The 236,083-nt window shown below is 38.6% G+C and overlaps 1 protein-coding gene and 1 pseudogene across 1 annotated transcript; one reads left to right on the top strand and one right to left on the bottom strand.

Annotated features, from left to right (window-relative positions):
- Positions 1 to 7,194: 7,194 nt before the first annotated feature.
- Positions 7,195 to 181,831, top strand: STXBP6 (syntaxin binding protein 6). Its single transcript, XM_008054689.2, has 5 exons — positions 7,195 to 7,378; positions 131,908 to 132,038; positions 132,971 to 133,136; positions 172,640 to 172,797; positions 178,724 to 181,831. Exons 1-5 carry the CDS (start codon positions 7,225 to 7,227, stop codon positions 178,745 to 178,747), a joined length of 633 nt encoding a protein of 210 aa, XP_008052880.2. The 5' UTR covers positions 7,195 to 7,224; the 3' UTR covers positions 178,748 to 181,831.
- A 32,463-nt stretch (positions 181,832 to 214,294) lies between these two features.
- Positions 214,295 to 215,055, bottom strand: LOC103256924 (annotated as a pseudogene).
- Positions 215,056 to 236,083: the final 21,028 nt, after the last annotated feature.

Below are 236,083 nucleotides of genomic sequence, written 5' to 3'. Positions count from 1 at the left end.
GACTCTAAGTCCATCCAGGTTGCTGTGAAGTTCATGATTTTGTTCTTCTTTATGACTGTGTAATATTCCATTGTGTATATACCACATTGTTTTAATCAGGTCCTCTTTTGATGGTCAGCACAGTCAGGTCCACGTTCTTGCTACTGTGAACACTGCTACAATAAACATATGTGTGCAGGTATCTTTTTTTTTTTAAATTAGAGTCTCACTTTGTTGCCCAGACTGAAGTGCAGTGGCATGCTCCCAGCCACTGCAGCCTGGACCTGCTGGGCTCCGGCGATCCTTCCACCTCAGCCTTCCAAGTAGCCGGAACTACAGGCGCGCGCTCCCATGCCCGGGTAATTTTTGATTTATTGTAGAGACGAGGTCTCGCCAAGTTACCCAAGCTGGTCTCGAACCCGCGGGCTCAGGCAATCCACTCCCCTCAGCCTCCCAAAGTGCTGAGGTTACAGGCTGAGCCACCAAGCCCAGCTAGGTTTTTTTATAGAGTGATTTGTGTTCTTCCGGGTATATTCCCAGTAGGGGGATTGCAGGATCATATGGAAGGTCAATTTTTAGATCTTTTAGGAATCACCACACTGTTTTCCACAGAGGCTGTACTAGTTTGCATTCCCACCAACAATGTAGAAGTGTTCTCTTTTCGCCCCATCCGGAGAGGAGATCTGGAGAAGCATCTGTTGTTTTTTGAGTTATTCATTATAGCCATCCTGACTGGAGTTTTTTTCATGTATATGTTGGCTACTCGTATGTCTTCTTTTGAGAAGTGTCTATTCATATCTTCTGCCCACTTAGTAATGGGATTGTTTGTTTTTTTCTTTTTGGCACATTTGAGTTCCTTATGGATTCTAGATATTAGGCCTTTGTCAGACATACAGTTGGTGAATATTTCTTCCCAGTCTGTGGGCTGTCTGCCTACTCTCTCAGTGGTTTCTTTGGCTTTGCAGAATCTTGTCAGTTTGATGAGACCCCACTTGTCTATCTTATCTCTTCAGGCTTGGGTGCTTGGGGCTTTGATCAGGAATTGGTTGCCAGTTCTAATTTCCATAAGGGTGTCTCCTGCATTTTCTAAGGTTCTTATAGTTTGAGGTTTTACATTTAGGTTTTTGATCCATTTAGAGTTAATTTTTGTGTATGGTGACTGGTAGGGATCTTGTTTTAATATTCTGCATGTTGGGTCAGCCAGTTTTCGCAGCACCATTTATTGAATAGGTTCTCCTCTCCCCAGTTGTTGGTGATGGAGGCTTTGTCAAAGATAAGTTGATTGAGAAATTGAAGTTTTGCTTCTGGAATCTCTGTCCTGTTCCATTGGTCTATATACCTGTTCTTGTACCAATATCAGGCTGTCTTGATTATTGTAGCTTTATAATAGAATTTAGAGTCTGGCAGTGTGATATCTCCTGCTTTGTTTGTTTTGCTGAGGATTGTTTTGGCGATCTGTGGTCATTTATGTTTCCATATGAATTCCTGTGTCATTTCCAGTTCTGAGAAAAATGCTAGTTGCTATTTAATGGGTATTGCATTAAATCTGTAGATTGCCTTGAGTAGGATGGACATCTTAACAATGTAGATTCTTCCAATCCATGAGCATGGAATCTTTTTCCATTTGTGTCATCTTTGATTTCTTTGAGCAGTGTTTTGTAGTTTTCATTGTAAAGGTTTTTCATTTCTCTGGTTAGGAAAATGCCAAGGTATTTGATTTTTTTTCTGGCTATTGTGAATGGGATTGTGCTTTTTATTTGGGTTTCTGTTTGTTTATTGTTGGTGTATCAAAATGCAATTGCCTTTGGCACATTGATTTTATACACTGAGACTTTGCCAAAGTCCTTTGATTTATAGCACTTAATATCTATATACCCTGGAGTTTAAGAGAAGTAATTTAACATTTCTCTACTTTGGTTTCAACATTTACAACTTCAACCTTTTTCTTGTTAAGGTAATTGTGTTTCTTTGTCAGAACCTGAGGCAAGGAGAAGAAATAATTAAATACAGTTAAGCTTCAATCATGTTCATCCTTTAGAATATTACATTGGACAGTGTAGAGGGATGATTGTGTGAGGTGGGAGCAGTACTAGAGCCCTTAGAGAGGAAGCATCAAAATCGTTGAGGCTGAGGAGGGTGAAGACCCAAACTAAGGCAGGGGAAGTGAGAATGCAGAAACACTGGCAGGGCCCAGAAATAGTAAATCAAATCCACAGGACTTGGTGATGGGTTAGTTGTTATGAGGGAGTTGGAGGGTTAAAGGGGTAAAAGGGAGAGTCTAGGCTAGCTCTCAGTGGAAACGCTCACTCTAACAGTTGGATACATGGGTTTAAGGTCAGGAAGACAACCTGAGCTGAATGCTTGATGAGAGTCATCAGAGTGTAGATGGGAGTTGAAGCTCCATTTGTAGAATTTCAGAAATAAAGTGGCAATGCAGAGATTCACTTTTTAAGGAATAATCTAGTTTCTCATATTTCTAACTTACATATTTTGGTTCACCACACCCAAGTTCCCATGCACTAGGAAAGGCCAGCTAATTCTCTCCAAAAGTCTTCCAGGATGACATCACCTTGGCTCTTAACTTTAAAGACTCTGAAACTTGATATCAGCATGTTGAGTGCTTCTGCCTCAGTATTGAGACACATTAACAAGCTTATGTAGCCGATGTCAACAATTCCTGGTTAATCATTTACAATGGGAATTATAACTGTCACACAGTCCAGAATACTTGTGTTGGCCCAGCCACAGGGCCAAAACATGATCAGAAGATTGTATGTTAAACCTGGGATCAGAACAGAGAAGTTAATGGGATTAGATTAGTATTAAGCTAAGTAGATGGTACTATTGTCTCACCAGAGAAGGTTTTTTTCTTTTCAGATGAGAAATATTTAAGGCCTGTAGATTATGCTTACCCTAAAGCCAACTGCAAGATAATTAATGCCTTGACAAGGGCAGTTTTTAATTTACTGGAGTCCCTATCGCTCCTCCTAATTTCTTGACCACAGAGGACAGATATTAATTCCACTACTGGAAACCTAACTGTTGCTGTTGGGATAAAAAAGCATCTTACATATGTGCCCCTTTACTTATGTACTTCATCTGCCTGATCTCTGAGGTCATTTGAGTATCCAACTCCTACACTAAAGGATGATCTTGTTTCCTGGTTACTTGGGCAGTAGAGAGCCATCTCACAGTAGCCATGGTTTAACAAAAGTGGTGTGTATGGAAGAAGTGAGTGAGAAGCAGATCAAAACCAACTGTGATTAGTTTAGCTAACACTTAAGGCAACCAGCTGCTTTGACTTGCAAATCATATTGGAGGTTGGTTTCAGGGATGGAAAAGCTTTGTAATTATATCCTATGGAAGCTGGGGACCAGGAAAATAAAAAGGGATGTTGATTTGAGTAACTCTTTGATGAACCATTACTGTTATCTTTATCTTATTTTTTTATGATGGGATCCCGACCTTGGGCTGAACATTGATTTACTAGCAGTAAGATGTAAAACCTGATAAAACGTGGATGAATCAAGAGAAAAAATTCTGCACATTTTCTTCTTGTATTCGCTCCTGAAATAATTCATCCTTTCATTCCCATCACCACCTTTCTAGTCCAGGCTTTAGGTCCTCTTTAGGCTGACAGCTTTTAAATTAGGTAGCAGGATGACTGCATGGCTACATGAGAACCAGATAGAGTTGTTTAAAATTCAGATCTCAGGATTCTGATTTGGTGGGTATGAAGGAGGGGCCCAGTAGTGCATTTTTAAAAAGCTCTCCATGCTGGATTCAGATTCACAGCCAGATTTGGGACACTCGTAAGTTATTACCACAAAGATACAACAGTATCCTTTTAACTTTCCCATTCTTTCTCTTCTAATCTGCTGTATATTACCATTCCCAAGGGGACATTAAAAACATACATATTTGTGTGCTCCACACAAGTCTGTTAATATTTTTGTCCTAAACAAAAAACATTTTTAAATTTCGCATCAAATGAATCTGGTAATCTCCTACTAGTGAGTTTCCTGAGGGTGACGCCTATAAATTCTTAATCCTTATAACACTTGGTACAGAGCCTTCCCTGTAAGAGACCATTTATCCATATATACAGGACTTCATACCCATTAGTGAGAAAAGTGAGCCTTTGGTAAATAAAGTTGGGATTCGCTTTTAGAAATGTCTTCTGGTATGGATGGCTACATTGACTCAGTTTCTACAAGATCAAAGGACCTTTTATTTTTTCATATCATAGTAGGAGAGTTAATCAAAATTCTCCACTGTTAGGCAATTCTTACAATTATTTAGGTATTAGAATAAGTGATCTGCATGTATTGTTTCATTTGATGAGTCAGTTCTGGGAGATAGCTGGAGATATCTCTATGTCGCGGTTAGAAAACGAAGGGTCTGGAATTTTAAGAAATTTACCCAGAACTTGGATTTTTCCAAGACCTGTGTGATTTCTGGGTAAATTTCTTAAAATCCCAGACCCTTAGTTTACTAACCACGACATAGATATATCTCCAGCTACCTCCCAGAACTGAATCATTAAATGAAACAATACATGCAGATCACTTATTCTACATGTTCTCACTCATAAGTGGACCTTGAACAACTACCATAATACTATAAGAAAAGGATTCACAGTGGCGGGAAACTTGGGGGGGACAGGGAGGGGAAGGGAGGTGGGATTACGATAGTCAATATCTGTCTGGGGAAAGGGGGGACACATTTCATCAACAAGGGTACCTGTACAATGAATATTTGTACACCTAACCCTTAATTGTACCCCACAATTTTAAAATAAAAAAAATTAAATAAATAAAAAAGAAATCACACAGGTCTTAGGTGTTGGAGCTAAAGTTTGAACCCATATTTGGTTGATTCTAAAACTTGTGTTCAGTGAAATTCTTATCTTTTTTTGAGTGGGAGGGGAGGGCTCTTGACCATTGAATATCAATATAAGAAACAACAAAAGATCATTTCTGGTTTTTACCAGTTGAAAACAAAAGAAGCATAGGAATTTCTAAGTTTTGTAAAAATGCATATCTTTTTTTCTGACAGATTTTATATGATAAAATGATAGCTTTTTGTTTCTTTTAACTACAGTTTTAGAAAAATGTTAATCCAGGATGAAAAAGCAGAAGCCATGCCAGCTAGGGAGGTGCTGGTCAGAGAATGACTGATGAGTTTGGGACTGTGGCTTGCTTTATACATTGCTTATAGAATGGTTTGAAGCCACTGTGCTACCATTGACTTTCTTTTTCACATGTTCTCCAAATGGTGAGAGGTGAAGAGGCCTTGGACCTAGTAAAGAATTAGTTTGTGTGTCTCTCTTTAAAAAAAAAAAAAAAAGGCCCTGATAAAGTATAACACCCTGTGTAGGAAGTTCATGGGGTAAATCATGATGGATGAAATTATTTTTGCTAACTTGTAGGGCATAATAGTGTGTCAGTGAGTGGTCCACACATTGAAAAACATGTCCCCCTACTCTGTTGTCATTTTGGTTTTGGCCAGCATGAAGAATCTGGTGGCAATGATACAATGTTGGGTTCAGAGCAAAAATAGATCTAGGTATAGATCTATAATATCTAGATCTATGCATATGTATTCTTGGTATATGTATAGATAGGTATTCTTGGTGCCACTAGGACAACCTGCTCTATTATGGAATTAAAAGTAGGATAAATTTATTTAACTAGAAGGATATTCTTTTTTTAAAAATATATCTCTTTCCTACCAGGAGGCTACAGATGTGGACAGATTAGATAGCTGTGTTGGTAGCTTTTGTGAATCTTGCATTGGGAAATGTGTTTCCATGGTTTTTCATTATAAATCATGTGGATTTAAGTGAAACCGTTGGTATAGGCAGCAATCAACTCCTGGAGAATAGAGACCATATCTTAATTATTTCTTGTATCTCTATTACTGAGCATAGAGGTGGCACATGGTGTTTTTTTTTAACCAATTGGCTCAATTTTACAACAGTCTGATCTGCTTTTTGAGTTGCTGTTACTATATATAGCAGTGCTGTTGATCCACATGCAGGATCTCTGAATACTCTGCACAACCTCTATGACCAACTCATGGACCTTCTCTCCACCTTTAATTCTGTTTTTAAAATCTCCCTCAGTAAATATTGGTTAGTGATTAAGGCATAGATTATATATGACTAGAATGATTGACTAGAGAAATGTTTACTCAAGTTGCTGTTGAGCTTTTTGGGTGACAGGGTTAATATTCAGATTGACTTTGTACATAATAGATGCAAATAAGCAGAGCTAAGACCATTATAGAAATACAGCTTTTAGAAAACTAAATATAACATGGGAACTGTGTATGTGTAAGTTTGGTTTTTTTGTTGTTGGTTGTTTTTTTGTTTTTGTTTTTGTTTTTGTTTTTTTTTTTGGTGGGGGGAGTGGCAGGCAACTCACTATGAGTCAGCAACATACTGCTTTATTTTCTTAATTATTGGGCACCCACTGCCAGTTAACCACAGGGGCATAACATGTGGGAACTACTGGGTAATATTTTCAAAATACTTAGCATTAGTCAGATACTTTTTTGGGATTCTGTGTCCACTTTGGCTGTAGGAAAATCTGGAGTTGTTTGTCAAGGGTGCAGAGCATGACAGCTAGATGTAGAAGATCACTGGAAAGTAGAGCCCTTCGACAGAGTTAATACATAAGAATTTATTACTTAGCCTGATCAGAGGCAGCAGAAGAGTATTACTTCAGTGGCCTTCTGTTACATGTATTGTTATTATATAGAAAATGATATCATTATTTTCACTATGAATAGAATTAGGGAAATGGATTTACATTAGAGTTAAAGGAGGTTTTGAAGGAGCATAAAGAACTTCTTGACTTTAAGGATTGTAGGACAGTGAAAAAACTTCTCAAGTGGAAGTGTGAAATAGTGTTTCTTACAGAACTGGTATAGGGTTGCCAGGGAGAGTTAGCAAAATTTCTAGATCCCATATTGTGCTGCTCATCTCCTATTGTGCTTGGAGATAAGTATTTTCTTTTTGTTTATATTTTTCACAGTTATTATAAATATGAAGACTGCTTTTTAATGTTTCCATAATGGATTTAAGCAAGTAAGAGGTGTGATTGAAAATTGACAATTATTTCACCTGCAAATTCACTTGCTGCTGGTCTTGTATGAGCCCTTAGAGTATTGTCAATTCCAACTTTCCTTTTCTTTTTCTTCTTTAGAAAATTCACTGTGTGCCCTCCTCGCTTGTACACAATGAGTGCCAAATCTGCCATCAGCAAGGAAATTTTTGCGCCTCTTGATGAAAGGATGCTGGGAGCTGTCCAAGTCAAAAGGAGGACAAAGAAAAAGATTCCTTTCTTGGCAACTGGGGGTCAAGGCGAATATTTAACTTATATCTGCTTGTCAGGTAATGAAACCAGATATTAATATTATTAAAACAACTTCTATTTTAAAACAGCTAATTCTAGCTGGGCTCGGTGGCCCAGCCTGTAATCCTAGCACTTTGGGAAGCTGAGGTGAGTGGATTACCTGAGCCCACGGGTTCGAGACCAGCCCGGGCAACTTGGAGAGACCTCATCTCTACAATAAGTCAAAAATTAGCTGGGCATGGTAGCGCACGCCTGTAGTTCCAGCTACTTGGAAGGCTGAGGCGGAAGGATCGCCGGAGCCCAGCAGGTTGAGGCTGTGGTGACCGGGAGCAGCCACTGCACTCCAGTCTGGGTGACAGAGTGAGACTCCAACTAAAAAAAATAAAAATAAAAAAAATAAAATAAAACAGCTAATTCTGAGGTGTCCAAGAAGGTCACAATATTCACAGGTTTTGTAGCTGTCTGCTCACTACTCCTTTTCCCTGTTTCTGTGTTGTTTTCCTCTGATCTTCTTTACTGGTGGCACCTCTGTTTTTGAGGTTGCCATGTATCAGAAAGGTAGTAAAGTTCAATTGTAAAGTATTTTCAATTCATTAAGAGTTTCTGTAAAGGGTCTGGCAGACACGTTTGTTTGTCCATACTTGCCTTCACTGGGACACTGACAGAAAGTGGGCTATGCTCTGATATTTTTGTTGGAATAATTCCTATTTGGATAATTGTTATTACTAACAGCCTGACTTTCATTGGCTTTCTTTTCATAGTCAGTTGCCTATAATCAGTAATCACTTGTCTCAAGATAAACATTGGCACCTTATGGAATGTGAGAAAGTCAATTCAGTTCCTAAGTCATTGCTTTGCCTGACAGCCATTGTCTTGGCAACAAGAGACATCTGTTTTATTAAACTTAGAATCTTGTTGGATTTTTTCTCTTTCTGTGATTGTAGAAGATCTGTGGGATTTACAGTGGATTCATATTAGGATTTTTGAAATAAAATTTGGATAAATTTCCCATAGAATTATGGGTGATGCTAATCTGAACATCTGGGGCTTTTGTAATATTGCTGATAATATTTCTTGTAATGGGGTGATGGAAAATATAAGCTTATCTTAATTTATCTCTTTTTAAAAATTTCCTTCAATTGTGGTTTGGAAACAAAACTTTAGTTTTTTGGGCCTATTCAAGAAAAAATAAGCCTCTGATCATTTAAGTTTATCAGAATTTATTGTAGGATAAAAAGTATCTTTTTGCCAGAAAGAACATTTAAATTTAAAAGACTGTACCTTAGATTAAAATGAAATAAGAATATGACACTTTGGTAAGAATGACTTTTCAATGGTTAGAAGAAAGCTTTTATTTAAATAAGTGTGAGAGAATTGACCTTGAAACATCGATCTCTTTCTCTTATTCCCAAATAAAAATTAGGTTAATAAGATTTGGTTATTGTTAGAAGATATTTGTATTTCTTTAGTGTGCTAAGCAGTGCCTGGCATATAATAGGGACTCAATTAACATCCAGTGACTAAGTGAAAGAAAGACATAACGTTTCCTAATGCCTTCCTAGTAGTTTGTTAATGAAATTCATGTCTTAAAAATGTTTTCAATGGGTTGTCTCTACAGTAAATAAAAAAATTAGCTGGGCATGGTGGCGCTTGCCTGTAGTTCCAGCTACTTGGAAGGCTGAGGTGGAAGGATCCTCCTGAGCCCAGCAGGTCAAGGCTGCAGTGGCTGGGAGCATGCTACTGTACTCCAACCTGGGCAACGGAATGAGACTCCAACTCAAAAAAATATATATTTTTTTTTGAATGAAAAATCACACCTATCAGGTACAGTACACACGAGTAGGAGTAGTGGGTACACTTAAAGCCCAGACTTGTTTGCTACTATACAATGCAACCATGTAACCAAAAACTATCTGTACCCCTTAAGTTACTGAAATAAATGAAAAATATTTTCATATTCTTAAATTTAGATTCTAGAGTTCTGTTTACACAAATAATTAATAGAATACGTTGTAGTAAATTTTTGTGTTTGGGCTGAGCACAGACACATAGTGATTCTAGTTTTTTTGGTTTCTATTCTCTCAATATTTCATTGAGATTTCTTATAGACAAGTAGTTGAAAGAAAGCTAGTTGATCCAGAAGTAACTTGAGTTTTGCCTACTACGTGCCTATAATTGAAAGAGGATAGCTTTATTTGCATTTTAAGCATATGCTGTTGTCTGATCATGAAGTCTACAAGAGTGATACAGGGACTCTAACAACCTTATCTCAGTGACAAGAGTGATACAGGGACTCTAACAACCTTATCTCAGTAAAATAGCATAACCATTTCCCCTGCCATAGAAGATAGTGACCTGGGACTTACTGGATAGCTGCATTACCTTTACCAAGACCTTCAGGTTTAAAATCTGAAACTATGAGAAATGCTTTTTTGTTGCATTCTAATGGAGGAAAATATTTTGTTCTGAAAGTCTTTATTATTTTCATGGTTTTGAATTTTGAGAGGCTAGATTGATAAAGTAGAGCTTACATTTAAGCAGACAGTTTAGTGAAAATTGGTACAGGAGAAGGCCAGGCAACTTTGACACCAAAGATTTTTGCAGTTTGATTTTTCTTATGAGTGACAAAGTAGTAGCCACTCTTATTTTCTAACTTAAGTAAAACTTAGAGGCATATCAATCAGTAAAGTCTCTGTTAAGGTATTGTTTTAATTAACAATTAATTAGTCAAATGTTTATCACGCACTTTTTCGGTGCTGAATGTCCTAGGTTCTGAGAGTACAGCTATGAGAAAAATTCATACAGCTTGCCTAATTTGGTGAGGAAGAAGCAATAGACATTAATAAGCTACTCACTAAAATAAGCCTAATTATAAACTGTGAAAGGTTAAAAAGGAAATATGCAGTGATGTGAATGCATGTGTAAGGAGAATTTGGCCTGTTTGGGAGAGCCAAGGGTGTCAAGAAAAGTAGGGCTTCACTGGTTTTGAAAAGAGGATTGTGTGGGTGAGAGGGCATTTCATGCAGGGAAATGGCAGCTTCATTAAAAGACTAAGGAGGATTTTGAGTTTCTCCTTTTCTCCTATTCAGTTTAGGGATGACCTCTTTGTAGCTCAACTCACATAAGAGGCTGTAAAGTGAAAGCAGAGCCCTGGAATGACAGTCTTCTTCCTGCTATTAGTGTGAACTGCCTACGCTTTCTGGGAGGCCAGGCCCTTCAACTATTGTGGTTTGGTTGATGAAAACCAGCTATTCATTTTGAACAGGCAAACTTTGTCCAAATTAGGGCAATGTCTGCAAATAATTTTTAACTACTCTTCAAGCAGCATGAAGCATTAATTTAAAAAAAAATTAGGGAAGGAGAAGTATCATGACTTTAGACACACACACACACACACACACACACACACGCACACCCCAATATCTTTAACTAATTTTCCCCCAGTTTCTAATGCAGTTTATAGCCTGATAGTTAGAGGTCTGTGATCATAAAACTCATTATTTTCAAAGTAGTTTATATATCTTCTGGAAGTATTAATAAGAGGTGTAGAAATGGGGGAATAAGATGATCTTTCTTGAGTTATTTTGCTGCAATTTTGTAAGGAGGAAAATAATCTCTCCAGTTCATTCATGGTGTCTTGGGATAGGATTTGAGCATTTCTCATTGAACTCTCCGATTGACTTCTTGGATGGTATACAAAGCTCTTATGTACTGGGATGCCTTTGTGATTCACATTCTTAAAGCAGTGATTTCCACTTTTTCTTTTCAGCAATGACTAAAATTAAAAATACTGACAATACCAAGTGTTAACAAGCACGAGGAGCAATTTGAGCTCTTATACTTTGCTGAAGGGAATGTAAAAATGATATCTTTACTTTGATAAACAATTTGGCAGTTTTTATAAAGTCAAATACACACTACATTCCTATGCATATACTAAAAAAATGAAAACATAGGTCTACATAAAGACATGTACACAGAGGCCACAACAGTATTATTCATAATAGCCACAAATAAAAAATAAATGTCCAACTACATGTTGGATGAATAAACAAATTACTTTCTATGGTTGCATTATAATATAATCTAGCAATAAAAATTAATGAGTTACCAATATATGCAGCAACGTGCATGAATCTTAAAAGCATTATATTGTGTGAAAAAAACAGGCAGAGAAAACTATATAATATGTGATTCTATTTATATGAAATTTGAGAATAGACAAAACTAAGCTGTAGTAAAAGGATTGACTGAGAAGAAGCCTGAGGGGAATTTTTGCAGTGATATTAACTGTTTTGTTTGTTGATTGTGGTGGTAATTACATTTTTTACAGGTCACGAAACTGCACACTTAAATGGATGCATTTTATTATATGTAAATATATCTTAGTGAACTTGATTTTTTTTAAAGAAATGTTTACAGAGTCTACCTCATAAGGTGAACAGAAACTAGCCCTCTTCTTTATGAGTATGAGAAGTTATTCCAGAAGGCCCTTTGAACATTCAGTTGTGTATCATGTTAACCTATGCTTGCATCTATATATAAATCTTTATTTTGTGCTCTTTTAATTCTTGCTTATGCACATGGAATAGGTTGCTTAAGGGCTGAAGTTGATATATATAAGTTCCTCATAGTACCTGGCATGTTGCTGGATATAGACACAATAGATGCTGTTTGAATTTGTGGCTTACTACATACCTGTTTATAGTATAGATTTTATTTATAACTTAGAACTGTTAACACATCCAAAGTATAAGGCAGGCCCCACCCAACAACAATTTCTACAATCAGTTGTTCCCTCTATGGAATTTGGGTCTATAAAGCTGAAGTAGAAATATGCTAAGTTAAAATCAATTTTTTATTAAAGGCCAGTTACCTAATGAACATTCTGTAGTTTCATGTTTAAAATCTATTTTCCTTATCCTGTTTTAATTCTACATGTGTGCTATATGATGCTAGCTTTCATATCCATAAATAGATAAAAATCTTTGGCTGCTACTTGTCCCCACAGAAGGAGTGTGTGGGAACTTAATTTTTGTGATTAGTACATTCTTTTACATATTTTGTTGAAACAGAAAATCTTAATCTTTTAAAAATGATTTTAGATTTGTAGAGAGAGTGAATTTTCATATTTAAAAAAAAGTTCTGAATGTTCTTTGATGAAATAATTTATGTAAGTGGATACCCATGGAAGGTAATGAGAAGGATTAGGAGCATAGAACCTGGCAGTACTGCCCTTTATCTCAGTGGTTGTCACTCCTAGGTGTTCCTTAGAATAACCTCTAGAATTTCACTAAGTACAGGTGGCCAGGTTTCACTCAGACCTACTAATGCAGCACCAAGGATCGTGGGGAGGTTAATCTGTATTTTGAAAAGCTAAGGTTGAGAAGTGTCACTATTTTGGGGAGGTATACTCTGGGTTGTCTTATTGGAATATTAAACATAATGACATATTTTTGGTACTCAATTTTATTAAAAATATTTGTTAGTTTCTGTTGTCTGGCTGTGGTCAAACTCTGAATTTTTCTGGGCTTCAACTTATTCATTTGAAAAGCTCAGAGAAGTTAGATGTGGTATGTTTGGGCTCTGAGATTCTAGGATTCTGAATCCCCATGGAAGTTTTATACCAAATTTCATTCTTATTCCAAACATATAATGTAAGGAGGAATCGGATTGTTAATATCAGCACATAAACATTAATGAGGGTTTGAGAAAATTCCTTATAGGTTGTTACCAGAATTAGGGTAACCAAATTTAATTGTTAGCAATCATGCATAAAAAAGGAATTATTTTAATCTACTTTCTAATTCAGACTGGACTTAAAGTCTATAAATATGAGAAGAATACAAGACAGATGAAATTTAACCTTGATAGAAATGGCTTATTCAGCAATATTGAATTATCTTGACTTTCCAAGAGTTTTTATCCAGTAAAAAGGAAATTTAGGACCAGGTGCGGTACTCCAGCCTGTAATCCGGCACTTTGGGAGACTGAGGCAAGAGGATTGCCTGAACCCAGGGGTTCGAGACCAGCCTGGGCAACTTGGCAAGACTTTGTCTCTACAGTAAATCAACAAATTAGCCTGGTGTAGTAGCACATGCCTGTAGTTCCAGCTACTTGGGATGCTGAGGTGGAAGGATCACCTGAGTTCAGCAGGTCGAGGCTGCGGTGGCCGTGAGCATGCCACTGCACTCCAGCCTGGATGACAGAGTGAGACTCGAACTCAAAAAAAAAAAAGGAAATTTATACTGAGATCAGAAGTGTACAAAGGTAGTAGCAGTGAAAGAGGAAATGCAAAACAACTACAATAATGACATCTTTACAAGTAGTAAACATTGCTGAACGTATCTTCAGAAAATTATGCAAAAGAAAATAAAAAAGCATTCATCTTATACTTGTATTATTTGTTTTAATTCTACTTAATCCCCACAGCATCCATATTCATTGGGTAGTATGTTTCTCCTTTCACAGAAGAAACCGGTTTTCATCAGAGATTGTGTCCTCCTTGTGTCACCATTTTGGAAGTGGCAGCATTAGACATCCACTCAATTCCTGACCCAGGAGTGTGCTCCACTGCCACAGCACTTTATTTCTTCTGACTTTGCTCAGGAGGGGTATGGTGGAGAGGGCCGTGTTTTAAGGAGCAGATTCCTCTCTAGCTCTTCACAATTGATGGAGACATGGAATACTTTTGACCTACATGGTATCTTCCTGTCTCATTTCTGAGGGTATTGATTAACAGACTTTCCCACATTTAGAATATACTTTAGGGTAAACCTTTTGGCTCTTTGTTACAGAGATTTAGTATGTAAATCCAGCCATAAAACTTTAAGTCACTCTAGAAGACAATGTACTTCAAAAAATTACTTCCATTGTCGTCATTCTATGGGTCTTCCTACATCGTTTTTAATTTTATAAAAAATACAATATCCTTTTGTTTTGTTATATCATTGAGAACTTGACTCTTCTGTGACATGTGACACCTTTGAGTAAAACATTTGTAACAACAATAACGGTTGTTTACATGAAGTTGAAGGAACAGGACTTTCTCCTGAAATGTTTTCTAGCCCACTAGATTTGACCACAAAGTGTTATTGATAAATGACCTTCAGTGTAGCACCTGTCACACACTCATTACATGCTTTAATGCTCATACACTAAGGGTGGCATAAGCCTGCCTTAGGATTAGTAATAGTAATAATAATAGTGTTATTGGTATTTATTGAGTTCAGGTATATTCTGTACTCTTTACATTGATTAACTCCTTTAATCCTTACAATAATACCACAAGGTAGATAACAGTACTGTTCTTATTTTGTAGATGAGAAAACTGAGCATAGAGAGGTAAATTAGCTTGCCCAAGAGCACTGGCTAGTGAGTGAAAGAAAAAGGATTTGAACTCAGACAGTTTGATTCTAGAGCCTGTTCACCTAGTCACTGTGCTCTGCTCTCCTTCTCTAATAGGCATGGGAGTTGTGTGAGAGAAGACTTGCCAAACCAAACATCTTTTCTTACTCTCAGCTTTGGTGATAATCATGTCCTGGTATTTCTCTGGCCTTCTATACACTTAAGCTTTGGTTGGTTTTGGCTAAGTGGTGACATTCCTGTATACCAATAACTGGTCTGTTAAGAAATCTCCATATTAAAATAACACTATTACTATTATCTGTATTTGACTCTTAGAGAGAAAATGAATTCCTCAGGGAAATTCAGAGAGGCTCCTGGCAGGGATACTGCCACATATGAATTTATTTTGTTCAGTTGTATAATAGAAAAATAGATGCCTTGAAATTTTTTTAGAGTTTCCTTGGTGGTTCTAGATCTCTTCCTGTGAAAACTGGTGGTAATAATATTTGACTTTTCTAGCCAGGCTCGGTGGCTCAGCCTGTAATCCCGCGCTTTGGGAGGCTGAGGTGAGTGGACTGCCTGAACCCGCGGGTTCGAGACCCTCCTGGGCAACTTGATGAGACCTTATCTCTACAATAATTCAAAAAATTAGCCAGGTGTGGTAGCGCGCACATGTAGTTCCAGCTACATGGAAAGCTGAGGCTGAAGGATCGCCAGAGCCTTCAGTCTGGGCGACAGAGTGATACTCCAACTCAAAAAAAAATTTGACTTTTCTAAAGCTTTGTGAATAGGAGAGTTCAACAATAGATAACTAAGCACTTAACAGGTATCATTTCACTTAATCCTCACAACAACCTTCTGTTATTTCTACTTCAAAGGTGAAATAGCCAAGGCTTAAAGTCACTAAGTGCCCTGCCCAGGGTCAGGTAGCAAGGTAACCATGGAGCTGACTCACACCTGGGTGCCTCTGACTCCAAAGTAAACAGACTTTGTAATTTTTTTTTTTCCAGGACAGAGCTAGGTCTGAGGAATAAAATTCTCCCCTTTCTTAAAAAACAATGTGACAACATTCCTTGAGCAGAGTGTTCTAATCTCCGAGGATTTGGAGGATGTGCTGTCGGCCGCTTCAGCTTTTCTAGTGGTTTAGCACGCCAACAGAGTTTTCTTTTTCCATTCTCTCATGTATACGTTCCAATACTAAAACCAGATGGAAACAAGGGAAAACTCTTAACAGAGGCTAGTGCCAAAACATTTCATTTAAAAAGGAAACTCCATCTGTGTGCTCTCCCACTACACAGCCTACTGTTAAGAACAGGAGTTTCACAGCTCACTCACTTATGTTCGTTTTGATTAGTTTTGACTAATTGCAAAGGTAGAGCAAGTGGTAGTTAGGGAGATTGCAAACTAAGGCGCCTCCCCTTCTGGCATGTGTCTGGCAAAGGACTGTGTACCTGGCAGACATCCTAAGCAGCAGCCTACCAAGAAGATGTTGTTTTAAGACACGAACATACATCCTTTGTTTTGGGGGATTTTTTTAGTTATCACTTTTAGAAGTTAATGTACCTTACTTTGGTAGGGAGAGTTTACCAGCATCCGACTTTGATCTGTCAGTGAGTTGTAGTCAGAGGCACTTGTTGCTCCCTCTGTTCTCCCACCCCAGCTATAGAAGAACAGAAGTCACTATCTGACTTAGGGTAAAATATTGATTGTATGTCAGTCATGTCTTTGAGGTTCAGTTTTCTCATCTATAGAATGGCAATAATAGCTATATTTCAAGGATATTTTGAAGAATAGTTTAACTAAATGTTTGTATATAATGCCTGATACAAAGATGGTATGTAGCATTATGAGCAATATTTTTATCTTATCATTAATTGAACACCTACTGCTTCCTGGCATACAGAGATAATTCATCTGTAGTTTTTTTTAAAAAAAACATGCTATTGTATGCCTATAACAGGCATCTGTAACCCATGTCATGTGAGGCAAAAATCACACAATAGCCCAGATTTGGTCTTGGGAGTTTTCTGCCTTTTCCTCCATACTTCTTTTCCTTTTCCTTCTCAAGTTTGCTCCTTCTCCTGTCTCACTCCTGAGAGGAACTTTCAGGTCATTCTTACCTCTGATTTTTGAATCAGGCTCCTCTTGATTCTCCATGTTGCAGAATTATTTCCCCCCAACCTAGAATACTAGGTGGCATCACACTGCTGTTCTATTTCAGAGAGTTTGAAAACTTCCACTCACATCTCATGAGTATTGCACATTGCAGGTTATATTGGGTGCTGAAGTCCATTGTGTTCAGGCCTCTTTATTCAACTTTGTGGAGAGTTAGAACTGGCTTAGTCAATCAAAGTCCTGTAATAGGAGCTGTTATTTTCCTACACCTATCTTTACTGGTTCAAAAGAAAAATTAAAACAAAATAAAACAAAACGTTCCCTGGGGTCAATCAAGTGCACTGTTAAGCAAACAACAGAAGTGGGAGAGGCTGATACAAATGCCTGTGGACCCAGCTTTTCAGCCCAGATCAGGTTCTTGTTTCTCTATCTCTTTCCTGTTACGTTTCCTTTACAAACACACACACACACACATACACACACACACACACACACACACACACACACACACACATACACACACAAAGAGAGAGAGAGAGAGAGAGAATATGAATGACAATTCCTTCTCAATTATAGTCATGCTAAACCATTTGCAGAATTTTCTAGAAGAAACCTTAAATAACTGTAAGCACAGTGAGGTTTCCAGGTTTGTCTAGTGCCATGAAGATGACCAGGTAACCACTGTGTTCTGAGTGTGAACATGTTCCTCCCCTTATCTCCCACGTCATCCCTGTAATAGCACTTAGCATTGCTGTGTTTTATTTGTCTGTTGGTTTCCTCTTCTGCAAACTATCAGCCTCTAGAGGACAGGAACAGATATAGATATCTCTTTCTCCTCAGTTCCCTGATCACAGCCTCTCTGTGGAACAAATGAAGTACTAGGGGAATTGGAGTAATCCCATTCCTGCTGAGTGTCCCTAGGAGTCTCTATAAGAACTGAGACTGCCTGAGTTCAGCACTCACTCTCTAGGTTTGAGCTCTCAGGGTTGTGGGTTCACACAGTCAATCTGGATTATACCTGCTGGTGCTTGGTTTGGCCTTTTTACAAACTTGCTGTTTTTCACACCAAGATTCTACTGGGTGGTCTTTTAATTCCTTTGGAATTCATCATATTTCTGAGCCAGATATTTTATTCTACCTAATGGACCATTTACCAAGAATAAAATGCAGATTTCTGTCATAAACATGACAGAAATTAAGACTTTTAGAATCATCCAAAATGAGCAATTTATAAATGCTTCAATTTTGGCCTATAGTGGCCTAATGCTTCCATAGGGAGGTTGTTATCTCAGAAATCTGAAGTACCTAAGTGTTTCTTCTGAAGAAAGAGCTCATATGATACAGGAAAAAAATGATCATTTAATGGGCAATGAATACATCAAAACTTCTCCCAAACGTTCTTTTCTCATAGTAACCATTTTCAATTCTGCATTTCCTTAAAGAGGGCTTTTAAAGGAAAAATGGAAACTCTATTTTTGTTTTTTAGCTTTAACCTCTCTGAGGATATTCATACACCCCCGCCCCCATAACACACATTATTCTTTATCCACCATATGTAGATCCCCTGGAATTCATGTGGCTTATGTTGTAGATCTCAGGCAAGAATGCATTTTGATGTTTCTATCAGTGTAACAAAGTGCACTGCTCTGAGAAGCACATAAGGGCTTGGCAAGTGGATTCCAGATAGCAAGACTATATATATATATATATATATATATATACCCTGCCTTGATTTCTTGAGATCCAAGTTTTCATCTTAAAGGAAGCATTGGGATGGAGAACTGCCTCCTTCCATTTTCCAACTAATGCACATAGGCAGCACATCCGTTTTATCCTGTGGATAGGGTTAGCTGTGTTTTTGGACCCATGAATTTGTAAGTATATTTTTTCCCAATAAATGTACACATATTCTTTATTTTTTTAAAAAAAACATGGAACATGACACCAAGGGGGAAAAAGAAAAGAAAAAATGAGAAAATCATGACTTTGACTTTTCAGTCTTCATGTTTTTAGTACTCCTTCCCCTTTATAATAATCTGGATATAATTTTGTTGTTCTTTTTCATTTAACATGTTAACAGGAATTTTATTATAAAGACAATTTATACTTGAGCACCATAGAGTATTTAACCATTTATCTGTTGCTGGGTGTTTTGTTTTTTCAGTTTTTGTTGGGTTAAATAATGATCTTGGTCTTGCTCTTTATAAAATAATACCAATCTTACAGATGAGAAAATTGTGGAGCATGCAGACAACTTGTTAGAGGAAACATCCACATTGCCAGTGAGTGATAGAATGGGACAGGAACTTCAGTTCAATGTGCTCTGCTTAGAAATCTGCTGTGAACTGAAATGAGCTTATCTCAAAACTCAAGTCTGCCAGAACTTCTTAAAACTAAAATATGTTGCTCTTTGTGTGCTTAACAACTGGTTAACAGTCCTCATGATATTTAACATTGTTCTACACCAAGCTTTCTTTGAGGTACATAGGATACCTGCTCCCTTGAGGATTATGTTATTTGATTTGTATGTGTATTTGCAGGTGTACATAAATGTACTGTACATGTATGATAGCATCTGTGTTTGCAGAGAAAGGGAGGGAAAGAAGATGTCTTACCTAGAGTCAGCCCCCTTGTTCTTCAAAGAGGCACCTCATCGTTTTGGTCTGGTTGTTAGGAATCCATTAGATATCTTCTATTATATTGTTAGATGTGGGATAGGGAAAGTGGTAAATGTCAACCAAACATATCCATGCTTTTTTTCCCCTAGCTCACTTCATTTAGTTAATTTACATTTGACATATCTAAAATTTGAACCTACAGAGCAATTAATAATTGCTAACTGGAAAATTAACCTAAGAGGAAAATTAACCTTTTAGGAATTTTTTCTTTTTTAGAGCTTTAGTTCAGTTTAGTTTTTTGTTTGTTTATGTGTTTTGTTTTTGAGATGGGGGGTCTCACTATGTTGCCCAGGCTGGACTTGAACTCCTGGGCTCAAGTAATTCTCCCACCTCAGTCTCCTGAGTAACTGGGAATACAAGCGTGTGCCATAGCACTCAGCTAGAACTTTAGATTTTTACGTCTAAAAGTTTTTTAGTCATTCTCAAGCTAATGCTAATATTTATATGAAGACTAAAGCCCATGGAGGTTGACTAGCTTCCCCAACATCACAGAACCACTAACAGTCAGGCAAAGGAAAAAAAAAAAACATGTTCAGATCTTCTTGCCACTTTGATTTTTCATTCTGGTTGAAATAGGTTTAGGTAAGGAGGAGATGGGATTAGTATCTAAGCTGAACCTGAAGATATATATCTCTGTGCCAGTCTTATTCACATCACAAAAGCAATTTGTACCACTCACCCTTGGGAAGAGCCTATCTGCTGCTGACCAGGGAGGTGGCTGTCTCTCTTCTAAGGTTTGGTGACTGTGAGAAACTGCACATGAGTTCAACTGTAAAGGCAAGTGTGCAGGCCTATCCCACTTCTCTGTCACTTCTTTCTAGACTTGGGACCTAGAAAGTAGAAGGCCCAAAACACTCTGAACATGATGCACTGTGTCATTCCATTGGGCTAAGAGAGGAAAATATTACAATTTCAATTTAAAATTTAACTGTTCACTTCTAATGTACATACTTCATTTATGATTTATAGTTGCCGTAATATATTGGAACAGGAACCCATGTATATAATTTATAAATGTGCATATATTAGGGGTTAATCATTGTAAATATTTTATTTAGCGAATAAATAGTCACAAATTGGTAGAGACTCCTGGCTTGCATTCTAAGAGATGGAAGCCTTTGCTACAGTACTAGAAATTTCTGGCCACTTGTAAAATCTCAGGCTTTAGAGGTAGCTGCCTGAAGTAGTGAGCATATAACTGCCCTTTGGAATCATTCTCAGCCCCAACTCCTCGCCCCCAACCAGCCCCCAGATTCCCTGCATTCTGGAAGGTGGAGTGCCAGCTGCTGTGTGGAGTAAGTGTCCTAACGCGCAGGCAAGGGACCTGTCACAGTGCTTAGCACTTAGCAGTTGCAAATGACAACTCTCCATGCAGGGGTTGTCTGCTCTTCTTTCGGAACCTGAAATCTGGCTAAGACAATTATTTGTTTCAGTTCTAATATTAGGTTTGATTTGGACTGGATGTAAACATCTGCGGCTTTGCTTTTAATACACTTTCATCAGGTCGGGCCTGGCTTATTTAATTCTGAAGCTTCTTGGCCTCTTGTACTGTTTGAAAAAAGGAAACCTATATTTCCTTTCTGGACCTGACACTTATTGATTCATCCAGGGAAGCCTCATTTTTGGCTGATACAGCAAAGTCCTTAGCTCCCTTATGAGCAGTTGTTTGAGCTAGTTGCCTTCCCTTTCTTGTACATAATTACTTATTTTTGTCAGTTGTTATACTTTATATGCAGGGGCTATCTAGGCCATTTACTTACAGCACTGCTATGCCTACCCTCTTTGGGAAATAAATTTTTAAAAATTCAAATACTATATCTCCAAAGGCATTCACATGTGCTACAACTTACATAAAGATAAACATATGTCACAATACTCCTTTTCCATGGAACTCAGAATTGTTAAAAATATCACTTTTGCTTTTGAAAATAGTATAGCTCCAAGATTGAACTTGGTATTCTGTGAGTATGTATTTCAGAGACTGTCTGAAGGAGGTTTACCCTCCATTCTCCTTGTCTGTATTACTCTTCATTCAGGTGTCCTGCCCAACTACCACTAGCTACTAATGTCGTTTGCTTCCCAGCCTCTCTTTGTAAACCATGTTTGGCCACTGTTCCTTCACTCCAAAATCACTGTTTCCCTTCCCTTACTAACACGATGAAAAACGTAGTTCCTCAGAGTAACTGATCTGAAGAAATAATATAATTTACAAAAACCTTTTTATTCCTGACGGAAATGTGAGTTTGCAGAAAGTGGCAACCTTCTAAGACTAGTGGTAGTGATGATAGTAGTATCATTTGATAAATAAATAAGAGCATTTATTGATCCACTATTATTGGTCAAACACTATCACCCATTTTACACCTTCCTGGATAATTACATCTGGGGTTTATGTGCACATTATAGCAAACACCAAGACCTCCTGTTTTGATCATTATTCTATAGTACTTATTTCCATATATATCTGTTGGAAGCATTTATTTGTTCATTATTAATATTTAACGACTCTTGCTTGGAACCTTTTTGTATGGTAACAGTTTTTACGTTGAATTTAGAGGACAGTCTGTTAGATGGACTTTGATTTCATTTAATTTGGCATCTGTTGGTTTTTGTGTTTTAATAGAGATCATTACAGAAAAACTGTAATTTGATACTAAAGAGTTTTGCATTACTTATTTTCATAAATTGACTTACAACCAAGGGCATTTAGGATTATAAATGCCTTCTTCAGTTTTAAAAAGTGTGACTTTTGGGGGGTTTGTGCAGTTTTTTTGTATTTAGTTTTTTTAATCACTGTGTAGCCAGCTTTCCAGATAAAATTTTCTGGCTTTAAGATTATGATATGACAGGGATCTTGTTGCCAAGATTTTTCTACAAAATATTTTAAACTCACTTTCTTTCAAATTCTAATTTTATTTTGAGCTACAGTACAGTTCTGTGAACGTTGAGGTCAGAGGAAGAAAGAAATCTTCTTCCCCATAAAATAAGCTCTTTGAGTCTGGGCTATGGAAGTACCTGACAGGTCACAAGCAAGGGGAGAGTTTTGCAAAAACGAGTTTAAATTTTCCTGTGACCAGTTTAGTTTTTGCCTAGAGGTAGGAATAGGATAATGGACTTAAAGTCTTTCGAGGATACAGCACTTGGTGTTACACAATGTAGTTAGCATCATATATACTTTGGTCTGTGCAGTATTAAAAATGAGATTTGGATTGAAATGATTTACTTAGATCTATGAGTTGGATTACTCTATTTTTAGCTTAACCACATTGAATCCAATTAAATTTTGTTTTGTTTTCATAGCAGTACTTTGTAGAGCATCATTTTCCTAAGTTTTTAATGTGTCTTGAAAAAATAGAATTGTTTGTGTATGCTGGAAAGTCAGATATACTGTATCGATGAGAAGTTACATAAGCCCCTTCTGATATGAGACTTTTTTTAGTCAAATGTAGAGTGCCAAGTGGGGAACACTATAGCCCAGTAATGGCTAATCAAGTGATAGTTCTGTGTTCATAATCTGTGTTTCTTCTGTTTCCAGGATCAGAGTAACACATCAGAAGTAACTGTGTAAGAACAAAGACTTTAAGTCAGGCTCGGTGGCTCAGCCTGTAATCCCTTGCCTTGGGAGGCTGAAGTGAGTGAATTGCCTGAGCCCGCGGGTTCGAGACCCACCTGGCCAACTTGGCAAGACCTCATCTCTACAATAAATCAAAAAATTAGCCGGGGGTGTAGCGGGCGCCTGTAGTTCCAGCTACTTAGAAGGCTGAGGTGGAAGGATCGCCGGAGCCCAGTAGGTCGAGGCTGTGGTGGCCGGGAGCGGCCACTGCACTCCAGTCTGGGTGACAGAGTGAGACTCCAACTCAAAAAAGAACAAAGACTTTGGAGATAGTAAAGACAAGGATTTGAATCCTGTTTCTACTGGTAACTTGCTGTATAATCTAGAGAGAGCCACTTGGCCTTTCCAAGCCAGTATCCACTTATGTAAAATACTGATTAAAAATAATTATCTTTGAGGGTTATTGTGAGGACTTAAAAAATTGTATGAGAAAATACACATAAGCCGCCTTGCTTGTCCCCAGAATATAATAAATGCTTAATAAATGGTGCTTTCCTCATCCTCATCTGGCATTTGAAAGCATTTTTCTCCTGGTGGTAAAGAATAAAAGTCATCAATCATCTGTCAGAGATGGAACTAGAAAAGGCTAGAAAGCAGCTGGGGGCTTTGCACACTACTCAAACAGGAATCAGAGTTCTTCTAAGGTGCCAAAGCGGGTTCCTAGTCCAAGTAGGTTGATACACATTCGGATCTTGATCACAAATTTTGTCACTGGCTTGATTGAAAAGATCTGTTCTGAATATAGAAATTATCAATCTTTTCTGAAGTGATGAACCAATGAAATTTCAATTAAAGATGAAGCTGGCTGCTTATGAATGTCATTAAGTATGCTGGGAGGTTTTGGCCTGGTGAAAGAGTATGACTGAAGTCTGACTCAACTCTACTCAAACCTCAGCCATCCCTTTCTGGCTATGGTCACAATACGTGCCTAACTTCCCTGACTGCTTTCCTAGACAACAGGGACAACTTATACCTCATGGTCTTTTATGTAAAGTAAATAAGACCAGCAAAGAGACTGGTATATCGCAGACCTCAGTAAATGTCTTGGACAGTGTGCTAGGAATAGTGCATTGGGTGATGGGGATTACAGAATCTTGCAAAGTTTGTCTCTGTCCTCAGGGAGCTTAGGAGCTGTGAAAATATCTTGAATGCTTTAAAAACAGTGTGTTCAAGTGAAGAACACAGTGGGATCCACAGTCTGACTGCTTTGTGGGTTTTTTACCTGTTGACACCCATATGCCATGGCCCTGGGCTCAGCATAAGTGTTGGAGCCTGTTAAGGGGGAAGTTTGAGTTTTGGGTTTTGAAGGCATGACCAATCAATGTATAACAAGAACAAAAAGGGACAAAAACACTTGCCTCATCATTCAGTGTTTTTTTGTTTTGTTTTGTTTTTTAGGCTGACATGCTGTCAATTCTCATTTTATTCTTCTGAAAATGTCTTTGTTGGGTCAAGAGTCTGAAATGCCAGCATGCAGCAAGCGGCTTTCACAAGTCTGTACATGGAGGTGGCTTAAGCTGAATGCCCAGTCCCCAGAGAGCTAGAATTCCCTGCAGTTTGATAACATGCTTTAAGGGTATAAAGGAAACTTCTGAAAACCAATTTCTGGTTTATTATTTTGTTTTCCCTGTGTTCATTTTTATGCAAACCAATGCCATTTGTTTGTATTTTTTTTCTACCATTAAAAGCTTTAAAAGCCAAACCCTCCATCTGAGAACTTAGTCTGTAGTGTTTCATCATGTTCCTTAGAGAGATGCTAGATATCTATCCCTGTGTCCCGATGAATAGTGGCAAAGCCCTTTGCTGTCAGTGTGCCAGCCTCTGCAACTTGATGCTGAATTCCTTACTGAGGTTTTATTCTTTTCTTTGTAACGCCAAGCTATTCCAAGGTGCTGTGAAATTTTCCCCCTTAATTCCATTGACCCATGTGAGCAAATACCTAGTAGGCAATGTTTTCTTCTTGTTCAATTACCCAGTTGTCTGGAAGTTGAAAATTCGACTCTCATGCCTTTGGGTGTGTGGGGAGATCAGTAGCCAGTAGCTGCTTGATGCAGGGGAGAAAAGAGCATGGGGTTCAGAGTCTAACAGACTTGGGTTTGAATCTTACATTGAAATCAGCTGTGTGATCTTGGGCAAGTTACTTCCCCTCTCTGTGCCTTGGTTCTTCTAAAGCTGAGTGTTTGAGTGGCTGTAAAGATGAGAGGTAATACTGCATAAGGGAAGCACCTGGCTTATTTCCTGGTGCGTAGTAGGCACTGTGAATGGAAGCTGCTGCTGCTGTGGTTGTTACCTCCTGTTGCCCACCCAGTTGGTTCTGGGCCTTGGCACTGGTCACTGTGGAGAACTTTTTGAGGGAAGCAGGGCCAGATCCCCTAATCGCCTGCAAGCTCAGATACTGTGTGCCCTGAGAAGCACCTTCACTTCCTCACTGCAGCTGCCTACTGCTCATCATTGGCCTTGTGTTCAGGTTGCTTCCACTAAGCGTTATAACTTCAACCTCACTTTGCCACTTGAATTTCAGTGTTCCTAATCGTTGCTGGTGATGAAGGTCCCATGCCACCAGTTTACCCTGCAATCTTGCCTAGAACACATAGCAGCAGGGGTACTTACATTTACAGTACAAGCTGTCTGTCAAAAGGAAGGCAGACAAGAACCCAGTATGCCTTAAACCCTCCCCTTCCACCAACGTAATGAAGGTTAAAGAGCTACAGCAAATTAGGTGACTGTTGTGGCTGCTGGCATGGGAGAATGTGAATGGATGGCTTGCAGATGTTGGGCATCAGATGTGGGACTCTCTGGTCAAGCAGGGTAGCACCCCCAGAAGGTTGACCACTCTTAACATCTATCAACCTGGCATCCCACTAGCCCTTTGACTATTTGGATGGGGATAACCCAGTTAGGCATTCTCCGTAGGATGTTACTCTCCCTTCTGTGATGTTCAACATAATTTCTACAGACCAATAGCTGAGCAACATAGAACTTTCAGATGCTAACAGCAATAAACATAGCTAACGTTAATCAAACACTTATTATATGCCAGTTACTGAACTAAGCAGCTTACATGCATGACCTAATTTAATCTTTATATAACCCTTCCAGTAACATGTAGGCTTGTTACCCTTTCTTCAGATGAGGAAACTGAGGTGTAGGGAGGCCTAGTATTTTGCCCAGTGTCACAAAGCCAGTAAATATTGGAGCAGGGATTTAAGCCACAACCTTCTGTCTCCTGAGCCTGATCTCTTAATCTCTGTGCTTTGGACAAAGGTCTTTCCCAAAGCCCCTTCTTTCTGTGTCAGGCTATGGTCTACTCAGAGACTATTTCTCTGTCAACAGAAATAAAGGGGAAATTGTTGCTAATTTATTTTTGCGCCACTGTTGCACTGCCTTATAGCAACTGCACTTTATAGGAAAGATGGACTATGTCCTCCCCCGTCCTAAATGACAGTGGTATCCGGAAACCACTTGGCCTCTCACCATGTAACTCCTGTACGTGTCCATTCTGCATCTGTGGTCATACAAAGGGCAGCTCACCTGCAGATCTCAGTACTGCTGTGCCCTCCACTAGGGATGATTCACTTAGTCAAAAGGCACTAGTGACTATGCAGACATATTGAAGGTTCCTTCACAGAAGTGGAAGAGAGTGTTTACACTGCATACAACAATTAAAACTGCAGCACTCTGTTCCCCTAATCACTGGTTGTACTATCTTAAGGGACTTTTCTCTCAAAGCCTTCTTTTTCTCAATAGTATATGGCTTTACTTACTTAAGTCTTCTCTTCCCCTTCAGTCTGCTTCCCTCCTAATTAGGCACAGAAACTCATTTCTCCAGCTGTTTACCCCCACCTTACTTGCCCAAATCCATTTTAACCCTGGGCATAATAGAAACAAAGCACCTATCGTCATTAGGATCCCTCCTTAGAAAGCAGTGAGGGTATGAAATAGCTTTTTTTCTCCTGTCACCTTTGTTAAGAGCTGTGATTTGTTAAGGCCTAGGTTTGGTAACCCCTCAAACACATGCCAAAGAAGACAGACAAACCTGTGTTCTTTGGAAAAGTGTTGGTCACTTTTATCTCCTAGAGCCAATGACCAGTTCCTGTCCTCTTTCTTCTTATGAGTTGGCAGCCTTTATGAGGATCCTCAACCTGTCCTGGGAGCTCACTTTTTTCTTCCAGCTCTCTCCATTGTCACCTCTACCCCACCCAAGAACAGCAAGTAACGTTTCTTCCACACTCCATGGCATCATGCCCTTGGTCTCTTTTGTGCCCATTTTGAAGAAGATGCTGACCTCTGCTATTAGTGTCAGTACTTCTGAGACTTATGACCACTATTTAGCCTGAGTTAGTTTTTTTCATTCATTTAATAAATATTTATTGGGATTTTGTTGTGGACAGAAATGAACATAATCATCTGTTTTCATGGCATTTAGAGCAAGAGAGAGACATAAATCCATAGCTATAAAATATTGAGTTGATTTCTATGGAAGAAAACATGAAGCAGAAAAACTTGATGTCTTCAGTAGGAAGTGAGTGACAAACTGGGATGTGAGGTTTGAAGTACTCCTAGGAGTACTGAGAATGGATGAGAGTAGCAGGAAGGAGTTTCCCAGGCAGGGCCCAAAGGCAGAACAAACACCGTGCTCCCTGTGGTGAAAGGGAACATAACAACCTTGAGGAAGAGAAAGAAAGTAGGCCAGTGTATCTACAAGCACAATGAGTAATAGATGTTGAGGGAAGCTGATAATGGCTCTTAAAGATATGTGCATTTCTTCATCCCAGGAACCTGTGAATTTCATCTTATTTGGAAACAGGGACTTTGCAAATGTCATTAAGTCAAGGATTTTCAGATGAGCATCTTACCCTGGATTACCGTCTTGGTGGGCCTTAAACATTATTATTACATGTGTCTTTGTAAGAGCTGCAAAAGGAGATTAGACATACACACAGAGGAGAAGGTACTGTGACGATGGAGGGAGAGATTGGGGTGATGCAGCCATCAGGACCTGGAAGCAGATTTGGTGCCTCCAGTGGAAACACGGCCTTCAGGCCTCCAGAACTGTGAGAAGATAAACTCAGTTGTTTAAGCCACCCAGTCTGTGGTAATTTGTTATAGCAGCCATAGGCCATTCCCCTCTAAGAGAAGACTTTACAATGTCTTAGGATAAAAGACTACATCATCAACACCTAGGATTTTAGACATTAAGATAAGGCTCATTCCTTGTGTGTGTGTGTGTGTGTGTGTGTGTGTGTGTTGGAGTCTCACTCCATTGCTCAGGCTGGAGTGCAGTAGCATGCTCACAGCCACCCCAGAGTCGACCTGCTGGGCTCCGGTGATCCTTCCACGTCAGTCTTCCAAGTAGCCGGAATTACAGGAGTGCGCTACCATGCCTGGCTTATTTTATTTATTTGTTTATTGTAGAGATGAGGTCTCGCCAAATTGCCCAGGCTGGTCTCGAACCCTGCGGACTCAGGCAATCCACTCACCTCGGCCTCCCAAAATGTTGGGATTACAAACTGACCCACCGAGCCCGACCAGGCCTGTTCCTTTAAATACAATGGAATGCTAGAAGAAGTATAGAAGATGTTACTCTCACCCTCATGCTATCCATCAGAAATTTAAGCAGGGACGTACTTGTCTGTGACTTGTCTGTGTATTGAGCATTTGCATATGCTTTCAACTATATGAAGAAATAAAGTATGTTTGAAGTTACATCCTTATCCTCAAAAGCTTCCTGACATGGTTTCCTCCTCTGAGCTGGCATGTCTTTTGGTCACATCTTTTCTAGCTTTGCTTGTTTAATGAAATTTGTTGATAGCATTAGACAAATCAAGAAGGAAAACATATGTTTTTTCTCTTACCCTTAGTGAGATGAGGTGCTTAGCTGATTTCTAATGTATTTTTCCTTGATTAATAATATTTTAAATTCTTTCAACCCAGAATTACGTTCTAATGATAAAGAGAGTTTTAATTGTGGGGTTTGGAGTAAATTTTCATGATTCAGAGCATTAAATGCTGCTTGGAGATCATGAATGTTATAGTCCTGCCATTTCAGAATTTAGCTTTATCTAGAATAACTCAAAAAGAGAAATACACAATTATATTTTGATATTCTAGATTACACTCTTTGGGTTTGCTTTTGGTTGGACAAATGTTAGCAATGAAATTTATGAAGGTTTAGAACAAAAAAATTATGCTTATTAATAGGTGACTATATGATAACTATGTTCATTCTGACATTTGAATTATGTGCACTTACTTAAATAAGCCACTTCAAACTCTGAAAGTTTGAAGTATACTTATTTGTCTCAATGGAAATTTCTAAGTAATTATTATTTTTAATCTCTTCATTAAAAATTGCAAATATACAAAAGTAGAGAGAAAAATATAATGAAACTCTCAAGTACTCATGATTCCATTTAACGGTTAACTCTATTGGCAAGTCATATTGTATTTATTTTCCATTCACTTCCCGCACTGGATTATTTTTATATAAATTATATCATTTCATTCTTTAATATTTCTGTATGCATATTTAAAAGACAGAGACTCTTAAAAAGCAAAATACCAGCATCACAACAATTCCCTTCTTATCAAATTATTGAGTGAGTGTTCAGCTTTACCAGTTACCCCATGTCTATTTATATCTGGCATATAGAAATTCAAATAAAGTATAAAAAATTTAAAAAATATTTCAAAAGGATGAAACATTTTATAACAGCAGAAGGATTAAAATAGTGAAAATACATCAAAGAACTTATGGTCTGTTCAGTTTGGCAATTGTACAAAAAGAAATAAAATATATAATTATGTAACTTGACATTTTTCTATCACTTTATGGCAAATTATTAAAGAATCAGTAAAAATTATACAGTAAAGCAATGTGATATAATAGAGTTGCTTGGTATTTAGGGCTATATAAAGAATATAAACATCCACTTAAAAACATATGTGTTTAAAAAAATTGTCAAACAGGTACAGTAGTTCACACCTGTCATTCCAGTGCTTTGGAAGGCCAAGGTGAGAGGATTACTTGAGCCCAGGAGTTCAAGTCTGGCCTGGGCAACATAATGAGACCCCATCTCTGCAAAAAATAAAATAAAAAGTTAGCCAGACAGGTTGGTGAGCGCCTTTAGTCCCAGCTACTTGGAGGCTGAGGGCAGGAGGTTGAAGTTACAGTGAGGTATGATTGTGTCACTGCACTCCAGCCTGGGCAATAGAGCAAGATTCTGTCTCTTAAAAAAATGTGTGTGTCTAGAGAAGTTCAACATGTACTAGAAGATAAAGAAATACATGGTAAGTATTGACAAAGTATAACCATTATCTTGATGTAGTTCCACAGTTAAGATATGCCAGTGTACAAATTTTATATAAATGGAATCCTAGAGTATATACTATTTAGTGATTGACTTCTTCCTCTCAGTATTGTGCAATTCATTAACCCATGTTGTTGCATGTAACTATAGTTTTCCATTCTCATTGCTGAATAGGATTCTGTTGTAAAAATGTACCAGTGTATTTTATTCTATTGTTGATTGATATTTAGACTTTTTTTTGCAGGGTTTGGTTATTACATATAGTGTAGCTATGAACATTCTGGTACATGTCTTTTGGTGAATACAACCACATATATCTGTTAAGTATATAGCAGGAATAGACTTGCTATGTTGAAAACTTTGTACCGCTTCAACTTCAGTATTTGATTTTCTAGAATCAGATTTCTAGAAGGTGGTACCAATTTACAGACTCACCAGCAGTATATAGAGTGTCTATTGCTCTATACAAGCAGTCATTTTTAATTTTAAATTATTTCGTGAGCAGGAAGGGGTTCTGAATACATCTTTGCAGCTGAAATTTGGCAAGTATAAGAAAGGCAGTTATTATTTTTAAAATAAAAATTTTAGACAGATTTAATTTAACAGAGTTTCATTGAGCAAGAAACAACTGGCAAATCATGTAGCCCCCAGAACCAGAATAGGTTCAGAGGGACTCCAAGGGCTGCCCCATGATCTGATAACATTTATGGACAGAGATAGTGAAGTAATGCACAGAAAATGAAAATGAGGTTCAGAAACAGGTGGATTGGTTACAGCTTGGCATTTGCCTCATTTGAACACAGTTTGAGAGGTTGACTCCCTGTAATGGTCCAAAACCTATCTGCTGTAATTGACTGAGGTTCAGTTACTTGTCACAAGAGAAAATTAGTGTGTTCACACATCCAGTAAGGTCATAGTTCATTGTGTAGGGAACTTACATATTTTAGGCTGGAACTAAAATATTTAAGAAGGCAGCTTTATGCCAAACTTAATTTTAGACTATTTTTATTAATCTGAATTTAAGGAAATATATTTTGACTAGATAAAAGACAGTTTTCTCATTCTATATCTGAGAGAGAGTTCAATGTATAAATTAACTGTTTACATAACTATCTCCTGTGTGTGTCTGTTGCTGTGAGGAAAATGGAAAATTGTTTGCCGTGATTCCTTTGAGAAGAACTCAGAATCTAGAACACTACTATAAGGTTCCTCTCAGTCTTGTCTTTTCAGGGCAAACTAGTACTTAACTTGTACCTGTTTTCCATCTTTTTAGTTGGCTATGTTACTCTTCTATGGCATCCTCCTTAGTTTCTGCATTTCTCTGAAACTGTGAAGATTTAAAAAAAAACTTTGAACTTGGGAAGAAATAATCATTCTTCACTTTAGAGAAAAAGCTTGCCTTCTGGCCCATGCATTTTATACATCTGTTAGTGTTTTTAAATAAAAGATATTAGATGTTAAAATAATGGCTTTGTGTAATGAGATATTCATCTGTAACCAGTTTTTGTCTGTAAGGTAAAATATGTTTGCTCCAGTGGTGCTTACTGTGTGCCCTTTCCTGTTGAATTTAGTCCCAATTCAGTTGGATTCATGCCTTTTCCCTGAAATTTGCTTTTAATTCTTTCCTCATCTTTCCAGCTACTCTGTGTGCCTTCCTCTTCCCCATTGATGTCACCAGCTATGGACACTGGGTATTAAGATGTGCACCAAGGTATTAGAAAGAAATTTAGGATAATCACTGGATCTTATTCTCCATTTTGTGCTATGGAATAGATTTCTGTAACACAGGGAAAGCACATTTCCTTCAGTACTTAGATTCTGTATGATGTTTTTAAGTAATTAATAATCAGTCACACTAGCTGTATCTTAATTGTCATGTGTGACAGACTCAGTGACATTTTAAAAAATTATACTCGGAGACAGAATATTCTGTTTTCTTCTATCACCTGGTATTAATTTTGGAGTGTTGTTAGGGTAAACTCTGCAATTTATTGTCTCTGTTGTCCCTACTGAGGTGGCTACAAAAGAAGTGAAATTTGGTTAAGAATCATTAAAGATGTTGTTTCATATGCTCATGGTCAGAATACAATTCTTACTTGGTTTTCCCATTTTAGTAGAGTTCTTTAAACTCAGAAAATCAACCATGTGAGAATATTGTCAGGTAGTTCCCATTTAGACCAGTAGAGTTTGTTACCGAATGGGAGTCACCTTCAAGTCACAAGGCTACTGGGTACGGCCCTACAATCTCAGCTGTGGGACCTTCCCAGAGATTCTTTGTGCAAAGCATTATATCCCTGGACTTTGAGGGATAGGTGAAAAGTTTCTTTAAAAAGCATAAAGGCAAGGCTTTTCATAATCATTACAGTTTCCCTTGGAGATTCTTTGGGTCTAGATACTAGGCAATGCCAGTCCTTAGGAGTCTCAATAAAGCCTTGCCTTTTAAATTTTTCCACTGTGCATTCAAAAGTGAAGCTGCATGAATTTTAGTGCTACTTCAAAGTGCAGGACCTTTTCAAGCATTTTTGCTTTCTCCAGAAGGAAGTGGAATTTGGCATCTTTTTTCACTCCCATTTTCATGGATGTAGGACTCTATGCACTCTGTGCTAAACTAGGGTAAAGAGTGCCGAATATGGAGACTTATTTTCTGTATTAAATTAATGTTTGTTTTCTGATCTGACCTTAGAAGCTGTTAGTCACTGGTGGGAATCTGAGCAATCTTCTTGAAGTTAGAAATCAATCTGTATCTAAATATGAGTTTATGTAACAAGATGATATTTCTGAGTGTGGATCCTTAAAAATAAAAAGTACATCTTGAGAAGTGGCATATAGGGAGAAGGTGTTCCCTTTTAAGATGACTGTTTGGAGGTGGTGATGTCATTCTATAATTGGGAAATGTGTGGATTTGGGCTTTTTTTGTCATTACACTTTAACTATAATATTACACATTCTTATCCAATCACTGCCTACTTACTATTAAGTTGAACAGCCTACTCTCCCAGCCTTTTTTAAAAGTCACTTTTCCCCCATGTGTAGAGAATGCTCAGTGTCTAAGAATGGAAGTTTTGTTTGTGGAAGGATCTCTATTTTATATAGCTGTTGCATGAATGGTACTCTTCTTCACATTCCAGGCTTATTCCCATTGTGGTTGGCAGTGACACTTCTTGTCAGTGACTGGTCTTTGAAAATCGTTCTTGAGAATATATATACTGTGTTTCCTGGCATTCTATTGAAATTGTTCTGAATTTCCTCAGTTGCTTCTCCATCACTGTCTCTTTCACTACCATGTGCTCCTCAGTCCTCGTTTTCTTCAAAATGCCATCTGTGTCCCCTCCATAGGTTGATCCCATCATGGCTGTCACTCCTGTCTGAACATAAACCCCAGCTTCTTATTCAAACAAGTTTGGTCCCAGAGAAACAGAAAACAGAATTTTGTTGCTTTACCTTCACATATAGAGCTCTACATTAATATTACTTTTCTTTCCTGCTTTCTATTTCAGAGGACCTGTCTCACTTTGTTAGTCAAGATGAGGCTACATGGAGAGACTTTTACTGATTGATGGTCCACTTTCAGTTTGCTAGTTGATAAGCACTTGACTTTGATAGTAGTCTGCCATGACTCTATCTTTACTTTCTTAAATTGTCTCTTCTGAGCAGTTTCTCAGTCACTCATACTATGTAGCTTTTCATCTTAAGTTACAGAATTCTAGTTACAGAATTCTAGTCTCTTGACCAACTGCTAAAAGTATTGGCACCACTGATCTTGGTCTCCTGCTTCCTTCTGAAGGCCAATCCCTTCATGAGTACTTGGTAGCCCATGCCTTCCTAATTTCTCAAAGACTGCTCCTCCCGTTGCCTTCTCTCCAACCTACTCTGTGAAACGGTTCCTGCAGCATACCAACAATGCTTCCATATCTCTCATTTTTAAAAAATCTCAGCCAGGCTCAGTGGCTCAGCCTACAATCCCAGCACTTTGGGAGGTGAAGGAGAATGGATTGCCTGAGCCCACAGGTTTGAGACCAGCCTGGGCAACTTGGCGAGACCTCATCTCTACAATAAATACAAAAAAAATTAGCCTCAGGTGTGATTTCATGCACCTATAGTTCCAGCTACTTGGAAGGCTGAAGCGGATGGATCGCCGGAGCCCAGAAGGTCGATGCTGGGGTGACTGTGAGTGTGCCCCTGCACTCCAGCCTGGGTGACAGAGTGAGACTCCAACTCGAAATCAATCAATCCATCTCCTCAGGACCCTTGGCCCCTGTCAACCACTCTTCTTATCCTCCCTTCCTTTAGGAGTTGTCTGTACTTGCTTTGGGCACTTGCTAATTCCTCCTTCACCCTTTAGCCCACTTCAGTCTGGCTGATACCCATCCCTCTCTACTCTTGCCCCTAATAAGGTTGTGGGGAGTCCCTGTGTCACCTAATCCAGTGGCCACTTTTCTAGTCCTCGTTACCCTCTCTCTCAGTAGTATTTCAACACAGTCGATTCTACCTAAAAATTTTCTCTCGTGGCTTCAGGCATACCATATTCTCTCTTGGCTATTCCTTTTCATCCCTTGCTTTTGTTTTTATCTCCAGTGCAGATCTCCTGTATCCTAATTCTTAAATTTGGATATTCTTAGGACTCTATCCTTGGCCCTCTTCTTTCACGTTTTTCCTTTTTCTACATTCTTAGTGCTGTGATCAACAAGTGTTAGAGGCTGCTGTTTCTAGAACTATTATATTTATGTACTGTAAATATTGTAGGATAGTTATGATGGTAAAATAATTCACATAAACTGCTCAAAATATAGAAAATATCCCATAAATAGTGCTACTGTTATATATTTCTTTGTTTCTCTTTAGACATTTGTGTAACGGGTAGCCTCAAATATTTGTTGAAAGAAAGAATAGTTGAATTTATCTTTCTTTGATTTCAGGCACTCATCATCTTGGTTTTTTTATTAGATATTAATTGCTAAACACTCCCTCTAAGAAGGTAAATGTCTCAATCCATCAGATGTTGGGATAAACATTTTAAGATCTTTTTCTTTGACACATCTACATAATTATTTTACTCTCTAGATATCAACCATTTTATTATTCTTAAATCCAGTGTCTCTCTGAAAGTTACCTAGTTACTAATTCTCAGGAAAAATTATTAGATTATGTTTTTAATTAAGTTGTTTTATGAAGGATTCAATGAATTCGCATATGTTTTTAATATACACAAAAACCCTTAGCACATAGTCGATGTTTGGAAAATGTTAGCCACTATTGCTATGATTTTTTAAATTCTTACTATTTTGCAACATAGGAAACACCTCCAAGGAGGGATATCTGTTTATGGGCATATTGGCAGCAATAATCTGACTTGCCTTGTTTGTAGGGTAGTGTTTTTAAGGGTCATTCAAAGGCTGACCATTTCAGAACAAAGTGAGGTGCTCAGAAAAAAACATATTTCTGGGGTCCACTACAACAGACTTACTAAATCATGATCTGTGGGTGTTGGAGTCAGGAATCTCCTTTCTAAAACAAATTTTCCTTGTTGATTCTTATACTTACTAAAGTTTGAGGATGAATTTTATATTAATAAATTGTGAGCCCTTGGCACAGTACCTTTCAGGATATCAAGCATGGAGTAGTTACTTAATAGGTGATTTGTTGAATTATAGGCCTTCGTGAGCATTTGAGTTTATTGCCCTCCTTTGCCAATAGGAAATAGAAGCCTAGCAAGAAGAATCTCCAAGATCGTACTGTTTGCTAGTGGCAAAGCCAGGACAGAGATTCAGGACTCCCAACTTCCAGTTCTGTTTTCCTTCCCCTGTCCATATCATGAACCAGAAGGTCTTCCAGTATACCTTCCATAAAGCAGTGGAGGGGACTGTCCTAATGACAAACAGAGAGGACAGTGAAAGGAAGCAGAGTGATCTAGAGGGAGGTAGAAATATGCTTCCCCAAGGGGAAGATGGTAGAGATTTATTGGGAAGAGGAGCATAGGTTTTGATGATCGGAGGGTTTAGGGAAACAAGAAAAGAGATTATACATACAATAGAGAATAAAGCAAAGGTAGGAGAGGAATGCAGTAGGAGTTCGTGTTCAGCTTTCATGCTGAGTGTTCATAGTCCAATAAGAGCCTCGGATTGAAAACCTTGGTTTAAAATTATTTGACGACTTAGCTAGGCAAACCCAGAGTACTGGACATAAAGATCCCCAAATTCCTTCTAGTTCTAGCATCTCCAGCTTTGATCTGAACATGACAAAATGCCCAGTGCAGTGCGGCCTGTTCAAGGCACTCTCTAATTTCACAGGGAAAAACTTTGGGTTTCCAAGGAAACCCTATCCCATGTTCCCTGTGTGCTCCCAACAGAGTGCTGGCTGTACATGTGTGGCAGGGTGAGGGCTATGCCACCATGATGCATTTAAAAATTAGAACTTTTTTAGAACCTTTTTCCTTGGAGGTTTTATTTTTTATATATATTTTTATATTTTTTATTTTTTGAGTTGGAGTCACACTCTGTCGCCCAGACTGAAGTGCGGTGTCCACTCCCAGCCGCCGCTGCCTCGGCCTACTGGGCTCTGGCGATCCTTCCACCTCAGCCTTCCGAGTAGCTGGAACTACAGGTGCACACTACCAGGCCCAGCTAATTTTTTGATTTATTGTAGAAATGAGGTCTCGCCAAGTTGCCCAGGTGGGTCTCGAACCCGCAGGCTCAGGCAGTCAACTCACCTCAGCCTCCCAAAGGCGCAGGATTACAGGCTGAGCCACTGAGCCCAACTTTAAAGCAAGAAGAAAAACAGCTATTTATCCACCACTGCCTGAGATCAGAGCCTGCCCCGGCACAGCTGGAGAGAAGTTTACATTTTGTTGCCCTCCTTGGTGGTCAGCATGCCCCAAGCTTGAGGGCATGATGAGACCTTCTGCATGAGGGCAGAACTCAACAGGGTTCCTCCAGGTGTTACTTTTACTCATCTTTGAATATGAAGACATGAATTGTCAACTTGCTCTCATGCATTATTTCCTTGAATTGATAGTGTTTTGTTGCATATTCCAGACTCCTTCTTTTGGAGGAAGCTACATTTTGACTGGCTAAAGAAAAATGAAGAAAAGCAAGGGCAAAAACAAACAAATCAACCCTGATTTCTGTTTCAAATTTTTTTGGCTGAGAAAAAAAAGCGTTTAAAAAGTTCGTCATTTAATGCAAAAAAGCAACAGATGAATTTCAATAACTGTATAAATAACTGAGTATTTTGAATCACCAAATTGCTCCTTTTAAATAATAAAATATGCATTCATTCTAGTTCTTTGGTACTTCAGAGTCAAAGCTAGAACTCCTACTGTTCAAAAATTTTAGTGATTTATTAAAGGTCAAGATATAGACATTATTCTAACCAGTGAAACCAATTTTTATTTCTTTCTGAATCTAATTACATAGTAGTATATTTTATTAAATCTATTCAGTTCAGTACTGAGTAAAAACTGGGTTTTATTATCCATAGCAATTAAGTTTTCAAATGTCCTTCCTCAGAACTAAACCTGGCAGTTTTCATTGAGTTTACCTTTTTAATGAAGAATTCAGAATTTAATTACTAAATGTCATAAGGACTATAAAACTGAAAGATGTAAAAATGTAAGGTTTTAATTCTGATGGATCATTTAGAATGGATCATCAGTTGCGATTCTGTTCAGTTGTACCTAATGAAAATCCTGAATAAACAGTGACTTAAATAAACCAGAAATTAATTTTTTTTCCCAGGGTGTAGGTATCTTGGTTTCTCTGCCTTACTCGGCTCCTATTTCCTGAGGTTGACATGGGCCAACTGCAGGGTCACACCTGCCTTTTGGGAAGAAAGAGGGGAAGGGCAGAAGGCAAAAGGGGCAGACCAACTTTCAGTGAGTTCTGCCAGAAACCCGAGTGACTTTCAGGTGCATTTCATTGACCACCCTAGTTACAAGGAAGTTGAGGTTAGGGTGAAAAAGCATTGCCCAACCTCTGCTACCCCATCACCATCAAAATCAGGGTTCCGTTTAGAAGAGGAGAAAGGATATTGGCTAGGATGCTAACCCTGTCAGTCCCTGAAGAATGAGCATATACTTCTGAAAGGGATTTCATATTAACTGATTCTAATTAACTTAAGATTTTTCTGTGACCCCTCTTTCACATGTGTTCTTCTTGGGGCTGTAATGCTCTTCTCCTTTCTGGTAGGTGTACCCATCTTGATTTTTCTGCTGCATAGCTATCAGTTTGAAGACAATTGAATATGCGTTTCGATATTGGTCTGTGGAATTGGGAATAGGCCAAAAAGGCATGCATCACCCCTATTATCTTTTGGGAAGACACCTGCCATTTGTGAGTAATTGATTTACCCTTTCATGGCCTTCACAGTGCTACCTGCCCTCAGATCATAGGCAGTTGTGTTCATTAAGTGCTGAATAAAACATCACTGTCAATGGGCAAAGCATGGAGGCAAGATAACTGGTCATTTGAATCTGACTGTTTCATTATTCTTGGGAGCAGCCTGAGAGAATACCATCCATGCATTGTGATGACAGTTTTCTGAACAGCACACTTCCTCCCACTCAGTGTGACCCCTGAAGTTCCATAAGGTAGAGGGAACTGAATATGGTGACTGCTGCTGCCACCTCCTCCTTCTCACCTTCACCCACTGTGTGCGAACCCTCACAGGTTGTCTGCTGGACTCAGTGTTCTTCATCTCTGGATAGAGTTGCTGGCAATGTGCATTTTGTTTTTCATTCTACTTTCAAATATAGCTCTAATTTTCCCCGATAAAAATGAGGCTCAGATGATACCACTTGTGATCCCTTGCTCTTATTTTTGCTATTCATGTCAAGACACTAGTAGGGGGGGGGGTCAAAAATAGTGCAAGCCTTGTTAGAAAAGAGTTGATTTTTAAATTTTCTCTTGTGTACTCTCTTTCTGTTCATTTTCTTTTAGGAATTCTGTCAAATTCCATCCTGCAGTTTCATTGAATCATTGCTCTTTACAAGTTGACTGTGTCCCTAGCACCAGATCTTCATTCTCTTTTCTCAGCAGTTAATCTCTTTGCCATCTCAGGTCTTTCAAATACAGATTGAGTTGAAGTAAATACATCACCCAGACAGACTTGCCAAGGAAGAACTTTTGCAGATATACATGGTGGTAGCCTGTTGACATTCAGCCAGCAAACTCCTGTAGGAGGCGCTGTATCTGTTACTCACAGACTATCAGAAACTGAAGGAAGCATTCACTTGTATTAGTCTCTGGGATGCTGTCACACTGGTAGTCTCTGAGTTAAGTACTTATAATAGTACTTTCTCAACGAGAGGAAGGAGCCAAGGAAGAGAGAGGACTGAACTAGAAAAGAGTAGACACCTAAGAGTGGGTGTCGGGGGGCTACCTGGCCTGACCTTGAGAGGAAGACAGGACCTGAGTGAGACAGTTTGGGGCAGATATTCTTGGCCGTGAACCATGCAGCTACTGGGTACAGAGTCTGCTCCCCCCTCAGTTCCAGGACAGAAGTAAAAACTCTGGTTAGAATTCCATGCCCTTAATGGTATGGTTTCTGCTTCTTTGTTACTCAACTTACCTTTCTTTTCACCCCCTTCCTACATCTAGCCACTCTCTTCCCTACCTCCCATACAGCCTTCATGTCAGTGTCAGCCATAGTGATTAATCTGATGAACTTTCATATTCTTCCATCATCCTCTAACTGCATTTCCTATTTACTCACTCAGCCAAATGTAATGAGTCCTTCTAACCTCATCTCACATGTTGCCCCTCCCAGATACCTGCATGAGTTCAGTTGATACCCCCTCCTCTGTATTCGTGTTGTGTCCTTGTTCATCCTTATCACACTGTCCTGCAATTTATGTTTGTCTTCTCTTCTGCTAGATGCAAGACTTTGAGGTTAGTGACCATATGTTATTCAACCTTATAAACACAGTACCTAGCATGGTGTCTTGCACAGTGTAGTTGCCCTGTAGTAGTAGGTAGATTTGTGGATAAAAGCAAAATAAACTGGCTATGTTGTAAAGCTTCCATAACTGAATTTTCTGTCTCTGTGATTGACATAATATATTCTGCTTGCCAAACCCCTGTTTGGTTATTTGGTTTTATTATCTGTTTAGGGTTGAGGCAAGGTGGAGTGGAGTGGGGGAAGTTGCTGTGGAAAGAGGAAGAAAATTGATTTTTGGAAAGGTTTGCATCCAGGTCAACACATACCAATATAAAAATTGACCCACAGTTCTTGCCACTCTACAGTCAGCCTGTTTACTGAAAGGTCAAAAAAGAGGCTCCTAGCATCAAGTCGACTTAGCAATAATGAAAAGGTGCAGATGACAGATTGAACATAAAGAGAAGATGAACATCCTCCTAGCCTCATACCATGGATTTCTCACCCATGGAACCACCGTCTGGCAGAGTACCTTCAAAATGAATGCTGAGTTTGTATTGTCACAGTTTTTTTTTTATAGTCAATGTTTTTTATTATGATATTGTGGGGTACAGTTAAGGGTTAGGTATACAAATATGCTTCATTCAGGCACCCTTGTTGATAAGAGGTGTCTCCCCATCCCCAGACAGATATTTACTACCATTAATCCCATCTCCCTTCCCCTCCCCACCCCATAGTTTCCCACCACTGTCAGTCATTTTCTTATAGTATTATGTTGGATGTTCAAGGTCTGAGCTGCATTTTGTTTTACCCTGTCACTTTTAGCAGTCATACTTCCACTAAGGTTACCTATGCCCATAGAAGTGTAAGAGTTTTAGAACTGAAACCATCCTTCTTCATTCCTTCTGAACACCAGATCCTGTTGTTATATCACACGTTGGAAGCCATTCTAGTAAAAGTCACCCTTTTCACCTGAGCTGGGTGTTCTGCTGTAGGGACCAATTGGATGGACAGGCAGCTCCCTCTCCAAAGTTAATCTGTAGGGTTTACATCACTCTCTTAGATCTATAAAAACGTGACTATATCAGATTTCTCAAAAAGAGAATGACATTTGGAGGTTAGAAAGTGTGAGGGCAGTGATGACACAACTCTTCAAGATACTAGACAAACAGGCACCAGAACCCTTTTTTTTGTAGAATGTAGGCTGGGACTCAGTTTGTTTGCTATTTTCTACAAAAGTCTAGAACTGAGCTGTCGAATATAGCAGAGATGTGGCTATCAAGCACTTGTAATTAAAACTAATTTCAATTAAGTTGGGTTGTAAGTCTAGATATGCACCAGAGTTTGAAGACAGTATGAGGAATATTAAATAACTCAGTAACTTATTAATATTTATTACATATTAGGTTAAATAAAATATCTGATTAATGTTATCTGTTTCTTTTGTTTAAATGTAGCTGCTATTAGAAAATGAATGTTGTCCTAAATCTAATATGTAATTCTGAAATGGATCAGTTGGCCACAAATGGCATTCTTGGAACTCTTGATGAAACTTGAATGTGATCTGAGGATTAGGTGGAAGTAAGATGTCCTTATTAATTTCCCGCTTTTGATGGTTTTATTGTGATTATGTAGGAGAAGATTCTGAATTATAAAAAAGATACTACAAGCCGGGCTTGGTGACTCAGCCTATAATCCCACGCCTTGGGAAGCTGAGGTGAGTGGATTGCCTGAGCCCACGGGTTTGAGACCCACCTGGGCAACTTGGTGAGACCTCATCTCTACAATCAATCAAAAAATTAGCCGGACGTGGTAGCACGCGCCTGTAATTCCAGCTACTTGGAAGGCTGAGGTGGAAGGATCACCGGAGCCCCAGCAGGTCGAGGCTGCAGTGGCCAGGAGTGGCCACTGCACTCAAAGAACCTCAGTTTGGTAACTTACTTGCTCATGATTCAGAGCAAAAGCAACTCTTTGTACCCTACTTATAACTACATAATTTGTGTTTGTTTCAAAATTCCATAAAAAGGAATAGTAAGAAAAAACATAAATTTTTTAAAATGTAGTTATCAACTAGAAATTGACCTTCCATATGACCCAGCAATCCCCTACTAGAGTATACCTGGAAGAACTCGAATCATTCTACCAAAAAGATACCTGCATGTGCATGTTTATTGCAACACTATTCACAATAGCCAAAACATGGAACCAACTGTGCTGCCCATCAAAACTGGACTGGATTTTAAAAATGTGGTACATATACACAATGGAATATTACACAGCCATAAAGAAGGACAAACATGGGCTTTGCAGCATCTTGAATAGATTTAGAGTCTATCATATTCTGTGATCTATCACAGAAACAAAGAACTGAGTACCATATGTTCTCACTCATAAGCGGACGCTGAACATTTACCATAATACTATAAGAAAGAATTTGGCAGTAGCAGGATACTGCCTGGGTAGGGTGGGGGAGGGGGGCACATACCATCAAAAAGGACACCTGATCTCAAGCCAGGCAAAGTAGGGACCAAAGGGAGGCCCAAACTTTATACAATGTCCACTTATATACCTAATCCTGAATTGCACCCCATATCTTTAAAATAAAATATTTAAAAAAAAATAAAATGTAGGTCTCATTTCTTCAGATCCAGAATTAAATTGAATCTTAAACTCAAATAGAATGTACAGTTTCAGTGGCCTTTTTCCTTATTTGGAGGGTGTTGGGATCTTGATGGAAGAATGATCACTTCAGGGGTACCTGCTTGCCATCTTTCTGTTATTTTTTTACTTTATCTCTTAGGATGGAATTTGCTTTGCCTTCAAAAAAGAATTTGCTTTGCTTTAAAAAAGAATTCCATATGAAGTCTGGAAGAGGAATACATGCCATGGATAAAGGCCGAGAAACATATTATTAAGTCTTAATATTCAGACATTATCTCATGAAAACAAAAAAAAGATTTACAACTTTCTAAACCAATTTTAACTCACTCCATGAATGTGGACCGAAGCTCCAGAGAAAGAGATTCTGCTTGTGTAGACATGGAGAGGATTTCCTCTGTGAAGGAAAATAGTCAATTATTGTCTTGAAGCAACTATATGAAAATGAATTAGATTCTTAGATTCTCAATCTTGGATACTTGTGAATTCTAAAGAATTACAAAGAAACAATTTTTGATAATATTTATGAGTTGGTTACATCCAATTTAAAATGATAATAAGCACAATTAGCTACTTTTTTTTTTTTTTTTTTGAGTTGGAGTCTCACTCTGTTGCCCAGACTGGAGTGCAGTGGCTGCTCCCGGCCACCACAGCCTCGACCTGCTGGGCTCCGGCGATCCTTCTGCCTCAGCCTTCCAAGTAGCCGGAATTACAGGCACGCGCTACCACGCCCGGCTGATTTTTTGATTTATTGTAGAGATGAGGTCTTGCTGCCCAGGTGGGTCTCGAACCCGCAAGCTCAGGCAATCCACTCACCTCAGCCTCCCAAAGGCACAGAATTAGAGGCTGAGCCACCGAGCCCGGCTTTATAAATACTTTTAAAATTGAATTATTTACATTTGTTGAATGCATTTCCCTGTAAAATAGAAAACATTAAATGTATATATTTGGACCAATTAAGAGCATAAAACACAAATAAAATAAAAATTTTTCTCTGTATTTTTAGAATCTCACAATAAAGGATAGTCTTTTAAATAAAATTCATTTAACTTTATTCAAACTTTAAAAAAAAGAAAATGGATATTGTCCATACATTATTTCTATCGGACAGAAATGGTCTAGAATCTCTGAGAGTTGCAACATCATGATACAATATCATAGGAATTCTGTAAACATATTTTGATAATTTTGACATAGAGATAATGGCCAGCACCATTGGCAGAACAGCAGAAAATCCCATTTTCACCTCTCAGATTAGCCAAAGTTATAATTCTAAAGAAAAAGTAATGTAGATAAATACTTTTTAAAAAATGTCATATAAACCACATCTAATTAAACCTTTTGCTAAAGTCTTTCATTTATCTCTGTTGTTTCAGAGGAACCTATTGCCTTTCAGCTTGCCTAATGGAGAGTCTAGGGTTGGGATCAAGACTTCTCAAACCAGAAGTCAGGAAGACACTCAGACACCAAGATCTGCAGTTACTCCATATGTCCCATATGGTCTGTTGATACAGTTCCTTGGCCACCAGAGCAACATGAGAGGATGTAAATGTTATTTGCTGACTTGTAAATGGTATTTGGCCTGGTCCTAAACCAACTGTACCTCCTTAGATAAAAGGCAAATAAATGCAATATGATTAATTTCTTCTCATAAAACATTAAGATACAGTTAGAATTCATTGTCTGCTTTTCAGTCCCTTGTGCTTACATAATTTTTTCAGTTCTGGGTTTATGGTACCTGCTAGTTGCCTAGAGTTGGCCACTTAAGTACTGTTTTTCCCTCCTGGACACTAACACTTTGCCTTTGTTATTTCACCAACATGGCTTATTTGAGCATATTGAATATTTGCTAAGTGCCCTAAACTAGCAAATGAGTTTTCTGAAAGGAATGTCTCTAGCCAAGGGGATGGAACTTAGTGTTTAGGATCCTCTTGAAAGCTTATGGGAGTGAATCACCATGGATTCACTTTCTGCCCTACGTCCAGGAGGGCCAGCCCTGACTTGTCCCCAATGGGAGCACATTAACTATTTAAAAACTTGAACATCATTCTTTATGATGTAGTTCAATACTGGTTTAACAAACCAACTTTGTTTTGTGGGTTTTTTTGTTTGTTTGTTTTCCTTTTCTTATTAAATTTGAAAGAATGGCTTCTTCTGGGCCTTAGAATCTGGAAAGGGATCTGGTATAGATGTTGATTTTATAAACCTTAGAAATGATTGGAGAAGCAGTATTTACCATACAACAAATAGTGGTTTTGAAGTGAGGTATTATTATTATTATTATTATCATTATTTGAGCAGGAATAAAGTAGGAAGCCTGGTTAAGTATTATAATCATAAAATTATCAAAGAAGGGAAAATATAATTTCATAAAAAACTAAATCTTTGCATGACTGAGCTAGCTATTATGGTGATATTAGGAGGTAAGCAATCCTAAGCTTAGGTGGGCAGTGTATAGCATCTGATGAAATAACTTTCTTGGAGTTTATGCTCACACATTTTGGTTAATACTGTTCTTGCACTAAGGAAAAAAAATGGTGGACTTGCCGTGGCTCCAACATATTCTGTGTTTTCAGTTCAAACAGCCAAATACTAGGATCTGATTTTCCCCATCTAAGGTTTTATGTGATTTCTTTTGTCTTGTACAATGTGTACATCATAGATAAACAAGATGAATTGTTGTCTTCTTCACATAAAGCCAGGCAGATTTTTTTGTGTATAATCTTGAACCTAATTAACATGTTGCTGCATATGCAAAGTGGTAGAAGTAGTAAGTGATTTTTGACTGGCAGCTCTAAAATGCAGTTCTAAAATGCCTTTCATCCTTAAAGGCTAGAATACTGAGAGCAAGATGGTTTCCAAAATTTCCATTAACCTGAATGTGCACAGGTAATTTTCTTTTATCTCAGCCAAGTGACTGCACCTATGCATATACATGGACAATAAAGCTTAATGTCAAAACAGTAATATTTAAAGATAACATAGCCAAGAAAATATTTGTTTGAGGTTCTTTATTCATGTTGCTATGTGTGCACATGTTTAAGACATATCAGCTAGGATCAAAAATGATTATGTAAATTACTATATTATGCATATTTCTAAGATGTGTTTCTTTTTCTTTTCTTTTTTCTTCTTTCCTTTTTTTTTAGATTTTACTGTCTCTGAATTGGGATGCATCTTAGAATCTGTGACATCGTTAAATGCTTATCAGCCAGGTGGCAATCACAACATAATTGTGATTGCCTGTACAGATTGGGCATAACTGCTCATTTTGTCTTCACTTCAATTAAGATAGGTTGAGTATAATGGCCTTGTAAACTGCCTTTAAAAGGATGATGCTGTTCAGTATATATAAGAAGGCATAAGAACAGAGCAATGTGATATATAATAAGTCTAAATCTAAAAGAGCCTTTTAGTAAGTATAAAATAGAAGTATATGTTAAAATAGTGTGTCATGATTTAATTGACAGTCTCTTATTTAGTATTACATAAATAATAGCACATCTTAACAATCAGTGGTGACTTGGATATGATGAAATCTAATCTGTAGGCCAGATTTAGTGGCTTAGTCTATAATCCCAGTGCTTTGGGAGGCCAGGTGAGTGGATTGTCAGAGCCCTAGGGTTCAAGACCAACCCGAGCAACATGGCGAGACCTCGTCTCTACAATAAAATAAAAAATTAGTCCGGTGCGGTAGTGCGTGCCTGTAGTTCTGGCTACTTGGAAGGCTGAGGCAGAAGGATCGCTGGAGCTCAGCAGGGAGATGCTGGGCTGGCCGTGAGCGTGCCATTGCACGCCAGCCTGGGCAACGGAGTGAGACTCTAACTAAAAAAAGAAAAGAAAAGAAATCTAATCTATAAGATCAGAACGTTTGCAAAGTGAATGAATTTTTTTCCTTCACATTCTTCCTATGGTTATATTTTTCTTTTCTCCATCTTACTTTAAGCTAGTAATCTTTCCCATTTGAAGGTGGCATTACTAAATGAGCAGCCAAAGAGTGTGCTACTCTGGTTTTGTTGCTTCCAGTGCATCCCCTTACTGTGTAAATAACAGTTCATCCATGTTTTGTTTTGTTTTTTGTTTTTTCTGTGAGCCATTTGTTGAGGGGTGAGGGAGAGAGGGAGACAGGAAACAAAAGTGTTGAAACAAAATAGCCAGTATTCAAGTAAAGTCTGAAACTGGTGAAACAGAGTAAGCCACTAGACTCTCAAATTGCTTTAAGTTTTAGCTCCAACCTAACACAAGGCTCTAGCCAGTGGAGCCAAAAAGTCAGCTAAGTTCAAAGACATCTTGTCCTAGCCAACCTAAAGTTATACTTTTAAACCAAAGGAAGAGTCATGGGTTCTTTGTGATTCTACACACATTCTCATATTTCTCTCATTTGTTTTGAACTCTTGGGCTAGATCTCTCCTGTGAAAGTAGATATGAAAGAGAGATGCCAAATTATTTCTGTCTGGTCTGTGCACGGAAGCTAAGTTGTTTTGTGGTGTGTGTTCATCAGGAAGAGGCTTATTATTTCCAAGAGCAATACTATATCTGAGAAAAAAGGCTTTCTAGGTGGGGACATGTTGGCTAATCTTAGGTTTCAAGAGTAGACAGCAAACAGCAATATAGTATAATTCCATTTTAGTTTATTATGATTCTGTAATTCCAAGTTACTTTGTGGGCATATTTTCTCTTATCACACTTTTCTAAAAACAAAAACAAAAAAACTTACTTTGTATGCAAAGCTCACCCAACTCCTTCATATTAATTTTATTTCCTCTCAAAATTTCTTCATCACTCACATCTCCACAACTTATTTTTCCTGTTGAAATTCAGATTATTCTTACTTGTTTTGCCTTGGTTAGGCTCATAATTTCTGCTAGCTTTCTCACATGGATTATATATATGAATTTTTTTTCTAGATGTTGCTTTTTATCTCTGTTATTTTTGTTTTTTAACTTCTCAGCTCACAACTTTATTTTCTACATCTTCTACCTTTTCCTCCATTGCCTCAGATTTGTAACTTGGAAATTCTTATATTATAAACATGGTCTAATAAAACCTAGTTCCACTTAAGAAGCTCTGTTTTTTTAAAGTACAGCTCTAGACGGTACAAATTTCTCTGGGGATATTGGTCTCCTAGAGAGGTTTCTTCTACCTTTCATTTGTGTTTCCTTCTTTCACCCATCTCATTGCCCCAGGAGACCTAAAGAAGTCTGTGAAATTTATTAATTTTATAAATTTTTAAAAATCAAGGACTTTTTGACACTTTCAAATAGAGTATCTCAGTATTGCTTAAGATTCTTAAGAACCTTGGTGTTTTTATCGGAATTCAGTATGCCTGCCTTAGGAATTTTGTTTTAGAGAATGACTTTATTGATTTTATAAACAAATAATTATATTTCCTTCCACTTTTCCTCCTTATGTCTCTTGGTTTTTATTAGTTGTATTATTTTTACTTTGTCAGGGACTCTAATATTTACATTCTGTTCTGCAAACATGCTTCCTTCCTACAGTTGTTTAGTCTCAGTTCTTATGTTAATGGTTTAATGCTTATCCCAGATCCTTTAACCATGGCCTGTTCATTTTATAGTCCTTTAAAAAATTTTATCTTTTGATAGGATAGATTTCATCATGGAATATCCAGTATCCTTTTCGAGAAGTGATGAATGTGCTACATATAGTTTCTGTGTTCTTTCATGTTTGAGAATATCTGTCTGTTTTGTTTATATTTGAACAATAAGAATGCTGTGTACAATATTCTTGGATCATATACTTTCTTTCTCTCATAACTTTCTAGTTGTTTTATTGGCTTCTGACACTGAATGTTGCCAGGGAGAAGCTTGAAGCCAGCCTGATTTGTGTTTTCTTTTTGTAAATGACTCATTTTTATTTCATCGTAATGACAGAAAATTATTTCTTTGCATTGTAGGTTCAACAACTACATGTCTTTATATTAACCCATATGCTGTGTAAAATCTACAAATTCAATTTTTTGTTTTTTTAGTTTCAGGAAAGTTTTCTTCTATTATATATCTTAACATATTTTATGCTTCAGTCATTGGATTCTTTTCTTTGGACAATGCTTCTGTTTTTTGAAATCATCTTGGTACTCCATTGCTATTTTCTCTGTCATTACTTCAATTTTGATTTTTTTTCCCCTGTATTTACTATTATCTTAGTCTTTTTTCTTTACTTTGTCTGAGAGTTCAATAGTTATTAATTCTCTAGTCCCTAAATTGTTCTGTAACCTTGGGAACATCACTTAATTTCCCCCAAGAATTTAAGATTTTTGACATGGAAGTAAGGTTTTTTTCTCTTTTAGCTGTATACATTTTAAAAATTACATCAAAAGAGCATGAACAATTTTGATAAAATATAGGGTCCAACTGCAAATTGCTAAATGTATCTTTAATATATATATGCATTTTTTTAAATTTTAAAGATGTGGGGTATAAGTCAGGATTAAGTACATAAGTGGTCTACGTGCAAAATATTTTTATAACGCATATATTTTGTACTATTCAATGAAATTTGGTATTTGAGTAGAGATAACACAATGTGATGAAGCTTGATGATCTTTGTTCTTAGAGTCACAAAGTAATCCCAGTTCTCAAGAGTGAAGGTGTACAGGTTGAAAAATAAATAAATGAAAAATTTTAAAATTACAATAACAGCAATAATAGTAATAAAAATGCTAAAACTTTTTGTTGTGGGATTAGCCCACATGCAGAAGCTATATAGTTTCTGTACTGACCATTCCTTCAGTCTTCTTTGCTGTCTTACTCCTTCCTCTTGACCTCTGAATAGTATGTTTCACATCCTACATTTTCCATGCCTCTCTATCTATACATGCTCCTTAGGAAGTTTCCAGTTATGTGACTTTAAATATCATCTATATGTCTAAAATTTCAAAGTTGAAATCTTCAGCCTTGATCCCTTTCTACTGCTTTAAATCTTTACATCCAGCTGCCCAGTTACTATTTCCATTCATATGTCTCCTAGGCTTCCCAAACTTAACATATTTCCTCTTTGTTGGCCAAATCCTTTCTCCTTCTGGTTCTTTTACCTCAAATGGCAATTGTTGACCCATGTAGCTGCTCAAACCAAAAATCATGGAGTCATTTTTGATTCTTCCATTTCTTTTATCCTCCCACATCTAGTTAATCAGCAAGAGCTGTTGGTTCTACCTTCAGAATCCATCCGTGACTCAATAGTTTCTGTTCATTTAACTGCTACCCACCTATTCCAAGCCATCATCTTCTCCCTCCTGAACCCCCTGGAGTAACTACCTAGCTGATTTTCCTGTTTTCATCTCCCACTCACTATAATCCATTTTATAGACAGCTGGCCAAAGAATCTTTAAGGACAAAATCAATTAGATCTTGCTTTCCCATTTATAACTCTCCAATGGCTTCATTAATAATCCAAATCTTATTTTGGAGGGGTCGGGAATCTCACTCTGTCTCCTAGGCTGGAGTACAGTGGCATGATCACAGTTCACCACAACCTTGGCCTTCTGAACTCAAGGGAACTTTCTGCCTCAACCACCTGAGTCACTGGAACTATAGGTACATGCCACCATGCCCAGAAAATTTTTTGATAGTTTGTAGAGATGAAGTCTTGCTATGTAGCCTAGACTGGTCTTGAACTCAAGTGATCCTCCCATCTTGGACTCCCCAAGTGCTGGGATTACAGGTGTGAGCCACCATACCCAGCCCCCAAAATCTTACACTTAGAATAAATTCAGATGTGTGCTGTGGCTTACAAGACCCTAAACCATCTAGTGCCTCTCTTTGTGAAGTCCTAGTCTTCCTTTTCTCTTATCTCTCAGCTCCTTACTGGTGGCTCCATCCACATTGGACCTCTGCATCTTCCTTAGAGATATTCCTTTGTATTTGCTTTTCCCTATTCCTATTTCTCTTGGCCTCCATGCTGTCCTGATTCTTTGTGTAGCTGACCACTAACTGGCAGACCTCCAGCCAGTGCCATCTCCTTGATTGGACCTGCCTTGACCACCCAGTCTAAGTCTAAGTTCCACCCTCTTCCTCAGCCCCCAGTCAATATTATCCAGCCTTGGGTAATTTGTGTTGGATCTTGAGTCTCACTGCACTTATCACTGTTTGAAATTATCTTGATTATTTTCCCTCCTCTCTTTGCTATAATTTAAGCTCTAGAAGAGCATGCACTTCATTTTTTCCTACTCAACACTGTTCCAGTACCTGAAACATATGCTCGATAAATATGAATGAATGAATCTTTAAAATGTGTTTTTGCTTTCCAAAAAAGAAAAAAAAAGCTGAATATTTCATTGTGTATATGTCCACAGTGGACTTCTCAGCAAATTGGATGGAGTTGGAGACAATCATTCATAGTGATCTATCACAGAAACAAAGTACCAAATAACATACATTCTCCCTCGTAAGTGGGACCTGAACATTAATCACCATAGCACAAGGGAGGGATCGGCGATCGGGGGACACTGCCAGGAAAGGGAGGAAGAGAGGGGGCATGTAACAACACAAGGCTGCCTGATCCTAAACCTGGGGAATTGAGGACCAGTTGGAGGCCCAAACTTCAAGGAAAGTGTTGTGGAATCTCAGAGAAATGAGGAAGAAAATGGGTGATAACTCTTAAAATTTAACTTTTTCGTTTTGGGAGGGATAAACCATAGCTTGCTGAGGATGCAAAGAGGCTTAAATAAGAAAGTACGTATTTTTACATATCCAGATAATTCCTCTTACTTTTATTAAAATGGCAGTGTAAAAGTGTGCTACCCAGACACACACTTTTCAGCCCTTGTCCATGTTCTTTGATATAGCTATAATTTTAGTAAGCCTACCACCTTTATATTTCAGTAGAACATTTCCAGAGGCTTTCACTTTAGTGTTATTCATTCAATGGCAGTGACCCTGGGTGTGACCACCAGAATAATGAAGTGATTTTTTTAGTTCACAGAGAATAAGATACAAAGCATTTCTACCCCTAACAGGTCACCATGAAAGAATTTCTTTTCAAGAATATTATGTGCAGGTAAAAGTTTTGTTCATAAAGTCTGTGTTATAACTAGCCCAATGCCACAGTCACAAAAATGTGTTGTGAACGCTTTATCATAAAAGATATGATTTATTTTTCTAAGGAAACGAGACGAGGTCTTCTTATGTTGCCTTTTGGTTCAAAACCCAAAAGTTCAGTGGTCAAATTAAAATATATTAAAATTCTTTCCCCAATTTTAGGGGAGTGCATATACAGGGAGATCTATTGATTGCAGACTGTTGTTATCTCCAGGTGATTTGTCATGGGTCCATTCTACAGAATGGTGTGATTAGCAATCTGAACAATGTGTCATAGCTTACAGTGGATTTCACTTCCAAAAGTGGATTTGTTCTGAGCTAGCAGAAGCATAGCAAGTCTTGAAGAAATCTAATGAAATAAAACATTTCTGTACTTATGGCCTGGGGAATATTTGTCAGTTAAAGTGCTTGTAAAAGTTTCAGCCTTTGCATCCACAAGACACAGCCATATTCTTTGTATATGACAAAATGCTGCTTTGTGGTTAGGAGACTACATATTTTCTAGATTCTCTAGAAGCCAGTTTGGTATGGCACTGCTACCCCTTCTGCCAGACTATAATTTTCAAAGGGCTGGAATCAGAGGAGAAGAAAGAAAAAGAAGTTAAATGGAATATGCTTTCCTGACAGTAGTCATTCCAGTTCATTAAACAATGCCCAGGGTGAAGTTGGGGTCACTTGCCCATCCTTTGCAGAGCATTATTTCTCCAGTTAGCCCTTTTAAAACTGGTACAGCCTATAAAATTTTGTTGCTGATATAAAAATATCCAATTTGAAGAAATTCCGCTTGTGCTGTATATTCTTTTAGTACTGAAAATCTAAATGGGAAACCAGACGAATGTTTATTAGCTTCCTTAGAAGTTCAACAATAAAACTTCCTGAAACTGCCGACGTGGGCACGAATGCTTTTTAGAACTGCAAACTACTACTTTAAATCTCTGCAGTCTCCAGTAAAAGACTAAATAATTTGCTGTATCAGAAAGAGAATGATTTGGGCTGTATGTTTTCATCAGCACATGGAGATATTCAGAAATCCTTCTCCTTGGGTGTTTTGTACCTTAAAGCAATTTAGGGGGAAAACGGCAGTTCTGTAGGCATGTGGAAAATGTAATGGTAAGTGGTTGGGGAACTGTTAGATTGAAAGACTTCTGAGGCTTCCTTGATTTTAGAACAACTTTTATCTGAATAGCCTATGGCTTTCCAAAGAGAATAATTTTTCACAAAGTTACAGATTTTATTCTGATATTCAGTCTGTACCTGGGATTGATTGAAGAACAAATTTTTGATGAGTAGATTTTTTTCTTTTAGAGACCTTTTTTCACTTTCTATCTCTGAACATACTATTCTTTTCTATTTGGTTTAGCTACAAGGTTTGAACGCCTAAGGTATGTTTCCCTTAGTTGTTCTACTGAACTTTTACATTATATCTTCTGTCATCTGTTGGTCTTGTGGAATGTCACACTATTTTTTTTTTAATCTAGTGCCTGTGTTGGATTTAATGGAAATTTCCAACCCAAGGTAATTACTTGGATTGATTATTCAGAGTGTTTTAAGTTTTGGTAAAGTTAAAGAATTTTAAAAACTGTTTATTCTTAATACTCATGCAACAGAGCACTAGAAATATTTGTATTCTGAGGGTGCGTGGTCTCAAGTACCTTTGGAATGAATAAATCAAAATAAACAATGTTCAGATAGGACAGCTGCAAGGCTGACTTGGAGGCTTTGAGCTGGTGATTGCATGTTTCTGCTTTAATCACTATGATACTAAATTATTTCAGCTATGTATTTCTTGCTTCTATATTTAGGTTTATCAGTATCTGAAGCGGTTGCTAAAGAGCTGGAAAGTGGTGTCAAAAGCTGAGTGGGTTACCCAATTCTAATTTGTTTTCACAGTATGAGGTTGTTAATAGACTAATAAACTAGTAGGAGAAGAAATAATGGATTTATGAACTAGAGAAACTATTAAAATTGTAAATTAAGAACTTATCATATGGCTGTGATCAGAATAAAAACAAAACTTGAAAAACAAAAAACAAATCCTAAGGATGCCTGGTTTGTTTAGAAACATTGACAAAGAGTAAAGTTAATAAGGGGCAAATTGGAATTTATATATATTTTCCCCATTTTTCAATTTTTTCCATGGTAGTATTGTGGGCTGAACTCTCTGGTTCCCTTGAATAATTGTTTACAGATTTGAATTTTTTCAGTTGTTAATGATGTACATTTGTATAGATTAGGCCTGGTTTCCTAAGAAAAGTGAGAAGAGAGTCTGTACCATGCTGACAGATCAATCCAGTTACGAATTTATTGTTCTAAATACTGGAGGACTGTTTTGCAGTAGGTAGGACATCTCTCTCTGTGTTTTAATTTTCTACCATCTCCTCACTCTTCTGTCCACTCATTTGTCTCTGTGTGCAGAAGTATAACAACATTGGGTAGTAATTTAGAGACAGTCTGTGCAGTAAACTAAGATTAATGAGAATTAAATCATTGCCTGATTACATGCTTTCAAGAACTGAGAAAAAGATATTTTTATTGAAGTTACAAATATAAAGGCTTAGGAATAGTTCACTTGAAAGGTTAACATAAGCCACTGAAGGGAAGGGAAAACTATACCAAAGAAAAATAAGCCCCAAACATGTCTGGTTGACATTTCTGTTAATGTCACCCAAAGGAAGCCTACTGTAATCCGTCCCTTGGACAAAGAACGTAAAGAGACTATGTGTTTGTTGTAGCACAAAAGTAGGGAAAAGAATGATGTCAGAAGTGATTTAGTAAATAAATATTCTTTGAAGATGTCTCTAGAGATAAGGTTATTGTGAAGTATGACAGTTACAAACACTTTCTCAGCAAATCAAGATTCGAGAGCTATCACCCCCTATGGTTTTTTTTGTTTTTTTTTTGGGGGGGGGGGTTGGTGTTTTGTTTTTTGTGAGTTTTTTTATTTTTTAGCTTTTTTGAGTTTGTTTGTTTATTTGTTTGTTTGTTTTGAGTCTCACTCTGTTGCCCAGGCTGGAGTGCAATGGCACGCTCACGGCCACTGTAGCCTTGACCTGCTAGGCTCAGCTAATCCTTCCGCCTCAGCCTTCCAAGTAGCTGAAACTACAGGCATGAGACACCATGCCTGTCTAATTTTTTGATTTATTGTAGAAATGAGGTTTTGCCAAGTTACCCAGGCTGGTCTCGAACCTGTGGGCTCAGGCAATCCTCTTACCTCAGCCTCCCAAAGTGTTGGGATTATAGGTGTGAACCACCACACCCAGCCCATCCCTATGGTTTTTAAAGGACTTTAGGCATAATTATGTTCTGCCTTTGGCAATTATAGATAATATGAAAAAATATTGTTGCTTGTTCCATTTGACTCTATCTTTAAAAGAGGTCAACACAGCTCAGAGGCCAAGGAGGAAACAGCCTCAGTCACTGAGAACCAAAGATTAACCTCTGAGGGAAGGTGGATTGTTCAGCCAGGAGGGTAGATGCGGAAGGACCCACTACATGGTAGGCCGGGGAATGAGACCAGTGTGGAAGTGTGGAAGCCAGTTGAGAAGCTTTCATGACTCACAACACATCAGTCCTGCATTCATAAACAATATTTTTAATTGATGAGTCACAAATGCCTAATTCTGCATATAATGGCTGAATATCGTACACACAGCATAAGAATACTAGAAATGCATCCATTATGGTTTCTTTAAACCTCCGGTTCTCAGCAGAAGTATTCTACATACAAGGTATTACTTGTTTTTGTCCACTAAAATATTTGAATCTTACCCCATTATTTTAAAAGTAGGGAGCCACACTTTACTAGTAGAAATTAGAAACTTTATTTTTATTTTTAAATAGCAGCAGGAGCCAACACTTACACAGCACTCACTATTCTTCAGATATTATTCTAAGTGCTGCATGTATAGTAACTCATTTGATCGTCACAACACCCCCATGTCACAGTTAGTATTATTACCTTCCTTTCACAGATGAGCAGCAGGCCTAGTAAGGTTAGGTAATATGCCCATGTTCACACAAGTAGTAGTTAGCTACAGAGCTGGGCTATGAGGTGAGCAGCCTGCTTTCTCTAAAGGCTGTTCTTAACCATTATGCTATATTCTCCTAATCAACAAATGACTAACCTCAACATTGGAAATATTTTTTAAAGTCTTAATTTGTTTATTAATAAACTTACTCTCCAGCTATAGCTACAAATCTTAGCAAGCACAAAACACTGATAGCAAGTGTTCTAATGGATTTCCTCAGCCTATACGGTTTTCTCAGTAATCACAGAGAGTAAAATATATGAAATTTTAGCTTTTTTTTTTTTTTTTTTCAGTTGTGGTCTCACTGTTACCCAGGCTGGACTGCAGTGGCATGATCATGACTTAGTCTCAACCTCCTGGGCTCAGGCAGTCCTTCCACCTCAGCCTCCCAAGTAGCTAGGACTACAGACATGTGCCAAGATGCCCAGCTAGTGGGGTTTTTTGTTTGCTTGTTTGTTTTTTGTAGAGATAAGGTCTCACTATGTTGCCTAGACTGGTCTCAAACTCCTGGGCTCAAGCAGTCCTCCCTCCTCAGCCTCCCAAAGTGCTGGGATTTCAACCACCACACCTAGCTGAAATCTTGACTCTTTAACTTACTTTGCATTGCCTAAAATAATGGGCTCTGAAATAGACTAATCCCATGCCATTCCTCCATGGTAGAAAGAAATCCATATGACAGAACAATGTTGCAAACCCAAAGACATTTCAAGAAGTAGTTTTAGAAAGTGTGTTTGATCTCCCCTATAAGTACCACACTTCTTGTCCCAATTTTTACCTCCTACTCATGATTCCTCCGGTGATCTGCTCCCATTAGTAAGATTTTTTTCCCCTTTTTGGCACTAGGACTTTGCTAAACTGGTTGGAAATCAAATAAATGTTTATTTGCTTATACAAAGAAGAAAAATGGTAAGAAAGAAACAAGCATAAGAGCTCCTTGCCAAAAAATAAAATAAAATTAGGCAGCGAGCAGAGCAGAGATATTTGGGAACATGTGAGAATACTTGTTGCATAAATATTTCCATGTTAACAGTACTGTCCTGTTTTTGTTTTATATTGAAACCACTCAGAAACACTTTCCAGTTTTCTAGGTATTATAATACATTCCAGGGACTTCTGGCAGGAGCAAGGCAAAATGCTTCTTTGTGTTATGAGGTAACTTCCAAGCAAATCAGAAAGTGGGTTTTCAGTTAAATTCTTCTCCCTTTCTCATTTTAATGTAGGAAAAAGATGGAAATTATAATATATTTCTGGGGGATATTTGCAGATGGGAAAATATTTTTAAAATCTATTATGTAAGCTTATTCAGTATTTTCCAAAGTCAGTTTGTTAAACAATTACTGTTTTGATTGATCCATATATATGGTCTTGTTAATCTTTAAAAGCAGAATCTCTGGTTTCAAAAATCCTATGGAGTTGAGAAGTTTCTCACTGGAGAAATGCCGAGGCCACTGTTTTTGGTGCCTCCTTGAAGTTAGGGCAGCTGCTGAACTGAACAAGACAGAAGCTTCCCTCCTCCCACTGCGACTGTAGTTCCACATTTGTGGAAAACATGGGTATTTGTGACATTATCTCACAGGGTGTTTTCTAGAGTCATTGTTACTTTAATTGTTTTGTCTCTGTAATTGCTTGTGCCTTAAATGGAATATCTTATTTAATTTTACTGGTAATGGTAGGAAATGTCCTGATCTTCAGTACCTAGAATGTTTGTGTTCAGCTATTTGCAATATGATCCATGTGAAGCTGAAACCTAGGCAACGGCTATCCTCATTTAGGTGCATCTTGTAGTGAGCAATAGAAAGACTCTTAAGAGATTGCTATCTAAACCACATTTTGTAAGTAAATGAAAAATGCAGTTCACCAATTAATGAAACTCAATTGTAAATTCACCTGTAACATGAAGTCCCACCCTGTGTAATTCTATGTCTTTACATGTTTTAAAGGTAGGGTGTGTTTGTGACTGTAAGTAGTTCGCCAAATTGAGTGAGATACCTTGAATGTGAAACCAAGCTAAAACTTGTCAATCATATGGACAGAAGAGTATCTTGGTACAAAAGTATTTTAATCTCTTTTTATGGTTGCTGGGTTTTAGCTATGACTTTCTAGAGAAAGTTCCAGAAGATAAAGTAGTTTAGCAAGTATTGCTTCCTTGTGATAATTACCTGAACCTCCCACTTCCCTCTGCATAATAGTTTTTCTCTCCTGTCTGCATGTACCTCTAGCTAGTCACTTGATGTAATCTGACATCTTAAACTCAACCATGACCCTGTGTTTGTCTACCACAGATTGTGTGTTCCCTAGCACCAGGACATGTGGCTCAGTCATCTGGGTATCCCATACCTCCAGCACAATTGCAAATATAACAGGAGGCAAATACATGCTTGCCTTATTGAATTATTTGAAGACTTAGGTAAAGAAATGGCTAGTGAGAGTGTAGAAACACCCAACAGGCACCAAACAATTCTTATTCTTAGTAAAACTAAAAGTGGATCATGACCATTACCACCTTTATTTTTTTTCTTATGACTCCCTTGGCATTTGAGATTGTATCTATTTCTAAGTGAACTTAAAGGTCTGTTTAGTGATTTATAAGTTTTTTTGTGAGGAATAATTACCTTTCTGGGTTAGAAGTGAGTTTCTGGGTGAGTGTGTCTGTCAACCACTCAGCATCTTCACCTTCAGTTCGGTTTTGGTCTCTGTTTATCCTAGAGTAAAAAGAACTTTTCTAGGCCTTTTCACAAATATACAAACTGCTATTGCAGCAAGTGAAGAGGCAAAATAAGTTGGTAGTTTATGGATATATGGGAGCTTAATATTTGACAGGCAGCATTACAACTTTGTGTAACTGACAAAGGAATAGAATTAAGAATTACTACAGAACAATAAGAACAACCCAGTAGAAAAAGTTAGGAGTAGGTAGCTCAAAGAAGAGATGCAAATGGCTGATAAACATGAGGGATTTAGCCTCATTAGTTATCAGGGAAATGTAAGTTAAAATGAAATGCCATTCCACTCTCACCAGATTGGGAAAAGTTTTTGAAGTTTGGTAGTACAAGCATTGGCGAAGATGTAGAGCAGTGGGAGCTCTCATATATTATGAACAGGAATATAAAGTGCTATAACCACAGTGGAGAACAAGTGTAAGATGTGCTTACGGGGCTTGGCTCCTACTTACTACCTAGAGAAACAGACATGTTCATAAGAAAACATGAAAAAGATTGTTCAGGACAGCGTTGTTTGTAATACTGAAAACTAGAATGTAACAATAAATAGGAAAAAATGAAAAAATTGTGATTTTTTAATAGAATGGGATACTATACAGCAATAAAAATAACTGTGCTGCCACTTACATGAAGTTTAAAAGCATGAAAAGCATTATATGTTGTGTAGCATTAGTAATATCCATAAGAATAATGGTATGTATGGGCATTATTAACCCTTTGCACTCAAAAAGACATCTTGCAGATCATCTACCAGCAACTCAAACGCACTGTTTTACAAAATAGTGAAAAATCAAACCACTTCATTTTACATAGTGTAGTGTTGGAACCAATTATTTTATTATAATTGTATTTGATTTTTAATGGAATTTTGGACATTGAGAAACTTGTTTATGACAAAATATCAACAAAATTTTATATCTTATGTTTTTCTAACGTGGTAACGTGAAACAGTCACGGACATACATTGCAGGTTCATTGATACGTGTTATACGATAGTAATTTGATATCTTCAATCTGTTGTCTATTCAAGCAGACAGTGCAGTCTTGTTTTCTTCCACCCAGATTACAATAAATAATATGTAATTTATTTTTTAGTAAATGCACTACTGTGAAAGCACTTCACATGTTCTTTTTCTACGTAACGCCAGCTATTTTTTTTTTTTTAGGTTTTTCAGTTAAAATATATTTATACCTTAAAGCTCATTTAGAAATAACCTACACATCTAGATTCTATTAAATAGCTACAGTTTCACTTTACAATGTAATTTATTAGTGAACTTACACGTATGTTCTCTTTTAATTTTATATATTTTTTATATTTTTTAATGTATTTCTCAGTGTATATTCCATCTCTTTATTTGCTTTTTTTGTGCAATTTGAATGGAGAACTTCAAGGAAACATATATTTTTGAAAAATTTGTGTTGGCATAAGTTTGTCCTATATAATCACTAGTGATCTCTTTATGGGGACATCCGAGTGGTTTGCTAGATTTATGATGTTCCCCAGAGGGGACATCCAAGTGCAAAGTGTTAATATCAAATTTAAATTTTTGGTCACCTTTTCTGGGGAAAGGAGAAATGTCATGAATAGATACATAAAGACATCAGTGGTGCTTGCTGTGGGTTATTTTTTATATTGATTGAGTCATGGATACTTGAGTATTTATTTGTTCTCTATATCTTTTTCAATGTTGGAAATATTTCATATTGAAAATTAAATTGCAAGCAGGAGGAAAGAATATTTCTTAACTGAGAGATACAAATTATATTAAAGATTAGAATACTGAATGCAAAGTAGCTCAAATCTGTGGCATAAATAAGTTCATTATTGAACTGGATATGCTATTATTTTATCTAAATTCATTAATGGCCAGAATCTACTTTTGTATTCTAATATATAAAGTACATCTTGGTGGTGGTTGGCATGGGATTTTTATGAGATTTCCTTCATGTATGTCCAAAGTCTACTCTACTTAAGGTGGAATAAGCAGGGAGTATTTTCCAGAAGAGACAGATGTGAAATAATGTGTCAAGGTCACCAAGTAGAAGGATGCATTTATCTGGTGTCCAGGCTGCTGTTGGAAAGGACAGCATCCCCATGAATACTTGCAGGACTTAGGAGATTGTAGAGTTGTCTTCTTAGAAGAATTTTGAAAACAAGCAGAATTCCAGCCACAAAGATTTAGTAAGAGGAAAAGAGATTATTTTTACAGAGATGATAGGCTCACTGTGGCAAAAGAAAGTTATGCCCTTGGCTATGCATTTTAAATAAAGGAAAAGTAATGGATTGATGGTTCTGCTCAGTGAGAGCAGCAGCAGTGTTGAGGGCATGTCAGATGAGGATTCAAAATGTGATGTGTCTGCTCCTGGCACCCCTGCTCACTGACTGTGTGGCTTTGGAGAGGTCACTTAATCCCTCTGAGCATCAGTTTTCCCATCTATAGAATTGGAGAGTTGGTTTTGATGAGTCTGTAAGGCTCCCTTTAAGTCTGAAAATCTTTGCTGGTTTTCCATCAACAGCTTACTGGAGAGGGAAGAGTGAGGGAGAGGAGGATAGGAAGAAGGCAGAAGGAGATAAACAAGGGACAGAGGACTTAATAGAAGAGTTAGTGGGTGACTCATTCTGGGAAGGTGGCTGCTTATGAAATAAATCAGAATGTACAAGGACTCAGGTAAATGACTGCCGGGAATGGTAGGGCCTGGAATGTGACACGTGATATTCTGGGGAAAAAAAAGATGGGGATGAAGATTGAGGAATATGGAAGTCTACTGGGTGTTTTACCAACAGTGATGGTGAAAGGGGCAGTAGAAGAGACAATAGGGACCCAGTGATAAAAAGGGTGGGGTAGGATGTGGAGGGTAGGAGCTGACCTTGAAACAAGAAATAACTGAAAGGTGAAAGGAAGGGTTGGGGCTTTTGTGCCATGTTCTTATTTGAAAATACAGTAGGAAAGGACGTAGTCAATGAAATAGGCAGGTGGGAGCAATTTCCTTCCTTCCTAAGAGAAAATGACTATAATTCACTGATTGACTTTCCTGAGCTGCTGGGGACTCTGTGCATGTGCCTGTACAGTGTGGATCTTTGTCCTGGAGTAACAGCGACAAACCTTAATGACTGGTATTAAAAGGGGTAACCAAGCTCCTATTATATTAATGCCACTCAATTCTAAACCTTGAATTGGTTTAGCCTCCTACTCTCTTATAGTAAAGTTGTATTTAAACAGAAAGAAAGAACTTACTGCTAAGCAAGACATCTCTTGATATCCAGAAAGAAAGGCTATTATGTAGGTTGGATTAAGTTAATACTTTTTGATATGTGTTTGCAAATATTGGAAAATTTTGATAAAATTACATTTCTTAAAAGGTAACTATAATTCCTTCACAGAGATCCCACTCTGGTCTAAGAACCTTATTAAATTGATAAAGGGTTCTCAAATACGGGAGGGACCCCAAAACCCTGGAATTATCTTTTGGAGGGCAGGCCCCTTGTAGTACACTCAGAATTTGTTCCTCCAGATCAAATGGTCAACCAAAGGTTTTATCTGGAAGTTTTTTTGAGAAGGTTGCATCATGATTTGCAGAAGAAACATCCTGAGCTATGGCGAACAGGTGACTGGTTCTTCCACCATGACAATATTCCTGTCTACGTTTGGGTGAATGTTCAGCAGTTTTTGACCAAAAATGGCATGATCCCTGTGCCCCACTCTTCCTATTTACCCGATCTCACCATGAGGGACATTTTTTTGTTTCCTCAGATGAAAAAAGTCCTCAAAGGGAAACATTTTGCTGATGTGGAGGATGTGAACCAAAAACCAGCAGAAGCACTAAAAGGCATCAAAATGGATGAGTTCAAAAATGGTTTTGAGCAGTGGAAAATGTGTCCCTTTAGGTATATTGCCTCAAACAGAGTACCTTGAAGGTGACTGAAATTTTAACACATAAGAAAAAAATGAACAATTTTTATAAATAAATTTCAGTTTTTTGGGAGTCCTCCTTCATAGTTTCCCTGTGGGAGCTGGGATTATAGCTCACACTAGGTTTACTTTGATCAATGGAATTATAACTGTAGTAATTATTAACTTTCATTGAGCTCTTGTATGTACAACATTGTATTAATTTACAAATTCCGGAGGTGCCAACAAAATATATACACATTTTAAGAGATGTTAAGAAATGTTCACCATAATCAGAAGTATCTTGACACTGATGTTAACCACTTTGAGCACCTCTTGTAATTGTACAAGTCAAACATGACTTGTATTCATCTTATTGACTATTAAAATATTAAGACAGTTTTTTTCCCTTCTTAAAATGTGTGTACCTTTTTTGGCACCCTCTATATTTCTTTGAATCCTCACCATGTCCCTGTGAGGTAGGTGATACTATTCCCATTTTACAGATAAGTCTTAAAAAGATTATACAAGTTTCTTACTTAGTGGCAGTTACCAAGTGGCTGAGCCTGTTTGAAACCAGATCTCTGACTCCAGAGCCAGATTTATGAAGTATCTCTGGAACCTTGTATCTGTCATGCAGTCAGCAAAGCATCCCACACGCCAGATTTCTAGATTTTATGTTTGCATCGTCTCAGGTGTTCATGGCATGTGCTGCTACCCTAATAACTAAGCTCATTTTCCTGTTTCCTAGAAACAAGTGAACAGACCACAGTGTGTGGGGAATGACAGTATCCAGCTGGGGATGGGAGTTGCTTGGCATACCCTTCATACTATTCTGGGAAAGGTTAGACATCTTAGAACAGTGATGCAGAAGGCAAGAGACTGTGAGGTGGTTTGAGGACTTGAAGAATGTGATGGCAAGGAGGTGTTGGAGGTAGGGGCAGATGAGGGAGACAGGGACCAGACTTGTTAAGTTTTTCCGGGAGTGGCGTGGTTCCACTGGGGCAGAGACTTTGCTGGCTAAAACAATTTTTGCAATTCAGGTAAAGTAAGGTGAGTTTTATTTTAAAAGAAAAAAGGAGAATAACTAGAAATGTGCACGTATTCAGGAGCCTTGAGTTTCATTCTCATCAAACTAAAAAAAGATAGACTATTACAGCAAGGAGATATAACACACTTTCTGAGGCATCAACTCAGCTTTTTGGAAGTAGGAGAGAGAAAATGTGAAATTGTGTTGGTCAAACATTTAAAATAGTTGAGGATTTTAATGAGCAAAGATTTAAACTGTCAGAAAAGAACAATTAAAAAGGAAATGTAAATTATGTCTTGTTATTTTAGAAAATGGCCACATCTAACACATCTTCTTTAAAAAATAATTTAGTATACAAACACGAGAACATGTATACACCTTCCACTACATGTGCTTTGAGTATTGGGTTCTAATTATTGCTTTGTTTTTTGAATACCAGGAGTAAGTAAAGATCAACTTGTGCTTTCTGATACCTAGATGCCTTTTTTTTTTTTTTTTGAGGCTTCATTCTGTCGCCCAGGCTGGAGGGCAGTGGCATGATCATGGCAGCCTTGACCTTCTGGGCTTAGGTGATCCTTCTGCCTTAGCCTCTCGAGTAGCTGGTATTACAGGCACGTACCACCACACCCAGCTAATTTTTAAAAATTTTTTTGTAGAGGCAAAGTTACACTTTGTTGCTCAGGCTGGTCTTGAACTCCTGGGCTCAAGCAATCACAAGTGTGAGCTACTGTGCTCAGCCCTAGATGCTTTTTGATGTTCTGTTTCCTAAGTTCGGAAGACAGAAAGCTACACACAAGAATCACAGTGATATTTTGAAGTTTCTGGATATCAAGATATCTGGAAAGCTAAACTTTCCCCAAGATTTGTTTCTTCTTATTTTACTTTACATTCTTTAGTAGGGCACAAATGAAGTTTCTTTAATTTTTTTTTTTTTTCTTTTTTTGAGTCAAAGTCTTACTCTATCGCCCAGGCTGGAGTGCAGTGGCACGATTATGTCTCACCACAGCCTTGACCTCCTAGGCTCAGGCGATCCTTCTGCTTTAGCCTCTGTAGTAGCTGGGACTACAAGTGTACACCACCATGCCCAGCTAATTTGGGGGATTTGTTTTTGTTTTGTTTTTAGAGATGAGGTTTCACTATGTTGCTCTTGGCTTCAAGCAATCATCCTGTCTCAACCTCTCAAAAGTGCTAGGATTACAGGCGTGAGTCACTGTACCCAGGTTAATTTTCAATTTGACTTGATTTGTTACTCTTAGATCCTGTCATCTTTGTAACTATTTTTCTATTACAAGTGTACTTTCAAAGTTTAGGTCCTTGGATACTGAAAGTAAGTAAAGATTTATAGGAAATTTGACTCCATGTCACCCACTTACCCCATCCTTAAGTATATATGCATTTCTCACCTTCTCTCACTACTGTTTCTGCTAACAAGTATTTATTATTTACTCTTTTGCCCAAAGAAAATTAAGGCTGTGAGGCAGAGTTACAGGTGTGAAGTATATTCACAGGTTTGTTAAAATTGTTGTAGATAAGACAAAATTACTCCTCCTAGATCCCAAGGTAGGAGCAGAATTTAAGATACTAAGTGACTTGAGGGCAATTTGATTTTAAAAAAAAATTCCTTGAATCTTTCTGAAGAGAAAGAATTCTCTGAAGGAATCCAAAGACCCCTAAAAATAACTTAAAACTTGTTTTTTTACATTTGGCGTGTATTCATCAACTGTTAAAATATCCAAGATGTTTTTCTGAAATATTAGGAAATGAAATATTTAGAAACCTTTCTTCCATCTCTATTGTATGATCTACTAGTTAGTGTACCACGTTAACATGCCAGAATGAGATTTGGTAATGAGGTTTTAAGCATCTTTTGCAGAAGTTGCCCTGAAAGTACTTCATTTATGAATGTGCTAAATGTTACATTGTGCCTATTGCATACGAGAAAACACACACACACACACACACACACACACAAAGGCAGACAACTTAGGCAGCTCTGACATTGAGGACTGTATGCCTCAAGAAGGAGGAAGTCAGGCAATGGTGTGTGACTGCTCTGTTTTCCTAAAGCCTCTGTCATGACAACCAGAGGATTTTCATCTTGAGCACACTCTTAGAATCAAAACACCTGCTCTTTTTCCTTCTGTTTTGTCAGTGTGGGAGCTTGATTCAACAGCCCTGCAGTTGGAAAGAAGTTATTATTTCACAGTGCAGTAAGGAAAGGTTCCTATTTTTTGAACCCTTAGTTTAGAATAAAATTGAAATCTTATTTTTAGACCAAATATTTGGCAATTAATACTCAAACATAAGACACAATATTTTTGCTTTTCCCACATTTCATGTCAATAATCATTTGTGTTCTAGGGTAAGCATGTACTAATCACTGGTTAAACTGCTGTTACAGGAGAGAAGATGGTACCAGAATGATGTTAGTTAAGTCTCTGTATTATAACAAAGTATTTATATTGAACAGGTAAATCCTCATTCCTAATCTATTTGACAGTCTGCCAACCTAGAATATTTTATTAACTGAAACTTTTTTCTTCCATTTTTACCAAATAAGCAAGATTTAGTTGGTTAGACATTCATGCTTGCAGTTTTTTCTAAGAAATAATCACCTCTTTTTAAAATTGTTTTTATAATTCTTATGAATACAGTGATTTTTTTCCATGTCATGAATATCCCATAATTCAGGCTCTTTTGACAATGATTTTAGTTTTGTATTGACATAATTTAAATAAAACTATCACGGGCCATTCCTATGCCTCTTACCCTCATCCACTTTTTTTGCTTTAAGCATACACATGCAAAAGAATGAAACTGAAACCCTCATTTAGACCATATGCAAAAAACTTAATATGGATCGAAGACCTGAATATAAGAGCAAAACTGTAAAACACTTGAAATTAAAAATAGGCATAAAGCTTTACTGAAGTATAATTCATGTACTATAGAGTTCACCTGTTTAGAATGTACAATTCGTCTTTTTTAGTATATTCACAGATTTGTGTAAACATCACCACTATATGTTTATTACTGTCTTGTTCATTACACTTCCCTCCCCCACACACACAAAACCATACCCATTAACAGATATACCAACTCCCAACCCTTGACATGTATTAATCTACTTTATGTCTCTGTGGATTTACCCATTCTTGACATTTTATGTGTCATCAAAGAATCTTTTTTTATTGACTTTGATTTTTTTTTGAGCTGGAGTCTCACTCTTATTGCCCAGGCTGGAGTGCAATGGCATACTCACGGCCACCGCAGCCTTGACCTGCTGGGCTTAAGCAACCCTTCCACCTCAGCATTCTGAGTAGCTGGAACTACAGATGCACGCCACCTCACCCAGCTAGTTTTTTGTGATTTATTGTAGAGACAAGGTCTCACCAAGTTGCCCAGGCTGGTCTTAAACCCCCGGACTCAGGCAATCCTCACACCTTGGCTTCCCAAAGTGCTGGGATTACAGGCTGAACCATTGCTCTCAGCCAGCTCACTTTAATATAATGTCTTAAAAGGTCATCCATGTTGTAAAATGTATCAGTATTCCTTTTTTTTTGCAGAATAATTCATTATATTAATAGACCACATCTGGTTTATCTATTCATGAATCATTGAACATTTGAGTTGTGGCAGGCAGAACAGTGATACTCAAACAGTCCGTATTCTAATCCCTGTACCTCTGCATGTGTTACCTGGCTTGGGAAAAGGAACTTTGCAGATGTCTTTAAGGTAATAGACTTTGAGATAAGAAGATTATCCTGTATTATCTGGTGGACCTAACCTACTCATATGTGTCCTCAAGGGTGGAAAGTCTTTCACGTCTGTGGTCTGAGGGAGATATGATTATGGAAGAGTCAAGGAGATGCTACATTGCTAGCTTTGAAGATGAAGGAAGGGGGACCATGAGTCAATGTCAATGGGTTCTAAAAGCTAGAAAAATCAAGGAAATAGATTCTCCTCTAGTATCTCCAGAAGGAAGTGAAACCTACAGAACTGTAATATAATAAATTTGTTATTTAAAACTTTTATAATTGTGGTAATTTGTATAGCAGCAGTAGAAAATGGATACAGGGTAGTTTTGACTTTTTAGTTTTTATGACTATGTTGTTATGAACATTTGTGTACAAGCATTTGTATTGACATTTGTTTTCATTTTTCTTGGGTATCTGCCTGGCAGTGGAATTGCAAGTTCATATAATAACTGTATAGATATTGTTCTGAGGAATTGTCAGACATTTTTCCAAGTGGCTGCACCATTTTGTATTCCCATCAGCGATATTTCCATTTCTCCACACACTCACCAACACTTGTTATTTCTGTCCTTTTGATTTTAGCCATATTAGTGAATGTCAAGAAGTATCTTGTTGTGGTTTTGATTTGCACTTCCCTGATGACAAATGATGTTGAGCATCTTTTTATGAACTTGTCAGCTATTTGTATCTCTTCTTTTTAGAAATGCCTACCCACATCTTTTGTCCATTTAAAAATCTTGAGTAATCTTTGTGTTGTTGAGTTGCTCTTTATATATTCTGGATACAAGTCCCTTATCAGATATATGGTTAGCAAATATTTTCTGTAATTCTTACTTTATTGATGATATTCTTTTCAACACAGCATTTTTAATTTTGGTGAGGTCTAATTTATCCATTTTTTTCTCTTATTTCTTGGGCTTTTAGAATCTAAGAAACTATGCCTAATTCAATCTCACAAAGATTTATATATGTGTCTTTTCCTAAAACTTTTGAAGTTTTAGCTCTTACATTCAGGTCTATGATTCCTTCTGAGTTAATTTTTTTGTGTGTATAGCATGAGGTAAGTGTCCAACTTCATTCTTTCGCATTTGTATATCTAGTTTTCCCAACACGGTAGTGCAGTTAATTTCTAATTGAAAATATTGACCCTGCAGAAATGACTTGAATATTTATGGTACTATTGGTGTTGCTAAAGCTGTGCTCCATGTTTGGAACCTACTGTCCTGGTGACAGCCTTTTCTCACAGTCCACTTCAGTGATCTTTCTCATCACACATGAGTTGTTAATACCTTGTCAAAAAGTATGCAAAATATAGTTAACTAATCACACTTTTTCCTACCCATTATGTCATCTTTTCCTCTACTTTTTGTTTTATCCCTAATACTATGAAGTTTTTCTATAAAAATCATTCCAAATTGTTATGACTAGGAATAGAGTTAAACAAGGACTTTAGAATTCCTTTACCTCACTAATTTAGAGTTGCTCAACTCCTTAAGTCCCTAGAAATGATCAAGTGTACCAGGGCACAATTGCATTTTCTTTCTCCTACTCTGGTTTCCTTATGCAATGCTTACTGAGGAGAGATGGGTTTTTCTCAGCCACCCCTAACTCATGGGACTACTCCATGCCCCCTAGTTTGTCCAAGATAGGACTATCTTGGGAAGTAAATATGGTTTAGAAATGGTCATGTCTGTGTCCAAGTTGTAACTATGTCTAATTCCTAAGCTGAAGAAGTCCTTTCTCTGAAGAGGACTGGTTTTCTAAATCAGTTCTCAAACTTGAATGTGCATGTATAACACCTGGAAATCTTATTAAAATGCAAATTTTGGCCAGGCTTGGTGGCTTAGCCTGTAATCCCAGCACTTTGGGAGGCCGAGGCAAGTGAATTGCCTGAGCCCGCAGATTCAAGATCAGCCCTGGCAACTTGGCAAGACTTCCTCTCTACATAAAAAATTAGCAGGCATGGTAGCACACACCTGTAGTTCCGGCTACTTGGAAGGCTGAGGTGGAAGGATTACTAGAGCCCAGGAGGTCGACGCTGGGGTGGCTGTGAGTGTGCCACTGCACTCCAGCCTGGGCGACAGAGTGAGACTCTAATTCACACACACACACAAAGAAATGAAAAGAAAAGATAAAATGCAAAATTTGATTCATTATGTGTGGATGATGGAGCCTGAGATTCTGCATTTTTTTTTTTTTTTTTTTTTGAGTTGGAGTTTCACTCAGTAGCCCAGACTGAAGTGCCAGCCTCGACCCACTGGGCTCCCGCGATCCTTCCGCCTCAGCCTTCCTAGTAGCTGGAATTACAGGCGCGCATTACCACGTCCGACTGATTTTTGATTTATTGTAGAGATGAGGTCTCGCCAAGTTGCCCAGGCAGGTCTCGAACCCGCGGGCTCAGGCAATCCACTCACCTCAGCCTCACAAAGGCGTGGGATTACAGGCCGAGCCACCGCGCCTGGCAGATTCTGCATTTTTAACAAGCATCCAGAGGTACAGATGCTGCTTGTCCGTGGCCCACACTTTAAGAAGTAAGGTCCCCAGAGATCATAGATCTTAGGGGGAATTAAGCTAGCTGGAAAACTTTGGAGGCATTCTAATTCAGAACTGAGCTCTCCCTAAAATTTTCTGGAAACCAAAAAAAATTTTTTAAATAAAACAAAATACTCTTCATATGCCCAGCAAAACAAACAACCCTATTCCAGAAACACTTCAGTAGCTGCAATCAGGTGGAAACTAAATTTCTTAAAGACTTTAAAATCTTCTCTTAGAATAATCTGCAGAAATTTTGCTATGGCTAGTTACACAGTTGCAAGGGCTACATGTCCAGGTGATGTCTGTGGTTTCTTGGTTTATTCTCCATATCATGCCTCAGTAAGGTGTTACATGATTTATGCTTTGATGAACACAGTGTCCTACTGGCTACTTTGTAGATTTCCCCAGATGATTTAAGAATGAAGTGGGATAAGAGCTTATTTTTCTCTAAGCTTGGTTAACCTTTCATAGCATCTTAGGCAGATATCATTATATTCCCTTATCATGAAACTCATATCTACCCAAAACTCAGAGGCAGAGGACCTTGTATGTCTTATTTCTTGGGAGTGATTTTACCTTAAGTTATACAGGGTAAGGCCAGTCACTTTCTAACCAGGGCATATATCTATCAGAATCTTCCTTGTCTTTTTTTCTAGTTGTTATTTCAAAATCAGAGTTATAACTGCATTGACTATCATAGTTAAAACACCATGATTTAAAAAAATTCAAGAGCATCTGTCTTCTGAACGCTGTTAAGAAACCAGTGCTGAAATGTCAGTGAATTTCTGAAAGTACAAAGTGCATTTTCATGTTATTTTTTAATGATCATTGCAATTTTTCTCTTAGGTTCACATTTTATCTGTATTTGTCCTTTGAACCTTGGCCTAAGAAAAGAAAGGATCAGAGAGAGTGATTGACTGACTGATTCATTTATTTATTTCACCTTCACCTGATAAAGATTATTTATCTTGCAGCTAGGTTACAACTAGCTGAACAGAGTTGTGAGTATGCATATTAGATAGAAAAGAGAGAGAAAGACTGTTTATTGATACAACATACCATGGTCTCATAGTTTATACTAATTTCTCTGACTTCAAAAAATGTCTTTATAGCTTAGTTTATTCATCAGAGGAGGGATAAAGCAAGTAAAAATTTGCATATTTGCTTACTGGAGTACATTTAAAAATACAAATGACTTACCTAATACTACAACTACCATAATAGTCATAATGGTAATGATAATACCAGTACTAACAGTAATCGTTATTCTATTGTTTCAGTAGTGAAAGAGTCCATGCCCCATAGCACATATGCAATGTCTGGGTAACTCAGCGACCATCTGTTGTAGATAGCTCTAAAAAAAAACCTTACTTCTACCACAATCTGAAGGAATTATGTCCTAGTATAATTCTAAGCCATAGTTGAAATGAAGGAATTTGCAAAGCCATCTCATATGTGCTCTTATCTCAATTTAGTCATTTTTGTTCTATCTCTACATTGATTGAGGTTGTTACAGGAATACTGAGAGCTCCAAGTTTGACCTCTATAGACAGTAATGATGTGAAATGTAATTGTGTACTTTTGTTAAGCTCTGAGAAACATAACAAATTGTCCTCATCTGTGATTCTTCTCTCTCCTCTTTGAAAAAGGCAGTGTTGACCCAAACTTTGTGATAAATAACTTCTGATAATGATGGTGAAAGCTGAGAGAGACTAATGTTTTGCTTCGCAGCAATCCTACTGCCTGGTACTTATACGTTTGAAACAATCAAGAAAATAATTTTCTGAAAATGAGCAAAATCTGTTAAGCTAGGAGCTATATTCTTTAGAAATATGAGTAAAAGACTGATGGATCATAAATCTTGATTCATCATTGCAAATACTCCATCAGAAAATTATGTGAAAGCCATTCTTCTGTGCATTTTATATGCAAAAGGTAAAAGATGAAAGAGTCTTTGTGACAACTAGATTAGGGAAGAGATAGACATCTACAAAGAACTGGCAGAGTCCATGCCAGGGCTGTGAGGAGCTGTGACCCTGGCATGCAGGATAGTTGCATATGGTCTTTTAAATGAGGTTTTAAAAAAAGGGAAGGAATGGAGACTTCTTTTAGGAAGGAGGAATAGAATATAGTCCACCTGTCTTTGAAGATTTGTTTTTCTTTCTTTTTTACAAATTTATTTATTTTAAAGATATGGGGTACAGTTTAGGATTAGGTATACAAATGGTCATTGTACAGGTAAAGTTTGGTCCCCACTAAACCTGGTTTGGGATCAGGTACCCTTACTGATGAAGTGTGCTGCCCCCTCCCCTGGCAGTATCCCACTACTCTCAATCCCTTTCTTATAGTATTATGATAATTGTTTGGGGTCTGCTTATGAGTGAGAACATGTGGTACTCAGTTCTTTATTTCTATGATGGATCACTAAGTATGATAGACTCTAAAACCATCCAAGTTGCTGTGAAGTTCATAATTTTGTCTTTCTTCGTGGCTGCGTAATATTCCATCATGAATATGTACCACATTTTTTAATCCAGTCTACTTGTGATGGGCAGCACAGTTGGTTCCATGTTTTTGCTATTGTGAATAGTGCTGCAATAAACATGCATGCGCAGGTATCTTTTTTGTAGGATCACGTGTTCATAGATTTTTCTTCCTTTGATTTATTAAGGACAGTATATCATTGTATTAGCTAGTATTTTACTTTATTTTATAGAGATGTGTGGCACAAGTGAGGATTTTAAAGTTCAGTTAAAAAATGAAATGAAATAAAAAACTAAGCATTTTGACTATCCTAAAATGCAAATGTTACATCTCAATCTTGTGATCGAGAGTATATAAAATGGTGCCAGACATCTTAATAACTAAGTGGTACTAATCTGTCGCACTGAAAAATAAGGGAAGAAACAAGGACAACTTTAAAATATATCTTGTGACCAAAGCTTGGAAGATAGTCTGAGGATGACAATTAATCAATTAGAAATATGTTGACCTCAGCCACTGGAAATTAAGGTACCTTTAAGATAAAATCCACGAGAAATTAATTTTAGATAACTTTATTTCTTGCATTATAGTGACATATTTTCTGATACGAGCTTTAATGTCTTTTACCAAATGATAGTGAAAGATGATGCATAATTTAAGATCCAGTAAATCCCAGTTAGCCTAAATTGCTAGAGAATGCCACATTGACATCAAAAACAAGGCACAGCAAAAGAAAGGGAAGGACAAAGTTGTCTATCAATTGCAGTGCTTTTGGAATCCTCCCCACATCCTCAAACCCTTTCTTGGAGAGGAAACAATATTTTTTTCTATCCTGCCAACCTTTTTTATTCCATTTCTGTGTCCTTGGTGGTAAAATGTGAACCAAGTCAGCAGCGGGGTTTTTTAAGAACTGTGAAGATTTCGCCTCTGCTTTTAAAACACAGGTTAAACATGGAAAGTATATGCTACCATAAAGCAATTCACTTTTCAAATTGTTTAAAAATTTTCAATGAAGTCTAATTGCCTTTTCGACTTACTTTTCCTTCTTTTCAATATACCTATGCACTAGAGTTCTAAATGGGGTCACAGTTACTCTTCTCAAAGTAGCCCAGGACACATACAATGATGACCCATTCTTTTTTACTTATTGTTTTATTTTTTGAGATTTTAAATCCAAATAATAATCATACATATTCATGGGGTACTTAGTGATATTTCAGTATATATGTATATGTATAGTGATCAGATCAGGGCAAAGCATCATCTCAAACAGTTATCATTTTTTGTGTTAAGGATATTCACTATCCCACTATTCACTATTTGAAATTATATAATACATTATTTTTAACAGTAGGAAATGACCCATTCTTTACTAAGTGGTCCTCATCTCCAGGACTGTGGCCTTCAACATTGATAGAATAATTTCTGTTTGGCCAGTGAAGAAAAGAGTGATAGTGACAGTTGAGCAGCTTCTTTTTGTTGGAGTCCCCCCAATGGAAGTTCTCCTGTTCAACGTCTTTAAGATAGTTTTAGTTCCATACATTTTTTTTTTTTTTTTTTGAGTTGGAGTCTCACTCTGTCGCCCAGACTGGAGTGCAGTGGCCGCTCCTGCCACGGCAGCCTCGACCTGCTGGGCTCCGGTGATCCTTCCGCCTCAGCCTTCTGAGTAGCCGGAATTACAGGCACGTGCTACCATAACCAGCTGATTTTCTGATTTTTTTTATTGTAGAGATGAGGTCTCGCCAAGTTGCCCAGGCAGGTCTTGAACCCGTGGGCTCAGGCAATCCACTCACCTCAGCCTCCCAAAGCACGAGATTACAGGCTGAGCCACCGAGCCCAGCTAGTTCCATACAATTTAATGATTCTGTGAATTATCTCTAATTGCACCCCGGTCCTTTCAGTGTGGGTATTTGCAGCATAAAGATTGGGTTCATAACTCAAGATTACAAAGAAGAAATTATGTAAATAAGAAAAAGAGCTCAAATCTCTGTTAACCTGGTGCTAAAAATACCTGTAGTGGAGGACCCATTATTAAATTTTCAATCTATGTAGACCATACTTAAGGGTAAAAATAAGGTAAAATAGATTGCTAAAAAAAGAAATTTTTAAAAAGACGAAGTTCATATTTTTAAAAAAGCAATATTAGATTAAACAGACATAAAATTACTCTGTCCATTTTCTGTAAAAAGTTCTAAGTGCTTTTTCAAATTTTGTTTTTATTGCGAAACACCACCAGATAGCATGGTCTGCAGACCACACTTTGGCACTAATCTAGTGTACTCACATTTTACTCACTTGCGCCTGTTGCCTGTTGTCTGTTGTGTTGTTGTCATCTTATTCTTTTTAATAAATTGTTGTTTAGACCTTTAGGTAAAATATGCACTTAAAACAAGGTTGTATGATTTTTAAATGGATAGAAGTATATCTAAATTGCCAACTCCTATAAATTTTAAATAGTCATAGAAGATTTTAACAATTACTTGGCAAACACTGGTTGCTGTATTTCACTTTTTTTTCTGGCGTTCATTTTCTATCTTAAAAACAATACTGTGTGGCAGACCTAAAGCAACTGTTATTATGCCTATTTTTACACATGAGAAAACTAAGCCCTAAATAAGGTGGCTCTCTTCAGGTCACACTTGCTAGTTGATGGCAGGGCCAGGTCTAATATGTCTTCTGGATTCCAGAGCATTGTTCTGTTCACATATGACAATTTTATTTTTTAATCTACTACGACTGGAAAAAGAACATTGTCTAACCTCACCTTTAACTGATTCTTTGGTAAAATTTCAAAAAATCCCTGGGCATTAGTTCCTGCATCCGTAAAGTAGTGGGAAAACACCAAGGACTGTTGTGAGAACCAAGAAGGATAACGAGGATGGGGCTACGTGAATGGTAAAGCACTCCACACATGATGTGCTGCAGGACCAGGAATGCTTCTGTGGCAGAGGTTCCCGGTGGGCAGGCCTGAAGTTTATAAACTAACCTCATTTACTGCCAGGCCTATGTGCTAATGTGTAGCACTTCTGATTTTATAGATGCCCATATTCTGAAGTTTCAAGAATTGTAGAGGTAAAGTTAAATGCAGATTTGAATAAATTTAGAAATACTTCAGTGACTCTGTGTCTTCTTTCTTGCTTGTCCCTAAAGATAACACAGAAATGTAAATATGGTTTGATGTATTGAGCTGGCACAAATTCTACTACTGTGTATTTTACCTATTTCTATTTTCAGCACATTTTCCTTTGTAATTTCTTGTTTTCTTTAATGTTCTGCCAAATCCCATTAACTTGTCCTTGAGCTGTGTAATCTAGAGTTTAGCTGCTGGTGGGTGATGGGGTTTGCTTGAAGTGAAACCTGATGGCGGGGAATGGCCAGTTTCTTTTGCAAATGCTGCAGCTGAGCCCAACCTCTGACTACTTGAGGACTATTGCATCTCCTGAAAACATCTACTGGTCTGGTGCTTCTGGTACCACATAAGGTTTATGAGGAAACTGGGACAAGTTTCAGATCTGTTTTGGTCTGAGTAGTAAGGGAACGACCATTTATGGAGGTAGAACTGAGAAAGAACTTTCCAGAGAGAAGAGACAAAAAGTTTGATGCCATCAAGGAACCAAAGAAAGGTCAGTGTGTCTGGATCATAGTTGGAGTTGAGAAGAAATAAGATTGGGGGTGGAGGGTAGGTTGGTCCAGATCCTGTAACGCTTCCAAATCTGTTTTTTTGCTGTCCTTTGAGTAGTTTCTGCTTTTTCCTTGTCAGCCATGATATGATCGGAGCTTATCATAGTGGGATATGGGGCAATTTTTAAGCAAACACATGATGTGACATGTTTCACATTCTGGCTTCCATGAAGACAGATGGGATCAGAGTGTATACCACTTAAAAGGCAGAAGTCCAGTGGCAATGTTATGGTGTCTTAGAATAATTGAAGGCCACAGAAGTGGGACCCAGTGTTGTATTCAGGATCTATGTAGAGGTGGCACCAACAAGTCTTGCTAGTGGATTGAGTTGGGTGAGTTGGTAAGGAAAATAATAGAATCAAGGATAATTTCTACTTCTTCCGTGTAAGCAACTGAGTAGTGGCACTATTTTACTGTAAAAGTGAAACACTTGAGAAGGTAGAATATGAAAGACTAAGAGAGAGAGGAGGTAGCAAATTAATGATGCTGTTTGACCATATTAAGTTTGAGAGGCCTATTATAGCCACTCAAGTGGGGTTGTTGGTTAGAGGGTTGAAAGATGGAGCTCAGATAATTGATGTGAGCTTGAGATACAGATTTGGGATTCCTTAGCTTTGAAGTAGTGTTTGAAGCAATGCTCTGGATGATTGAGGTTACCCAGGAAGAGAGTGTAGCCAAAACAGAGACCTGCAATGCTCTAACATTTAGTCAACCTAACAGAGGAGGGGGAAATGGAAAACAAGGATTTGGTAAAAAGAGGAACTAATATCAATGTCTCTTTCATGGACAGAATGTTATCAGTATTGTTCAAGAATAATCCAAGATGGCAACCTTTTTTTAGGATTTAGAACATGATTATTAAAGAGCTATATATTTTCATTCTTAGAAAAATTTAAAATTAAAAACATAAAGGAGAAGAAAAACCACTTAAAATTCAAAAACTCGTGGCAATTCTAATTTCAAAATGCTAACATTTTGGTTTGTTTTTCCAATTTTCTCTAATGCCTTTAAGACATTTTTATATCATCAAGGCGGCATAATATAAATAACTGGCTATAATGCTCTTTTCACTCTATGTTATAATGGCAGCAGTTTCTCATGCTATAAATTTTGAAATAAAATTGCAATTTCTGCATGTGTAATTTTTATTGGTACCTAATGATTATATATACATCACTATATACATGTGATATTTTAATACCTGTGTATGTACAACATGTAATAATCAAATTTGAGTAATTAGGATATCTAGTACCTCAGACATTTATCACTTCTTTATGCTGGAAACTTTCCAGGTCTTCTCTTCTAGCTATTTTGAAATATACATAAAGTGTTTTTCACTACAGTCTACCCTACTGTGCTACCAAACACCAGAATGTATTCCTTCTGACTGTGTTTTTGTACCCATAACCAACTTCTCTTTATTCCCCCCCCAACCCCAACCCCACCCTATCCTTCCCAGCCTCTGGTAACGACCATTTTACTCTACCTACATGACATCCACTTTCTTTTAGCTCCCAAATACAAGTGAGGTCACTGCATATGAATTTTTTAACTTATTTTGTAAATGCTTCCAAATCTATATTTTTGCTCTCCTTTGAGTAGTTTCTGCTTTCTCCGTTGTTGCTCTGGGAGAACATAGTGAAGTAGACAACTCATCTCCTTGACCTGATATTTTCCTGCTACATAAATGTCCTGCACAGGAAAACAAAGGCCAACTGCCACCATGGATATTTGACTTAGCACTATTACCTGTTGTGAGGGAACCACTTAATATGAAAACCTTGCAATTCAGCACTATCCTTCATTTTCCTTTAGCTTTAAGTGAAAATTTGTCATGAATGTCTCATTCTTAGGTTAGGTTTTATAACAAAGCAATCCTTTAAAATATCTAAATCAAATGACTTTAAAATAAGATGACAGATTTTAAAAGAAACGTTGCTGAAATATACAGTGCTTTGAATTTTAAATTCCCCAAACATAGAAAACTAAGTATGTTTTCTGCATACAAACGATCATAATCAATGTCAATTGAGACAGTGACTATTTTGGGCCTATTGATTGAATTGTGCTATATTAAAAAATTATTTATGTAGACTCATATAAAAGACTAAGTAAAATGTATGCTGCACACCTACCTGATTTTGAGTTTTTTAATGCATTATAGAATATCATTAATATGTTTTTAACCTAGCATATTTTTAGCCTGAAGGGTAATTTATATGTAAAGTGAAAAGTAACACGTAGTATTTATTTTATAGTAGTAAGTTTTGGATTGAGAAAAATAGAGGCTATCCTGAGACCCTCCAAAAAAATAATAATAAAAAGATGGAATTGTCATTCATAGCTTTTTTAAAAAAAATCTGATTGTTTAGACAGTGGAAATATAAATTTAATCAGGAAACATTCACCTTCTGGGGAAATTCAATCATTGAGAAATGATAACAATGAGAGATAGTTGATTGTTTTGTGTGTTTTCATACATGTCTTTTTTCTACTTAAAGTTTTACCCTTAGGTTTCTATAACTACTTATTACAATGAATAAGATGATTTCTATGGCCCACAGTTTATCTCCCACTATATCTTGGCAGCATATTCTGCAAAAGGTCTGTGTCTGTGCACAGGTGTGGGAGCAAAAAGCTTTGTGAGTTTCAGCTACAAGTAGATCCTATACTGGTCCTACCTTGTGTGTCCCCTGAAAGTTTTGTTTAAGAATGGACACATAAAAAGTCTTATGCAGTCAACTGCTGAAGTAAATGAAAGACAGTGTTTTAGAAACAAAGTTAATTCCAGCTTGGGGAGGATTGTACATTATGTGGAACTGAATTGAGACAACTAACCTCGTGGTTCTCTTTCTCCTTTACCAGTTTTTGCTCTGTTGGTCACAGAGCCATAGGTGCTGAGTTGTTTGTAGGTCAGAATAGCAGAATTCCTATAAATTCTCAAGGTTTTCTTTGTAAGACAGGCAGGGACAGGAGAGCAAAGGACTAGAGGACTGAGGATACACGGAACGATCCAGATTCAACAAACATGTATTATTCCAGGCACTTTGTAATCATGTTCTTATAGTCCCTATGTAAAATAACACTCCCATAAATAAATACTACTAGCCCGTTTTATTGATGAGAAAGATGATGCTTGGAAAATATACATACCCTGACCCAAGGGTTTCTTTTGTAAAGGCAGTTCTAAGATTTGAACTGATGTCTCTTAACATTTAAGGACTGTAGGGACTTTGGAATAAATGCCCCAAAAGAGTAAGTGGTAAGTCTGAGTAAATCCTGTCTGAGATGGTTCTAACCTTTCCCTTTTCTAGTCTAGTCTCCAGTGAAAAGTTATAGCAGATTCAAATAAGTCACATAATGTTCTTTTTGGAAAGGATATATATATATATATATGAAACTGAGACAAAGAGGTTAAACAGTTTACCCTAAACCACATTCCTTCTAGAAAGAAAGCCAAGACTTGGATTCTCAGGCTGGGGTCTTTCAACATCCTCATCCTCTCTAATAACCAATATTTGAATTGGATGGTAATTTTCCAGTGACATCTGTAATCAAATAGAACCACTTTAGATGGTATTAGGTTACTAGGACTGCCATAACAGAAACACCATAGATTAAGTGGCTTAAAAAACAGAATTTTATTTTATCACAATTCTGGAGGCTAGAAGTCCAAGATGAAGATGCTGACGCAGTTGATTTTGGGGGATCCCTTTCCTGCCTTGTGGACTGCCGCCTTTCTTCCTGCCTTGACATGCCCTCTCCTCTGTGCTCTTGCACTCCTGATGCCTCTTTCTTTTCTTACAAGGATTAGGACCTATTGGATTAGGACCTCATTCTTATAACCTCGATTAATCTTAATTACCTTTTTAAAAGCTATATCTCCAAATATAGTTACATTGGGGGTTAGGTCTTCAACATCAGAATTTTGGGTAGACAATATTCCGTCCATAACAGATGTTATAAAGGATATATTAGATCATGGAGTCCCTATCTCTTAGATGGGGTAGCTGATCTAACCATTTGAATATGAAGTTGCAGCTGGACGTATTCACATAAAACCCATAAAATGATTTTGAGACCATGCTTAAGTTGGAGATGTGGGATTTGGGGAAGATGTTTTATTTCAATTCCTTAATTCTGTTGGTTCTAATATAAGCAAGTGGCAAGGTCACTAACAAGGGTGATATTCCCAGAGCCAAACCTCTGACAACCTTTGCCTGTGCCCTGAAGCCAGCCCTTGAGTTGTGTAACTGAATGTCATTGTTCTTGCTCCAAAGGAACTATAATAAAACCTGCCTAGGTTTGGTCAGCCAAACTATTCTTGATGGAGCAAAGAGAACAAAGGTTTAGTCAAGACAGGAAGGAAGAGCAGAACTGAAAAGATAAAACTAGTATATACATGTACAAGCCCTTTCATAAACACTTTCATAAGAACTCTCATTTAATCCTAGAAAATATTCTATGAAGTAATGTACCTGTTTTTATAGATGAGAAAATTGAAACTCAATGTTAGATGGCTTGTACAAGTTTTTAATGGAGTAAATGGCGAAACTCTGCTTTAAACTTAGGGGTTTTTTGGGTTTTGTTTTTTGAGTCAGGGCCTCACACTCTGTCATCCAGGTTGGAGGGCAGTGGCATGATCACAGCGCACTACAACCTTGACCTTCTGGGCTTAGGCAATCCTTCTACCTCAGCCACCCAGGTAGCCGAGACTACAGGTACACATCACCACACCCATCTGATTTTTTTTATTTTTGTAGAGGCAAGGTCTTGCTATGTTGCTTTGTCTGGTCTCAAATTCCTGGGCTCAAGCAATCCTTCTGTCTTGTCCTTCCAAAGTGCTAAGATTACAGGCATGAGTCACCGTGCCTGGCCTAACCTTAGGTTTTTAACTTTGAAATTCATAGTATTTTTACTTATCTGTGTTAGATCCCTAAGGTAAAAATAATAAAATATAGTATTCTTGTTTTCTAGGGTTTTTTTTCCTTTGGCAACGCAGAGATCTCACTTGGATTTTCTGTTTGTCTCTTTCTGAACTTTTAGGCATCTAAAATTTGAAGTTTCATTTATATAACAATTGTAACTCATCTAACAAATATTTATAAAGAAGCTTTGTTTAAGGGACTGTACTATAAAAAATCAAGATGAATACTCTGTTTTTAAGTAGCTAACAGTATAGGAGAAAGAAAATATAAAGTTAAATGCATGTAATGTAAAGGTAAGTGACAAGAGCCATTAGAGAGATGGTGCCCAGGCACTTAGGCAGTTAAAAGAGGGGTGGCCTATAGACAGGCGCTCAAACAACTATGCATGCCTATGTTCCTTGATTCTCAGAGCAGATCATCCAATCTGTGCCCAACATGTTTCAACAAAACAAAACATCAGAGAATAATCAAGTCAAAGGCAAATACCAAAAATGGGAGCGACAGATCAGGAAATTTTACTGGAAAGCCTCAAGCACATGTGATAATTCAGAGGAATTCAAAAGAGAAAACTTGGTTAGTGAAAGATTTTTTAAAAACCTCTTCTAAAGCTACTTTCAATGTGATTATTAGTTATCTTTCATAGCTCCACCAAAGTTCATATGAAATGCAAATCTTATTCAAAGACAAATACTTTGCAAAATATTTTATATTACTCATTGTGATTCTTGGTGAAAGTCTATGGATTTCCTTTTGTATATAGAGATTTAACTGAAGACTTGCCACTACCCTGGTATTTATACAATGAACCCCTGGAGTAACCTAAAAACTGAAAAGGTCTAAATGAAGCAGTATCCCCAGGAACTCTGCTATACCCATCTTATCAACCTCCTTCACTTTAGGAGATATTATGAGATTTTATATTTTGATTAACATTCTCATACTTTCTTCTCTTGTTGGGAAATTGGCCTAATTGAATGCAATCAAGGCTTATACAAACAACTAATGGGAGAAATAGACAAATAGTGTATGTAACTTAGTACATCATCAAGCTGTAATATGTTACTGAATATTTGATAATCAGTCGTCAGCTGTCTGTCCATAGCACTGTAAAGTTACCCAAAGATAATGATGTGGCCCTCATTCTTGGACTACTTGAAGAAGTGTATGTGGTAGGCAGAATAATGGCACCATCTTCAATTATAGTCATACTGGCAGTTGGGGCTTTAACATGTGAATTTGGAGTGGGGGAGACACACATTCAGTTCATAGCAACCATATATGTTTATACCCAGGTTCTTCTTTTACTAAATCTTATCATTCCATGTCAATGGCAAAAATTACTTCAGCACCTTAACTTTGTTCAGGCATGAAGTCCTAACACAAATATACCCACAATCAATCCCCTGTAGATGGACATTTAAATCTGATTTTCTAATTCTTGCCTATAAGAGACATTTTCACAACAAACATTCTTGCAGCTAAATCATTGTACTCATCCTTTCATTAGCAAAAAACTAGGTGTTTCTTAAATTTCTTATTAGTAGATTTTGTATTGCCTTATATATACAGATATCAAATTACTTAATGGTAAAAATTTATTGTAACAAGAAAAACTAATGCTTCCGATTTGTTTTATTATTTTATTGAGGTGCACTATGCACACAGTACAACACATACTACTTTAAGTGTACAGTTTGGTGATATTTTACATGTGCAAACACCCTTTTGAACACCACCCAGGTCAAGATATGGAACATTTCCATCATCCCTGGAAGCTCTTATTCTTTCTGTTCAGTAGCCTCTATCCTCAGAGATAAACATTATTCTGATTCTTTTCACCACAGTTACATCTGTTCTTGAACTTCACATAAGTGGAATCCTTCAGTCTGTAGTAATTCTTTTAGGTCTTATTTTATTTCATTAAATATGTTTTTGAGATTCATCCATATTGTTTCATGTATTAATGTAAATAGTTTTTTATTGCTGACAGTATTCTGTTGTATGGATATGTCACAATTTATTTATCCATTATCTTGTTGATGTACATTTGAGTTGCTTTCAGTTCTTGGTTGTGAGTAAAGTTGCTTTGTACATTTTAGTATAAGTCTTTATGGACATATGTACTCATTTCTCTTAAGCATGCAAACCAAAGTGGGATTACTGGGTCACAGGATTGTTATTCTTAATTTTATAACAAACTACCAACAGTTTTCCAAGTGGTTGTAATGTTTTACACTCTATTTTCAATGGATACGTGTTCTAGTAATTCCAAACCCTAGCCTTCCCTTGATATTGCCACTCTTTAAAGAAAAATTTTTTAGCCATGCTAGTGTATAAATTGTAATTTATTCATTTTTTCAGTGTCTAGAAAGTGTGTCAAAAATGAGTCCAAATAGCTGAATTCAAGGACATTTTGACTTTATATAATGAAAAAAAAGTTCATACTATACTCTCAACTTAGTCCTGCTTTTTAATAGATAGAAAAGCCAAAAACAAATAAATTGTCTATACAGTTAAAATGAATCATTTCTTTTTCCTGCATTTATTTAAAATGAGACTAGTAATTTAATTCTTAGTTTTGCGATTTGGCTTTTAAATATAAGTTTCTTGCTTTAAGCTGTAAATTCCACAACTCAGTCTGTCCAGGGGCAATAACAGTTTGTGCTGCTACAAGCAGAATTGCTCCTCCTTCTCCCAATTATGCATGCATCCAAATTTTTACTGCCTTCATCTCTACTTTAGATTTTATTGGTCATCATTTGTTTCTGATGTTTAGTCAGAACTGGGTCAATGGGAGTTTTGACTCCTTTAGAAAATGTAGACACTGTACTCGCCTTATAGGACAAGCTGATGTGCTGATGCTTCTGTCCTAGGTGGGGAAGTAATTCATTTTTATGATTTTTATGGTAACCTCATTGGGTTCTGTCATTTTCACAGTCTAATATGGACCTCATTTCCTTCTCTTTCGATCTGATAGAGATGTGCCCAATAACCTCTAAATAGCACACTGAGAAATTAGGCATGACTAAGCCACAGTAGCTCAGGGGAATAATTTTGTAGAACTTTCTCTTGTCATTTAGCCCAGTTATTTGGTGTAGAGCTCTCCCAGCATTTCTCTCCCAACAGAGATCTGACTCTCTTAATCTATATCAGATGCGATGAGGAAGCCTGGAGTTTATTTTGGACTTCATGATAGATTAGAAAATAAGCATACACAGAACTTCTTTCTTGCTGTTGGCAAGTGGTTTTATTTTGTTTTGACTCTTATACTGCTTTCCTGTAGTTCAGAAGAGTTCTTGGAGTCTGATGTTTTACCAAGCCTGAGATAGTGCCACACCCACTAGGTGCTTTGATGAAGACATCTGGGTGATGATGTTACCCCACCTGGGTTGAAATGTAGCTCTGGTAGAACTGAGAGCAAAGAGCTTAAGGTCTGCTAGCCCTAAGCAGACCACAGAAATATGACTTTCCCTTAATATAGATCCTAAGAAGATGGAAAAATAAAACTTTATAGGAACAGAACCAGGCAAGCCAGGATTGTTTACATTCATTTTAATTTTTCCTTAGTGTTTGTAAGTTAGAATTTGTAAAGTATATTATTCTGTTTACCTGTTGGGTAATTTTTCCTGTGGCATTTAGCCAGTTGCTTAACCTCTGTACTTTTCTTTCTTTATGAAAATTGGTACTAATGATCTAAGGACCTTCTTACTTCAGAGGCTGCATAGCATGGTGTCTAAGAGCACCACTCAAGAGCTGAACAGCCAGGGTTCAAACTCTCACCAGATGTATGACATCTGAGTAAGTTACTCGCATTATTGATGCCCCATATAAAACAGTGATAATGTTAGTGCCTACCTCATGGGATCGTAATTGTTATTTGGCGAGGAAGAAAAGCTCTTCTAATTTCTCCTGGCATGGTATAGTTCCTCTGAAGTGTTTGTTAAGTAAGATATCCCTGTAATGTCTGTGCTAACTTGAATTTTCTTATTTACTAGGAAGTATTTTCCAACATGCTTACTGTAATAAAGGGGAAGACTAATTAGTATTGACTTTTTATTTAATATAATGCTTTACTGAGATAAATTTGTCAATCAAACTTATGTACAATATCTAATGATATTTTGGAAAATATGAACTAGCAAAAAGAATCAAATAAGTGACTCATATGTTTACCTACCAGATATCACTTTTTAACATTTCCAATCAGACTTTGATTTTTTTCTTCTTAAAGACTAACTTCATTCATCTACCAAGTTGTAATCATTCTGTTACACCATTTTGATTTTTTCATTTTCTATTTAGTCATAAGCATTTTCCTGTTATTACCTAAGATTAATTAAGCATCTCCTCGGTGTTTGCATATTTTGAATGGACTCTTTCTGATTTATTTATCTTTGGCAGGTTATTGAGGTTTATGATTTTCCAGTGCTATAAATAATAGTGCAGTAAATATCCATGTTCGGACTTAAGTTTACATTGTTCATTATTTCTGTAGTGCAGGTTTCCAAAGGTGAAATTACTAGATCAGGGTGTATAAATATTTTGAGGATCTCGAATTTGCCAAGTAACTTCCAAAAATGATTGCTACTAGTAATATATCAGAATATTTATTTCATCACATTTCACTAGCACTGGCTGTCATCATGGCTAATCTATGACAATTTGTAGACAACCTATGGTACTGCTACTGTTTTTAATTTGTATTCTATAATGGAGTAACTAAACATTTTGTCATAGTTTTGCTTGCTAAAGTTATTGTTCTTTTGGAAATGTCTGTCCGTGTCCCTAACCTGATTGTGTAGAAATCTTGGTGTTTTTTCTCTCTAATTTATTTAAGTTATTTGTAGAGGAAAAAAACAGAAAAACTGGATCTATATGTGAAATATTTGCTATGAATAGTTCTCCTTGTCTATTTTCTTCTTATTTTGGTTATGATCTTTTAAAATCATTCAGAAATAAATGGGAGTTTATAGTGAAACCTGTACATTTTTTCCATTGTCATTTTTTTTCTGTAGTTCCTAAGCAGAGAAGTTATTCATTCTATAGAGGTTTGATAAGATTCAGCTTTGTTTTTCTCTGATTTTGTATATTTATATATAATTTAATGTCTTTATGTAAACTTAAAGAGACTTAAAAGAGACTTTTGGTATTTCCTTAGCTTTCCTTCATAACTAGTGATATCGCCTATACTCAAACCTAAATCTCTTATCATTTCAGTACTTGCTTAGAAAAGCATATGGTTCAGTGGGGTTCAGTAATATTTCCCAGTGGTGCAATTATACTTACGAAATTACAATCAAAGGGTATTTATTAAATATCTATATGAGTCAATGTCTAGTCACAATTGATGGACCCCTTATCTTATAAGAAATTATACTTGAGGTGCTCAGTAAATGTTTACCGTGAAAGCCTCACAAGTGAGGTTTCTAGCACGTCTTCTTTCCTCCACCCTTAGTTTCCTCATTTGTGAACTATCAAGTTGAATGAAATGATTTCTAAAGAGCTCAGCAGCTGATAATCCTGGTGTACAGAGACTTGTGCATACACAAACTGCTATGCAAAGATGAAGCAATCTTTGTCTATATCACTTCACCATCTGTTTTCCAATCCGGAGCATCATAGGCTTTATTTATCTACACTTGGTGACAGGGAGGCAAAAGCCAATAGCAATAATGAAAAGGCAAATCACTTGGTCCACAGGCCACTTCTCTTTTCTACAGACCTCCACAGCAATTAAGTGGTCATAGAAAAATGGCCACTAGGAACCTCTTAGAAGGTTCTCTTTTAAAACATCAAAGGGCTACTGAACCTCTCCTGTTTTTTTTTTTATGGCTCATATTTAATTTTTATTTGTATTTAATGACTATATATAATATCCCTTTGTAAAGTTGTATCATCATTTACTTAACATAAACCTCTTCTGTTATGTGTGAAGATTCACAATCCCTTATCAAAACTTTAGTCCCAGACTTGTTTTGGAATTCACAATTTTTCTGTGTTCAGAAGTATTATATATTACATAAACTAAATGTAACATCTTTAAGTGGGATTTGATGCAATACCTCTAATCAAACACATTCATACTTTTACAGCAGAATGTCTGAATATTCACACTAGGTTAAATACACAATGACTATAAGTAACCTCACATTATTTCATTGCATATTTGCCAATAAGGGAGATATTTTTTTAAAAAAACAACTTTCAGTTTCCATACTTTTTGGATTTTGCAAAGTAGATAAGGGATTGTGGACCTGAGATCTGATTATGACCCCCCCCCACCCCCATGCAGAAATCTCCACAGCAGTTTAGAGCAAAGAGACACCAGCACCCAGACTTAAACTGGCGTTTGAGGCCTTCAGCCTTGTATTTCATCAAGCTACATAAGCCTTTCTCTCTCTACCTAAGGTAGTGACCATCTTCCCACAAACTCACTCACTTGAGCCACAGTAACTTTTATTGGCTCAGACATATTCCATACATGCTTATTCCTTACCAGCATTAAGAGAACTCTTGTGTCTCTTTTCTCCTTTTTCCTAACCCAGCTTTTGTCTGCAGTTAATCCTAACCACCTCCCAAGTTCCCAGTCTGGGATATTCTCCTAGGTATCAGGGCATGACTCTTTCTCCCCTTCATTCAGCCTCTATACTTATCTTTTTTACCTGTCAGAGACTGCCTTGTATTAGAAAAGCTTATATACGTGTATCTGCTACTAAATAATGAGCTCTGGAGTCGTTTTTCTTCATTATTAATGTGTATTAAATGCTGCTTGGTATTTTATAGATTCCTGGACTCTTCTCTCTCCCAGGAGATTCATTTTCAGTAGGTTTGAGTGAGTGCCAGGTAACTGCATATTAGCAAGTCTCTGGTTATTTAAACTCTTCTGTTTCTTCTCCTTGATAAGAAGGAATCTGATAGCAGTTTCTGTTCTTGAAACAAGGAACTGCTCCAGAACTCTGAAATCAGGACCTAGAACTGAATTGTGGCCTCCACATCAGTCCACACAGAAGTGCTGCCATTGTTTTTCTTGTCATCTCATTTTTTTCTCCTTTATGTGATTCTATTAGAAATGAAATTCTTAACAGATGATGATGATAATGGTGTAGTTTCCAGTAACATTTATATAGAAGGTTTCTTGGTAGAGCAGAACTTGTCAGCTATGACTTTTGTAATAGCACAGTGTTGCAAACAGCCACAGCCAGTGCAGAAACATCCAAGTCCCAACAGGGTGGCAGGTTGACACACATCCTGAGAATACTAGATCATGGGCTCTTGAAGGCTGAAGAATTTACCTGGTTACATCCTCCTCCCAGGATATTCATTTCAAAAGTGTTTCTGTCTAGTCTGTGTTTAGATTTCTTAGGTTGGAGAGAGCCTAGTTATAGACCATACTTCAGCACCATCAGAGACACCCCACATTCTTCTTTTTAGTTTCTAATAATAATAATATTGACAAACATAATAATTAATGTAGCTGCTGTTCAATGAGCTCTGTGCACTGGAGCTGTATTAATCACTTTTTTTTTTTTTTGAGTTGGAGTCTCATTCGGTTGCCCAGGCTGGAGTGCAGTGGCATGCTCATGGCCACCGCAGCCTCGACCTGCTGGGTTTAGGTGATCCTTCTGCCTCAGCCTTCCAAGTGGCTGGAACTACAGATGCATGCCACCACACCCAGCTGATTTTTGTGATTTATTGTAGAGATGAGGTCTCACCGAGTTACCCAGGCTGGTCTCGAACCCCTGGGCTCAGGCAGTCCTCTTGCCTCAACCTCCCAAAGTGCTGGGATTACAGCCTGAGTCATGGTGCCTGGCCTGTATTAATCACTTTTTTTTTTTTTTTTGAGTTGGAGTCTCACTCCGTCACCCAGACTGGAGTGCAGTGGCCGCTCCCGGCCACCGCAGCCTCAACCTGCTGGGCTCTGGCGATCTTTCCGCCTCAGTCTTCCAAGTAGCTGGAACTACAGGTGCACGCTACCATGCCCAGCTAATTTTTTGATTTATTGTAGAGATGAGGTCTCGCCAAGTTGCCCAGGCGGGTCTTGAATGTATTAATCACTTTAAATGCATTGTCTCATTTACTCCTCAAGACAACCCTAAGAGGAAGTATAATTGCTGCCTCACTTACTGGTGAGGATCTTATGCTCAAAGAGTTTAGGTAGCATAACCATGATAACACAGTTAAAAAGTGGTGCAGGGATGTCAGCCCAAGTGAGCTGACTCTAGAGCCCATGTTCTGATATAATTCCAGCTACCACTTTTGAAGATCTCAGTGTTCTGACTTACTATTATGGTTGAAGCTCTGCTCTATCTTTTGTGCATTTTTTTTTTTTTTTGAATTGGAGTCTTACTCTGTCACCCAGACTGGAATGCAGTGGCTTGCTCCCGGCCACCGCAGCCTCAACCTGCTGGGCTCCAGCGATCCTTCCACCTCAGCCTTCTAAGTAGCTGGAACTACAGGCGTGCACTACCATGCCCTGCTAATTTTTTTGATTTTATTGTAGGGATGAGGTTTTGCCAAGTTACCCAGGCAGATCTCAAACCCACAGGCTTAAGCAATCCACTCACCTCAGCCTCCCAAAGCTCTGGGATTATAGGCTGAGCCACGGAGCCTGGCTCTTTTGTGCATTTATTAGCATTTATTTCTTATTCATATATTTGGATATGTTATATGCAATTGGGTCTAACCTCAATTCTGTATGTACTGGACCTCTACTAGGCAGCACTGGCATATAGGCAGCTTGCCAGACACAAGGACATATCCCCAGCAGTGGCTGGGGGCTACTGCAGCTCTTAAGAGAAGAGAAATTAAGAGCAACCCCGAGTCACCCGCTTTCTTTTACTGTACATGAATGCCAGTAAGCCTAGCCTATTGTTTAAGTCAGATTGAAGAAGAGGCCATGTAGATTGGAGGCAAGCACATTTAAATCACTCTTCTGTAATGGGGCAGATAGAAAGGGATAAGTAGAATAACTTGTGGGAACTCCTTGTGGTTTTAAATTAGTTTTCATGGTTACACTCAATCAAGTGGTCATTTCACAATGAGTAAGTCCGGATACTTTTTTTTTTTAAGCAGGATTTATTGAGAGGACAGAAAAAACTCCCACAGTGGGAGGGGACCCAAAGGGGTTGCCCAACTCTGGATACTTTTATGTTTTATATCTTGCTCCTTTGTTGCTGATATTGAAAAATATTATTATTTTGACCAACTATGAGTTAGACTGAGGAAGACAGTTCTTGGGACCATGGTAGTGATTGAGATGAAAATAGAAATATTGACTTGGTATTATTTACTTATTTTATTTTAGTGGAGTTAGAATTAATACATGAGAGGTAATGAAAAACAGCCAAACAGGCTTGAGGCAAATGTCAAAAAACTACTGGGAAATGGTATGGAAGGAGTTGGAGAAATTTTCCTGAATATAATAAAAAGGAGAAATAAAGACAAGGATTAGAATGAAAAACATTAAAAATAATGTTTCAAAGAAGTTATACAAGCAGAAGCCACATTCTCCTTCCGTCTTTCATCTGCTAGGTAGCTACCACCTTGTAGCACAAGGCGAGAGTTCCTTAGGCCATGAAGAGAGGAATATATGTCCCCGTTCCATTTGCCTATAGGGCAGGTTTATGCAGGTATGATCAGAGTTGTGAGATGTGGGGAAGTACCCCATAAAACATATACATGTGAGCAAAAGCAAACTCTCAGATAATAAATATAGCCAAAAGAAAATGCACTGTGTTCTGTGAATTGGGAGATATGGAATCTGTTTAGAGCTCTTCTTACCAGCATTAAGTTTCCTGTTCCTGGAATACAGGCCTGTCCCAGTTCTCCCCAGTTAACTAGACTGTCTCTAGTCTACCCTGCCCTGGCTGCCTAACTAAATATTTCCACCTGACCTAAACCCAGGCCCATACAGCACCTTCTAGCACCCTTCCTTTGAATACTCCTTCATGGCTAGCCTCATCGGCCTGTGTCACTTTCCCCAAGTTAGAAATCTTAGCATTGGGCTTGGTCTTCCAATTCTTTTACCTTTCACATTTAAGTTAATACTAAGTCCTAGTTATTTTACACTGGTTTGTTTTAGGCCTACATCTTCTCTCTTATGAAATACTGAGATACTTTCCTGATTGGTCTTTGTCTTTCCTGTTGTCTTCCATTCAGACAGTTGTCAACTCTGACAGACTTTTTATTTTCTAAAATACTAGCTTCATTTTAATATTCTTGCTTAATTATTTAGAAAGACTATATCCAAATGCCCTAGCATGACTTAATTTGATCCCATCCTGATTTTATTATAGAGCCTATATATTACATGCTTTTCTGTTTTCCCTGGTTTGATGCTAGATACCTAATTCTATGACCTTTAGTCATGATTTTTATTCTTATTTATATTTCATAATTATTTTTTATTATATGGTATTTTTGTAAAATGCCACTTGCCAAAAAGACATATGAATGACTAGACTGGTGTTCAGAGCCCAAATTATTTTACTCTAATGCAAACTATTCCTTAAATGCATTGATATTTGTAATATTAAAGTTGAATGTCACTTAAGGAAGTTTATTCTCTAATTTAAGAATTCCTGAAAAAGGTTAATGAGAGGGACATATATTCTATTCCCATTAGATGACAGGAGAATGAAGTAACTGACCAAAACGTCCCTTGTATCCCCAATTCCTATTTGTTATATTTCTGTATTGGGATTACTTACAAAAGTTTATTTGTAACTGGAAGTCACAGATCCCTCTTTAATACTCCGCATTTTAGACACATGGGGCTTTTTTGTTTTTGTATATGTTGTTCATTACCTAACATTATACGTGCTTGGAGATTCCCAACCTGGTGAAGCAGCATTGCCTGGTATGAGTAAGAACACAGACTCTGAAGCCAGAAGGCCAACATTCTAATCTCATTCTACCACTTACTTGCTGTGCAGCCTAGGGCAAATTCCTTAACCTCTGTGTACCTTGGTTTCTCCATCTGCAAAGTGGATTTAAGAATGGTAAATTCTTTAGGTTTGTGGTGAACATGAAATGAGTTAAGATATGCAGAACACTTAGACTAGGTAGTGGCACATAGTAAGCACTTGCCCCTTAAGTGTCAACTGTTGTTGTTTTTGTTCTTAGAGCATGTCTCTGTTCATGCGAGAAGCTGGTTTCTTTTTGTCCTCTGTTAATATTACGATCATTGGATCAAAATGAACAATTTTTTAGACAGTAAGCATTTCTGGATATCTGAGTCTCCAGGGTCTACTACCACCACCCATCTGGAGAGCAGAGAGCAGGCTGCATGCGGTGCCTAGAGGGGTGAGAACTCAAGTCCCCCTGCAGCCTAGCTGTTGAGAGTGCCATTTTTGGGCTTTCCTCCTGCTGAATATCTCCCTGCAGAGTGCTTTAGAGCAGCAGAATGTGGAAAACGAGGTTCATTCTGCTCCCTCTTCAGGGCTGCGGGAGTTCTAGTTACAGTAATTGATAGTTGATAATGTGCAGGGTCCACTCGGCTTGCTCCTGTTTCTGTCCATGCCCCTGCTTGGTGGGTGACACCCTGGCAGCCTGCCTCACACTTGATATTCTGCCACGTGGCCCACTGCAGCTCAGCAGCCCTCACCATAGGCCAGATGGAGCTTGTGTATGACCAGCACAGCCCAGATTGCAACTCAGTGTTGTCAGTGGGACACCAGAGTTCTAGGTCCAGGGTTCAGAGACCTGCTCCAGAGGTCTACTCTGAATACTCGTAGGAGACAACATGGAGAGTGACAGCAGCCCTGCCCTTTACATGACTCTTCTGGGAAGAAAGAGGCTCTGAACCCAAAGGGTGTGGTTGACTGAAAATCTGGATTGACTTCTAAGGATGCAGCCTCATGATTTCTTCCTTCTCAGAATTATTTCTCTCTTAGAAGACTATAGAAACATCTGACTCATGTTTCAGGTCGTCTGACCACCTCTGAAATTTTAAAAGCAAAATAAGTAGATAGATACATAAATAAATAATATACAAATTTTAAAAATAAATACTTTCACTTCAACTCAGGATTTGCATCTACAAGTTTTCTTTCTTTCTCTCTCCTTCCTTCCACTTACTTTTCCCCTTCTTCCTCCTTGTTTTTCTTACCTTTCTACCTTCCTCCCTACCTGCTTACCAACCTCTTTCCTTCTTTTTTAAAAAATTACCCATTTATACCGTACCTATTTATTACCTGCCTGCATTGGGTTAGCCTCAGTGAATACATGGATAAGCAAAACATACCCTACTCCACAGAACTTAAAGACCTGAAGTATGTATGTATAGGGAGGTATAATCAAATAATTTCAGAAATATATAATTATGCACTGAGATAAATGCCAAGAAAGGAAAGTACTAAAAGCCAGAGGAATTATTAAAGGGTACTGGTCTGTTCCTGAGTTGTGGGAAGGCTTTCAGGGTATGTGACTTTTGAGCTATCTGAAGGATTAATGGTGTTAGTAAAAAGTAAAGGAGCAGGAAAGCCATTGCAGGAAAAGAAAACTTCCACTCAAGGATCATAAGATAAACTAAGCATTGCATGTTCAAGCACTGGAAGAAAGTTTATGATGAAAATGTCAGAAGGGAGGGAACACAGTGTTCAGTAGAGTTCTCTTTTAGTTTGTTATGCAAGATTTTATGTATATATTGAACAAATCAAAGCTTTACCTAAAGATTTTTCTAGATAAAATTTTTGCTAAGTCATCAAGGAAATGTGGGTGCCCCCAAGACTAACACCAGTGGTAGGTAAAAATAATATCTTTTTTTCTCTATTTAAATGAGATAAATTATTGTATTAAAAAGGAGGCCAGTCTTGGTGGCTCATACCTGTAATCCCAGCACTTTGGGAGGCCAAGGTGAGAGGATAACTTGAGGTTAGGAGTTCGAGACCAGCCTGGGTAATATAGCAAGACCCTCATCTCTATAAAAAAATAAAACAGCCACGTATGGTGGTACATGCCTATAGTCCCAGCTACTCAGAAAGCTGGGTTGGGAGGATTGCTTGAGCCTAGAAGTTCAAGACTGTAGAAGCCATGATCATGCCACTGCACTCCAACCTGGATAACAGAGTGAGACCCTGTCTCAAAAAAAAAGGGAATTCTAAGGAAATGTCCAGGGGATTTGGGGGAAGATTTTTACCCTGGGACAGCATTAGTAGGCTTCCAGTGTTTGGTCCCTAGGCTTGCGAGGGTTAAGAAGCAGGCTGCTTGCCATCAATTTTACTCCTATGGATTGGCAGCCTGGCTTTGCAGTCAGCAGCAATACCTGTGACTCCCTGATCTTGGCAACAATAATGTACTTCCTGAGTTAGCTGTTACAGTGGCAACTTGCCACTTCAGGAGGAAGTCTCTGGATGTTAGAAGAGGTCGCACTCCTTTGGTGGTTCAGTTCTCTGGGACATTATGGGAGTTGTCCTGAAAGCCCAATTTCGAATCTATTTCTTTAGCTCTCCCAGAGACTGAATCATTTAATGCATTATAAGACATACTTTCTGCTAAAACTAAATACCCTGAGTTATTTTCTCTGCAAAGGACCCTGGTCAGTATGACCCTTCTGGATTTATTCTTCTAATTTATTTTTACTTTTTTTTCTGTCTTTCAACTCTGTTTTGGGGAGGAGATTTTCTTAGCTTTCATTTTAACTTTATAATTGGTAATTAAGTTTTTAAAATTCATGTACATACATGTAATACCTAAGTATACATTTTTCTTCTCTGAATGTTCTAATAGCATCCTGTTCTTGTTTTATGAATAGACCATTTTATGTTGTCTTCCGGGGGGTATTCATAATTTTTTAAAGGTTTTCTTCTCCCTGTGTAGTCCCTGTTTTCTCCAAGTTACTTCCGACTTTATGTTCAGGTCTTTAACTTTCATACTAGGGACTTGGCTCAGTGATTTATGGTTGTCTGCTCCTGTTTAAGAGTGAGGCTTAAGAGTCCATTAGAAGTTCTGAGTGGTTGGTTATTGTTGCCTGTGGGTGTCACTGTAAGATGGTCCAGCTATGCTATTTCATGGGGAAGCCTCTGAAGTGAGTATCTTCATAACTTTCTTCTTATCCAGGTTAGATTCCCCAGGGAAGGATTTTCTAATCTGCCTCTGAAAAATATGGTACAGCTGCAAGATTCCTCAGAGCTGAGTTCAAAAAGAGGAATGGAAAGTCTAAGCATAAGTTTGTGAATATTCTCTTTGCAGAAAAAAAATACAGCTATTTTTAGCACATTGTCCTTCCCTTAAACTGTGCCTGGTACCCAGAGGACTGGAAAAGGCAAGAACCCTCAGAGAAAGGAATTGGGGCATCTAAATGTCTCTGGGACAGACTTTCAACCATCCCTTTTATTTTAGTTCTGTCTTCCCTCCTACTTCCAAAGTTACCTGATGATGCATTAAAATCCTTAGCTTGGGGAGATTCTGTGATGTACATTGGGTTGCTTTGCGGCCTTTCTCTACTGCCAGCTTAGGTTTGAGCTTTCTTGGGCCTGCTTGTGTCACAAACTACCTATCCATTTGCTCTCCAGCTCACAAAGTTTTGTTGATGTTGTATTCTCTTCCATTTTGTCTGTCTTTGTGGGTTTGTGCCTTTAAAACACAATCTCCCTATTGTCACTTTAGTCCAGTTTATGAGAAACTGCAAGTAAAAAGCGTGTGTGGACCTGTCTTGACCTGGAATTTTGTTAACTTTTCCATGAATTGTGAAGAATAGAAGGATATTGGCTTTGCTTTTCATATATTCACTTAATTAATTATTAAACTTAATTGTGTAGTATGCCTTTAAACCATGTTATTAAATTTAGTTGTGTGTGTGTGTGTGCACGCGCGTGCATTTTAAGCTTAAAATAGAATGGAGAATAGCTAAAATAAAGACGTGCAGTGTGTCCTAAAATATGCCCCAGCTTCCTTCTCTCACTGCTAGTAGGACTTGCCTCAAGCTGCATTCGCACCACAGATTTGTTCTTCACACTGATGTGGAGCTACTTAGAGGGAAGCATCTGCAGTCAACGTCTCTGCCTTAAACCCCTACTGTAGGGAAAGGGCTGGGTTTTTGTTTTTCTTTAGTGTATCTTATGTGATGGGGATTTATATTTGCCACCCAGACAGTATGCTTCTGGGGCATTTACTATTAGAGAGTTATGGCAAATCAGAAATGATTTGCTTGAGTTCAGTGAAATCTTTCACATCAGCACATTCTCACTGTTCTTCATTCCTGGTGCCTACAGCAAAGATTTAATAAGCCCTGTTTGCAAACAAAAAGAGAAAAAGGGTAATGGCTCAATGGAAAGCCCCATTAATGTTTCAGACCACTGACTGTTGGTTCCAAATATAGATTTTAGGAAGAAGGGCTGAGGAGAGTAAATTTCCTCTAAAACATAAATCTTTTCATTTTTGCTACGAAGAGATTAAAATTGAATCAAGAAAGTGGAAAAAATTAATAGTGGCAATGTGTTCTAAGTATAGTGTTTCATTTTTATTTGGAATTCCTTAGTTTTTAGTGATGATAAATTAACAGGTACAGGATTTTGCTGATTTTCAGAAAAAAATAAGGATAGTATATGACTTAGCTTTTACCACTTGAAGAAAGAAAAAAGAAAACGATGATGAAATAAAGCATCAAAGGATAGAGAAAGAGTATATCTAATATAATAGTTTGGAAGGTTTTTTATTAAAGCCTTAACTATCAAGATCTCATAAATATGTGAAAGCCAAATACCTTTCCTGCCAAAATATGTTCTCATTCATGCTTTGAGCCCTGATTATCACTTAGGGTGGGGCAGAAGCTAAATGAAATTCTGTAGTTCCATGTTGTTTAGAAACACAGCTTAAAGGGTTTCATGTTTTCACTGGCTCTTTTGAGAGGATTCAGGAAGTGGAGGAGTTGCAAGTTCTTCTCAATTGTTTTATTGGTATCTTTTTAAATTCTAAGCTGGCTAAAATGCATGTGGCACATGCACAAATTAACACAGAAAAAGCTGGGCTCGGTGGCTCAGCCTGTAATCCCATACCTTGGGAGGCTGAGGTGAGTGGATTGCCTGAGCCTGCGGGTTCGAGACCCACCTGGGCAACTTGGCGAGACCTCATCTCTACAATAAATCAAAAAATTAGCCTGGTGTGGTAGCGCGTACCTGTAGTTCCAGCTACTTGGAAGGCTGAGGCGGAAGGATCGCCGGAGCCCAGCAGGTTGAGGCTGCGGTGGCTGGGAGCGGCCACTGCACTCCAGTTTGGGCAACAGAGTGAGACTCCAACTCAAAAAAAAAAAAAAAATTAACACAGAATGATAGTGTTACTGTGAACATCAGGTGAATGTTCAGGCTGCATGAAGTACTAGAGAATATGTATATAGCTAAAGTGAATATGAAATGACAGAACAAAAAGTGAAAGGAATTATTGGCAAACCACAGGGCAATTAATATCACCCAATTCGAGGATAAAATAAATGTAATCTGATTTGCTGATGAGTTCTAGGTATCAAAGGTTTTCCAGAGATTACTATTATGATAACTAGCATTTATTGAGTACTTAATATGTCAAGCCCTATACTAAGGTCATTAAATGCATTATCTTATTTATGATTCCTATAGCTTAGATTTACAGTTATTATTGTCATTTCTGTTTTACAGATAAGAACATTGAGGGATAAAGTATTTCAACCAAGGTCATCGACAATAAGTGGCAGATTAGGCATTTGTAGATGTATCTGTTTGACTACAAAGCAAGGTGTTTTTAACCACTGTGCTATCTTTCAAAAACTGATACCAGTTGACAATCGTATCAAAGAGTAAAATATCAAAAATAGCTAATGTTTTCCCTCTCTCTTTTATGAACACTAAGCTATTGGGGCAAGTAGAAGATTCAGCAAGTTATGTAAAAACAAGAAGTATTTGTCAGACGGTCCTACCCTGAAGGAGATAGCTAAGGAAGGTTGGGGATTAAGCAATTGACTAAGACAAGGCACACCAGATTTATTTTCTGGAACTCAAGGGTCTTCTTCATAAGGCATTCATCCATAAGAGGTAGTAAATTTTCTATCACTAGGTAAGAGCAAGTAATATGGATATCATAGAGGAGATCCACATGGCCAGTGTTCTCTAGTGTCCTTTTGACCGGCCTGTCCATTCCAGACACTCTCAGGGGCCTGAGGTAGCTCTACTGTAGCAAGCCTCCCCAGCCTTAGCAGTTTGTCCTGTGGCCTTTGGATATGCCAAATCTTGAGTATAAGATAACAAACTCTTTGCCTAGAATGTTTATTCTAGAGATGGGGAGGCTCATCAGAGCATGAAGCCTGGTTTGTTTTGTTTTGTTTTTTTTTGGTAGCATCTGAGAGAAGTGGCAAACACCTGAGAAAACTTCTTAATTCCAAGCTATTAGATATATATATATTCTTAAAAGCAATGCTCTTGAATCAAAGTAAACTATAGAAATATTGCAGAAATGTCATGGCCCTCTCAGATTTTCAGAGATGACACATACGTTTTATTTTACCCTGAGACTTTTTCCTTTTGAATGAGTATATCATCCTTGCTTCTTGATCTTTCATGGCTAGGCCAAAGCAGAGCACTCACAGGGGAAGCAGTTGAGTCAGTCTTGGAAAATCTAGGAAAGTTTCCTGGAAAAACTGTGGAAGACATGCTTCCTTATGTTTTTTTCTCTACAGAGCTTTAATAATATTTGTTTCTTGTGTAACTTTGGCCATAAAGGCAAAAACCATGTCAAGGTATAGTGAGGAGCTTTAGTGTTCAGTATTTCATTTTGAGTGTACCTCTCACTGGGGGAAAAATTTGAAAACAGAGGGTTCATAAATAGTATCTATAATAAGCATTATAGATCCAGGTGCTTTACTGAATACATGCATATTTTTGGAAAGTTGGCATTAAAGATTGATTTACCAGGATAGCTACTTTAATGCCAAGGCATTCCTTGTGGATGTTTAGGGAGAAGACATAGAGGTACAGCCTTTAAAATGCCATGTCAGAAAGTGCTGCCCACCGCTTACTGACTCTTAGCTTGGGTAGGCAAAGCTTTGGGTTTTTTATTGCTCTTAGAAAGAGGAGACATATTAAAATGACTGTCCTTTGGGAAACAAGTCAAAATAGCATTCCTTCAATGTATCATTGAAATTTAAAATGAAAATGTGTTGATTCAGAAATGGAGATATTGGTACTTTCTGTTGCTGAGTTTCTATTATGAATGGCAGATGAAAATCAGTGCAGCTGTTCTTCAGGTCATTTTATCCAAAATTCTTTAAAATTATGTTTGACGATATGAATATGTTTTGACATGAAGAAATTGTTCTGGTTGTTTTCTATTATACTTTTAAGGATTAGATTAGTTTGCAAGCAGTCCCACTTCAAGAATATAAGTGACTGATAGATCCATGGAATCTTAATGACTTAATGGAGACTTCTTTTTCTTCTGAATAAGATGTGTCCTTTTTTTTGCAGAGATAGCTAGATAGTTAGATGCTAAAAAGTGATTATAAGATTTCCTAAAGTGAAGACAGCCTTTAATAAAAGAGGGTCTTTTTATTTTAGTGCCCCCCCCAAATAGCTTGTTATTTGTTCTTTTGTTTGCCAATTATTTAAGAACTTCTGTTGTAGGAAAGTTCCAATTCAAAAGTTTTTAAAAACATTCTTTTTTGAGGAAGATTGTTTGACATTTCCTATTAGCCTTTGCAAAAGAATCCCAGAGGGTCAGTAAGCCAGCTCTCAAGACCAAAACAGCACCTACTATTCTAGGTGAACCATTTCAGTGGATCATTTTTCTGTAATAAACTGAATGTTTTGGGACTTATTCACATTTAATAGCAGCCTTTGAAAGTATTCAGAGCCGGGCTCGGTGGCTCAGCCTGTAATCCCGTGCCTTTGGGAGGTTGAGGTGAGTGGATTGCCTGAGCCCGCGGGTTCGAGATCCGCCTGGGCAACTTGGCAAGACCTCATCTCTACAATAAATCAAAAAAAAAAAAAATTAGCCGGGCGTGGTAGCACACTCCTGTAGTTCCAGCTGCTTGGAAGGCTGAGGCAGAAGGATCGCCAGAGCTCAGTAGGTCAAGGCTGCGGTGGCTGGGAGCGGCCACTGCACTCCAGTCTGGGCGACAGAGTGAGACTCCAACTCAAAAAAAAAAAGAAAAGAAAAGAAAAAGAAAGTATTCAGTATAGGTACTTTAGGGAATAAGGGGTTCACATGTCTAGATAATTCACTTAAAGCAGATCCCTCAGCAGTGGCAGGTTTAATATTTGAGGTTTCTATCATTCATAAGTACTGTCTCCATAGTTTATGGCATAAATTTTTGTGGTTTACTTGGCCACAAGTTTTTAGCATTATAACTTTTATTATCAAAATAATAGTGGTAAATTTGATAAGATTCTGGAATAAAAAACAGTAGGTAAAATCTGAATAAAGAGTGGACTTCTAATGTATCAATATGTATCAATATGCTTATTAGTTGTGACAAACGTTCCTGCCTAATGTAAAATGATAACAATAGGGAAGATGGCTCTGGGGTACAAAGGAGCTCTCTGTTATCTTTACAACTTTTCTGTAAATCTAAACCTATTCTAAAATATTGCATTAAAAAGCATGCTTCTAGAAAAATCTAAGAAGTACAGAGCTGAAAGGCAGTACCTATAGAAACCTAGAATAAACTTAGTTTAGCTTAGACTTTACCCCTGACATGCTTTGAATCTAGCACAGGTTAGACATAGATAAATTTTCAACAGGCAGGCTTTAGGAAGGTTTCAAACATTTTAATGCAGGCCAAGAGGCAGCCTACCCTTACCATCAGATGTAAGACAAGGACAGAGCCATAGAAATAATAATAAGACCACCTTTTGATCAAGGAGATTGTGGATTGGAAATGTCTGGCAAATCTCTTGCAGGAAAAATTCCTCCCCTTGTCTCCCATCTACCCCACCACCATGGCAGCAATCATGTGACTAACCCATCCATCTGCCTGCTGTCCGTTATCTGAAGTCAGTACCTGCACTTACCTGCCCCCTTGTGATGGCATGGAGCAGACAACCACCCAACCACCTTAATGACCTTCCCCCATCAAAGGGCAAGGTTAAAAGGACTCAACCACAAGCCACCATTTTGCCATTGCCTTACTAGACTCTGGTGTGGTCATGTGCTCTTTGAGCTATGGCTGTCCTCATGTTTCCTGGCTTTAGACCCCTCCCCTACTTTGGGGAGGTGAATCTCTTCTTTTTCTCCTCTCTTTCTAATTTACTTTTTAAATAAACTATATTTTCCAATATAACTTCTTTGCGAAATCCTTTGCATCTCTCATGCGACATCAGATCACATACCAGACACCCACGTCACCAGCGGGCCTGACCTAATATTCTGGAGGCCCCGCTGGGAGTGTGCCCTAACAAGAGCAGTACTCTGTTTACAGAGAAGTAAACATTCAGGCACACTGTATTTTTGTATATGTCTGTATATAGTGAAAAATATGAGACATATACATATATTATTTCATCATTTCTTTTTCTAAATGAGTATCTTTCGATGTCTTTAAATATTTTATAGCATTATAATTGTATTATATTCAATTATATGAAAATATAACAGAAATCGTGTAACCATCATGTAACCAATTATTGGAAATTGAAATTATTGTTCATATTTCCATATTCTAAACAATGCCAGGACTTAGCCATGTAATTAAAGCTTTATTAAGACTCACCATTATTTTCTCAGGAGCATTTTCTAAAGATACTTATTACTGGCTCAAAGGATATGAAAAATTTCAAAAATGTTGCTAACTTTTTGGTACATAAACTTGAATTACATATCAAGTGGAATTCATTATGCATGAGGGATTATACAAAGAAATGAGTTTGTAGTGGGAAGGTCGTGGGCTAGAGCTAGTCAGCAGGAAGTTGAGGGAGATCTGATTTAAAGGTTCTGTTGATCTATTTATGAATTTATGAAGGTTTGCTGAGAATGACTAGAGGTGGGATAGGGAACTGGAAGAGAGTAACCAAATAAAGCAAGCCCCAGTGAGGCAAGTGAAAAAGAACTGAATAGATGCAGGTCAATGCAGGCTTAACAAAAAGGAGAGCCCCTGAGACGGGTAAGGCAGCTCTGTGGTTGGGGGTACTTAGCGCCTTCTGCTGGGTCAAAGGAAGAGGCAAATGCAGTTCTGCCTGAAGTTCAGATATCAAGATTAGTTAAGTTGGGTCTAGGTCCCACAGGTGTGGCAGGCCCCTCTTATGCCCAGCCACCTAGAAGGGTAGGCATTGATGGACAGTCCAGGAAGGAACCTATCTTGAGATAGGTTAAGATGTGTCAGGCAGTGAGAGGAGGACCCTACCAAGCTAACATCCTGATTTGCACCTCTCAGACTTTTAGCCTTTAATTTGGGGCAAATTGGAGTGAACCTTCCTCATTAATAGAGATATTCCTATTTCTGACCTGTACATTGGCTCTCCAGCTGACCACTAGCCCCTTTTCCCTACCACTTTAGTAGCTACATTCCAGATTGATGACTAGAGCTATGCATACTCCTAACATTGCCATTATACTCCCTAAGCGTGCCAGCCCAGATGATCAGCTTTCAAAAATTCATCCAAGTGATTTCCTAGTCTGTTCAGGTAAATGCCAGTGTAGCCCCGCTACCTGTTGTCATGAGTGGACCTCAATAGTAAGTTGTACTTTTGTATTCAGATAAGCTAAATGTGTGAATGTCATCTCTGTTGTCTTACTTAACTCATCATTCTTAATATTTTGTCTTGTTTCAAGCACTTTTCTGCTATAAAATTTAAATGTTTTTTTTAAATGATGTTTTGAATGGAGGCTTAAATACTGACGAGTTCTTGTTTCAAGTATATTCCCTAGACAGGGATTTGCTTTTTTGCCCTAGTGTGAGTATTCCAATGTAAACTTCATCTGCTGGCTGGATCCTTGGCCACACACCACGGTTTTTATAAAATGAGGAGATTCAGAAAGTTGTAGAATTCCAAGGAAGGTGTAGAGAGAGCTGCCTCAGAGTTTTACCCTTAGATTAGTGACCCACAAATACTGAACACAGCGTGACCCTTTCCTAACATTCTCACTGTTGTATTCTGTTCAGATTTTCAGAAAAACCCAGGAGATCAAATCTCTGTACAGCTCATTGGAGGTAACATCATCTGCAAAGTAAGGTGTATGGGGAAGCAAGTAGGTAGTAGGGGAATGAAGAGAGTGCAAGAATCATGGTTTTTAAACAATAGGATCATATCTAAACAGTATCCTTGTTTTGAAGAATTTCAAAACAATGAGAAGACACCCTTTCAGTGGGTGAATGTAGAAACCTTATGAAATGTGCCTCATCTAACCTTTCAGAGAGTGAAACTGCCCCACGATGCTACCATGCTGAGTCCTCTTCTCTGCCCTCTAGGGTTTCTGCTTCTCCTCCTCTCTTTTTTAGTACTAGGGTGTACAAAATTAGATCCATCATAATCATATTCTCATCACTGATTCATAACATTGCCCACTCTTTGTTTTTGGTCATGTTTAATAAACATCTCTTCTATTAAAGGGAACTGAACTGTTTCCAGATTTTTGCTCCTGGGGCCCCCCTTACTTTTCATTTTCACACACAGAGCCAACATTCCTAGCACCAGATGATGGGGAGCAGTGTATCATGTACCTGGACTGCAGATTCTGTGCTAGGAATGTAGTCCCATTATTACTTTCTGTACATTTTCCAGTTAGGACCTTCCCGATCCTTCAAGGCTCTTTCTATGCACATTGAGCACAAAGCCTTTAATAGGACAGGCCTCAATTGTAGTGGTGGCAAAGAAGACATGTGGGCCTAAACTAAGTATTAATGTACCCCCAAGGGGTTGGGAGTAGGTTTTACATTCTCTGGGAAGTTATCAAAATCTTTGTTCCTGTTACTAGTCACTGCATTTTTGTGTGTTTTCTTTCAACACCAAAAACAAATTCCTGGTGGTGCCTAGCTAAGGAAACTTTCCGCTGGTTTCCCTAGGGAATATTGCAAACAATATAGTGAATTAGTAAGTCTATTTTTTAAAGTTTTTTCCCAGTATCCTTTAGCACAAGACAACATGTCAAGGAGTATGTCAGCCCAGTAATTAATGTCATATCTTGGTCTTTCACACACAGATGCAGCCAGACCCTTCTCAAGAGTACATGGCTGTCCAGCCTAGCGGTAGAAACTGATTCATTGCTTAATAGTTGATGAAAGAGAGTATACACTAACAGGATAAAAGGAGCAAGAAACAAATAATCTGCCCCTATGTTAGTTGTGGTTTGGGAGCAGCCAGCCGGACACCCTCAGTGGGCAGTCTGTGCCCTCCATAGCCCCTCAGGATCTGCCCTGCAATTGTGTGGGAATCATTACCTCTGCTTGGCTTTTTATTGTTCACAGGGGACAATTCCTGCCAACCAGGATCCTGTTACTGTTTTGTAAAAAGAGTGCCTGGAGCTCAGGGAAAGAAAGGCTATGTGGAAAAGCAAGAAACATTAAAAGGAGAAGAATAAAATGAATCTGTCAAGTTGTTTGTACAGTTCCTCACCTTTTTTCCTCAGCTCTTCTTAAGATAATTGGTTTAGGACTATAATATAATAGAATTGCCATCAAACAAGCCCTGAAAGTTGGTTATCTTGGATGCAAGCAAGAAAGTAAAAGTGTACCAAATGAGATCATGGAGTCTGAATGAAAAGAAATATTGATCCACAGCTCAGAGGCAGCCTGGAGCAAAGAAGAGGCCAAGAGATTTTTTTAGTTTTTTGTTTTAGGGATCAATAATATCTTGATACTAAGTATTTATTCCAGTATCAAAATGGATTACCAGAAAAGCATTAGGGTGCAGAACTCTTTACTGTTAACTTTATTCTTTTCCTCTTCTTTTTTAAAGAAGGAAAACTGCTATTACCATCTCCTTCTATATAATAAACACACATTACATATAGGGCTATATAGAAGATACAAATGACTACAGCAAAACAAATCTTACATATTCTTTTCTATGTAATACTTTCTGTATAGTATGTAAACATAATTGTTAATTATGTGATAGGAATGATAAACTGAATAGATGGACATTTCCGTTTTTTTCTTTAGAAAGAAGCTATTTCCTTCCCTACTTCAACTTGATCATTCATTTGTTACTTATTTTTTTAGAGTTCACATATTTTTATTCTTTTATAGCATGTCAGTAGACTTTCTAATGTTTACCAATTTAAACACATTTAAGACATGAAAACTTTACGTTCTATAGTCATTCTTTCTTGCTAACAGTTTCATTGCAGTAAGAATTGGTATAGGCATAATAGCCCCTTACTAGTTGGCATTGCTGACATACTCTGTTCACACAAATATCAAGTCATCTCCACAGGAGAAAGCAATTAGCAAATTTTAGTCAGACAGAAGACCAACTGATGATGACAAAACATGCCTTAGGGTTGAAAGTCCCAGCATGTCAGCTGTGAAAGTTCAGTCTAAGAAAAGGTGTTTAGAATTAGATGTTTGAATTTAAGTCTGCTCCCAGCACTAGATCAGCCATCTGGTAAGATTGAAGGTCACATATAGAATTTGTTGTCAACACAAATGCATGGAGAATTTGGTATAGGATAAAGGTAGTATCTTAAATCTGTGAGGAAAAGATAAGCTGTTAATAAATGATGTTGGAATAAGCCAAGTTGTCAATAAAGCTAGATGCATACTTTAGACCATACTTCTCCACAAATTCCAAATAGATGAAATATTTTAATATAAAAAAATGAAACTATTAAAAAGGGCAGAATCTTTGGCTTGGAGATGGGCTTTCTAACTATGACTGAAAATTGTGAAGCCATAGAAGAAAAGATTGATGAATGACTATTTTTTTGAAAAGTATAACAAAACAAAACTGCCAAAATGTCAAGGAACAAATCACCATAAATCAAAAAACAAAAGAGATAATGAGAATACTCATATCATAAAGGACCGATCTTCTCGGAACAGAAAAAGCCACTACAAAATCTATAAGTAAAAGATGACCAGCACAATAAAAAAATGGGCAAAAGACATGAACAGATGATTCTCAAGAAGATAAATACAAGTGGACTGTAAACATATGAAACCTCACTAATAGCAAGACAAAAGCAAATTAAAACTCCACTGAGATATAATTTCTCATCTCTCAAATTCGTAAAAATGTAGCTTGACTATACCCTGTCTTGGCACGTATATGAGGAAATAAAGATCTTGTAGATTTCTGGTGGGGATGTAAGATGTTATAACGTGCTGGAAGGCCAGTGGAAATATTACTAAAATTAGAAGTACATTTGTTCTTTGATCCTATAATCTAGCCCACTTCTCAAACTTTGTTTTTAAAGTATACTTGCAAGATTATTCATGCAACATTGTAAAAGATTGAAAACAACTCTCAGTCCATCAGTGAGAGACTCATTATATATTCTATGGTGCATCCTCAGGATGGAGTAAATATTAAGCAAGTTATGCAAAGAAGAAAGAAGTTTGATATGAATTTGGCTGTTTCTATGACTCTTGAAAGAGTCCCAAGATATACTGTAATGGAAAGGAAGAAAGAAAGGGCAGGAAAAAGGAAGGAAAGGAAGAAAATATATATAGTGTGCTATCTTCTGTGTAAGAAAGAGGGAAAATGAGACTATTCATATTAGTTATTTCTACATAAAGAAATTCTCTGAAGGTATACAAGAGAACAAGGGAGGAGGAAAGGAATGGAGTAGATGGAAACAGATGGGAGTAAGATGTCTCAATATATTATTGTTGAATCATGTGAATGTGTTACATGTTAAAAATAAAATTTAAAAAAGAACAAGTAGTCAGCAGGTGCTGGCAGTATTTATAAATGGCTTTGACATCGTTCGGTATAGACCATCATATAAAGAGCCATCCTATTCAGTTAACAGATATCCTGCCGATGTCTTCTGGATGCCCCAGTGAGTGGCCAGATTTCTAATATAGTCACAGATGTTCTTTATTATTTAAACATGCTATGTAATAAAGCTCACACTTCTTGGTATTCCCTGTAAGCTTAAGCAATACTGATTGCAATTTAGGCCAAATATCTACCTGCTGAATTGAATTGAATACTTCAGGGTAGGGTTTTATGAGAAGGGAAACCAAGCTTAAAAAGTGAAATATTTTGATAATCCCTGGCATATAAGTACGTTTAAAAAACCAACCAAGCTCAGCATCTTCAGTTCAAAACACTAGTTAGCTGTGTGTTAAATTATAGTGCCAAAATTCATTCACTTTCCATTTGCATCTGATTCATCATTGCTCTAATTTTTAATGTTCTTAAACATTACCTGTTGAGGCTGTTAAAATCCAGTAAGTGCCTTCACATACCCAATTAAATGCCCAATTACCAATTTTAGGCTCTTGACTTACATTTTAAAATGAAGTGAACCTGGCCCTGGAGCTGAATTGCTAATGGTTAGCAGATCTCAAGGGAAGTAAGATTCTGAATGTTCTTGCTCAGGAACATCGGTCCTACAGTTTAAACAGAACACAAGCACATCATTGCTGCTTCTACATCAAACCTGTGTGCTGTCCCACACTACTAGTGTGAGTTATAACTCTGGGTCTCCTTGCAAGAAGAGGAAGAAGATTGAGGGCAAATGGGAGTTGTTGGAACCTGGACAGGGGCACAGAATAATTTCCTTTTCAAGAAAATAATAGTGCTTTTGTGTTAAGGCCAGGAAACAAGACCAGGAAGCTTGGAGTTCTGCTTTTGAATATAAATATGTATTTAACAAGATTACTTCCTAAACATTAAGTTTGAGCATAGAGGAGTATTGAGGATTCTTGGCCAGGATATGAGTTGTCTTAAGATTCATCCCAGGTCAAGGCAATCTGAAAGAAATCAGCCACTCTCTGGTTGACTTTATTTCTGTACTGGTAAACTGTACCTTCCCAGTTAGTAGGGCTCATCTTTTTAGTTATGGAAGCACAGGGTGTTTTGAGGGATAAGTCAGATCTACTTTGCTTCTCTTTTCTTTGATCCTTATCAGCCCCACCCATCCTTCTGGCCATAATGCAAATGTTACTTTTTCTATAAAGAAGCTATACTGCATCCCCCAAAAACACACCTCTTGCCCCACCCCTCCACTCCACTTGGTATGTATTCTTTCTCTGCTCCAGATGCCTAGTTATATGCTTGCTGGTGGTAAGAAGTACACATCATGGTAATTATCATATCCTGCCTATGTTTCTGCACTTAGGGACTTGTCATTTCTCTTCTGAAATGCAAACTCTTTTACAGTAGGATTGCACTTGAATCACCTTATACTTAATTCTGCCCCTCAACTTGTCTCCCCTCCCTCCAACCTTACCCCCTCTGCATCAATTTTCCTTCAGTATTCACATAATAACTAGTTTCTGATGAATGTTATTTGTGCCTTCAGATTTTTCCAGAAGAAAAGAATAGTCACACTATTTTATGATTCAAATGTTGGCGATTTAAATTCCTCTTAAGCGAAACAGAAAATTTACATAAGTGTTTCATATTCAGCTATGATTCTCTTCAGGGGAATTTAGGAAAATTATGAGCATAACATCTTGCCACTCTCAACAGAAAGCTTTCTCCTACCATGAAGCTCCCTTCCCGCCCAGACATCTCCCCTCACCAACCCCACCACAACAGTTCATCTGGCAAACTTTTGAAGAATCTCAGATGACACTTAGAACAATGACTGGTTATTAGAAGTTTGAAGCTACCCTTTGTGTGTTGGACATTTAAAAATGAATAGATATTTTACATTTCCTGCTTTTATTTGTAAAGATCAGCCTTAGGAGCTATTGCCTTGCTAAGCTGTGGTGTGGCCATGTGCTCTTTGAGTTATGGCCAGACCATGTTTTCTTAAGCTTTGGCCCCTTCCCCTACCTTGGTGAGATGAATCCTCTCTCTCTCTCTCTCTCTCTCTCTAATTTAGTTTTTAAATAAATTTTTTAAAAGATCAGCTCTACAATTTTTATCTATAAAATGGTCTATGTTTGTTTCTCATTATATTAGCAAAACCTCTAGGCTTAAGGGAATGAACATCACAGTGTACAGTGTGCATTTATGTGACTCATGGAATTGTCTAATGTTGAAACTAGAAGGGGCTCCTGGTACCTTTCTGGTCTGGTTTTAGTCTACAAATGATGAAATTGAGACCCAGACAGAAGACACATGTCTAAAATGCCCATAGACAGATATAGAATGGGCACAAGAATCCTAATCCCTTCTGGTCCAGTGCTTTCTGTCTATTGCTTCTTCACCCTTAGAACCATTGCTATTACTCAGCTGCAGTCCAGGGCTGACTGGTACAAGGCTCTTCCCCCCATGTAGAGCAGTTTCCTTCACTGAAAGGATTGCTCAGTTTTTAAGCCAAATCCTGTGTCTTTAATGCTGTTTTGGTACATGATGGAACAGGTGAGGAACTATAGGTGATTTGATACCAGAAACATTGGCTTCCACTGGAAAGAAAGCCATTTTAATGAGCATGTCCTACTGATGAGGAGTCAGGAAGGGGCATTATCTTATTCTCAGAAGACAGCAGGTTGATCTGTTTTGAAAGAGGCACTGTATTGTGCTGGGACCCATGCAAAGGGATCTTTTCTAAGGCTCCCAGCAGGAAATATTTTGTGTATTCTCACATAAATTTTCTCTTTGTTGTCTCAGCAAACAATTTGTTTCTTATCTCTGAAAAAATAGCCACTTAATTAACCTTACTCTTCGAATTAAGATGACCTTCCACCTGTGACAGTACATGAATCATACTAGCTTTCTGCTTGCCTTACACTTTAGTGAGCAAAGCTTGTTTACATTAGGAGGGAGTTTGGATTCTGATTGTGTTTTCTCCAGAGCCTTTCAAGCATGGAGGCCAAGATGGCATGGATGGAATGGAGCCTATCCCATAATGAGGTCTGTATCTACTGGTAGAACTGGGAAAAGGCTTTTGATATCCTCTTTTGAACATACCTGAGCAACGCTCTATGGAAATGTTGGCTAGAAATGGAGGCTACTAATATAACAAGTTCCATTATAATATACATCTGAAGTCAGGACATAAGCATTGCACATCAGAATCTAAGTGACTGTCCTTCTCATATCCCTTGTCCCCAGCTTGAATATACAGCCTGGATGCCCTCCCCTCAGCTCCATGCCCTCGATTCAGGTCACTGACTAGAAAATATTCCTTGCATTCTCAAGAGGAGGAGAAAGGGAGTGAGCAATTTTCCAAAGAGAAATCAAGTATTTTTTTCCCTCATCTCTTAAAGATTGCTGTTATTTAAGATTTGGAAGTTCCCATTTGGAATGCTCAGTGTGTGCTAACTTTAGTTTGTGAACCTACAAATGCTTTCCTTGTCTCATTTATAGGGCAGCAGGATCTATGGTGGAGGGCTTCTACATCTGCACATCAGCAAAATTAGGAACCTATCTATCAGAGATGGGTGCGGTGGTCTGGGGATTGTTAGACATGTCTTGGGAACAGAGTATGCACAGGAATTCAGGCAGATATGGCCAATGTCTGTTATGTTTGGACACTGTCCCTGTGTTCTTCCCTCACGCCCTCATTGTTCCCACCAGTCAGGGAAGAATGAGCCAGGGCATAGACTTTCATCTGCAAAATGAATCTCCTTACAAAAGAGACCTTCAGGAGAAGGGAGAAAGTTAAAGGTTGTAGTCCAGCACAAAGGAGGAAAAACAAATGTCGCATGCAGAAAGCAGTGACCTTTCCTGTACTTCCTTCAGTGGGGACACCACAATGGCTTGAGTCCAGAGATGGAAGTCGCGGTTTTCTTTGTTCATTTCATTAGAATCTGAAACCAATTTCACTGTGGCTGTTTGCCCACTTTTACTCTCATCTTTTTCACCATTCATTCTTGTACTTGAGAGAGTGACTGTCCTAAGTGTTTATTCCTCCTCCTTTCTGAGGAATTCTGTTTCCTCTCCCTTGTTTTTGGAGTCTCTGTTCAGAACTTGCCTCCTTCTGAAAACTATCCTGGCTCTTCTGGTTCAATGAGCCCTGTGGGCACTGAAATATAACTACCATTTCTTGCTTGATTTTATTTTTTTGTCTAAATGTTTCCTGAAAACCCTTGAGAAGAAGGAACTATAGCCTATTTTGCCTAGAGTACCAAAAAAACAAAACAAGATTTTACTGCCATATTACCAGGGAATACATTTTCATTTGAGGGAACATCGTTCATTCTAAATTTAGAATTTTTGATAAGTCATTGCAAGTTTGGCTAAAGCTGCCCTTTGTACTAACTATAGGGGGAAAATGGTTCCCAAGCAAATGAGTAGAAAGAATAAGAGTTGTACAAAAAAAAGTGTAACCAATTAAATTAAAAATATAAAAATAAAACCTGGTAGCACTTGTAAACAGCATGTTTTCTTTGTGTTCCTGAATTAGATTCAATACAAGAAAGCCTCAAAATTAGTGTTACAGAAAAATACCTTAAACGTTTTGGGAAACAGAGGGAGTGTGGGCTGGACTGGAGAGGAAAGTCTTGTGGCAGAGGGAGGATCTGGAGTTGGCCTATGGACACACGCTAGATTTGCAAGAGGTAGCCATGAAGGCAAACCAGGTGAGAAGTCACAGGAGCAGCAGCATGCAGATGAGATGAACTGTGATGTGTGCAGAGTCCTGGTGTCCAGGCCACTTTGATGTCCAGCCCCTGGTGGAGTCAGTCATGGAGATGTAGAGGGAAAGTGAAGTTAGACAGGTCAGGATCAACCAGGCATTGTGTACTCAGGAACAGCTGTCGTCACAACTGCGTTGTACTAATTGAATCAAACATTTATTTTTCTAGAAATAACTTCTCTAATTTAGACTTGAATTATTAGGGTCTTCTGAGTGGTTTTGCATCTTCCACATGTGACAAGAAGGGAATCAACAGCGGTGGTAAGGATTTACACTCAGGCTGTTTGCACAGACTTCTTTCTAACTGTGAGGATCTGGGCCTGTTGTCAAGTGGGCAGCCTTGGCTATATAACTGGGTGGACACTGGTTTTTCCCCATAGAATTCTCAATGACATTCTTGATCTCTTTAGCAGAGGAAGCATACACATAGGAGAGAGGCATTAATTCTATTCACGTACCAACATCAGACCCAAAAGTGGCCTTTGTTTATCACTGTGTCAGTCACTTCCTCTAAGTCTGCTTAGAACTGGCACAGTTTTGTCAGTGCTTAGGGTTTTGTGATGGCTTATGTGTCTGTGCTATACAGAGTCATAAGTGCCCTGGAACTCCAAAACATGCATGCTCAGCATTGACTTCACATATGCAGTCACAGCAACTGAGAAAAGATTTGATGAAAAGATAATTGGATAATGTAACCTGTTACCTTATATATAATTCTTGACTTGCCAAAATAGGTTTGTGTTGCCAGACACAGATGCATTTGTCTTTTGTCCCCTTTTTTTGTGTATTTTATTTTGCATTTTGCTTGTGAATTCACATCCTATGAGATCCATTTGGATGTCTTATTCTTACTAAAGAGTGTCTAGGAGTCTGGTGATGTACTAATGGACTAAAATTTGAGTTTGAAGAAGTGAGTCTTTGTGGGAATTTTGGCATGATTTGGTTTCTCTGTTTATTTATTTAATATTGCTGGTTCCTGGAACATTTTCCTTCTTTCCAGAAGTGCCAGTACCCCTCAGTACTAAGGTATGCTGAAGCCTCAGCAAAGGCTAATGAAGAAATTACTCTGGGTTGGGCATAGTGGTTCATACCTATAATCCTAGCACTTTGGCAGGCAGAGGTGGGGAGGTCACTTGAGGCCAGGAGTTTGAGACCAGCCTAAGCAACATAGCAAAACCCCATCTCTACAAAATAAAAATTAAAAAATTAGCCAGGCACAGTACTCCTGTAGTCCCAGCTACTCAGAAGACTGAGGCAAGAGGATTGCTTGAGCCAAGGAGTTCAAAGTTAAAGTGAGCTCAGATCATATTATTGCACACTAACCTGGGTAGCAAAGTAAGACCCTGTCTCTGACAAAAAAGAAAGAAAGAGACGGGAGAGGGGGAGAGAAAGAGGAGAGGGATAGGGATAGGGAGAAAGAAAAGAAAAAAAAAATTCTGTTGGCCTTGGAGATCTTGGTCCATGGAGTCAGATGGAGGAACTAGATTGTTAGCAAAGACTCTCAGGCAGGTGCCATGCCTTTTTTACCTCACATGTCCCAGAGATGCAAGTTCTTATAAAGTTACTGTCTCTGATGAGTGAGGTGAATATCTTGATCCCAGGCAATATTTGAGTGAATTTCATTGTAGGGCGCTGGAAGACATCAGAGTTTCTGAGTGAGTGATCTTCACATGTAGAAAATGTGCTCCATTCCTATCATAAGCCCTCCAGGCACCATCCAGTAGTGGGCCTTGACTGGAAGGCAGCAACACAGTACAGACAGTCCACACTCTGAAGAGGAGATATTTTGTCATTTGCTTCTGCAGATAATAAATATTCAGCTGGTTCCTGCACTGTGAGAGTTCACGTGACCTTTGGGCCCATGATAGCATCATCTGGTACATTCCTAATATACAGCTTGACAGAGAAAAACCTACAGCACATATTCATCCTCTCTGTGGAAGTTATTCAAACCATGCCAGCTATCAATTACACTTACATAGACAGACTTCATGCATAGCCTTTCATTGCTTTATCTTTCCAACAACCCATCCCCCTGTGTTCATAGCATTTATCCAATGGGTACTCATTACTGATGCTTACTGTGTGCAAGGAATTCTGCTAAGCTCTGATTGGGAGTGGAGGCTGGAGAAGGGATAGGAGCAGAAGCCTTGCCAAAATAGAAGTCGGTAGTGAGGAAGGAAAATGGCATGGGCTTTCCTGCCATATGAAAATAGTGACAAGCCGGGCTCGGTAGCTCAGCCTTTAATTCCTCGCCTTTGGGAGGCTGAGGTGAGTGGGTTACCTGAGCCCATGGGTTCGAGACCCGCCTGGGCAGGCAAGACCTCATCTCTAAAATCAAAAAATCAGCTGGGCGTGGTAGCACGCGCCTGTAATTCCGGCTACTCGGAAGGCTGAGGTGGAAGGATTGCCGGAGCCCAGCAGGTCGAGGCTGCGGTGGTCGGGAGCGGCCACTGCACTCCAGTCTGGGTGACAGAGTGAGACTCCAACTCAAAAAAAAAAAAAAGAAAAGAAAAGAAAATAGTGACAAAAAGAACAGAGTAGGATATTTAAAAATCAGTGTGACTTGTAGAGAAAAAATAAGTTTAAAATGGCAATTAAAATTTTCCACTAATCTCTTTGAGAATGTGGCTAAACAACGGGTCCCATTATAGGTAATAAGATGACCATGAGCACGTGGCATCATAGTTAAAAAAAAAAAAATACTGGCATACTCAGATAGGAGTTCTGATTAGTCTGACGTTTTCTGTGTGATTAATCTGATTAGTGTGAACTTTTTGTGTTGTGTTTGGTATTTTTTAATGCATTTTAAAACTACTGTACACATACCTGCCTCCATATCTAAAAGGGAACGTGAAAAGCTCAGCTAGGGTAAGTAGAGGACCACAGAGGTGGTGATGATTGGGGACTGGGGAGAGTCCTATCTGGGGAGACTAAATGGAGAAGTTTTAACATGGAGAAAACCACAGACCGTCTAAATGACAACTTTTTTTTTTTTTACTTTTAATTGTTTTAGTTTAAAGATGTGGGGTACAATTCAGGGTTAGGTATACAAATGTTCATTATGCAGGTACCTTTGTTGATGAGGTGTGCCCCCTCCCTGGCAGATTCCCACTACTACCAATCCCGCCCTCCCCACCACCTCATCCCAGCAGTTTCCCACTACTGCCAATCTTTTTCTTATAGTATTTCAATAATTGTTCAAGGTCCACTTATGAGTAAGAACATGTGATACTCAGTTCTTTGTTTCTGTGATAGATCTCTCAGTATTATAGACTCTTAAGTTCATCCAGGTTGCTGTGAAGTTCATGATTTTGTCCTTCTTTATGGCTGCATAACATTCCATCGTGTATATGTACCACATTTTTTTTAAACCAGTCCTCTTTCACTGGGCAGCACGGTTGTTTCTATGTTCTTGCTATTGTGAACAATGCTGCAGTAAGCATATGTGTGCCGATATCTTTTTCATAGAGTGATATGAGTTCCTCCGGGTATATTCCCAGTAGGGGGATTGCAGGGTCATATGGAAGGTCAGTTTTTATTCCCAGTAGGGGTATAGTTTTAATCTTCTGCATGTGGTCAGCCAGTTTTCCCAGTACCATTTACTGAATAAGTTCTCCTCTCCCCAGTGGTTGGTGGTGGAGACTTTGTCGAAGATGGATTGGCTGAGACATTGAGGTTTTGCTTCTGGAATCTCTATCCTGTTCCATTGGCCTATATGTCTTTTCTTGTACCAATATTTGATTTTGATTATTGTAGCTTTATTATAAAGTTTAAAGTCTGGGACTATATACCTCCTGCTTTGGGTTTGTTGTTGTTGTTGTTGTTGTTGTTGTTGTGTTAACTGAGGGTTGTTTTGGCAATCCGTGCTCATTTATGTCTTCATGTGAATTCCTGTTTTGTCCTTTCCAGGTCTGAGAAGAATGCTGTTGGTAATTTAATGAGTATTGCGCTAAATCTGTAGATTTCCTTGGGTAGGATTATTCCAATCCATTAGCATGGAATATTTTTCCATTTGTTTGTGTCGTCTTTGATTTGATTTTTTTGGGCAGTATTTCGTAGTTTTCGTTGTAAAGGTCTTTCACGTCTTTGGTTAGGAAGATGCAAAGGTATTTCATTTTATTTTGTAGCTATTGTGAATGGGATTGTGCTTTTTATTTGAGTTTCTACTTGTTTATTGGTGTATAGAAATGCAACTGTCTTTTGCACATTCATTTTATACCTTGAGAATTTGCCAAAGTCCTTTATCAGTTCAAGGAGGTTTTTGACAGATTCTCTTGGGTTTTCGAGGTGTAGCATCATGTCATCTACAAAGAGGAATAACTTGACTTCCTCTTTTTCTATTTCGATACCTCTGATCTCCTTATGTTGTCTGATTGCTCTAGCTAGGACTTCCAAAACTATGTTGAAAAGGAGGAGTGAGAGTGGGCATCCTTGTTCCAATTTTCACAGGATTATTTCAATTGAAATCACAGGATGATTTCAATTCCTGTCTGTTTAGCAGTATGCTGGCTGTGGATTTCTCATAGATGTCTCTTTCTATTTTGAGTTATGTTCTGTCTAGGCCTAGATATTCAAGGGTTTTCATTAAGAAGGAGTACTGGATTTTATCAAAAACTTTTTCCGCACCTAATGATATAATCACGTGGTTTTTGTTTTTACATATGTTGATGTATTTAATTATGTTTATGGTCCTATGAATGTTGAACCAGCTCTGCTTCCTGGGGATGAAGCCTACTTGGTCATGGTGGATGATTTTTGAGGTGTGTTGTTGGATCCGGCTTGCTAGGATCTTGTCGAGAATTTTAGCATCTATGTTCATCAAGGATATTGGCCTATAGTTCTCTTTGTTGGATCTTTACCTGACTTGGGTATCAATGTGATGTTACCTTTATAAAATGATTTGGGGAGAGTTCCATCTTTCTCAATTACCTGGAATACCTTCAATAGGATTGGTATCAGTTCCTTCTTGTATGTTTTGTAGACTTTTGCTGGAAGACCATCTGGTCCAGGGCTTTTTTTTATAGGTAGTTTTCTTAGGACAGAGTCAATGTCCTGGATTTGTATTGATCTATTTAGGGTCTTGATTTCTTCATGTTTCAACCTGGAGAGGTTGTGTGATATAAGAAATTCCTCCATTTCATTTAGATTTTTGAGTTCGTTTCCACACAAGTGTACATAGTAGTCTCTGATACTCTTTTGTATTTCTTCAGGGTCCATTGTGACTTGATCTTTTGCATTTCTGACTGTTTATTTGGTGTCCATCAATCTTGTTTATCCTTTCAAAGAATCAGCTTTTTGTTCATTGATTTGTTTTTGTATTATCTTTTTGTCTTCTATGTCCTGACTTGGGCTTTTATTTTGGTGATCTGGATTCTTCTGTTGAAGTTAGGGTTTTGGTGGTCTTCCTTTCCCAGCTTCCTTAGGTGATTTGTTAGGCTGTTAACTTGTGATCTTTCCATTTTCTTCATGTGCATTTGTATTGATATGAATTCCCCTCTTACTACAGCTTCCATGGCGTCCCAGAGATTTTGGTAAGATGTTTCTTCTTTTTTATTTGTTTTTAGGTATCTTTTAATCTCTGTTTTGATTTCCGTGTTGACCCAGCAGTTGTTCAGCATCATGCTGTTTAGTGTCCATGTCTTTGTGGGTTTTGGAAGAACTTTGTTGGTGTTGATATTTATTTTTATTCCACTGTGGTATCAGAAGGTGCATGACAGGATTTCAATCTTATGAAATTTGTTTATGCTCGATTTATGGCCAAGGATGTGGTTAATCTTAGAGTATATTCCATGTGGTGATTAGTAAAATGTATATTCCGTGGTTGTTGGGTGGAGTGTTCTGGACCAGACGGCTTTCCATTTAAGTCCAATTGGTCAAGTGTCCTTGCTGATTTTTTTGTCTTGATGATCTGTCTTGGGTTGTGAGTGGGGTATTTAAGTCCCCACCTATGATAATGTTAGAGTCAATATCTTTTTTAAGTTTACCTGGAAGCTGCTTTATGAAAGTTGGTGCTCCTATGTTGGGTGCATATATGCTTAAGATGGATATTTCTTTTGATGGATTGAACCTTTTATCATTATGTGTGGCCTTTCATATCTTTTTAAATTTTTGGTAGCTTAAAGGGTATTTTTTCTGATATTAAAATCGTAACTCCTGCTTTCTTTTGTTTTCCGTTCACCTAAAATTTTGTTTCCCATGCTCTTACTTTGAGTCCGTGAGTATCCTTCCTGGTGAAGTGAGGTATCTTGGAGACAATATATTGTTGCTTCATGATATTTTATCCATTTTGCCATTCTATGTCTTTTCAGTGGTGCATTTAGTCCAATCACATTCAGGCTAATTATTGAGATGTGAGAGTTTATCCCTGTTAAACGACAACTTTCAAGGATATGAAAATATAAACCAATACAAATGAGTGTAATCATCACCTGAAAGGAGAGTTTCTTGTCAGTGAGGCTTCTTAAGTATTAGGGCAAATTGTAAATTATTTTTATGAGAGTCAAAGAAGTTAGAAAGAAACCTGTATTATGTAGCTTATAAAATGACATACCCAAAAGTACGAAATGGAGTGGAGAATAACCCTCTTGAGATGTCTTCCCACTCTGTAATTCTGTATTACCTTGATTACATAGGCAAAAGTACAAACCATACATGATGTAAAATTGATTAAGTGAAGCTTAATCGTGTCAGATTGGTGTAATAAGCTGAACAGAACTTTAGCTTGTACTTTAAAAGAATGCAAAACATTGCTTTTGAATGAGCCAATAGAAGATTTCATTTTTGGTGTTTTATTGATCTAAGGACTTCAAATATTTAGCCCTTTGTTAAGTATAGGTTACTTAATGCACAGTTGGTAATTTCTACTTAGAATTTCAGTCAAAGTAAACTAAGGTTTTGGTACCAAATTGATTTCATGCCAAGGGTTTGAAAATTCAAAATTAGTAGGTTCACTTACTGGCATGTATGATCCTTCAATAAATTTGTTCATAATGCTTATTGCTGCTATTCATATTCTGAATATAGTGCCTTTACCTCTACAGTGAAAGACACATAGTGACATACAGTAAAACTGAGGAACTGCACTCCATAGTATAGACACCAAAAAGTTACACAGTCACTTAGCTATCTTCCTGAGGCTTATGGAGTAAATTTTAGTGACTTTTTGGGGTTTTTTTGAGTTGCACTCTCACTCTATCACTCAGACTGGAATGCAGTGGCTGCTCCCAGCCACTGCAGCCTCGACCTACTGGGCTCCGGCGATCCTTCCGCCTCAGCCTTCCAAGTAGCTGGAACTACAGGCGCGTGCTACCACGCCCAGCTAATTTTTGATTTATTGTAGAGATGAGGACTCGCCAAGTTGCCCAGACTGGTCTCGAACCCATGGGCTCAGGCAATCCACTCACCTCAGCCTCCCAAAGAGCTGGGATTACAGGCTGAGCCACTTTTACAGGCCTAGTGACTACTTTTAATGCTTCCTGAGAGAAGCAGCTTCTCCCATTTTCATGGAGTACAGTGACTATTCTCTATTTCATAGTGGCTTTATCAGAATAATCTCTAGCCTAGGCTGTATGTCTGAGGAAGGAGAAAGATACCATGGGATAAGCAAACGGAAGTGTGCAGACATTATGACCAGCTGAGTTTTGAGAAGAACTAAAGTATTAATAGTTGTGTTTCATCTCCTTAAGACAGTTTGTCCTATAATTATGTTGCAATTTTTGTGGAAATTGTCAGTGGGGAATTGAATAGAGGAAGTTGAGCATATCACCAGTTACCCAGCATTGTAGGGTCGGTGTTTTATTTCTTTTGTTCTGAATCTTCATCAAGACTGTGCTATGGACAGACCCCCAGGGATTGTTTTCAGGAAGAAATCATTTAACACAAGTGGCATCATCTATTTTAGAAATGATTCTTAGGCTGCTACATAAATACTAATGATGTGAATAACAATGTGTTCCACCTTGAAATTTGCACAGAAGTCACGGATATGCTGCCTTCCTTTGTGAGAGAAGCAGCTCTTTACTATACAGCAGAATTTGATAGTGAGGTGTACCTGCTTATTCTTTTTTTCCCAAATCACCCTAACTAACCCTAGACTTTAAAAAAGAAAAACAGAGAAATGGCCCAGAAAAGAGGGTAGAGTGGGTGAGATATGGCTAACCATAGTCATCAGTACATACAGCAAATAAATATTTGGTTATTTTAGATGGGAATGTAGGTATGTCATGTGATGCATATTTGAGTTAAAACTAAGTAGGGCACCCTACCAGAAATTTTGAGAACACATAGGCAACATTTGTATTCTCAGGATATTTATAATTTGGTAAATGAGACAGCATATAGATATAAAAATACAAAACAGAGAGTGATCTTTATTCTGACATATACAAAATGTGACATGAAATAAACAATGGCCTCCAATTCGTTAGGCATAGTATGAAGATGACCGGGACTTGGTGACTGACCTTGAGGATTTCTGTCTGGAGGGTTAATGAGTGGATTAGAGTATCCCCTTTTCTGTCTCACTACTGCCACCTGCTCTAAGCCACAGTCAGCACCTCTCTCCTGGACTATTGCAGAAGTTCCAAAGGGGTTTCTTGTTTTCCTGCACACTCCTACCATGACCTATTTGCTCTGCAGTAATTGGAATACACACACACACACACACACACACACACACACACACACGCCACACACACACACACACACTATATATATATATATATATATATATATAAAATGTATATTTGAGTCAGAATCTCACTTTGTCCCCCAGGCTGGAGTACAATGGCATGCTCATGGCTATGGCAGCCTCAACCTGCTGGGCTCAGGTGATCCTTCTGCTTCATCCTTTCAAGTAGCTGGAACTACAGGCACGTGCCACCATGCCTGGTTAATTCTTTGATTTATTGTAGAGATGAGGTCTCACCAAGTTTCTCAGACTAGTCTTGAACGCTTTCGCCTCCCAGAGTGCTGAGATTACAGACATGAGCCACCACACCTGTGGAGGACAGTATTTTTTAAAAAACATAAATTAGATTCCATTACACTCCTTCATGTTTAAAAAGCTTTATACACCAAGGTCTCCATGATCTTCACTTGCTTTTGTCTTTGACATGGTATCATACATATATACCACAGTTTTATCTGTTCTGCTGGTGGATGTTTGGGTTGCTTCCAGTTTCTGGCTATTACAAATAAATCTGCTCTGAATATTTATGCAAGCTAAGACTTGGTATGGCCAGTCTTTTTAATTTGATTTTAGTAATAGGTATGTAATGTTATTTTATTTTGGTTTTAATTTGCATTTCCCTAATGACTAATGATGTTGAGCATCTTTTCATGTGCTTATTTGCCATACACATCTTCTTTAGTAAATATTTGTTCCATTCTTTTGCTTATTTTTTTGGATATTTTGTTGCGATTTGAAAGTTTTTAAATGTATACTTTTGATACAAGTCCTTTATCAGATAAATGATTTGCAAATATTTTCTCCAGTTTGTAGCTTATCTTTTCATTCTCTTAAAGAGCAGAAGTTTTTGGTAAAGTCCTAGTTATTAATTTTTTTCTTTCATGAATTATGCTTTTAGCACCGTATATAAGTCTTTGCCTTAGACCAAGGTCACAATAATCTTCTTCTGAAAATTTTATAGTTTTAGGACTTTACATTTAGACCTGCATCTGTTTTTACTTATTTTCGTATATGGTACAAATTACGAACTGAAGTTACATTTTTTTTGCACGTGGGTATTCAGTTGTTCTAGTACCATTTGTTGAAAAGACTTTCCTTCATGACATTGCCCTTGCATTTTTGTTGAAAACGAGTTTTCCTTGTATGTGCAGCTCTTTTCCTGGACTCTCTATTTTGTTCCGTTGAACATTTGTCTGTCTTGATTCCAACATTCCATTGTCCTAATTAGTTTAGTTTTAGTACATTTGTGCTACTCTGACAAAATACCTGAGACTAGGTAATTTACAAACAATAGCAATTTATTTCTCACAGTCCTGGAGGAACCAATCAAGATCAAGCATTGGCAGGTTCAGTGTCTAGTGAGAACCCAATCTGTTTCCAAAGATGATGCCTCATTGCAGCATCTTTTGGAGAGAGTAAATGCTGTGTCCTCATATGGCAGAAGGGCAAAAGGGCTTATCTGTTCCTCCAAGCCCTTTTAAAAGGTACTAAACTCATCTCTGAGGGTGGAGCTCTCATGACCTAATATCTTTTTTAAAGGCTCCTCCTCTTAAGACTGTTGCATTGTGGACAAAGTTTTAACATGAATTTTGTAAGGTACACATTCAAACCACATAGCATTTAGTTTTATGACAAGTCTTATCATCAGATAGTGTAAGTCTTCCAACTTCAGGAATTTTTTCAAAACTTTTTTTACTCTTCTAGCCTTTTGAATTTTCATATGCATTTTTATAGTGTGTCATATCTAAAAAAGGTAGAATTTTGATTGAGATATTAATCTGTTTATCAAATTTGGGAGAATTGACAGCTTAATAACATTGAGGCTTCTAATCCATTACCATGGTATGTCTCTCCACTTGAATCTACAAATTAATTTGGAGATTATTTCCATCTTAACAATATGAAACCTTTCTTTTTTATTAATTTTTTTTCATTTTAAAGATGTGGAATACAATTCAGAGTTAGGTATACAAATGTTCATTATGCATGTACCCTTGTTGATGAGATGTGTATTGAGCCTTTCAATCTTTGAATGAACATGTGGCGTTTATACATTTGCTTAAGTCTTTAACTTTTTTCCACAATCTTTTGTAGTTTTCAGTATACAAGTCTTACTCTTCCTTGGTTAAATATTTTCCTTAGTACTTTATTATTTTTGATACTGTTGTAAATGGAATTGTTTTCTTTGTTGGATTATTAACTATTATATTAGTTGTGGTTCTCCAAAAACAGAAGCAATAGGGTGTGGGGTGGAGAGGAAGATTTTAAGAAATTGACTCACATGATCATGGAGACTGGGAAGTCCAAAATCTGCAGGGTAGACTTGCAGGCTGGAGGCCCAAAAAAGAGCCAGTATTGCAGTACTGGTATAAAGGCCTTCTGCTGGCAGAATTCCTTCTGGTCAGATTGTTGTTGTATTCAGGCCTTCAACTGATTGGATGAGGCCCACCCACATTACGGAGGGCAATCTGCTTTACTCAAAGCCAACATATTTAAATGTTAATCTCATCCAAAAATCACCCTGATGGAACTATCTAGAATAATGATCCCTTTATGTGTTCTACCCAGTGACCCGTGAATCTTGAAGTTTATTCAGTGTGGATAGTGGAAACAGGCACTATTCCTACTCTTATGTGAACATGGAGTGCTGTATCTTCTATTCACTTTGATTGATTCTTTCTCTAGCCTCAGGCAGTTTCTTCAACATACATGTGGTGAATACTCAACTGAATTCTCATAGCCAAATTTCTGTTGATCTCCAGAGTTTTCTTTCTGTGTAGTTCTTTCCTTTTCAGTATCCTGTCTTGAGGATTTTAATGAACTGGTCTCCCTGGGCTTTCGGCTCTCTCTCTTCAACTCAGGGAATCTGCCAGTGTCTGCCTCACCACAGGCTGGAAATTCTGTCAAAGCAGTAAACCTAGTGTAGTCATAGGGCTCATTTTATTCATTTCCCATATCTCAAGGCTTACCATCCTTCATTGCCTGATATGCAGGGCCTTGAAAAACATTGTTTCATATATTTTGTCCACTTTTGGTTGCTTCAGGACAGCGTTCACCTGGGTTGGATATAGCCACAGGATTGGAAATACTTGGTCATAAGGTATATATATATATAGCTTTAGTGGATACTGCCTAGAGTTTACCAAAATAAATTCAGCTAATTTTAACTGTGGATAATTTTTACTATTGTAGTTGACCTTGGTTTTAACTAGAAAATGTTTCTGGATTTTACTCCCCAGTCTACCACAGTAAAGAGATAAAGTGACAGGTTCTTAGTGATCTCCTTCACTTTTTTTTTTTTTTTTTTAGAATTTTAGTGATGTATCCCCTATTTAAAATTAAAAGTACTAAGTAGGGGGTGGTGGTCGTGAGGAGGGAGGAGAGCAGAGAAAGTGGATAAATCTGCCTTTGCTTGACTGATAGTGGTAATTATATTTGACAGCCTGTGCTTGCTGAGTAATAACAGCTTTGATTTTTCCAAAAACCTAGTGATATTATATGTTTAGTACCTCATCCATTAAAAAATTATCTGTTCATTATTCTGCCTCCTTCAAATTGTAGTCCCCTTTTGGGGGGTGGGAAGATTAGTCTTCTCACATTGAAAAAGATCCATATCCACAACATTCTTCCATGGTTCTTTTAGACTTAAGGTATGTTTTGAAAGAGTATGCTCAGCAGTGGGAACATGCTGTCCAGTATCAAAGTAGCAGACTTCCCTCATTCCATGGTGACTGAGAGACCCTCTTCCACAGCTGCAGAGGAATAGGAAGTAGAGACTGAAGAAATGCTTCCATCTCTTCTCAGATTGTAGGGTATTTGAGTTCTAAGAATGCTTTTTAGCAGCTCTCCTAAGAAAAATGTGTATTGAATTTCTACCAAGTAAGTATGTCATGTTCCTGAAGAGAGTAGCTACTTGCCTACACTTTTCAGTATATAACAGATTATGTTAAGTGAAAGCATAACATTAAAGGAATCTCTTATTCAAGTTTTTATTTTTAGCCTTTGAGCTTCTTGTAGAGAAATTTAATACATTTTTAAGCCAGGTAGCTGCTTCTTTGATGTCTTTGTTTTTTGCTATTCTGTTTGTAAATCTCACCTAAGAATAGATCAAAAATGTTTACATCTGTTTCCAGAATTGAGGAAGTAAGAACAGAATAAGACTTTATGACTGTAGTTAACCCCTTCTGTTATCTTCATTGTGTAATGCAATAGATGGTATTGAGTTTAATCTCAGAAACCATGACGATTGTCACAACTCTGGGCATTTACTTTCTTGGCTTGGGTCTGTTTATGTGTTTGCTTCACAGTTATATGAGTCAGACATGTTTATATTCTTGCCATATAAAATATAAAGTTGCAATAACTAATATTATGATGGTTTTATAATTTATCGTATGTTTCCCTTTTATCCAAAATGTGTGCAAAAATGCAGGTCTTTGGGGAAAAGTCCAAGGAAGTTAAAAAGTCAAACACAATGGAAACCTTGAATTGCTGTATCTCAAGCCTGAAATCAGGCTTGAAATCATATTATTAGGGCAGCTAAGACAAACAGAATTTCTTAAGAGAGATGCTGCTAGAATAAGGATCACAGGAAAAGAGATCATTGTAAGAGGTCTCAACCCCCAAATTCCTCTCCTTTTAGTCTCCTGTATTTCTACAACTTCTTGGTTATTTCCTTATTTATTTATTTACTTTTAGAGATAGGGTCTCACTCTGTTGCCAAGGCTGGTGTGCAGTGATGTGATAATAGCTCACTGCAGCCTTGAACTCCTGGGCTTACGTGGTCCTCCTGCCACAGTCTCCAGAGTAGCAGGGACTACAAGTGCATGGTAGCATACCTGGCTAATTTTTTTTTCCTTTTGTTGCTGTTGTTTCGTTTTGTTTTGTAGCAACCAGGATCTCACTATGTTGCACAGGCTGGTTTCCAACTCCTGGCTTCAAGCAATCCTCCTGTTTCAGCCTCCCAAAGTGCTAGGCATATGGACATCAATCACCACACCTGGCCATTACCGTTTTGTCCTCTCTTACTTGTAGTTCTCAGGATACCGTTCTTTTTTCTTAAGGAAATGCTTGAATCCCTTAAGACGGTGACTTGATTTTGAAACTGGACAATTGAACCTGAAATAAGTTTTTGGTTTGTTCATGATTTCTAGTGGGCACAAGATTTGAACTGCTGGATGGTTTTGAAATGTTGAATGGTTTCTAGTGGGCACAAGATTTGAACTTCCATTTGTTGAGGTGCCATTCATTTATTCACTTGCTCATGTAAGCATGTGTTCATTGGTAAATACTGTGCATCAATTTATGATAGAAGAGACATCATGGCCATAGTCTGATAGCAGTGAGGAACTCAAGCCTTCTGTGGATTAAAGTTTCTGATTTCAAAGTTCAAAATTTAATAGTCTAGAAACACTTGTGGTGTATCTGAGCCTGCCATTTACTTTTAAAATAAAAGTCTGCATATTTTTACAGTTTAAAAGTAAAATGATGAACTGAGTAAAGAAGATCAACATTGAAAGGGACTACATTTTAAAAGCACCAACTAGATCTCAAGTGGACCTGTGACATTGAAGTTGTTCATTCCAAAAGTAATGCTTCTTCCTTATTGGTAACTTGAAAATGTTAATACCAGCTAATACCTCCTGTGGGGTTGGTATAGTCACTTGCTCTATAAATGTGCAATTGTTAACTACTGTGGACATGGTGCTGTGCCTTCATATTAGATGCATCCTTCCTATAGAATGTTTGATACAAGATGTTTTTTATTCTTCTCCTACTGAAGGACTTGTCCAAATTTATTTACAAAGGAAGATGTTTTCAAATAAATAGTTTCATTTTTGGTGACCTTCCGGAGAAATTTCCTAGACTTTCCACTATCATCCCCCCGACCCCCTCCTCTTCCAGTTTGGAGATGAGAGGATGGTGTAGTTGGATGCCTAGGAATGAAGGATACTAGGGAATTAGTAATACCACATAAGGAATCTTTTGTGTGGAAAATTTATTTCTTTGTGATTATTCCCTAGTACACTGAGAGAGTCTGCTTCCTCAAAGCCTGTACTGATTTACTGCTTCCTTCCCCTTACGGTTAATGGGGCAGGGACTGACTATTTAAGAGCACCTACATTCTTCCCCACTAGCTTGGTGCTCATGCTGAAGTGCCACCATTTTTGTTGTTCATGTTCCTTTGGGGATGGGAAAGAGAAACTTCTTTAAAACATGCAGGTTAAGAATAGGATCAGGCCCCTTTGTGTCCTGTCAGGAATCAGATCAGAGAGCCACAGTACTCATCATGAGAAAGAAAAAACAGAAGGAAGGAGAAGGGTAAGGCCTCAGAGACAAACTTGACCATCTCGTGACTTGATCTGGTTTTAGAACTATGGGTTATGTAGACTGTGGAGTCTAAACATTTATGATGTCCCTAAATTATAACACACTGAGAAATAGTGTGAGAAGCAAAAGATCAGTTCTGTGTAGAGAGCACCACGCTCCATTTCCCACTAACTGTAGGAGAGTGGATGTTTCCCTCTAAAAGCATTTGAGGTAACGGTCTAGATGTTTTTACTTTTAGGCTTTGTAAACATTCAGCAGTCTTACCTGATAAAATTGTGGATGCAGACTCATACCCAGTATTTGCTCATGGATACTGTGAAATCCACTTAGAATTATTATACGTTAGTTTTGGGAGAGCAGTAAGGAAACTAGCTCCAAATAAACCTTTCTCATCTTGACCCCTTAGCCTGTTCCCTCACCACAGCAGTACCCAGAAGACACACTCAATCTTGCCTTCACTTCCTGAACCCACATTTTGGAGGATTATTTTTTTTCCCTTGTCAGTTACCTCTGAAGACAGCCAGAGAGTGGCCTTAATAAGATTCTATGTGAACACTGCTTTTGGGGGCGGGGGGAGCTCAAAATTGTTTATTTCTCATCAACAACACTCTTTTTGAAATCAAATCATCTGACCGTTAGGCTCCAGTAGAGCAGAGAGCTGAGGCATACCACAACTGACTTCCAGTTAACTGTAAAGTCATGATGAGACTGCACATGATGACATTTTGAGGTATTCTAGGTGTATAGGTATGGAAAATTCCACATTTCAGCCTCCTAACCTCAGCATCAAACTGTAATAAGGATATTTGTTCTCCTTTAGCACTTTTGCTTTTTTTGGGGGGGTGGGGGCAGTATTTATTGAGAGGACAGAAAAACTCCCACAGTGGGAAGGGACCCAAGGGGGTTGCCCTTTTTTTTTTTTTAGAGAGAGAGAAATGGCCATGTACAGTTATAAGATGATTCTATGTAAGTCGACGTGTATAGCAAATGTACAAAAATATCCTTGAAATATGAGATATTAGAGGATGTGGGGGTGATGAGTAGTCATTTTGTTTATATGCTATTTATGCGGGTTCGAGACCCGCCTGGGCAACTTGGCGAGACCTCATCTCTACAATAAATTTAAAAAACTAGCCAGGTGTGTTAGCACGCGCCTGTAGTTCCAGCTACTCGAAAGGCTGAGGCGGAAGGATCGCCGGAGCCCAGCAGGTCGAGGTTGCGGTGGCTGGGAGCGGCCACTGCACTCCAGTCTGAGCAATAGAGTGAGACTCCAACTCAAAAAAAATAAAATAAAATAATATTTTAAGGCTGAGATAGATAATTTGTATCTTAGGCAAAACTGATTTTCCCTCTTGGAATAGCTGAGAGATAATGCTTTGATTAATGAGATTATAGGTGAAAGAGTGTGGCGTTTTGGAAAAAGTGGCCTCTCAACCACTAGATCTTGAAATGGGGAATCAGGCTCTGCACTGACAATGTGAGCTCTTCTCTCATTTTGGATAGTATGCAAGTAACTTGTGTTTCTTTCTTTATCAGTCTTTGTTCCCTCTTCCACCATTTCTACCTTTCTGATTTGTTGCTAGATCAGATTTGATCTGACTAGGTGGTACTTTTTTATTGGCAGGCTTAGGTTTTTATTAAATAGAATTTTCTAATTGGGTACAAGTAAAGCCAGTGATCTCCGCTCTGTGATTATAGCAGCCAGGAATCTGATTAGATTTTTATAAAATGTTTTGTAGAGGGGCCATTTTTAAAAAGAACTCTATAGACCATTAGTTCCGGAGATGAAGCTGTTACAACACTTGAGTAATGATGGTAATGATATTATGAACATAATAGCTCATATCACTGTTTCTTTTTTTTTCTTTTTTCTTTTTTTGAGTTGGAGTCTCACTCTGTCACCCAGCCTGGAGTGCAGTGGCCGCTCCCGGCCACCACAGCCTCGACCTGCTGGGCTCCAGCGATCCTTCCGCCTTGGCCTTCCAAGTAGCTGGAACTACAGGCGCGCGCTACCACGCCCGGCTCATTTTTGATTTATTGTAGAGATGCGGTCTCACCAAGTTGCCCAGGCAGGTCTCAAACCCGTGGGCTCAGGCAATCCACTCACCTCAGCCTCCCAAAGGCGCGGGATAACAGGCTGAGCCACCGAGCCTGGCTATATCATTGCTTCTTAATCAAAGCTGAGATGTAGTATCATGTAAGTCTATGTGAAGGCAGACGTGGAGGCATGAAGCCATAAAAACTACATTCTTTGTTCAGAGCTGATAGCAAAATGTCTTGCATTTAGTTGCCCCCACACTTCTACTTGCCTCTGATACTGGTGCAGGAAGCAGAGGGATAGGCTGATTCTAGGTGGTCTGCAATGTTACTTGGAAGTCATGCCCACCTACCCCTTTAAATGCCTCTATGTTTGTCTTTTCCTTATAAATATTGAAGGCATAACACAAAAGCCCTGGTTATCTGGCTTTTACCAATTAGCTTTGCTATCAATTAACTTTCCTTTGGAAGGAGATGGTAAATCAGTTTTTCACTAGACATCTGGAATTTTGAATAACTGACTTATTTTTTTATCAGCTACTAGCCTCAAAAACATCAAAACAAGGAAGAGACTAAGCATGGTTTATTCAAGAATGGTACTCAGAAACTCTGGCAATGGTGTGTTTGTGCAAGTGTTTTGATTTCAAAAGAGTAAAGTCTTTATTTAACTCTATACAATGTGTATATAATAATATAATTTTAAGGCACCTGTTTCAAAATAGAAACTAGGATGTTGGAGATAATAACAATAAACAAAAATTAAAGCAAGCTGGGCTCAGTGCCCAGGAAACTAGCCAGACTCCAAGGACTAGGCAAGGAATAAACTAATGGGGGGAAAGGCAGAAATGGATAGAGTTGCAACTGCCTCCACTAAAAATGAGTACATTTGTCATTGTGGGTGGGGTGTCTGCCTGTCTCATTTCAGTGACAAACTTCCAATGGAATGTGCCTTCCTAAAATGTAAATCCTAAACTTGCTGGTAACATACAGTAATCTTGTATTGTGTTTGAGTTTTTAAAATACTATAAACTACTTAGAAACAAATGAACCAGAAGTAAAAATAGGAGTCCATAACAACTTTAACTAAAGGTAGAAGGAAAACCTTCATGTTTCCCGGGATACTTAAATGTCGTATGATTTACATAAACAAAGGAGGAAATTCTCTTTGTGTGTTTAGGGGTGTGTGTCTAATACAGGAACCCATGTTTTCCTGTTATTGAAAAGTATTCTTTAATCTTTTAAGCACATGTTAGGACCTGCATATATTAGTGCTACCGTTTGTGTCATAGGAGACACTAAATAAATGAATCAAATTAAAAGGATGGACAGAGACCTGGGCAGACCTGTAATATGACATGAATTCAGTTAGGGGAATGGTTATTCCTTTATCATGCTTGGAACCTGTTAAGAGAGACCATTTGTGAGTAGAAGACTATAAAATTTCCTCTGATTGGGGGTGTTAAGGAGATGATAATTTTAACCATGAAAGTAAATGTAGTTGGTGGGTAATGTTCAGAAACTTTTCACCAAATATAACTGAAATACTGGGTAATAAAACAAAGCATTATTTGAAGTTAAAAAATACCTGCTAAATTCTGGTTAAAAGTAAAGGGAAAAGATAATGCTGAGACCTAAAGACGGTATTCAGTGATGAGAAAGTAGGGTGCTCACTAGATCTGACGGCTGAGTGGTCCTTTTTATTCCCCTCTCTTAATCTCTGTTCTACTTTAATAATCTCAGACACTGAAACTGCAGTGGGCTATAGAACCCATGAACCGTAGAGTCTTCTCATCACCAACTTTGATTGGAGCAAGTGCTTTCTGGCCTTCATCCCTCCAGAATTATTTTCGTCATCCTTTGAACATCTGCATAGTTATTGGGTATAGGGGGTTATTTGAAACAAAGAAAGAATGTACCATAGATGTGTAGTCTTCAGCAAGTCAATGATTAGGATTGAATTCATTATAGCCAGTGGCGATTTCCACTTTCACTAGTTTCTTTTTAGCATCATTTCTTTTTTTTTTTTTGAGTTGGAGTCTCATTTCTTTGCCTAGGCTGGAGTGCAGTGGCACGCATGCTCACGGCCATCCCAGTGTTGACATTCTGGGCTCCAGCCATCCTTCCACCTTGGCCTTCTGAGTAGCTGGAACTACAGACGCATGCTACCACGCCCGGCTATTTTTTATTTTATTGTAGAGACGAGGTCTCGCCAAGTTGCCTGGGCTGGTCTCAAACCCATGGTCTCAGGCAATCCACTCGCCTCTGCCTCCCAAAGTGTTGGTATTACAAACTGAGCCACCAGGCCCGGCCAGCATCATTTCTTTATAATCTTACTAATTCCTACAGCCAGGGCTCTATAGGAGCTTTTAGGAAAATCCTTTGAAGACCCTTAATTACCTCCCGCCCTTGAGTCTCTAAGTCACAAAGTAGGCTGACTTAGAAGTATCGTAGGTGCCTCTCTCCATGTGCCTGATACTTGACATCAGTCTGAAAAGTGACACTGTCTATCTTCAGCACTGAAGGTGTCAGGGGAAGAACTCACTAAGGCTGGGAGGAGGAATTGTTCCAATCCTGCAGGTGTGGTGACCTCAGGAATTCATGTGGGTGTTGTTCACAGAATGCCAGATGCAATCATAATCAGATACAAACTGAACAATATCACAAAACCAAATAATTCTTTTTCTTTCTTTCTTTCTTTTTTTTTTTTGAGTGAAGTGTTATTCCTTATCACTGAGGCTTGAGATATTTACATTGAAATATAAAGCTAGAAATATGCATTGCAGTTCTCTAGGGGAGCCACTAACCTTCATTTTCTTTAAAATTCAGGTATTCCTAATGAACCTTACCTGATATCTGTCAGCCCTATATGCTTCTTTTCCAGCAAGTTATAATTGTGCACTTGTAGCCTCCATTAAAGGTGCTTAATGTTATTCATTTAAGTCATTTTCGATTTGAATGAATGGAGAATAAATGAAGCAGCCCTTACAATTATATTGTAAAAGACTTGAGAGTAGAGATTATAACTTATTCCTTTTCCATTCACCCCTCAGCAAAAGCACACATATTCATTCAATATTCCCTCTCTCCCTCTCGTATTGTGCATAGGCACCATAAGTGTCCTATGGAAACAACACTGGATGAGAAAAAACCCACCAACCTGCAGATACACTAATCTAAGTGATCTTTTCTTGGCAGTAACAAACAAGAAGCCCACGCAGGCATCCATCACGAAGGTCAAACAGTTTGAAGGTTCCACGTCGTTTGTTCGGAGATCACAGTGGATGCTCGAGCAGCTTCGCCAGGTTAATGGTATCGATCCTAATCGGGTGAGTGCATTGTCCAATGCTGAGCAAAGGCATTCTCTTCACAAGATGACTCTGATTGACCTTGGTAGTGGTGGTGGTTGCTTGAATCATTCTTAACAAGGCTATTTATCTAGTTTAGTTGTGTGACTAAACCTTTCTGATGCCTGTTCTCTTCTTATGGGAAATCATAAGTCTTTTCATGTTAATGGAGGAACCTAAGGGAATGCATATTGAAAAAATTTTATCTCCAGTAATGTTGATTACAAAGTACAATAAGGCAGGGTGAAGATAATCATATCTATGGTTATCAGTATGAAGAAACCACATTCATCAAAGCTTCATTCATCTCCTAAAGCCACCGATGACAAGGTTTATTTACCAAAAACCAAATAAATGAATATCTTTAAAAATTATGCTTTAGAATTCCATTGGATTTAATCAGAGAAACATTTTATGGCACAGTTATCTATTCAAAGTTTGTTTGATGTGTGTGTGAGCATTCCCTTTACTCATACACACACCCCAAACAAAAACCCTATCATGATGAATAATAAAATATAAATTGTTGCTATATACTAAAATAGTAAGAGGGAATCTTTTTGTACCAAAGTTTAGGAGCAAGATTAAAGTAGGTCGTTGCTGAGAACCTGAAGGAATCCTTTTTCCAGATATTTGGGAAGGCAGTACGTGGTCTGAATTCTAACACAAGTCAATGTATAGTTAGGCTGTTTCAACTTCTGTGATACTAGTTTCCTAGGGACATCTGTAAATACTATAAGATATGTTTACCCAATAAACAGAGAATTATGGACTCCCTGTGCACTTGGATGCTAATAAAGACAAGCCTCCTGATTGGGACCAAAGTCATTGTTTTAACCTCTAGGAATCTTTTGACAGAGGAAGCGGCAGTTTTTATAAATTGAGATCAGTAGTTATTTCACTGTCTTTTCCAGGATTCTGCAGAATTTGATTTGTTGTTTGAAAATGCTTTTGACCAGTGGGTAGCCAGCACAGCCTCAGAAAAATGCACCTTCTTCCAAATTCTTCACCACACCTGCCAGAGGTACCTCACAGACAGGAAGCCGGAGTTTATTAACTGCCAATCCAAAATAATGGGAGGTGAGTGGACATTTATGTGACTTTAGTCATCCTCTTTCCTTAGGTTCACTTTTACCTAAAAAACTAGGAGTTCAGCAGCATAATTAAAGAAAAAACAAGAGCAAAATAAAAATGCTCAGAGTTGGACAGCATGAGAATTATTCTGGGCAGTTTAATTTATGCTAAATCTAGATGCCATGTTGAGTTTTCATTCTTATACAAAAGCTGATCTTTTTAGAAGAATTAGCCACTTAGCTAATATTATTTGTACTATGAAAATAAACCTATCCCTTTATTATAGAAAACTTTTACTTTGGTTTCTTTACTACTCTTTTATGTAATTGCAGAATACTATGTTCTGATTTGCTTTTTCCTGTTATTTCTCAAGATGTTTTTACAAATATTAATATAAAAATTTCAACAGATGCCATCTTTTTCTTTTAATAGCAGCTCACATTTATTTCTTGAATGGCATACACAGCTGAATTAGGATGAGTACTGTAAGTCAGTGTTAAGGGGGTGAGTACCAGTGTTGGCAACATAATGAGAAACATTTAGAGGGTGCTTAGCACATTTCTTTTAGGTGACATTTCTTTTTAGAGACTTGAAACTGTGCTAAAAATATAAAAGCCTTGCCAACTCTGTAAGTTGGTAAAAGTGTTTATATCATTGGTCTTTTCACTGACCTCTTCTTGGTTTTGAAGACTTTTTAAAAATGCACCAACTTTGCCTTAATTAAATGTTAAATGAAGATCACATTAAGACGTCACATCTTCTCCTTGGGCTGTATTTAGCTTTCTTGGGAACATGGGGCAGAATTCATCATTCTGTCCTAGCAACTGACACACACAGTCATTCTATCATTAGTCTGTTAGTCGTTGTACGGAGAAGTCACTGTCCAAATTCTTCAGTATTATTCACTGAAATATTGGGCATTCCTCCTAAACAGGAAATTGCTTACATCGTAAGAACCTTGAGATGTCTTTCTTAGGCATTGAGGCAGACTCTTATTATATCTTCTTTATTTAACCCCAGAAAAATACAAGAGGTGAGGCGTCATGCATATTTTCTTCAAAGTGGCCAAATCCTATGATACAAAAATGAAAAATATTAAACAAATGTTAAAAGGAAAGAGAATAGCAAACACTGACTTATTTGTAAAATATAATGAATTATAGCTCTCTACCATATCTGTACCACCAGTTCTTCAAATGACTCCTGCTTTGGAAGTCCAAGCTTTAACAGACTTGGCAGAAGGTTGAAGCATACCAGTCTTAGGACCACAGATGGCCACATTTTCAGTGAAATGAAAGTTGGCCAGGAGACCCACATTTCCCTCATTCTTCATTAGGTGGGGTTTGCTAGGCTAGCCTAGAATCAGATTTGTTTCTTGATCTTCAGCTCCTGCTATGAAACATTTTCCTCACCAATGTCCATATAGCTTGCATGCATGATTAGCTTGTAAGTACAGAGTCCCTGCTAAAAATAACATTATGATTTTTTGACATTATGAATTTGAAACTTCTGTTGCTCTTGGGAAAAGACTTCCCTCAAGCATTCCACTTCATATTCCTTCCTGAGCAAAGTGGCCAGAAAAAGACCCAGTGCCATGGAAACTACTGCACTTTCTCAGAATGGAAATGTGAGGGGAAGCAAAAGGACTACAGACTCACTGTCCTTGCAAGAAGTACGAGCTACCTCCCTCCTGTTAAGGTTAGGGATACTTTGCTACTCTTCTCTTCCTTCTCCCGTAAGGGATGTACTAGGCAGTCCCTGTTCCCTGTTGCTTCTAAAACCTCCATTTCTTCTCCCGGAAAAGGGCCTTTCATTCATTAATTTACTTACAGTTCATCATTGAGTCGTACTACAAATAAGGATTAAATACTAGTCACTGTGCTATGTCCTGGATATAGAGAATGATTCTATACTCGATCCCTTAATAGACCCTAATTGCCACTACCCAAATCCTAAATGAACAGGTTCCAATATGTTCTTTATTTACCTTCCTGAATGACACAGTCTCATTCTGCTGCATCTTCCAGTCCTTCCAGTCACCCAGTCCTTCCAATGTCTTTCATCGCCTTATAAACCCCAAATTATGCAGAATTGAGATGGGAACCTGTCTCCAATGTCAAATTGTTGGTATGTGTATTGGATAAAGCTAAAGCTTGGTCTCCAGTAGTAAGAAAGAATAAGTTAATGAGACTAAGTGCCAGAATCGTGATTGTAGGTGTCTCTCATCTTCTTTAGACCTCAGTTTTCTGAGATGTAACATGTGAAGGTTAGGCTAGATGATATGTATATGTCTTTCAGCTCTATCATTTTGAGAGTCCGTAATTTCTAAATTATAGTTTTATTGTGTAAGTTAATTTCTTCTTAACTAAAGAATCAAATAAAAAATTTTAATGCAGTTAAATATTGGCAAGTCCTGGATTCCTAAGAAAGTCAAAAAAAATTTGAATTAAGCATGTTGTAATTTGTTGGCAGCACATATGTCCTTAATGAATTCAGCCTGTCTTATTTAAACAGTTGCTTCTCCTTGATAACAGTTGTGTCAACACACCCTAATAAATTAGTATGCTGATTAGTCATTAGGCTTCTTTTCTACCAGTTATCACAGTTCTGAAACTTAAAATTTACATGGTTCTGAGGTCACTACATTCTGACAACTTTAACTTTGGGGTACCTTTTTGCATCTATAGCAGATAAACTCTTTTCCCAATTTCATGATGTCTTTTGGTCTCTTCTTATAGTATAGGCCACAAATCCTAGATACAACTGCTTCTTTTACCATGACATAGGATAGTTTTGTGATTTTAGAGAACTAATATTGGTGTTAATATATTGCCTGTACCAGGCTCTGTACATATGTTACCTAATTTAATTTTCATAGCAGCCTTTGGACATACAATTTATTATCTCTATTTTACAGAGAGGGAACAGGACCAGAGAGATTATTAAATAGCTTGTCCAAGGCTTTATAGCTAATAAGTAGTAAAGGTAAGATACCCAAAGAGGCCCATTCAGTGACTCCTTAGGGTCACTGGCATGCTCCAGGAGACACTGCTGATGTTGCCTTTATTATAAATGGTGCCCCCTGGAGTTTTGGAGGAATTTTTTGGAAATATTTTGACCAGTACATTCCTGGGTATTAAAAAAGGGAGATGGGAAGAGAAGATCAGCAATTATGAATGGTTTTAACTTTTTTTCTAGTTTTGTTACAGGTGTATATTTAAAACAATAACTCTTAAACTATTTTTTTTTCTAAAAACAACAGAGTCATCAAGGGCCTTTACAGTCTTCTCACTTTTTGTTTGTTTTTGTCCATCAGAACTTCAATAGATTAAATAGATAAAAAAGCTCGGGGAAGAAGATGTAGGCCTGGCCACCCACAGGGCTCTCAGGTACTCTGTGTCAACCTAAAATAATCAGAAGGTCAGAATCTAGTTTAAAGAGTTTATTCAAGCACAAGCATTGAGGATGGGCCCACCCAGGAAGCACAGATTCCAAGGAATGCAAGACCAGGTTCCAAAGTATAGAAGTCTGAGATCGCTTATATAGACAAAACCTAGATAATTTTGACACATTTCTATATAAGGCTTAATGCATTATCACAATGATCTGATTAGCTGGGGGTGTTCCTTTTCTTTTTGGAAAGGTATATTTAACATTTCACAACTGAAGATGTAACTGACATGGGGTCTCTGTTTAAAGCCCCTTCTAATCTAAGTTAGGTACAGGACAATAAAGAAATCAGTAAGTCTATAACAAAGATCAGTGATTGGAAGGGAGAGGTCTGATCTCTGGTATTTCCTAGCCATTTACAGAACAGGAACAATGAGGAAGGAAGTGAAGCCATAATCTAAGAAGCTCAGTTGCAGAACATGCTATATGTCTCAGATCACAGTTTCGTCTCTCTCAAGTCATAAGGTATTTGGGGGTTTCCAACAAATTTTAAAATTTATTTTTACATCTGTATCTGGTCCTACTCTTGTTGGGAAAATTGAGACCCAGCAATTTTGAATGACTTTATCAGGGTCATAGACTAGAAGCAAATCCATCTGACTCCCACTGAATGATACTTTCTCTAATACCAATTCAACATAGGTTTATCATTTAAATGCCTACAATTCTATGCAGTTCTACTCTTATATTTATTGATTCTTTATATTCCTATGACCATATTTTTCTTTTTCTCTTGAGGAAAGTCAGTTAAACAGAAATGAAATGGATTCTTCGGCGTATTTGAAACTCTCCTCCGAAATAAGATTTCCTTACTTACCTTCATAAGACAGACTGGGAAGCTTTGATCTTCTGATGCCAGTTCAGGAAAGACATGAGTAAAGTATACAGGGCTACTTGAAGGCCCTTGTAAACTGAAAGAGCACAGAATGCCCTAAGGAAGCATGGAGGGAGGAGTGTTGGTTTCTTCTCATGCCTCTGTGACATCTTTGCACCTGTCTTCTCTGGATGGTCAGGATCAGTAAGCTAGCACAAAGTCCTCCAGACTTGGTCATTCCTCACCTCCACTCAACTTCTCTTTCAGTTCATTAAAGGCAAATCACATTTAAGAAATATAAAACCATTCTTCTAATCGCTGGGTACATAACAACCTACAGAGGTTGAAAGTAGAGGTGTGGAGCTGATTCGTGATGCTAAAATATGACATGGCTTCATGAATGACAGGAACCCTGAAAGCAGAGTCTTAGGTTCACACTAATCAGATTTACTTCTGAGATGATAGCTCTTATTTTTTCATATGAAGTCAAGGTCTCAAGGGAGACTTTACTTTTTTACTTATATCATTATTCTTAGCAAATCCCACATGACTCCCACAGTGCTGTGTCAATTATGCTGACCAATTTGTAATGATTACTGTTGGCCTAGTATACACATGCCTATACTGTGAACTATAAGAATTTTTAAAGCAAGCATAAACTGAAGTATATCCTTTCTTTTTTCTTGAACTCTAAACCCTAATACCCTGGCTAACTCCTTCAGTCTCCTTGTACTATTTCACCTGTTTTATATGGGTCATCTTTCAGTGGGCCCCATCTCCTACTGTTTGAGGCCCATTTGTGCACATCTCCTCACTAATTCCATAAGCATTAACTCAGCACTGTCTGTATATCAAGTAGGCACCTTCACCTACTTGACTACCTTTCTAGGTGGGCATCAGATGTAAACAGATATAAAACATTGCCATGACAGCAAAGTGATGACTGAGCTGCACTTTAAAGGGTGGTTAGTTATTGCCAGCCAGACAAAACCAGATGAAATGAGCTCTCTCTTATTCCAACAGTTAATCCAGACAGTTTTTTTTCAATGTTAGCTATATTCAGAATTTGGAATGTGGCAGATTGTTTTTTCACAAAGCAGGCTATTTTGAAGTGCCATATATTTTCATCATCATCAAAGGGTATTTCTTAAGCATTGCCCTTCTATGCACAGCACTTCAAATGATAGTATAAAGCCCAGACTTCTGAGTGCTATTAGAATTCCAGGGACACAGATGTTTCTGACGCCTCCTTCATACCAGGCTGGTCCTCCTTTGCCCTTGCTGATTGGTATGCTAAAGAAAGCCCAATGGCTTTACTCTGAATTCCCCTGGGGTAGAATAGAATCTCAGGATTCAAAGTGTGACTTTGTTTTGTTCTTTTCTTCCAAACAATACAAGGTCATCCCTCAGTGAGGTGTGTGACTATTTCACCTTGTGAGTGCCCTAGGCATGGGCATATGTAAGGTGAAGTTACAATTTTTTTTTTTTTAAAGAAAAGGTTGCCTATGCTTTCTAACAAGGCTATTCTAAAAAAAAAAAAAAGTGATTGCTATGGTCATCCTTTTTTTTTTTAGTTGGAGTCTCACTCTGTTGCCCAGACTGGAGTGCAGTGGCCGGGACCTCAACCTGCTGGGCTCCGGCGATCCTTCCGCCTCAGCCTTCCGAGTAGCCAGAATTACAGGCATGCGCTACCACGCCTGGCTGATTTTTTGATTTATTGTAGAGATGAGGTCTCGCTGCCCAGGTGGGTCTCAAACCCACGGGCTCAGGCAATCCAGTCACCTCAGCCTCCCAAAGGCGCGGGATTACAGGCTGAGCCACCGAGCCCGGCACTATGGTTGTTCTTAATCCCAATATATCAATATAGTACTTTAAAACAGTGGTTCCTAGCCTTTTTGGCATCAAGGACCAGTTTCATGGAAGACAATTTTTCCAAGGACGGGGTAGGGGAAGGGGAATGTGCAGTCTAACCTTGCTTTTAATCACTGCCTCAGCTCCACCTCAGATCATCAGGCATTAGGTTCTCATAAGGAGCACACAGCCTAAATCCCTCACATGCACAGTTCACAATGGGGTTCACTCTCCTATGGAATCTAATGTCACTGCTTATCTGACAAATAGCGGAGCTCTTCTTGCCAGCCACTTACCTCCTGCTGTGAGGCCCTGGTTCCTAATAGGCCAAAGAAAAACTGATACCAGCCCACACCCCAGAGTTGAGAACCCCTGCCTTAAAGAGATCTACAACATTTGCCATGGTTTTTATATTTTTCCCTTCTGTTTTAACTCTTTTGGTCAATAAATGAAGACTTTATGGGGTGTGAACGCCATACTCCTACACATGCTGTGACCAGGGGCACGTTAAAATGATTGCTTGTGTCTCAAGAATAAAGGCATGCATGATTTTACTTCTACTGCTCAAACTTCAATATCCTAGGAGGATGTACACACACGTATTAGAGATTATAATTCACAGAGTTGAGTTGTATTAAAACCACCACATTGTTGCTTCTAGATACCTATCTGTAGACACAGAGCCAGCCATGGAGGAAGCCAAGCTTCTTAGCTGATTCATTGTTGTGACAGAGCAGTAGAATTTTTTTATAGTTCTTTAAATCAAGAGGAATCCATGGCATAGTTCCTCCAGTGACTAGTTTTGTTGCCCTTGGGAAAATAATAAAATAACAAACTTCAGTTATCCTCCACTATGGTACAAATGACGAAAATGATTCATTGGGAACTAGTTCAAGATCTCACAGCTATTAAGAGAGAGAGCTGGTGTTTTAGTCAAGACCTGCCACTTATTTCCCATCCATTGAATAGAAACCATGATTTCCAAGTTCCCTTAATGAGCACAAGTCTTCTGTTCCTTATAGTGATTCAACTAAGCAGAAGAGGAAATAGCATCATTTAATAAGTTCTTTGTGTGGACTGAATTAAAAATCGTGTTTGAAAGTTCTTTGTAAATTACTGTTAATTATATTAATCATATACACACACTTTTCCATCACTTTGTCCTCCTCTCTGCAGCCAACACATCTTGGCTAGGCAGCTTAACATTTTATTTAAGACTTGCCTTATAGAAACCTCTTAGAGAAAGAAAGAAATTAAGACTAGAAACCAAAAAAATGCATCAATGAAAATAACAGTACCAAAAAAAGAAAGAAAAGGAAACAACAATACCATATGTAAAGTATACAATTAGAAAAGCCTACTTTGGGAAATTTTCATGTTTTCATTATTGAGATCCCTCCATTGTACTCATTGCATCAAACACAAATGTATTTACAGTACTATGGGACCCACAACATAACCATCTGATGTTGGCAAGCACTGCTATAGAAGCATGATATTCCAGCAGAAGCTACAAGATATTTGTAGATATGAATATTTTGTGTATTTTTAAATATAGGATGATATTACTGGTCATTGTGTTTGGTATGTATGTGTTTTCTCCTATTTTCTGATTCAGCCATTCAACCTCATCTTGTTCTCACGAAGTAAATAAAATATGCTTTTATTTTAAGTAAGAAAATTGAAGTGACCAAGGACTTCTTTCTTAGGTTTCAACCAGTTCTGTACATGATATAAGTGACTAGAAACTAAAGAAAAATTGGGTCCCTGATGCAATTTTTTCCTTGTCATTGCTTATTGGCTGTAAGCTATACTGAAATGGATGCTCTGAAACAGCTGGTGAGTTATGGTTAGTCATCCTGAGCCAGGAGTGACTTTATGCACTAAATGCTTTAGAATCATATCTCTTTATCAAAATCTTGTACCAAACCCAGACTACATAAAGGTACTTTTAAAGTATCATTTGGGCCGGGCTTGGTAGCTCAGCCTGTAATCCCTTGCGTTGAGAGGCCGAGGTGAGTGAATTGCCTGAGCCTGCGGGTTCAAGACCCGCCTGGGCAACTTGGTGAGACCTCATCTCTACAATAAATCAAAAAATTAGCTGGGCGTGGTAGCGCACGCCTGCAGTTCCAGCTACTTGGAAGACTGAGGTGGAAGGATCGCTGGAGCCCAGCAAGTCTAGGCTGCGGTGGCCGGGAGCGGCCACTGCACTCCAGTCTGGGCGACTGAGTGAGACTCCAACTCAAAAAAATAAAATGAAATAAAAATAAAGTATCATTTGGATCATGAACATATTTTGTCTATCCCATGGTTAAACAATCTGCAACAGATGAGGCTTGTTCCTATTTTCAGAATCAACCAGAAAACATCAATATACAACTTCATCTAAAGAAAAGAGCACAGGCTTGATCCACTTATCCCTCTCATTGATGGTATCACTCTATAGCTGTATAATTCTTTTTGAGCTGCTTAAATTACAGTCAGCCTCTCTCTCCTTTTCTGTTCATGGTTAATAAACATATATCGTGAAGGAATTGCATGAGGATTAATGTAAATTTTGAAATGTTAAATCAGGATTTTTTGAAAAATGCTAGTACATGCCTAAATATTCTTTTTGAACTGTAAATTGTAATGTGCATATTCATGATATTACATGATTTCTTCTGACTTATTTATCAAAAGTATTTTCTTCTGAAAGAAGCAAGAAAATATTCTTAAGCTTTCCTCATTCATGTTAGCCATAAAAATTGCAAAAAAGTAATAATTTCTTTGTTCCAAGTAAAATAAGCTGAGCCATATTATAGGCATTTCAAATGTCTAAGATGCTGAGTTGTTTGCCATGGTTTATAGAATACTGAATGTGTTGCATTTTATGTTTGACATTTATAGAGTACATATGTTACTGCTGACTTACCAAAACAATGATGTTTAAAATATATCAAGTGACACTGTGTCAGAGATCAGGGCACATAATTCAGAACTTCTAGTAGGAAAGAAGAAACCTAAAGAATGTTTTCTGAACTTTACAAGAGAATTGAAATAGTCTTTTTCCACCAACATGTCCTCAGCCTACAATATTTCCTTGAGTCTACTTCTCTTTCCACTGCCCAAACTGGAGATCATGAATCAGAGGTAAAATTGCTTAATATGGTTAGACATGAATTGGTAGGTCTGAAACAGAAATAAAAGACATTCTGCACGATGCCCATACTTTTAAATTTACAGACAGAATTATTAAAAGAATTTGGGATATGTACGTTTATCAACCAGTTTTCGAAGGATAATTATAAAAAAATAACTTTACATTGAGTATCACCTTAATTTCATAAAAGAAAGCTTATTTTGACAATAAAATATAAAAAGGCATAGTCTCTAAAAATAAAGGGGATATTCCTTAAGTTGGAAACATTTATCTTTGTGAAGAACTTACTTCATTGTGCTTATTTATCTTAGGTCAATAAATATTCCACAGTCAGCTGTCACTTAAAATCTGTTGCTATACTATAACATAGAAACATCAAGAACTAAAAAATGCATGAAATTTTAGTGAAGTGAAGCTATACATTCTCAAGAATAGTAACTAGTCCTGAAAATAGTCATTTAGTAATTTGACAAATTCATCCTCACTTCTGGGGAAATCACTCAGAGTATACACTTTTTGGACAGCAGGTGAGAATGTGATCTTTAGGATTAAGGCTATAGTCTTGTTTCTTACTTGGAGACAAGAAAAGGAACTTGAGCCGAGTACCTGGGAAACTATATAGGAATACGTACGTGGTTTCTGAAACCTGTGGTGAAGGGGAGAATAAAATGGGTTTTTTTCCTTTTCACATTACATCATAAACTTCTCAAGATTTTATCCTTGTTTCCGATCATTAAAGTAAGGCATCCCAATACTTAGCATAGGCAGTTGTTTGAAGCTTGGACATTGATATAAAAGTGAAGTTAGAGATTTCAAATGTATAACACCAAACATTCCTTACCCTTCTACCTGCAGTATCTATACCCAGGATTGGATTCATTGCAAAGAAGCAAGACCATTAGGGTTGCCAGATTTGGTGAATAAAAATGCAGGACATATTACTTGGCACATACTTATGCTTTAAAAAGAAATGATTCATTGTTTATCTGGAATTCAGATTTTACTGGGAGTCCTTTTTTCTGGCAACTTTCATAGGCATGGCATCCACTCTCTTAATTTGTAGCCAGCCAAAATAAATATGGAAAACAAAATATGTTTAATTGTTCTGTAGATAAACTATTAGGACTTCAAGAGAATTTGCGATGGAACTCTCAAAAGCATAATGGGTTAGTCATTCAAAAATAGACAGTGCCAGGAGATGGGGGCCACATAACATCAATAAGGGTATTTGATCCTAAACCAAGCGAAGTGAGGATCAGCGAGAGGCCCAAACTTCACCTGTATCATGACCACTTATGTGCCTAATCCTGAATTGTACCCCACATTTTTAAAATTAGGGAGGAAAAAGCAGGAAAAAAAAGATAGACATAGAAAAACATGAGACAGGCTGCTAACAAAGGGATGTTCAAAGAACTTGGAGGATTAGTGTCTTATTTTGGCTATTCTACATAGAATAATGCTGTAAAATGCAAATTATAAGTAGTAGTAATTGAATTCCACTAAAGCACTTTTATAACTAAACATGATTCCTGGTTAATTTTGCACAGGAAAGATAGTTCAGTTTTGAGTGAGAATGTCTGTGGGTTGGTTTTGAGGAGTTAACTTATTGTCAAGAACAACAAAAGGAGCCTTTTATTGTTTTTCTCCAATAGATTCTTGGGGCAAAGTAAAGGCTTCCATTCATGGAGGAAGAATACGCAGCTTACATTTTGAAGAACTATATGAAGAAAAAAGCTTAGCAGGGAGCTGCCACTTTAAAAATTTGGCTTTCTCTCTAACCAGACTTGGTAATGGAAGTGATTGGTGGTATATCTGTAGGATCTCTGGCCAACCCCTTGACTTGCCTTACAAGATCCAGCTCACCTTCATCCATTGTACTTCCACCTGTTACTCTCTCATCATCAAATAAATAAGCATAGAAAGTAACCCTGACTTTTAGCTGTTGTTCGGTTTAGTTTTTGTTCTAGCTCTAACATGAGAATGGCATTCTTATGTGAAACTCTCACTCCCCACTGTCGGTTCCCTGAACAATTCAGTGGGCCCTACTTCTGGAAGGGGAAGAATATCTGCTTCATTATTTTCTACCTATGAGAGCACATTAAGCATAAACATTTCAATTACAATACATGAGTGGCAGGAAAGCAAGAAGGTATATCATTATATTTCAGTAAAAAATACAAGTGTTGGGGAAAAAGAATGAGGATAAGTTTTCACTGGCTTAGGGATTTATTTACTTTGTCCAACTTTTGTGTGTTTACATTGTGAGGTGGTAAATATGTTTCTGTCTGTGTACATGCATGCTTCTTAAACTCAGTAGATACCATTAGTGAGAAAGCAGCTAAAATAAAAACTTTTCTTTTATTTAAGTTAATAGTTCATGCCAAAAAAGACAGTAGTAAAAAAGACTATTTTTGGATTTTGAGATCTAAGCAAAAGCTAGTTATTTATACTTTTTGAAAATCTAAATGTGATTGTCATAATTACCTATAGTAAATGCTCAGTAAAAAAGAACTTTCAAGTAGAATCAGTGTCTCCCCTCATTGAACCTATTGGGGAACATTCTGATCAGGATTGGTTTTATGTACCTTATAACAAGGAGGATTGAATAGGGCAGAATAAGATGGGCAAAACTCAGGGGCATCCCATGATTCACATATAATGTTGCACAAAGATCTAATCTCCATGTGATTGTTCCTCTATTTTATTACATATTATTCCTTCTGTCAGTCTCTATCCCATGGATGTTACTTTCACAATTAGTTGGTTTTATTGATCTTCTTCCTAGTTCCTTCTGTAAGAGGTTGAGGTATGTGCGGGGGAGGATATCTTTTTTACAAGGTCAGAGTAGATTCACATATCTGTGATAACAGTCAAAGCCTGTCCTCATGGTTGGTTTGTAGGTATGTTAGGTTTTGGGGGGGTTTTCTTGGAGACCAGGTGAAGAGGGAAAAAAACTACATTTTGCAATTTTAAGGATTTTTTATGGTGTCAATATATGCAATCCTTGTGTATTTGATTTACGATATTGACTTTTAAAGTTGAATAAGTAGAATATAATTTTTTAAAGGGTTACATCACTTAAAAGCAAATTTTCATCTCAGAGTTTATGTGGATTTTAATTTTGCTAGCCACAGTAAAGTTTATCATGTTGGCCATTTATATTAGTTTCCCATTGCTGCTATAATAATAAATTATCACAAACAGTGACTTAAAACAACACAAATTTACTGTCTTACAATTCTGGACTCTAGAAGACTAAAATCAGTTAGTGGGGCTGTGTTCCTTCTGGAGGTCTCAGGGAATTTCTTTTTCCTTAACTCATAGTCTCTTCCTACATTTTCAAAGTTGTCATCATAGCATTTTTAAATCTTTCTCTCTGTCTCTGACACTCCCGCCTTCTCTTAAAAGGACCCTTGTGTTTATATTGGGTTCACCTAGATAATGAAGCATAATTTCTCATGTGAAGATCCTTAATTTAATCACATCTGAAAAGTTCCTTTTTATCATTTGCAACATCCAAGGACTAGGATGTGGACAAATTTGGAAAGCCATTTTTCTGCCTAGCATTTTTCAAAATAATTCTAAAAGCTATAACATATACTATTGTGTATCACTGTCCATTTAATTTTTATAAGATATACTTTTATATATATGTTCTAGACTATATTAGTTGTGTTAATCTTTTATAATTGAAGCCATTTAAATTTAGAAGCATCTAAGTTTTTTATGATGACTCAGTACCTAAGTGGCTTAAAGGGCTGCCATGTTCTACAATGTCAAGAAGTTCCTTTGCCAGTTGGTGTACTTTTACATTGGCTCTTTCTCTTTACTTAAGGGATTTATTTTTCCTTAATAATTACACAGGCTCTTTACAAGTTTCTCGGAAGTCTTGATATTTAAGGCTTTTGATAATGAAGATATTATAAATCACTTGATTTTGTTAAAAATCATCATTTTCTTTGATATGTCCCTTCCTTGCCTCCTCATAAAATGATTATAATGCCCTACTTGTAAATACCTTGGAGGTGTTTCTCTTAAGAGACTGACGAGTTCTTTTTCAACTAAGGCATAAAATGTCAAGGTCAAGTTTATGTAACACATAATCATTGCAGACAAGTTCCCATTAGCTTGTTGGATTTATCTATTTAATTCAACATACAAATAAAAGTAATTCAACATGAGTGCCTGAAATGCAGTTTTCATGTTAATTCAGCAATTTTCTGTATCACTTAGAATATGTAATCCCTTCACTATAGTGTTGTATTACTGCCATTTGGGTCTATTTCTACTCACAGAACACTGCTGACAGCAAATGTGTGGGGTTTCCACACCAAGCATCTCTCCGATTATCTGGGGCATCAACTGGGTTTCCTACAGTTTAATCTAGTTCTGACACTAACTATCCAAAGTTCATACAGACCCTACAGGTTAAGAGCTCAGTCACACAAGGCTACCCCCCACTTCAGATGCCAGTTCCAAGTAGTCGATCGTCAGGTTACCCATACTTCTCTTCAATGTGTCTACAACTTGGAGGTTCACATGGCCTCCTCAGGTTTGATAATTTGCTATAACAGCTTACAGAACTCACGGAAACACTTTACTTACATTTACAGGTTTATTATAAAGGATATAAATGAATAGCCAGATGAAGAGGCACATAGGGCATAGTCTAGGAGGATTGTGAGCACAGTAGCTTCTGTCCCCATGGAGTTCCTGTGTGCCACCCTCCCTGCCCAGGGATGTGTTCACCAGCCTGGATGTTCTCCAAACCCGGTCATTTAAGGGTTTCACTGAGGTTCTATTAACTAAGCATTATTGATTAAACCATTGGCCATTAGTGATTAACTCTGTCTCCAGGCCCTCCCTTCTCCTTGGATGTCAGGATGGGTCATGGGGCTGAAAGTTACAACCCTCTAATCTTGTGGCTGGTTTTTCTAGCAGCCAGTGCCTACCCTCCAAGAGTCACCTCATTAGCATATGCTTGGGTAATGATTTAAAGGGGCTTATTATAAACAACAAAAGATGCCCCTCTCACCCCTCTCACTCAGGAAATTCCAAGCGTTTTAGGGACTCTATGCCAGGAACTGAGGGCAGAGCCCACGTATATATTCTTATCATGGCACTTGTTTATAAAGCTTGTCTTCCTGGTAGGATGTGGTATGATGTCATTAAAAAGAAAAAGGTTTTGAATACACAGATCGGGGTTTGAATTCCTGGTCTCTCATTTAATGGATAGACCAGGTCTATTACTGGTCTGTGGTTGGATTACTTAAACTGTAAGTTTGACTTGTTCTTAAACGGAATACCCCATGGGGTTGTTGTAAGGATTAGACAAGATCTTGTATAAAACATTTAGCATGGTGCATAGGGAGAACCATGGAGCACAGTGAGCACTAAGTGGTAACTGTTATAATTAATGTTTTATTTTACTCCTGTCTTCCTGTTGTTGTCCTGCCTTCCCTTCTATTAAGGGAAATTAGTATAAGATCTGATATCCTGATTTCTCCTCTCAGAGGAGGCAGTAGCTAGCCATTGAGAAACAGCTTTGAAAGTGTCTCTTAAGTCAGATATAGTAGAGGCACAGTCATATGTATTTGTATTGGCATTTTTTTTAATCTTCCAGATTAAAACCCAATGAGTAATGATAACATTGACAACACTCCCGGCTGGGCAACAGAGCAAGATCCTGTCTCAAAAGAAAGGATCTCACCCTACTGAGATCCTATGTTATACCCAGACAATTTTTTTTAAGTCACACTTAACTCTGGAAAAGTAGTTGTTATTCCTGTTTTACAGGAAAAAAACCTGAACCACAGAGAGGTTACGTACCTTGCCTAAAATCACACAGATAATAAAAGATGGTGAAGATTTGGACCCAAGTCTCTCTCTAAAATCTTTTCTTTTCACCTTACCCATTAGATAGAGAAAAGTAGAAAGACTCTTCGAAGCAACTATTATTAAAGCATGTGTTTTTGTCTTAAAGTTCCAAGTGTTTCTCCTACAAAATTAGATTCTATTTTCATTTCATTGACAATTAGTATTATTTTTTAATGTTGGGCAATATATTTCAGTATAAAATATAAATTAAGGAATACACTTCTTTTTAAATTTTTTATTTGTATTTATTTTACAGTCATGGAGTACATGTGAGGATTTGCTATGTAAGGATTTTGCTAATTGTGTGAAGGCAAGGTCTGAATGGGTGGTTGTTTGCCCCTTTTCCCCCATCTGTCCCTCCCTCCTTCAGTAGTGCCCAGCATCTGTTGTTCCCACCTTTGTGCTCACTTGCCCAATGTTTAGTGCCCACTTATGAATGAGAATGTGGTATTCACTTTTTTGTTTATGTGATTGTTAACTTAGAATTATGGTCTCTGGTTGCATCCACGTTGCATGGATATGATTTTGTTCTTCTTTATAGCTGCTTAGTAGTCCATCAGGAAGAAATATACTTCTTTATCATTATTTTCTACTTATGTGCTTGACTGTTAAGTTCATTTTCTAATTCTGCCCTTCCTTTTGGTGTTTCAGTCATATTTTATTTTTCTTCAGAAAAAAGTTTAAAATTATATTGTAATTCAAAAGGAAAATGTAATTTTATTTGTTGAAATCTAATAGATATGCAAATTTTCAGGAATATACATGTTATAAAAAGTGTGGTACATTTCTTTTTCTCAACTTCTGTGCATAATAACACTTATAGGCCAGCAACTTGCATGGGTAATTAAAATGGAGTCCTAGGTAAGGCAGGCTTCAGAAATAGAAAATGAGCAAATCTTCATAGAAAATGAACAAATCTTCTTTTGGAAAATAAATAATTGGATGAATGTGATTAAACTTTCTTCAATGATCATTAATAAAAATAATTCCAAAATTATGATAGCCCCCCCTTTAGGCCTATTACACTTCTCAGCTTCATCCTTTAAAAGCTGAGTAAATGCATACACAAATATCTGGATTTCTCTCTGATTAAGAATAGGTAAAACTTCAGAAGTTATAATGCAAATAATAATAGCTAGGACCTCTGAGTTGCTGCTGCATCTCAACCCCCTTTTTTTTCCTGTTAAAAAAAAGTAAAATAAAACTTATGATTTGCGGGCCATGTGTGGTGGCTCATGCCTGTAACCCCAGCACTTTAGGAGGCCAAGGCAGGATCACTTGAAGCCAGGAGTTCAAATTTCAAGTGAGCTATGATTGTGCTATTGCACTCCAGGCTAGGCAAGAGACCAAGACTCTGTCTCAAAAGAAAGAGAGAGAGAGAAAGTGGGAGAGAGAGAGAGTAAGTAAGAAATTATTCTGTTGGCCATGGAGATCTTGGCCTGTGGCATTAGAAAAGCAAAAATCGGTATTCACTACCTCTAGACCCTTGCTGAAAGAACTACTAAGTGATGCACTTCCACATGAAGCAAAGTAAACTCAAAAGGTAGGAGTAGGATATAAGAAACAATAGTGATCACAAATATGGTAAAAATACAAATTTAATTGCCTAACGATTATTTAAAAATTATTTTTGGCCAGGCATGGTGGCTTATGCCTGTAATCCCAGCACTTTGCGAGGCCAAGGCAGGAAACTCACTTGAGCCCAGGAGTTCGAGCTCAACCTAGACAACATAGTGAGACCTCATCTCTACAAAAAATACAAAAATTAGCCAGGCATGGTAGCATGCACTGATAGTCCCAGCTATTCAAGGGACTGAGGTAGGAAGATCACTTGAGCCCAGAATGAAGTAAGCCAGTATCACACCACTGTACTCCAGCATGGGTGACAGAATGAGACCCTGTCTCAAAAGATGTATATATTTTAATGTTTTATTAACATAACTGGAGCTAAAATTCTAGACAAAACTACTAAAGGAATATATATTGCTCTCAATATATATCCACTATGTGTTCAGTGGATAGTTAATCCATCATGAAGTCCATTCTGAGAACAATATTTAGTGAATCAATTTGATTTTGATCAGAAAAAAATTACATTTGTTAGACTTCTGATTTTAAAATGATAGACTAAAAAGAAGGATTTTCCTTTCTTTTCTTGAAAATTCACCCAAATCATCTAGGAGAATATAGGAGTATCTATCTCTAATTATAAAATCCTGTATGTGTGGAAGGGTTGACAAACATGATAGCAGTCAAGGTAGATTCCCAAGAGACAACTCTCATAGCTGTAGTCCCAAAGCCTAAAGCTCACAAAATGAAATGATACAAGTGTGTGCCAGTAACCCCTTCTCTGGAATAGTGGAGCAGATGCTAGGAAAACCCTGGGAGTTTAATGGACTCAGATTGGCATGTTGCCTGGACAAGCAAGGAAAGAAGCGCTAAACAAAGAATCACATAGTCAAAGCTGTGATATTGCAGGAATCAATCTGTTGATGGGGTAAGGTGCAGGAAAGAATCTGAATTCTAAGCATCTTCATGGTACAGATCTTGTTTGGGGGAAGTAAAGGCTCAAGAGTAAAATAAAGGCACAGCATCATAAGGAGAATGGCTGCTGTCCTCCTCAGTAATGTGAATCTCCTGCAAATAGCTGTTCAGAAAGCGATCACCTTATTTTCAAATGAATGGTAGTCCCAACAAAACCAGCATGGTGGTTCTATCACTTACCACCTGTGTATCCTCGGGCAATTCATAACTTTCCTATGCCACAATTTTTGTTTTTGTAAAATAGAGTAATAGTTCTTCCCATATAGCACTGTGGGTAGGATTAAATAACATATCTTAAATGCTAGGCATGCTATCCATCACATGGTAAGGAGTCAGTAAATATTTGCTAATTAACAAAGATCAGCCAGGTGGAATTTCCAGGGCTGAGCACTGACTTGACTTCTCTTTTTTTCCTTCTCTCTAGAGAGAAGTGATTAAGAATACAGATTCAATAGCAAGAATTCCTGAGTCCAAATCCTACCTCTTTCACCAACTAGCCTTAAGGTCTCAGCCAAATTATTTATCTGGCCCTCAGCTTTCCCATATATAAAGTAGGGATAATAATAGTACCTACCTCACAAAATTATTTTGAGGTTGAAATGAGTTAATTCTTGTAGTACCGGACACAGAGTAAATACAGTACATGTTAGCTATTAGTACTTTTATTTTTCAAGAATGACAAGTCACACCATATATATGATTACCATACTGCATGGGTTTTTAGTGACAATCGCCTTCTTGGGAAATGTGATTCTTCAAATAAAGAATCAAACATTGACCGAATTATGTGTATATGTGTGTGTACATAATACCCTATTGCTCAATCATATATTCTAAATTATGGTTTAGCAAATGTGGGATACTATATCTGAACCAAAATCTCTTTTTCTCATGGTTAATCCTTTTTTAATTGTAGAACAACACCATGTGCTGTGTAAATTGGTGATGTGTTGGTGCTAGTCAGTTGTGATAATTTGTTAGGGTCACACTCCCAGAGGGGCCTCCAGAATGTTAGACAAGGCCCCCTGGGGGTGTGGGTGCCTGGTGTGTGATCTGATGCCACATGAAAGATGCAAAGAATTGCACAGAAGTTAGATTGGAAAATATAGTTTATTTAAAAAGTAAACTAGAGAGAGAGAAAGAAGAGATTCACCTCCCCAAGGCAGGGAAGGGGGCCAAAGTCAGGAAGCATGGCGACAGCCATAGCTCAAAGAGCACATGGCCACACCAAAGTCTAGAAAGGCAATGGCAAATGGCTGCTCATGGTTGAGTCCTTTTAACCATTTCCCTTGGATGGGAGGAAGTCATTGAGGTGGTGGTCTGCTCCATGTCATCATGCAGGTAAGCACAGGTACTGAAGTCAGGTGATGGACAGCAGGCAGATGGATGGTTAGTCACATGATTGCTGCCATGGTGGGGTAGGCTGCCAGCTTGGCCTACAGTAGAATGTCTGAATGCTTCCTAAAACCTGCCTGTTGGAAATTTATCTTATCTATGTCTAACCTGTGCTAGATTCAAAGCGTGTCGGGGGTAAAATCTAAACAAAAATGGCTAAGCTAAGGCAAAAAGACTACATTAAACTAAGTTTACTCTAGGTTCCTATAGGTGCCTCTTTTCATTACTTAATATTTATGACCCTAGAGCTTAGGTCCACAAACTACAGGCATTGGACCAAATCCAGCCTGTTTTTGTAAATAAAGTTTTGTTGAAACATAGCCATATCTATTCATTATGATATCATCTATGGCTGCTTTTGCACTACAGCAGCAGAGTTGAGTAGTTGCACCAGAGACTTGATGACCCACAAAGCCTAAATTACATACTATTTGGTTCTTTATAGTCAGAAACAGCATTTTCTGTTAAAAATATCAAGGGTAATATAATTGGAGATAAATTGGTAGTGATATGGTTCTAGTCCTCCACAATGTGTTTTATAAGAAAATGGTAAGGAATTCTTTTCCTTCCTCTTAGTGTAGGAAATGTCAGGTTTAGCACTTCAACTGCTTGCTGCTGATCTTTTTGTTAAGGGATGCTGTCAAGGCAGATACGTCTAAAATTAGAGAACAGAACAGAAGGAGGGCAGGCAGGGACGAACAATGTAACTTTCACTCAGAATCACAGAACTCAACCTCCAGGGGGTTGCTGGACCAGGTTTTCAGTTGAGAGGGGAGATCTTTGTAATGTTTCTAGTCTTCATTTTTATGACCTGTTGAATTTGTATGATCCTGGTGATCTTTTTCTTTTCTTTTGTAATGGTTTGGATATTTTGTTATTTCATAGTCTTTATTGAGCCCGGTTGAATTTTTAGTCTCAGCCTATAGAAAGTATCACAATTTACATCTGCTGGGAATTTTAAATGGGTAATAAATAGCAGGAATTAAATAAGGGCAGTTGAACTGTCCATACATATAGATGTTTATGCTCAATCTTGCTCACTCTCCCTCAGTACATATTTAAAAGGAATTAGCCTAAAGGAGATATGGAAGGGCCCTTAAGTTACTGGCCATTTTTGAAAATGTCTACTTGTCCACAGTGACAGACCACAACAGATAGCTGATGCTCTTTTAAAAGCCAGTAAAGCTCTCATTTGTCAAACTGAACCCAGATCTTTGATCAGAATTTAACAAGAAGGAAAAGATTCTTTATGATTGCCAAACCTCAAGAGATCATTAGCTGTTGTTCATTTCTGGTTGCTATTTCCAGCCACCTATGGCTCAGCAGGGCACCTCTACCACTACATTCTCTGGAGATGACTCAGTCTGGCAGACACCCCTTAGAATGAGAAAGTCTAAGATAAAGATGCTCATCTACGGCTTGTAATGGTAGAGCAGTATCCTAGACCTCTCTGATTAATAGCAGTATTATATGCCCTACTTATTTATTGGCTTTTTTATTTCTAATTTTGCAAAGATTAATTCTGCCCTGGCGTTTGCTGAAATGAGCACATGTTCCTGTACGGCAGAGCTCTAATTTGCCTATCGTGTTAGGTGTTCTGTGTGTACTCAGCTCCAGAGTCCTGGGACCCAAGAGTTCTACCTGCTCACATTGTTTTTCCTGCCAAGTACCCTACAGCCACAGATTAACATTTTGCTGGCTTTTTCCCCTTTGATTTTCACTAAAGCATGTGCATAAATATATCCACAGGAAGAACCTAACTTGTGAATATGAGACTTCAAAATATAGTTAGATGACAGTTTTGGACTTCAAATGATGGAGGTGCTTTTACTCCTGAACTTAATCAGAGAGACAGATAGTACTAGATTTTTACAAGAGTAAAAATTCAAGGCCGGGTTCGATGGCTCAAGACTGTAATCCCAGCACTTTGGGAGGCCAAGGCAAGAAGACTGTCTGAGCCCAGGGGTTTGAGACCAGCCTGAGCAACTTGGCGAGACGTTGTCTCTACAATAATTCAAAAAATTAACCAGGCATGGTGGCACATGCTTGTAGTTCCAGCTACTTAGAAGACTGAGGCTGGAGGATCGCCCGAGCCTAGCAGGTTGAGGCTTCAGTGTCTGTGAGCATGCCACTGCATTCCAGTCTGGGTGACAGAGTGAGACTCGAGCTCAAAAAAAATAAAAAAATAAAAAACTAGAGTAAGAATTTAAATATTTTGATGGGAATAACTATCTAATTGACCTTCAAGTTTGCACAATGTTCAGACTATTTTTCATCTTCAAAAATACTAAATTTTCCTATGTTCTACAGAATGTAGGAATTTGTCCTATTTCCTGTCATCTTCCCTGCTGTTTCCACTTCTTGTTTTAGATCATTTGTGTCAAGTTACATTTATTCAAAATAAGCAAAGCATTCAAATACTTGAAAAAGGGAATAGGAAAAAAATGCAATGCCATATACACTCTGTAACCTCTAATAATTATGTCTGTATCGGCTAACATATGAATTAAAATATTCATGTTCTTGATGTCTTTTAGTCCACAAAAGGACATGATTACTACATTTTGTCAAACTAATGCCAATATGATGATATGTTAAAACACTTAGCTTACAGTTGCGAGTTGGTAAACCATATAAGGTAAGGCTTTAATTATAGCTCCATCCTGCCATAAAAGTGCTTAATTAGACTCATGTAAGATTTTACTTGAAGCAAGATTTTTTTCTTGAAGATTTAAAGAATTAAGAAAAAGAATACATTTTCCCATTTATTTTCCTTTTTCTTTTGTTGACCTTTATCCGCCTTCTACCCTACTTTCTCCCTATTACAAGGACTAACAAGAGGAAAATGAGATCTGTGTGTTAATTGCGACCCTTTTGACTAGTTATTGATTTTTACTTCTGAGCTATGAATTTTCAAGTGCTATTTATCTTTAGTATTTTGACCCGGTCTTGAGTGCAAAATAAAATAAATTTTTCATACTTATAAAGTCCCCTTCTGTGATGAACCAAGTAGTACTGATATTAGCACTTAAGGCTACTGCTTATTAACTAGTGTTGCTGCTGGCTTTCTTCAGTGGCAGTGAAAATAGTAAAGTGACATCTACCGCCCCACTTCTCCCTGCTGCCGCTAGTCTCCCTAATAGTCATGATGACTGCAGTGTACAGTCATACTTATATGCTACAATATTTTTTCCTTACTGCCATTTTGATCTTTCAGTTTGCCCGTAGATACATTTTTAATAAGACTTGAAGTAGAAAATGGGTATCTCCATTCATACTGCACAAGAGAGAAAAAATGGCACTATGGATATCGTTAAGAGTAGCTATGATTACGAGTTCAAAGCAGAAAGTTGGTTATTTTTATTAGTATATTAATCTGTAAAGTTTACATTTTTACATTTTAAACCATAAAACTGGATTTGTTAATGGTTGCTTTTCTATGACACCTGCATTTTGTGATTATCATGGTGAAGAAAAGATAACTTTCTAAAAAATATTAACTTAGTTTTAAAAAATTAGATTATCTATGTTGTTTTTTTCTTTTGAAAATCTTTGGCTGGCCGGGCTCAGTGGCTGAGCCTGTAATCCCAGTGCTTTGGGAGGCTGAGGTGAGTAGATTGCCTGAGTCTGAGAGTTCGAGACCTGCCCAGGCAACTTGGCAAGACCTCATCTCTACAATAAATCAAAAAAGTAGCTGGGAGTGGTAGCATGCACCTGTATTTCCAGCTACTTGGAAGGCTGAGGCGGAAGGATCGCAGGAGCCCAGCAGGTCAAGTCTGCGGTGGCTGGGGGCGGCCACTGCACTCCAGTCTGGGCGACAGAGTGAGACTCCAACTCAAAAAAAAAAAAGGAAAAAGAAAACCTTTGACTAATTTTATTCCTTACATGCTTATTTATAAATTCTGTCCCTCCCACCCTCATATACAAAAATAATGTCATTACTTAATTTATTTTCATTAAATAAAACATTTTCAAAAGTGGCTTCTAAATTTGGGTACTCTCCTCAGAATGTGTTGAATTTGTTGTGAACATCATCCCTTTCAGTGGGTAGAACAACACTTGGTTATGCTGCAATAACAGACATACCTCCCAACCTCAGTGGCCTAACAGATAAAACATTATTTCTCACTCCAACAAGGTCTGTGAGTTTAGTCTCTCTAGGGCAACTTCTAAGTAGTGACTCAAGGATCTAATTTGTTTGCATCTTTGTCATTCCACCATCTCAACACATGCCCTTCCAGGGTCAAATTTCACTGGAAATAGAGCTGGAAGGCCACCCAGGGGCTTCTCATTGCTTCTGCTTACAACCCACTGGCCATACACGATCAACCTAGCTGCAAGGAAGGCTTAAAAATATATGCCTTCAATGTACTTGGAAGAAGAAAAACTAGATATAATTTTGTGAACACCTAGTGTCAGTTCTTCCAAGCCTTTCATGTGTATTGTGGTATGCTTGAGAAGCACTTGCTGAAATTCTTATTCTCAAATCTGTCAACCTGAATTTGATTTTACAGTCAGACTCTGCTTTTTCCCCATAGAAATCCATGATACACTGTCTGCAAACAAGGTATCTTTAGCAAGCCCTCCTCCCTCAGGTCCTTAGGTGTCTTCCTCAGGTGTCTTCCTCAGTGTTTCTTAAAACTCTGCTTTTCCATCTTTACCCTTACAGTGCAGGCCCTTCTCATCTTTTTGTGGAATATCTGCAACAGTCTAATCACTAGCTATCTTAATTTCTCTCATTATTCCCACCCCAACCAGATCATCATTATTTCTTCAGCACTGTATGGTCTTCCAATTTATAAGTTCCAAGGAACATTGGCACCTGAAATATTCACAGGGTATGTAACAGTCACATACCCCAAAAGTGTGAGGATTATTCATTCCTCAATATCCACTACAAGGATTATAAATGGCTTATAACACCGCTTGGAAAACCCAATGAGTGAAACACTGAATATTTTTAAATTTGCAGAAATCTCTATCTTTTAGATATGATTCTGTTAACATTTTAGTCTATAAGGTAGCTAGGCACAGAATACATTAAACATTCGTTCTTTTAAATGGATTTTTCAATCATTAATCTTTCTGCAAAGTGCGGTATTTAAACAGGAAGTGTGAAAAGCATGCCTTCCATTATATTCTAAGTAGAATAAACACAGGAAGAAGCAAAATCTGTTTTGGTTCTCACTCACTTTGTGTGTCATCTTTTTTCCACCAGAGTCATAAGAACAATTTTGGAAACAGTGCTGTTTTCATTGAAAGCAATTTTTTTCATATTATCAAATATCCTCAACATGATATGTTTTGTACATGATTATATCCTTGACAGATTTTTTAAATGCCCCTAAATTTTAAAAATGGTGTATAACTGCAATTTTATTTAACATGTCCAGAAGTAGATCCTTTTTGTGTTTCAATTAGAATAGCATAATCCAAGATACATGTTGATGAAAATAAGGATTTAGGTGTAAATAGTAACCTCATCCCATCTTTATAAAATCAGAAACATCTTCTATTCTTTATCAATTCACAGTCTATTCAACAAGCCTCTATTGTAAATCTACTAATTGATAGACATAGTACCTGGAGATGCCCCAAAAATGAAAGGGTTACCCCAGTGATCAAAAGGCTCCTAGTTTAATGAGCTGTACAAACAAGTAGACCAACAGTTCGTTAGTGCACTATAATAAATGCTCCATTAGAGAAATGTAAAGGGTGCTATGGGAGCATAGATAGAATACCTCCATCAGCCTCAGGGAATTAGAACCATATTCCTGGAAGAGAACTTTTGGCATAGGTCATCAGGCAGAGGAAAGAAGTATGCCAGTGTCAGGCTCATATGCTAGGCATAACTGCAACATCATGAGGGTGGGACAAATGCTTTAAGATTTCACTTTATGAGGTGTACCTCTAAGAAATGGTGGACACTCTCATGGTACAAAACAGAATAGTGATTTTTGGAGTCAGACTTAAATTCAAATCAAGGTTTTATCATGTCAATATAATTTTAAGTGAGTTTCTGAATTTCATAAGTTTTAAGAGTGGCAATAGTATCTACCTTAAAGGGTAGCCACTAGGATTAATAGAATGGTAGAGGTAAAGTACTAAACACAGTTCCCGGCACAAAGCCAGCACTTAGCAAATCAGTTTCTAATAATAGTACAAACGGAAATGGGTTGCATCTGTAACTTTGGTAATAGACATCTAGGCAGTTGGTTGGGCACTCATCCTTCAGTTTGTATCTTGTTAATGTGAATTGAAAATGTTTGTGTTTGGCCGGGTGCAGTGGCTCAAGCCTGTAATCCTAGCACTTTGGGGGGCCAAGGCGAGAGGATTGCCTGAGCCCACGGGTTCAAGACCAGCCTAGGCAACATGATGAGACCTCGTCTCTACAATAAATGAAAAAATTAGCTGGGCATGGTAGGCGTGCACCTGTAGTTCCGACTACTTGGAAGGCTGAAGTGGAAGGATCGCCGGAACCCAGCAGGTCAAAGCTGGGGTGGCCGTGAGTGTGCCACTTCACTCCAACCTGGGTGACAGAGTGAGACTCCGACTTAAAAAAAAGAAAAAAGAAAATGTTTGTGTTTAAAATGATTCAGTGTGGATGAACTCCTCTGTGTAATTGATAGTAATTTGATTCCATTGATGATAATTGTAGTGGATTTTAATGACTGGTTGGCAAGAGCTTTTAGAGCATCCTTCTCGGAAAGTTAAATGTGTCACAGGAATTCATTAGTACCAAACAAGATACATTAAGACCACAGAATGACTAATGGATAGTCATGAGACCCATGGGGATGTCATATCAATTTCAAAATTAAGTGATACTAGAGAGATGGTAAAAATCCCCCTATAACTATCAGCCTGGACAGAAATTGGACTTGTCTTGTATAGATGCTCATTCATCACCATATCCCCAATCTGTCTATGAGGTGAGAGTCTCATCAAAAAATTAAATAATTCTCCAGTTCATGGGGGTGCCAGCACAAGACATAGTAAGAAAGAGAAGCTGTAGTTCCAAGAATTGTGTGCTAAATTCTGTTGCCCCTGATGACAATGTCTAAAGGCATAATTGACACAAACTTTTAACTTTATGAATTTGATGATTGTGAAACCAAAGCCAAGTAGTGTTGTGTACAGAAATCAACAGTGGTGTATGTGTACATGCTCACTGGGGTGAAGTTTGCCAAAAGGTAAGAGTAACATTTTCCAAAATGGACACAGATTGTTTTAAGGAAGTTAGTTGCCACGTTCTCAGCTTCTATATTTTTTTTCCTTACATTTTAGAGAACAGACCATGAGTGAGTTAAAAACCTCACTGTGTTCCAACTCTGCAAACATGACTTCTAGAACTAATTCAGCTATTACCTGGGATGTGACCTTGAGCAAACCCTTTCATCTACCCCTCTGACCACAATTTCTATCAGGGAAACTTGATCTGTAAGTTGCTTTTCAATCTAAAGCAACAGGGGTATTTGCTTTTTTTACAGAAGGAAGTCATACTAAATTCCCAAAGAACCTCATCCCTTCCTGACAATAGGTTTGAGCTACAATTTGAAATTGTTTGAAGTAAAACTTCTCTAAGCACCAATGTGGGCTAGATACTTCCTAAGTGTTGAATACATATTTACTTAAGTTGAAGAGCACCATGAATTCATTTTTGCTCTTTATAAAGGATATTCAGCTTCAGTTCTCATTCTTTACTCCTAGACCTTCAAACAACTTAACCTTTTATTGCCTTAATTCAGGACCACTTAATTTCCCATCATGTGTTAACAAGTCAGCTTTATTGAGCTCTCTCTCCTTCACAAGTACCCTTATTTTCTACCCTTTACATTTTTAATTTCTATTTTTTAAAATGTGTTTATTTTCACGCACCAACACCAGCCACATGATGCATGTGATATGTGGTTCTGGTACTCTGCTTGGCACCAGGAATACAAATGGGGATGAAACAGTCAAGGAAATTTTAAAAATTCACAGTCTAAGTGGCTAAACAGACATTTAACTGATAATTACAATATAGTGTGTTGAACGTAGTAAAAGAAGCATGAATAAAGTGCTAGGAAACATGACGAAGGAGACAACCTTTTTAAAAAATTGACAAAAATGTATCTACTTTTTTCTTTGTTGCTTGTGCTTTAGGTATCATATCTAAGAAGTCATTGACTAAACTAAAGTCATGGAGATTTACACCGATGCTTTCTTCTTAGAGTTTTTAGTTTTGCTCTTCTGTTTAGTCTTTGATTTGCTTTGAGTTGAATTTGTATATGGTGTAATGGAAGGGTCCCACTTCATTATTTTGCATGTGGATATCCAGTTAGTTGCCCCGGTACCATTTGTTAAAAGTCTATTTTTCCCCATTGAATTGTCTTGGCACTCTTGTAACTGCCTCTTTGATATAGTGTCCTAACTTAACTTCCATTGTGCCAAATTTACCTTGGTTTTTCTTAGTTTTCTAGCAGACACTTTTACTCTCACCTTACTCTAAATGTTAATATTCTTAAAGGTAGAGTTTGTCCATTCCTATTCCCTCTCTATGCTGACAACTTACAATTTTTATCTCCATCCCCAGACTTCTCCACAGAGCTTTATACAGAAATATCTGTTTGCCTTACTGACTCCACTTGGATGTTTCATGGGCAACTTAAGTGTAACATTATTCAAAATGAAACACTTGATTCACATATCTGCTCACCCTCCAAGGAAATTTGTTTCTCTAACAGCTTTTTTTATCTTATAAATTGCACCACTGTATACCCAATTGCTCAACCAGAACCCTGGGATTCACTCATTATTCGTCCTTTTCCCTCATCTTCCATACTCAATCTATTGATATATATCTTAAAACTTTCCACTTATCTCATCTGACATCATCCTAGTACAGACCACCATTATCTCTTACCTGAATTATTGCAGTGACTTCTTGACTATTTCTTCCATTTCCTCTTGTACTTCTAATCCTGAGCTATCACCAGGGTAATAATTTCAAAAATGATCTCAGTCCAGATGAACCCTATTTTATTTTATTTATTTATTTATTTATTTATTTATTTTGAGTTGGCGTCTCACTCTGTCGCCAAGACTGGAGTGCAGTGGCCATTCCCAGCCACCGCAGCCTCGACCTGCTGAGCTCCGGCGATCCTTCCGCCTCAGCCTTCCAAGTAGACGGAATTACAGGCATGCGCTACCATGCCCGGCTGATTTTGATTTATTGTAGAGATGAGGTCTTGCTGTCCAGGCAGGTCCCAAACCCACGGGCTCAGGCAATCCACTCACCTCAGCCTCCCAAAGGCGCGGGATTACAGGCTGAGCCACCAAGCCTGGCGAACCCTATTTTAAAATCCTACAGTGGCTTCCAGTTGCACTTAAGTTCTCTCTTTACCATGGTCTATAAACGCCTATATAATCTGGCTCTTGCTTATTTCTCTAGTCTCTTCTCAAGCCACTTCCCCTTTTCTACCTCCACACCAATCTTCTTTCAGTTTGTAAAACACAGAAGGGGTTTTTCCCCTTTTGAACCTTTTCACATGGACTCTTCACATCACAGCTTACCTCTTCCTTTGAATATACTATCACAGCACAGTATTCATTCACTCCCCGGCAACTTTTTAATTGTGTTTCAATAATTTAATTTTTTAAATTATAACATACACACATATACATACACACACAACTACACATTTTTTTTAACCTATATGCACTATACGTCCTGCTTCTGGACCATAAGCAACTTGCCTGTCATAGGAAGGGGACAGTATGTGTGGACAATGTGTCTATTTTGCACACTGTGTTCCTAACCTGCTGCTGTGTCAATTTCAAATAACAGGTGACCAAAACAATATTACAAAGAATAAACAAACAAGTAGGGAATTTTGAAAAGGTGAAGTGACATCTGATGAATATGAATTGCCAGGTGGTTGTGGACAAGGCATCACTGAGTGGCCAGTGTGTACAAAGTCTCGGAGGCAAGAAAAGAGATTGTATGTGCATGGATGTTGGTTATATTCCTTGGAGACTGGTGGGATTTTGTTCATTGAGAGGAAACACTTTTATCTGTACTTGGTTTCATGCTCAATTTGTTCAATATCTCTACTAAAAACAACTTGTAAAATCAAATTTTCTTAAACTTTTAAACTTAAACTTGTATATGAAACTTAGCTCATTAAATTCCTCTAAACAATTTAAACTGCAATTATAGTTTAATAGGACTGATAATTTTGAATACTTTAAACAGATAAAACATATGTAAAAATAATAATTATAAAACTTAAAGTAATATTATAATTAAACCCATTATAAACTAGCAAAACCATGGGTTTTTGGTTTCTTTTGTTTTTTGGTTTGCTTTTTTATAACACCATGGGTTTAATTGATGTCTTTATTTTTTCTTTACTTCTTCATAGATCTTTCAAATTTAATCAAAGTTCTTATTTTTATATTTCCTGAGTCTGGAGGATTGGATTGTCAATCAGTTGGTTTTTGTACGGGGTGTAGAGCTGGTTTCTTCTCCCAGAGTGATTCAAACTTGAGTCCCTGGATATCTCACTGGGTCTTCATGTGAACTTCATGGTTTGCACCAGTAGCACTGTGTAAACCCACACTTTTCACATGTAGCCAGTGATTGCAACTTAGCATATTTTCTCCCAGAGTGGTGCATCCTTTAGTTTATGTGACCAGCACTACATAATCCTCCACCATGTTATTATTATATAGTGGTCTGGTATGTTAGCATTATTGGAAACATGCAGATGACTTATTAATGTCTTGTAATTTGTCAAGTCATCTAAAGGTTTCTTCTAATCTAATCTGGACAGAGCCAAATTTCTAAAGAGAATATATCCACTAGTTTGGAATGTGTCATTGTCACTCATTCTATCTATTTGACCATTAGTGCTCATCAGCCCTTTCTGTAACAGTTTCTATTCTTTCTAAAACTCGCTGATAAGGCATTTCAGGCATATCTGAGTTTTCCTTGCCCCAAGGCATGGAACATGCTACTTCCCAAAGAACTTTGCTTTCTTCTAGCAGAAAATACTGCTAGACACCAAAATCTGAGTGCTAGGTTTACATTTGAGTATTGATGCTGGAGTGAAAAAATGCTGCTGCTAATGGACATCTTTAGGGACAGAGCTGGACACAGTGTTTCCTGTTAAGGTTTTATTCACTTTGATTGTTTTTCAAATTAAAGTATTATATTTTTCTACTTTACCTGTAGTGAGAAACTGATAAAGCTTTAAAGATTTTCTAAAATTTGTCAACCATGAGGCCGTAGATACAGATTAGGGGGCCTGTGGGGATGGCAGGGAAGTAACTTTGAACTAAATCAAAAAGGGTATTCCCTAGCTGATTGTGTTGTATTGTGGGTGAGCCAGCAGAGTGTGAAACGAGAAGGTGGGATGGTTAAGTTAACAGGATGGAAAGAGGATGAGGTACTAGAGTACTTAGGAACTACTGGCAGGAACACTGTTCAGGCTGCTGTGGTTGTCCAGTCAGATCTGAATAGAACCTAATGGACCATGGGGACTGGAAATAATATGGAGGACCAAGTGAAGAGCTCTCGCTGAGATAGAATGCCCTAGACTCCATGGACATTTGAGTGTAGGAGATGACGGAGATGTTAGAGGCATAGGTGAATTGAGCATGGGAGACTGGATGGACAGAACGGCTATTAATTAACACAGTGAATTTAGGAAGGGCAGGGTAGAGCAGATGGAAGGTGGAAAGAGAAAGACTGGTCTAATATTAAGGTATAATTTGTGAAGCAAACAAGTATGGACAGTATCTGGCACATGTTTGCTCTGTAAGAAATGGACTGAATGAATCAGTTATTATTAATGACACTAGGTATATTGAGCTCATACTGCATTAGTAGCACTATGTTAAGTATATGTTTTACTTAATTCTTACAATAGGCCCTATGCAAAATAGGTACTGTTTGCTCGCTATTAAACTGATGAGAAAACATAGGCTTGTAGAGATTAAGTAACTTATCTGAGGCCACATAGCTGGTATTTGGCAGATCCAGACTCAAGCCTAGACCTTTCTGACCTGGTACCCCTAACCAGGAAAGGAATGGAGAGAATAATCAAAGTGATGGGGACAGTGATTAAGAAATAGTGCATTATAGAAGCCAAGAGAAAGAGTAGCTTCAGGTATAATGGACATTGGAAACTCAGAAAAAAAGAGACGAGGGATGAAAACTCATCTATTGGGTACAGTGTGCACTAGTGGGGATGATGGGTACATTTAAAGCCACTAGACAGTGCATCCATGTAACCAGAAATCATCTGTACCCTCTAAAGCTATTGAGATTTTAAAAAGAAAAGAAAAAGACACATTTTGGGGACAAAGTAGCAATCTGAATATGCACAGCATATTATATTAGATGGTATTTTGGAAGTGATGATAATTTCCTTAGATGTGATCAATGCATTGTTTATAAGTAAATGTTCTTATTCTTAAAAGAAGTACAATGAAATATTTAGTGATTAAAAAGAAAGAAAGAAAAAGCAGCCTTCAAGAGTAGTCGGTCAGTTTGTATTCCAGTGGCCAAGTGGAGGAAACGTATTAATAAAATAGGCAACAGACTTGATAGGTCTTTGGTCCATTTGAAAGAACAATGTAAGAGAGGGGTGGAGGCACGCCACTGAAAATCCAGAATAGTTGGGAAGTGTGAGAGTAACATTCCTTCCAGAATGTTCATGGTGATTAGAGTAGGGAAAGAAAGATGAGCTGAAGTAGAGAGCTTAGCAGAAAGACTAGTTAGTGCCAGCTAACTGAAGTTAATCTCTTTAGTCATGACTGAAGCTGAGGGCCTCCTATGTACCAGACACTGTTTTAAGTACCCCACTTGGACATGACCTTATCTATTCCTCACAACCTTATGAGAAATATGCTAGACCAATCCTCACACCAAGTGAAGAGACTGAAGCACAGGGATAAGTACGCAAGGTCACACAGCTAGGCAGGAGCAGGCTCTACAAGTTGAACAAAATTTGCTTTTTAGCTAGTAGCATTGTGTAGAGCGTTTAGCATTGTGTAGAGGGTTTTCAAATAGTATATATCAGGACTTGAAATTATAGTTATTAATGTAAAACTTACTAGCCTCCAACTGTAACAAATAAAATCAGAGACCTGTAAATCATGTCTGCTTTAGCCAAATCCAGGGAAATAATCCTTTACCAAATTTAGAACTGCTTCAAGTTTTTTGTTTTATTTTACTTATTTTTTATTATTTTTAGAATATTTTAATTGAATAAAATATCATGTTAGATTGTAAATGAAACCAATGATATTGTAAATACAATATCATAATATTAAATTGACAAATTTGTGATATCAAAGATATATGTTTCTGTACTATTCCATTAAATAATATTATAGCCACTCAAAGTTTTTACTCTCAAAACAAGGGTTCCCTCTTTAAGTTTGCTTCAGCTACCTTTCTGAGAGCCAGTAGTCTCTGAACAAAACAGAGCCAAAACAAGTATCCTTGAATTCATTTTTCTGATACTCTATAGCTCTTCATAAAAACCAAGGTTAAATACTAAGATATTGATGAGTTTTTCTATGTATCTTGAGTTCTAAGTGTTTAAAGGACATAAATACAATACTAAATGTCTGACTCTTGTCATTGGGAATATTGGAACAGTTCATTGAGAGGAGAATATGAACTCATAGCTGTCTGTAGCACAGGGAGTGGGCACTGGACTTTTTCCTGAGTATTTAGCTGACCTCTAAGCATGCTTATGCCTTGGGTACAGGCTGATGTTCCACTAAATTACCTTAACACAGCCAACAGAAGACAATTACCTGATAGAATGGTCTATTCTTCCTTTGGTAACTTAAGCAATAGATAACTCCAAGGTCTCCTTCAAGTAGTCTTTTGAATTTATGGGCCTACAAAGTATTCTTGAGCTCTGAGTCCATTTTTCTTTGTCATCCAGCTCCAGGCAACAAATAAGTTTCTTGGTCCTTGAAATTAGCCACCAACTTGAGACAAAAGATAATTCTGGAGCTGCCATTCAGCAAGTTCTATCTGTTCCACCACCTCTATAAAGCAAACCTTTTAAATGTAATTACATGACTTGTCTGCCAATTACTAAATTGATGAGGACAGCCTAGATATATTTATTTTTCCTCCTTTAACTTAGGAGTCAGTCAGTATAGTCTATTGTAGCATTTCCCAGAGCAAATTCTGCAGAATTCCACTCTACTCGGTAAGATACTCTATGCAAAAGAGCCCTGTGAGTACATATGTTTGGGAAGCTCTGTATACCATACCTCCCCTGTGCTCACCTGTACCTCCTTTTCATTCATGGTCATATTAGCATATTAAAGGTTTTCCAAAGTTCTTCAATAAGGAGCTAGGCTAGATCACATTTATATAAAGCCATCTTGTCATAGTATTTCGTTTTCCTTGTCCTGCCTCAGTCCACAGAAACACTTTGACAAATGCTGACATAGCTGTTAGGAGCTTTGGGGTCAATACTTAGGTAATCTTCAGTAAGCTACTTCACCTTCCTGGGCACACATTTCCTTAACTGTAAAATAAGAGTAAGAATATCTTTTCTTGAGGAATGTAACACTTTACCATAGCACCTGCCACCTAGTATACACTGGCTGTAACTGGCTGATATTCACACTGCATCCTGTCCAGCATGGGTAAACAATTCTTCCTTTCAGAAAGGCTTGATGGAACCAGTATTTTTAAGGAATTTATCTGACTAGTCATCACTACAAAAGTACAAATGAAATTTAACCTTTGGAAGAATCTCCTTCCTAAAAGAGAATGAATACTAGAGGTTTCCAACATTGAAATGCAATGGTGTGATTAGTATTGATTAGTCAATGTAGTGTAGAAATAGCTTGGCCTTGTCCAAGCCCACAGATAATTAATGAACTCTGTGAATTAAGAACCAGCTTATTTCACTGGGTAGACCTTTGCATTTAATTACTCTGCTCATAGAAGTAAAAGCTGATATCATCATTATTAAATTATTATTTGTCAATGAAATGTTTAGCACAAGTCAGAGCCTCCTTTGAAGGATCATGATTACCATGCCAATGGGGCAGAAGTAGAACCCCTCAACACAGGAAGCAGAAAAGAGTATAAGTGGTACCAATGGCTTTAGGACTAAGAAAAAACAGAGCTGTCAGAGAACCAGGTCTCTATGCAACTTTTCTTTTGCTAATATGTTCTGTAGTGGTAGAGGCACTAAGCAATAAAATGATCACAGATTGGAAGTAGAAAAAGGAAAGAAACAACATCTTGGGTGAATCCCACCTATTTGTATCCAGTAACCGTAATTTGAATATTACCAATACTGAACGAAACTTAAGTATATCTCATATCCCACCCATAAAAAATGGTTTTGCTAAGATGAGACTGGATGCTCCAGCACTGGGCTGGAGTTGGGGACAGTACAGGGTTGTGGGAACACAGAAAGGTCGGGGAGGGGGCAGCTGGGGAGGGTGGGGAGTTTCCTGAAGATTGCACTGAAAGATTTTATAAAATAATTTTTGTGGGGGGGGGAAACAGTAAACTTCCTGGAAGCCCCTCCCCCCAAAATAGTTTTACTAAGAAAATTAATACAATAGATGAGGATAGAATAGGGCCAATTTAATCTACTCAAAATAAGTTATCTTGAATACTTTGGACATACTACATGAAAGTTACTAATGTTCCTGGCCTGTTAACAGATTTAATATAATAGATCACTCTGCCAATTTTTATGAGTTTGTTTTATTAGAACCCAAATCCATTTTATACTTTCAAATTTTTTTCTGTAATTCAAATTGGTTTCCTTCTAAGTAAGTTAGGATAAGTGGGGCTTCATTGTATAGTTATTCCTAAGTAGTTGAGTGGATTATGGAATAGAAGTAGTCCAAGCAGAACTATTGAGAAAATTCTGTTTTGAAAGAGTGCTTTAAACAAGGATGTTGACTCAGCACTGAGTATAGCTGGGCATATGCTTATTTATTATTTATAGATGATTTTCCTGCTATAAATAATAATATAGTATACAGGATGAGTATATTACTGTATATGTGTGTGTATACATTATAAATTTATAGTATATATGTTAGTCAAATGTCTATATGTTATAAATGTAATATACTCAAATATATGTGAAATGTATGTATATATATTTGAAATATCATATACTCACATATATGAAATGTAACATACTCGAGCATATACACACACACATATATATGTATATATATTCTTTTGAAATTGCCTTTTAGAACTAAGGATTTTAATTGCCAAGATATGCCCTGAAGTCTAGGGTGATCAAATGAAACTATGTTGATATTTGAGCTGTTGATGTGTTTTATGTGCTTCTAAAAATATTTTTTCCTGTCCTTTATCCTCTTTTGTCACTTCTCAGTATACTTACTCTTTTCACTTATTTTTCTATACATTTAAATTTCTTATAATTGTATTGTCTGATAGTGATTGAATATATTGCAGTCACTTTATCTCAAATTGCACTCTCAATACAGTCTTCTAAATCATTTAACATAAAAGATGCCAGTGTATATATTTTTTAAAGCACATATTAAGTGGAACAGATGTGAAGGCAACATCAATGAAGCAAGACTGGTCTCTACTCTCCAGAGACTAATTTTAAAAGTAGTTGACTTTATTTGCTGTGGTTGACAGCTTCTCAGACTGCATGAATAAATTTAAGTATTAATATGCTTCCTGTCTATTTAGAGAGAATTACAGTTCTATCTGCCTCAGGAGACTGCTTTATTTCTAGATTTAACACAGCACAATATGATGGGCCCCAACTTTTGAGTTAGGTGTCCTATTTACATAGCATGCCTTGATATAATGAATATGTGTTAAACTCCCTCTCTGAGCAATACAAAAATATCTAAAGAGTATCTTCTGCAAGCATCAAAACACTTAACACCAAGATAGGAGAAAAGAGTGGGAGACATGCAATAGAATTGGGTGGGATTGTGCCATTTTCTCAAAGTTTTCTAGAGAACAAATGTGGTCTTAAGGAAGGCAAAAGGATGAACTTTCATTACACGTCTACAGGCACTGTGGATAGATCTTCATCTCCACGGTAGTCACATGAGGTGAATGGCATGAGCCACATTTTACAGATCAGATAAATTAACTCACTCCCTCAACATCATTCCACCTATTGTGTCAACATGACAGTGCCTGGCGCATGCTGTATACTTCGTCATTAGTTTTGACTGTTAAATTCTTCAGGGAAGCCATTTTCAGCATACACTGAGAGCCTCAAAAATGTTTATGCCCTTTGAGGCAGCAATTTTATTTTTAGTAATTATCAGAGATGTGGTAATGATATGTGTATGTGTAAGGCAATGAGGATGTTAAAGAGGGCAGAGTGTAGAGAGCTGACCCTTAGTTGGATGAGGTAAAAGAGGAGCCCAACCTAGACTCCCAGATTTCTAGCTAGATTAAAGAGCTGGACAAATATTGGGGTTATTCACTGAACAGGGGACCTCAATGGAAAAGCAGGTGCAAAAGGAAAGATAATGAGGTCAGGTTTAGACATGCTGAATTTGAGATGACTTTGGTTCATTCAGTTGGATCTGGAGCTCAGCAGCACAACCTAGTGAAAAGTAAGAATTTGGTCTTTGAAACCATTAGCCAGATAAAATTGCCCCACAGAGTCTGCAGCATGCAAAAGAGAAGAGAGTGAAGGACAGAACCCTGGGATTACAGTATGAGCCAAAGAATTCCAGATAGAAGAAAATAAGTGAGAAGATCTAAGTCAAAAGAGAAGAAAGAATAAAGACTTAGGGAATGGTTAACAGAGTGAAATGGTGCACTCAAGGAATTTGTAATCCAACTGGGAAGTCATTGCATCCACAGGTGAATAAGTCTGGTAGGAGAGGAGTTGCCCATGATTATACTAGATTAAGTGCCTAAGAAGGATAGTTTGTACTTACAGAGTTGGGGGAAAGGAGAGACTACAATTGACCTGATGCTTGATAATTATCAAGGTGATGAGACTTCACTAGGTCTCAAATGTGCATAGAATTAAAACTGGAGAGGTCATTTCAACTGAGGGAGTGAGATTTGTTCAAATTGACCTTCATGCCTGAAAATAGCTGAAGGTGGATTTCCTACTGATAATAGTGGTGTCAACTTTGAATAGTGGAAACAGCATTTGGGTCTCTTTTAGTTATAACATTTGGTTTGGTTCCCTTTTGGTTGTGATGACTCTTAGCTAAACAGTATCATATAAAACTGGGTATGGTGTTGCCTGACATCATGAACAAGATTAATTTCAAGGAAGTCATGAAAAGAAAGCAGTATGACTTATTTGTGGTGAGTTCATTCCAGAAACACAGATATGAAGATCATGTGGGTCAATTTCAATGGAACAAGACAGGTCTTGGTTATATACCCTTTTAATTTTATTGAAATTAATTCCAAAATCCTTTTGATTTAGTACAGCTATTCCTAGCTGTAAAATTACAGATTCCCTGCCCTATCTTCTCCCAATCCTCTGGTGGCTAGGCTGTGGGTATATGGAAGAAAGCAGAAAAAGGAGATTTTCTTGTTCCCTTTCCCTACTCTCCTGCACCTTCCAATCCTCTCTTCATCTTCCTATTTCACCCCATTGGCCTATTCCCTCTTGAGAACACTTGACTTGCAATGTGACATGGGCAATAACTCTTAATTTTCCTTTTCTGTACCTTGAGGACAGAAACAGTCGGGCGTTACCTTGGGAAATAACCTGTCAAAACTTATCTGTATGCTAGTCTACCCACAATTCTGTCATAGTGACTGCTTCCCTGGACCAGTACCACATCTGCAAAAAACAAGGTACAGAATAAGGAAAAGTCATTGAAAAGCCAGACTCCAGTGCTAGCTATGTCACTTCCCTAGTGATGTGGTCTCGTGCAAGCCTCTTAACCTTTACGACTTTCAGTTTTCTCAGAGAATTGTGACAGTCAAAGGAGATCATATTTGTCAAGGTGCTTTATAATTACAAAATGTTATTCAAATGTTAAGCAGTGGTAGTAGGCTGTCATAGGCATGAGTATGATGTGAAAGCGAAGGGGGACCAAGATTCTCCCCCAGAATCTGTTCTTATGACCGAGACCTTCCATTCCAACTCTTGCATTCAAACAGATTTCTCTGTCGCTGAATCTCCTCAGCTCTCTATTGATCTGTGCTGGTTTGAGTCATTTAGTGCTTGATGCAACTGAGCAACACTAAGTCAACCCCATTCTCCTTCCCTTAGCACATAATTGAAACCCTTGAAATCCACCCCTAAAGAAGAAAAATGGAAAACCATTTACTAAGTGCTTCCTCCAGGCCAGGTACTTTTCTTTGCCTGAGATCCTTTTCCACAAGCCACAGACTGTTTCCACAGAGGAGAAATTAGGAAGCCTTTGCAGCTGAGACCAGGGGAAATTGTGTTTCTATTAAAAGCTGTCTGTGGCTAGATGTATCCATCCCAGGTACAAAGTTAAATGATGTAATAAACTTATTCAAAGACATAAAGCTATTATATAAAATGTCATTAAATATCTTCCACTTAATGTTAACAAAATACAGCTATAAATTTTCTTTGACTGTCGTATTGCAAATTGCTAATTCTCAGTGGCTTGTGCATCTGCAAATTCTTCACTATTGAATTTTGCTGCCCAGTCCTGGCAAATGGAATATCAGGAAATGAGATGTGACAATTTCCAACTTTCTTGGTCTCATCATTTCTGATTTGGGAGTACCAAGTTTCTCCTAGGGCTGGTTTCTATAACTGTGTTCTGCCTGTTGGTTAAGTTCTGTACAGAAGCTTCATATCTGACATCCTAGAGATAAGGGGTGAAGAAGCCCACCCATCCATGGCACAAGATTCAATGTTGGGAGCTAACACATTTATTCGGAACTTTGAGATTCACAGCTCCTACATTTGGGGATTTGCTTACTTGCTAGATGAAAGGGTGAAATGGAGGGAAGTATTGAAAAGAATACAGAGCGTTGTATCTGGAAAAGTTGTATAGCCACAGATTTTCCCTAGTTATTCACCTAAATCACAAGTCAAAAAGGCATGCACATAAGATCCAGAAAGTGCCTAATTCTGTGAACTTGTCAAAGTATTCGTTTATGTTTGTTGACCAAGTCCTAAATCCAGACAGGCCCTATGCTTTTACACCTCACCAGATAGAATACTGGCAGAATGGAAATGACTGGGACGTCAGTGATGGGAGTATAGAGAAGCATTTAGGACTGTCCCAAATTCTTTGTCCTGCAGTCATTGGTGTTCCTGATACAAGTGGGTCAGAAGACATGTCAACTTGTTTACTGGACACTAAACTAGAGGCCTTTCTGTAGTGTGACTTGCCTTCCTCTTACAGGACATGCACAGGGATCTGGTAACCATAAGTCAGCCAACCCAGCTTCTGACCCTCTTGCTCTCCTTTCAGGAAACAGCATCCTGCATTCAGCTGCCGATAGCGTAACCAGCGCAGTACAGAAGGCAAGCCAGGCCTTGAATGAGCGCGGAGAACGGTTAGGCCGAGCTGAGGAGAAGACAGAAGAGCTGAAGAACAGCGCCCAGCAATTTGCGGAAACTGCGCACAAGGTGGGCAGAGGGACAGGGGTCACAGCTCTGGGTCGTCAGGGAGCTGCAGTGCCAAGAAACTTTATTTCAGTAGTTTCCCGTGATGGGAGATACAAAATCAAGCATGTTTTTTCCTCCCCTATCCCATGAAATACTAAGTACCAGAGTCATGAAAAATTTCTTCTTCTGGTTTTTTTGGTTATCTTTTTCCTGATGTCCTCATCTCTTTCTCTGACCTTCTGACCCTGGATCTTTAGACAATGTGGACTATCTCTAGTTCCTGCCCAGAAACTTAGGGCTCAAGTTTCAGGGCACAGGATGGGGTGTTGGGTAGTGGAAGAACTCAGGTCGTATAATATCTCCCTCTGTTGGCCAATGCATGGAGGGCTTTAGGCTTCTAGTGCTTACTTTTCCATCCTGTCCCATTCCTGTCTAGCATCCTGTGTTCTTATCTCTTCACCAGACTCAAAGCAAGTCCTAGTCTCAGGGCACAATGTACCTCAGGGCTAGTTTTCCCTCTTAGAGGGGCCAATTGTCATTTCAGGGCCTTAATGCTGGAACTCTAAGCTTGACCAGACTGTTGCCCAGCTGCCAGCAAGATTCCCTTCTGCCTCTGAATCCAGAGGATGGCATCCCCTGTGTGACTGAATGCACTGTATGCACTCACACACTCGCTAAGAACCGTGCCTTTCAGGAGGAAAAGGGGGAGTTTTTATTGGCAGCCGGCTGTCTAAGGCAGTCACAAACTAAGGGAGAGAGAGGATCTGTTGGTCAGGTGATAAAGAGGATTTATTACTCTTCCTGTGCTTCAGATCAAAGGGCAGTTCTTTTCTGGTTAGTGATTTGAATTTTAGTTTCCAGAAACAGTGTCTCCTGATGACTTGTGTTGGCATGTCAGACTCGTGATCTGGCCCTTCAGATAACACTTTTCAGGTCACCTTTGGGGGACAAAAGATTAACTGGCTTTAACAGAAGGCCCACTTCTGCTAAGGAAACAAGAATGGATAACCTAAAAAGCAATGAGAAAAATGTCCCCAGTTGAGCCAAGGTAGCCTCCTCTGGAGACCCACACTCAGGTCCAACTGGGGATCCAATTTGGGTGGATACTTTCTTCTCTTCCTATACCCCCTTTGCCCCAGTCCTGTCTTGCAGTGTCATTAATTCTCTGTCATGACAGGGTCTTACTGCACAACTGCAGTCAGAGCCCATTTGGAGTTCCTTGGGAGAGTATTAGGCAGATCTCCGAAAATACAGGCAGTCCTGCTAGAGACGAGGGCCTCAGATTGCTGTGGCTGTGCAGAGAGAATGACCTCTAGCCTTTGTGCTATAGAGATAATATGAGATGAAAGTGCTAGAAATCTAGCCCCAGCTTCATTTACATTGCAACTTCCATGGTTTAAATAGAGAATGGACAGTAGAAATCTGGGGAAACATTTAAAGTGTTCAGTTGGGGAAGAGACAGGAATAACTTTATAACTTGTTGTCAAGTCTGGAAAGGGTGATAGTGCAGGCAATTATCTTTCATGTCTTCCCCCACAGAATAGAGCAATCAATAGTGCACTAATAAAATTATGCTAAAACAAGAATCTAGGTTTATGATTAAACCGTGAACCAGGTTACCTCAGAAGACTGTAAAATCATTCTTCCTAAGGTTTAGTAGACAATATCTGGACATCATCCATGTAGGCGTTCCTCTCAGAGGGGGTTGTACAAACACTGGATTGGATAACCTAACCAGATGGCCTGAATTCTTGGCTCTGGTAGCCTGTTTCCCTGATATTGTGGCCAAGTTTGCTAGGTTGTTGGGAAGGCAGAATGGTACAGTAGTTAACATCTTGTATTTAAATCTATCTCTGTCATTTATCATCTTGGTGACCTTGGGCAAGTGCTTAATTTCTCTAAACCTCATTTTCCTCATCAGTAAAACAGAGCTAATTAATAATAGTATCTATCGCCTAGGATGTTGAGAGAAGTGAATGAGTGTAAAGCTGTGTGTAGCACATGTAAAAATCTAAATGACTGTTGTTTATAATTTTCATAAAAATTGTTTCTGCTGGACCCTGCCCTATTCACTCACATAATGAGTACTGTAGAGGGATTGAAGGACTGTTACTGGTGATTGAGGATCCTTAACACATAGGGAAGGAATAGAAGTGAAGATTTTGTGCCTTCCAAACTCAAAGGGACAGCAGGGTAAAAGAGCCTCCTGCTAAATGTTGATACTGTCTAAACACAGAGCAGCCCTTGAAACAGGACCTGTCAACAGAAACTGATGAGGACACCAAAGGCAAAGGGGCCTCTGACTTGACCAGTGGGAGAACCCTGCCAGGCAGTTACCTGCCTTCTGTAGAAAGGGATGAGGCAGGGGATTTGTATGTATTTTGGTCTCCCCTCCCATAGATGTTTCTCGGGGAGGCAGAGGAGCAGCTGTGTCTGTCAGTGTGTGTGAGGGAGTGTGAGAAAGACCATGCCATAGCCAGACTTGCAGTTTTCTGAAGCTGGGATGTGTGCCTCAGAATCGCTGGCATTGGCAATATTCCTGACAAGCAGATTGACCTCTTTAGATAAGGTGAGGCAGTTTTCCCAGGGACTAGCGCTCCTGATTTGGACCTGCTAGTATAGGCTGACCATGAAGATATCATTTCACTGGCCAAGTCCCAGCCAGGCCTGCTGGGGAAGGGAAAGTTCAGAAATGGAACCCAGGTCTTCCACAGCAAGCGTGGTTCTGCTGACTCATAAAGGATGGGCTGTGTTTACAAGTAGAGGCACAGTGCACATGGCAGAGTCCTGGGCAGAGGATGGCTGTTGCAGGTGACAGCTCCTCAAGCTCCCAGTTTAATAAGGACACCCAACCCCAGTCAGAGATATGGCACACCTTTCTAGGCTGAGCAGGAAAGGATTTTTGGTCTCTTGACTTTGCCCAGGACACCTGCAATGATCCAGGCACAGAGAAGATAGATCACATTTGCACAACCCTGCCTTTTAGACATGTAGGTGCTTGTCCTCTACAGCGCAGATGGGAAATGATCCTCCCCTCCTCTGCCAGGACTCCCCTCCCCTCCCAGCGCCAGTTAGCCTGACCTGAGGAAGTATGGTTCCTTCCTGTGCTGTGGGCTTGGCTCAGTCCCAGCTCTTAGGAAAGTGCAACTCAATCACAGAAGCAGGCCTGCTCACTTTCCCCTGCCCCAAAAAGGACAATGTTGCAGGCTGTGCAGTGCTTTGACGGCCCGCCACAGGCGGTGAGTCAGCAGGCAAGACGTTACCCACACCTAGGCATCCTCGGATGACATTTCCCACAAAAAGAACATTGATTTGCTGCCTTGTTTTGCACAAGCCTACATTTGTGGGGGAAGGATGGGTGCATGGCATTTCTCTCACTGGGAGGGAATGTCTGTCTCTATTCATACTACAGTCAACTGCTTCCCTTGGGTCTCTAGACCAAAAAGGACCTCAAGAGCTCAGGTCTCACAAACTATCTCTTTGATCTCAGGAATGGTTTTTTATTATTGTAATTTAAGTGGAGTAGGTTATATAGCATCGAAAGAGAAAGCTTTCCATAAGATATTAAGAAAACATAACATATCAAAGAGAAATTTAAAATTTAAGAACTCTGCCACCTAAATTAATGTATCAGCATTTAGAGTTGGAGACTTTTTAATAGACATATGAAGGAAGGTGAGATATGGAGCAGCTGTGACTTTAGAGCTCAAGGTCATACAGCAGATTTGTAGCAGCAGGTATCCTGACTTCATTTAATCCAGTGCTCTTTCAGTTCTACCTTCCTGCCTTCCATATTCCAAAACTCCTAATCCCTAGGGCATTAAAAAAAATAGAATAATACCACTTTCTTAGTTCATTCAGGCTGCTATAACAAAACACCATAAATTATATGACTTGTAAACAATGGAAATTTATTTCTGGAGGCTGAGAAGTCCAAGATCAAGGTACTGGCAGATTCAGTGTCTGGTGGGGGCTGATTCCTTGCTCATAGATGGGACCTTCTTACCATGTCCTCACATGGTGGAAGAGGCAAAGAGTCTCTCTTCAGCTTCTTTATAAGAACACCAATCCCATTCATGAGGGCAGAGCCTCCCAAAGGCCCTACTTTCTAATACTGTCACCTTAAGCGTTAGGTTTCAACCATGGCAGTGCTTCAAATAGCAAATGTCCAATCCAGCCATATTTCTGCAAAACTTGGCTGATTGTGGCCAAGTGGCTCTCCTTAACTCCACTCCAGATTCACTGTTGTAATAACCAGGGTCTGGTTTAAGCAGTGGCCAATCACTGCTAAAGATTAATAGCTGTGGGTAAGTTGGCATAAGCCCATTAGTTGAAAGTTAACAGCTCAGTGAATACCAGGACAGCAGCACTAATCAATTATTTATGGTTGGTATTTATTATGCACAACACTTAACCGCTCTGTGTTGATTTGATAGTCTACGTTGCTGAATAATATATAAAAACTAAAGGCAGAGCAAGAAGTGGAGGCCATACAGTAGTAGGGTTCAGAGCATGACTAGGAATGGGACAGATCTGAGCTAGAGCCCTGGTTCTTCCATTTGTACCAACTGTGTTTCTGGACTGTAAACTCTTTGAAGTCAGGAGTCATTAGCCACCTCTATCCTTCTTGGCAAAAACCCATAGCACTCAGTATGACATCTTGCATATACTTCACAAACCCTGTGTTGGGCACTTGACTGACCATTGGCATCAGCACTGCAGAAGATCTGTGAGGTCTTCACAGGCATCACCAGACAGAAATACCAGGAGCTCCTTCTGCTGAGGTTTCCCAAGCAGAGATTATGAGTGTGGATACTGCTTCGCTGGTGGCCTACCTGAAATGGCAGCCCCAAGGTTCTAGCTTCTTTATTGAAGATACCAAGAAGAGAAAGGAAAGACTCAGACTGCCCTGGTTTTTGCTGGAGAAATGGGTTATTGATGTCTTCTAGAATGATACAGAGCACTACTGGGTAGAATCATTGGGATCCACCCTACAAATTCTTAAAAGAGAACCTGGTCAGAATGCAGGTGATGGGGCTTTCTACAAAGTTAATGTCTGCAGAGAATCACCTTTTCTTTGTGCAAAGCATTTCTGGGCCACAGAATCCTAACCCCAGTTGCATCCAGCCCAAACCATAGAGATTAATTCCTAAACAACAGACTCAGCGTACATGAGGAATTACAATTCAACCTCTGTTCTGCCTTCTGGTTCCCATCAGTGTTGGACTCTGGAAAAGACTTGGCTAAGAAAGCAGAGACAAATTTTTAACTTTATGTTTTATACCTACATATCATCATGTGCTCCACCTGGGCTTGGGAACGATACAGTGGGATCTGATCACCTTTATAAACATCTAACGTTTCAAGGGACCATGTGTTCCAACCACCAGCAGAGGAGGAGGAGTAGACCAAGGTAGGATTTGGTATATGGTTTAGCCCTCATCAATAACACAAATTGTCAAGTGCTTTGGACTTGGCTGAATGTCCAGGCTCGATATTGAGTAGATTGTTACAGGTCATCTCTCTACAAGCTGTTGATTTTTAATTCTTCATGAGCCATCAGTGAGTACTTACATTTCAGGGCTGTTGCTTTCTCTGGAAAGCTAGTATCTTGGGAAGTCCAGCTGTTCTGAGGGTAAGTTACTCATTCTGCCTGTGTATTGGTTTTTCTCTGTGTTCCTTCAGTGGGATAAAAAAGCACCACATTCTCTCCCACCTGGACACAAGCACCAGACAAATTACTGTAAGGAAGAGTAGCAAATGGAACGTTCAATGAACTATCTTGAGAAAATGTTGCACATTTGCTAGGTGCCACTGTAAATAGTAATGGTGATCTGCCACAGAGTAGAATCTTGGGGCTGCTTCTCCTTGTGGATGTGCAGAGAGAAGAACACAGTGTAATTGTCCTGCTAATAAGGTCTTTTCTCATTTTTCTCTTCCTTCTTAGCTTGCCATGAAGCACAAGTGTTGAGAAACTGCCTATGCTGGCGACCCTCTTAAGATAAATGGAAGATATTGTGAGCAGTTTTTACAAGAATTCTGGACCTCCGCTTGCTTCTTTTTTTCCAGTATTTGGACATTTAGGGTTTTTGTTTTTCCTTTTCAGACATTAATATGAAAGAAAAGGTGTTGTGTTTATACATTTCCCAAATGATCTTGCAAGAAATGCTACAAAATAGCATTAGCTTCATCTTGGCTTTGTTTTTCTCCAGTGTGTGTGCGTGTTTGAATGGGTTTCTTTTTTAAAAAAATTTTTTTTGTAGTTTGAATATGGAATTTGGACCAAATGATAAACTGAGCTGGGTCGAAACTGGCAACATGTATTTTTTTCCTTTTATATTGAGCAAGAAGGCATTCTAATGTGGTGACACATCAAATGCCATTGTTCCTAGATGAAAATAAAAGTCAAGTAGTGATTGGTTTCAGTCACTCTCCTAGTTACTCTTAATTTGAAGGTTAAAATTCTGTATTATGGAAAACACTTGGATTTATCAGGAGAAACAGCAGTCTTAGATTTTGCTCATTGCATAGTAATCTTCTGCATGAACCATCACCAGCATTCAAAAAAACAAATCAGAATCACAGATAGAAATCTACTTTCTGAGTTGCAGTTTAAATACTCCTGCTACTTGTTTCCAAGCTGATTATTTGGAATTATCATATGAAGGGTAAAAATTTGAGAGTAAAGACCTAAGGAAAAGCTTTTAAAACCCTCTGTGTATGCACAGATGTTTCTCTCTTTTGTCATTGTCTCAATTATGGTAGGTGGTATTGAAAAGAGCTTGTATTTTTTTCAAAAATTGATTTGTCCAGATACAGGTCTGTGTCAATAATAATGTGAAAAGATACTACATTTAAAATCTTTGTCCTTTTACAAAAACATGTCTGTTTTAGAGACAGCCTTACAATGTCCTTGGGAAGCTGCCTTCAGTTCCTTGGTATCTGGTTTTGATGTTGTTACTGCTATCTATTTATTTAACGTAATTTAACATGGGAGTTTCTTGACAAATTGCATTTCATGGTAATTGTGACTTGCCTGGTCTGACATAAAACCCACAGTCACAAAGCCTTTACATTGCAGTCAGATTAAATAAAGTTGGTCACACACCTCCTGATCTCCTGTTAACTCAAGATATCAACATAATATAGGGTTTAGAGTCTAGATGCTTTGTTTCCTAGAAGGTTAAAATGCTAAAACATAAAAGCTGTGTTTTTGGTTTTGTTTTTTTGCTTTTTTTTAAATGAAGCAAGGAAGCAAGCTGCACATCTCAGACACATTGTCAGCCTCTCTCATTGCAAGTACATTGACTTTTAAGCTGCCTGAATCTTCAGGACCTCTTTCTATTCCTTTCTAGCCATTGAGCCAATTGAGTCTATAAGTATCGTAGCCTCTGACAATAGCAGCATAAGATGGCTTTTGGATTTGTTAATGCTGATTTAAATAGCTTATGTTCTCCTAATAATGCCTTCCCAGGGAGACAGAAAGTTTGTCTATTAGGCAGGAAAAAATATTAGGCAGTGCATGTCAAAAGGGAGATGGGATTTTCCAGGGGTAAATTTCTGAATCCTCTTAGAGAGATGATCCAATTCAAGAAAACTCTATAAAATGTACATAAACTATATAAGTTTACTATAATATTTTGTACTTTTCTTTTGGTATCTTAAAAGTTTAAAGAAGCAACATGACATTTGGTGAGTAACATTAGAAGCAATTACAATTTCTAAGTCAAGCCCCAAATATCATTCCAAATAGATTTTGCTTGCAGACCTTAGTTCAGAACACACACACACACACACACACACACACACACGGATGTATTCATCTTCCCAAATTGGATTCTGGTTTCAGAGATAGATAGTTGGTATAAATAATTGAAAGGATAAATCTAAAACCCCCTGACAATCGGCCAAACTCAAGAATAAAATTGGTTGCAAGCTATCTAAAAACAGTGTTTGGGAAGTTGCTTCTAAAGCAGCAGGGGATGAGGTCATAAGCATACTGTGAAATCTGAGATTCTTCCTCCCAGGTAGAATTGTGATAGTTACTCTTGATAAATATGAGTATTCCACATCTTGCCCTCTTTCCTTACTCCCTCTGTTTATCCTTTTAGAACTACAGTTTACTGGAAATAGCCTCGATTAGAAGACCAGCCTTCGGTATCTTCATTAGCCTCATCTATTGACTAGCTTTCTGGTTATGTTCATGCCTTTGACCTTCCTATCTTAACATCCTACCTAGGCTTCCCCCAGAGAGGCCAAAACAGCAATCTCTGCCCATCCTCTACCTCCCAGCATCTTGCAGAGGAGCCCAGTGATAACACAAGTAAAGTCCTTTACTGTCCTTTTGTAGAAGGTGCTGCCGTACAAAATGTTAATAGAATCCAACCTAGAGAAAATTGCTAAAATCACTCACATCACTTGGGACCAGTTTGTGTGGTTGAGCTTGCTAGAAGACATTTCATTTCTGCTTGTTTCATTTCTGTACTTCACTATGAATTTTGGGATACTATATTTCTGTGAAGGACTTCTCAAATTGTGTTGACAATGCATCGAGAAAAGAAACTTTCCAGTGTTACCACTTCTTCCTGGAACATAGCTGTAGCATTCCTCACTAGTATTATTAGATATCTGTGTACAGGAAGTATGCAGTTATTCAGGTTAATGTTTCATATTAAAGAATGTATTTGTAAAATGTAACAAGATCAGTAGTTAACTTTTTTTAAGCTCTGAAAAAGTTAAGATTATGTGTTAGACTTAAAATTACAGTGAAATCTGTTTTAATACTACTTTTGTGGCTAGCAGAGTTTGTGCATTTATGTAACAATATTTACAGGATACCCTAAATAAGGGACATTAAAGATAGGTTTCACTCTTACTTTTCAGAATTGTGACACTGCTGATGTCTGTTGTACAGTTATTAATTCTTCAGAAGTTCTCTAAGATGTCAAAAATAATTTTTGTTTAATTCAGAGTCAAGTAACACCTGCTCTATTGATTCACTATTAAGCAAACCTAATTTTGTCATTAAATATTTTAACTGTGAACTGTGATGAAAGTTTGTTTTAGTTATTTGTGAAGTCCATAAAACACTACCAAATGGGTATACATCACCACATTTTTGATACTGATGGAAAAATCCCATATGCCTAAGGGAAGCCTTGGAACAAAGATTAGCATGATAAAGTTTCATTATATATGTTCTAATGGAAAAAACTCGAAATATCAAGAAGACTAAAGAATTGACCTTAATTTAGGCAATATCCAGCAGAGTTAAGTATTTTCTATTCCTTCTCATGGGTGAAGCAAGTCAATTAATAATTACCTTTCTACTGATATTAGTGATGTGTTCCACTCAAGTACTCTTCATGGCATGTGCCCTCATCTAGCAGACTAGTTTTATGCCCTGTTAGATTGGAAAGAAGATTTGCTCATATGATGTCAATTTATTTTTATGGAAAAGCAATTGCAACTTATTGCATCACCCGTTTGTTCTAGGGAAGTGACTTGGGTGAGTATTGTAGCAGAACAGCCATCTCTGGGCTGGCATGGACACTCAGCAAAGCAGGCGAGGCTGTGAAATACTTCCTGGGAGGACAGTAGGTGGAAGGGAAAGACTGCAGTCTCGGCTTTTCAGAGAAGCGTAGATAGAGATGCGGTTTGGCTAGGTAAGAACCCAGTCTTAAGTTAATTATGCTTTTAAAGGCACCTGTTCGCCGGGCTCGGTGGCTCAGCCTGTAATCCTGCGCCTTTGGGAGGCTGAGGTGAGTGGATTGCCTGAGTCCGCGGGTTCGAGACCCGCCTGGGCAGCAAGACCTCATCTCTACAATAAATCAAAAAATCAGCTGGGCGTGGTAGCGCATGCCTGTAATTCCGGCTACATGGAAGGCTGAGGCAGGAGGATTGCCGAAGCCCAGCAGGTGAGGCTACGGTGGCCGGGAGCTACCACTGCACTCCAGTCTGGGCGACAGAGTGAGACTCCAACTCACAAAAAATAAAAATAAAAAAGAAAAGAAAATAAAGGCACCTGTTCTTGTGAACTAAATTATAAGCCAATTGCCTTGCTAAGATAATTTTTTTTTATTCATATAATGTGTATTTGTTAGCAATTACAGCATGGCCAGCTCTCAAATTTTATGAAAGGATTAATATGAAGAGTGTTTAAAAAAAAAAAAACCCATTAGTGATGCCTTTCCCCTGCTGTCACTGAGAACATATTTAGGAAAAACTCTTTTTATCATAATCATCTGCGTAAACAAGCAGATTGGGCAGGTATGGGAGGAGTTGGAAAGAAGAGGAGGGTTGGTGGGAAACAGCTAGAAATAAATGTCAAAACAAAAAAAACAAAATGCAAATGTCTTAGTATTATTTCCTATTGATACCCATCCCGCTTGCCTCTCCCCCTGGCACATGCTAGCCTGGGTGGAAACTAGACACACGTAGGCACATTCACATAGGCATGCTCAGCTGGCATCCAGAAAAGAGTTGTGCTGTATTCCTAGATGACTCCCTTAAGTTACTTCATGATACCCTTTTGCCCATCTGGACATGGGTAGGCAGGAGAAAATACTCCCAAGAGCCAGTGAAACTGAAAATGCCACGGGGGTGGGGAGCAGGCATTATCAGCGTAAAAAGTGCAAAGACAGACACAGAAAACGAACATACCCTGCCCACAAAGCGTCTCACTTTATTTCTTTGCATGTGAATATGCTAACAATTGTCTGTAATAAGAGAGTGCAAAGGATAGATTCTCTTCTGGTTTGCTTTTTGTTGGGGGTTTTAGTGTTTTGGGGTTTGGTTTCGTTTACTTGAGTCAGGGTCTCACTGTCACTCACACTAGAGTGCAGGGACAAGATCACAGCCCACCACAGTCTCCAACTCCTGGGCTCAAGCCATCCCCCCAAATACCTGGGAGTTACAGGCGTACACCACCACACCTTGGTCTCCCAAAGTGCTGGGATTACAGGCATCAGCCACTATATCCAGCTGGTTTGTGTTTTGAAAACTCAGAAATTACATCTAAAATGACTTTGTATAGCCAAGCCAACCTGATGCCAAATTTGTCTTCATTTATACCTTTACTCAACCTTTTGAGCAGTCTCCATTCTCACTCCGTGTCCTTTCTTGCTTCCTGGCCCTTCTCAAATCCTGCTTGGCTCAACCTTCCTAAGGTGTTACAGATGAGATGTTGGTTTACAGTGGCTTAGGGCAGTTCCTCCACACTGGCTTCCTGTCGCAAGCAATTGGGGACCTTTTAGAAATATATACATTCCATTCCAAAATTTACCTTTTTGCTGTCCCTGAGCATCTTGTGTTTTGTAAAGATTAAAAAAAAAAAAAACAAGACTCCAGCAGGCCCTGGCTGATGAGGCACCCAGCTTCCCTAAATCCTTACTGCAAATTATAAATGCACATTATATTTAATTTCCTCGACAGCAAATTAAAGTTGTCAAGGAAATTAAATATAAAGTGCATTTAAGCTCTATGACTGCTCTAGTGTAACCTGCCTTAACCCCCATTAGGTTTTCTCCCTTGAGCCTCATCTGGAGCCTCAGGATTCTTCCTGAGTTGTGTTTTTACTTCCCCCCTCCCTCCCTCTCTCCTTTCCCTGAAGTTTTCTGCCACATTTTCTTCTTTTCACTGAGTCATGGGCCTGGGCATCACATTTCTTCATGGTGTCTGCTTCAGTGGCCCAGCCCACAGGAGCCTGTGGACAGACCTATGTGACTCTGAGTTGGTTGCTGCTGCGTATTTTTGTTGCTCTCACGTTTTGTCCATGAAACATTTTAAGTTCTGTGATTCTCCAAGATGAAGTTTTTTTAGTTTTTTACTTTTTTTTCCTCCCTGTCTTTTGTATGCTCAACCAGTCAAAGATGCCTGTTTATATGGGGCCCATCCTCATCATACATTCAGACTTAGATGTCAGAGCCTGAACAGGAATCTCTAGCCCTGCAATTCCCAGGTGTCACTTGTCAACATTAGATATGGAGTCTTTGTCCTATGACATTGTATCACAATTGCTTTGCCACTTTATTTGTCAGATGACATGGAAAGGAGAAAAATGAGCCCATGAATTCTCTGAGCTTTTCCCTGAGATCTAAGATGAGGCTTGGATGATCTGCAATTTATGAAGGGAATTCCCATTATATGCTGTGACCATGTGCACCCAATGATCTTCTTAATTGTAACACTGCATTCTTAGTGATGGAAGCCTCAAGCTTTTTTGTTAATTTCCCTTAAAACCATCTTTTTTTTTTTTTTACTGCCCCAGGAAGAAAAATCTGGCTCCTACTATTGAGCACGTTGTTTTATTGGTAGTATAGTGGCTTCTTTTGGGGAGTTTTGTGGGAGTTACTATGACTTATACTGGTAGACACATTTATGTTGGTCTGAAACTCTCCAATATTGAAGGAACCTCGGCATTTAGACAGAAAGAAAATGTGGAGGAAGAAAAATGTATGAATAGCGTCCTACCCCCCACTTTCCAAGATGGAAAAAAATAAAACTTCTTCTTTTAACGGACTTGGATGATGGCAGAGAGCCCCCTCGCGGTGATTTACTGGAGGCAGCCGTTGCATTGTGACCAGAAGGAAGGTCCCAAGTTCACCTGCCCTGCTTTGAAATCCAGCTCATTTTACCAGATGTGTGGCCTTGGGCAAGTGACTAACTTTCTGTGCTTTTTTCTTGGTTTAAAAATGGGGGTGATTGTCTACTTTTCGAGTTATTACAAAGACAAAATGAAATAATGAATGTAAGGCCTTTATCTGCATTTCTGCCACATAAGGGCTCAACGTACGTCATCTCTTCCTTGAGTTACTTCTTTGTTATGAACCCAGAGCAAAGTAGCAAACTTTTCCAGACTTAAGATGCCTGCCAGACTGTGCTGTCGGCTGGTAGAACGGATGTACTTTCCTTAAATCCATGTTGACACAGAGAACATGGGGCAGACATTACCAAACCCCCTCTGGCCATTTTTATGGTCCAGGGACATAGATTCCTTGGCATTCAATAATAGCCTCTCTGGGAGGAAGGAGAAAATCCTGGCCTATAGACATCCAGAGGTGGCCACTTGCTGGAAGAACTTTCCTCAAAGGCTAAGCTTATAAGAAAGAGTAAAGTGAAACAAATTGGTCTCCCTGTCTATGTCACCAACTATGGGGATGGAAATAAATGGTTTCATGGTCTGGGAGATTGACATGTCCTTTGCATAATAATTCATACTCCTCTTTTAAAATGAAGTACAAGGTTATTCTACAGATGTATCGGTGTAATTCCAAGGATGCTGAGAAAACTTTGTCAAAAATAACCATTCTCGAATGGCTTAAGTTGAGAGTCATTTAAAGAGAGCCATTTACTCCTTAAATTAAACTTGGGCCTAGAATGAAGATAACCTTAAGAGGGAAAAGGAAGTAATTCATATCTCACTAAAGAGTATAAGGGGGACCCAAAAAAACCCGGAATTATCTTTTTAAGGGTGGACCCCTCGTAGTATAAGTTTCCCCCACCTGGTGAGTGTTCTAGGAAAACATCAGCATCAGTGTTGACAGCTAGTATTGTCGTGAGAGGCCACATTCAATTTCAGGGGATTTTTTTTTTCCTGGAGATTCTTTCAATGCATTTGCCCATTTCATGATGGGTGATTTACGAGGGCATCTTAGTTTTCAGCAGTTTTTGACCCAAAACAGCATGATCCATACCACACCCTTCCTATTCACCAGATCTCACCCCAAGATACTTTCTTGTTTGTTTGTTTCCCTGGATGAAAATAAGTGTTTTGCCGATGTGGAAGAGGTGAAACAAAAAATGGCAGAAGCACTAAAAGGCATCAAAATCAACAAATTCAAAAACTGTCCCCAGGTGGGTAGTTGACAGTGGGCCTGGGGTGGAAAAAGGGTCTCCAGAGGTGTATTGCATTAGCTGGGAGTACTTTGACGGCGACTGAAGTTTAAACATGTAAGAATAAATACACAGTTTTTTATAAGTAAATTATGGGTTTTTTTATGGAAGCATCTTGAGGCATTCAGCTAAAAGAAGAAAAGAAAATCTCAGAAGAACTATGTTGTCAGCAGCTGTTTTCCCACAGTTGTCATGGAGCTATTCATTACCAACATTATTATTAAATCATGTGTAAAGGACTATCCAGGCAAGAGGGATCAGGAAAGTTGTAATAGTAAACCTGCCCCAACCAAAATCCCAAACTCTCTCTCCCTATAACACCCTATGTATCATTGTTTTTACCAATTGTAATTTATGCAAATTCATTTTTAAAAAAATTAGGATCCTTCCTAGCAGAGAGCCTTCTGGCTTTGTCACTAGTTTTGTGTTCTCAGGCAAATTATATCATTTTCCTGTATCTGGTTCTTTGTGTTTCAAAGGAAAGTAATCCCCAGGCTGCCTGCCTCAGAGGCCTGGTGAATGAAATGAGATGGAATTTGAAAGAACTCTGGGAAGTACAAAGTGCTGAGGAGGTGTGGGTTACTCACTAAAACCTTGGGCTTCCATGGTCCCACCCAACCTTTAGGAGATTCCTCTATCTACCATCACCTCTTCCCCTAGAGGTCCATCTTTGTGGCACTAGGTGGTATCATGACTTCTCCCTCCCCCTCAAAGAAAAAAAGTCTCTCCAGACATTTCAGTTCTATTTGCCATCATGGGTAATGGAACAAAGGCAATGGTAGGAGATAGTCCCAACTGGTGAGGAAAGGAGACAACTGGACTGGAGATCATGTCCAGGGGAAAAGATTTAGGGCAGTCCTGGGCTGAGGGAGAGCACAGTGTTAAAGGGGCCAGCCTGGATACTGTCTACTCCAGGCCCACTCACAACCACTCACCTGGGAAAACTTGTTGAAGACAAACAAAACAAAATTTCAGAAACTAGTCAGGGAAGTCAGACATACTCGCTCCTCCTGCACCGGGACTGAACTGAGGTACACGCTGGTCCTTACTGGGTCTGGTCATCCTAATGTGAGAGTAACGTGGAGAACCACAGAAATGGCCGGTCTTGAAAACTCTCTGGGTAAAAAGGAAAGGAATGGTGTTTAGTCAGTTATCCCAGGGAGACAGAATACAGATGGAAGGACACAGTCCAAGGACATCCTTTCAAATAGAGGGGAAACTTGGCTCTCCTTAGCTTCACTACCTGAGAGCGGCATCATCATCCTGACTAGGGGACCCCAGCAGCCAGCTCTGTGCTCCTCTTCAGAGGTGCCTCACCTGGTCTCATTTTCCCTTCAGAACCAGCAGGAGAAAGAACTGGAAAAAGCCTACGGCTGAGCTGGTCTAAGTCATCTACTTCGTATTTCTGATCCTCTGGGCTCCCCTACAATTCTCCACATTGGGTGAGCCATTCTCCCTGATACAAGGTGGCCATCATGCACATGCTACCCACCTGCAATGCTAGACGAGAGAGTTTGAAGACACCACAAGGAGGAAAGAATGTGAACCACAGGCACCCCCACTGGGCTTCCTTCAAGCCTCTGTTCCGTTTTGCCCTGAAAGGAAAATTCAGTTCCTCCCCTGAGGTGGAATGAGAGTGAATGAAGGCAAAAGGAGATTGATGTTGCCACATGAGGGGGTGTGGGGAACTCTAACAAGGATTATCCTTATAAAGTATGAGTGGCAGGAAGGGGTGATGAGGGAAAAGTCTGAATCTACTTTCTGTAGCCATTGAAAGGTGTCCCAGAGTAGTCTTGCCTGTTGACAGATGATGACTTCTAAAACTTGCAAGCCTTCATTCCACAAGCGAACTCACAAAAGACATTGGCCTAAAATCTTACTGTAGGGTTTTATTTAGAAAAAGAAAGCCTTAAATATGCTTCCCAGGTCTGCTTGGACATAGAGAGCTCTACCCCCCTGAGACCAGTCAGGCCCATGAATAAACGCCACCTCATTTTTCACTATGTTTCACCTGGCCTGGCCACTTCTCAGTTCTCCAAACACAACAGGCTCTTTTGCACCTGAAAACCTTCACATGTGCTGTGTCTGCTGCCAAGAAGACTTCTTTCCCCTCACTCTTAACACAGATGATCATTTCTTGACTATCAAATCTTCACTTAAATGTCTTCTGAGAAAGACCCTGCCTGACTACTGCATCTAAAGTAGACCTCTGTGGTTTTCCCTTCTCATGGCATACCCTTCTTCCCTACCACAGAATTTATAGAAATGTGCACATATAAATTTGTTTACTTCTTTACTGTCTTGCCAACAACAATACAGTAAGCTCTGAGAGACCAGGAACCGTGTCTCTTTTCTTCTAAAGGATGTATCCAGGGCCTCAGATTTACCAGACACTCAAAAGTAGATTCTTTTTAAATGAATGGACCTGGCCGATGCTTAAAGTCCCCCTGCAGAAGAACACACATGGGAGTTCTCAGGAAAAAAACTAAACAAATAACTAAACATATGAAAAGTTACTCAGCCTCACTCATAATTAGAGAAATGCAAATTTTTGAAAAGGTAACATTCAAAAGCTTGGTTACACTTGATAATCAAATACTATTCAAAGGGATTTCAAATTGAGACCAAGTTTTGGAAAGCAAACCATCAGTTTGTCAGGATTCAGACTGCTTGCACTTCGCACCCCAACTCAGCCCCACCCCAGGTCTGTGCTCTTTGGGTCCCCAGCCTCTCCCTCACTCAGCACTGTCTACCACCCAGGACACTGCTGCTCAGCGCACCCTCATTAGATCAGCTGCATTACTTACAAGTTCCTCCAGCCTCTGGAAGACAGAAAGCAGTTATCGCAGGTCCCTTCATTCACCAAAATAAATAGATAAATAAAATAAACCCTGCTTGTTATTGTCCTGTTTCATATTTGACATTGGCATGTACTTTCACCGTTACTGTCCAACTTTGGCAGCCATGCATTTTCCCTGACTCAGCACTTTTCTTTACCCTGGGATTCTGAATAGGAAGGGAAGGAAGGAATGATGGATTTCTAAGCTGCAAAATTATGTATCTGTTGTATTGGTCAATCTTTTTACTCATTTGTGCCAGTTATCAATTTGTTACTCCCAGTTCCAAATCTGTCTTTGCCCTGCTTTGTAGTACTGAAGAAGGACTCTGTGAACGTTGTACCTTCTACTTCTGAACCCCTTAGTGGTTAGCTACTTTTTACTCATTAACAGTTCCTTATATTAAAATCTTCCAGGCCGGGCGCAATGGCTCACACCTATAATCCCAACACTTTGGGAGGCTGAAGTGAGAGGATTGCCTGAGCCCACAGGTTTGAGACCAGCCTGGGCAATTTGGCAAGACCTCATCTCTACAATAAATCAAAAAATTAAGCAGACATGGTGGCGTGTGCCGGTAGTTCCAGCTACTTGGAAGACTGAGGCAGAAGGATCACCTGAGCCCAACAAGTCGAGACTGTGGTGGCCAGGAGCATGCCACTGCCCTCCAGCCTGGGTGTCAGAGAGTGAGACTCCAACTCAAAAAAAAAAAAAAGCAAAACATCCAATTCTGGATTAAGATGGCTGACATGAGGCAGCTAGAGTAAGTTTCTTTTATAAGGTAAGCCAAGATAGAGTTTCCTCAACACCCAGAGACCAACGAATCCAGCAGTATGCCCCATGATCCCAAAGGAGTGATAGTAACCACTCAGCACCAAGAAGAAGAAGAAAAATCCACTGACCTGGGCTGGAACTGGCCATACCCTTTCCTTCACATCCACAGTCCACCACAGCCTCTGGACACAGTAGGGAAGGTGGGTGATGGGAATTCAGGAGTTTTGTGCTCCTCCCTAAACCTGTAGGGCCCCTTGAGAATTGTGAGACATACCCTCCGCCAGTCCTTCACAGGAAACTGCCTTCCCCACAGCCATGCTCTGCCGTGGAGTGGTGCAGGAAAAAACGCTTGAGCAGCACCAACCACCATTTCCCAGGAACTCGCCCCTTGCAGAGTGGAGCAGCAGCTTTCCGGGCAAATTCTGAGGCTGCAGAAAGCTCCTGGCTGGGCAGGTTGCCTGAGAACACCTGTGACGCTGAGGTCAGCTGTGCCTTGACATTTGGATTACAGAGTGCCTGAGACCAAGACAGGAGCCATGTGAGATGCATTACCATAGCAACCTCTCACTTCCCTTGTGTCCTTTTCTGGGTCTGCTCTGCACAACCAGCATTGCCCCAGTGGCTTGAGACTCCCTTCTAACTCGCACTGGGGCAGGCAAAAGTGCACACTTGCAGGGTGCTTCATTTCTTTCTCCTGCAATAACCCAAAAGACTCAAAACAGACAGAAAACTTGGGAAATCCCCAGAGCTTCATCTCCGCCTAGGTGGCTGGGCATTTCCTCAGAGCAACACTCTCTAAGAAGAAACCCTACACCCACCATCATAGCTGGCTTTCTCCCACAAGTGCTACCTCCTGGCCAGAAACCAACAGTATTGCTAACCACATCAGATATAATACCTCCTCTCTGGGGAAGATCAGATCCCAAGTGCCAGCTAGCACCTTTCATGCCACTTCGGCCACACAGGACCAGTGCAGGTACACAGCATAGGGCTGCCACATCTTGCAATTGAGAAACTCACCACACCAAGGCTATATATAACCATGGGAACCCTACAGTTTCTACATCAGCCCCTGCCAACCTCAAATAAGAGGAAATTGTCTACCCAAATGAGAAGGAACCAGAAAAATAACTCTGACAATATGACAAAAGAGTTCTTTAACACCCACAAAAGACCACACCAACTCTTCAGCAATGAACACTAACCAAAATGATATTGTTGAAATAGCAGACATAGAATTCAAAAGGTTTGTGATAAAATTGGTCAGCAAACTTCAGGAGAAAGTTGAAAACCAACATAAAGGAATTTTTAAAAAATCGTTCAGGACATGGATGAAAGATTCTCCAAAGATATAGACACCATTAAAAGAAAAAGCTGAAATTCTGGAAATGAAATAAGTATTTAGAGAAGTGCAAAATGCAATGGAAAGATTTAACAGATTAGAACAAGCAGAAGAAAGAATCTCAGAACTCGAAGACAAGGCTTTTGAATTATCCCAATTGGGCAACAATGGGGGAAAAAAATCAAGAGAACAGAACAAAGTCTCTAAGAAGTATGGGATTATGTAAAACATCCAAACCTAAGAGTCATTAGGTGTTCCTGAGGAAGAAGAGAAAGCAACAGGTTTGGGAAATCTATTTGAGGGAATAATGGAGAAAAACTTCCCAGGTCTTGCCAGAAATCTAAACATCCAGATGCAAGAAACCCAAAGAACCCCCAGAATACTCCCTGCAAAAAAAGTCATCACCAGGCATACAATCAATCATCCAGTTATGCAAAGTTAATGTGAAGGAAAGAATTTTAAGAGCAGTGAGACAAAATCATCAAATAACTTAGAAAGGTAAACCTACCAGACTAACAGTAGACTTCTCAGAAGAAATCCTCCAAGCCAGAAGGGAGTGGGGCCCTATCTTCAATCTCCTCAAACAGAATAACTATCAGTCAAGGATTTTGTATCCTGCAAAACTAAGTTTCATAAATGAAGGAGAAATGAAGTCTTTTGCAGAAAAGCAAAGAGGGAGGGAATTTGTCACCACTAGACAAGCTCTATCAGAAATATTCAAAAGAATCCTAAATACTGAAACAAAGAGCTAAAATACACCAGTAGAAAAATGCTGGAAATGATAAATTTCACAGACTTTAGGGAACACCAACACAATAGAGAAAATAAATAAACAAAGCAACTAGTATGATGAATGGAGTGGTACCTTACATATCATTATTTAAATGTGAATGGTCTCAATGCCCCACTAAAAAGATATAGGCTGACAGAATAGGTAAAACACACACACACACACACACACACACACACACACACACACACACACCTCAAGTATCTGCATGTTCATCGCAGCACAATTCACAATTGCAAAGATGTGGAATCAACCTAAATGCCCATCAACTGATCAGTTGATAAGGAAAATATAGTATATATACCATGGAACACTGCACAGCCATAAAAAAGAATGAAATCATGTCCTTTGTAGCAACATAGATGGAACTGGAGATGATCATCCTAAGTAAACAAACTTAGAAAAAGAAAACTAAACACCGCATGTTCTCATTCATATGTGGGAGCTAAATGGTCATAAAGATGAAAATAATAGACACTGGGGACACCAATACGGGGAGAGGGGAAACGGCAAATGATCTAGCTTCCTATTTTGCTAAGATCAGGACTATCCTACTTAAAATAATTTCCCCCGCTTTCCTAAGTTCTTTTATATCTCTACATGCCCAACTGTAATAGTCCTCTGCCAACCTGAGGAGGGCCTGTCTTCTGGAGCCCTTCATCTCCTCCTGCTGCTTCCAGGACCTTGTTCCAACACCCATAGCCTCCATTCCTTGTGTCTTTGGTCCATGCTTGTCTCCTCTAATGTAAAGTCTTTAAGATACCATCTTCTCACCACCTCTGTACAACAAAAGTCATGGGGGAGTTATCTTGAATCACTAGCCCTTCCAAGTGTGGTTTCCTTCCCCATCCCACTTCTGTGACGGCTCTCTCAGGTATGTCCTAATAAAAAAATCTAGTGACCAGCTCTCTGTAGGAGCACTGGAGTCTTCTAGTCTCCAGCTCTCTGACTTGCCTTCTTCCCAACCCTTAAGAGCATATTTTTTCCAAAAATTCTCTCCTGCTCCTCTTCTGTTTTGCCAAGTCAATGAATTTATTCCGTTAACTAATTTTTTTTACTTTTATTCCATAATACTGCTCTAGTTTTGACCTTTCTCCTGAACTCTTGAACTAAATTTCTAACTTCCCTGATAGAAATTTCTACATAGCTCAATATATCAAATCTAAATTCATCTTCTGTCTTTGCAAGCCTATTTTCCTTCTTTTAACTTTCTATACAGGCTTAGAATGTAAGCTCTCCTTGATTATTTCTCCCTTACTTAACTATAAACTAGAAATAGTAGTAGTACATATCATGAGATTGTGTAGGGCTAAAATTTTGTTGTGAACCCATTAACAGAGTTATTATTTGATGTAATAAATATTATCCATTCAAGTAGTCTGTCAATTCTATTTCTTAAACACATCCTTTCCTACATGTATTTTTCCATCACTGCCATTGATCTAGCTCTAATCCTCATCAAGTTCTACTGAACTACTCAAGTTGGTCAACTTTTATCAATAATGTACCATATGCAATGTGTTTTGCATGTACTGTTATGGAGATGTTCACAAGGGAGAGAAATACTAAGATAATTCATCCCAGCCTCAAATATTTCTACTTTAGTGGGGAAGATAAATATATAAATTGAATGCAACTCAAAATAAAATGAGGGCTGCACTAGAGATTAGGGATTTCAATAGCATTCTCCTGTCTGGTCTATCAAAACCTGCCTGAAAGTATGTCAGATTCATCTTCAGAAAGACAATCTATCTTCAGGAAGACAATTCATATGCTAACCAAGGCCAAAGAGGGAATCAAATAGAATGAAATAGGTTTGTAGAAGACAATAGGGAGTGGTGTAGACTGTGGCAAGCTGAAAGTGCATTTGTGTGTCCTAAAGGGGCATACTGCTACTCAGTTTCAGTCACTGTGGCAATATGGGAAGAAAGTCAGTGCTGCCAGATCCTCCAATATTTTTAGAGAGGCCAATAACAGATATTTTATGTGAAACATTCCATTTGAAAACACATCAGTACACAAAACCATAATAAAAAATATTGATTAATAAAAAATAAAAAAAAAAACACATCAGTAGATAACATCTGTCCTTTTGGCTGCCAGTTTGGGAGGCCCTTATTTATGTTCCTTTTCTGCTCAAAACTTTTAGGGCATCTTTATTATCTGCAAACTAAAATCCAAATTCCATAGTCTGGCATACAAGGCCCTATATGATCTAACCCCAACCACCTTCCCACCCCACTCCTCACTTTGACACCTGATGATAGCTCAATCATAATTCTACTCTGAGAAACCACCACTTTTCCCACACTGGATGCTGGGCCTGGGATGCTATCCACCTCAGTTTCGTTCAAATCCTGCCTGTCTTGCAGGGCTCCATTCAATACTTCCTCTTCCCCCAAAAATCTCCCTGATTTTTTTTGTCAGGCTGAAGTAGTCAATACTTCCTGAGCACTCTTATCTCTTTTCTAGGTGCTCTAGAACATTCTGCTGTATATCATAGATGTAATTGGTCTTATTGCTAGGCAGGTGGCTCCCAGAGAACTGAGACCAAATCGCAATTATGTCTGCACATCTAAGAACACACATTAGTAGATACTCAATAAATGTGTGTTCATGTATTGAATGAATACATGAATAACAATCTGCTGCCACAATGCCTTATGAGCTCTTCCCCCTTCTATGGTTTAAAAGCAATTTGTTCCCCCAAAACTCATGTTGAAATTTGATCCCTAATGTAGCAGTGTTGGGAGGTGGGACCTAGTGGGAGATGTTTGGGTCATGGGGGTGGCTTCCTTATGAATGGAGTGAAGCTCTCCTGTGGGGGTGAGTTCTTGCTCTCAAGTGAATTAGTTCCTATGAGAGTGAGTTTAAAAATAAAAAATACAAAAAAAGATGTGGGGTACGATTCAGGCTTAGGTATACAAATTTTCATTATGAAGGTTACCTTGCTGATGAGGTGTGCCTCCCCACCCCAACAATTTCCCACTACTGCTCCCCCACCCCCAGCAGTTTCCCATTACTGCCAAACCCTTTCTTATAACATTATGATAATTGTTCAAGGTCTGCTTTTAAGTGAGAACATGTGGAATTCAGTTTTCTGTTTCTGTGATAGGTCACTGAGTATGATAGAGAGAGTGAGTTTTTAAGGGTTTGACTTCTTCAGTTTCTCTTTCTTGCTTCCTCTAACACCATGTGATCTCTTGGTACACATCCACTCCCCTTCCACTTTCTGCCATGAGTGGAAGCAGTCTGAGGCCTCATCAAATGTAGCCACCGATTTTTGAACCTCCCAGCCACCAGAATCATGAGTCAAATAAGCCTCTTTTCTTTATAAATTACCTAGCCTCTCATTTTCTCTTATAGCTACACTAAACAGATTAAGATACCCCCTAACCCAAGAAAAGATCAAATTAAAGTATTTTTTAATCTTTAACCTTATTTTACTGTTTCTACTTAGATATTAATTTTTGAATATTTTTAGCCTCAAGATAACTGAACCTAAACTCTGCTAAGGATTGTGTGTGTGCACTTGTGCGTGTGCACACATTGGACAAACCATTTCTCTAAGCCTTAGTTTTTTCATTTGTAATATTATAAATTAATAATAATTTCATAGAGTTTTTATAGAAAGTCAGTGAGACAGTACACATAAAGTACTTATCATGATGATATGCATATTGTAGGCATTCAATGTATATTAACTTTATCACCATGGTGGTTATGAGAAAGCTGAAGTTCTCATCTTCACAACAAAATCAATTTGAAATATTATTGAAACTACAGGTACCCATGAACTATGGCAATGCATAATGTGCAAAGAATATTATAAAACCCTAAATGACAATGAAAAAGAAAGAGAATGAGAGTGTAATGGACTTGGAATGTAAAGGCCATTATGTGCCAATGGTAAGAACCTAAGATAGAGATGACACTAATGGTCTTGACCAATGAAACTCTGTAGTAGTAGCTGGGAGGAGTGTGGCAGATTGTTTTACACTAAAATATACATGTCAGCAGCACATCTGATGTTTCCTAACTGTTAAGTGAGATGGGGTTGGAGGTGGGGTGGGGCAGAGAGTGGGAGAAGCAGACCTGGTCTTTTATAAGCAGGCTTAGGTCTTGGGAGTGGGTTCTGGTGATAGACTCTTACATTCCAGATATCTCATGTCTGCTGAAGGTTTCTGCTTAGGCTCTTTTCAGGGGTAGTATGTATGTAGATCATGCATTTAGTCACCCAAAGGTGAGAAACCCAAGAGCCAGGAGAAACTTTAAGAGGAAATACCCATCCCCAACAGGTGAATGTCTAAATCACCTGGAAAGAATTTTTTTTTCTTCTTTAACTGACTTGATGGCACTTTTTGTAATCTACTCATCCTCCAGAGATCTTTACTCCCCCTGGCTGCTTTAGAAAGCCGCTATCAAATTTGTACAAGGAATATATTTCTTTTGTTCAGATGGACTAGAAACAGACCTATGAGAAACACTATCAATGACTATAACCTTTATATAACAAAGTACCAGGACAACCGAAGAGTTTGGTTTGAGAGGGTCCTTGTGGTAGACTGAATAATGCTGCCTCCCTAAAGTGTCCGCGTCCTAACTCCTGGAATCTGTGAATATGTTACTTTACATGACAAAAGATATTTTGCAGATATCTTGAGATGAAGATATTATCCTGGATTATTAAGGTAGGCCCAATATAATCACAACGGTCCTTGTAAGAGAAGGGCAGGAGAGTTAGAGTCAGAAAAGGCAATGTGATAATAAAAGCAGAGAGAGAAAGATTGAAAAATGCAAAACTGCTGGACTTGGAGATGAAATAAGGGGCCACAAGACCAGGACTGCAGATGGCCTCTAGGGCTAGAAAAGGCAAGAAAGCAGATTCTCCTCTAGAGCCTCTAAAAGAAACATAACTTTACTAACACCTTAACTTTAGGACTTTTAACCTCCAGAACTATAAAATGATAAATTTGTGTTGGTTTAACCAACTGAAATTGTGTTAAGCTTTTACGGAAACAATAAAAAACTTTAACCCCCAAGGTAAAGTGTGTGAGCTCTCAGGAGGACTCTTATACAAGGTAGGGGGTAGTGGTGTCCCTCCAAATCCAAGGAGAGCCAATAGCTCCTCTCAGGCCAACCTTGGTCATGATCAACAAGCATTTATTGATGACTTCTGGATCTCTCCTGGGAATGGAAATATGAATTCAGACCACAACCTCAAGGATAGATCCACATGAAGGACAATAAAATGTTAAGGCAGACTATGCCAAATGAGTGACACCTTCATCTAGGTGTTAGACATTCAGAGAAGGGAACCATCCTTGCTTGCCAGAAGAAAATGCTGCTTCTCCTGCTCAGCATTTCCACGACAGGCATGGAGCTGTGTATCCAGATTTGCCCAGGACAGTCCATGTTTATATCAGTTGTCCTGGTATAACCATGAAATAGAGATTCCTTTCATTCTCAAAAGTACGTGTCTTCATGGCAAATCACATAATCACTCTGATAGGACATTACACAAGAAGCCAATCGAACCACCATACCCTGTTAGAAATAACTTCGAGCTTGAATATCAACTCAGTATCAAAAAAGATCCCAAAGTTTTTGTGCCACTGATCCCTCACTTGGAAACACTTTAAATTGATTAAGTAAAACAAACATGTCGGTAATACTTAATTGTCTTAGTCTATTTTGTGTTGCTACAACAGAACACCTGAAACTGGGTAATTTATTATGAACAGTAATTAATTTGGCTCATAGTTCTGGAGGTTGATAAGTCCAAGACTGAGGGTCTTGCTAGGTTCTTCTTGCTATATCATCCTATGGTGAAAGAGTGAATTTCAAGACAGCACAAGAAAGGAGGAGGAGATAAGGGGAAGTGAGGGAAGGGGAGAGGAAAGGAGAAGAGAGGAGAAAAGAAGAGGAGAGGAGAGAAAAAGAGAGCAAGAGGGCACCAAATTCTCTTTTATAACAAACCCACTCCCACTATAACAAGTCCACTCCCAAGATAACATTAATCCAAGATCCATTAATGAGGGTGGAGCCTTCATAACCTAAACACTTCCCATTAGACCCCACCTCCCAATACTGTTGCTTTACGGATTAAGTTTCCAACATATGAACTTTGGGGGACACATTTAAACTATAGCACTGACATACAGTCCTCAGATTCTCTTATTGACAAACTGAAGGAAGGAAACTTAAACTATGTTATCCAATGAGATTCGGTGGTTTTAATTATGACACCTTCCCTAGCTGAAGCAGCTGAGAAGGTGTTTGATTGGATTTGGTTTGGGCTGGGTTTTAAGCAACACTTATGAGCAGGATAGTGGTGTTGGGTGGAGGTATTGGTATTGGTGGTATCGGATGGTATTGGTGGTATTAGGTGGAGGGCTGGGGAAGAAAACAGGAGGAAAGCGTTTAAGAAAAAGGATGCACAAATAAGCAACCTGAAGGAAAAAGACTGAGTTATAGATGTCTTGCCATATTCATTAGGCTTGAAGAGCAATCATTGATTCTACCCCTGGCCTTGATTCTCAAAGTGCTGTCCTTTGAAAGACACATCCTGCTCCAGATGGAAGGTTAAACACTGGGGTGCCTCTGAACTCTGAGTCTGTGCTTGTAGGGTTCTTAGGAGTATAAAGGTGAGAAAGATGTGTGGTGCTTCAAATCTGTCACGTCAAACCAGGTGTGGGCCGAATTATGTCACTCAAATCGGTCCATAAAGAGATGAAAATTAAAACGCTGACAAAATGAGCACATCAACTTATTGAAAACTATTTAATATGCTCAAGTTCACACCTACCTTTGGTGGATTTTAATGAGACTCTGTCTTCCAGCTGTTTTTTCTTCTTTCAACCAACTTATCAGCCAGGATTAATATAACATCTAATGCTAGATGTCTTTTTTGGGCATCTCTTATTTCTTTTTAAATTCCTCCTTGTTCTCTCTCCTTCCCTGGGATAACACCACCAGGGACTTCCAAGCAGCCCCCTGGTTGAGTTTGCTGCTGATTTTAGTCTAGTTTTCCTTACCTTTGCGTCTTCTACCTCAACACTCCCTTCTCTTTCCTCTCCTCCTCACTTCAGGCCTCCTGGAGGCAACACTAACTTTTCTCCCAAGTTGTTTATGTGGTTCTGAGAGGGGAAAAAAAGAGGAGGGGGGGAGAAATGGATGAGGAGAGGAAGCCTGAGGTGGGAGGCATGGGGAGGAGAAGGAGTGGTAAAGAGCCAAGGGAAGAGTAGGGAGGAGGAGAGAGGAAGAAAATGCAGGAAGAAGAACAGAATGACTGAGGTGAGGGGAAAAGACACCAGGAAAACTTCCTGGTCAGTCACAAGCCCTGTGTCCCCTCCATGTTTTAGTGTCTCGGATGAGCTGAAAACACGTCTATGGGAAGTCGTAACACTCACCAAACCCTTGACAGCAGCTATTCTTCACAGAGCTTGTGAACAATTGCCCGCCTGCCAGTGTCTGACTGAAATAATAGCTGTACCTACAGGATCATTTGGAAGACAGATGGCGAAGGCAACCCCATTCATCTGCCAGCAGCCGTTTCATAATTCTCATGGTCCTGTCGGGCCAGGATGGGAAAGCAGAATGCAGTCTTGCTAATTATTAAAGTTCATTAAACTGTTGTGTTTAAGGTAGTTCCCCCACCCCATTCCTGTCCTGCTCCTCACCTCAGCCCCACTGTGCCAACCCCTCCTCTAAGGTGCTTTTGGGAATGCCTTTAGCACCCTTGGGAAAAGCAGATCTCTAAAGCCTAAAAGACTTGATGTTTACTTGGTAGGGATTTTTTTTTTTCACTCTGTCCTCTTTCCTTCTTGCAGTTCCAAAAAAGGGTCCCTACTATTTACTGCTTCCATAATTCTGGCTCAGCAGTATTCCATATTTCAAAGACTGGATGACTTTTCCTTTACTGAGTTGCCATTTTCTACTTAGATCACCAGACGCTTCTGTTATTATTTTTACAGAATGCATTAAGCCAAAGACATCCTCTCAATGCAATGTTTATGGATTTAGGGAACCTTTAAGATCTCTCTGTCATTCCTACACATCTGAATGATATACTGGTTTTCATTCAAAGGCAATTTTTGAGAATACTAAGTGAACGTGAACAGGAGTGAGACCCTACAAAGGAGAGTCTGCTTTATGAACATTAACCTGCGCAGTGAAACAGGACCCATGCTCACTTTAATGCTCTGCAGTCACCATCTTGAAATTCTTTTGAACAAGAGCCCTGCGTTTTCATTTTGCGCTGAGACCTGCCAATTATGTAGCTGGTTCTGCCACAATGTAGTCCTATACTGGAATAGAACTGGTGAGGGCTCAGGCAGGAATATCTCCTGAGCCAAAGGTAAGAAGAAACCTTGGGGGTAACAGACATCAGCAAGTGGAGGAGAAGGCAAAGATCAGACCATGCAGCAAAGGAAACACAGACAGTGAATATTAGTGTTCTTGTGAGCACTACCTCAGGCAGAGGTCTACTTTTGATGTTTTGGCAAAATCAAGTTTCCAAGCCTGAGACAACACAGACCCCAGATCACTATAAATTCACCAAGGTCACAGAACCACCTGTGATACCTCTTGGGAAACAGTTGGCTGATGTTGATTTTATGACTACAGTACCAATTTCACTGTATACCAGTTCTACTGAAACTTCAGCTCAAGATGCATTAGAAGGATTTGTAAGAAATAAGACTGCAACCTAAGTGGGAGCCTGTAAAGGGAAGGTTTTAAATGCCAGATTGAAGAGAAAGAGGAGGCTCCTTAATAGTGGGGGTAGGAGAGAGACTGTAGGAGTTCTGGCTCTCCCCAGGAAGGAAATAGTCTTTCTAGACAGATCTGGTACTTTGTTCCCAAGGCATGGACAAGAATAAAAGGCCTTGGATAGTAACAAACAACGCACTACCAACTTTCCCCTTTGGCATGGCCCCCACCCACTATCTACTTCCTCTTCCACCCCACAAACACATACAACAGAAAAAATCCACCTGTTGTCCCCAGGTTTGGCCATGCTGCTGCCTCAACCTCCCTCAGACTCAAGTTATGGACATTAAGCATGCCTGAATCCATACCTCTGATCTCTCCCATGTTGCTTGGGTGAATAACCCCACCCACAACCCTATCTGTGGCAGACATAATTTTAAGAAAAGCCTCGGCAACCATTCATCCTTGTGTAATCTCCCCACCTTGAGTGGGGGTGGATCCTGTGAGTATGATGAGATACCCTTCCCATGATGATGCTATGCTATACGACAAAGGGAATCCTGCAGATATAAGTAAGACTACAAATTAGCCAGGGTGGTCCTCTTCTCATCATGTGGGCCCTTTAAAAGCAGACAGCTTTCTCCTGCTGGTGGTAGAAGGGCAAGTCAGAGAAATTATACCACAAGACGGATTCGGCGCAGCAATGCTGTTTTGAAGATGGAGGGGAACATGTGAGAAGGAATGTGGGCAGACTCTGGCAGCAGAGGGACCCCTAGCTGATGGTCAGCAAGGAAGCAGAGACTTCAGTCTTACAGCTTCAAGGCACTGAATCCTGCCAACAATCTGAGTGGCTTAGAAGATTCTTTTCTAGAGCTTAAAGATAAGAGTCAAGTCTGGCCGATATCTTGATTTTGACCTTTGGAGACCCTGAGCATAGAACTCAGCCAAGTCTGTAGGACCTCTGACTTACAGAACCATGAGATTGTAAATTGGTGTTGTTTGAAGATGTTTAACTAATGGTAATTTGTTATACAACAATGAATAAATAATACAGTGCTTTAGCCCCTTCCCAATACTTTCCTTCTCTGTGGTTCAAATCCTGACATTTTGGTACTTAGGCATAATCAAAGCAAGCTTTAGGTCTAAATCATAAGGGCTGATGGATTGAAAATGAGAGATGAGAGTCAAGTCAACAAATTGGAAGACTGTTGCAGATAATCAACATGAAGAAATAAGGTCCTATATTTGCTGCCATTAAATATGGATAAGAGCCGGGCTCGGTGGCTCAGCCTGTAATCCCGTGCCTTTGGGAGGCTGAGGTGAATGGATTGCCTGAGCCCGCGGGTTCGAGACCCGCCTGGGCAGCGAGACCTCATCTCTACAATAAAATAAAATAAAATAACTCAGCTGGGCGTGGCAGCACGCGCCTGTAATTCCGGCTACTCGGAAGGCTGAGGCGGAAGGATCGCCGGATCCCAGCAGGTCTAGGCCGCGGTGGCCAGGAGCGGCTACTGCACTCTAGTCTGGGCGACAGAGTGATACTCCAACTCAAAAAAAAAAATCTACTTAGGTTTGTTTTTTATTTTAAGAGTCTATTGTTAATTGACTTTAAGTCTCTGCCTTGACAAAGCAGTGATTCTATGCTCCCCACCACCACCATCAAAAGTGTGTCTCTCAGACCCACTAGGCAGCACAGCTCCCACTATCCCGGCTCTCTCCTGCAGTTTCCCTTAGAATCATAGTAGATTAAAGAATCCGGGGCTATCGTTCAACTAAGTTTTTTTCTTTTTTTTAAAATAAAATTTACGATTGGCCAATAATTATTAAATAATCAAAAATAATTATTATACACATCTATGGGGTATAAAGTGATGTTTCGATACATGTGTAAATTGTACAATGATCAAATCAGGATAATTAGCATATATATTACCTTAAACATTTATCCTTTCTTTGAGATTAGGACATTGAAAACCTCTCTTTTATCTATTTTAAAATACATAACACATTGTTATTAACCTTAGTTATCCTACAATGCAATAGACCAGCCAAACGTATTCTTCTTATCCAGCTGTAGCTTTGTACTCATTGACCAATCTCTCACCATCCCCCTCTCTCCCCTGTCCTCCCCATCATTTGGTAGCCATCATTCTTCTCTCTACTTCTATGAGGAACAACTTTTTAGATTCCACATATGTGTAAGATCATGTGAAATGTATCTTTCTGTGCCAGGCTTATTTCACTTATAATATTGTCTAGGTTTATTTATGTTGCCACAAATAACAGGATTTTATTCTTTCTGTGACTGAATAATATTCTATATTGTATATATGCCATATTATTTATCTATTTGTCCATTGTTGGACATTTAGATTGATTCCATATCTTAGCTATTGTGAATAATGCTGCAATAAACACAAAAGTACAGATATCTCTTTGACATACTGATTTCATTTACTTTGGATATATACTCAGTAGTAAGATTGCTGGATCATATGGTAGTTCTAGTTTTAATCTTTTTAATGAAACATCCATATTGTTTTGGCTGTACTGATTTACATTTCCATCAGTGGTGTGTAAGGGTTCCCTTTTCTCCATACCCTTTCCAACACTTGTTATCTTGTGATGTTTTGATAATAAAAATTCTGACTAGAGTGAAGTTATGTCTCACCATAGTTTTGATTTGCATTTTCCTGGTGATTAGTGGTGTTGAGCATCTTTTTCACATACCTACCTGTCATTTGTATGTCTTCTTTTGAGAAATATCAATTTAGACCTTTTGCCCATTTTAAAATCAAGTTATTTGGTTGTGTTGTTATTCTGTTGAAATGAGTTCTTTTTACATGTTGGATATTAGCCCCTTTTCAGATGTAGAGTTTGCAAATGCATTCTCCCATTCTGTAGACTGTGTCTTTGCTCTATTGATTATATCTTTTGCTGGGCAAAAGCTTTTTAGTTTGATGCAATCCCATTTGTCTATATTTGTGTTTGTTTGTTTTCTCATGGTTTTGAGGTTTCATCCAAAAAATCCTTGCCTAGACTGGTGTCATGAATATCCAGATAGATGAAAAAACCTCAAAAAATTCTAGCAAACTGAATCCAACAGCACCTTGGAAAGATCATTACCATGGTAGTGGCATTAATCCCAAGGATGCAAAGTTCAACATATGCAAACCAATATACATGATACATCACAGCAAAAGAATGAAGGGAAGAAATTATATGATCATCCCAATAGGTGTAGAAAATGCATTTGATAAAATTTAGTCTCCTTTCATGAAACAAACTCTCAGCAAATTAGATATAGAAAGAATGTACCTCAACACGATAAAATCCACAGTTAGCATCATACTGAATAGAGAAAAGCTAAAAGCCTCTTCTCTAAAATCTGAAACAAGACAAAGATACCCACCTTCACCACTTTTATTCAACATAATACTGGAATTACTAGGCAAAACAATCAGGCAAGAGAAAGAAATACCTGACATCCCAACAAGAAAAGAAGATATTAAATTGTCCTTCTTTGCAAACATCATGATCTTATATATAGAAAAACCCAAAGACACCACAAAAAAAACTATTAGAACTAATAAACACATTTAGTAAAGTTGTAAGATATAAAATCAACATACAAAAACCAGTGGCATATCGACATACTAATAGTGAATGATCTAATAAAGATACAATCTTATAGCTACTTAGGAATAAATTTAACCTAGGAGATTAAAGACCTCTACAATAAAAACTATAAACCTTGATGAAATAAGCTGAAGAAGACACACAAAAAATGGAAAGATATATCATGTTTACAGGTTAGAGAAGTTAATATAGTTAAAGTGTTCATACTACCCAAAGCAATCAACAGATTCAATGCAATCTCATTAAAATTCCAATGATATTTTTCACAGAACCAGAAAAGGAACTTCTAAAATTTGTATAGATCCTCAAAAGACCTTGAATAGCCAAAGCATCTTGAGCAAAAAGAACAAAGCTGGTGACGATATGCTACCTGACTTCAAAACACACTACAAAACTATAGCAGCAAAAACAACATAGTACTATCATAAAAACAGACACATAGATCAATAGAAAGCCCCCAAATAAACTCATGCATCTATAGGCAATTGATTTTTGACAAAGGTGCCAAATACCCGCAATGAAGAAATGACAGCATCAATAAAAGATGCTGGGAAATCTGGATATCCATATGCAGAAAAAAGAAACTAGACTCTCATCTCTCACCATCTACAAAAAATAAGTCAAAATGGGTTAAAGATTTAAATGTAAGACCTGAAACTATAAAACTACTAGAAGAAGACCTAAGGGAATGCTTCCTTTATTTTTGATATGTGAAAACATAGGCTGAGTGAGGAAAGGGACTCATAAAGACAGGAGCAGGACTGGCCAAGGGGCCTGATTAGTTTTTTTCCAATGCCCCTTCTTCTGTGAACAGAGTAAGGTGTATGATCTGAAGCTGGAACCCAAGGATGAACCAGCAGCCTTCACTGATGCCACCTGTTATATGTTGAATACTATTTTCTCCCTACCCCCCAATAATGTATATGCTAAAGTCCTAAGTCCAAGTACTTCAGAATATGAACTTATTTTAAGATACAATCTTTACAGAGGCAATCAAGTTAAACAAGGTCATTAGTGTGGGCCCTATTCAATATGACTTATGATCTTATAAGAAGGAAAAACTTGGACACAGAGCCAAATGGAAAGGCCATGTGAAAAGATGGCCATCTACAAGCCAAAAAGAGATGCCTGGAACAGATACTTCCTCACAGCCCTCAGAAGGAGCCAACATTGCCAACACTTTTATCTTGGACTTCCAGCTCCCAGAACTGTGAAACAATAAATTTTTGTTGCTTAAACCACCTAGTTTATGGTACTTTTGTTACAGTGTTGTTAGCAAACCAATACAACACCAAAATTGTCTGCTAGTCTCTCTTTATTTCAGGAAAAATTCTTTCAATGGGATTGGAAGAAGTGTAGGCAACAGGGAATAGAAGGAAATTCTCCTTCCTCACAGTCTCCCTGAACTTCTTTCCTGGCATGTTACCTATTTGTCTCTCTTGGACTACCCCAGAAAAAACCAAAAGATCCCAGCCTGATTCTGCTAGCCCAACAGCCACACAACCAAGCCCACTACCACCTCAGTAACTACCCATGCTGTCACTCTTTCATTTAGGCTAGAGCCTGAAGCAAAATCAGTTAGAGAAAAGTAATACAAAATTTATTTTGAAAAAGTATGCCTGTGGCTATCTTCTACCATGTGTGATTATTTCAGCTGTTCCCTGCGATGGTGGGTTGTGTCCTTTCTAAAAGCAGAGCTATCTCTTTAGAGTCAGAATAAATATCAGGCATATAGTGGTCATTGTGGTGAACTGTCTGAACTCCAAACAAGGAAAATATGTGTGGGAGGTCCTGAGAGCATTTTAAAGTAAGAGGAAGTTAGTTTCTGGCAATGCTATTCTTCCGATATTTTTGCGTCCTTCAAAATGGCATTTTGTGTCATCCTACATCCACTGTTTCTTCTTCTCATATGTAACTGGGAGTAGACTCATAAGTCATGGATCTTACTGTCACTAAATTGGAATTTTTGGACTTTTGGTATCTATAAACATTTCCCCTAATACCAGACCACCCTCCATACCACAAAATTCCAGAATTTCAGAATCAGTCTTGAACATAATCGTCCATTTGCAAAGCAACCTCAAAATACATAGGTCAGGGTTCAGAACAGATGTTTAATTACACATTTCTACATCCAATTTTTCTACTCTGTCACTCAGAGGTACTTCCTTGTGTTGATACCTGAAAACCATAGACATTCCATTCATGACTCCCCATCTAATCAAGGCATTGAAAAACCTTTTCTTCAGCTTTCTAAACTCAAATCAGTCTCATTTTTGCTTCTTGGTTATTTTTTAGGGCTCTTGACTATGTTCGCTTTGTAGCTGTCTATTTATTTCTTCTGCACAGTGGCCAAAGCCTTTCAGGCAGCCATGAGCAAAGGACATGATAGAAAACTGAAGTCTCTTTCTAACACTAGAACAACAAACCTGGGGTCTAAGCAAGAGATACCATAAAAAGAATTTGGTCTCCTATATCCTAACTCTCAGGAAAAGTGAAATGGGGCCCAGTGTGAGTCTGACACCATGAGATGCAAAATCATCTCCTTTGAGTTCTGGTGGCATTTTCATTCTGAGATGAGTTCAGAAAATTAAAAAATAAGGATGATGATTAGTTTTTAAATTTTGCAGAGTAGCGTTTTAAAACTGCTGTGCAGTACTTAGAAACTGTCTCAATATAACATGTTTGTCAATCTCTGTGTCCTTGTTTATACAATTTGCCAATATAGATTTTTGGCGGTATGCTAGTTAATGTAGGAGGATGTTAAAATGGGACAGTGTCAATTTCAGCAGAGGTTTCAAGTGTAGACCACCTAAGTGGCCAGCCAACTAGACCACTTAAAAAGAACTTGTAAAAAGGTATCAGAAAACCAATTTTTGTGACTCTTAGGCCATTACTCATCTCTGGCCTATAAAAGATGATGGAGAGCCGGGCTCAGTGGCTCAGCCTATAATCCTGCGCCTTTGGGAGGCTGAGGTGAGTGGATTGCCTGAGCCCACGGGTTCAAGACCCGCCTGGGCAGCGAGACCTCATCTCTACAATAAATCAAAAAATCAGCCGGGTGTGGTAGCGCATGCCTGTAATTCTGGCTACTCAGAAGGCTGAGGCGGAAGGATCGCCGGAGCCCAGCAGGTCGAGGCTGTGGTGGCCGGGAGCGGCCACTGCACTCCAGTCTGGGCGACAGAATGAAACTCCAATTCAAAAAAAAAAAAAGATGATGGAGACCAGTAGGAAAGACGAGAATTAGAGGGAGGCTTTTATTTGGATGTAAGTCTATAAGCCTCTTTACCCTCTCATCAGGGAAGCTTATGCATCACCACAAAATTTATTTTGCAAATGAGCCACAGACTGCAGTTCTCTCGTGTGTTACTCACAGCAAGAAATCTAAAGGTGCTAGACTCTAGATGGTACATCAGCTAGCACTGTGGCAGCAGTGTAGAGATCCCTGTTTTGAAAGTAATTTACATTCCCTCTGTGGAACGATTTAAGATGAAAATATTTTTTGTGCACCAGAGATAAGCAGGGGGGAGGGTGGGGGAAGGTCCAGATCCCTCTCAAAGGAACTTTGCCCATGAGCCACCTGAAAGAACAGGAGGAAAAGAACAAGATGGAGTCTGTTGAGATAGAGTATAGAGAACTGGAGTCTTAGAAAACCAGCTGGAAAGTGCATCCACTGAAGTAGAAATGTATACATGAATGGTCCCCAGTGATGAGGAGTCTTCAAAGAGGCCACAGTACATTAAAAAAAATAGATTCACCCCAAAACAGAATTCCCAGGAACAGTATTTTCATGGTGAATCCAACCAAACATTCAAAGAAGAAATAACACCAATCTCTTCCAGAGAATAGGAAAAAGAGTGTATGCTTCTCAAATCCCTATAAGAGGGTAGCATGACTATGATAGCAAAATCTGATAAAAACATTGTAAGAAAGGAAAAATTACAGATTGAGTATCCCTTATCCAAAATGCTTGGTGAAAGGACATAAGTTGGAGTCAAGATAGCCAAGGAGCGGCCATTTTAACATTGCTTAGCTTTGTCATGTTTTTCTAGCAGTTCACTTTACCCTTTAATCACTAACCAAGGTCAGAGTCCATTTCTCAGAGTTGGTTATTGGTAATTGTCTTCCAACCCCTTTCCCAGGTTGTTTTGTACAAATTAGCTTTTCTGTTTAAAATATTTGCCTCCACCCTTGAAACCCAGGTTAACCTAATCAGCCCTTCATGATCTTCATGACATAGATAGGCCCCATCTACATGGAAACAGTCATGTGACTGACCGACCCATTTGCCTGCTGACTATCACCTGATGTCAGTACCTGTACTTACCTGACTTGAAAAAGGCCACCACCCAGCCACCTTAATGACCTGCCCCCATTGAAGGGAAAGTGTAAAAGCATTCAACTTTAAGTAGCTATTCATCATTGCTTTGCTAAGCTATGGTCTGGCCACATGGCTCCTTGAGCTATAGAGACCATATTTCCTAACTTTGGTCCCCCTCCCCTACCTTGGGGAGGTGAATCTCCTCTTCCTCTCTCTTTCTCTCTCTCTCTCTCTCTGTCTGTCTGTCTCTCTCTCTGTCTCCTGTCTCTCTCTCTCTGTGTCTCTCTCTCTCTCTCTCTCTCTCTCTCTTTCTCTCTCACTCTCACTGTCTTTCTCGTCTACTTTCTAAATAAACTGCATTTTCCAGTCTAACTTTTGTGCAATTCTTTGTATCCTTCACATGTCACCAGATCAAAGACCAGCACTATCCTCCACCCCTGTGGGTCTGACCTAACATTTTGAAGGCCCACTGGGATTCTGATGCCTAATTCTTAGGTCCAAAAGTGTTCTGGATTTCAGATTTTTTTTAAAATATTTGCATTCCATCTCCCAGTTAAGAAACCCTAATCTCAAAATCCAAAATCTCAAATGCTCCAATGAGCATTTCTTTTTAGGATCGTGATGGCACACACACAAACAAATTGAGTTTCAGAGCATTTTGGATTTTCAAATTAAGAATATTCAACTAGTATAAACCAGTCTTTCTCAAACTATAAATGTAAAATTTTAAACACAATATTAGCAAATTGAATTCAATGACTTAGGAAAAGCTAAGTCATTTAATCCAGGAATGCAAAAGTTAACATTTGAAAAATTAATTAACGCAATTCACAAAGCAACAGAATAAAGAAGCTCATGTGATCACCACAATAGATGTAGAAAAAAATCTATAAAATATAATAGTTGTTTATAGTAAAAAAAAAAAAAAAACTTTCAGTGTACTATGATAAATTTAATAATATCTACACACACACACAAATAAACCTCTGAGATCAGAAATGATTAGCATTGTACATACTTTCAGGGCAAAAAAGTGAGAAAACTCTAAATATCTGCCCCACCCAGAGTAGGCAGTGCCAGTTCTTGACTGTACTGGTCAGTCAAGACCTGTCTAGCCCTATCACCTCTTGTGTCTTTCTTCTGCTTCAGCACTAGAGGAGAACCAAAGTCCCAACTAGCAGATTAAAAGTGTAGTGGGAATAACAGTTGGTAAAATCAAGAAAGAAGAAGCCAGCCACCCCGTCTTTTTCTACCTCCCATCCCATATTTCTCTCCACTGCAGACTTCCTTTCTTGGGCAAGAACAAGCTAGGCTAGGGAGGAGTTTCAACCATATTTTTTAAATAAAGTTTGGGTTTTGACTCTTACACAAGTCTGGACATTTTAGTTACTGAGAAGTGATTTTGTAAAGTGTGGTGGCTACAGGACTTTTCCTTATCTGAGAAGACCTGGAAATGACCTAGTTCGTTCTATATTTCATCAAAAGAGTAAGAAAAAAACTATATCACAGAACAGGTATGAATGGAGGACAAAGTTGTTTTCTATTCCACCCACCCTATGTATAGTGCTCTTTCAAATGTTGGTAATACTAGTTTATAACTACTATTTTAACTACCAGTTTATAGTGGGATTTTTTTGTATCATTTTATTTTATTCTTTATTTTAAAGACATGGGGTACAATTCAGGATTATATAGTGGTTATTAATGTTCCCCTTGTTAGTCCTTAGAAAACAAATGCTTCCTTTGGACAACACTTTCCTCAATTTGTTGGAAAGAGAGCCTTCCTCTGCCTTTTTTCAAAACTCACCTTTTGGCCGGGATTGTTCCTGGGTAGTCTATTGCATATGTGCTCGGCTGGCTGAAAAAGAAGTGGGTTTTGCAAGGGTCACAGGTAGTGGTATCCATGTTGGGCATGAGCAGAACACTGCTTTGTGCTGTTGCCAGTCCACCCTTAACCTGCCCCACTTGCTTCAAAGCAAAGTCAGCAAGAGCAAAGCACAAGGGCGCCTAGAAGCTTTGTCAACGTGTAAAGATAGAGAGGTACCCTAAAGGGTATTGCTTTGCAAGTTTGAGACAATCTTGAGTGGAGGCAGCACAATCTTAGGGCATATTTATTGTGCCCAAAGCACTCAATTTATTACTATAAGGACTTAATAGATATTGTCTATTTCCTCAAAGGATTAACAATTAAAAACCAAAGGTGGAACTAATATACAGAAAAAGGACTATAAAATACATGCAAAATGAATATGTAAGGTTATTAAATTTTGCCTCAGGATTGATGTCATTGTAGCTAGTAGGGAGTCCAGTGTCATTAAAAACTGAATTAAAAGTCATTTTCTCAATATCTGACTCTAGTCCATGCCAGATTTTAGTAGCGCATATGGCTCATTTTGCTGTTATTTTCCTTGAAGTTCATTTCCTATCTTACTCTTGTCTTGGAAGTGTAATGCATGGCTGAGGTTGTTCTGAGTTTATATGTTGTGTTCACTTTTAATGTGTGCTAACTGATTAGAAATGAGAAGCAGATGGACACTTGGCCCAGAGATTAACTCCATCTCCTGTAATTAGATGGTGTCGATTAAGGCTTCCATGGGGTCCTTCTCCTCACTGCCAAGTAAAAGAGCTCTCCAGTGGGGTTCCTCAAAGCATTTGGGAACTAATGGTTTATTCAGTTCCTCCTTTGCATTTATTCACGGATACTGAACAAATAGCAGCCAAGTTGTCTTTGTCTCTTTGGTTTTTCTCTAGTTGCTTCATTATTTGACTTTTCGTTTTGGCAAGAGTTGAAACTGAATAAAGGGGATGACCCCTGGCTGAACTTTGCTTTCTATTTCGAGTTAGCAGAATTTAGTTGGGGAAGGTGTGGTGGGGAAAGCAGGAGGGGAGTCTGAGAAGAGCTTCAGAGCCTTAGTAAAGTGCTGGGCTCTAAAACTCAGTCTCTAGCTTCTCCTAACACTGGGGAACGAGAGTTTAAAGACTGACAGATCTTAGTTTGAATCTTGGCCCAGCTGGTTCTTAGCTGTGATATTCTGGCAAATGTTTGACAACAGACCCTCAAAATAATAAGAACTTGACTTGAAACATGTACCAAGATCTGTGGTATAAATACTCCCACCATGGGTAATTTCAAGCTAGCAATGTGATGTCATCAAATGCAAAGTTGGGAAGAGATTCCTACCACTGGTTTTCTCATAATCCATATTAATAATGGGTTCCAGTATACTCCTGGCTATAAGCCCGTTTCTTCATCTGTATCAAAGGGACAAGGTACTTTATGGGGTCATTATGAAGCTTAAAGTAATAACTGCAAAATGGTCAAAAGAGGGTCTAACCTACACTAGGAGCTCATAAATTGTTTCTACATATTATCACTTTAAGCTGGGCTTTAGGAAGTGGCTGAGCACTCCAAAAAACCAGAGCCTCAGTCTTAAAATTTCAGCAACTGAATTTCATTACATGGCTATGACCAGGAATCCGGGGAATTGCTTCACACTGATCGAACTCATGAGAGGCCGTTATATAAATCATAATGCCAATTTACTTCTTTGATTTACTGTGTATACAGAATAATGATTTTCCAAACCTGAATTGGGTCACATGGCCTAATAAAGGATTTCGCTTTGTGGTTTAGGAATTTGTTTATACTCAAAGTGCTGCAAAGGCATAAGTGTTCATTATATTTAAATATGTTTAAATAATTATCTTGATTAAACAATTAAATTGGGACTACCCTAGAAAATTCTGGGGCTATGTTCACATTAGTATATTCCTGGCCTGAGAACCAAGACTGGTGTGTTCTGATCTCCTTGCAGGCAGCTTGCTTCTATTCAGCCTTGGAAGGCTGAATTGGTGGGCATTGCTAAGTGGAGAGTATGTTTAACCATCTCTGATGAGGGAGTCCTACCTGGAGTTATCTCAATCACAACAATAATCATTTTTTGAAATTTATTTATCTATATATTTTTTCATGTTGTCAAGTTTAATCTAGGCTTGGCACATCCTCACCAGTTGCTCAGATGGCAAGCTGAGGCAACTAAGGGAGAGAAGCAGACAGAAGGCCTACTTAGGGATGGATATCAATGAAAAACACAAGCGAAAAACACAACCAGAAACCCTGTTGCTGCAATTAGCACTATATGGCTTTCTAAGGTCCCAGTTAGGGAACTTAATTGATCTTTTCTTTGCATCTTCTGGACTCCAAAACTATTACCAATAGTCCAGAAGATGCAAAGAAAAGATCAATTAAGTTCCCTAATTGGGACCTTAGAAAGCCATATAGTGCTAATTGCATCAATGCCAAACCAAGAAAGTCGTTCATTCCTTCCTGATATGAATTTTATGGAGAGGGTTGATCTTCAGAGTAACCAGGAAATTACACTCTGAAGCCCAGGGGGAAAATGATGGGCATTTCCCAGAGTTCCAGATGGTGCAGGAGTAACACAATCTGCACCGGGAAGGGGAAAATTTGTCTTCATGAGCTTCTGTCTTCCACAGGGCATGGAACTAGAGACTAGCAAGATTAGGACCTGGGTGATCTGACAAGTAAAAGGACTTCCTCACATAAGGTACACAGGTCTCTGAGAAGGGTCTATGACCACCCTAAAACTGCAAGCAAAATTTTGAATATATGTATGTTTTCTTGGCAAAGGAGTCTTTCACTCTCAAATCCTGAGCTAGAGAAAAGGATTTAGAGTCACAAGTGTGAAAGCCCTCAAAGCCTTTACTGAAAAGTTGGAACATGGACTCAGAAAAGAGATGACTAAGCAGTTGTTTTTGTGTTCTTGTTTCTAATTGTATTTCAAGTCTTTTCAAAGCAAGGCCTCAGGGACCCCCAGATTCAAGTAAGCCCCTGGGCTTGGTCCACTGCTCTAGGAGTCTTGGGGAACCTTGTACGCATGCTTGCATTATTCATTCATCAATACTGAACCCCAGGATAGAAGATTTAACAAAGCGAGATACCTTCCTGCATGACATATATTGGTTTTAGAGGCGGCAGCAGCCAACTTGGAGAACACTGGAATTTTTCCTTGGAACAGAACTGTGATGAGAGGTGCTTGCCGTGAACATAAACTTCTGTCTTTTCCCTGACCTTTTCCTTCCAGTTTTTGAAGAAAGAGCCCCAAATAATCTTCTCTGAAGATACTTGATAACAATTCAAAAAAAGCAAAAACAAGTGCTTCCAATACACTGTCCTTTCAGACATTCTGGTTCTAGTTCAGCTGGTGGATTAGCGGATTGATGCGTTCATCCTGACAACCAGGTGAGCCCATCTCCTTGATGAAGCCTATTCTATTTTTGGTAGCATGATGGGCCACTGAGAGTCGGAAAGGGAACAAGAGCCATGAGGGGTCATGGAAATGCTTTCCTGGGAAGGCAATTTCATGAATAAGGTCTTCCAAGCAAATGGCACCAAACTTCCCCAGGTGCTCCTCAATCACTGTGCTGTCTGTCAGAGGAATGGTCTCATTCTTTATCTTGGCTTGTCCACATTTAAAGATGAGTCCCCCAACAGACTTCAGATCTGGAAATCCACAGGCGACATAAGGCTCCACAATATATAGCATCTTTAGGCTCTGGGGGGTAACTATGACCAAGATACCACTGAAAATTTTCTTCAGGCAAAGTCTTGCAATATCCTCTGCCCCAGAGAACTCATCCCATCAGTCCTTTGGATGCACACAACAAAGGCCAAGGAATGCTTACCTGGCAATTCCAAGGCATGAGGTTTCACTTCTAACCTTCTGAGACACACATTGTCACATTTCTGCTGCCAAGAATCATACAGGAATGATTCCAGTCACTTAAACCTGAGCCTTTTTCCTTTTCTCTGCGTCTTCCTCGCCAAAAGAGCCCACTTTGCCTGGGTGGCTTTGAGAGTTTGATAAGTCTTCCTCTTTTTCAGGAGATTTTCTGGAACCAATGTGATTTTCCTTTGCTCTTGCTCTACCATCTTTCTAGGTCTGCAGTTACTCAATAATGATTGTTTTAAACTCACCGGGTAAAGAAGGAAAGATAGAGATTACCATTCCGATTTTATAGTTATGCAAAGCGACACATGAAGAGGTAATGGCACATAGAAAACTACTAGGACAGCTCAGGTTAGAACTCAGATCTCTGAAGCACACTTTGCTGCTCTTTCTTCTGCCCCCGGGATAATCAGCTGGGCAACACAAAAAAACACACAGTTCAGTGCAAGAGAAAACCACATATACAGGTAAATATTTCTAGAGAGTGAGAATTGTGATGATGGAGGTCATGAGACCATACACAGGATGGTATGGGAGCACTATTAAAGGAAAACTAGCTCAGTCTGGAAGGGGAGATTGCATATGGGACATGGTTGGGGGAGGTTCCTGGAATGGGGACCTCTGAGCTGAGTTTTTAAAGGAAAAGAAGGACATTGCAGGTTGAGTTCACCAGGAAGCAGATTCTAAAAAGAAGATTAGAACATGAGACAGTTAAAAAAGAATGCTCTAGGGAAGGGAAGGACACAAGTTTGGGGAGAAGGAAGAACTGATACAGTCCAAAAGCCTCAGTCATTCCCATAAGAGCTCTAGAACTGAGGGAGCCCTTCCGAGTTTTTCCAAGTAGGAGTGAAGTAGCCTAGCTATTACGTCATCTTGTTGGTCAGTCACTAAATGAGGGTTGACTCTAGATGGATGTGTGACATAGGATGAGTAATTATCTTCAAAAGAGAGCTGACAGTGAAGGGCTGCTTTCCAGCAGCAGGTGCTAGGGAAATCAGTTGTTCCTTTCTGAAGAGTATCACAGTACCACAAAGGGAAAAGGGTTTTCTATACAGAAGAAAGCACTGGAGAAAGAAACATGCGATACATGTGGGTGTCAGGCAAGTGGCTCAGTGTTTGTCATGGATTGGGTTCCATGAGAGCCAACTTCTGAACTGGAGACAGAGATTTGCATGCAGGTGGTTTATTGGGGATTGGCCTCAGGAACAACAACTTTAAGGGAGTAAGAAAAGAAAGATCAGGCAAAGGGATAGACTGAACCGCAATATACATAGTTGCAGCAGAAAGTTCAGCCAGATCCAAAGGAAGACCCTTCAGAGATGTTATATTAATAAATGAGGTAGGCCTTGTACCACTGCACTAATTAACCATTAGACTGACCCCAAGGAAGAGTGCATAACTTTTTACAAGGCAGGTCCTGGGAGAGACTCTGCTGTGAGCCAACAGCAGTCAACACTCTTGATAGTTGGGGGAATGTGATGGTCTTCAAGGAACATAAACATATACAGTCGACCATCCCATGTGAACATGAACAGTTTCTGGCTCTTCTTCCTGATTGTGATGGAAAAGAGAACACTTGCCAGATCAATGACCACAATTCATGTTCTTAATACTGTGTTAACATGCTATTCAGATAGCAAAGGTGCCACAGCTAGTATAAAGTAAAAGAAGTAATAGGGGTTACCATTTGGTTGAATTTGCAGTACTTAAGTGTCCTCCTCTTAGAACTATCTCTTTTAGATTGGTAAATTAAATTGGAACCATTAACCCTACATTCGTCAGTTCTTTAAGTGTGGTGCTAATCTCTGCTTGGAAAACAATATCTTTTATTTTCTGTCTTCTCTAGAAGAGAGGTTAGTTTCGAGGAACCTCGTTGGGGTTCTGCCAATGACCGTGTATGTGGTTATATATTTGGAAAGCAAAGAAATGACCACTGGATGGACAGTATGATGAAAAAATCAAAATTGTCTATCAGAATTCTAGTTTGACTATGTGGATGGATGGATATTTTTTAAAAATTAAGAGAAAATATTGGAATGACAACCAGCCTAGGAAAGAAAAATGATGGTGCATTTTTTTTTCAATATCTTGAGTTTGAGCTAAAAATGCCAATAGAACAATTGGGTTGATGATAATGAAGTTGAGGGAGCACCTATCCTAGATTGGTGGTTGACTCGATGAGAGTGAATGAGATCACCTGGCGACAGTTAGTAGCAAGAGAAGATGAGAGGCCATGTGAAAGACTAAGAGAAGAAGAGAAGATGAGAGGCATCAGGGAAAAGCAATATTTAAGGGCCAGTAGAGGAAGAAGACCATCTTAAAGGAGACACAAGAAATTACCTAAAGTAGGAAAAGAAATTATTTGATAGGCCAAGTGAGGAGCAATTTTTAAAATGCCAAATTCTATAGAGAAGTTTTAAAAATGTGAAGTTTTAAATTTGATAAATGTTAGGGTCACAGTGATCTTAAAATAATTTAGTACCTCTTAAAATGGTTTCATAAGGGAACTGGGGAAGACAACTCAGATTATAGTAAAGTGAAGAATTTATATAAGTGAGAATTTACAGGAGGTCAGCACAAAAATTACCTCAGCCATGAAGTGTGTGGGTGTATAGAGGTGAGTGGAACATCATTGAGGGAAAAATATTGGAGTCCTCTAGATTCTCTCCCAGTGAAATCAGTAAGAAATAGCTCATTATTGCTTCTGAATGAGAAAGTATCACTTTTCATAATGAAAGCATTTAGATGTTCTGCTCATCAACTGCTTAGACTGGTTGAACATCTGTAGGCTCTTTATCTTCGTTAATGGGGATATTTCAAAGATCCTCACTTAAGGGAATTTTATAACTGGGCAAGTTTTATTCAGTGCTGGGTTTCCTAACTCCTACTCTATTAGAGAGTCTTCTTCCTTTCCATTCCCCCCTTCCCAAATCACTCCTTCCTCCCACTTCTGCAGCTGAAAAATACTTCGGTTTGTCTGGATACAAAACTATATACATTTGACCTTCCAGAATCCTGTCCTGCAATACAGATTCAACCAAATGTGGATCAAAAATATTCAGAGGAAAAAAGAACACATGGTAATGTTTTTAACAACTAAAATTGAAACTGTTTTTTTAAACAACGAAAAATCATGATAATCATTTTTAACAATTAAAAGTGATAAAATGTTAAAATACATGCAATATCAATTATTTACATAGAATTTGCATTGTATTAGGTATTATAAGCAATCTGCAGGTGATATAAAGTATACAAGAGGCTATATGCAAATACTAGGCCATTTTGTATCAGGGACATGAACATTTGCAGGGTTTGGTATCCACAGGAGTCTTGGAACCAATCTCCCTTAGATACCTAGGGACGACCATACATTTAAATATTTGTCTCTTTGTGTTTTGTACATTCATGTTGTTTTTATTCGCGCAAATTATATTTATTTACCTGTTATTAATTTCAGCCGGAATTAACTTATGATTTAATTGAGATATTGGAAAGGAGGAGGGCTGGCAATACCTTCTAAAGAAATCGGGAAGTGCAGACCCCAGTTGTTGATGGTGAGTTTGTGGTCCATATCAAGTGGAGTCACGGATGGGTTCCCCCAGCTTCCAGAAGTAGAGATGGCGGTGTCAGTCACTTTTCCTTCTTGCAGTTTTCAGCATAACATATAAACTTTTCATATGTTTTGCCTGGTGGTGCTGCTGCTGCTAAGACCAATGATGATGCTGATGACACTGGAGAAGGATGCATTGATAACCTTCCACTCACTTGTTTTTAATTTCATTTTTCCCTTAATGTTCATTGTTTTGAGGGCCTGAGGTTATATCTAACTATTCTCAGGTGGTGAGGGACTTAGAAGAGCGTCACTGGTCTTTAGCAGACAGCAGACTGACAACCTTCCAAATATCCTAAGAAAGCTATTTAATCCCTGTAGGTCCACTTGGGTAGGGGGAGATGTTTCCCCTGGCAAAAACTCCCACAACTTTTCTGTTCCTTTCCTTACTTGCTCACTCATTTATTCATTTATTTAGCAATATTTATTGAGCAGCTACTACTTTCCAGGCACTGCAAAACTGTAGTCCTGGAGACACAGCAGTGAACAGAATAATGTGTCCCCACTCTCATGAAGATGATACCCTATTCACTTTGGTTGGTCTGAGGTTGTCTCTACTCACAAGTATCCCTTTCTTAGGAGAAAGAACACAGTGTTCTAAAAAGTTTCAACAGAAACGAGCTGTGTTCCCAAGAATTTTGTGATAATACCTACCATAGAAGCAAAGGTGAAATTAACAAGGAGGATGGATGGTGGCACTGGGAGGGTAGGGAGACATCAGCCAGTGTCAGAGTATGAGGGAACTGAGAAGTCTATACTAACCCACCAATCAAGCACCTAGGAAAGTAAAATGATTTTTTAAAATGAGGAGTTATAACTTCAAAGTACAAAATAGCATTCATCTTTCTTTGTATTTATTTTCTATACTCTTTGTATTTTATGTCCTTTGTATCTATTCTCATGAAGACTTGATTTCCTTATGCTGGCATAGAATGACTAGAAGTATGACTTTTATTTCAAACATTTGCACATTATTCTCAACAGGCCAGTGTTTTGGGAGACTGAGAGAACATGTCTGTCTTGTCTCCTCACCCCTGCATTCCTGTCTTAACTCCTTGATGATGCACATATGCAAGAGTGTGTTCACTGGGAGTACTCACATCTACTGCAGTAGCAAACCACTTCTACTCCAACGGGCAAATTCAGGTATGGAACAGTCCATCATCTGTCAGTTTCTTTTAATAAATAATGGCATTGTGTCTGGTTTCTCTGAAAGGGATTTTTTACGTTTCAGGAACCCACAGGATGGGCCTGATCTTCTCATGTTTGGGAGACCTTTCTTTGTCATGCCTAATACCAACATAAAAGCTGGCCAATAAATATTTGTTGAATTAATAAATTATACTTCCACTCTCATACTCTTTCTCAAGTAAGAAACCCTTATTACCTTAACTGGAGAGGCATCCAAATAATTGAAAAAGAAGAACTCAAAGTCTCCATTTTATTGCTTCCAGCTAAGAGTGAAAAAATATTTATTTTCCACTGCTCTTCCTTTATTCCAGGTACTGACTAGTTCTTAATCTTAAACAGGCACATTGACTTGTGGGCTCGGGTTATCTTCAATGTACCAGAAAGAAGAGCAGATGGTTTGCTAGATTCAGTAATTCTCAAGAGTTTATCTCCATTACACAACAGATCATTAATTTGGAGCTTCAAAACCACAACTGAGCACTAAGACACCTTTGCCTTCAAAGAGATTGGTAATGATTAGGGTTTCTCACCATCTATAAACTTAAAGAATGGAAATCCAAGAAGAAAATACTTCTTTCACTACTTCAAAGAACCCCAACAATGCAATGAGTATAGGTTAATGGGATGAGAATACTCCCCCGCCCCAAGACTCCTAGAGGATAAGATTCAAACCTCTCTTTCTTGGATTTTGGGTAATAGAATTCCAGTCTACAGTGCTGCAATGTGTGGCACAGTGTTGACCAGAAGGAATTTTAGTAATCAACTTGGCAACTTTCTTTTCCATAAATCTAGAATTCTGAAACCACTGAAGAGCTCTGAGACAAAAACACAGGAAATATAAAACATAACAAGTAGCTTTATTTTTACTTTTATTTATAACTATTATGTTATGAAGATGTGAGGTACAAGTCAGGATTACGTACATAAGTAGTTTTCGTGCAAGTGAAGTTTGGGCCTCCAACTGGTTCTCATTTCCCCTAGTTTAGGACTGCTGATCCCTCCCTTGTGCTATTATGATTATGTTCACATCTCACTTATGAGTAAAAGCATGTGGTATTCAGTTCTTCATTTCTGTTACAGATGAGTAAGTGTGATGGTCTCCAACTCCATCCAATTTATTGTGAAGTCCATGGTTTTATCCTTCTTTATGGCTGCGTAGTACTCCCATCATGCTTATGTACCACATTTTCTTTATCCAGTCCACTTTCAATGGGCAGTAGGGTTGGTTCCATGTTTTTACTATTGTGAGTAAGGGAACAAGTATGCATGGTGGAATTCAGGAGAAAGTAGGAGCATTCCAAGGAGCCCAGCATGAACAGGCTGCTATAAACAAAATTATAAACCAAAATAGAAGTCTGCTTCAGGAGACAGAAGGCATGGGTGTGAATTGTCATGCTGGAAATAGGAGACAAAACCTGGACCATACAAAGTAAGAAGTGGGAGGCCCTACAGAAATTCGGAACCCTCAAAGGCCTATACCCCGGGAAAAGTAAACAATAGGAAAAAAATCACCTCACCAACAAAGGGAGATAAGGAGGTTGACCTGTCTTAACTTGGGTTCTGGCTGGAAATTTCATAAAATATTTCCTGTCAGAATTTGTAACCATAAGTCCACCTTCATGTGAGTTTGGCATTCTTATTTACCACCTGCAAGATTCGGAAAGCCTAGAAAAGTTTTTCCTTATCCATTCCTGGATAAGTGTATACTCACGCCCGAGTTACTGTATTAATTTGACCTAGTGGTTAATATGTGATTTAGGATGAAATGGTAGTTGATGAATACATTGTAGTTTTATTTGTGGAGCACTTACTTTATATATCTGTGAGTCTTTATACCTATCTACCTAAGAAGACTTGTACAAAATTTATCCACAACGTAAATGAGTACCTCTCAGGCATCTCCTTTTACTGCTATGCTAAAACCTGAGGTAGAGAAAATGTCTCTCTTGTAAAGAGATACTTGAATTTGGGTAGCATCAGCCAACTCTGTCTGTTGACTCCTGTTCTGATGCTTTGAAAAAGAGTAGTCCTAGCCGGGCTCGGTGGCTCAGCCTGTAATCCCACGCCTTTGGGAGGCTGAGGTGAGTGGATTGCCTGAGCCCACGGGTTCGAGACCCACCTGGGCAACTTGGCGAGACCTCATCTCTACAGTAAATCAAAAAATTAGCCGGGCATGGTAGCGCACGCCTGTAGTTCCAGCTACTTGGAAGGCTGAAGCGGAAGGATCGCCGGAGCCCAGCAGGTCGAGGCTGCGGTGGCCGGGAGCGGCCACTGCACTCCAGTCTGGGCGACAGAGTGAGACTCCAACTCAAAAAGAAAAAGAATAGTCCTGATTATGTAGACCAGCTTATAAGATGTCCTAACAGGTAAGAACCCTTTTAACATTGAGTAACCACATGCTCACCTTCAAGTCAACACAATCGAGTGCTTTAAATAATCATGGCATCCAGTTCCTCTTCCTGACTGTCAATCTTGAAAGCCCCTCACCCCAGAGACCTGCAGGCACACTCACAGAGACACAGCCGCCCCCAGATCCTAGTGACCCTCTCTTTCTCAAAGCCCCATCTTGAAGGCTTGGACATGCTTGGTTTCTCAGACAGACTGGATGTTAACTCCTCTGATCCTCAAACTTTCCTCCTGCACTTTCTCCTCCCTGGCTCCTCTCACAATTAACGTAGATCTAATTCCCATAATAAACCACTTATCTCATGATGAATAGGCGTCCTATTTTCCAGATTGACCATGGCTGATTCACCCTGCTATCTAAAGAGGTCTGTATTATAGAACTGGATGGAAAATATTTGATTATTAGGATTCATTCAGGGCTCATTTTTCCCTGGACTATGGAGGGGTACGAAATCAGACAGAAAAGATGAGGCAGCCCTTATCCAAAAGGGAGAGTGTTGACTACTAAATTCTATACAGTTTCTCATTAACTCTTTTTACTGGCTCAAAATGCCATTGTCATGTTCTGTTGCTTCTAAGCTTCCCTCATACCATTGCATGCTCAGATTCACCGGCTCCAGACCATGGCAGGACTGTCAAGCAGCATCGCTTCCCCTGTTTTCCCCGTATCTCCCACCCACACCATTTGTGTGCTTTGCATTCCTTCTTCTCCCATGCACAGAGCCAGCAGAAATTACACCGTTCTCACACGCTGGAGTGCAACTCTGAAAAGAACTGTTTCTGAGTTGTCACTTTTAAAGATGCCTCGCTGGCGTTGCGGAGCAGCACATCAGCTAAAAAGAGGGTAGCCTTCTTCTTGGCACACATTTCTCACTCAGAGTACACCCCAGCAATTCCCATTTGGAGTTTTTTACGGAACAATTTGGTAGCATTTCCATTTATTACACATTTAATTGCCTTTTAATTGGTGCAGCTGTTTTCCACATGCTTGAGGCATATCCGAACTATCTTCCTTAGAACCCATTTCAGGCTTGCTTCCTGCCCTGGATTACATTATTGTCAGTTAAAACTTTGTGTCTGGGCCTTCCAAGTTTAATCAAAGACTTACTGTCAAGTGTAAAAACTTCTGCTATCCATAATTTCTAGAGGTGATAGAAAAAGCACAGTACTAAAATTTGGAGATAATCTCAGGCACTTGTTATTTACCAAGTCCATGTCAACATGTAAACAATCACCAGTAGTAGGTCTTGGAGTCCAGAAACATGAAGTTCTAATCTATCATTATCAAGCCATGCCTGAGGAAAGTGGTTTAGCTGTATGGTCCTGTCTGAATTCAGTATTCTGTCAGTCTGATTATAACTTGACAAAAGACCCTTATGATTTGTATTGTATATTTGAAACATCTTTATCATAAACAGTATAGTTTTTATATCTTTGTGTTTGTACTACTTTTGGCATAAATAGACTCTCCAAATGCTTGCTTATTCATTTGTTTATTTATTTATTTATTTATCACACAAAGGAAAGCAATGGTAGGGCAGGTTTAGAAAGTCTAGGTTTAAGCTGGGAGAGTCTTGAGCCTTGACTTTCAGGCTTATGACCCTGGAGTAATAATATCTACTTCCTGGAGCTGTTGTGAGGATAAAAATGAAGATAGTGGTCATGGAAGTTCTTTACAAACTGAAAGATGTTATATAAATACAAGCAATCATTATATTAATAAGAAATATATCCCCGGGTGATGTGAAGAGTTCTTTCTGGAAAAAAAAAATCTAAGCATATTACAACAAAACTTCAGTTATTCCAAGATTGGTCACTCAATTACCCAGTTCATTGTTTGTTTCTGGACTCTCCCTGCTCATTAGCATCTCTAACCAGAGTGAAAATAGATGAGAAAATTTAACCGGTTCAGTTTGCTCCTTGAGAGAAACCCTGGTTAATTCTCTAGTATAAGAAGGAGATGCAAACAAGAAGCTGGGAACAGCGTAACCTCACCTTGCGTGGTCCCTGGTTGGAGTCTACTACTGAGGGTCATTCACCTGATACTTGCAGGTAGGAAAGAAGCCGAGACCTTACTCTGGGGTGACCACAGTGGCACCAGATGCAGACAGGTCTGGGATTCACAGCATCTTCCAGTAAGCTTTTGATGTGTTGTGTTATCACCATCACTCAGTTTGAAATCATTAGTAGAAGGGCCCTAAAAATTGTTAAGAATTGTGGCAGTTACTGGTGAGCTCATGAGAAGTACCCACTTCAGTGCTTCAGGCTGAGATTTGAGGTATGGTTTCCCAGATGCTTGGCTCCCACAGCTCCTCCAGTGGTTGTTTAAGCCCCTATATTAAGGTCTATAATTCCTGAGATACACAGCATGGGTTCTATTTTACTAAGTGAACCCTGTCTGATTTAAACCTCTCCCTTTTCACCAATGCCATATATAGTAAAAAAATAAAAAACAAACAAACAAAAAACTGTTAATCACTTACTATAAGCTACTATTAGCCAGTCACTTTACTAAGTGCTTTATATGTATTATCTCTTACTTCTCATCATAACTTTTCAAGATCAATTCTGCTACTTCCTCCATTTTACAGATAAGGAAAACAAGGTTTGGTTTACCCAAGCTCACACAATAAGATTTATAGAATCATAGACTTCAAGAACTATGACATCATTATGAAACTGGCAAGTAGGGTAATATTCTTCCATGATAATACATTTCGAAAGTCCAATGGGAAATTAGAGTGAATCAGCATCTCCCCCAAACCATGGAAATTCTATTCAAGCTAGTCTCCAAAAAACCATCTTGAGAGTCAGAATGATCAGAGATCTAAAGTTGCTGGTGAAACTAGGAACACAGGAGAGAAGTGTTTACTGCCAATGGGCATTACTAAAAAATCAGAACTGGTTTTGAGTCAGAGGTTGGCTGATGGTAGTGATCATCATTTCTTTAAAAAGCTATTACAGAGGATTTTGAATTCTGATCACTGTTACCTCTACTGAAACCTAGAAATATTATTTTGTCTGACCTCAAAGTTAGGGTTCATAAAGATCTCTTCACTCCAAAGAGACACTGGCTTAAACCTCAGGTTGTTAATTAAGCAGGGGCCCATGTGGACATTGCTGTAATTAAGAGGGTTCAGTTGTGATTGGTTACCGGTGCCTCACTGATTGAAACCATTTCCTGAATTCCACCAAATGAGTATGCATCCCTTCCTAGAAGGACTTCAAATATGACAATTATAGGGTTAGATTGAAGGAAGAGGAGGGAATGCAGAAGAAGCAAGTAAGCTAAAGAACCACTTTTACAGTAAATACATTAACTGCACAAACTGGAATGTGCAAGTAATGTCACATATTCTTTAATGAAGCTGACTTTGAAGTCCCTATCCCTCTGAACTGGAGGGAAATTCAATTTCAGTCATCGTTAAGATTTTCTCCTCTCTCTCCTCTCCCCAGGGATATATGAAAGTCCTGAAGTTCCTTTGCAGAACAGGCTATTCAGGTAATTGAATAGCCCCCTGGCAACTGGTCCCTGGTCACCTTTCAAGCTGACTGTCATCTTTCAAGTTCACACAGCTCCCTGAAAATGGCAGACTTGCTGTGACTATGCCACATGGGCTCAGGAATCTTTGCACCAGCAAGTCCTGCTTCTGGGTGTAACTTCCTGGAAAGCATGAGTCTTTCCTCCCTAAGGATGGGCTTCCTTCCGGCAGTGCTCTGAGGGAGGGGCTCTGTCCCTGGTAATTTGCATCTTGATTCTCTTATCATTACAGTTACTGCTCAAAATTCACTTCTGTAGCAAGGCCTTCCCTGACCACCTAATGTATCTTCCCTATTACCACCACTGTGCGTCATTATCCTCAAATTTTTACCTAAATTAATAATGACTCCATTTATTTTAATTGTTCATCTCCCACCTTCCTCTAGCCCCTGCCCATATTCATAAAAACATCAAGCATCTATTGAAAGCTTACTATAAAGCAGGCATGAATCTAAGGGCTTTACAACTAGACTCCCTTAATTCTCAAAATAATCCTATGATATGAGCTCTATTTTACAATCCCATTTTAAATAAGTGAGGAGACTGAGGTTCAGCGAGGGTCAATAACTTATTGAATAAAAGTCATCCAGCCAGAGCGGCTGAGACAGGATTCGGACCCGGAGTGTTTGGCCCTAGAGTCCTGGTGCTTAACTACAATGCCATTCAGCCTTTCCCTGGTACTATTACCCAGGATTTTAGTTCTGGATTCTTAAGAATATGCCCAACCAGTCCTTCTCGCTTTCTTTACTTTCTTCCTTCATTTTTTTAGTACTTATTCAGACAAGATTTGAATTTACTAGCTTCTTTTTTCATCTTCACATTCAAAGCCCTTGGTTATGACTTTTCTTTTTTTTTGCTGGAGCAATTCTTTTAATAATTTTTTTGTATATTAAATCTTATTGGACTTAGTATGCCTGAGAATATCTTTATTTTACCATCATATTTAAGTAATTATTGGATGAGATTTTTAAAATTCTAGATTTGAAGTTCTTTTTCTTTAATACTTGAAAAATATTATCCATTGTGTTATATCCAGGGTTCTTGAGGATACTGACATCAATCTTATTATTTTTCCCTTGAAGGTGATCTGCTTTTTTTCTACCCAAACACTTCAAAATTTTTCCCTTTGTCTTTTATGTTCTTGTTCTACGTGTGTGTGTCTGTGTATGTATGTGTTTTACAAATGTATTCTGTTTAGCACTCTGTGCACCTCTTCAGTCTGAGATAGTAACATACTGTATATCAGCTTTCTATTGCTGTATAATAAACATGTCAAAACTTAGTAACTAGCCGGGCTCGGTGGCTCAGCCTGTAATCCCACGCCTTTGGGAGTCTGAGGTGAGTGAATTGCCTGAGCCTGCGGGTTCAAGACCCGCCTGGGCAGCGAGACCTCATCTCTACAATAAATCAAAAAATCAGCCGGACGTGGTAGTGCATGCTTGTAATTCCGGCTACTTGGAAGGCTGAGGCGGAAGGATCGCCGGAGCCCAGCAGGTCGAGGCTGCGGTGGCCGGAAGCAACCACTGCACTCCAGTCTGGGCGACAGAGTGAGGCTCCAACTCAAAAAAAAAAAAAAACTTAGTAACTTAAAAAAATATTTTATTAATTTATGATTCTATGGATTGGCAATTTGGGCTGGGTTCTGCTGGTGGTTATGTAGTCAACTGCTTGCCAGCTGCTTGCCAGTTAACTGACTCTGCTTCTGGGTGTTAGTTGGCAGTCAGCTGGAAGAATGAGGATCACTGGACCATATGCTTCTCATCATCCATCTGGTTAGCTTGAGCTTGCTCACATGGTGGCTTGGAATTCAAAAAGCAACAAAAGATGGTAAGTCCCGATGTGTAACACTTTTCAATCTTCACTTACATCAATTTTTCTCTTGTCCCATTGACCAAAACAAGATACTTGACCAAGCCTAAAATCCAGTATGGAAGAGGATTAACAAAAGGAATGGATATACAGAGGGGAAACAAATTGGGGGCTATTGCCATAAAGTCTACTGTACCCTCCTTAAATTCTAGAAAATTCTTTTTTTTTTTATTATAAAGATGTGGGGTACAATTCAGGGTTAGGTATACAAATGCTGATTATGGAGGTACCCTTGTTAATGAGGTATGCTCCTCCCTCCTCTAGCAGTTTTCCTCAACTGCCAATCCCACTCCCCCTCCCCTGACAGTTTCCCACTACTGCCAGTACCTTTCTTATAGTATTATAATTGTTCAAGGTCCGCTTTTGAGTGAGACCATATGGTGCTCTGTTCTTTGTTTCTGTGATAGATCACTGAGTATGATCAACTCTAAATCCATCCAAATTGCTGCGAACTCCATATGTTTGTCCTTTATGGCTGCATAATATTCCACTGTGTATATGTACCTCATTTTTTTATCCAGTTCAGCTTTGATGGGCAACATGGTAGGTTCCATGTTTTTGCTACTGTGAATAGAGCTGCAACAAACATACATGTGCAGGTATCTTTTTTGTAGAATGATTTGAATTCCTCCAGGTATATTCCCAATAGGGGAATTTCCAGGTCATAGGAAGGTCAATTTCTAGTTCTTTCAGAAACCACCACACTGTCTTCCAAAGAGGTTGCACTAGTTTGCATTCCCACCAGCAGTGTAGAAGCTTTCCTTTTTCTCCATATTCTCACCAGCATCTGTTGTTGTTTGTTTTATTAATGATGGCCATTCTTGCTGGGTTTAGGTGGCATCTCTATGTGGTTTTGATTTGCATTTCTCTGATGATGAGTGAGGCTGAGCACTTTTTCATGTGTCTGTTGGCTGCCCGTATATCTTCTTTTGAGAAGTGTCTATTATTCATAATTACTTTTTTCAATTATTTTCTCCTCTATACTCCACTTTTGCTCTTTCCTCTGGAGTTTCATATCATACAGAGATGTTGACTTCTATTTTTATCCTTTATCTCTCGTAACTTTTGCTTTTACTGTTAAACTCTTTTAATCTTCCTTAAAATCTTCTGGGACAGTTCTTGCTCTGATCTTTTATTTCATTTGTTCATTTTGTGACTATGTGTGCTCTGTTCTGTTCTTAAATGATTTGCTGAGTTCCTTTGGTTATCAATTATACTTTCCATTCCTAGATTCTTTGGTCAGTTTTTCTTTGTTCTGCTTCATTTCTTCCTTTTCTTTAAAATTTAAGGTATTAGCCTATATCCTGTCATTCCATTACAGAGTATTTCCTATATTTATTTAAAATTTGGTTCTGTCTGGTATATTAAGTCTGCATTCTTTGCTTTATGATTTGCCTTTGTTGTTTTTCTTTAAGAGTACAGACATGTTATCATATTTTCTCCAATACTCATATTCCCCTGGAAGTATCAATTGCCTTGGCTGATAGTGTCTAACAGCAAGGGTCCTTGTTCAGGGTCCAAGGCTCAGGTCCTCTCTTAGGCCTCCCCTGGTAAGTTTAGGGAGCTGGCAGTGTGTAAAAAACATACTCTAGTCTCCACCATTCCATGTTTACTCCTCAACTCCCAAAGAGGTGACATTACCCCTCAAGGATACATACTCCAGTTTTTAGAATTATAGCTAATATTTCTTGAGCACTTATATATGTATCAGTTCCAGTTTTAAGTACTTTACATGTATTGCATCTTTTAAACCACCTGAGAGGTAGTAGCATTATGTTCACTTTGGAGATAAGAAAACAGAGACAGAGAGAAAATAACTTCCCAAAGTCACAAAGAAGTGAATGACAGGGACAGGATTAAAATCTAGGCGATTCGGCTTTAAAGCCCATGCTTTTAACCTTTATATTATGGTGTGGTGAAGTCTAGGAAAGAGGGAACCCCAGGGATCAGGACTTCTGCCTGGACCAGTTTATTATCCACTCTCCACCCAGGCAGGCTCCAGCACTTCCCTGAGGTTACCCTGATGCTTCTAGCTGGTGCGGGGCCAGCAGGGCTGTTTTTCTGCCTGGTGAGCAATTTTCTACCCATAGCAATGTGAGAAAATGAGCAGGATATAACTAGAATACTCTTCTCTAATCTATTTCCAATCTCAGCACCAAATTCTCTCCCCCTTTCCACACTCACTCTGTCCCCCCATTATATACTCCGGGACCTAATCACAGTCTGCCTCCCGTATGTCTTTATTTATTTTGTCATGTTATTAGATGCACCAAACTTGTTTGTATGACATCTTTGGGAACAGTGCAGGGGAGAAAGCCAGCATCTCATATTAGGTCACCATCTAGGCAGGAAACATCTGTACATGTAATTTCCGAAGTATGTTATTCACGAACACAAGCCCCAGAGAACATCCAGCTCCATGAGTGTTAACCTCTGCTCTTCACCATTTCCTTCCGGTTCATATTCAATCCCCAAAAATCAACACAGGGTTTTCTGTTATTGTATCACTCTTTGAAGCTCCTTGGTCTCCTGCAAAAATGGATCTCTGTACACACTCATATGCATACAAACACCCAGATTCAGGATTAAACTTAACCTTATAACAGACAACATTTCTGAACACTTCCTACACTGTCCAGGTAATTGACTTTTGTATTCTTGACACTGATATTTAACCACTGATGTTTTGAGCATTTTAAACAGGTTTCTCAAGTAATGCAGGCATCTAGATCTCTCTCTAGTCACACAGCCCTTCTACATATGTCCCTGCATCTTATTCTTGCTCTTTACCTGAATTATAGCCATCCTTCAAAGTTTAGTTCAAATATTTCTACTTCCAGGAAGTTTTCCCTCATTGTTCAGCCCAAGTAATCTCTCCGAACTGACATAACACAGAGGCTTAAAGCCTCACACGCATAGGGTTTGCTCTCCTTTTCTGTGAGAGCAATTCAGCTTCTCCAAACTGCCTATTGGGCTGTCGATAGTCCCTCACAAGACCAACCTCAAGGCCAGACGTCAAGATATTTGAGTTCTGACTTCTCCCCTACTCTGCAGGTACCCCTTTCCTTTACTAATTTGCTTCAACATATATAATAGTTCAGATATAAAAATAAATTTTTCTGCATTGGGAATAGAATTATGGATGGGAGTAGTTTGTATCATACCAATCCTGGCTCTTTCATCATTTAGTTTCACAACTTTAAACCAGTCACTTTTCTTCCCTGATCTCTATTTTCCTCATCTATAAAATGAGGGACCAGGAATAGGTGATTTCTGAGACTAAGTCAATGGTTCAGTTTGAAAATTCCTTTAAGTCTGGACCCCCATGTCCTGATGATTGATTGATTGATTGATCGATTCTTGGCTTCTATAGTACCATGAGCAAATATTGGTGCTTAGTACTGTTGAGTTAATTGAGAAATCAGTGATTATCTTAGGTGCCTTGTAGTCACTATTCCTTAATATGTGAACCCTGACATAGTGGATTTCCATCATGGGCATATTTTCATAAATAATCTCTGGAAAATATAAGTTACATTAATCAGCTGGTCTTGTTTTTCAGGTGAGCCCAAGTTTCTGATGACTCATTTGTGATGAGCAGCTTCCCTGACAAGATGTCCTCTAGGTAGCTTTAGGTAAATTGAGATGTACTGCAGATTGCTTTCCCCATACCTAAATTATATAATTTCCATCTTCCCAAAATTGGAGTCAAGACCTTGAGGAAAAATCAATTTCATCCAAGGTGTTTTGCATTTTATGGCAGATGCCTTCCCGGGAGTCACCATGAGTCACCATGTACTTGGATGTGGTCTGAGGGCAATAAAGAAAGAAATTGGCTCTTCACTGAGGGTGAAGCTCTGGGTTCAGAAGGCTGACTCTCACTAAGGGCTGCAGAGAAGGGAGTACAGCTGCCTTCAAATGTAGAAGCCCAAACTCCCTTGGGAACTTCTGAAAATACAGTGACAAGGGGCAAACCATTATCTAGACTCAACGCAGACAGAAAAAGCTGAAGCCCCCAGGGACATCCCCATCAGTAACCATGTAACTCCTCCTCTCACCCAGGGTTTTAAGAGAGCTTAACAAACCAAAATCTTCACAGCTCACTCCCCACACAGGCACACAGTGAAGGGACTGACTCTCCACTGTTACATCAGTTAAAACCCAGCCAAGCAGTGGGAATTCTCTGTATTTTGTTCTATTATTAGAATCCAATTACCATCTGGTAGTATGCTATAGGGAAGTGCTATTCTTCTGCGTCAGCAAACACACAATGCAGCAGTTCGGTGTGCAAGCTGGAAGCTTTTAGAGCTGAAAGAAAAAAAGTAGAGAAATACTTTTATTTCTTCCCAAAGAATGTTATGCCCACAGGGATTCCCCTGGCTTTCAGATATAGTTGTTGAGCTTGACCTTACAAAGGAAGGACCTTATCCTGGTGTCACGCTGACCTTCAAAATGTGAAATACTTTGCCAAGGCCTAAGGCTGGGGCTTAGGCCTTACTGTGGGGCTTACCTTATTGTGCCTGCCTGTTCCTTCCATCTTGAATGCAGCCTCAACAACCACTGGGTCTCAGGCTTTCCTCATAAGGTCTTACTCTCAAAGCTGATACTTGGAGAATCACTAGCTGAGGTAAGACTGAACAACCCTTGGCCTTGCTGCCCAACCCTCTGCCCGTTCTTGACTTAGGTCCCCATGGTGAGGAAGTCACAGGCTGCTTCATGGTAAATGGTTTGATGGATGTGGAAATAGTTTGATGCATGTTTGGTGGATAGTTGATGACGTTCAGTCCAAAAGTTCTCTTGGCAACCTCCTGAGGTGATTTGTTCTACCAAGGTTGGAAAAGAAGTTATGCCTAGAGTCTATCTTAGACTTCTTTGGATGTTTAAAGAAACTAGAATAAAGGGAATATTGCTAGAGTGATGGAAAAGGGAGGGCCAGGGAATAAAGCAGGGGCAGCATGTCTTCAACTAAGAAATAGTACACATTTATCTCAAGTCTTCCAGATACCCCTAAATTAAAAGATTTTGCTTCTTGCCTTTCCACTACTGAAGTTCTTAAAATGGCTGGTTTTGATCCCCTTTGTTCCGTCTCTTCTCTCCATGCAGGTATACCAGTTGTTGTAAATGGAAAGGCATTGAAAAAGGTCAGGAAGCAGACTCCTGAATTCTGAAATCCTATTCTCAGCAGGTTGCCTCCAAGTCCATGCTATCCCTTTGTGACCAACGAATTCCTTTGTCTAGATTATGGCCCAAAACAAAGCAGAACAAGGTGCTACTGAGTTCCTTTCCCTTAGGGTCACACCCTAGTCTCAGCCCTCTCCATCCCACTTCTCCTGCTCAGAAGCAAGAAACACCACATGCAAGAGGAAGGACGCACAGAGCTTTTGTCCCAAGTCTGGAGCAGAGGTAATAGGGGGTCACACAGGTGTCCCAAATCAGGTCAGCACCTCCGACTACCTGATCTTTCCTCAGACTTTGTGAACTTGCAGTCACAACAGTTCTATCAAATATAGCCAGGAATTGCAGGAGACCAAGACATGGTTCCAAAGAATTACACATTTAGTCCCTATTCTATTTGCAGATGAGCCAAGCAAAATTAGGTGAGTGTTGTTTTTGTTCTTTTGGTCCTCAGAATCCTCCATCTTCCTGATTTTGTCCTTTTCCACTTTCCCAAATTACCAGTTTTCTTCAGATACGAAGAATCTTCTGGTACATATCCTCCTGGTGCTAAATCCTGCTCCCACAAAATATTATCAGATCATAATACCCTGTTTTATCATCAGTGATGTCTCAGAGTTACCGAAATGCAACAGTAAGCAGAGACTGTACATTAGGAATACTATACATTATATCAACAGTCACAAAATTATATGAGGAGGTTCTATTCCTAATAATTAGACTACAGGCTTTAACTGAAGTATTCAAAGTTGTGTGTCTGGTAAGCAAAGATCTGGCATTTGAATCCAGATCTTTCAACTCCAAATTCCATACTCTCTTCACAACAGTATGCTGCTTCTCAAAGACAAATAGCACTGGCTTCCATGCAGACAGAGAGCTCAAAATGAACAATAGGATTTCAGAGACTTTTATGCTGCAAACACACATGCGGGCAGCACCTGAGGGATGAGTAGTGCAACATAGAGCACCATTCACAATTCAAGGCAAACAGTAAACTGAGAGGAAGGCAGCATAGGTTATCACAGTGTGCAGGGAAAAAAAACACCTTTATCAGAACTTGTAGCAAGCATAGCAGATCTCTCTTAATTTAAGGATTGTACAGTGAATGCTTTGAAAAGCTAATCTCCTGAGTCTGAAACAGAGATAAAGAGAAAATAACATATCAACACATAATAGTAGAGGAGCAGGACATGGACTCTCTACCTGGATACTCCTGATAAGGAGCTGCTGCCAGTTCTCTGCTGTGAGAAATTGGTGGCCAAAATTAAACTCAAAATAGTTGAAATGCTGGTTTGAGGAATCCAGTAAATTTATTTAAGCTCAGCCGTGTTGATAGTTTACTTTAAGGAAGCCCCTTTGGTTCTATTCGGTTCTATTTCTACTTTAAGAACCCCACTACAATGGGGCCATGTTATGTGTCCCAGATGGTGTCTACCAGTCAGGGGCTCCTTGTGCTGATGTTCAAGGAAGACTATTATCCCTACCTGTCTGCATGTCCACTCTCCTCAAAGAGAAGCAAGGTGATTGGAGACAGAAAGGAAACTTGCAGGATTGTTGCCTTACATTGAGTTTATGTTAAAAGAATAAGGAGGACCAGTGCTCCTGTTCTTAGCAGGGATAATGTAAAGACAAAAGAATAATGCAAAAGACTCCTCAGTTGTAGATGAGTATTCTTCTTAACAAATGGGTTAGTCAAAATAATTTCTTTCTAGTCAACATAAGTAGTACTTATGTGAGAAAAAAATGTATAAATGTTATTTAGGTCACCTGGCTAAATGAATTGAGCAATAAAAGATTTGTTAAATACCGTTCTCCACTGGGCACTGTACTAGGTGCTGTTTTTATTAAAGACTAATTGGGCATTTAGTTGGCTAGGGAATAGTAATTGCTCTGAAATGTGAGATGTTTTGAATAATAGCTATCAATTTAATAAGGATTTACTCTTCAGACTTTATGGGCATAGAGGGAAAGGATTTCAGAAAAAAAACTTCAGCTTATGGGGCTCATGCAATTCCATTAGGCAGTGTTTTCCCAGGAGTCCCTGGAAATGGATGTTGCTTTCCCCTATGAGTGTAATAGGGCCTGGGCTTGTTATTAACTAGAAAGAAACTGTTCTAAAACCCAACAATTGGCAAATCTGATTTTTCCAGGATGGAGTTAGCTTAAGATCTAGCCTCTCAGACTTGTGGTAGGAGAGAAGGTAGTGTATTTATTTAGCTAGTCTTAATGAATGTTCAGTGTGGAAAGAATAAATAACTCAAGATAAGAACTTATTTTTCTAGTCATTCTAGAAAACAATATAATTGCCAGAGGAAGAACAGGGAATGAAGATAGGAAGTGTGCTAATCTTTGTGTCCCTTGAAAAGTAGAATGGCATGGCAGAAAGTGAGAAACAGGACGAAATTTATGACAAAATCTATCTCATTGCCATAAGACCAAGATGAAAAAGCAAGAGAAGTATTCTGTGATAACAATAAAGACTGATTTCTTGATCTCTACCCAATAAGTTCACCAAACTTAAGGCTCAGCTTACCGCTTATTTCAGAAAACTTCCCTGATCCCTCCAACAGAAAGAATTTCCCGTCCTGAGCTCCCATAGGTTTATTGCTCCCACAGTGCATTTCTCCAGAGTGCCTTGCACTGAGATGATGGACATACCTCCCACCCCTCATCTGCCCAATAAGCTCTTATAGGGCAGGCTCCATGTCATACACTTTTTCTTCCTCCACAGTGCTGCACACATAGCATGGACTCAAAACAAACCTCATGGATGAATTAATAATGAGTGAATTAACAGGTCCCTAGATATAGGATATTGGATAACTTTTTGTATCAGAAAGAAATTGGATTTCAGAAGAAATTTTTATATCTTTTTGGACTCAACATAGCATTTCTAATTATTTCAAAAGTATCTTTTTGTCTTAGGTTCATTTGAATCACTGACTTTTTAAAGGTCCAGTCCAGTTGATAGCCTGATGGGGTCCAAATGGGGTAACATATTGCATTTGGTTGTTATATCATTTCAGTCTCTTTTAATTTATCCCTCTTTTTGTTTTTCTATGCATAATTGTTGAAGAAACCAAATAATCTTTCCTGTAGAATACTCCACACTCTGGATTTCACTGATTGCTTCATCTTGGAATTGTTTAATGTGTTCCTCCATCCTTGCATTTCCTACACACTGGTAGTTAGATCTAGAAGCTTGATAAGATTCAGGTAAATATGTTTAACAAGAAAACCTTTATCAATGATGCAGTATTGCTCGTGATAGGATAGGTTATCCTTGTTTTATTACAAGATGGAGAGAATTTTAGCTGGGCTCGGTGGCTCAGCCTGTAATCCTGCGCCTTTGGGAGGCTGAGGTGAGTGGATTGTCTGAGCCCGCGGGTTCGAGACCCGCCTGGGCAACTTGGTAAGCCCTCATCTCTACAATAAATCAAAAAATTAGCCGGGCATG

Source organism: Carlito syrichta, unplaced genomic scaffold (genome assembly GCF_000164805.1).
Source record: "Carlito syrichta isolate Samal-C Ts95f unplaced genomic scaffold, Tarsius_syrichta-2.0.1 Scaffold297942, whole genome shotgun sequence".
Classification (NCBI taxonomy): domain Eukaryota; kingdom Metazoa; phylum Chordata; class Mammalia; order Primates; family Tarsiidae; genus Carlito; species Carlito syrichta.
The sequence above is the reverse complement of the archived record's forward strand: the minus strand, read 5'-3'. Positions and strand labels throughout refer to the sequence as shown.

Coding starts and splice junctions, on each gene's coding strand:
- STXBP6 (XM_008054689.2), top strand. CDS start 7,225: ATGAGTGCCAAATCTGCCATCAGCAAGGAAATTTTTGCGCCTCTTGAT. Junction 132,039..132,970: donor ATGGTATCGATCCTAATCGG/GTGAGTGCATTG, acceptor TGTCTTTTCCAG/GATTCTGCAGAATTTGATTT. Junction 172,798..178,723: donor TTGCGGAAACTGCGCACAAG/GTGGGCAGAGGG, acceptor CTTCCTTCTTAG/CTTGCCATGAAGCACAAGTG.